The sequence below is a fragment of the Molothrus ater genome, chromosome 10 (assembly GCF_012460135.2).
Source record: "Molothrus ater isolate BHLD 08-10-18 breed brown headed cowbird chromosome 10, BPBGC_Mater_1.1, whole genome shotgun sequence".
Lineage (NCBI taxonomy): Eukaryota > Metazoa > Chordata > Aves > Passeriformes > Icteridae > Molothrus > Molothrus ater.
The window spans coordinates 22,146,202-22,434,559 of NC_050487.2; the positions used below are offsets into that span (position 1 = coordinate 22,146,202).

At 43.5% G+C, this 288,358-nt stretch overlaps 2 protein-coding genes across 2 annotated transcripts; one reads left to right on the plus strand and one right to left on the minus strand.

Annotated features, from left to right (window-relative positions):
- Positions 1-28,693: 28,693 nt before the first annotated feature.
- Positions 28,694-220,226, minus strand: LOC118690009 (multiple epidermal growth factor-like domains protein 6). The gene is given in 40 exon segments (XM_054515880.1): positions 28,694-33,410; positions 33,806-33,934; positions 36,448-36,573; positions 37,258-37,386; positions 37,674-37,802; positions 39,971-40,099; positions 40,541-40,666; positions 41,598-41,726; positions 46,573-46,704; positions 47,752-47,880; positions 49,519-49,603; positions 49,605-49,648; positions 51,407-51,532; positions 52,076-52,204; positions 53,805-53,933; positions 58,772-58,900; positions 63,131-63,259; positions 66,135-66,192; positions 66,194-66,267; positions 68,155-68,283; positions 69,159-69,290; positions 69,607-69,732; positions 70,179-70,313; positions 71,304-71,438; positions 72,569-72,697; positions 72,877-73,005; positions 75,507-75,638; positions 77,879-78,037; positions 78,973-79,095; positions 80,569-80,691; positions 83,797-83,934; positions 86,394-86,516; positions 89,136-89,258; positions 93,429-93,554; positions 99,362-99,484; positions 118,582-118,704; positions 205,058-205,162; positions 206,889-206,998; positions 207,654-207,788; positions 220,140-220,226. Coding segments are annotated over 40 exon segments (4,701 nt in total). The 5' UTR covers positions 220,142-220,226; the 3' UTR covers positions 28,694-33,330.
- Positions 220,227-253,416: 33,190 nt separating this feature from the next.
- GOLIM4 (golgi integral membrane protein 4) lies at positions 253,417-283,403 on the plus strand. Its single transcript, XM_036389174.1, has 15 exons — positions 253,417-253,889; positions 265,917-265,991; positions 267,208-267,257; positions 268,822-268,875; positions 269,369-269,519; positions 270,693-270,775; positions 273,812-273,979; positions 275,057-275,380; positions 276,590-276,816; positions 277,243-277,322; positions 277,904-278,016; positions 279,093-279,260; positions 279,673-279,741; positions 281,136-281,216; positions 281,539-283,403. Exons 1-15 carry the CDS (start codon positions 253,703-253,705, stop codon positions 281,692-281,694), a joined length of 1,986 nt encoding a protein of 661 aa, XP_036245067.1. The 5' UTR covers positions 253,417-253,702; the 3' UTR covers positions 281,695-283,403.
- Positions 283,404-288,358: the final 4,955 nt, after the last annotated feature.

Sequence of the window (288,358 nt, forward strand, 5' to 3'; positions counted from 1 at the left end):
CAGCAGACTCAATATCAGGTCATCCATAACCCAAATGAAAGTAAAACATTGGAGGACAAAACCTAATGGTCTAATTTAAAACTGATTCTTACGAATATTTAAAGGATTTTGATCTTCCTAATTAAGGAAGTACATGTTTTACTGTACCCAAATGTTTCATAGAGTCATACAATAGACTAGAGGGGACCTTTAAAGGCCATCCAATTCCAACCCCTCTGCCATGGGCTGGGACACCTTCCACAACCTGGCCTTGGACACTTCCAGGGCCAGGGCAGCCACAGCTGCTCTGGGCAACCAAGGGCCTCACCACCCATATTGTAAAGAATTCTTCATTATGTCCAGTCTAAATCGATATTTTAGCTTAAAACAAACCATCAGTCCTTGTCCAGTTGAACAAGCCCCATTGGAATCTGTCCCCTGTACCCTGGGCACCAGTCTGGTGAGTCTTCTCTTGAATTCATCTCTCACCTGAGTATGGCCAGGAATATTTTCTAGCACCCAGCCTTGGGCTTGGGTCTTAAGGGAGGAAAATCTTTCCAGTCTCAGACATGTCTACCCTTCCTCGGGAGGCACTCCCAGAGGTGTGAGCTCCAGTCAGCTGCAATCACACTGGTGTAGTAAAAGTTTGGTTCAGAAGGATCCACAGCCCCTCAGCTCTGTGCAACCACAAGCCACAAAACCCTTTGCAATCCACCATAACGAAGGAGAGACCTTTATTACATTTAGACTTGATTCCCTGGTACTCCCTGGAAGCAGTTCTGCTGTTTTTATTACTTAAGAGCTATTAAAACTTTAACCACTGCATGGAGCAACTTGCTCCAGCTTTACACTTGTCCATAAAAGGTTTGAATGGGAGATCAAGAACTGCTTTTTGGACTGAACACCCCATCTGCTGAGGAGTGCCAGGGTCAGGTCTGAATTTGTCCCTGCCCTGGCTGAGCACAGAGATCAGGCTGAGAGGTGCTGAAGGGCAGGAGCATGGCTCGTAGCTGAGCTTTTCCCCATGCTTTTCTCTGCTCCCTGTGAGGATGGACATGGAATGGGATGCCAGTGACCTCTCCTTCCCCTTGTGCCATCCATAAGCCAAGCTCTGGTCATGCCACCTTCTGTTAGCTTAGGAAACAGCAAAGTTGGGCAGAAGGTCGCTGTGTGAAGAATAAAGTAGAGCAGGGGTAAACCCCACCCAAAAAAAAGCCCCAACAAAAATCTTGAACCACCCTAAAATTGTCGTGGTGCTGGAGGAAAAGAAGCAGGTGTGGGTAATCAGCAGGATGGCACAAAGGCATTGATCAGCTCAGTCATCTCTCAAAAAAAAATCCTTCTGAAGCACAAGTGCAAGACCAAAGCAACCTGACATGATGTGAGGGAAATGGCAGCAGCCAGAACCTGCTATGAGGGAACTCCCTATTTGCTCTTTGTGCTGCCCAGATACTGGTGGGGTGTAACACAGAAGTCAGCTCAAAACCTTTCATTATTTTCAGGGGGTTTTATTACAGAGTAGAAAAATCCGGCTTTCTCAGCTCACTGCTATTCCAAAGTATAACTTACTCCTCCTCCACTCTGCCACTGAATTTTTAATATTTCCTCTTTGGAAAATGTCAGGAGTCTCAGCAGGGTGTGGGTTTCTGCTCTAATACAGCTCTGCCAGGGGTGAGTGAGGCTGAGGAGCCTTAGGGCAACACTTTGCCCTTGGAAAATAAATTCTACCTACTGTCCCCACAGAACAACAAGGGAAAAAAACAAAAAAGAAGCATTTTCCCAAAACCTGAGGAACCAGCCTCGTAAATTATCCATTTGTAATGTTTCTTCTTTTCAGCTGAAACAATGATCCCGGTACATTCTCTTTTAAACTTTGTATCCCAGTCCAAGTGGCCACCTACTTTGTTGTCCAAATTTCTCGTGCAGTTTGAATCTTACAATGTGTAATCTCAGTAGGGTTATCAGTTATGTCATGCATTATACAGCCTCCAATCAGCGTAGTGGGAAACAACATTTTCATTTAATACCAGGAGAAACAGTGGAAGTCAGCGATTGATACCAACACAATGATGGGAAAAAGTGTCCAGAGGTGCTACTCACATAATCTCACTTTACAACATCTTGAAAATTCAATAGAAAGGACTTTGCTAACAATACCAGAATGACATACCACTGATTATTGTTCCTAAAGCTCTTAACAATAAGAAAGCTCTCTAAATATATCTCAACAAAAAACATATAACAGTTTGTTTCTTCTTTTTTTTTTTTTCTTTGCAAAGCACATAGTATTAGTCAACAATTGTTGTGTGGCGTGAGCCCATTAGAGCTGTTGGCTGGTAATGTTCTGGGAAATGAGCTCTTGAAAGATCTTTTTTCTTTTTAAAACATGCCTAACAATTGTATCTTAAAACAATCCTGGATCAGCAAACTGCAAGGACCCACTCTAACTTATTTTCTTAAGGATGACAAAAGAACTAACTCCGCTTGCATTTTATTCACTGGCTTCAAACTGGCGTGAGAAGTAAACTTGAGCTCAGAGCAGAAATGAGAACCTCTTTAAGGACCAATTTCTTGGTCTCTCTTTCCCCAGCAGCCCATCCTTAGCGTAAAGTGACTTTCAGAAATGCAGTTCAATTGAACTGTAAATACACTATAGTATTTCCCTCAGAAAGAATCTGGAAATAAGCATATTTATTTCTAAATCCACACATTAGGGGATGAACTAGAAACTCCTTAGGAGTCAGTGCCTACTACAGAAGGGATTGCTCAGCATATTCCAAGAGCAGTACCCACCTTTGGGGCCATTCCTGCTGACCCCAAAGCACACAAATGAAGACAGATATGGGAATAAAACCCTTCTTTTGCATTGCAGCATCGAGCCCATTGCTATGTTTCATCACTGTGTCACTGTGCAATGCTTTCAGGGTGTATGGTCTTCCAGAAACTTGTTAGTGAAGATTAAATCATAATTTAAATTCCTTTTATATGGTTTACATTTCAAAACCAAACTGAACCCTTACATGTCTTGTAGATCTTCACTGCATTTATAGCCCCAAAAGGCCAATGAAAGATCCCTAAAAATCATTAGCTGAAGTAAACATTGAATCACATTACAGAGTCAACAACAAAGAATTTTTGAATGAAATAAATGTGTCATGCTTGAGGATATTGAGTGAAATATCCACTGGATTTTCTTTTATTGCATGCCCTTAGTCTGTCTGTTTATTATTGAAGTGGTTAATAAGCAATTCCTAAAACTGATCCAGAAGGTGTCTTTAGCAGCCTGACTGTCAGCCCATGCCATCCAATATGTTTTCCACCAGCCTTTTGCAACCACAGCTTGATTTCACCTTAAACACTCTTTGGAATGATTATTTTTGTTCACTGAACTTAGACATCAGTTGCAGAGATTCAGTTAAGATTTGTTTGTGGTCGATATAAACAGCATTTACTGGCTACAACATATCTCAGGAGGAAAAATTTCAACTTCTGAAAATATTTTAGGACGATTCAATGAAAGGAATTGAGAAAACTTTGTGAAAATTTAACTTGAGCACTGGCTGCTTGGCACGGCTTTTCCTGTGGTACCACCTGCTATTGCCTGTCAGTAACCCCGAATTTATTTAGAGGAATAGATACATTATGTATTTCACTTGGAGGATTTTTTTCCAAACACTTTGGGTGTCCTTCAAAGCACCTTCTACTACTTTTCATAGCACCTGGTTATTGAGCCAGCTATCTGATCTCTGTCAGCTAAGCATATTGACAACCCTTTTTATTAAGTTCTAAATATAAAGTGTTTATTAAGTATCAAGCAGGATTTTGTTTTCTTACAATTTCTCTGATATTTAAGTGTAGACTTAATTTGTGGTATTCCTACAACAGGGTAACTTAAATGAAGGCTCTGCTGAATTAGGCTGACTCTCCCTAAGGCAGGGCTGGAAATATCCCTGGGGTTAAAGTGGTTTCAAACTCATTTTGCTGCTTTTCACTCCTTCCTGATTTTATGTACTTTAAATACTCATATATTGCATATAATAATAGGTACTTACATGTAAGTACTGCATTTAATTGCACATATATTAATGGAATTTGGAGAAAGTGCTCACCTAAGGGACAGAGCAGCCACAACAGCTGTGAATGAGGAGGTGACTTCAAACCCCCCTGGCTGAAAGGTGAGGGGGTTCACCCACCTGTCCCAGGGGGCTGTGTGTGCTCTGTCCCGGGGCTGGTGCAGGTCAGTGGCGGCAGAGCTGCTGGTTCTTGCTGGTGCTGCTTGGTTTTGAAGTCAAGTGATAGGAAACTGCTTGAATGGCTGGAGCCAGAGCGTCTCTGCAAGGGGCTGCCAAAGAGAAAAAAAACACACAGGGCTGTACTGCTGGTTAATTACTTTGTTGTTTTTTAACTTGACTTTTTTGTTTATTGTTAGGGTTGTTTTTTTTTTTATTTCTGTTGTAAGTTTTCAACTTGACAGTACCTGGGAGTGGGCTGGTGGTACAGAGGCTGCTCACTGGGAGCTTTTGAGGATGTGGGTCAAAGCACTAAAATCCCTTTGCAGACTCCTCAACCTCAGGCCCACTGTCTCTCCTCCTCCTCCTCTTCTTCCTCCTTCTCCCAAGAGAAAGTCCTGGAAGCAAAGTATCTCCCCAGGTGATGGAGCCCCAGCTCAGGACACCCCACAGCTGAACCCAAAAACCCTCAGCCCCTTTGCTGAGGCTCCTCCCTGTGCCACGCAGGGCACTGTCCCCAGCCCTGCTCAAGCACAGCCAGGCCATGGAGGTGTGCAGGGCTCTGGCAGTGGGGTGGGATTGAGCCTTGGATATCCCAGCTCTGGGCTGGGCACGCTGCCCCGGAATCGTGCCCGGGAGTCGCTGTTACATGCCTGTGAAAATATGTACCCCAGTAACCACACAAGTAAACATGTGCCTCGTGAACTACATGATTCATGTGTGATCTGAGGTTTCAGGGGATTTCTGCATTTTTAAAATACTATCTGTGTTTGTAAGTATTGCCTGGGAACATCAATAATTTTCTATTATTTATAATATTTGTTTTCCTTCCTTGATAGCTCACCCCAAACCTCACAGTAAAAACTGGCATAAGCTCTTTGAAAAAAAAAAAAAAAGAATTTAACATATTCTGGGAGTGCAGCAGTTCTTCACAGGAGCATCAGGAATGGATGGATTTGAGGCCTTTTCCAACCTAAATGATTCTATGATTCAATAGAATGTGCCCTGGCAGGGACAGCAGCAGGCAAGAGACCCCCACAGACCCCCTCCCTGTGCCTGCTTGTCCGCACACATTTCTTGCCCCTATCACTGTATCTAACATTTGAGAAATAAAGTGTGGAATACTTATTTCAGCTGCGCCTCACGGGGCGGGCGCTTTGATCAGCCAATGCCTGAGTTTATTATCCAGCACACAGGAAAATGGACAACTTAACTTTCAGACTTTTAGGTACAGAGCTGCCGCCGTGAAAGGGCAGCCGAAGCTGCCAGCAGTCTTTCAGGCAGCCTTTGGCTTTGAACAAGAAGATCCTGAGCCAGGGGACCAACTCCCCATCCCCTGCCCCATCAGGGGCAGCATCCACAGCCTCCACCCCATCCCTGCACCACCAACCCACGGCCAAACCTCGCAGCCACTCCAAACAAGCAGCGCGGGTTTAGTCAACCCCGGCTTGACTCAGATTTTGTCCGAGGAGCTCAAGGCGAGGAGGGAAGTGCGAGCAGGGATTTTTCCCGCAGCGCTGTCCCGGCTGCCGCATCCCTCCAGCCCTAATTGCCGGGTGCTCTCTCGTGGCTGCGCGGGGAAGTGCTCACGGTCCCTGCGCTCACACCGCGCTCCGGCAAAACGAACCCAGGCGAAGGGGCCGTCACCCACTGCAAATCAGGCTGGGTGTCTGTAAAGTCCCCTGTAAGAGGACTTTTTACAGCCCAGTACCTCAGCGCCGGGCTGCCGCAGCTCCTTTCTCTGAAGCAAATTCTTTTTTTTTTTACCTAATTTTTGCCCCTTTGAGAAGGAGACAAACCAAGGCAGAGGTATCAATTTTGACCTCTTTATGCTGGCAGTTAGCTGGTAGGTACTGTGAGGATTTTGGAATTCAGCTGTACCTTTTTTTTTTTTTGTTTTTAATATATGTTAGTCTGCGGAGCGGAACGCACCAGCCAGACCTGAGCAGTGAGGAAAGGCTGTCTTGATTCATTGCACTCATATGATTTTGGCTGCAGTAAATTCACTCTCCTGCTACAGCATGCAATTTGAGGGTTTATTGAATGCTGGCACAACCAGAGGGGAATCATCAAAGTGGAGATAATTGCAGGGCTCTCATTGCTTCCGCTGTCATTGCTTTACCAGCTATTGTCTCACTGCTGGGGAGAGCATGGCCAAAGACCTCTCAAAAGAAATAAAATAGTAAAAAAAGTCAATTTTATCCCCTCTTCTGTTTCTTTTCCTTGTGGTAGGACTTACTCTTATGTGTGATTCTTTACAGTCTCCAGGAAGTTTTTGGTTTCTTCTCCTATTTCACGATCCCTTTATTCAGCACTGTCTCTGAAAAACATTATACAAGATCCTGTCCTTTTTTTGTATTGTTAGCACCCAAAATCTTGGCCCCTTTCTGTTTGAGGTGGAAACCTAACACGTCTTCTCCAGCAGCAGGAGTTTGGCCAGTGGAATCCCTGGAGGAGCTTTCTGTTCACCTCAGCAAGCACCAGGCCAACAGGGAGAGCGCCTTGTCCCCGCAGCCTTCCCCTGCTATTTGTCTTCCCTGCTCTCCCTCCACTTCCATTCCCCTAAAAATCGCCTGGAGATCATTGGCCAGTTCAGCAAAGACAACTGCTCCATCACAGCCGAAATCTGAGCTCGAACATATGGTTGAAGTTAAGCTAAGGTCTTCTTCCCAGAAATGCTTTGTGAAGTTCTTCTCCAGGCAAGTCTTTTCCAGTAAGATAGTGTCTCCTCGGCTGCTGTTTTGCTTAGTCTCGCTTTCTTTTATCTTCCTTGTCGAACTTAAATGTCGCCATTCACTGCTGGCAGATGTGGTTTGGGATTCCTACATTCTTTTATGCCTTTATTTCAGTGCTTTCATCACATCTTCTCTTTCAGCTAGGTGAATCAAAGGCCTTTCCATAGTCCAGTCAATGCGAGCTATACATGATGGCTTGTTTTATTTGGCAATCTTCTCCAGAATGTGATTCATTGTCTGCAGGTGATTCATAGTTAGGAAATTACTTCTGAACCCTGCCAGTGCTTGTGGTTGATTAAAGTTCAGAAGTCCCTGTAGTCTGTTCACCAGCGCTTTTTTGTCAACTCAAATATTTGTGCACAGTAAAGAACAGTAAAAAGTGGATGTGCTACTGACATGAGCAATTTACTTGAATGTTTGCATCTTTAGAAAGTTCTACCAAAATATCTAGAACTGGCATGAAACTGTTTCACAATGTCTGACTAAATGAATCACATTTTACAAATAAATATCTGTCAAATCGCTCAATTACTCGAGATCCAGTCATTAAGCAATAAAATAAAGCAGTAAATAGGAGACATCTGCTGCAAAGTGCTACAGAAACATAAGCATCTTTCTCAAGTTACCTTCTTTGCATTTTGGTATAATGATTCACCAAAAATGTCTTACCCAGGGCACTCAAGTGTCAGAAAATTGTCCAACCCAAAACAATATTGGCATGGCATGGTAACTTACCCAAATACATCTTGGTGGAGGCTGCCTAGGAGCTGATCAGCTGAAGTGGTGACCATTATTGGGTGAGCTCAGATGGTTCAGGGTACTGAAAACTTGAAAGAAAAATAGAATTGGAAGTCATTGCTTCTGATCTTGAATTGATTTTTTTTAAAGATGTAAATGCTGCCCTTCTTTTGAAAGATAATATTTCCCATAATGGCCGAGAGAGAACCCAACTTTCTCTTTACATCAAAGGTGCTTTATGTCAGAGGTGCTTATAGGAATAATATTAAAACTCAAGGCATGGAAGGTGAAAGGGCTTGAAAACTGACTCTCTAAGGACCTCCTGCTCAAATCCATTACAGCAGGAATTGAATCTCAAAGGTTGGCTACTTCTAGGGAGCTGCAGCCAGACAAAAGTGGGGATAACAGCTCATGACAGTCAGGCACATCCACATCTGAACTGCCACTTTCCCCAGAAGGATGAGGGGCTTTTTGGCAGCACCATCCCACAGTGTTGACACAGAAAATGGTATTTCCAAGAACACAAATCAATTCAAGTACCTTCTGGAAAGGCACTCAGATAACAGCAAATTTATGGACTTGTAGCCTCTTCACTTTGCTTTCGGGCAGCTCAGGCTCATTGCTTCATCAAGAGTGTCAGTTTGCAGAGCAGTGCTTGATCTGCAGTTCCTTGAGAAAGAAAATATTTTTAAAACTTATCTTGATAGTAATAGAATTTTGTAGATACATTTTTCCTGCCAAAAGATTCCTACAGTTCTCAAGGAGCACTTCAAAACTGGTAGAGCTGGACTGACATTGCATATTTTACTGGTAATGGAGCATAGTAAAAACAGAAATGGAAAGAATAATCAAGTACCCAAAGCTGCATTATCACAGAAGTATCAGCTCCTTTCAGACTTTTTCCTGGATAACATTTCAGCACCAGCAGCTCTACCTAAAACTTGGCTCATGTGTTATGTTTAAAACTGAAATTGTGGGTATTAAACCCATACATAGGCAGGTTTCTGTGTTTAATTCAAAATTCTTCTCTAAACAAACTCTGTAACTTCTCCATGCTTCAGGTCACAACGGTTTCCCTGTACATATCTCCAGATGGAGATGTTTTTTGCCAAAACTGAGGTTTTAAATATCTATTTAGTGACTTTAATTACTTTCCACAGTTCTCACAAGCATTAGAAGCTCCAGCAAGTGCAGTGTCTTTTAAAACTTCTCCCACTGCGCTTGTTAAGACAAATATTTCTGCTCAGTTCAATTCCACCCAGGGGAATTTACTGTGGAGAAGAAATGGTTAAAAAAATTCCCCCAGGATTTAACTGAGTATAAGTGTCAGCAAGTTAATAAGAACACTGGGACATTGTGAAGTTTAAAATTGGATTTAAAAAAAAAATATCTGCAAAACAGGAGATTAAGACTTCAGTTTTCCATCTCATCCAAGAAACTGGGTCTAGTATAATTTAAATAAAGTTGTTCAACAAGTAGGAGCTGAATGCTTGACTTAGAAGACATAGAAATGCTCCTGCTCAGGGGAGGTTTTCCAAAAGCCTTCAGCTGCCACATGCACTTGCAGGTCCCACTGGCTCAGCAATGCTCCAGGTTAGATTTGCCTGCTGAGATCAGCCAACAACTCTTCTCTTTTATAAAAAACTACAAGCAATGGCAATGAATTTGGCATTTTCTTCATCAACAGTGCTCAGCTTTGAATTCTTGCCTCATTTAGCCAAAGCTATTTGGCTTGGTCACTGCTCCTCTTTGACAGTTTAGATATCCGTGCACTTTGCCTTCATGCAAACATGTGCTTTTTATTTTAGGCTATGCAAAACTATGTCAAAATGGTAGGGAAAATATATCCTCCTGCATCCCAGGATGAAAAGGATGGCAGTCGATTCAAATTCCTGTCCACTCTTCCATGACAAGTGCATGCACATCTAGCTGATAAATGTGCTTATTTCCAGTGTTCCTCCATGGTTCAGATGTGAAGAGAAGGACAAACTCCACCATGAGGGGCAGAAGGACTTCCAGGAGGAGCCATGCCTCCGGCTGATCTATTCCTGGGCAATATTTTTAATTAACTTGAAAATGTCCAAAACCACAAATGGATCTTTCAAGCAGAACTCAGATGACAACACAAAGCAATGAAACACAAACCTAGTGTGGTTTTGCTCCTTTTCCTGAAAGAAAAAGCAGTGCTTTTATAAAACTCCAGTGCTCCCAGTTATGATGTAGACACTCAACACATATGGGGGACAGAGAGGAGGTGGAATGGTGTCTTTCTGAAATAAACTTCCCTGACTGTCACACTCAATTCCACTCAAGGAGAAGAGAAATGCTGCTGGATGCAGTGTCCACATGCATTCCTGGCTGTCCAGCCACCAGAATATGTGGGGAGGGAGGCTATAACAGCATCAGGAGTTGGCTGGTCCCATGGGAGGTTTTTAGGACATATAAAACAAATTTAAAACAAACAACAAGCCCCAGGCACTGACATGGTGAGAGCCCTTCTTGAAAGCCTGAAGAGGCTCCTTGGAAACAACAACTCTTTGGAATAATTTACAAATGCTGCCCCATCTGTAAACACAAGAAACATCCTTAATGTAAACAGTGTCCCTCACTCTGGAAGTGTGAGGAGAAATGAACAGGAAGCAGGGCAGCAGAAGGAGGAATAAATCAGTGACAGACTTTTATGAAATAAGACATCTTGGTCCTTGTGCTCATATGCACACACCAAAATCGCTTATTAAGTCCACATGGATCCAGAGAGCTCTTTGGAAAAGACAGCCTAAGGAGATGAAGAACATGAAAGGAGCATCCAGAAACAGATGGGACATGAGGTTTTCAATAAACCTGAACACAGAAAGGTATCCCACATAGCAGCAGCTAAACTGCCTCGTGCTGCGAGCCCATCAAGTTTCACAAGCTCAACAACACTGGGCTGACTCTGTTCATGGGGATGAGAACTTGCAGAGGATAAATCCAGCCAGTTGTGTGGGGCTGATGAGCTCTGGGGTTCAGCTGTGAGGATGTTTGCTCCAGGAGAATGCCAGGTTCCCTTGCAGCCCGTTGCTGGAATCAGCAGCTTCTCAGTGGGATTTGCCAACATATCTTGCCTGGTCCATGGTTAATTAAAGGATCTACAATTCCCTTTCCTGTTCTGTGCCCATGCCAGAAATTCTTGTTCTAAGCCTGGATCTGGATCTGACTTTGAAATAAAATTTTTAAAGAATCCCCAGTGTCTGGTAGTATTCCATAGTTATTATTTGTGTTATAGGAAAAAAAAAAAAAAAGAGACAAGAGCCAATATGATCATCTCTGTACCAATATAGGGTAATTCTTCTTATCTTGGAGAACTTAAAAAAATAGGGAGAAATGGGCAGAAATTCAAACACAGATAAATTAGCAATGAAAGACAATAAAGTCTTGGTTTCTTGATATCCCCCATACTGTCTTGTCCATCTGCCCATTCATCCTAGACCTCCTAGCACCTCCTCATGACCACTTGAAGATTGTTTTTTTTCATTAAGAGCAGCTGTGGTGCTGATAAATAGAAGTATTTCCTGGGATAGAGAAGAATGGCTGCAGACAGAAGATGCCCCCAGGTGAGATCAGATTTCCCATTAAAAAGCTTTATGTGTCTTCAGTCCTGACACGACACCAAGAGCCACCAATTATATGTGACACAGCAGATAAGACAAATCTACAGTTATCTCTAATATGTGACAGTAACTGGAACATAATTACCTGAATCATATTCACTCTCACTCTGAGGCTGGAGATTCACAATCCATCACTTCACTGACCTCCATCAAGAGTTTGAAAAAAGGCACCTTTGAAGAAAAGTTGAATTTTACAAGAACTCTCTATTAGACTACGGATTAAGACAGGAAATTAGTACCTAGGGTCAAATCCCTCTGGTACTATTTACATTGGAAAGGGGTTCCCTGATTTGCATTTCTATAAATATTACCTGCTCACCAGGTGCCAGCTGGGGGCACGGCTGGACTGTGGAGCTTGTAAATCAGGACAGGACATGGTGCATCCTCTGCATCTGATGACTTCCCTGGGGATGTGGGTGGAGATGTGGACTGCCAGACAAGATCCTTCATTTTGGGCTCCAGGGAATTCAGGGCAGAAATACGAGCCCAGAAATGAGCACTATGGGCACAGAAGGTGGGGCACATATCCACACTTAAATAGATTGTCTCTCCCACTCAGATCCACAGTGCACATGAATTAAGGGGTATCCCAGTAATTTCCAAGCATTCCTTTAAGCAGAATCAGCAGCCACCTGCCTGACTTGGGCAGGAGAAAGGTGGAGTTTCTCCTGACTTTATCAGATATTATCAGCCCTTACCATGAAGTCCTGACTCACAGACTGCATAGGTCCTGCTTTTCCATCTCTTTCTGTGCCATGAAGCCAGTCCCTTGGGATGAACAAGGGATGAGCATGGTGCTGGGCATCTCCTCCTTCTCCAAAAGCTCTTCAAGACCCACCTCATCATCCTTATGTCTTTTTGGGACACAAAGTGACGTCAGTGGTTCCATCACTGCTTTTTGCCATGATTTTGAACAGTCCTGACCCATCTGGAAGGGAAGAGGCAATGATAAAGCAAATTTCCTCACATGTACACCAGAGATGAGCTCCTGCCATGAGAAAATCCCTGCAGAGCTGGAGCTTTGGTCACCAAGCCACCTTTAAGGATTCAGTTTGTGAAGTGCCTTGGGTGAGTCAGACTCAGCACTGCCCTGCCACTTGCAGGAGGATTTGTGAGAATGAACAGAAATTGCTTGCTTTACACTTCTGAAAAGGTCTGTGCTGGCTAAGTTCAAGAATATTTTAAACAAAAGATGGCACTGCAGAAATATTTCAGACAGGAATCCTGTATCACTTAATATGGTGTTACTTTCCAAGTCTGAGTGTGAGCAGGATTTATAGCAGGATTGTGCCTTCAACTATTGCTACCACAACTGCTGGTCCTACCCAGTCATTAAGTACTGGGTTTTTGGAAGCACTAAGAGCTTTCATAGTAAATAAATGTAAGTATCCTCAATTTACGATTGGAGAAACAAAAACAGAAAGCAAAGACTTTAGATCTTCCTGAGATCCCAGTCTGTGAAATGTCCATGCTGGAAAACCGCAACGCTTAGGGAAAAAGTGATACAAGATCTAAGAAAGCTTCAACTGTTTTATAGAAACATTTACACACATCAAAACATTTCATCCCAGGCCACTGCCACTGCAGGTAGCTGCTAATTAAGATCTGCTGTGCTGTGGCTACTGTCTCTAAAACTCTGGCCAGCATATGTTTTATTTCTCTTCTTTTTTTGTGTTTCTATGTTGTTTGTTTAGCTTCTGAGCTTTTCTGATTATATTTTCAAAATTCAGTTTTATGTTTGAAGATTAAGGTTAATAAGCTTGTACAATATATAAAAAGATTATAATTTATTATTCAAAAAGTTTCCTGACAAGATGTCTACAAGAAACATGACCCAAACCACACCGCCTTGTAATAATACCTCTTAAAAATTCCTGACCTCCCACTAAACACTCCTGCAGACTTCCCTGCCTCAGTCCTTGCTGAATATCTCATATATGTCCCCTGTAACATTACACAGGAGGAAATGAAACGGGAAAGTCATCAGCCCAGACTGACAAACGAGGGCAATTATTACCACCAGGTTATTTTCTCCTACTATTGACAAAAACCATTTTTTTTGTGGCAGTGAAGGGCTGGAGGTTCATGAAAACCCTTTTGTATCCCCTGTGGCACTTGGGGTGTCTTCCCTTTTCTTAAAAAGAGGCCACTAAGAATATGGTGCACTGTAAAAGGAGAGAGGATGTGGGCTGTGCTTAGAAGGCAAAAGGAGTACAGGTGTGAGGAGCACAGGTGTGAGAAGTAAAAGCAAAGCCATGAAGAACGTGGTTCTTCACGGTTTCTCTGTAGTCAGCCCCTTCTGACAGGGCTTTGGATCTCACACCATCACACCCAGGCTCGGCCCAGAGCTGGTGCAGCCTCTGCCTGGCCCCAGAATCACTTCTCAGGACCAGCCACCAGCAGGTGACACTCCAGCCTGAGGGCAGTGTGTCCTCTCCCAGTGGTTTCCATGTGCCCACTGACCTGGCTCTCTCCTTTCCCTGCACTATACAGTGAGCATGGACACCTTTTTGCCATCACCACTGTCCCTGTGTCCCCACAACTGCAGGTGTCATCCAGGCTGGGCATGGGGCTGGTAATTTATTGACACAGCAGTTTGACAATTTGTGATTTGCATAATTACAGATTTCATATTTGCTAAAAGTAGCTTGCTTTTCTAGCTTTTTTTTTTCCTTAATTTTGTCTTTCTGGGTGTTTTTTTATTCCTTGTGATAGGGTTTGGGAGCACTACTATAAGAGAGCTTTGTGTGAGCTTGGTCCACATGCCAACAGCTACTCACCACCACTAATAGGTAAAACTACTGGGGGATTTTAAAGCTTTTAACAAGACCTTGTCTAGACTGGTATTTAGTGGCAATACAATTAAATCATATCACAGAAGAAAAAAAGAAAAAGAGATTAAATTATTTTAATTACCTTTTGAAGCCACTTCTTCCCTGTAGAGGTCAGGCCTTGATTTAAATTGGTGCACATCAGGTGTTGGTCCACTGAGGGAGCAGCAGTGTGAAGGTGAAAGGGATCTTGTGTTTGTCTATAAGACAGGCTGAAGCCTGGCCTATAACACAGCAATATTTGCCATAAATCTATTCTCGTTTTTTTCCTTGCTACAAACTGTGTCAAAGGAGTCCCTCAGCATGGGGCTGTCACTCAGGATTCATGTGAAATGTTCAGGATGCAGATATTGGGCATAAATTTTCCTGGGATGCATGGATGGGTTTTCCATGCCCGTTTCCCTTGGGCATCTCCTTGCCCATTTGTGCCACCCTGCCCTGGAGACCCTCAGTGTGGAGTGAACACCAACCATGTCCAGAATGGGCAAGGGCTATATTTATTTATTTATCCATATAAATTTCTCCCATATTATCCCATTTATTGTTTCTCCACCACGCTTGGGTGGATGGCATTGCTTTGCTCCTTGGGCTTTTCCAGTCCTCCCTCCACATCAGATCCTTCTCCAGTGCTGATAATCTTTCCCTAAACAATTAAACCTTCATTTGTTGCTTCCTTGCAACTCCAGATTTTAAAACTATACACTTTTTTTTTCCTGTTAGGTTAGGATTGCTTCCAACTTCCAATCCCCAATTTAGATTACACGCTCAGAAACTAACTCCAAACATTTACTGCGTTTGAAGGTCACAGTGCTATTGATTGATTTCCAGTTATAATGTATGTTGTCCTAACATGAGTTAAAAACATTCTGGGCTAAATCCAAAAATGCTGGGATCAAAGCATCTGGACTTGTTGCTTTCATGTTTGGCACATAAAGGGGCTGGCAGTCACCAATGTGGTCTTGGCTGGGCTATAGTTGTTTTCATTCTCTGATGTGAAACAGTTGGGAATCACAGACCCTCCAACAGTTATAGTGGACTAAATAAAAATTGGCTTAAAAACCTGCCAAGCATTTGAAAGTGCCAGTCTCCAGAGTTTTTCACAACTTATTGGCTATGGCATGTTTTTCTTTTCATTTGTCTTGTGTTTTTTTTCTTCCTCTCTCTCTCTCTTTTTTTTTAAGAAAGAATTTTCTGCAAAATTAGACTTTCAGTTGGGTATTTGAAATAGGTAAAGTCTTCATCTCATCAGACTCAATTTATCATCTTTGATCTGACTTCACTCATTCCTCTGGCTGCTCCATCTGATTTTATAATTAAAAAAAAAATACATTTTTGCTATCGACCTTATCACATAAGAAAATAAACAAGGCCCAATTTCTTGGCTAGCCCGTCTTAAAGATATCCCAGCACTGCATCTGCATGTCAGCTTTTCACTTTCAAATTCACTTTAAACAGATTATTCCTAAAGTTTTCTCATTAGTCTCCCCTAAAAGTCTTCTATTTATATTTGCTGTTTATAAAATCGCATCCAGAGGCCGTTGTGCAACACGCTGCACAGAGTCAAAAGCCATCAAGCCCTTGAGACAAACAATGGAAACACTTTACAGATGGGAGCTGTTGTACAGATGGAGGATCGGGGCAGGAGGGACATGGAGGTTGGGGAGAGGAAGAATTATGGATGTTGGCCATGCTTGCAAAAGAAGCCAGTGGCAGAGCCAGCCACTTAACCCACATTCCCATCCAATTGCCTCCCTACTAATTAATTTTCCTCTCTCATCCTTTTAGAAGGCACATTATAATTTTTACCCCCTTCTCTTGTGTTTCTAAAAAAATAAAGTGCTGGCAATTGAAAAAACAGATTCTTCACCAGCGTAACGCATTTTTTCAGTCACTTTGGCTAATTTCTAGGAACTCAGTGCTGGCCTTGGGAGTGATGCTTTGGAGAGGGCAGCACCAGGAAGGTCACTGCTGCCAAAGTTAAAGAGCTGCCCCTGTTATTTCCAGCCAGACAACGGCACCTTGCTGCACACTGGGTTGAGGTTTATGCTCAGACAAATTTTAGTGCAGTCTATCGGTCAGAGAGAGCAATGCTGCTCCTCCCGCTTCCCACTCTTGACAGCTAATCCACAGGAAAAGGGAATTTATTGTGGCCCCATCAGTGGTTCAGCCCTGCACTACACCTCAGCCTCCAAAGATTGATGCCATCAATGCTCTTTGCCCATCCCTCCGTGCCTTCAGCAAACCCCTCCCAAGGGACCACGTGCTGCAAATCCCCTTCCTGCTGCCCAAACTGAGCTCAGATTCCTTGGACTCAGGCAAGTGATATCAGAGCAAAAAATGGGAGGAGGAAAAGGACTATACGATCCTTAACCTCCGCATGAGAAGCGGGGTCTTCTCTGACTGATTTTTAAACAGACCATTTTCAACATCTCCAAGAGGCTTCCAATCAGTTCTGGGACAGTAAAACTTGGATTGAAGAGAGGCTAAAAGCAGCTAAAAGTAATGTTTTAGAGACAGTCAGGACATGAGGGATGAAGTGTTAAAGCAAAGAGATGATTTCAGTTCTGGCACCTTTGGCAAGGCTAAATATCTCTTCAGGACTCATAGTAATGAAAAAATGAATGTTCCACTAAGAAAACCAACACTCAGCATAAAACACACATTTAGCATTAATATGTAGTCTGGAGCCATCTAAAAGTAAGATTACCTTATTGTAAAATGAATATAAATTTGGCTTGCTAAAGGATTTTGAGGACGTTTTTGTGTTCAGGTGAAACATTGTCAATTGCTGCTGTGTGTGGCTGTATTTATACAGTTTGCTTTTCATATTGCCATTAGAAAAACCCGTGCACATTCTTTCCATGTAAAATAATTTTGTAAAATAACTTAGTCCAACAGTTACACCTAGTCTGAGTATCAAAGATTTTTTTTTTATTTTTAATGTTTTGATTATAAGTGAGTAAATGAGCATATGTGCAATTATATTTTGGGTGCAATAGCTTCAGCCGCCACATTTTGGCATTTTATTTTATTAGCTAAAAGCTCACATATGGTTTCCATGTTTCCAATCTGGCTTTAAGGATGCAATGGCTGAATTAAGCAATGTTTCTCCTCACTCCAATTCCCTAAGATATACTTAAAAAGTCCATTCAGATTATAAAAAAAGTAAATTAAGGTTTATAATATTCAGAAGGTGGCCCATGGTAGTGAATAATACAGTGCTATCTTGTAAGTCCCCTTGCACCCTGCAGAAACTGTTAAAGGCCAAGTTTCATAGCTTAAAATACTAAATCACTCTGTGATCCTGTGGGGCAGAGTCATGCCTGAATCCCAGCATTTTTCTTTTACTAACAACAATACCATTATATCAGCGTGAGAACCCCCAGATCATGGGTCGCTCCACATGGCCACCAGGATTTGCAGGTTCTCCAGCACCTCCCCACCTTGGACCTGGAGGATTTTGGGGAGGATTTTGGAGAGTCCCTGTTCCACATAGTCTGACAAAATCTAGAGAAAAGACCTGGAGGAAAGAGCTCAGGGTCACTTGGTGTGTAGCTATGAGATTGGTCAACAGGAATTGTTGGGTCTGGGAGAGTAGCACAGTCCAGGAGGGTTATGGAAAGGGCATGAACAGCTCTGTATCCCACAGGGTTTGTGGCAGAGGTGGTGTGGCTCTGACATCAGGCAGAGCTTCCCAACCACAGACGTTGTGAATCCCTGACTGCAAAGAGGGGAGTCAGCGAGCCCCTTGGGAAGGGGTTTGCAATAACTGCAGGCAAACACACGTCAGGGATGGTCTTGGCCCCAGTGCAGCAGCTTGGCTGAGTGACCTCCCAGGTCCCAGCCAACCCCACATTTCTGTGAGCTCATCAAAACACGTCCAGCACGTCTGGGAGCATGGGAACGTGGGGCTTCTCTGCTGAAGTGGTGCAACAGCAAAACACAGCCAGGATATCCCTCTTTTATCACAGAATCCTGCAGTGGTTTGAATGGCAGGGGGGCCTTTAAAGACCATCTCATTCCAACCCCCCACCATAGGCAGGGACACCTTCTACTACCCCAGATTGCTCCAAGCCCTGTCCAACCTGGCCTTGAACATCCCCAGGGATGGGGCAGCCACAGCTTCTCTGGGCAGCCTGTGCCAGGGACTCACCAACCATCCTAATACAGAGTTACTTCTCCAGATCTTCAAGTTTCCATCTAAATCCATCCAAATCCAGCAAAACATGCAAGTTTGAACAGAACCCATATCCATAGGTACACTTAAGCATGGGATTAAACAGTTTTCTGAATGGGGTCCCTATGTTGCTAAGGATTGGCTGTTAGTCTTGGCTCTTTTTTTTAGCTAAATTGAGATGGGAAAAAGTTCCACACTAGGATGAAGCCAAGGGCTTTTTACTCTCCCTTTCTCTCTCTTTTTTTCCAACTTTTTTTCTCCAATAGGACAAGATAGGTGCCTGACAGCTTTTTCTATCTTACTAATATCCTGGAATTTGGGCCTTGGGGTGTGGGAAATTCAAGACTCAATAGCTGCTCAGACACGTTCAGAAGATTGTAATCCCTGTTGTCACATACATGAGCTCTCCTGACCACTGGGATGTTTAAACCAGCAGAGTTCTTATGATTTGGGTAAATCACAGAGTAAGAAGGGAGACAGTGTAAGGGATGGACTAAATTCATCTGATTTTTCGCAGGTTTTGGCATTGAAAAATAATTTTCTAAAGATTTTCTTTAATTGAAGTGTCCTAATCAATTCTAAACGTTTGACTGATATTTTAAAGGGTGACCATTATTTTTTTCAGTTCTTTGGAGACATCAAACTGCCACAACTTTGCCTGAAGTAATGGAGAAGGAGATAACCTCAGCTTTTCTGAAAATCAGCTGTACATATACCATGTTTGTGCACAGAATTGCTGTCTGCAATCACCTTTAAAAATTTAGACCTTGGATGTTCTCCCTTTTTAGTGCCAGTGAAATGAACTAATCAAAACAAGCTCAGAGAACAAGTGAATATTGTACTGGAAATTCCATGTAGTGCCTGCCTGCAGTGGTCCACATGGACACACAATCTGCAAGATCAAGAGATGCTTCAGCCCTTCTGCCGACACTTGAGAAAAAAACATTGTAAGGTTTAAGGAGGAAAGCAAATTAATGGAAACATCCGCTTAAAAGGACCGTTTCCAATCACTGGTACTCCATCCATTACAGGCCTGAGTGGTTCCAGAGACAACAGAAAACTATGCATTGTTGCAATGCCAAGAACAAGAGACGCAATATGGATGTTGTGTTGCTTCTCACTCATGGCAATCTGAATGTTTTCATGCCCTTCCGATCTCGCCTGGTGCATTCACCAGCCAGAAAATTACTGCCACTGTCTCCCTCGTGACCAAGTGGGAGGCAGGGCTGGTGTTTCGGGGCCCTTCCAGCCAGACACAGTTGTGTTGGGGTGCTGGCACTGGAGCTGTGTTGCTTGCACAGCCCCAGCAGCAAAATAAGGCAGACACTGGGCAGGAGCTCTGCCTGATGCATCGTCAAGCTAAAAACCTTTTACAGGAGGCAAAGCTTTTTATGGGAGGTAAAAGCACAGCAGTCGTTTAATTACAATACCTCAAAGTCTTCAGAGAACCACATGGCTGAAGTTTTCCCAGGGCCACTGTGATAACTTGTTAAAAGTTGGCCAATGCCATTTAGTGTTTGCTCCGCCAGCCATTTCCCCAGCATCCCTGCGACGTGGCAGTGACATTACAGCACGGACTCTCCAGCATGGTGAGGATTTGAAAATGTCACCATATGTTACAGATATCTCAACAGAACATGGAAAAACTTCATCTCGAGGCCTGGCAAGGCACACAGAGTAACACTGGGATTTTCAGAAAGTGAAGCAGCAGCCTTTCAGCAGAGCTTGCTTCCAACCCACATCTAGCAGAGGGGAGAGGGCACCATTTCTGATCAGTACCTAAGGAATCTCAAAATACTCACCAGATATGGCAGAAATAACCCTACAATGTCCAATATTACCTGATTGAGGTCAACAGGCCATTACCAGGAGCAGGACATCAGCTGCCACAGTCCAGTGTGAAGTCCATTGCAGTCCACTGGAGTCACCAATTTCTGTTGAGTTTGATGAAGCTAGAATGGGTTAAGAAATGGGTATGTGTGGTGAAATTGTGCAATGTGTATTGTTTTGGCACTACATATATTCTAAGCTAACAATCTTGGCCAAGTTAGGCTTTTTTTTTTTTTAATCTTTCCTTTTAGGCCTCTTGTTATTTAATCTTACCCCAAATTTATGGAAAGAATACATACCCGCTTTGTGCCAATCAGTGGGGATTACTCTTTCCAAAGACTGTTTCTTCCATGCTATTTTGCATCTTGGTGCAGTTTTTCTAGATCTCTTAAATGCAAAAATAAACAAACATCCATACATTTGGGGGCAGATTTCCAAGAGGAGCCCAGCGCCAGCTTTTTTTCCTGTTCTGAGTGCACAGCACCCACGATGGGGCCAGTTCAGCTAAACCAGGGCCAGGTTTCCATAGGAACACGGCGATCTGGAGGCTCCCATGGTGACAAATATGCACAGATTCATCGTTAAACTCATCCTCCCACCCAGGAATGATAAAATGACTCAGTGCTGCAGCAGCAACAACATCAGCTATCGATAACAGCAGCAGCGACCCCGTGAAGGACACATAAACAGCTGGGAGGAATTTTGGCCATGCAGGGAGATTGCTCAAGTCCCCGGTGCAGACCTGAGTGTTTGCTTATGTTCCTGCTTGGCAAGATACGGCACTGTGGAGATACTGGTCAGTGCTTGGGTAAGAGAATAATTTCTGACATGCCACTGATTCCCCAGAATGTAAGGAAACCATGTGGAAGGGAGATACAGCACTGGTAACTGCTCTTCCTTGCTGATTTACTGGGCCTGATTTATGAGGTGCAGCTCTGGACAGGATGTTGCCAGTTGAGGGTGTGTGTTGCATGTCAGCTGCAGGATTTAGGGATGACCCATGTCCTGCAGGGAAATGGCTCTACACTGGGCAGGGATGGTCTGAGCAGGTGTTTTCCATCTCCAGCTTCTGTGGCGGATCGAGTTATTCTGTCTGACAACTGCCAAGTGCACATTTCATTGGGTAGGAGAGGGAGTTGGGTGAGCAAAGCAGGGAAGCCTTGCCCTCGTTCATACAAAGAGCCTGATGAATTTCTTTCTGCTATGGTCCCTGCTTATTTTGTGTTTCCTTTCCTCAAACATTTGAATTAACAAACTCAGAGAAAAGCAACTCCACGGTCTCATGTGAAAGAGTCACTGGAAATCCTTTCTGCACAAAAAAATACTTGGGCTTGTAACCAGGGGACAGTAACCTCATGTGCCAGAGAAGACACATGATGTTGAGTGTCTGATCTATATCTGAACATGCACAGAATCAGAGAATCATTTAGACTGGAAAACCCTGTAAGACCATCAAGTCCAACCATTAACCCAGCACTGCCATGCCCACCACAAGCCGTGCCCCTAAGCACCACATTTACAAGTTATTTGAACAATTCCTGGTGTGGTGATTCCACCACCGCCCTGCACAGCCTCTTCCAATGCCTGGCCACCCTTTCAGAGGAGATGTTTTCCCTTATATCCAAGCAAAACCTCTCCTGGGCACAACCTGAAGCCATTTCTTCTGGCCAGGTCATTCACTACCTGGAAAATGCCACCCCCCACCTGGGCTCAACCTCCTGTCCGGGAGTTGCAGAAAATGATAAGATCCTCCTGATCCTCTTTTTCTCCATACTAAACAACCCATGCAGGCAGATTCAGCTATAAAACAGCTATTCACAAGAGTGGTGAATAGTCACACCAAAAAAAAAAAAAAAAATTGATAAATTAGTCAGATAAAATTTAGAGAATAACAACTGCATAGATCATCTTCCTTGCAAGAAATCACACAGCATGTTGGGAACAACTTGCAATGTGTGTGACTGCTTTGCATCTCATGTCTTTTCCATAAGAGTTTTTTTCCAAACATTATAAAAAAAACCCAAACATCCAAACCCCCACAGTTATTTGCTCACTGTTTGTAACACTCTGCAACTTTAAAAATTCTTCCTCCCCAGTGCAAACATACTTCCTCAGAGAGGCAGCAGCACAGCCCCGCTAAGATGCTTAAGAGGAGGTCAAGAGAAAAGCCATTTACCAGGGGAATCTCTCTCAGCCCTTAACACATTTTTATTGCTACCTATGCACACAGTGTTCTCTCAGAGGCTAGATGAATAAATATGCCTCTTTTGAGCAAACATTTATAATGCTATTTGAACACGGGGGAAAAACAGTTTCAGCTTAAAAATGATACTCACACCATGTTTACATTTTTTTTTCCCAAGCTGCAGTTAAAATGAAACTGTCCAGACAGACATTCAGCATGAGACTCAGGAAAGCATGTTTCTTTTGGCCCCTTTCACTACAGAATTTCACCTAAAAATGAAATACAAAAGACTGGGGTTTGGGGGGAGGAGAAATACAAAAGAAAGATTTGTTTGTAGATGAATTACTCAGTGGAAATTCATCCAAGAACATCAGTGTAATTGCTCATTAATAAGAGAGTTGGAGGATACTTAAAAATGTTTCTCTTCCTTTGAACTTTCTGCAGCCAGAGTCCCCGAGCTGGCGATGTTCTTGTGCATAGACTTCACTTGGAATGAGGGGGTGCCCCTTTCCTCCTCCTCCTCCTCCTCCACCCCCAAAATTCAGCAGACAATGCTCTGATCTGCTTTGGGGCACTCTGGGCTCAGCCCTCAGTTGCAGATCTGCCCCTGGGCAAGGAACTTTCTCATTTTCACCTCTTCACCACCAAATTTTAAATTCCCAAGGCTGGGGGAGCAGCTCTCACTTTATCAGATGACGGAGGAGTGAGCTGGACCTCTGGACACTGTCCCAGCAGCATTCCTGATGCCAGTTTTGAGAGGACTCCTCATACACTAAAAGTTAAGGAGCTCTGAAGGGCTTTCCTGGCCGGGGCTGGAGCAGAGTAATTAGCCCCTGTAAGGATCCCTGTTCTCTGAGCTGTGAGAAACTTCAAATCCCACTGACTTCACTGGCACTTCAGGGCACTCAGCACCTCCCAAGATTAATTCCTCAAGCAGGGAGAGATCTAGAAACATATATATTAGAGCACTTTACGTCTTCAGCTGCAGTAGGGCTCTCTCTGGTGAGCTTGACAAAGGACAGATTATATATTATGCCATGCCATAAACTTCAGCAATCTAAGAATTCTGAAAATACCCCGTTCTATTACTCTCCTCGCTTTGACATGAAATATTAAACACCGCTTACCAAAGTGATGTTATTGAACACAGATGTCTGCTATCACATTCAAATTGTTCAAGTCAATCTAGGTTTATATATTTTCTTTACTTAAGCGTTTGTATAAACCCAAGTGTGCCCTGACGTAATGATTTCACAACATACTATATTCAATTAAGGAGACAAATATGCATTTACATTTTTACTAAACTTCTTTCACACACACACACGCTCACAGGATCCAGCTCCAGCTTATTTTTGACATTTGGTGGAAAATAAAGGAATAGAAAGGGTGCCACCTACTGAGTTGCTCAAACATTTTTGGAGGCCAAAAAAAAATCTGCGCAAATTACCAATATGCTCATTCCAGTTAAAAATAAACAAAACTTCAAGCTATATTTGTAAGCCTGTGGGAACATAGCCATAGGGAGTGTTCTGGTTATCAAATCACTCAGCGACTGGAGTTCTTACCAGGGTGTAGGAAACTCCAGTCCAGCTCTCCCTTGACTCCCAGCAAGTTTGAATCCACCTATTCCTCTGTAAAACCCAAGCAAAATGAACCAGTCTGTGCTGTGGCAGTCCATGAATATCTTTTGCAAGCAATGGATGTCCCAGCAAGTGATAATCCAGCAGCGCTGCACCCAACAGGAGCTGCTCTGTGGGACCCACATCAATGGTCAGCCTGACAGGAATTGGGAGGGTCTGCTGTCAAGTAGCTCCTAAACTCTATCAGGCAGATGAAATGTAGGCAGATATCTAAATTTACAAGCTGAAAAGGTGTATCAAGGCTCAAGAATGAAGACAGGCTCTCAGTACCACTTCAAAAGACAACGTCCCTTTCTGACATCCATCAAAGCACAGCCTTGTCTTTAAGATCCTGCAGAGTGAGGCAGAAATATTGAAGGTGTTGTGCTAGTGCTGCAGTTTCCCCATTTGGGGAGGATAAACTATCAAAATAAGCTGCAATGTTGCCTTGATATCAGGCAGATAAGCTGCAATTTGTGAGGTTTTGTCAGTTGTAAAGGTCAGCCTCATCAGCTTTGACATCCACAAGGGGAAGCCAAGCCAGAGCTCTGTAAATACACCTTGAGGCAGGAAGATCACACCTGTGGCAAATAATGAGTTTGTATCTGATCTGAAGCCAGTGACAAAGCAACCCCTTTGTGGGCATGGGGAATTACAAACAACCCCTCCTGACTGGCCACCAACACTGCTCTCCTTCATTCCCCAGAGCAGCCTCTGAGCAGAAAAGTCGGGATGTGCCTGCCATGAGTAATTTGTGGTTTAGCTTCCTTCCACAAAAGACAAAAATCATGTTGATTTTCTTTGGAAAAGTTGTAGCTATGACTGAGAGAGCCCCAGTTTTTTATTCATCTTGATGGCACACAGAGTCCTCACCAGACCTGCAGATGTGCAGCTGTATCGTGGTCTTGGCACATGCAGACAGACCAGAGGTTTCCACAGTTATTGTGTATTTAATATCTGCCACCTTCTTGTTGTTGGGGACTGGTGCAGCAATTAAATACTTGGGAAAATAATTGTGAAACATTAACAGGTCCTTATTGTTAACAGGTATTTCTGGCAGAGATTCCTTCAGGGCAACTTGGACAAGGCACTCTGGTGGAGCTGGCAATGGCATTTTTTCCCAGAGAGACCTTCAAACCCTCTTGTGTGGGGCTTTGTTTTGCTGGCAGCAGAAACGCAGGAAGAAACCCAGTTTTCAATATCCTCCTTCATGCCCACTCAAAGTAAAACATTAATTTATTGGTCATGATGCTTTTCACATCTCTCCTGCCTTGGCACGTGATGCTGCAGCACCATTTATGTACTCGAGATAACAAGGGCTGCAGATCCATCCCTGCTCCAGCTCCTCAAGGGTCCAGGGGCTTTCTGCTTGCACAAGCCCTCACTGAGACATGCATCAAAATGGATTTCTACTGCTGAAATCATCCTGTCCCACGTGCTTACAGGCATTTTTGGGATTTTTCTCAAAGGAGGCAGCCCTGTCTCTCTAGAGGATCCTTGTGTGGTGGTTAGGGTTCTTCACATATTTTTTAAAAATGCAAAAAAAGGCAAGGCTTCTTTTTTTTTTTTCTTAAGCTAGAAATAAAAAAATGAGAGAAAATCCACTGCAAATTCAAATACCTTTGCACCAAATCACACATCTTGTTATCCTTTGTAGAGAGCACATTATCAGAGCAGTGACACTGAACTATCAAATCAACCCTCAAAGCTTCTCAAGGGAAGGAAAGCCCCAACTAACACTCCACAGCCAAAGAGTTTGCAACAAGAAACCAAACCCACGCAGCCCCTACCAATGCTCTTTTCAAAGACATAAAGATTTCCAGGTGCTTGACATCCACATTAACTTTTTAAGTAATAAAACTTGAGCAGAGGATTCCCGTTGGATCAGAGGGGAGACTTTGCTACAACAATAGCTCTGCTGGCAAACTGACTCCTTTCAACACATTCTTGAGTTTGTATTTTAAGTGGTTTTGCCACATTGGCAGCCAAAAATAACTATTTTCTGATCAAATTCACTGGTTCTTGTAAAATATTTTAACACGCTAACTATGACCGTGAGCAGTTCTAATCGTCTTTCAAGCTGCCTGTTCAGACCTCTTTTGAGAGGGTGAAGGGCTCCACAAAAGGCTCCAGCAGAGTGATGCCATCCATGGCTGCTGCTCCTGCAGCATTCCCAGCCCTCATTACCCAGGGATACAGCCCCTATTTAATGTGATGCCATTTGCTGCTTTGTATTTCATACCTACCCTTAGCGTAAAGTAATAATTAAGAGCAGCCTTCCCCTGTGCCTGGTAGTGCAAGGCCAAGATCCACAACAGCTACCACAGCTGAAATGTCAGGGAAAAGGGGAAAAAAAAGCAAATGGACAGGCAGGAATTACCACACAGTCTCTACTTGTACCAATCTTGCTCTTTGATGATGATGTACAGCAAGAAATCTTAGTGTGGTTCTTAGAAGAGAAATAAATAATTTAAAAACTGGATTTCTGGTTGAAAAAAGGCCTCCCCCAGCTGCAAAAATCAGAGAATTTTCATTAAGTCACTTTGTAAATAATTTAGGGCACTTTAAGACTTACCTGGTAACAGAGAAATGCCAGGCTGGTTTGAATGGGAACAGGGCAGAACCAGTGGGACATGCATGGGGCATTTCCAGCCCAAATGTGGCTCCGCTTCCCCAGCCAGCATGAGCCCAGCTCACAGTGCTGCTCCCACTGGGAAGCCTCCATGGCCACCTCCAAAGCAGGGGACAGAGCTGAGACAACCCCTGGATTTCTGCATGAACCAAGGGCTTGTAGGCAGAAAGAAAACGCAAAGTACAGAACCTCCAAATGGCAAAGATGCAACTTTTGTACCCCTTTAGGCAGGAGGTCAGTGAGGTCACCTGAGCAGGTGGATCTCAGTTACTGTGGGCCAACATGGTGGTCTTGGATAACAGACCTTAATTAATTAATTAGTTATCATTAGGCTCTTGGAATCACTAGAGGGAGAAGCGAGCACATGCCTTAAATCAGGATGTTACATCTGGATGGGAAAAAAACACCCAGTAGACGATGGCATGAAGCATTTAAGTATTAACTATAATATCTACACCACATGCAGCTTCTCAAGATGTTTTGCTGTCATCAGCTTAGTAGAAGATAAAGATTTATTGGGCTATTACTGAAAAGGAAGCTAGATACTGCCAAATGGCACGGACAGTTAGATGACTACTTGCTGACATCTTTATTCATATATAAAACAACACAACTGAGTTGTGTTTTTTTTAACTACCATGCTTGAAAGAATCAACAAAGAAGTGCCTTATCATACAGCACTTTTAAGTAATTTTTAAACCATTCATGGGGTTTGGATGGTTGTTTTTATTGCGTGCATACAGAATATTCTATGAGCACCCCGTGAACTTCTAGTGCTGACTAAAAGAAGAGATAAGCAGAGCTGGCTGCAGATTGGGGTGATGATTTCTGAAGGTGCTGAGGGACAATCCCATGGAACAGTGCTCCCTGGACACAGTCACAAGGTCACTTTGGTCCCATGTATCTCATATATCAGGAAAAAAATCTTTACTGTGGGGGTGGTGAGACACTGGTAAAGAGTGCCCAGAGAAGTTGTGGCTGCCCCACATTTAGTTGGAAATAAATGGTCTCTTCCAACTCAAACCAGTCCATGATTTATGAACACTTCAACTGCTGCAGAGGCACAGCTTTTTAAAGGTTTAAAACACAGATCAATGCTAGCTCTGCAGAGGTTGAGAATATTCTGGTTTAATATTCCATGTCTAGTTTTTGATCAGCTTTTAACAGCAATCTGAGAGGTTAAAATCAACATGATATGTTGATATTATAGGATAACATCAACAGCTTCTTAGAATAGTATGACTATGGCTTCTAATAAAGAAATTACTGGATAAATTGCAAGGATTATACAATTATTTTTAGAACATATGTCAAAAACATGACAAACCAAATGAACTTAATTATTCTGTTCCTTGTTGAAAACTGCAGGAAGAGTGAAGTAAATCACACAAGACAGAACCCTGCAGCATTACACAGCTCGATTCAAAATGTTTGCCCTGAAATTTCAAAAGGAATCCAAGCCTGCTCTCCCAGAAAGCAGCAAGCCAGAGCGGCCCACTTTTTCTCTGACAGCTTGATCTACCGTTCCCCCTTTGTTACACATTTTGAATTCAATTTAGCCTGCTACTTCCAATTAACCAGCACACTCTTACTGCATTATTTGGCATTAAGCAGGCACACATGTTCCTTCAGCTCCTGCCAATGTGAGAAGACAATACCCTGAAGGTGAACCAGGCAATTTGTTGGCAGAACTGGGCTCTGGGAAGTGCCCAAGCAGGCTGATGGGAGGCTGCAGGTGTGTGGTTTCAAATGCCTTCAAAGTGCTCCGTGCCCAAGTCTTCCCAAAATGTTACACTTCACAACCATCCTCTTCCAGCAAGATTTATGCTGTGTTTTGAATATTTCTAATACTCTGGAGTGCCAGAAAGCTCCATTTGTCAGGCTCAGTCACTGGCCAGGTTGCCCTGGTCAGGGATCATATACAAACCCACTTGGGCACAGGCCATTATTTATTCTACACAAACTACCAAAAGCAGGTGTGATTTCAGCCTGTTTGCTCTGAATGTCAATTGGTTCAGTAGAATAAAATCTCATCCACAATGTAAGCCTGTTGCTTCAAAACTAGCAATGAGGGAAAATCAAGACCAAGTTTTAATGACATGTTTATATAAAAAAAATCAGCATCCTTTCACTACAACACATCTACAACAGAAAGTACAGTACAAACCCGAGATACATCCCACACATTTCTTGAAGAGGGATTACAAATTCACAGAGACATAATATTGCTATGCAAGTGCTTATCAAAAGCAATAAAAAGAACAGAACGAACAATTTGTGCTCTACAAGGCTGAGATTTGGTGTTTACTGCTGGAAATTGCTTTACACAGTGTCAGAATTTAAAGCTGTGACCTTGCAAAAGAATTACTGGGCACAGTTGCAGCCCATGCATGGAGCTGCTCAGTCAGCCACAGGTCAACCTGAAGGAAAAGTCCTTCAAAAACTGGGGGCTGAGAAGGTTTTTATCCTAAATATAAAAATATTAACGCAAGGATGGGAGGATGGAGGGTTCTTGCTCCACCAGCACTCTCAAAGATTGTTCCTGAGCTTTAGTTTGCTCTGATAAGAAGCTAAATTCTAACAGGGTTACTGTCTGATCTGCACAATGAAGCCACGATGGCTCCCAAATGTGTCTTTGCCTCTTCTGGGAAGGACATGAAGGTATTATTTCCATGTTTGTCCCGTTGGCAACTCCTGACACTGTGCTGGTTATTACTTACACAAACAGAAACCTGCAGCCAATCAAAATAATATGGTTGGCAAGGAATCTGGGCAAACTTTAATAGCTATGGTTCTTCAACATAAAAAGGATAAAAGTAGAATAATAATTTTTGGCAGGGGAAGCGGGGAATTTTTTAAATTCTGATTGTTTTCCTATGAGGATAGTGTTAGTGAAGTCTAACTTAAAACATGTTGTTCTGGTTTCATGAATTCACAGCGAGCGAGGTTCTGCTGGGCCCACTGAGTTACACTCAACTCCTTCCCACTCCAGCTGAAGTTATCTGGAGCACACAAGGTAAGAGAGGGGGATTTGGCACAGGAGCTGCATGGCTGAAATAATTCCAATGTCTTTCTGAAAGGAGTTATCTGCATGTGCAAGTGTGCTACAGAGGAATACACAGAGCTCTCTCTGCAAGAAAGTGTAATTAACTTCAGCCTCCTGGGAAAGGGGGAGCCAGCAAAGGCCTTCACCAAGAGGAAGATGGACATCCATTTAACTATAAACCCCATTTTCACTGGATTTTTCACTTCCATTTTCAACAAGCCCCAGTGCTGTGCTCAGGACTGCATCAGCCTGACACTCTTTCACTGGAATCTGATGAAGCAAATAAGCAGAGTTGTGTTAATTTAGTAGCAACTACACTTGCCACAAAACTAATCCCTGGAAAAGATGATTTAGTCAGTTTTCCATTAAAAATTACATCCTGTCTAATAAAGACTACTTTGTAGGCAAAGAATTAGGTAAATCTGTTAAACTGTAGTAAGGAGCAGAATCAGAACAGTAATATCAGAAGCAAGTAAACTTCCTTAATTAGTAGTTAATAATGTAAAGTTGTGGCTCTTCTAGAAAACAAAATCCTGTAAACATTTTCTCTGCCTTATGAAAAAAATAAAAACCAAGATAAGACATTCCAACTATCCCAATTAAAATTCCTCTTTTAATGTTTTTGAAATCTTTAATTCTGATTTTTACCTGTATGACTGTACTTTGTTTAGGAACAAAAAGTCATGCAGAGCTACAAATCAGAATGGTCTGTTTGATGGCACTGAAGTGAACTTCTTTTCCCAAGGTAATGACATAAAGGAGCTATGAAGCATCTTGACTAAAAAAGTCTATTGCCTATAGAGTGGTTTGTATGAAGTGGCATTTTTTGATTTACAAAAAGTTTGCTGAAATATTTCCCAAAGCAGATCTACTTGGGCCCTTAATTCATTGGCAAAGGCTCAGTATCAGTCACTTAAACTATGTGTTTCATCATGTACCTAAAACAGTGACATCCTTTAAAAACATGTAATACAAAAATCTTTTATTTCCTTATACTACATATTTACAATTCCTATTATCAAGGTACTGTGGAAAATGTAAACAAGTATACATGGTGTAAATAATATGGCTTGAGAAAGGTTTCCCCTTTGATTAGTTGCTCGATCACACATCAATCTACAAAAATAAGAGAAAAACGGTACATTTGATATATTCTGCTGTCTGACAGCAGTGTAAAGGGTTTTATGTGCTGAGTAACCACACCAGTCTCTGGGCAGCTGGAAGGAACTGGAATGTCTGAGGTACTGGAATGTGGCCAGTGGATGGGATGTCTTCAGAAGAGAAGACCAAGGCTGTGGCCAACTACCCCATGGGGGCTGTGGGGAGGGGAAGCCAAAGGCTCCTCAGAGATCCACTCTGAAAGGATGAAAAGCAGTGGACCAAAGATGAAACTGAAGAAATTCTGATTAGAAACCAGAAAAAAAAAAAAAAAAAAAGGAAGAAAATGAAATCTCCACTAGGACAGCTTCAAAGTGGTGGGATCTCCTTCCTTGGAGATATTCAAAACTAGGTGGGATGAATCTCTGAAATTTGACTTTAATGATGAAACTCTGACCCATTTGGCTCTGAAGTTGATCAGGCTTTAAAGGGAAGTTCAGACCTTCAGAGGTTTTATAGAGCTTTACTCACTCAACGATTCTACAAAAAAATCTTAAGTACAGTCTGACACTTGCACTTCTGTTGTAGCTTGGCTCTGCAGTAAATACAGGGCTAAGATCAAAATATGTCAACTGCTAAACTTGAATTGCTCTTCTCCAGCAGTTGCTGAGATTATATCTCATTGTCTCACAAGAGATTTACCTTACAGGTTCCTGTTCAGTGAAACTGCCCCAAACTCACACAATTGTAGGATCAGACCCAGGCCATCACACCTCCAAAAGAACATTTAAAATATCACTTCCCTGATGAGAGTCACACACTTCTGGGACCATAATTTTGCCACATTTACATTGAATGAACTTTCCAGTGACATTCATTGAGCTCTACAGAAGAAATTAAAAGAGATCAGCATCAGCCCCAGTGATTTTCTGGCTGAAAGCACAGTTCGTTAATTAATTTTGACACATTCACAAATACCTTTACTTTCAATACCTACAAAGTGATGAATAACAACAATAAGACTTCCATGAAGCTTGGAAAACACCTCCTAAAACTGTATTGCCTCCCATAGATCACAATTTGAAATAAACTCCCAGGGGAGCAAGCACCACTTGCTTTGGCCTGGACAGTCATTGACTGCAGATTTGTTTAAGACCTGGGATGAACCATGGGGGAAAATTGTTACCTCACCTTCCCATCCAACCTCCTGGATCCTGCTTCACCAACTCATCACTTGTCCAACCACAACAACAAACTTCTTCAAAAATCCCAAGTTACGATCAGTTATTGTCATTTTGTCTCTTGCAAAACAAAACCCTGCTCTTGCAGAGCTGCAGTTTGTTCTGGTGGGGAATGGAGTATCAGCACAAGAGCTGGAACTGCCCATACTCTGTGTCTACCACGGTCCTGATGCCCCTTCTTAAGTGCACTTTTGATACAGTCAGAATCAAGTGGTTACCACACAGATTTTGTAACTCCTAACCTAAAAAGAGGTATAAAGAGGCACTCTGAAATCTTTTAGTCTGGTTAACAGAATATTAAAATACAGAACATAAATTTCTTTATAATGAAATAGTTCTATATCAAAGGAAAACCTATCTAAACAGACAAAATAGCACCAAAATGTCTCTACTCTATGAGGTGACTTCCAGCAGCTGTTGAATGGTATCAGGACTGTTGTGAGATGACTTGATAAAAAAACCAAAATGCTCAATAAAAGCACAAACTCCAGAGATAGTATCCTTAAGCATCTCTCCTTGCTTACTATCTGCTTTCTCCATTCAAGATAAAACCTTTTCTGCATTAGCAGATACTGTTTGATGAGAAGTGCTGCACAGCTTGGCTTGACAACCTGCTGAGAAATTCATCTGGCAAGATGTGAGAACACAGGGTGCCAGGAGAGTCTGGCAGATGACACCACGCTCTTTGGAAGACAGATTCAGACAGAGACCTTCCAATCAGTCAAACCACACCAGAAATGCAGGAGATGCTCTTAAATAAATTAACAGTGTGTTGAGGACTCTTGTCAGATTGTAGCAGATTCTTCTTCAGCTGCAAGTTCAAAATGAGACTGCATGCTTCTCTAGAACACACCATTTTATTCAAAGAGGAATTAACTTGATGAATCCCTCTAGTTTCTGTGCAATGTGATTTTGCAATGAATCTGTAGAGAAATAATCTGTGGAATACTCTTCAAACTTGGTGCTGGTTGTCAAGTGGGTTTAGAAAGTCCCTGATAGGGAGTGTGGCTCATTCCATGGTGATGTGTTATGTGCTGCTTATCCTGATACTCTTTGGAGCTGCTCTGATTAAAAACATGTCCAGGCTTTCAAGAATGAATTATATTAATACCAGAAAGAATGTCCAGAGTAGATTAATGGAGGGGCAAGAGGCTAGGAATGAGCACATGAAACAGATTCAACTCTTTAAAAGGATCCAGCTACTAAATGGCCTCTGTAGTCTTCCATAAGAAGTGTGAATACTTCAGTACAATTCAAGCTGAATTGAATAACTGTTTTCATATCCAAATTCAAATACCGTCTGTGCATATAAAACAGTTCATTTATTAGTCCAAATGTTACTGTTGTAGAGCTCTTGGAAAAATACTCCCTCTTTCTTGAGCTTGTTCTTCATAAAAAGGAAGCTTTGGAGGGCCACCTAGAGAATTAAGTAGAAACACGGTTTCAGGTCCATATAACCTAATACTGAAATATTATATAGATTATACAATTTACACTTAAATAATTCAATCAATGGTAGCCTTGAAAAGAAGGTAGAGGAGGGAGTTACACCAGCCTCTTCACAGAGGCAGAGAGCAGGAAAAACTATAAAACACCTCCAAATCAGAAGGTTCCCAAAGTTCTTCCTAAACTAAAGGAGGAATTGTGATTACACCGCAACTGAGAGGAAACTTTCCCTCCGCACTCTGCTTCATTAAGAAGAGAAATTATCCAAACAATCCAACGGGTTGACCCTGCCATCCACACTGACCACCAGCAGGGGCCAGAGGTGTTTTACCCCCCCAGGGAAGGCTGCACCCCCAGGCTGGTTACCTTCTGTGCAGGTTGGGCCCCTCCAGGAGCCGGGGCAGGCGCAGCTCCCGTTGTGGGGATGGCAGCGGGATCTGCCGGCACACTGGCACCGCAGGGAGCAGCCGGGGCCGTACCTGTCTGGCCTGCACCCTGCAAGGACAGGAGGGTTTGGGACAGGGGGAACACTGCTGGCAGCCTCCCCCTTCTGTGGGATCAGGAAGCTGCTCAGACACCCACATCTGTTCACATTCAAACCTGACATTTGGGAAAGCGCGGCAGTCGTCGAGTTTTGTCTGCCACGCGCTCTGCCCAAGCTGCAGCCCAGCTGTCCTGAAGAGTTCCCAGAATGGAAATCATTGCTGGTGTAAAAAACAGGGGCTGACAGCCCAACAGAGAACATCTTGGGATCTGCTCAGGAAAGTTGCTGTCAGCATCCTGGATCCACACTATCTCCTGCCCCTGTCTCTCCTGCGTGGCTGGGCTGTCAGTACGTGCTGGGCAAGAGCCTTCCCTCACAGAATGTGACACTGAGAATTAATCCATTTTATAGATACTCCTGTCTTGCACAATTCTGCTGCATCCTGGCAAATTAAACTCACAAAAAAACCCCCTGACTTCCAAATGCAAATACATTTCATACCTAGGCTGGTAAATCCTCACTGCAATTTTTTAAGCATCAGAGGACAGGCAGGAAAGGAACGTGAGCAGCAGGGTCACAAGGCAGGGTGTGAAACACACAGCAAACAATGGCCCTCTCTCCCTCACCTCTCTGAAAAACCCTGTAACCAGGGAATTTGCCTTCTCCCACGAGCACCCTCAGGTAAATAAAGTCCTGCTGAGCCCTGCATCAGCTGCAGCCCCAGCACGTGGGAGAACTCGCCCGTGCGCTCCGAGCTTGGCCTTTTCAATTAGGAAATGTTATGAGAAAAGGTCTCCCCAAACACCTCTGGACCTGATTTTAATTTATGTAATACCACATTTTCATGTTAATAACAATGTGCATTTAAGACATCTGTTTGAAAGTCTGCAATGTTAATTTACTACAGAAAAAGAACGCCCATAAAAGTCTGTTATATTCTCTCTCTCTCTCTTTTTTTTTTTTAATTAACATTTTGCCTGTTTAATGGGTGCTTTACCAGAGTTCAAATTAAAATCAGGCCTTTTATCTTTATGGCTGCTGCACAGTCACAGCTGCTCACAGTTATATCACAGATGAACTGAGCCTAATTGAAAATAAAAATGCAAATAAAACCTACCCCATAACAGCTTTTCATGGATGGGGGCTACCCTAGCTGATTTAAGAAAAATAAAAATGACTCGCAGAGTTTGTGAGGAAGAAAACCTCAATTCCCATTTTTGGTGCTGAACTTCCCCCTTGCGTTCCACTTCTGCCTAAAGTTTTACTGGAAAGGCCCAGGGACACCCAGTGCTGTGCGGGCACTGAGGGTGGCTCATGCTCCCACTGGAGCAGTGCTGCAGACTGAGATTCATTTCCTGACCACGGGACACTGCCCAGAGGGAATCAAATGATTTTCCATTTCAGTTCTGCAAGTTGCACTAATGCTTAAGCTCACAGCAATTTGTATTAATAACAGCCTGCTTAAATCTATTTCGGCCCCATCCTAGAACAAAAGGAGAAATAATTTTCCCCCTCTGCTCCAGGAGCTCAGGAGGATTTTGGTTCCTGGTGAAGCTCCACAGCAGCACATGGATGTTCACTCCTTTTGTCTTGTTTGTCACAGCATTGGGATCACAAATGTTTTCTGACACTCAGTTAAACCACTGCAATTCCTTTTACTCCAGTGATTACCCTAAAACTGCTTCCTCATAATCAAAGAATCCTAGAACAGCTTGGGTTAGAAGGGACCTTTAAACCCATGTGGTTCCAACCACAGGCATGGGACACTTTTCACCAGACCAGGTTGCTCCAAGCCCTGTCCAACCTGGCCCTGGGCTCTGATCAGAGCCACAGCTGTGACCAGAGACTGGCTCAGGACTCTGCCACTGCTGCCTCTCAACCCTGCACCCAACCCCACCAGGGTACAGCAGTGGGGCTGGTTTTACCTACAGGAAAAATTTCTCACCTATTTTTATATCCTTGTTACAGAAGAATTCTGCTCCTGTGGGCCAACACACAGCCCAAGTGCAGCCTGTGCTGCAAAGGAAGGAATTACATTTGGGTTAAAAGTTCCTGGGCTGCTGCAGCTCCACACCCTCATCTGTGGGGATTCCATCCTGCTTCCAGGGGAAGCAAATCCAGAGCTGGACACACTTCTGCATTGGTCTGAAAAGGGTCACAGATGCCACTGTGACAAAGCACCCAGCAACTGCAGCCCCTGGTGACCAGCTGCACCCTCTGGAGTCTTCCCCACTACATTTGCAAAATTTCTTGGTCTATTCTTCCTGTGTTCTCTAAAACTCAAGGCAAATGACATTTTACAGCTGACCCATGAACAGTTTTCCTATCAGGATATCAATTTAAATATTGATTAAATCAAGAGGTACAATTCTGCTGATAAAGGTGTTGATAACCACAAAGAGCAATTTTCTACAAACAATGTGTTCTTGAACACCAGCAAATGTCCTTGTACAGTTATTCTGAAACCAACAGGTCAGAGTGGTTTAACAATACACAGTCCAGCCCTTACAAATATTGCCCTTACCAATGTCACACTTGTCTCCAGTCTTCCCAGGTGGGCAAAGGCACTTCCCAGTCTCTGGATCACAAGGAGCATCTCCACAGTCACACTGATGCTGGCATCCCTCACCAAACCAGCCCCTGGCACAGCCTGACAGCAAGAGAACCCTTTAGATGCATGTCTGAGTGGCAAGATGTACAATAAACCCAGAGTTTTCCCAGGATGTCTCAGGGGAAAGCTCATAAAAGAAATCAGTGTAAATGCCAAGCTTAATGAAGAAATCAAACATACTGGAATGGGCACGTTACTTACATGAGCTTTCCTTCTGTTGGGGTTGTCTAATCTAACTTCTCAAAGGTATCTGTAAATCTGTCCCAGAAATGTAGCTGGCACTTATTTTTATTTTTAATTAGAACTCTCTTGAAGACCCCTCCGTAACACTCAACAGGTTTGACATGCACCTATTTAATAATCTTATTTGGAGTTTTAGAAGCAAATTTAGAATCAGTAAAAGGGACTTATTTTTAATAAATGGCATGTGGAACTCATTGCTGCAAGACATCACGGAGACCAGGACTTTCACTGTATTAATTGGAACCAGATTAGTTAATTTATAAGGGAATGGGAACACCCAGCTGTAGAACAGGAAATCTGTCCCAAATTCAGTGTTTCAGGATATTCATTAAGCTCAAAATATGGAAGAGGTGGCTCTCAACAAGTATTTCAGTAATTATATGAGGTTTTTTTGAGTTCTGCTTTTGGGATTTTTTTTTTGGTGTTTGTTTTTTTCTGGTTGTTTGTTTGTTTTCTTTTCCTTTTTCTTTTTTCCAGTACCTTTTTCACAGTGGACACCATGATAGCCCAAAGGACAAAGGCACTGTCCTGTCACTGCATCACAGCTCGCTCCATTTTTACAGGCACAGGCCTGAAGACAGCCCAGCCCATAAAATCCAAGGGGGCACCCTGAAAAATTAAAATGAAGAAGGTTCATGGAGAAATCATACACACCATTAAAATCCTCTGTATTCTCTGTGACATTCCCTGGCAGCCAACAAAAAATGATATTTATCCTTAACTCTAATAATGCCATGGGCTTTTAAACTTGTACCACCCAGCATCAGAGACATGCAAGATCTGGAAGGAGCTGGATGATCTGGGACATCCCCAAAACTTTAACTGAACCAGTGAGGTGTTTCTTGACTCCTCTGAACCCCAAACCTGTGACAATTACCCCGAGTGCCTCCACTTACTGTGCTCACAGGAGTGGCCGTAGAAGCCCTCGGGGCAGCTGCAGCACCCTGTGAACCTGTCACAGGTGCCATTGTGCTGGCACAGGCAGTCCAGGGAGCAGCCAGCCCCATACTTTCCTGGGAGGCACTCTGCTGGCAGGACATGGACAGAAAAACAGACAAAAACAAACAATCACTGCCCTCACCCAGAAAAGCTCGTGTGTGATAGATGCATTGCCAAGAGATGATACCCAGAGAACAATTTGCAGACAATGAATATTTGTTATGAAGACACAGGATTTCTGCACAACTATGATGCATTTACATACTTTGGTGAGAAATCTTTTATGTTATATAGATGTTTGAACAGCAATTTCCTCACTTTTAACAGTCTGCCTTTTTCAATTTGTCTCTTCACAGACTTGATGCTGAACCCACACCATGTGTTGTAAAGCCTTGTAGTGAATAGCATAAATTAGATTTTCTTTTTTCTTTCTTTATCTACAGCAATATTTTCTTTTAGGCACTTAAAAAGTGTGAAAGAAAACATGAAGCTTTTCCTCCTCTGTGTTATCATTGGAGTTCACACTACTCAAATTCCTAATAAAACCAGGAGGATCTTTTTCACACATAGCAACAGTCTGTCCATGTATAATGAGCTATCTGCTTTTACAGAACTAAACACGTCTCAAATTACTGAAAGCCAAGTCATGCAGAAGGGACTATGCCAATATAATTAACCTCAGCATCATCTCTGAATAAGTTAACTTCCCACTGCTGGGATAATTTGAATCTGGGCAGACGAACTTAAACGAGCATGGCCGTCCAAATAATCAGATTGAGAACCCTGCAAATGCCAGACAGGATCTTCCAGGAACATCATCTCTAAGCTCTATTAAAAGGATGCCTGATTAGCTGTCTTTGATTTCCAGTCACAACACACTCAAACCCACACTGCTGTGGAGATCAAGACTCAATTTTCCAATAATTTCACTCCCTCTGTCAAAAGATAAATAGTGAAGCTCTTTCTAGTGATACAACACACAGTTCCCTATACAGTGTGTGCATGTCTGCCTCCTGTGCTCCACTCCAGAGAAGTTTTATCTATGAGATACACCCACAATCCACCTCTCCATGTGGAGACACCTGCACCACCCTGCTGAGCCTTGGCAGCCCCAACTCAGCCCATGGGTGACTACAGGAACAGGCAAATGGAGATGACCACAGGTGGCCTTTGCTAGGTCACCCAGACATTGGTTAACTGTAAATGTTTTAGAGCCTGTGCCCAGAGAGCATTCATTGCCCACTGAATCCTCAGAGCACTCACACTGTGAGCAGCTGCATCTTTCCTGTCCTCCCTGCTCCTCGTCTGCACAGAGATGCACAGCAGGGCTCTCTGAGTCTCCTCAGATGCAGAGTGGAACAACTGCATCTCAGAATGCTGCTAAAAAGTGTCATTTCTAGATGACACTTTTATATAGGGACACTCCTCTTTAACAACCAGTTCTTGGTATAGATACATATGGAGTCTGAGGTGAATATTTGAGGTGTCAGGGACAGAAGTGCTGTAAATGAGAATCTGGGAAGGCGTTGTGGAGTTTCAACCATGGCAGTTATGATTTAACGATGACATTTGTCTTGAATGTGTACTTAGAACTATTCAGTTGTATTTCATACCAGTAAACTTGTTTCCTGAACATTCAAGTCCATAACTATACAGATATCTCTTACCTACAGAGAAAAATAGGAACACAGAAATGCAGAATGGTTTCTGGGAGATAGACAGGACAGTTGTGGGAAGATAGGGCTGACAGGAGAGATTCTGGAGTAGGAAATGAGCTTATTCTGTTAGTGTGCTTTGTCTTGCACAAGGGACAAGTGTCATGGAGAATAAGGGTGAGAGAGCAGGACAATCTCAATTGCTTTGGACAGATGTTGGAACGTCTGAGAAGTCTACACATGGGAAGCTCAACTCCAGTCCAGAGTCAAATGAAAGAGAACAGAGCCAGTGAGGTGGAAGACACAGGCTTCTCCTGCCCTGAGGTTCACATGGAAGAAGTCAAAACCCAACATTCCCATAGACAAAAGAACACAAAAGTTGGACTGGAGAAGATTTAACAGAGTGAAGAAGAAATAAGGAGTGTGCAAGGGAATTCATGAGCAGAACTCAGGAGGAAAACTATCCTTGAAAAAAGACCTGAAGCTCTAATTAGGGGCAGTTCTGAAACTGTCCTTGTCTGTGGGTGTCTGGGGACACTGCAAACCCAGTGTCCCCAGTCTGAGTGTGCAAATCCACTGCCATGGAAGCAGGAAATCACCTTCCTCACAGGATCTTCCTGTCCAGCCGAGCCCGCAGGTGCAGTTGCCTTCCACATGGTCACAGATGCCACCATTCTGACAGGTACACCTCCCATGGCAGCTGGGGCCGTATTGTCCCTGGGGACACACTACAGAGAATTAACAAAGTTTGAAAAAACCCAAAAATTAGCACCCCAAGGAAAGGATGAAGGTGACAGGGAATAAATACAAACACATATATCCCAAGTGATTAGGGTCTCCCGAGGGTGGTGGGACATCACCATGATTATTATTAGTTTCCATGATTATTATTATTAGTTTCCATTGTTATTATTATCAGTTTCACCCAAACACTCTGTCCTGACATAGCCCCTCAGCTTCCTGGAGAACCCAGTGCCCCAGAGGGTGGCAGGGAGGTGTGGGCAGGATTAGGCTGGGTGATGGAGCAAGGAGGGACAGAGGCTGAGTGCCCCAAACCGCAGCCTTATCAGCAAAGGCCCTGGCTCTGAACAATGCCTGGCACTGGGTTTATTTGCTGGGTACTTTAAGTGTGTCACCCAGTGGGAGGTGACCTGGTCCTGCTTTGTTACCTTGCTGACAGGCAGGTCCCGTGTGGCCGGGGGCACAGGTGCACTCGCCGGTCCGTGGGTCACACTGGCCTTTGCCACAGGCACAGGGCTGGGCGCAGTCCTTCCCATACCAGCTCTCAGGGCAGGCTGAGGGAACACAGGATTTGTTAAACACCCACAGCATCCAATGGCAGTTTTCATTTTTAACATAGCTACAATCTTAGGGGAAGAGCTGGCTTTGTTTTTATTCCCCCTAATGCACTTCAAAGCATCAACCATGAAGCCAGAACCCACCCAAAGACACGACTGCTTTACCTTCTGAGACTACTTGTGATTATGAATATAACCCATGATTATAAATAACTTGTGATTATAATAATTAATAATAAACTTGTGATTATAAATATAGTCCACGATTTCACATGGAATATTTACTGTCTTTCCTATCTGAAGAGTGAATTACAGAAATATCAGCTGCTCATCCTTCCAGCTTAAAACATCTTTTCTTCCTTAATACTGATGCTGCCCAGCAATGAAGTGCAAAGCTATGGGCAGCCAAACATTCAAACATTGCCTCTCTATGAATAAGCTGAAGAGAACTTCACAGAGACCAGAGCTTTGGAAGCAGCACAGAAACTCAGCCACAGCATTTAGCTGTGAAACAGAGAAGTAACAGTAGGGTTGCCATGGTGTCTTTACCAGTTTTGCCATGACAAAACTTGATCTTTTTCCCATTTATTGAAACTAATGGCACCATAGTGTGAAGCAAAATATTGAGATAATTTCTCAACCTCGAAATTTTGGACAGGAAGAAGGAACTTGAGCAATTCATGCTGAGCTGGTTCTAGAAATAAACTTGGGCAAGCAGGTTGCAATCCTGGGGTAAGTGTCCTTGCTTCTATGCATGCAGGAGTGAGGGAAAATATTTTGCAAGAGATTTTTTTACAAAGCTGGAATCCTGATTTACAATTCAAGGAAGAGGTAGCTGGGATCTGTCTGCTTTTCTTCAGACAAGCTCTTATGCAAATGATTCTCTTTGCTGTGTTTTGACAGAAGCAGAACATGAATGTTGGCTTACTTTTGGTGCAGTTGGCTCCGATGAAACCGGGAGCACAATCACAAGTTCCTGACGCGGGGTCACAGCGGCCTCCATTCATGCATTTACAGAGATTTTGGCAGTTTGAACCATAAGTACCTTCTGGACACTCTGTTTTAAAAGAAAAAAATACCCAGCAATTAGGTTAGGTTGCTACTGGGCCTGTTGCATTTCATGTCTTATGCACTTTGCTGCTTTCAATCAAAGTTTGATTTTCGTTTTCCAATGTTATTCACTTCCAGAGGGCCAGTAGTAGGCATTGAGGAGAAGGTGGCTCCCTCGGACAAAGTGCCCTTGGGACAGCTCTGATTGCACTGTCAAATCCTGCAGAGCTGGACTGAGTACTGCTGCTCCTGGCTCTGTGCTCTCCCATTCCCCTTATGTGACAGTAGTGAGAAAAGCAAGCCCCATTCTACAGAGGTTTTCCTCTTGGGATTTCTGTTCCAAATGAATATATTCCCTCTTTCCCTCCTACACAGGAGAGATGGGTAATTCTCCCTCTTCCTTTGGGCAGCAGCCACCTGGTTTGTCCAAGTCAGTGAGAAGCTGTGAGCCATTTCTGCCTCTTTTAGCAGCTGTTTCATGGATATAGGGTAGGTCATGTCTTCTTAAAATGTGTAAGTTGGAGAAAGTTTGTTTCCTCTATAATCTACTCCTTCCCTGCAAACTGGAGCTGGCATTGTTAGTGGCTGCCCTGAGAGGTTGTGGATTCCCCATCCCTGGAAATGTCCAAGGCCAGGCTGGACAGGGCTTGGAGCAACCTGAGATAATGGAAGGTGCCCCTGCCCATGGCAGGGCATCCTGGAACTGGATGGGCTTTAAGTTCCCTTCCAACCTTGTGGATGGAAGACCATGAAAATGTCCACAGAATTTCAGAAGACACCTCCTCAGAAGACAGATACTTGAGGAACATTATTTAAATGCAAAGCCAGAAAATTCTCTGAGGAAAAAAAAAAGCAGCCGTATTTTGTAAAGAACCACAAGAATCACCACACCTGGATGGATTGCTGAGCCAGTGTTACATGGCAACAAACTGTCTGTGGAGAGGTTTTCCAGGGGTAGTGAGGATTTCTGGTTACTTTTTGGACAGCTAAAGTAATTCAAGGAGAATTGAACAAAAGATCAGGAAGATGTAAATGCATTTTCCACGCTTAGTTTACGTCTTCTGGATGATCTTTAGTGATGGAGGCTGGAACTGAGGGGAAGAGCTGGGCACAGGCACCAGTGAACCTCCAGTGAATCTTCAGCCACCTCTGAACTCCAGAAATTATTCTCCTAATTTTCCTGTGTAGTAGAAGAAGGAGTAGCTGGTGCTCAAGCAGCATGATCTTCATCCAACAGTTCCACTTGTGCTACTACCTCCAAATGCCATTTTTTTGCTCACCCCTTCCTTCTCTTCCCTGGCAGAAGGAAAGTCTGTGGCTACTTTAGAAACCTGGTTGAAAATATATTTGCTCACGTCTCCAAGCAACAGATCCCTTGCAATCTGTGCATAAATAACTTCATGTCTTTCCTAAAGACACGAAAGCAGGGCCTGAGTGGCTGGAGAAATCTCTGGCTTTTCTGAACTATTCAATAGTGAGGCAGAGCTTATGGGGAAGCTTTGAAGAGGTGCCTTTTAAAATAAAACTGAACGTTGGCTTCTGCTCAAACCAGGATAGCAGATCTTCAGGACTAAGCAGATACACGCTTTTATGACGTGCAGATACTCTCCCCAGCCCTTCCCAAACACAGATTCTGCTCAATGAATGCTCTGTCATCAGTGCTTCCATCTGCCAGGACGCAAAATCTGTTTCATGTGCAAGCCCTGGCATCAAGGAGTGAGCCCTGCAACGCCCCCTTCATTCCCATCAGGACTTGAAGTTAAGGACTCATCCAGATACAATTATTTAATTACTCTATGTGAGTTTCTCTTTTCTTCCTTTTGGTCATCATTTGGATTTTCTCCTTTTTTAAAAAAATTCTGCTGCAAAAGATGCTGCTTCTCCATGTCAAAGCTTTCAGAGCTATTCCTTAGCTCAAGGCTAGCAGGAGCTGCTCCATGAACAGGATGCAGTAATTCCTCCTTCCCAAATTCTCTGTCCTTGCAGTATTTCCTGTATTTTGGCTCGAGAAGGAGCAGCACATGCAGGGCATGTTCAGCTGCTGCACTGTGCACATGCTCAATAACAAGGCCACCTCATCTGTTAGTACTTTGCAGAAGAATTTTGAGGCAGATAACGAGGGCAATTTGCACCATGTCCCACCATTTCAGTAGGCTCTGCCTTTGCAAAGAGGGCTATTCTTGCACCACCAGTTATCTCATAAAGACATTTTCTAATTTAACAGTTTCCTGTGCTTCTAACTTATGTTTTTTCTGCGAACAAAAGAGTGGCAGCCAGATTTCCACCTCATTTCCTGATTTTCCTTCTGCTTTGAGTGGGTTTGTCATGACCAAGAGCTCCTAAATCTTTCCATAGCAATTGCACACACTGAGGTTTTGTGACCAATGCTATTAAATCACATTGTCAAATAATCCCTTCTGACACATCCTGTCACTTTCAGGGTGAAGCTGGTGAGATCTTTCTGGCTCTGGGTACTCCCAGCCCAGTCAATGTCACAGAAACATACCATGCTTTTTTTAAAAAAAATAATTTCACCACCACTTATTGCTTTTTACTCCTTTTAACATGTAGATCTGCCCATCCACCAAGTTATGGACAAGTGATGGGAACCTTATTGCTAGTTTGGCTGCTTCCTCTGCACCATGCCAAGAGACTTTTTCAGCTCCTCACTCCAAAATTTGTGAACATGAAAGCCCCGTTGCTCTTGGCTCCTGGAAATTTGACTTCCCAGCCAGCTACACCTTTTATAGATACTTTCTTGAACCTTTTTTTCATAAATACAGCAACAGTTGCCAGAAACTGTTTCCAGCAGCATCCAACCACATGTTGACTGGACCAGAGCCCGTTTGGGAGCGGCTCCCTGTGCTGGTTTAATATTCCATCGAGAGCTTCTTCACCCTGGAGCAGCCCCAGCTTTCCCTGCAGGGAGGACAGCAGGAGCTTGGAGTATTCCCACCAAAGTCACACCAGCCATCCTTGGTTTTCAGTCAGGCACTTCAGAATCAGGCCCACAATCTCTCCCTCCACTGACCTGAACTTAAAATAACCCACAATTAACTGTTTTCCTTCTTATTTTTGTGTCTGTCTATGAGTGGCACAGGGGACGACAGGAACAACACCAACATAGATGAGTATTTTTCTGTGATCTTCCATAATTTCATTATTTCTCCAATAAATATCTAGCAAACCCGTGTTTAAGAATTTGCTGCACATTTTTCAGAGTACAAAACACCATGAAATCTCAAATCTCATATGCTTTAGGCTTAATCCCAGCTACAAAGAAATCCATGGCAAAAATCCCCCCTGAATGCAGCAAAATTCATTTTATTTTGCAATGAGTCTTTTTATATCTTTTCTATCAGAACTTCGGTGTAATTGTTTAAGCATTAAATTTTAAAATTCTGAAATAAAACCTGAAGTATCTAATTAAGTTTGAGGATGTTTACTGTAATGGGAGATTTAGTGCTACACACAGGTAATGACTACTGAGAAATTGCTACATAAAGGTAACAGGCTGACCATGATTAAATCTTTTAAAATGATCCTGTTAAATAGTTGATCTCCACTACTGCTTTACTACAACATTTATTATAATCTAATGTATAATGGATTCAGATGGCTCCAGCCCCAGTGTTGAAGGCCAGGTTTCGATCTCACTTACAGCAAAAACTGATGCACAGAGGAGGACAGAATCAATCCTTTGTATTTTATTTATAATCTATATTTTAAAGAATAACTTGTGATGACGTGATGGCAATACAAAGGCCCATCTCAAAATCAAGTCTCTCCCCTATTTCTGCTCAAGGAATAAAAACAGTGGTTTAACCCTTACTAGAGCTGTGCATGTGACAGCTGGCTTTTGCCACCCCAAAGGTAATTAAGCCAAACAGAGCTGTGCTGGATTCCCAAGAAAGGGAAATCAGCACTCACCAAAGAGAGAAAAATTGAGCAAGAAAGACAACAGCTCTATCTTTTTTTTCCCTTTTTTTCTCTCCTCTAAATGAGACTACTACAACCCGTGGAGTAAAACTAAAATTAAAGTTGTAAATAAAAAGGTAATTAACTGTCTCCTTTATTGGCTGCTTTGGTATGTGTTTCTTATCAGTTGCCACATTCCACCAAAAACAACTTTACAGATGTCCTAAAATACCAGCATGAGCCATGTGGATCTGGGAATATTTTTTATGATGGAGCATTGGGCCAATTGGCATTTTGTCCTCTACACTAGTCACCGTTTTTCAATCCAGAGAAACAGTTGGTTTAATTTGATTGTTCCTCAGAAGGCTCTGTAACTGAGAGGACTTTATGAATCACTTGGATTTATTGCCAATTTCAGCTTGTTGTTTTCTCATAACCATTTGTCCTTACTTGAGCACACAGAGATTTCGGGAAGTATTTTGGACTTGGTATTTGGAAATGAGAGAGCTGCACAAAATCCAGGTGTAGCTGAGACATGCAATGCAGAGAACGATCTTTACATTCTTTAGCATGGCATGAGATTGGGAAGAATTTAGCTGGTAAATCTGGTGGGCTTAAAAATTAATTTGAAGGATTGAATTAATTATGTTTTTGAACTAACATTATTCATTAATTTTTTTAGAATTTTTTTAAATTAAAAAAAAATTAAAATTAATTCCTTGCAATAATACAACTACTTTCTTTAGTGTAAATTAAAACACCCTATTACTTCCTATACTATAATTTATTTGTAATACTGTAACTTTTATACTATAGTTAGCCTCTACTTCTCTCAGTCACCACTGTACTGACACAGATGACCCCAAAGCTCCAGCAGATGCTCCTGCAAGACTCAGTTCTCTGTCAGGAAGGCAGAAACCCCCAAATATACTCACGGAGGTGGCAGTGGGCTCCATGGTAGCCCGGGCTGCAGGAGCAGTGGCCGGTGACAGGGTGACATTCCTGATTCTCAGCAGAGCACTGGCACACTCCCTGACAGTCCTGCCCATACGTGCCCGCTGGACAAGCTTTGGGAAGAAGAAATGCAAACCAATAAATTAAATTTGTCTTGGTAAATATAGTGCTCAAACAAAGAGCAGGGCTGAAATTTATTAAATAAAATCCCTGCCTACGGAATGACGCTCTCCTCCGGGACTTTGGATTTATTATATTTACTTGGGGGTTACTTGAATGCTTGATTTTGTTTTGTTCAGTCAATTTGTGCCCAACTGTCAAGGGCCAGATACAATTTTCTTGTCACTAGAAAAAAAATCATAGGGAAATGTCAGGTGAAATTGACTAAAATAACTGCATAACTCCCAAGGGACCAGGCATGTGGATAAAGACATTCTACCTTTTGCAGAGAGTTTAAACTTGCAAAGCTGCTGAAACATCAACAGGTTTCATTCTGCCTGCTGACAGCCACATTGCCTACAGGTTTTGGACCTTCCACATTTAATTCTTACATCTCATTTCCATTAAGCTGCCCTGGTTGTGGGTCAGCATTTAGAGTCCTCTGGTGGAGGATAATGGACACCAATGTCAGTCCTTTCAATTCTTATTTACCGCTGGCTCTCCTTCAGCTAAAACAGGGCTCAGGCAGAGTTTTGTAGGGAGGAACAAAATCAGGGTGCGGCAGCTGGGGTCAAAACAGGAGCCTGCTTTTACATACAGCTTTGGGGGACCAAACTCCATGCTAAGAAAGCAGAAAATGTCCTTTCCATGAGCTCTGAGAGCAGGAATAGATAGCCTAGGACAGGGACAGCTGAGATGCTGCTTTACTGGCTGTGGGCAGGACAGGGCTCCACTGGCACATTCTCAGCCTATTTGGGGCCAGTTCAGGCCCTGGCTGCTCCCTGCCAGCCCAACAGCTGCAGGGCAAGCCCCAGCAGCCCAAACAGAGCTCAGAGCTGGCCAAACCACCTGGGCAAGGGACAAGCACTCTTGGCCATCTCCCCTCCCGTCACGTTGCTGTCTCCTCCCTCTTCAGGCACCACACCACCACATTCTGATTCAATAAATAGATTATGAAGGAGCTGACAAGGGAAGCAGTTGTGCTGTGCCAAGGAACTCACCCTTGTGGCAGCCGTGGCCCGTGGCTCCTGGGGGACATCCGCAGGCACCCGTCAGGTGGTGGCAGGGCCGTCCTGCGGGGCAGCGGCAGCGCCGCGCGCACCCCGCGCCGTACCGGCCCGGCAGGCAGGCTGCAGGGGACACCAACCCCGTCAGGGCCAGCAGAGGGGACAAACCCACCTGCTGCAACCCTGCTCACTGAGAATCTCACACTTTCTGCCCCGACTGCCAAGGGAACGCTTTGCGTTTGACCTGAGGCTGTGGGGAAGGCTTCCAAAACGGAATGATGGAACTGGGATTGTGAGTGTGTAATTTGAACAGAAGTGTGTGATATCACAGGGTGGAAACCTTAAGAGATAAAGTTTTAGAATACAGTAACATATAGTATCAAATATATTTAGAATACAGTATATATAGAATATATATTTTTATATATATATCTATATGAAGGAAAGGCATTTTGTGCTGATCTTGTGAGCCAGTGATGGCTTCCTGAAGATAAGGAAAGCCCTGTACCTATCTTGAGGAAGACACCAAGGCTATCCCCATGACCACGTGATGGAAGAAAGTTAAGATACGGACTTTAGCTGGCTCACAGAATGATGTGGCTCCCTGTTCACCTATTGAGAACTTTGTTTCTTTCTTATGACCAATGGGCAGTGAATGTGTCTGTTAAGTAAATGTAAATATCTTGAAAAACTATAAAAGCAATATATTGCTATGATAAATCTCTCTTATACACCTTTCTGATGGAGTCTTGGTGCTTTTCACCATGTCGCTCTCTATAGTGACATCTATATATAAAACTTATATATTTAGAATATAGTTGTGGCATTTACATTCTTTTTGCTCAGGGTTTTTCTCTTGAGAAGATGAAAGGCAGACAGAAGCCTCAGAGAAAAGGAAAACGATTCTTATCTCATTTGCTTCTCCTGTGTTTTGCTCATGTGGAATGTGTTTGGAGATTGTTTTACCCAAGGTGATTGCCTGATTGGACTCTGGTGTGAGTTGTTTTAAATCATTGCCCGATTAGAGCCAAGCTGTGTCGGGACTCTGGAAAGAGTAATGAGTTTTCATTATTATTATCTTTTTAGCATTCAGCAAGTATCTGTTTTGTATACTTGAGTATTGTACAGTATAATATTATTTAATATAATATAGTATAATAAAGTAATAAATTAGCTATCTAATAAGATAGAGTCAAATACATCATTCTCTCCCCTCGTTGGTGGACCTAAATTAACAATGTATAGTAATAAATATAAAGCAAGATAGAGGTTTTAGGGCAGAAGCTAGTCCTCCTTCTTCACCTTCTTCTTCATGGGTTTGGGTGGTATTGTGTAATTAGATAAAAAAGTGCACATTACAAACAACAAGTAGTTAGTTATTAAGTTAAAAGAAATAATTTAAGCATAATTTCTTAATGAGACAGTTTACCCTTAAAAAACTTCACTTAAGAAAATACAAGTCCATTTTTAATTTGTAAAATAAAATACCATAAAACTCATGGTTTGTAAAACTATAATGTAAATAAAAAAATAACAAACATCTAAATCCAAAGAAGAAATACCATCTCACACATTTAATGCCTCCCAACCTTACCAAAAAACCCACAAAAACTCCACAGCCACCCCCTCCATGCACCCACCGCTGCAAGCACCTCCAGCCCCACCGCGTGGAACGAGGGTGTGACAATACCCAGCCACAGCTGAGAGCTCTGGGTTTGGGGGGACGTGCACCCCGAGCTGAGCTGTCCCCTCATCACTCACGTTTGTCACAGTGCCTCCCTCGCCACCCCCTCTCGCAGTGGCAGGCTCCAGTCTGGGGGTGGCAGGACCTGCTGTGGGCGCAGTCAGCACCGCTCCTCGCAGCGCTCGCCGAAAAACCCCGGGCGGCAGCCTGGGGGCAAGCAGAGACAGCAATGTTCTACCTGCTGTGGCATTGATCTGCCAGGTTCAGGCCACAGCGTGCAGCAGCCAGGCTGCTTCTAGTTATTCTTATCAGCACCCTCAGGACTTTGTCAAGGTTACCTGTGGCATTCACATTTCCTGGAAAAATCCCTTTGCCCAGGATTTTTCTCCTGGGAAGCTGAGAAGCCTCAGAGAAAAAAAAAAAGAAAACAATAATTATCTGATTTGCTTCTCCTGTCTTTTGCTCCTTTGGAATGTGTTTGGAGATTGTTTACCACAGGTGATTGTTTTATTGGTTTTTGCTGTGGGTTGTTTTCACTCTTTGGCCAATCAGTGCCAAGCTGTGTCAGGGCTCTGGAAAGAGTCACGAGTTTTCATTATTATCTTGTTAGCCTTCTGTAAGTATCCTCTCTGTATTCTTTAGTATGGTTTAGTATAGCATTCTTTAGTATAATATAGCATCATAAAGTAATAAATTAGCCTTCTGAGAACATGGAGTCACATTCATCACTCCTCCCTTCGTTGGGGCACCCTGCAAATACAATAGTTACCAAGACATAAATTCTGCTAAATTAAGGAAGAAGAGGCTGAGAAACAGAACACCAAGACCTCAAGAACTAGATAACAGAGGGCTGTGAACCACCTGGACTGTAACCAATACTCTGAGAAGTGCATGCAGAACACATGGACAAGATAGAAGCACCAATCAAGAAGCATGTAATTAGCACGTGCAGTAGTTTGTAGAATGTATACATAGGGTATAATGTAAACAATAAATGGCTTATGCCTAATCACATTGGTCAGTCATACAGCAGTCCTGCTTCCTGCAACCTGCTGCCTGGAGAGCAGCCTGCCTCCACTGCCAGGATCCTCCCTGCCTGAGCTCCTGCTCAGGAGGATGTTTAGCAGACTGCATGGCCAGAAAACATCAGTGAAGATCTTAAAAATCTTAGAAGCGTTTAATGCTGGCTGCTAGTGAGTGTGCACAGGAAAGTTTGCAAAGAATGAGTCACAGCCTGGACTGCAAATCAGACAGGTCCATGGAGAGGGTGATGCTGTTTGCTTTGACACAACTCTGCACACAGGTACAGCCGTTTGAGCACTGGGAACTGTGCCCATGAACTGCTTCCACCTCCCAGGTCCCTGCAAAGTGACCACAGAGAAAGGGAGGTGGGCACTGAGAAGGGTTTACAGGTCACACTGGTGGATGAGGCTTTGGAAAACCTCAGAAAGCTTCTTGTGGCTTGCTAAAAGCACAGCATCTCAGTGGCTGAGTGGAAGCATGTTTTAAGTCACCTGTGTCTGAGATTTAATCCCTATTTCAGGGATTCAGATGGTTCTAAGCATGCCAAACAGCTGTGTCAAATCTGGGTTGTGTGCCAGATCTGAACTGACTGAACCATCCCAGTCCAGTTTGCTGAGCTCCCATCAATGACCCACAGAGACTCAGCAGCAAGTGGCTGATCTGGCAAATTCCCCTTAAAACTCCCTCCCTTCCATGTGTTCTTCCTTGTGTGTGTAAGGTAGAGAAATACCTTCATTTTCTTAGCAGGCAGGGAACAGAGGTAGGAGATAAAATGATTTCAAAAAGAGCATGGTTGGGCAGAGACCCCCTGTGGGTCTGAGATGGGGTGAGAGGGCATAAATCCTGGCCTGCAGAATACTGGAAATTTAAGATAAAAAATAGAAAACTGGCAGAAATGGCTGATGGTTCAAATGAAGGATTTGCAGAAGGAGCTGCCCTTACCAACATCACAGCGGTCCCCGGTCCAGCCAGCATGGCAGAGGCACTTCCCTGAGGGCTGGTCACACACCCCGTGGTGGCAGCTGCAGTTCTGCTCACAGCCCTCTCCAAACTGCCCATCCCCACACTCTGAAACAGGAGGGAGAGGATGATGGGGGGCCAGCCTGGAGCAACCCCAGCAGGAACTCCCTCATGCCTCTGCAATATGATGAGCCACCTAAACTGGGCCTAAAAACCTTCAGTGAAGGAAATTTTGGAGCCTCCTTTGGCAAAATTCTCTAGAAATACACCATTTTCCTCTTAAAGGATTTCTTTCTTTCTCCTTAAATGGAGCTCATTACCTGTCTTCCCTGTTCCCAAGGGACAAAGAACAGATTATTCCTCTCCTCTGCCTAGCAAGTTTCCAGCACCATGGATATGTTCAAGTTCCAATATCACATCTCCCCTCAGCCTTCCCATTTCTGAATAAATAACCCCATTTTTTTTTTTTTAGCTTCTCCCCACCTGCTGTTTTCCATCCTTTTTCCTCCGGCTCATCTCAAACCAGACCTCAGCACAACTGAACTTCTTTCCAGAGTGACTGAACCGAGGTGCTGGAGGGCTGTGGGGGGTGGTGGCACTCACCCAGCTCACAGGCTGTCCCTGTCCAGCCCTGGGGACACTGGCACTCACCCAGCTCACAGGCTGTCCCTGTCCAGCCCTGGGGACACTGGCACTCGCCGCTCCCAGGGTCACAGGTGGCCTGGCCGTGGCACAGGCAGCGCTGCAGGCAGTTTGCTCCGTACCACCCTGGGGGACAGGCTGCAAGGGCAGACAGGGAAAACCTTCCATCAGGAGGTGCAGGAGAAGGACACAGGTTCAACACCACCTCTCCCACCTTACAGCCCTTCTGGAAGGTGCTGTGGGAGGTACAACCAAGCAGAAATGGAGACGCAACCAGTAAGGAATTGCTCTGATCATTGTAAAGCTGGTCTTGGAAAAAGTAGGGGATGAATTAGTAACTCACCAAATAACCTTGAGACTTTCTGTTTGTACCTACAAAACTCATTTTTTTGTTCCTTCCAGCTTTCTCAACACTGGGGAGTGCAGTTCTTGATTTCCCTGTTCTCAGAATTTCTTTGTACAGTCCTCCTAAAATCACAGCTCCTTCTCTAACTGATCCTGCTGCCCACAGCTGGCTGATGACATTTCACCATTTACCTAATTTTAATTAGGGAATTCTATGAATTCCTATCACAACCAGCTTCTATGGATAGAACCTAATTTTCTGGAAAAACATCACACAGCTCTGCCATGTGCTAGAGTGACACCTCTTTAAGACAGAAACAGGGACAAGATCTGACTTTGGAAAAGCACAGGAACCAGAGGATGGCACCTCAAGCCTCACATAATTGTTCTACCTCCTCACTTCAAAGAGAAAAGAAATCTCCATACATGTATTTGAAGAGAAAAGCTGAGTTTGAAACAGCTTTTGTAACTTTCATTTTGGTTTTGTATTTGTGGCCTCCAGACAAAACAAAAATTTAGGTACATGTCATCAAGAACAGTTTGGTGTCTTCCCAATTTTTAAATCCTTCATGAAAAGGTCTCTTCATATCACATTTTAAAAGGGGAATGTGCTAAATTTAAATATTACTCTACCCCTGCCAGCTTTCATCCCCTTTCCCTAGCAATCCTCTTGGGATGCTGAAGGGCAGAGTCTGAGTGGAGGTGCTGACTCCAAACTCCTGCTCACCCAGGAGCACTCACAGCAGCATTCCAAGCTCCATGGTACTGCTGCCACCCCAGGGACCTTGTGGGGAAGGCTCAGAACAAGGAGCTTCTGCAATGGGGATGGACAGACTTTTCCTACTGCCTGGGATGCACGGATTAGGATGTGCAGTACAAGCCACAGTGCAGCCTTTCTTTGCCAGCCTCTTCTTAAGACTCTGTGGAGCTGGGCTTGTGCTTAAGCCTCATGTATGGCTCTGATTGCCAAGGCTGGAAGGCTCAATGCCTTTCACATGTTCTGGATTTAGGCTCTGTCTGGAACAGCACAAGGTAATGCTGAGGATCAGTCTGGTGCACTGGACAGCAAAGCAGCCCAGAGAAAAGAAACAGAGCTTCATTTCAGCATCATAATTGGGAGTTTTATGGACCTTTTCTCCCTTCATCAGCCTTCCAAATCAGCTCTCTTTCCAGTTTATGGCTGTTTCACCCCTCTGCCCTGTGCACTCTGGGATCCTACAACACAGTGCCACGGATTAATTTAATGGACCAATTCACGTCACCGCAGATCCAAACCCAACCACAACACGGGGCAACGAGCTGAGAGCTAAAATACCAGTGGACTTTCCCCAAACACAGGTTTTATTTTTCCCCGCTAAAATCCAGAGGCAGGGGTTTGAATTTCCAAGTGTACCTTCTTGGCAGGTGGCTCCTTTCCAGCCCGGGCTACAGAGGCACGTCCCGGTTTCGTGGTGACAGAGAGCTCCGTTGTGACACTGACAAGTGCTCCTGCAGCCCGGCCCATAGCTGTTCTCCTGGCAGGCTGCAATGACAGAATTCCATAAAACCCCGTCAGGAAGTGTCCAAGGAAGCACAGAGCACAACACAGTGCTAGGGAAAACAGGTTGGAGCTGTGCTCCAGTGACACTTTTCACTTCATAAGGGTGCCTAAGTCCATATAAAACCATGGAATATTAAGGTTGGAAAAGATATTCAAGATCGTCAGTCCAATCTTTGGCCAAATACCATAATGATCCTTAAACCAAATCACAAAGTGCTGTGTCTACTTGCTTTTTGAACACTTCAAGGAATGGTGACTTCACCATTCCTGGAAATATATATTTATATATAAACCCCCATATATTACCATGTCTGACTCTAGAAACAATAATAGAATCATTTAGGTTTGAAAAGACCTTTAAGATCATCAAGTTCTACTGTTAACTCAGCACTGCTAAGTCTACAATAGCAGCCAACACATAAACTGCAAAAGGCATTTAAAAAAAATCTGCAAATTAAGGTCACATAAACTGAAACTGCTCTGCAACACCCTGCAGTTTAGAGATAATGTGTCTTATGAAAGCCTAACCTAATAATGTGGGTTAAAAATATGTATCACAGCCCATTCTGAAGAGGTTTCTATGGAGGGGCTGGATTACTGGGGGTGATGGATCAGCTGTCATCCCCTGCTCTGCAGAACGTCTTTGTGCTAAACTAATGGTCCAGCAGAACTGCCAGCCTGACAGAGCTGGTATTTATTTGCATCCTGGTCAGAGAACTGACAACTTCATTGTTTTCAGTGTTCATTTTTCACAGCTGGGTGCCTCTGCTCAGCCAGACTCTCATTCTTTGGTCATAGAGGGGTGATATTTTCAATGGGTTTGGTTAAGCAGCTGGCTCCCAGGTGAAAACTTAACGCAGTCATCTGGTAAGCAAACGCTCTCCTTTCAGTGCTGCTGCCCGTGAAAAATGGCAGTGATAAAATTCCTGCAGTCTCCACTGCACTGGAGATTTGGATAGCTTTGGATGGTGGAGAACAGACAGTTCTGCTACCCTGTTTTCTTCAGATATCACCCAAAGTAATACAAAGTGGTTGATGGAGCTGGATCGCCTCCTTGCACGGCTTTTGTTCTGCATTGCAGGGGCTCCTGTCAGAGCCTCTCATCCCTGCAGCACCTCTGGCATGCTCTGGAGAGGCAAAAAAAGCCTGAATCCCTGATCCAGGAGAGTGTCCAGCACTCGCTGAATGTGACATCTTCCAGGTTTCACAGCCAAACAGTGAATTTTCACCCAAACTTCTCTGCCTTTCAGGGTGTCAGTGAACACGATGCAGTGCTGTGGGAGAGCAAGTCCCTGGGGACAGAAGGGAGGTGTGAAACCACCTTGATCTTGGGGGTGAACTTGGTTGACAGTCTCTGACCTATTCTCAGCCCTTTTCTCCCCATTTGAGAAAGGCTTCCAGCTTCCCAGCCTGGTTCTCAGACACCATTTCTCCCTAGACTTTTCTACACTGCTCGTTCTTGTCATCACTTGGACCCCATCCATGTTGAAACCACAAGAAAGAGCAGGAGCTCAATCCCATCACAGCTAAAAGTTTGTTCTGCAAATGAAGCTTGGTTGCCAAGTGAAAAGTTCAGCACATCTACAGAGCTCTGGCTCGAGTTTTGGGAGCAGAACTAAATATTTCCACAATACAGACCAGAACTATAGCACAACCAAGCCAAAGGAAAAACCAGCTCATCACCAGATCCCCTGACTGGTTACCAGTGGTTTGTGGGAGGTTTTTGGAGTATGTGTGCAAAGCTCTTGTTACACTTACCAAAAAGACAATAGGGTGTTTCTGTGAAAATTCTGGTAAGAATGCAGAAATTTGTGGAGAAGAAAATTTTAACTATTCTACTGGGTAGACACAAATGTTGTTTAGCTTCCTGGTGGGACAATCCTGATTTTCAAAATATTTTTCTGAAGATTTAGGAAAAAAGTGATATACTGAAGCTATTTCATGGAGTTCCACAACTTGGGCTCTAATGTTCTATAGGGTGTCCAGTAGCTTTCATTTCAAGTGACTTTAATGGATTATTGTCCACAAAATGAAGCTTTAGCTTTAAAAAAAGAGGATATCTGCAAATTCAAGTGCTCACACACCACGAAATGTCAAACCCCTGTTATCAGTGCCTCTGGCTGAGCAAATTTTTCTGTAGTTATTTACTTTTCAAACCAGTGTGGTCTCTTTTTTTACCACAAGGAGCCACTTCAGTCAAGATTCTGCTGAGCTCCAACAGCTCCAGAAAGAGGCATGTTTAGTACTGACAGAATTAAGGCAAAATTCAGATGTTGAGTTGTGTACATGTGCTACAGACCATATGCAGCATAAGATTTTTGGAGGGTTTGGTTGGCTTTTTTTAAGTTTGCAAACTTTGGATGAATTTGCAGTGAATCAGAATGGTTTGGGTTGGAAGGGGCCCTAAAGATCATAAATTTCCAAGCCCCCTGTCATGAACAAGGATACCCTGTCATGATCAGGTTGCTCCTTCCATCCAACCTGGCCTTGAACACTTTCAGGCATGGGGTATTCAGAAAGGAAGGTTACATCTCTGTCACAAAGAAATGCCAAATGTCAGGTCCTCACTTCTGTATCACTGAGGTACCACAGCACTCAGTGAAACAGTTCATTAAAACAACACAACAACAACAAAAACCAAAACAAACAAACCAAAATAAAACAAAAAAGAGAATAGGCAACATACTTTTCCTAAGCCTCTTTCTTGGAAACCTAAAATACCTCAGGTGGACACTCAAAAAAATCCCCAAATAAAATCTCCAAGCACAAACTGAAGCTGAGGCAGAGCTTCCTTGGCAGATTTCAGCCCAGATTAACATAATTCATTTTCAAACAACTGAAACCCAGGGTCTGGTAATGGAAAGCATTAGGCAGCTTCAACAAAAGGCATCACTGTCCGTACTGCCTGTAATTAGATAGCAGAGTATAAAACTCACTGCATGGCTGGCTTAGGATCAATTCAAATCCCATGATGCCAAAATTATTCCTCAATATCCCCCAGCACATTGCCTGCAATCTGATTACTTCCACACGAGTGCTGTCCTTCCAGCTGCTGGAGCTGGTGGGTCCCAGGAACAGGCAAGGTGAATATTAAACACCCTGGGAGGAAGGGGAGTGCTGAGCTCCCTCCCACCCTGAGCTGCCTTGCTCTGAGCAGCTCCGGAGCAGCATGGATGTAAAATCAAAATGAAGATCCCTCACTTGGCCAAGAGGAAAGGAGGAGACACCCTGCACTGTTAGCTGACCTCTCACTCATGGAGGCCTCAGGGGCTTTGGCACCTTCACCAGCAGGAGGAATAAACCAGCCCAGCACAAAGCTCTAATGGCTCTGGCACAAGACAATAAATAGGGTTTCTTCCCTAATGTGAGCAGAGCAGGGCACCGGAGGCCATGGAGAAGGAACTGCATCTCTTAATTGAATTTAATGAAATATACAGCAAAGCTTCCCATCCCTAATGCTAAGGGCTGGGGAAGGGGCAAGGTGACACATTGCCAATGCTGTGGCAGGAAAAACAGGCTGTGACCAAGGAGCAAATATTGCACGTGTTCAGCAGCACCTCTTCTGACCTGTGGCATGGGAAAGTGACTCTGGGCTGCTTCTGTTCTGTGCTCACTCCACTAATCTACACTCAAAGGCTGTGCTACCACCAGCATCTTCAGGTGCTGGGAGGTGAAGAGCCAAGTGTTCCTCTGGGAGGGCATGAGGAGGCAAAAACCTGCAGTGGTGGGATGTAAGGAAAAGTGTCTAAAATGGGGAAGATTCAGCAGAACTGACCCACCTGTAAACAAAAGAGCAGGGGATTTTGCAGGAGAAGCCTTCTCAGAAGAAGGGCTGTGTTGAGTGGTGGGGGAAAATATTATGAAGAGCAAGCACTGCCCTCAAACAGGCCTGATGATAAATCATGTATGGTTGAAGAACAGCATTGCCTCAATACAAGCCACATTTCTCTCTATTTTCTAAATTAAACCACTTTTCTCTTGCAAAAGCCATGACCTATGGACTAAAGAAGTGTTCCCTCACAGAGCTGGCTCCCTGTGAAGCTGCCCTGGAGCCCAGTTCTACACCCCAGTCCTGCAGACAGCACTCATATTTTCAAAAGGAAGCTTAGACCATGACATCATCCGAAAGGAAAACAAGGAAGCTGAGAAGCTAAAACCTGAAAAATCTTTAAAAAGCCCACTTATTTGCTAAACTTTGCAAATAGGCTCAGTGATCTCCATATGTAATGCTATGCAGCTAAAGAAAATTACCTAATTTCCCATGAAATGCAATGAAAAATTTCTCAGAATAGCCAATTTGAAACATGTATACATACAAGCACTTTGTTAGCTTAAAAACTGTGGGATAATCCACACTTTTGAACATATAGGAAGCTGAAATTTATTTTAAAACATATAACTTCCCTAGTAATTATTAAAAAACCTATTTTGTCACCCTCAAATAATAAAATAGTCCCAGGTCTGATTTTTCCACTTTGCACATTTTGTAATCTGACACTTTATAATTGATAATTAGATGAGATACACCAGAAACAGATACACAACATTTAATCTCTTAATGTCACACAAAAATAAAAAGCAGGGAGCTGTCATATGGCAGGAGACAGCTCTGCTATTTAAAACCTGATGCTTATCATGTTTGACGAGTTAAATAAAAAAAAAACAAACATTAGAAGAGCTGGTGAATTTACACAGCCACCAAAAATTGTTCCTTTTTTGGGCATATTTGGGAAGGAAGGTGACCTGTCTGGAAGAGTGCTCTGCAGGGCACTGTCCCATTCCCAGAGGAGGTTTGGGGTGTGGGAGCAGGGTTTACTTACGCTGCTCGCAGCTCTCCCCCAGCCAGCCTGGCAGGCAGTGGCATGAGCCCAGCACATGGTCACAGCCAGCAGCATTCTTGCACTTGCACACCTGGTGGCAGTCAATCCCAAAGAATCCGTCTGGACAAGCTGGAAATGCAAAACATTCCTTTTTAGCACAGTTTTTCTGCACAAACTCTGTCTCGTCTTTCCATGGATGCTTAAGAACCGAAGTCGCACCAAGGGTTAAGCCTGCCCAGTTCTGCTGCAGTGCATCTTGGAAAAATGTGACCCTTTTACACAAGCAACAGATTCCTGCACAGGCAAACAGGGCTGAGAATATTGAAAAGCCATAAAACAAGTGAGAGAACGGAGCTGGGTTCACACAAGCTGTTCCTTGTGCCTCTGTAATGGACAGAGGAAATAATTCAACATAACACCAGACTCCAGGGCCGTCCCTGCTGACCTCCCTCCCTTTGGAAATTCAAAATTTCTGCTCCCATTTACTGTCCTGACACTTTTCTAAAGATTCTTTGACAATGAACTTAAGCCATAGTGGTGCAGTTCAGTGCTGGAATGAAAAACTGGCAAAGTGAATGAGCAGAGAAAACCAAGACAAATTAAATGTAGCAAAACAACCCCATGGAGCTGAAGAAGCTCTGCATCTACATCTGGAACTGAACCTGGACTAAGGAAGAGCAGCCCCATGGATTCAATTTTTGTCTGTACCAGTGCTGACAGCAGTGAACATAAGGATCAGTGCTTGTCAGTGGGCCACATCATACCCCAAATGCTGCATTGCAAGAACAATAAGGCTGCTATGCAGAGTTTAAAAATATATTCTCTATGTAGCCTTAATTTAACCTCTCTGTGTGTGTTTAGATTATATAAGTGCACATATTATGTCACACAGTACAGTATCTTATGTTACACTAAGTAATATCAGATCTATAGATACACAACTGCACATCATTCTTTCCACAGAATCCCTGAATCAACCTCAGGAGTGATGGTGCTCACAAAATAAGCAGTAATTCAGTAAAATAAGCAGTAAATTCAGTAAAACAAGCAGTAAATTCAATAAAATAAGCAGTAGTTCAGTAAAACTTGTCTCTTTGTCCTCCTTGTTCAATATAAACTCTTCTTTAAAATCCAATCCTCACACTTCTACCATGAAATCAGAATGATTTCTGGATTCCCAAGAGAATCTTACAATGATTACCACCATCTACACTGACCAACAACCCTCCACACTAATTCACAGCTCTCTACCAGGTCAGAGTAAGGGTCATCCAAGAATGGTTTAGGTTGAAAGGGACCTTAAAGATCGTCTGCCATCAACGCCCCTGCCATGGGCAGGGACACCTGCCACTGCTGCTCCAGGCCCCATCCAACCTGGCCTTGCACATTCCCAGTGAGCTCTCCCTGTACATCTTCCACCGTTGGACTCTTCTGTCCCTTTTTTCGCGCACTCACATACGGAAGCTGACTGGTGGCACTGCTAGCAGCATCCACCAAAAATGATTCATTTTTCTTTGGTAGTGTGAGACCTTGTGAGGAGCAGGCATTATTTCATCGGTGTTCTGCTTGTATCACTTGCTGCTTTCAAGAAAATTCAAAGGAAGCCTTCCCTACATTGCTCTCACAGACTGAAATAATTTCTTTGTAGATTATTTTGTTTTCAGCCTTATTTGCAATCGTTTCCTACTCTGCAACTGAAACAGTTTTGCTGCTTTTGAAACTCCTTTCAAAGAGTCACAAGATTCACAAGGTTCATTTTCACAAAGCACTGAGCAGAGCTGAAAGATGGAGCAGGCATGTAGCACCTTCAGAAATGTCTAATTTTCTTTCACAGAGTGTCTTGATAGCTTTATTCTTCTGCATCATTATTATGTGACCACAGCACAAGTGCAGAGGCAGCAGCACCACTGAGTGGTACCAGCTGAAGAGCAGCAGATCAAAGGTGACTCAGGGCAGAGCAGAACTGAGGTGCTGATGGACAGACAAAAGTACTTTGAAGAGTGTGAGGTCTTTTGTCAGCGTCCTGTAGCTCAGAGCACAGAAGTTCAGTCAGCTCCTGAATAATTTACAGCAAGGTCTCATGAAACAGCAGCCCTGGAGCTAAAGTGTCTCCTGCTATGAGTGAGCTTGGAAACTGTCCCTTGCTGCTCGGAGATGATGATGATGATGGTGTGGCTTTGGCTGTTATCTGCATTGCTGACAGATTATATAGATAGATTCAGACTCAGCAAGGACTAAGATTACATTAACAATTCTAATAAATATTAATAAGAGATTATGGAAATTTGTGGCAAATAAGCTTGGAAATGGTCATTGAATTGGTGTTTTGCAACAGGGGCTGGTACCTAAACCTATGAAGCCTTAATTCATACTGAGGGCAGGAAATTAATGAAAAGAAACAGTAGCTTCCCACCAAAATGGGAAGAAATTTTCCCAAATAAAAACGAAAAATCAAAGGCAAATTTTGGGATTTCTGCAGTCTCAGCTTGAATCCAGATCCCATGCTGCCACCATGCAAAATTCCAAAAGCAATGACTGCAGGTTCAAACACCCTTGCTGTGCAGGGGTGATATTAATTATTAATATCAATCAAAATCCCATTTTTTAAGGGACTGTCTTCTCCCAGGACTTTGAATTTAGAAGGGTGCAGAAGCCTCAGTTTCAACATTTCTGTGATGACAGAGCAGTCCTTCCCAGGCACGGGCTGAGGCACCAGCAGGATGTTTGAAGTCCAAGGCAGCCAGGGCTCGATGTGAATTTCTGCCTGCAAGGCACAGAGCCTGGCCAACGTGGGTGGATTGCCAAGAGGACGGCAAAAAGCACATCCCTGCCAGAAGGAAACCCTGCCAGTCTCCCAGTCACTCCAAACAGAAGCGCTGCAGCTCCTCCGAGAGAAGGTGCCAAGAAGGTTCTACCAAGGGCAAACCACCCACATGTTCTCCTCCCTCGGCGTCTTTTGGAAGCTGCCAAACTGTTCTGGTTGAAACTCCTAAGTTAGGAAGTAACCCAGGTCAGCTGAGAGCAAACACTCTGCCTTCCTGAGAGAAAACACGCGGAAAATGGTGTTTTACAGAGCCCTAAATTTCACTCTCCCCTCCACAATCTTCTTTCAGGAATTAAAAAAAAAGATAAAAATGTCCAACATTACTGATTTGGAAGCTGAGATTTGTTCTTTTTTTTTCCACCAATAGAATCCCCCAGTATTCTCCATATTCCTCACACCTATTCTGGCAAAGACTGTTCAGCCTCTTTGTTCCCATTTTAATTCCTGCTGGAATGAAGAGATTTACACAACAACACAGATAACTGCCTTGGTTTTTTCCCCAATAAAAATACAATAATTTAAAAACCCAGATTTTAGATTTAGGAAAACAGATCTCAGCTAAATTGTATTAAAAAGGGACATAGTGGAGATACCATGAATTAAGAGGTGGAATTTGAAGCAGAACCTTGGAAAGAATTTTTATTTTGTATCATAGTCCCTGGTAAGAAAGAGAGGGAAACAATAAGGAATATCAACTCCAACCTGTGGGTGCCTTGCCACACTCCTGGTCAGGCTGTGGAGCATCTTCCTTCCCATGAGAGGGCAGCAGCTGCCTACAAGAGCTGTCACTTCCCTCCATCCTCAGTACTGAAACTGGCTGATAGAGCTGCTTTCCATGCAAAATAGTTGTGACTTTGGTTCAAACACCATAATTTGCAGAATCTTCAATCACCTACATTTAACTTTCACAGCGCCTGAATGGCCTTGTGTCGTTTCTCTTGTATTTTTTTTACAAAAAAATCTGCAAAATGATGCAGCACGACAGCAACCTCCTGTGATAATGCCACGGACTGACTCACCATAATGTAGCTAAAGAATCCAGTCCAACCTTTCCAACATGACTTTACCAAATGACTAGGTGATAGAAAAGCAGATAGAATAGAATTGGATTTATTTAAGTTAGAAGTGAATCTGTTCCTTAAGAGTTTCACAGGGATGATGCACACATCCATGTTTTTCTCGAAATCAGTTCAGGGAGGCATTGGAAACAAGCAAGTATAAGGCTGAGCAAGCTTCCCCCTGCTCAGTGCTCAAATAGTGGGACTCTGCTTGAAAAGAGTCTTCATAAAGATGTGATACAGCAGAAGCCTTAAGCATATATCTAATTTTAACCATGTGAAAACACGTGCCCAACATTTGGCACCCAGCACGATGCTCTGCTGAGTTAGGAGGGGAGCTCGCATTTCAATATCGGCTTCCAATAAAGTTCAGTGGTTCATTTAGATCCAATGCTGTCAATTGTAAAACCTGCTCTCTGGATAAAAACCAAGACAAATTCTCCATGAATCCTAAAGGGATCAGGGGAGCAGCAGTACCTTTTTCACAGAATGTTCCTGTCCAGCCTGCCGTGCAGGTGCAGGCTCCGCTGACGTGGTCGCAGGCAGCTCCATTCTGGCACTGACAGCTGGACCCACAGCCCAGGCCAAAGCTCCCCTCGGGGCACCCTGCAGCACAGGAACCACAACCAGAGGATGGGTTAATGCCAGAGCAGATCAGGGATCAATGGGGAATTTTTACATGTATGGGAAATCTGACTATTTCCAAAATAATCAAGGTGTAAAGGTAATGGCTTAAAAGTAAGATTTGAGTGTTCCCCCTGAGGTTCAGGTAAGTTGGGCTACATTCAAGATCTATTTTAGAAAAATTCCAGAGTGCTGAGAGACTAAATTCTGCACAGAAAATGAACACCTTCTATTGCAAAGCCTGAGACTTCACAGGTTCTGCATGATGACACTTTGCCCACTGGTCTGGACTTGCTTATGTGCACATCTCCTCTGGGACTTCATCAGCTGGAGGGGGAGAAGCTCCTCTGTTTTCCTGCAAATCCTCTTTCCCCAGAAAGCTGGAGAAAATATGAAATGTGTTGGTTGCCTTCACAAAGCTCCAAATTGAATGCTGCACACTTTACTTTCATGCTCTGCTTTGAAAGATTCAAGTGAAAACATTACATCTGGGGGACAGATTAACAATTACATTTCCACAGCAGTTAACGTGAGGAGTTTTAAAAGATTTGCATGGTACTAACTATCAGCAGAAAGAAAACATTTAGAATGAAAATAATTTCTTCCAGGATTATAGGAAAATCAATTAAGACCAGGGCCAGTTGCCTAATTCACATTGGATATTTTGGACAGGCTGAAACACAGAGATAGACTTGGCTAAATACAATATTACAGGGCCTCTACTCATGTTTGAAGGTCTTGTGAACATTCTTCTAAATGAGTTATGGAGATTATTGCCAGATCTCTTCCAGAAGTCTATGATTTTAGCATTTACAGCTACAAAGTGATTTTCAGGCAATCTGGAAGGAATCAGAGAGAACAGAAAACAAGAATCCTCAAAGACAGCTCCATGTCTGGAATAGGGGGGTGGGTTTGGTGTTGTTTGTTTGGTGCCATGGGTGGGCAGTGATTTGGGCTGGCAGGAATTCAGCTGCTCCTGCAGCTCAGTGACTCTGCCAACTGTGTGTCTTACAGAGGAGCTGGGAGAAGAGCAAGGTACCTTAAGTATTTCTTGGCTTTCAAAGAGTCAAAAAACGGGAGGTTGTTTAAATCTATGTTAGAATCTATTTTTTTGCACTTACAGGTGAAATCCCTTCCTCTTCCCAAAGATGCACATCACTGTTAACAAATAAATACATAAAGGTGCACTTGTGCCTTAAAAGCCTGATCCTTCTCCGTTTCCTTTTCAGCTGAAATTTCAGTCAGAGAATCTGTGCAAGGGAAAAGGTGCTGCAGTGCAGCAAGAGCTGCGGAGCTCTCAGCAGAGCTCCTTCAGGTGTTTAGCCCAGAGCTGAGGCTTTTCAAGGTGATGGCAAAGGGTCAGAGCACTTCACAAATGATTTCACAGTCCACAGCACAGAGAATCTGCCCCTGCTCCAGCAGGCACAGGCTGCTGTGATGCGTGTCAGGATCCAGGCACCTCAACAGAGAACTGAGCTCCTGCCAGGGGAAGGAGCCCAGCCTGCAGGGAGAAGAAAGGGAAGCCTGGGGAGCAGAGGAAATATCCAGGGATAGTGAAGATTTCACCTCCAAAGCAGCATAAAATTATGGGAAGAACAATCTTGTACACACACACACACACACACACACATATATATGTGCAATTTTAAACCTATACATATACACACACACAAAAAGGGGTAAAAAACAGACTAAATAGAACAGAAAGCCCACAGAAAGAACTTTAAGGGCTGCCTGATGTTTTGTCAGTGGCGATGGCTTCACTGATTCCCTTACTGGCGAGGATTACAAGCAGCTATTTGGCCACTGTCTCTCTGCATAGATGCTATTTTGAGAGAGATCAAGACTGAAAGAGAAACAGAGCTGGCAGCTCCTTCTCTGGGAGCTGGTCCTCCCCACACACTGTCCTTCCATTCCCTCCATGCCAACAGCAACAAGGGCTGCACGATCAACTTTCCAGGCTTTCTTGTCTTAGGTCACGGTTCCAGATTAATTGTTTTGACATTTCTGTGTGACACCAGCAGTTAATCCTGCCCACGCTACTGAGACTCTGGTAGCTACATCTGTGCTACTGTAAGATTGTTAAACTAGTAGATAAAATGTTTGTTTTATTTAACAACATCGATATAATCAATAATAATAGTAATAGCAGCTTAACTATGCAACTTACTGCCACAAGATGAAGTAGATTCCAAATGCTTGCATGAAATGAAAAAGAAAATAGGCACATTAATTGGAAAAAAAAAATCAAGCAGTATTAAATATAGAGATATTGCTTCTGTCTCATGAAGCTCCTGAATGAGAAATTGATGGTACCTGGGGAAACATATAAGAAATTGACTATGAGCCTGTTTTCATATGCTTGAAGCATCTGCTACTGACCTCAGTTAGAGGTGAGTGTTAAGGTGAGGGTCATGGGCCTCTGATAAGACCATTGCACATTTTTGTTGTTAATAAATACAGGACTCCAAAAATTCCAGGTTTTCCTTCTGTTATGTACATGTGAAATATTTCTATATACCTGACCTGAAACAGAGATTTATGAAGGGTAAATGCTGCCCTAAAACTGAATAAGTAAAACCAATACGGAAACTCTTATGCCACAACCCAAATACACACCAATCCTATCCCTCTCAAGAAATCCTAACACTAAAAATAGCTGCTGGGTCCAAAACAAGGCTGAAAATACCTTTTCTGGAAATCCAATTAGGCAAAGCATCTAACCCCGGTGAAACGCGAGAGCGCAGCGCGGGGCACAGCGGGGGCGGAACAGCCTGGGAGCGTTCCTGCGGGGAACGAGCAGGAAAACACAACTTCCAGGGATGTGGGAGTTGGGGTTTGGGAGGCAGGCACTTACTGAGCTGGCAGTGCTGCCCAGTGAATCCTGGCTGGCAGGAGCAGGTGCCCGTGGCAGGGGTCGCAGCCGCCGTCGCCGCCGTCGCAGGCGCAGGAGTTGGCGCAGTCCCGGCCCCAGCGGCCACTGCTGCAGGCTGCCAAGGGAAACGGGGTCACATCCAGCACCACCCCAAAACCCTGCTGCACTTCCACGTGAGAGAACACAGTATACACAAAATGCTATGGGACTGAACTGCCAGCTACAGCACAGGTGAAAATTGTGGAAATAAAGACTGTTTTTGCTGGTCTGTTTCAGCTGGCCACAGGTGGGTATTGTATCCATCCATGTAAAACTGATTATTTGTAGTCATAAAATTAATCATTCATAAGCTGGGCCAAGGTCAGTTTAGGTTAGATGTTAGGAAAAAGTTTTTTGCTGAAAGAGCGCATCCTAGTTTAGGGCAAATTTGGGAGAGAACCTTCGGAGGGGTTGCTCTAGAAAGCAGATTCAAGAGGCACATTCAAGTGGCTGGAGAGTGATAAAGATATCACTCTTCTCTTTATCCAGAGTGATAAAGTTCTGCAATCATCTGCCCAGGGAGGTGGTGGAATTACCATCCCTGGGTGTGTTTAAAAACAAGACTGGATGTGGCACTCGGTGCCATGGTTTAGTTGAGGTGGTGTTAAGGCATGGGATCGACTTGATGATCCTAAAGGTCTCTTCCAACCTGGTGATTCTGTGAAACTACACCCATCAATCACAAATCTATAATTTCATGGAAATAAAATATCAGCTATTGACTCACTCAACAAAAATCTTCATAACCAGAATTAGTTAATGGGTTTAACCAGACAGATTTGGGAGCATCCTCCATGCTTTCCCCAAAATACTGGGAAATGCAGCATGGACACAAAGGAATCTCACAATGTTTGTTAAAGCAACTTACTGCTTTCATCCTAAAATCACATAGAACTGACACAATTACACCAGTGTACCACAACATGTCCTTTCTTTCGAGTAAAGGATGAAGATGAAATGCCAATTAGGGCAACAGAAACCTGATTCTGGAGTTGGGAATCTGTTTAATGCCTGGTCTGCAATAGCTGGAAGAACTGCTGTACCAAGATACCATTGCAAAACAAATTTTCTCAGATCTTATCCTGAATAGAAATAAAAGCTTTCCTTTATCATGGTCTCTCAATTCTCTAGACAGCCCAGGGAGTTGTGAAAAGCCATCTCAGTGGTTCTACACACTACCAACTGGCTTGATTTTTAAAATATGCATATGGGTGGAAACTTCAGATTTTCCCAGCATTTTCTTCAGTACAGAGCCTGAGAAGTCAGGTGCAAAACTTGCTGCTATCAACACTGCCAATTAAATGACTTTATGTGTTTCAGAGCAAGTTTAGAGAGAGGTTTGTCTCTGTTGGCTTTTTGCAAGAGGCATCACAATGAATCAAGCAGAAGAGATGTGTCACAGGAAAAGAGAGGATGGCTTCACATTTATATGGTGCCATCCAAAAAGGGCAAATCTACTCTCTCACACACCCACCAATATGGAGAGCGATGCTAAAGTCAACAGAAGGATGCTCTGCTCTTCCAGAGAACAGAAATTTTCACAGCATTTATATTCCCAAGTTAAAAAGTGACCTTTAGACACACGACTGTACATGCCACTCACTTGTTGAATAAATCTCCCCTAAACAAAATGAGAAATGGAGAATTAATCTCAAAACTAATCTGCACTGAAAATGAAAAACAAAACTGTCTGTCAGTCAAAATGCTGACAGGACAGATGGTATTGGGCAAAGGGATCCATAGTGTTGAAATAAGAGCTTATATCAATACTTTGCGCTTCATCAGCCATCTATTTCAATGCTCTGAACCTGGATAATGAAGGATTATAACCACCCAGACTGTGCTAACCCACAAACACACCGTTTCAGAGGCAGTAAGATTAGCAAAACTATATTAAAAAAACTGTAATAAACTAAGAGCAAACAGAGCAAGTCCCCAGGAGGTGCCGTGTGCCCTGACTTACGGTGTTTGCAGTCGTGGCCAGTCCAGCCCGGGGGACAGGAGCACTCCCCAGTGACGTGGTGACACTGAGCGCTGCTGCCACAGCTGCACAGCCACAGGCAGCCCTGTCCATAGTGTCCATCGGGGCAGGCTGCAAACAGAGACAGGCTGTGACTTCACCCAGATCACAGTCCAGCCACTGATCCATCTCCCCAAACAGACAGCCACAGCTCAGCCCCCAAAACAGGTTTCAGCTGAATCCAGGAATCAAAACAGTAACACAGAAATACCTGGATCCCCACCCTGGGGGTCTGGGGCTGAGTCCTGGAACGTGGGAATAGCCTGAGTAACTTTTGGGTATTTCTGTACATCAGGCTGTTTCCTCAGAGGAGGAAAACCTTCCTCAAAAGCCATTTTATGACTAACAAGAATTAAAAATGTGCCACCACCAAGGTCTTGCACAAAGCAGAGCTGTTCTGAAAGCCTCTGTGCAGCTCAACAGCCACACTCAGGCAGCCTTTTAACACTCAGAGGCTGAAGAGCAGCACAGAACCGTTTCCTGAACTGCTCCCATGATCTCTGGCTGCAGGGATAGCACTGGTACTGCTCTCCCATCTTCAGTATTATTTAATCCTAAATTATCTACACCAAGGAGTGCTCCTGCAAACATAACTCAAGAATGTTGCCACGTGGGCCAGCTGGTCACACCTCTTGCCAAACAGGCAGGATTACACCACCAGTGGTGTGGCTGTTAAACACTGTATTTCCAAGTACAGCTTGCCATAAATTAGGTCTAATGATAACACCCATTTGGGACGCAGCTTAGCTGATCACGTGCACTTATCTGCAATCTGCCTCCCACAAATAATGTCAAATCCAACCTGGGGAATTCCTGGAGATGAAGGGCACTTAATCTCAGATCAGTGTTCTTTATCTCACAAAAGAGTAGGAAGGCAGAAATCAGACCATAACCTGAATTTTCAATCTGACTTTCTTTTCCTGCGGAAGGCTGAGGCAAGGACTTACTGTCAGAGCAGGATGGCCCAGTGTAGCCAGGGGGACAGTCACAGGCTCCAGTTTCCCTGTTGCACTGTCCCCCATTGGCACAGGGCTCGCAGGAGTTCTGGCAGTCTGGTCCCCACTGGCCATCTGGGCAATCTGGAGAAAAAGCACATGAGGTGTAACCAGTGGCCATTTTCTGTGTCAGGACAGTTGTAGATTTCTGCTGTAACCCTGAAGAATTTAAAAATAATAGTAAAACTGAGCTGGATTGTTATATTATATTGTTATACATACCCGTCAGCCCAGTCATTAAACTGCAGCACACAAGAACATAGCTAAAGAGAGACCAAAGGCTCTCTCCCAATTTCCACCACAGTTTGTCTCTTTCTTGGTTTGGGAAACAGCCAATTCTACTTCTTATCACATCTTACAAAGCTAGGCACTCCCTACCTTGGTCCAGCACCTCACACACCTTGCTCACATGTAGCACCAGTCTTCCCAGCTGGGCAAACACACTGCCCTGTCCTCGGATCACACGGGGCTCCTCCACAGCTGCACCTCTGCCTGCAGCCCATCCCAAAGCTGCCAGGCTGACAAGCTGGACAAAAAACCCCAAAGTCATGGTTAGGAGCATTTTGAAGATATTAGGAGGCACCACAGCCACCAATTTGAAACTGAGCTGTGCTGGTAGAAGTGATCAGTGTTAGCAGTGGAGTCTGAGCAATGGTGGTCTGAAATGAACTGCAGCAGAGCCCTGCAAAATCTGTGCCTGAAGCTTTAAAGCAGCTATTGTTACCTGGACAAATGTTAGTTTGGGTAACTGGCCTCAGCCTTGTGCCTTGACCTTTGCAGGGAGAGAGAGAGAAAGAGAGACAGCATTTGCCAGGCTCCAAATATCAGTCTGGTTTCAGTCGGGAACTGCCAGCTCCTATCAACAACAAATGTACCTGTTTATCTGCAGCTTCTATATCTGAACCTAAGGTTCCTGAATCAGCTTTCCCATCCCCAGAGTATCTCCCAGGGAAACATGCAGTGAGTACCTACACAAATGGCATTTTTCTCCATGAAACCCAGCTGGACACAGATGTTTGCAGGCTCCTGTCTCAGGATCACACAGAACATCAGGAGGACAGCTGCACCTCAGTTTGCAACCAGCCCCATAAAACCCCGGGGTGCACTCTGGAAATAGAAGCACATACAGAACATGCATAAGAAAAAGGATAAGTTAAGAGACGTGAACAAAAATCAGAAAATAATTTGGCAGAAACTTGGAGAGAATATATTATAATGTACATTTTAGAGGTGTTGCTAACAAAGTGTAAATACTTAATAAATGCTTACATTTCAAAGAGGTTACTGCTTAAATGTAACCCAGAAACAAAGTGGCAGAATGCTTAAAGATTTATTCAATTAGAATACTTGAGGATGTATTCAATTAAATACATGATGGAATTCTCTTCTTTGATGTCTAAGTTCTGCTGCTCTCTGCCTTGGTGCACAGCCAGTGCTGGGCAAGGCATGCTCCCTGTCAGAACTCAGCCCATCAAAAAGAATGATAAAAATATTAAATATTGTCATTATTTCTCTCCACCAAACCCACCAGAATTACTGCCATAAATCCAACACAGTCCTGCCTGGCCAGAGAAAAATCTGAAGGGAGAATCTTTATTGTGTTAATCCACTGCTGTCTGGAAAGGGCTACTGAGACATGCAAACATGAATGCAGGATACAATTCTCTTTGAACTACCCCCAAAAACTACAAAGAGTAAGTTGAATTCAAAGAGCTGCAAATCTGAAGGAAAAGCAGCATTACTGAACCTGTTTACAAATCACCCTACTGCCATAAAACACAGATTTTGCCACTTATTTACTGACCGTGTCAAAAAAGCACAGAAATGAAAACTCACACCATCTTCGTTACTTAAGGTTGTATTAGGATTTAGGTTCTGGATTTCTGTTGTCATTTGACCAGGCTAAAACTCCTCCAATTCCTGAGCTCTATTCCCCTCAGTGCCCCTGCAACCCTAGCAGGGTTAAAACCCCACAAAACCATTCGTAGGATACACATATATGAATAGCAGCAGCCAAACAAAGCCGATGGGTGGAAGAAGGAGAAGTTACTGAGACAAAGGCACAAGCAGATGTGGGGACCTGGCTGTGGGTGGTACCTTTGTGACACTTTTTGCCGTGGTATCCAGGCTGGCAGGTGCAGGAGCCATCCCTGGGGCTGCACTCCAGCGTGTGCTCCTTCACACACTGACACTCCTCCGAGCAGCCCGCGCCAAAGGCCCACCTGGGACAGGCTGCACCACAAGAAAAGGAAGCATCAGCTCTGTAATTATGCAGGAGCTGGCTGAAATTGCACACTGCTGCAGAACACAACTGCTGCAGAAGCAAAACCTTGGTTTTTCTTTCAGCCAGTACAAGCCCTTTCCACGGCAGCACCTGTTCATGTGTGGGTGGGTAAGAGAAGAGTTTACATGATCCCTGTGCTGGGTCATTCATTTCATGTCAAGCAATACGTGGTGAATGCAAGAACCAGAAACATTTCAAAGCAAACTCAGCTGATTTTCTGAATGAAAAAAAACTTGGGTGCACTCCAAGACAAAAGTTTTCATAATAAAACCCAAAACAAAACTAAACAAAAGATTTTTGATATTGCACAGATTTTAAAAACAAAATCTGTAAGTACAAAGAAACTTGATCATCTATGTTGCAAAGCTTTTGTTTTAATTCTTTTTATTCCATCTAATGTCTGATCCTCATCCTGTCCCAGCCAGCCCTGCTCCCCAGCTCCCACTCCAACTCATCAGCAGTCACCAACCAGCTCCAACCAGATTCCAACCACAGCAATAACCCTAATGTTAACCTGTCCTCCTCACCTTTGAGCATCAGTAAAACTCAGTCCTTATGGCAAAGATTAATCACTAGATAAAAAGATAAATGAAGCCTCTGGAGCTTCTTGGCACATCTCAAAAGTCCTGTCCTCCTGCTACACCCAGACTATTGCAGAACCCAAAGTCTTGATCATTTTATCACAGAAGGGTTTGGGTTGGAAGGTCCCATAAAGCCCATCTTGTTCCACCCCTCTGCCATGGGCAGGGACACCTTCCGCTGTCCCAGGCTGCTCCAAGCCTTGTCCAGCCTGGCCTTGGACACTTCCAGGGATCCAGGGGCAGCCACAGCTGCTCTGGGCACCCTGTGCCAGGGCCTCCCCACCCTCACAGCAAAGAACGTTTGCTGTTAAAGAACATTTTTCTAACATCTAAGCTAAACCTCCACTGTTTTAGTAAATCCATTCCTAGCACTGCCTGACTCTGCAGGAAGTCACTCTCCTTCCTTTCTGCCTGCCCCCTTTAGGTTATGGGGAATCTTTTACAGACTGTCCCACTGTGCACACATTGAGCAAATCCCAAAAACGCTGGGGACTTACTGAGGTGGCAGAAGCGGCCGTAGAGCCCGGGGTCACACAGGCAGGCTCCATACAGTCTGTGGCAGTGGCCCTTGTTGGCACAGTTGCATGGCTTGTTACAGTTCTTCCCAAAGAAACCTTTTGGGCAACCTTTGGAGTGGACAAACACAGGAAGGAATCAGTGGCTACAGGTCAAAGCCCCAGACCCAAGCTGGGGCTCTGCACAGCCTCGCCACCACTGGCTTTTCTCACCCTCTGTTCTGCTCACTATTTTAAATAAAGGATCAAGTGGGGCAAAGTGGGGAGCTGAGGCAGAGTTGGAGCCATACCATCCTCGCAGAGCTGGCCCAGCACACCGGGAGGGCAGTGGCACTGCCCTGTGCCAGGGTCACACCAGCCTCCGTTCTGGCACCTGCAGACACCGGCGCATCCTCTGCCGAACGTCCCGGGGGGACAGGCTGTGGAGAGAGCAGGGAGTGTGAGCACAGCAAGAAACCCTTCCCCTCTGCTGTAAAGGAAGCAAAACAAGGCTTTGGGCACTGAGAAGGGCAGAAAGGTTGATGGAGGGTCCGGGACACAAGTCATGTGAGGAGCAGCTGAGGGAGCTGGGGGTGTTCAGCCTGGAAAAGTCATGGAGACCTCATTGCTCCCTACAACTCCCTGAGAGGAGGGTGCAGCCAGGTGGGGCTGGATCTCCTCTCCCAGGCAGCCAACAATAGGGCAAGAACACACAGCCTTAAGCTGCACCAGGGGAGATTCAGGCCTGATATCGAGAGGAATTTCCTCACAGAGAGCGTGACTGGGCATTGGAATGGGTTGCCCTGGTAAGTAGTGGAGTCACGATCCTGGAGGGGTTTAAGAAGAAACTGGATGTGGCACTCAGTGCCATGGGCTGGTTGAGAAGGTGGTGTCGGGTCATAGGTTGGACTCAGTCTCAAAGGTCTTTTCCAGCCTAATTGTTTCTGTGATTCTGTGAAAACTATGAGCAAGGACAGAGTCCTTATAATTGAGCAGGCTCTAAATAAAGTAATATTCTTCTGTAAAGGACATCTCAAAGGACACTGAATTAACCAAGTTTTGGGAAGTACTGTCACGTATCCAACCCTTCCCAGCACATGCTGCCCTCGCCACAAAGCACGGACTTAAAAACCATTGCCTGTCAAGTGCAAAGCTTAAACATCAGAGCACAGCTTTGAATACTTGGAGATAAATATTTTAAACATTCTTTTTTCTCTCCCAAACACTATTATAAAAATAATATCTTGTTTTTCAAATGTAGTTTCTGAAACTCCCCAGGTAATCATGGCAGCAATGGATCCACGACAGCAAAAAACTGTGAGATGCAGCCTTGCTCTGCTCTTTGCAGCCTGAGCTGCCTGAGTGGATACAGTTGCTGGAGTCATCTGACTTCACTGACGTTTTATCAATGTACATTAAGAAAGTTGACATTTCACATCAATTTCCATTCGGCTTCTTTAGTGCATTATTAGAGAAATTTAGTTCCACTTTTCTCCACTGTTTTAGCTCACCCTAAACCTGCTCACCCTAAAACCATGAATTGTGCTGTATATTAAAAAATGCAAGAGAAAAGAGTGAAAGCAATCACACATGAGTAATTAATACAGATTAGATATGGTATTTATCACTGTCCCTGCTGACTTCATCAGACAACAGGTTTAGCTCAATAACACAGTCCTATTAAAGTTCTTTAAATTCCAGAGGTGAATTCCATTAGACTACATGCATGGATGTCTAGTGCAAATATACATCATAAATTTTATTATTTATGAAATGAACTAAAGAATTTGGATACTGCCTTGAAATTTTTATAATCTCTCCTGAAGTACCAGCACACCAGGGACAGAAGTAAGAGCATCCTCACTTGATAGCTTGAACTGTCGTAGACAGACTGGAAATTATCCTTTTAATCCTCCCCATTCCTACTCTCTTAGCTGCCCCCAGAGTTTACAAACCAAACCCACCATCAGTCTCCCAAAATAACCACAGGCAGACTGCTGGTTTCAATCACATCCTTGATTTTTCTACATTTCTGTCCATGGGATGAGGTCTCCTAAACAATCTTGATGGCAATTAACCTGAAGAGTGCTGTCTACTGATGTCAAGTAATAAATTTTCATCGACTTTTTGTCTCACCAGTGACAGCAAAGACTTTTTGAGAATGATGGGCCATCATGTCACACACCACGAAATGGAGGGACCCATCTCAAAGAGGAAATCTGCTGTATGATGTCTCAGACAAGCAGCAGACAAGTTTTGCCAAACTGCAGATGAAGAACAGCACATCAAGAAATCACCACTCTCTTTCCTATGGGTTTTGACACATACTTCTGAATCAGAAAGATCTTCTGCCAGGAAACAGGAGCAAGAAGAGTGAAAACCTGTTATAAAGGGCACTGACTTGGCAACAGAATTCTGAAAAATACCATCTCCAATGTGAAAAATTAACTGCTCCAAGTAAGTGATGCTAATAATAACAAGAATGATGAGGAAAAAGAAACGGAAAACATAAGAAAAAAAATTAAAAGGGAATATCTTGGGGTGCTACAATGGAAAAACTCAATTTTAGCATATGTGTCCACCCAGGCTGTCACACCAACTTCTGAGGCAGACTTCTGGAGTCACCAAGGCAGGTTGTGGAACAAAGCATGGCCAGCAAACTTCATCAGCTTTTAGCAGCAGAGCAAATAGGAATGAACAACAACCAAACACTCAGGACAGGGATGATTCTGTCCTGACCTTCACTGAAGTGCAGGGACCCCCGTGCACTGCAGCATCACTTACAGCTCCTATTTACCGTGCCTCAGCACAACAAATTTGGTTATGAGACAGATGTGCTCCTTCAGGGGCCTCGCAGATGAGAAGTACAAGAGGTTCCTCCCACTCCCCACCTGCAGAGGCCCTGCAGGAGGATCAGTGCCCCTGCCAGCCCTGTACTCACTCTCGTTGCAGATGACACCAGCCCGGCCGGGCGGGCAGACGCAGCCGCTGCGCTCGCTGTTGCAGCGGCCCCCGTGCAGACAATCCTCACACCTCAGGCTGCAGTCCTGGCCAAACGTGTCACCCAGGCACACTGGCAGCAAAAAAACACACAGGCCTGAGTGAGCAGCAGGGCAAAAACCCTTCCACAAGCTCTCACCTACGGCTGGGTTGTGAACACCGCCGGTTCGGCACAATGGCACGGCAAAATGGGCATTCCTGAATTTCCCTCTTCCTGTTTCTGACTCTAAGTGCAAGGAAAGCTGGGTGTTCAGCTGGAATTTGCTCCCCTAAATGCTGTAATTCTCCAGCCAAGAGCACTTTGAGCTACTTTTTAAAAGCAAGAGTTTTGCCTTCAGAAAAAGTGAATTTGCACCTAATGCTTGATAACATTGTATATGACTGGAAGAATTTATTGGGACTTTCCTTGTCTCCTTGCTAGGCTATCCCTGTTGTTCTATTGCAGTAAGTGGATGTAGTGCTACTTAAACATAGCTCAGTGGTATTTTCAACCATACAGTGTGAGTGTTCTAGGAAAACAAAGCAAAATACATATTTATCATGTCTCTTCACTTCATGGATATGAAAAGTTTTATATAGGAAGCCCGATATGAAAATGCTTTTTTTTTTCTCCTTCCCCATCCTCCTTTTATCCTTTGCCACCCTCACATTCTCTTTGTTGGGAATATTGGGACAGGCATGCAAAATAAAGTGACTGTCTGGTAAAATACTTCAGTGGCATTGAAGATCTCATCCACACAGTTTAGAGCCTTCAAGGCTTAATGGCTGTGGCTGGAGGCTTTTTGGAAGGGGATTTTTAACAGCACCTGAAAGTGAGCTGGCAGCTTATTCAGCCTTATTTCAGTAAGTTACAGGCTGGTTGCATTTCACGAACAGTTTCCTGTGTGAGGCCACTAGGTCTGAGCACCCAACTGTTCCCTTTTCTGTAGCTGAACAAATGACCAAGCTTTCAGGGACATTTAGAATCCCAGTGCTGCCACTTAGAAAAGGGTACAAATTCATACTTCAGGAGAAGAATACAGACCACCATTAAAAACATCATGCTTCCACCTTAAAAAGTCATTCAAGCTATAGAAAATATTTAATTACTTGCACCAGCTTACTGTTAAAGCAGGTTTTTTTATAATACAGATAGCAGCACAAAACCAGGTCTGAAAACACAAGGAATAAATTGCTATTTAGGAGGTAAAATATCTTGCTAAACCATTTAAAGTTCCTTTTTTCCATCACCTTTTCATACAAACCACTACAGGCTGCAAAGCCTGAGCCTTAGAAAAAGTGCAGCTGCTCAACTGTGACTGATAATACCCAAATTTCTGTAACTAAATATAAATAAAACATGCAAAAAGTGGTCAATAAATATTTGATTGTGGTTTCCAGGCCTGATAATTTTGCCTGTGGTTATCTCATTTATCAGTTTCCCAGTTGGTTATCGGTGTCGTTGAGTCCGGCTGGATGCTGTGTGATTTGGGAGGGTCTTAACAGTTTTGTTCACAAAAATAAGGTAATTTTTTATTAAAGTCAAGACCAGCTCCTGATTTTTGCCTGTAGGGCACACTCCTCAGATGGGTAATTATAGAGTTTATATAAAAATCACAGGGCACACATAGGAAAAACAAGAAATCCTCCCTGGTGATCCACCAGCACTCAGCGCAAAGCAAACACAGGGTTTCACCTCATAACACTCTTAAAATTGTGAAGTTTCCACCTTTGGGTGGAAAGACTGAATCATGCAAAGCCCAGGTGGGTGCAAAGCTGTCCTGCACCCACTCCTGTGCTGTTTGCCACCACGTGAGCTGAGCAACACGTGGATGTGTTGGTGCTTTTCCAAGAGAGTCGAGGGAAACCTGAATCTTCAGAGGGTTGTTTTTAACACAGATAAAATGCAAATATCTTAAACAAAAAGCCTCCAGTTGTTATAAAAGGGTTTGTAAACAGGGACCCATGCTCCCAGCTCTAGGAAGAAGGGAATGTTTCCCCAGGGATTCAGTGCCCTGCAGTAAGCCATGCCATCCTCTCAGGCCTGGCATGACAAGCTCTCTGTGGCTGCTGCCCCTGGGCTCTGTACAGACACCCTGCTTTCCAAGGAGCCTGTGCTGTTCACTCCTCCCCTGCCTCCCTCCCAAAGCATCCAGGCACCTCCTGGCTCCTCAAACATGGCCCATCTGGGGTGGAAAATGGAGACAGGCAGGATGCAGGATTAATGCTCATTCCTCTTCCTGATGCTGAGCCCGGCCAGCCCAGCCCCAAATCCTCTCCCAGGACAATCCCCCCAGGTTGCAGTGCTGGCTCAGAGCCCTGCTGGTCACTCACCGACCCTGTGCACCAGGGTGAGCTCTCCTCGAGGGTCTCCATCCTCAGCCAGGGCCCCGAGGGCGAGGTGGAGCAGCTGGGGGGGCCCTCGGAACTGCAGCCCTGGGGCACCAGCCAGCCCTGCTGCCTCCTCTGCATCCGCCTCCTCCGCACCTAGGGCTGGACAAACACAGCCATCAGCACCCCAGCCTGCCCCCACCGCCTCTCATCTACATCTTTTCTTACTATTATGATGCATTTAGATATTCAAGTAACACCTCTGCCCAGTAGTCCCAGCCCAGGCAATTTCTCACCTGTACTTACAGAGTTTCTGCTATCCAGAAAAGAAAATAGACAGAAAAGGGGAGATGTCCTCCCCGCCCCATCTTTCCCTTTTCCTTCTTCTGGAAAAAAACTCTGCTCCCGGAGAATCAAAATTAAATGAGGAGATTCATTTTCCTCATTTGAAGTTTGAGATTATTTTTAGCTAATGAAGGTCATTACTCTTGCTCGTTTTGGAGATGACAAATAGAAAGTGAAGCTGGCTGTGCAATTTATTTTCAGAAACATTAAAACCTGGGCCTTAAAATGACGGGAAATCAGTTGGCTTTCTTTTTGGTGTTGGTTAGAATATCAAACTCTGGCTTAAGGTTTAGCAGTTGCTAAACTTGGTTATAAAGCTGAGTTGCTCTGCTAAACTCTGGACTGGTTACACTGGCAGAAATCCAGAATATCGTCACTGACTAACGGAAAACTTGCCATGGTTGATCAAAGAAGACTCTGGCTACCTTTTTTTTTTCCCACAGGATGTTAAACTTCATCAAATAGTGCAAGAAAAGTGTCAAAATGGTATTAATTTCTAAACCAGGAGCTTTAGGTTTTCAAACGTGTCCAGAGGATTTAAGTGTTCATCTGCCATTAATCTTTGGCAAAAGCCATTACTGGAGGATGAACTTGGATCCACACACTGCACGTAGCCCTACCCTGGCCACGTTCAGAGATGGCTCAAGTTGGGCTCCCAAAATCCCAGGATCTGTGAAAATCCCTGCTCCAAAAATCACTTTTTAAATCAGTGGGAAGTGCTTAATGGCCCACAAGTTTTGAGAAGAACTTACCCACGCAGGCCCATCTGCTGTCCCCAAGCCTGTAACCCTCCTTACAGGCACACTCGTAGGACCCCAGGGAATTCACACAGAAATGGTCACAGTTGCCATTATCCAGATGACATTCATCCACATCTAGAAAATCCAGACATAAATGGTGAATAGGAACAAGTACTTCTGCTTGGAGAGCACATGCTGTGCCCAGCTGCATCTGACAAATTATTCTATACATAAGAAAACACAATTTTTCTTATGTGTTTTGGGGCTCTCCGTTTCTCTCTGGTATTGGAGGTATGAAAACATTTCAGGGCTACAAGGAGCAGATTATTTCACTGATGTTTTTGTCTCGAGTGAAAACAGATGCTTTTAGCTGTTAAGCTCAGTTAATCCTCCAGTTATTTTGAGGGCTCTTTTTTTTTGGAAGGAGTGTTTTAACACACATCCGTATACAGTGTCCATGGAGAGAGGAGGGAAAGTTTCTCTCTACTGGCTCCTCTCCCACATCCCCACTTTGCTGCTGGGTTATTCCTGTACTCCAGCCTCACAAAGAGGAAATTACACATTTGTGAAACCTCACCAGCAAAGCTGGCATAGGGTCAGTGACTCTCATTAGGGCAGTGCCCACAAAGCCCTGCAAAGGGCTTTGACAGCATTTCTTCTACCCTGGGCTGTGATTAGTTAGACCGAGCCGCTGGTACCAAAAGAGTTTTGACAAGGGCATGGAATGATGCAGGACAAGTGGGAATGGCTTTAGACTAATAGAGGGAAGGTTTAGACTGGATATTAGGAGGGAATTCTTCCCTGTGAGGGTGGTGAGGCCCTGGCTGCCCAGAGAAACTGTGGCTGCCACATCCCCGATGTGTTCCAGTTCAGGTTGGACAGGGTTGGGAGCAATCTGGTGTTGCCACATTTCTCTTCACAGAAAAAAGCAAGGCACAATTCTTCCCAAGAATATTTCTGGGTTTCACATTCTCTGAACCTCAGAGAAAGAAAAAACAATTCTTATCTTATTTGCTGTGCCTGTTTTTGTGCCAAAGCAGAATGTAATATGGAGATTGTTTACCCAAAGTGATGGTGTTTTGTTTCCTTGGTCTGTCAGGCCAGGTGTGTGTGTGTGTCAGGACTGTAGGGGGACAGTCACAATACTCAATGCAGTGGAGTGCTTGGCAGATTCAGTTTAGATGTAATGTAATATAAGATAGAATAATAAAGTAATTAATTAGCCTTCTGATAAGATGGAGTCAGATGCCCTATTTCCCTCCCTTTGTCGGGGGCCAAAATATCCACTACAGCCTGGTCTAGTGGGAGGTGTCCCTGCCCACAGCAGGGGTGGAATGAGGTGACCTTTAGGTGCCTTGCAGCCCAGCCCAGCCCTGCTCAGCCCAGCCTGGCCCGGCCCAGCCCAGGCCATCCAGGCCTGGCCCATCCCGGCCCGGCCCATCCCGGCCCGGCCCGGCCCATCCCGGCCCGGCCTGGCCCATCCCGGCCCGGCCCGGCCCAGCCCAGCCTGGCCCATCCCGGCCCGGCCTGGCCCAGCCCAGGCCAGGCCATCCCATCCCAGGCCATCCCGGCCTGGCCCATCCCGGCCCAGCCCAGCTCAGTGCTCACCGTCGCAGGAGCAGCCGTCGGCGCTGAGCTGGAACCCCGCCTTGCAGGCGCACTCGTAGCCCCCCGCGTAGTTGATGCAGAACTGGGAGCAGCAGGACTCCCCAGTCTCACACTCGTCCACATCTGCAAGGAAAGGGCAGCACGTTCAGCCCTTGAGACACCCCCAGCTGCTGCCACAGCTTTGCCGGGAGCTTTTGTGCTGCAGCACTCGCTGCTTTGCACCTTCCTTCAAGCGCATAAACACTGAATCCTGACAGGCACTGCCTTCTACCTTCCCCCTGTCTGAATCCTGAATCCTGACAGCCACTGCCTTCTACCTTCCCCCATAGCAGCCAAGACCCTCCATGGCCTGGGAGAGGCATCTCCTCTCCAAGTCTGAGCTGCCATAAGGGGATTTACAAAACACCAGCTGGTCTTGCTGGTGATCAAGGACAGGACCCAAGGGGATGGCTGGAGCTGTGTCAGGGAGTTTTAGGTTGGATATCAGAAAAGGTTCTTCCCCCAGAGGGTGCTGGGCACAGCCCAGGCTCCCCAGGGAATGGGCACAGCCCCGAGGCTGCCAGAGCTCCAGGAGGGTTTGGACAACACTCCCAGGGATGTACAGGGTGGGATTGTTGGGGTGTCTGTGCAGGGCTAGGGGTGGGACTCAATGATCCTTGTGTGTCCCTTCCAACTCAGAATATTCTGTAGTTCTATGAAAAGAGACAACAGCAAGGACCCACCAGCCCTCAAAAACATTCTGTTTAACAGTAACCTACATTTGACCATTTAGACTTCTTTACATTCAACCTTACTCAATGCAAACTACCAATGCTCTGATCCAACCAGGCCCTTGCTGGACAGCAGCAGCCTGGAAGGTTCATCTGTAGTTTCTGGAAACTGATTTCCTGTTGCCTCCTCCTGCTCTGTGCCCGCTCAGAAATTGGTATCATTGACACCACTGTTGTGGTGATTAGATAGGAGAGCTGAGCTGTTATCTGTGCACTGCAGGCTCCTGGCTGCTGTCAGGCTGCTGAGCAGGTCAGTGGCCATCCAAGGGCCACCTTGTCAATGCTGAGTCTGCAAAATGCTTCTGAACGTGGCCTGGCTGAGCAGCTGCAGATGGGAAAGGTCAGTGTCTCAATTAACCTTGGAAGGAGCACCAACTTTATGAGGAAACACGGACAGGAGAAAGAAAATGTAATTAATCAATCGAGGTGAGGAGGTCAGTGTGAAAATGATTAATGCAGGTTATTTGAAGGCAGTGTTTTCCAGAAATGTCACAAGCTGAGCTCCTCTGCAGTACATCAGGTGACGCCTCGCTCTGGGCTCCAGCAACAGCCCCTTGTTTGTGCAGGAATGCAAAATCTGCATCCCACAAAAAGGAGATTTTTGCTGTTAAGAGCAACTTTTCATGTCTTTAGCCCTCCTCTGTGTTTTCCCCCTTCCCTTGCTGTGTCTGGAGTATCTGCTTCCCTCTGAACTCCCCAGCAGCAGGTCACTGAGCTGGGGTGTGGGCAGGAGGCTGCTTTGCCTCCTGTCAGCAGTACAGACAAGACTGTGCAACCCACCCACCCCTGTGAGGCTCTGGCTCCAAATCTGCCTCCCAAACTTTTTCTGTTTTTGCTTTTTAAGCTCCATCATCACCCGCCCTTGCAGGCCTCAGTGCTTCCCTCCTCCCCTGCTCCTCCTCTCTCTTGCACTTGGCTTTTTTTCCTTGCAAGACTCCTTTTGTCTGTAATGCCTCTCACACTCAACAGTGCTCCCACTCTCTACCTCTTCTCATGATCTCATATCTCCCTACACTGCTTTGTGGTGCCTGTTCCTTTTTCCATTCCCCCTCTCCTCCTGGCTATTCTTAAAAATTGTAATGGCACAGTGACAGCAAGCCCAAAGCAGAATGAGATACATTTTGCATGACAAAAGCCATAAACAAACAAAACATAAAACAAACACACACACAAAAAGAATCTCATAGTAGAATTGCTTAAAACATGAATGAATTTTTAAGCTTGTCTCTCAAAATAAACCCAAAATAACTCAGGAGGTGAAAGCAACAAAGTGAGTATAACCTCATCACTGAGCAAATCTGATGGAAACACAGCAGGCTCTGGAGCACCAAGTGCAGTTTGTGCAAGAAGCACTTGGGAGCACTTGTGCTGCTGCTCCAGCCACCAGCTGAGAGGGGAAGGCAAACAAAGTCAGCTCTGTGATGCTTGGGCTGCCCACGGTGAGACACACCATGGCAGCAGGTGATGCAGTGTCATATTGCACTAAATAGTTTACTTAGTTGTTGTTTTATCATTGCCACTCCCTGCCCTCCCTGGGGACCCATCCCAGCCCGCTCCCAGGGCCAGGCACGCTGCAGCAGCACTGCCAGGATGTTGTTAATCAACACCTACAGGAGGAGGGAAGGCTCAGCTTTCCTGGAGCGACAGCTCTCCTGCAGGCTCCCAGCGTAGCATCCCATGAATTCTCTCGCCTTGGTCAATCCCCAAGCACTCAGCCCTGGTAACATTAACTCCTCACCATGGAGTCATCCCTCCCAAAGGAAAAAACAGTCTCCCCATGGACTTGGTGTCACAACTTCCTCGGGTTTCTCCTTCCCCTGTCAATGCTTGGTACCCCGGGTGGCTCCCTGCTACCCCTGGAGTCCAGGCCCCTCTGCCCACCCCTTCCCCTTTATAAACTGCCTGCTCCATGGGGTTTTCCTCTTTCCCCAGGTTTGTCCTTTGTCCTGTTACCCTGCTGGAATAAACCCTTGCAAAAGAGCCTTTCTTGCCTCTATGGCTGAGCAAGCTGCGGTGAGTGTTGAGTGGAGATTTGACTGCATTGCCTGAATGTTCACTCAGCCTTTCGACAGGAGAGGCTTGCTGGGGACAAGAGATGGGCAGCAGCACCCACCACTGTAACACCCGCATCTTTACCCCGGGCACTTCACACCTGCTCCCTGACCCCAGCTCGGGTTGCCTGGGCAGGTTTTTCCCCCAGCTCGGGTTACCTGTGCAGGTTTTGCCCCCATTTTGGGTTACCTGTGCAGGTTTTTCACCCATCTCAGGTTACCTGTGCAGGTTTTGCCCCCATTTTGGGTTACCTGTGCAGGTCTTTCCCCCAATTTGGGTTACCTGTGCAGGTTTTGCTCCCATCTCGGGTTACCTGTGCAGATTTTTCCCTCATCTTGGGTTGCCTGTGCAGGTTTTGCTCCCATTTCAGGTTACCTGTGCAGGTTTTGCCCCCATCTTGGGTTACCTGTGCAGGTTTTGCCGTCCCCGGCCAGGCGGTGGCCGCGGGGGCAGGAGCAGCGCGGTCCCGCTGCCGTGTGCTCGCAGCCGTGCTCGCAGCCGCCATTCCCGTCCCGGCAGCTGTCCACGATTTCCATCTCGATGCCTGGCAGGGAAATAAATCAGAAGGGTGTTAAAAAGCAAGCCCAAAGGATGTAAAACAGCAGCCACGAACGCTGTAGCAGTGAGTGGAATCAGCTCACAGCCCCTCCCCAGAAGAGCAGCCTTTGGAGCCACTGAGCTCCAGGTGTTTGTGTCACAACAGTGGATGCTCTCAAATTCAGCCATGTGAGGCTGGCTCAGTGTTCAGCAGCCACCTGCTGCAGGAGCCTTCCCAGCTTTCCTCAGGTTTATGCTTTGCCCCAAAGGTGGAGCAGAAGCATCTGAGGAGTGCCCAAGTGATGCCCCCAACACATCCTGATGCTCTTCCCGAAGAGCAGCTTTGAGTTTTGCATGGGAATGGCAAAGAGCTGGGTTCTAAAACATCCTCAACAGAGTTCTGCTGCTGCAATGGACACCCAACCACAATGCAAAACAACCTCCAGGTTTTGGTTCTTGGATGTCCCTTCCAGGGGGACACAGCAGCTGAGACTTTGTCTCCTACAGCTAAGACAGGGTGGTGCAGTGCCACTGCCAGCCCCCTTTGCCTGACAGATTTCCATGCCCTCCTCAGGAGGCTGCACTGGACAGCCCTCAGAACATCCTGGCCATTCCAGTGGGAACCCTCACATGAAAAAGGGAATACCTGGCCACCTCATTCCCACCCAGCTCCTTCATCAGATGATTTCTCCAGGATGCAAAGAAACCATAGGGTCAGTTACAAAGATTTTCATGAAGGATTAGCCAGCTTTTGTTACAGAGCTATTTAGAGAGGAAATAATTTCTCCTGCTATGTAGGGAAACTGAGAAACACCCTTCCTAAAGGAGCCACTGTACTTCCAGAAACAGCTCAGATCAGAGTGGTGGTCATCAGATCTGGCACAGAATTTCCCCAGACACATCTGTGCTGCTGGGCTGTGGTCCCACCCCTGGGAGCAACCTGCTTGCCAACAAGAAATGTAATTCCAGCTGGAAGAGGGTATAAATTAAGAGAATAAATATCTCTACATCTCATGCATAGTGTGATTATTTGCACCAGGGAGAAAATCTCCCTGGTCTCCTGTCCAGTGTGTTAAGCTGGGATTTAGTAAACCCAGCAATTAAATGCAGAATCTGATTTCATACACAATCTTCATCATTTACTTTGTCCCAGCTCTTCATCAGTAAAACTGAAATACCAGCTCTTCCCCAGCCACTGGGGAAATGAAAGAATAAACAAAGACTGTAAATTGCTCAAACACTGGGATAATCCTGATCATAAATATATGCAGAATGTTTTTATTTTTATTGTTTGCTCTGCAATATTGTACATGAGGCACAGAGAATCACCATCCCCTGAGATCTGCTGAACATCCAGAAAAATTATTATCAGAAAAGCACAATGAAATCTAAGTGGTCTAAACCTCTTTTTTATGCCTATGACAGAAGATTTCATATCTATATATTAATCACATTTCCTCTGCCATTGCACCACTCACAGTTCCCCATCACCTATGAAATAACTCTCCAGGATGTCTCTCACATAATTGGGTTTTGTTCTTAATGTATGTTGATGCCTTGAAACTGGATTTCATTCTTAATAACTATTTCTTACACACACATTCTTAAATAAAGCACTCATTCTCTGGCATGCAGCATATTTTCCTAAGGAAGCTCTGCTGAAAGCTCTTGCACAGTATTATTAGATTGAATGATCTTTGCCCACCTCTTTGCTAAAACAGGTCATGCTTTTGTCTGCATTCCAGGGAGCTTATGTTAGGTCCATAATAACCCCAACTCTTCCACATCACCTCCTTTATTAATCTAAATTTGCCCTCAAGGGCAGGCCAGGGATCACCTATCAGCTAACAGCACTGGGAGTCAGTCCCCCTCTCCAGAAAAGCTGTGTTGATTAAGAAACCCCGCTGGCAAGAGGTAAGCATGTGAGGAAAGACAACAGGGCTCGCTTTAGCTTGGGAAGTTTGAGTTGTTCAACTATTTTTTCATCCCAAATCTTTCTTTTTTTGTTGGCTTTTTTTTTTTTTTTTAAGCATCCTCTTAACAGTGTCAGTAATCTCAGGAGAAACATAAGCAAACCCAGACAGGTAAAGACAAGAGCAGAACATCGTGTTGGTTTTCTCTTGCATCAGGTCTGTAAGAAAGCTGGGAGGAGGAGGGCAGGAATGAATACATTTCACAGAACAGCAGCATTCTGGTGGCTCTGCAGCAGAATTCACCAGACTCTGAAGACAAACCAACAGGGCTATTTGCTCTTTGAAAGGTAGTAATTAAGGTCTGTGAACACAGGCTTAGGAACGCGTCACCCTGCAAACCCAGCAGCAGCAGCAGAGGAATAAAACAGTATTAAGCTTGATCTTTTGCATACATTTACTCTGCTGGGGATGGTAATACCAAAGAATCAGAAGTGAGGCCTGGCAGGGAGCAGAGAGGAGAGGAAGAGGAGCAGGGCTGGGCAGGGTCACTTACGGTAGCAGCGCCGCCCGTCCGCGCCCAGCTCGAAGCCGGGGCTGCAGGCACAGCTGAAGGAGCCCGGGGTGTTCACACAGCGATGGGCACACCTGGCCCTGCCCTCTGCACACTCATCCACGTCTGCAAGCACACAGAAAGTCGTTCAGCTGGACACTGAAATGAAAAAATAATGCTGCTCTATGTGGACGTGGCTGCGTTTCCAAATATCTGCTGGGAGGATTATCCTGGGGTCAGCCTACAAAGGACAGCACCCAGTGAGCCTGGGAACATTATACTCACATTATTCTCCAGAACAATCTTTTTCTGAGCACCATTGACCTTGAACTTCTCAGTGTGAACATTTACAGTATCAAACACTATATTTGCAGTTACCAGCCAAAGCACCTTATTTATTATTTCTGTAAAAAGAGCAATGGCAAAAGAAGACCTCGTGTGAAGAACTCAGAAGAAACTTCCAAAACTCTGAAATTATCACCATGTCCTCCAAGCCATTATAGTTAAATTAATGAAACAGGAAATAGCTGATTATTCTCTGCATGTCAAATGATCTGGATTAAGTGGTGGTTGGGTTTCAGCAGGGATGATGGAGACAGATCATCCCTGAATCCTGCAGCTGCTTTACAGCAGTGCAGTGGGGGAGGCACCTGCTGCAACCACAGCAGCTCCAGCAGCCCTGTGAGGAAAGGAAAAGCTGCTAAGCCTTTGGTGGGGAGGCTGCTCTTCCCCCAGTCCTCTGCCAAGCAGGCTGCTTCTCAGCTTCACACTTGCTGGTCTGTATTTTGGAGTTAAATGTCCCCAAAAGTGTCCATCTTCCTAAAATCTCAGTGGAACATAAAGTACTTTTAAGGAGTTAGTTAAAACTTTTAATTAGTTTAAAAAAAACAAACAAACCCACAAAAATTTACACTAAATACAGCTGCACAGAACACTGGCCTCTATGCAAAGACTGGTATCATACATGGCAAACCCCTGATGCATCTCCTGGTCTTTCCCATTCTGACACCTTTCTGGCAAAATACAGATTATTTATTGCACCAATGCTGGCAGGGAGCAATCTGATGTGCAGCTCTTCACTGTTTATCCCAGCAAACCACACTTTCTAACAGTTTTGTCCCTCCACACGTGCTGTGCCCAGTGCTGTGCTCGTGGCCCCTGCACTTGAGCACAAGGAGCTTGATGGATGCAATCAGGCTCCTTGCAAAGAGAGGCCCCAGGCAGTGCAAACACCACACATTGGCTCATGAAAATTTCAGGACAAATGACAGCTTCTCTGAAGCAGCCATGGGAGCAGCTGCTGCTTAGAGTAAAATGGGTTATTCCTCCTTTTTCTCTAATTGTCAGTTTGTGAGTACGCTGCGCTGGCCAAGGCTGTAAATATTATTTTCTCTTCTTCTTTTTAAATAGAAAAAAATTAAAAGTTGAACGACAGCCACCATCCTGCACAGGTTTCTTCTGTCCTAGAAGTAATAGCTGAAGTATGACACTTCAGCTGCCCTCTGTCTCCTTCCAGCTCAGTTTCCAGAGAGTCAAACAACAGCTTGAATTTTGCAAAAGGCATTGAGTAACTTCTAGGAGAAAAAAACAATAATTGTATATCCATGGTAAGACACACTGCTTAATGATTCAAAAGATTCTTGCCATGAGGCTGGGGAGAAAATTTGTTCCAATATATAACACTGCAAGTTAACTCAGTGATTCAGTTTATACATAAATCAACAGAAATGTCAATGTGTATCTGAGATAAAACAAACAACAGGCTGACCCTACTGCTAAACCCACTGTTGTTTCCATGCACTCATTATCAGTACATTACTTGAAAACAGTTTTTATTTTCAGTAATTACTCATGAGTAATTCCAGTAAAAGTGAATCACTAAGATGTGCCATTCTACTCACAGAAGGGCTTATAGGCAACTGAGTAAAATACTCAGGGTAGGAAGTAAATATTTTGAAAGGCATCCAGCACCCTTTATCTGAGACAATAATTTATATATTGGCAAGATTTCGGCCAAGTTTTCAAAAGAGGAGGGCAAAATTAGTGTGTGTATATATATATATATATTTATATATATAAATATATATGTACACACACCCTGATCCTGACTTGGCTGTTAAGAATCTGTCCACCATTACATCTACAAATACTTTTTATTTCATAAAACTGCTAAACTATCTTCCAAGAGTTTCACTGAAAGAGAAAAGCAGGTATTTTGATCTCTAGTTCCCCCAAATTTCAGGTCAAGAATGCTACAGATTCTTTTGACAACCCCAGACTAAACACAGGACTTCAGAATTCAACTTTTTAAGCTCCTCTCTTTGGAAATCTTACACATCATGATTTCTTCCTTCACAGTAGTTTCTCCATTAATATGGAAACAGTTCTCCAGCTAAAAAGCCCTTTGAATTCTAAATAGGTTTTCAGTGACCTGGTTCAGAGTTTTACTTGAACCAATTTTCCAGGAGCTGTATCTGGGACATAATTTTAAAGGCACCCTACAAGAATAAAACTACAGCATTCACAAATCCAGTTGCTAGAAAGCATGACTTAGGAGATCACAGAGAAATTTTCATCACTATAAAAGTCCTTCAAGACTATGGGCTGATGTGAGTATCACAGAGAGAAAGGCTGTTTCAAAATGCACACATAATTTGTCTAATATATTCCTTTCCACTCACAGCTCAGAAAGGCAGAACACTGATTAATAACGTTCTTCACAATAAAGAGCCCAGAGTTTCTTACCTAAACAGGACTTTTTGTCTGCAGCAAGAGAATGCCCTGGATGACACTCGCATTTTGCAATTCCTCTCTCATTCTGACAGATTTGTGAGCATCCTCCATTCCCACTTGTGCAGGGGTCTATCACTGAAACCAATTAGAGCACACTGTCAACTGAAAGGTCACTTTTTGCCTGAAAATGGTCTTACCTGCCATTGTTACAACTAATGACGAAGTAGCTGTAAGAGATTAGACTGGGGAAAAATGTGACAGCATCTGGTGAGTAAAGCTGCTGTTTTTCTGGATGCTTTTTGTTGCTGGACAACATTTTTCACAGAGCAGCAACAAGGCTTAAAACAGCAGGAAACCGAGCTTGTATTACATTGGAAGTAGGACAGAAAAGTACATTTTATTGTTATTTTGCTGTACCTGAACAGATTTCAAGAGTTCTCTAAACAACAGCAATTAGCACTCCAGTATGTGTGAATCCATAAACACACACAATGATGCAGTTCACCACGAAACAATGAATATTTAAAAGGCTTGAGAGGAAATAAACACTCAAAAGCCCCCAAAGACATCTTTCAGTCTATAAACATATGCCATTCATGTTGTACATCAAGGCTTTTTCCTCTTCTTGAACAATAACATACCTTTTCAAGGATAAGCTGCCCTAAGTGGCAAGTACTCAGAAAAACTTTTATGAAGTGCCTACAGAAGCCTCCATCTCGAAGATTTCATTGCATTGAATGGGTTTATTTCTGGGACATGTGCCTGCTGGAAGCATGCTGCCCAAATAGAGACTTGGCACACCCCAAAACCGACCCATCACGACTGTTCAGACAGGTCTGACTTGGGTTAAGACCTGACACTCTGCACCAGGCTGAGGTTTTGCTTTGGAGCGCTCATTATACCAAAATTCTGGTGAAGAACATTCCACAGGTAAATTTGGGAGGGGGGCACCTTGAAAACGTGTCCTCTACAGTCTGTTTAGCTTTGAATAAAATTTCTAAAAGTTGTACTTGTTTCCTTACAATTCCTGCTCTGATTCAGCTTGAGCATTTCACTAATTACTGTCTGATTTGAGACAGATGACCAATATTTTTCACTTGCCCTGCTCTGTACAAGCTAACTTCTCTCAGAGCCCTAGAGGAAAGTCACCATCAGTTCTACAACACTGGAGGAACCCTGGGAAGGGCTGAAGGAGTTTTACTCTGACCTGGCTGCTTTGCTCTTTCACTGGCTACACAGGAGGAGGGAACAGGAGAGAAAATCTTCTACTTCATGTGGATTTAAATATGGGGCAGGGCATTTTTTGGTCCCTTTTCTGTGCAGCCAAGTGGTATTTTGTGCCACCATTGGGTAAAGGAGGAAGCAGCCACAGAACATCCTCAAACTGCCTCATGTCACCTCCTGCTATCTCGGAACACACAACACACAAACCGTTCCAGTCTGCAGGGCTGAGTTTGACTTGACAGTATTTAAAAAAAAAAACAACCAAACCACTAAAAAAAATAAAATAAAAGCACGGTTAGGGATGTAGAACTGAAATTGGACTTCTGACACGATAGGTTGCAAATAGGTTTCCAAGGAACAGCAGCACTTCATCGTGCATGACACTTCCAAGGCTGACAACTTGGCTCTGCAGCTCGACAATTTGCGGTCTACAAAGGATTTAGCTCCAAGCAAGAACTCACTCCTTGCTGATATGAAATATTGAGTTATTTGCCAATTCCTTTTCTATTTGGGTAAATTAAATGAAATCACTATCAAACAGCATCTGTTAAACCTGCATATTATGAAGGTTTTCAGAGCAGCTAAGGCTTTAATTTGAGGATGATTACAGCGCGGAGTAAAGCTTGTAATGCTCTGTGACATGACAACAGGCAAACAACAAATTACATGGTGGATGTTAGTAAAACATAGTAATTCAAATAAAGGTAGCAGCCTTGGAAGTCCTTGGATGAGGTAAGTTTGTAAAGGAAAGATCTTCAGGACATAAGGCAATCAGTGATTGACTTGCTTTCCAGTGATATGTTCCTGTTAGAAGCAGGTTTCAGGAAAAGCCAAAAATAACTCATTAGCGTTCTTTTTTCACACATTTGCCTCTTACTGGTTCATTTAATAACTTTAGTAGATAACAGACTCCATCCTACAAAGCTCTACTCCAAGCTGTTAAATACTATGGTGAAAAATTTACTGGCATGATTTCATTTCCCAGGTGCCTCAGGACACAGAATCCCAAAACGGTTTGGGTTGGAAGAGACCTTAAAGCTCATCCAGCTCCACCCTCTGCCATGGGCAGGGACTCCTTTCACTGTCCCACATTGCTCCAAGCCCCATCCAGCCTGGCCTTGGACACTGCCAGGGATGGGGCAGACAAGGCTGTAAACAGCAGGGTCTCCAGTCCTGTCTGCCACAACCTAAAGAGCGCCTAAAGAAAAGAGGTTTGGGCTTTATCAAATAAATTTTCTTGTTCACAGCAACCATGACTTCACACTGGAGAAAATATAAAGTGGTAAAGAGCAAAACTGCCAGGCTTGAGTGTTTCTCCAAGGCTTTGCAGGGCTGTGGGTGCAGTATTAACTCCCAAGGAGTCCACAGGGATGAATGCACACCTGCACAGCACCTACACCTGCTGTGGCAAACTCTCTCATGACACCGTGGTTTCTCTATCCAAACCATGACTCCAGCAGCCAAGCTTTGGTTGGAAAATAAAAAAAAATCCAGCCTCACCTCCTCCCACCTCTTCTACTTAAAATATCTCTGAACTGACAACCCAAATGCATTCATGACCACCTCACCCTCATTTGTTCCTCTAAAACTCTTGTCCATGGCCTTACCTAGCACTTTTCTCTCCCAGGCATTCATTCACTCCAGTATTTCTGGGGGAAAGCATCCTACTCAGTCTTCATTTTGCAAGCTGAGCTCTGCTTACAAGGCACATCCTCCTTTGCCCAGGCACAACTGCTCTCCTGGGGAGGGCTGCACTTATTTATTTTGGTTCAAACACCCTGGGGTAACCAGGTAATGGGTGCCCACCTGCAGAAAAGGCTGACCCTGCCCCTCTACAGAGGTCAATAACTACAGGCTGGTGACAAACCACTGCCTTTGGTGAGTGGGTGACTCTCTTCAGCCCCACCATGTGAGGGGGTGAACAGTGGTGGCAAAACCTCCCCTTTTAGGGGGTCCCAGCTGAGACAGAGCATGGATGTGGTCCATGGGAGCTTGAACTGTGCCGTGAGCGCTCCAGGAGAACTCCCACCCCACCTGGCACCACTCAGACCCCTCTGACCCAAGCACGGTCCCACCACTCCATAAAACCCACCCCAAAGCCCTGTGCAGGCTCTGCACAGCCAGCTGGCCAAACACATCTCAAGAGGTTTGGAAAAGGGATGGAGAACAGCAGAGGAAGCTCTCTGACGCCTCCTTCTCCCCAAAGCTCCTCTTTTCCTGACTCTTTCTGATAATCTCAGGGAAAAAATGTGGCCACCCCATGAGAGACAGAGAGGCCAGCAGGCTGTGGGTGCTCCCTGGGGTGCAGCCCCCACTGAGGGCAGGATTTGGGGGGGCCCAAACCGAAGGGGAAGGGTTCTCTGCACCCAGCAGGAGCTGGGAGCCATCTGAACAGCAGGATTTACTTACACTTCATCCACAGCGTGTAAAATCTCCGAGCAGAAGAGGAGCCATATGGAAACGGTTTTGTGACAGGAATTTCAGCTCAATAAATCCATAAATTTGGCCTTATCTTTCTCTGGCATGTTCAAGGGTGTGTGTGTGTGTGTGTGTGTGTGTGCTTGTGTTGGGGAATGGGGGGTTTGCCTTCAAATCTGATGAATATGTTAAGATATACAAGAAAAGAAAAGCAACAATCAAACCCAAAGGTAGCATTGCTGTTCTGCTTGAGAGAGTGCTTAGAAACCTGAAGGGCAGGATGAATGAATCAGCCTGTGATAAGCCAAAAGGAGATAAAGAGAAGACTTTTTGTAGAATAAAACATGTAATGCAGGCCAACTCTATGTACAACTTGATGAGCAATAAAATGTTAGAATTAAATCACGATTAAGTTCCTAACCTATGTCATCACCATCATTGTGCAAGGAGCAGCCAGGGATCTAGGAGGCCAAAATCTTGTTCAAAGCTGAGATTCAAAGTGAACTTCACACCTCAGACACGTGTTATTTTAAAATCCTGTCAATAAGCAATTCCCAAAGCTGCTTTTGGCACACAGGGGGAAATAGGAACGAACACAGTGACCCAAAACACCATCCTGGGGTCGTTAAATTGCCTTTACCTGTGTGTTTTCACAGGACTCACCTTGGCAGGATTTGGCATCCGCCTTCAGCTGGTAGCCTGGCTGGCACTGGCACTTGTAGTGGTCCTCGCTGAGCTGAACACAGTCCTGCTCACAGCCCCCGTTGTTAATGCTGCAGGAATTGACAGCTGGAGCCAAGGAAGCAGGGAAGGAAAGCACATCAACAAGCTGGGAGAACTTATTTCCTATTTTAAATACATAAATGACAGCAAAAGCAGGCAAACCTCGCTGAGCAGCTTTCAGAAATGCTCCTGTGCCCTCCCCTGAGTGACTGCCCTCCCTTGTGCTCACAGAGCCTGGCTGACACAGCGTCCCACACCAGTGAAATCCTGATTCCAGGGAGAGGCAGGTGAGATCTGAGGGCTGTAATGCTGACTGAAGCACAGCACCCTTTGATCTGACAGCACCAAAGCACTGCCAATCCACCGAGGCAAGGAGGGGAAAAAAGAACAGCCCTGCTGGCACTTGCCCATTGATTATCTTTTTCTCTCCTTGCTTTCATTGATTAAAAATAGTAATTGTCTTTCAGGCTGATTTCCTCAGCCTCATAAATAAAAAAAAATCAAATAACAGAAGCCACAAGCCCTGCAGAACAGACTCACACAGCAAACCACAGGAACAGAGGGTCCTCTGTACATCTTTAAAGATGCTGCTTCCTTCACCCCAGCAAATTAATATTCTTTTTTTTTGTTCAACACATATCCCTGGCCTCTGGAGAAACATTTCTCCTCCTGACAAAACATGTTAACACACACCCACACCTATTCACAGGCTGTATGTAAAAATAAGAGTGATGGTTTGACTCTGCTATTGTGCTGTGCTGATGGAAGTGTGTGTGTAGCTGTGTCGAGATTTCCACAGCAGGGATGTACTATGGAGAGATTAAAATGAGATATTAGGAAGAAATTCTTGACTCTGAGGGTGGGGAGGCCCTGGCACAGGTTGCCCAGAGAAGATGTGGCTGCCCCTGGATCCCTGGAAGTGTCCAAGACTAGGTTGGATGGGGATTGGAACAACCTGGGGTAGTGGAAGGGATGGGATGGGGTGGGACTGGATGAGATTTAAGGTTTCTTGCAACCCAAATCATTCTGGGATTCTGTGTTCTCTATGGGCAGCTGGAAAGAATATTTGATCCTTAATGGAAGGCACCAAACTCTGAAGCTAATGAAGCCAGCAAAGATCTTTGATATTTATTTTTTTTATATTCATTTTATCAATATTTCTCCATTTATCTGTAACAGACATTAGTAAATGTTAGCTGCAAAACCTACTACAGGATTCGTTTCACCCTGTGCTACCAATTAGCAAACACTGAGTTTGTGCAGTCAAGTATATGTTAAAAAGGTGAAAAGAAAAGCAAATTTTTACATTCTCCTGGCTGCACACATGGCAGGAGGCAGGAGGCACCTCAGTGCCCAGAAACCTGACCCTGGCTTCTGATCCCCACCTGTGCCCTGAGCCTTCTGCCCTGCCACAGACAGACCCTGAAAGCTGCTCCTGCCTGCCCAGGAGACAGCACACCCCATACACTCTGAGCTCCCAGCTCCCTGCACATTTGTATCCAAAGACCTGTTTTTCAGCAAGAATATTCAAATAAGATGAAAATATTTCAGGAGACGAGAAACATCTTAAATCCAAGTGACAGAATATACATGTTGGCTTTTAAAAGTGCCATTTTCTCCCTCCGTTTCTGGGCATGGGCCAATCTGGCTGCAAGGGGAGATAAGCAGCAACCTGTCACGATGAGGGTTTGGGAGGATCTGAAGGTGGGAGGGGACAGGTGTGAAATCCACGAGTCCCAGTTTGGCGTGTGGCTGTGCCAGCAGCCAGGGGTTGCTCTGGAGCAGCCAGGGCAGGTTTGTCACCAGGCTGGATCCTGTGAGAGGAGGTGCCAGACTGAAGAGAAGAGCCCCCAGGGACAGGACAGGATTGTGCTCGTGGCTGCCAGCAGCACCTCTCTGAGCAGAGAGAGACTTGGCACCTGCTGGCTCTGGCTCCAGCTGTCACCAAGGGCCTGTGGCTGCAGGGATGAGCACCTCCACAGGCAGGAATATGGCCTGACATCCATTCTTCAAAGATTTACTCTTGGAATTTGGTAGAAACCCAGCCCTGATGTGGATTCCAGACAGGCTGGGGGTGATGGCAGGTGATGCCAAGAGAGGGAGGGGGTATCTGGGAAGGGGGACAGTGGTGGGAGACACCAGGTAAGAAAAACAAGGATCACAGAATGGTTTGGGCTCATCCTGAAGATCATCTCACTCCCCTTGCCATGGCAGGGACATCTCCCTCTATCCCAGCTTGCTCCAGCCTGGCCTTGGACACTTCCAGGGATGGGGCAGCCACAGCTTCTCTGTGCCAGGGCCTCCTCACCCTCACAGAGAGCAATTCCTTCCTAATATCCAGTCTAACCTTGCTTTCTGACAATTCAGAGCCTTTCTGCCTTGTCTGTCACAATATGCCCTTGTAAAAACTCCCTCTCCAGCTCTCTTGTAGCCCCCTGATCTGATAACAGTTAAGAAATACACATTCTCAACCCATTACTTTTTATAATGAAGGTGATATTTTTACAAAGAGCTGGGTCTGAAACCATAGTTAGATACATGCATAGCAACCATGGGGTTAAAACATGCAATCCCTTCCAACCTGTGTTTTACATCACCTTAAATCCAGCACTGGCAGTGACAAGAAATGTAATTTCAGACATACAGGGCTTATATTTACATTGGAAAACACAGATTTTAGAGTTGTAGAGACATTTTCTTTGTTACTTTCTTAATATATTAAGAGCCTTAGCGTGCTAAAATCTCTATAAAAAACCTGCATCTCAACAGCTTCTCCACGTAAAGCAGACATCAAAGGTAACAGCTGGCACCAGAGATGAATCAGGGTCTAATGGCTGTGCCCTGTTTCCACTTCTAGGAGTTCAAACAGGAATAAATTCCACTGAAGACAATGAATCTACAACAGTCCAAACCCACAGCCTGATACTACAATAAACATGTTCTTTCTGAGCTTCAGCTTTTCAGATACCAGCTGGTTAAACTCCAGTGAAGTCAAACTCATTGCATTAACATAATCAAGGCATTACAAACAAAGCAAACAAAAAAGTTGGACAGGGTTGCAGTGAATATTTGGTCTGGCACGTGTGTTTATAAATTAATTCAATGCTGAGCAAAATTTGTAGGACCAAAAAGCTGAAGGAAGAAAAGGAGCATTGAAAGAGATGGGATTTTATCACAACACAAAGTACTGGGTATCACCAAAGGATGCAGGAATTAAATAGTTTATTCCCACACACTGGTCATCACTGAACAGAGCAACCCACTCTGGAGATTTTTGGGTCTGAGCAGAGTAGGAGTAGAGTTCTCTGCCTTAGAGTATGAGCAGAAGTTTCCAATGAGAGCAGGAAGAATGGCAAAAGCAGATTTCCTCTCTCCATGTATTTTAAGGCTCATACTGGCAGAGGAGGGATGGACCCCCAGCAGCAAGTCAGGATCCCAAACACCCTGTGCTGAGGTGGCAGGAGGACCAGATTTACTGGAAAACTTGTGACAGCAGCTCAGTAATATTCCATGAATCACATGAGGAAGTATCTTATCCCAGGTTTTTGAGTCCTCACGTGTAGGCTGAATGTCTTTTAAGATGATAGATCCACTTCCTTATGTATGGGAGATTTCCAAGCCATCCAGGCTGCAAAATCTGCTTCCCCTCAAATGATTTTGGCACTTTTGTTCCCACAAACACAGGGTTGCCAAAAAAGAAAAGCAGGACGTGGAAAGAATGAACCTAACAGCAATCTGGGCTGGGCTCCTCTGAAAAGCCTGTCTAGAGGGACTCTTGTTTCTTATTTCTGCAGCTGAGATAATCACCTTCCATAAACAGCTCAGTGCCAGAATGTGGTCCCTTTTCTTTCTCAGCATGCAGGAGAGATCCTTACATCCTCTGAAGTATCCATGGAAGAAATACCACAGCTAATCCAAGCCTGCTTGAAATGCTGGGTGTTCTGCTGAGCTGCGCTAGGTCAAAGGAGAGGGGCATTAGTGGTTTGCTTCTCATCAGATGAGTGATGAAAGCTGAATGTACAGCCTGGTGCTGCACAAGGGGCAAACTCTCCATCCCCAGCAAGCAGCTACAGCCCAGATCCTGATCCTAGGCACTCCTGATTTATATGAAATGCCTCTCCCTGTCCTCATCAATTAGTAACTGTCTTGTTCTCCAATGCATGAGAGCTTATTATATCCATTTGTTTTGGTGTCTTGTCTAAACAGCTGGAACAGGGCTCAATATCCTCCCTCAGTATCTTGTGCATCCATTATTATGATAGCAGGGCTCTCTCAAACTCCTGCCTCCCGTCTCAGGATTTATTTTTGTTTCTCCTTGATAATTTCTGAGACATTGCAAACAAAGCTGGTCACTGTATGAAGTACTTTGAATAACTTCTTGAGAATATTTACATTTACGAAATGAAAACTTGTTCTCTGGTATTGTTCACAGCTTGGACAAAGCTAAACTGAGCTTTCTGATTATGTGAGGCAAGAGGAAACACAACTATTTTGTGTCCACAGAAAATTTTACATATTACACATGTAAATTCATTTAATTGCCATTAACATCTACTTTTTACCTTTATCACACAGTTCTCTTTCTCTTTTTCCCCCCAAAGTCCCTTTAGTCCCCTTTTTATATAAAAATCCCTCTCCACCACAAATGAGACTATTCAGAAAGAGTAATGCAGCTCAAACAACACATCTTTCACTTCTGGGTCTTCGCTGGTCAGATCTGATCTGAGCAAGGTTAATTTCTCTTTTAATTTACAGACCACAATTGCTTCCAGTTAATTATGAACTCTGCTTTTATATTATTTTTTTCCCTCTCACTATAGTGTTTCCTTGACCACTCCTTCACCAACTAAGATAATCAAGAGAAGACTGAGACTTCATCGCATTTTTAATTGCAGTTAATTACAAAACACTGAAAGTCTCTGTATGTGATAAACCCAAAATACCTAAAAGGGTAAGTTTTAAAATTAAAAAAAAAAAAATCTATTATTCCCACAGCTTGAGCACTGGTACCTCCTGTGTCCTGGTTGCATCAGGAAATGTATTGCTGTGATAATTCCAGCAATGACTGATGACATCTCTGGCTGAAGTTAAGCACAACCAAGGGACTTTGTGCAGGAACTGAGGCAATGCCCAAACTCTGAGTGAACTTATTCTGCAGATGTGGTCTGACTGTACTTGACTGTTCTTCCCATATTACCTCAAATCAGGTTTAAAAATTTAAACAAAAGGTGCCCTTTTCTTCTTCCCAGATGAAAGAACATTTTAATCCTTTCTGCAGAACGCAAAAATCTGACTTTTGTACTGATTTAAATGCGATACAAGAACTGTGTATTTCATATTATTATTTTTAACAAGTGTGTTGTTAAAAACAGGTTTCAGGTGTGCCTTGTTTCAGGCTTTAGAGTCCAACCTAAGAAACACAGGGTTTATTTCTGCAACCCCCTCCACACAAACAGGCAATGTGTCGTGGCTGAGCTCCATGGTGCTCTCACTGACATGAGCACACATGGGGTGACTCCACCCTGGAAATCACAATCATTTACCCTGGACACAACCTCTAAAACCACCAAGTCCCAGGGCACTGCTGGGATGTGCCACAAAGAAAAAGCACTCATAATTAAAAAAAATGTCATTTGAAATGAAGACACCCTATGCTCTTTAGTGCCTCCTGCAAAAGAATTTTCACCAACATGAGACATCACCAAAAACCCAACAAACGAAACAAAATAAAGAGTAATTCTGGCAACACCTGAAACCTCACAGGCTGTTTGAACCAGAGTGGGTAACGATATTTAGTGAAAACTCAGATTGGAGAGTCAGAAGGCTTTGCAGTTAGAGAGAGCCAGAGCTGGAGGACGAGAGGGGTTCCTTACCCAGGCAGGTGCGGCCGTCGGCGTGGAGCCGGAATCCCGGCTGGCACTGGCACTGGAAGGAGCCCTGGGTGTTGGCACAGCCCTGCTGGCAGCCCCCGTTCAGCACCTCACACTCATCCACGTCTGCAGAAGGAAGGGAGGGACACGGTGAGGAAGGATTACAAGAGACCCTGGTTCTCCTGCAGGGCTCATCCAAAATGCAGGGAGCTCGGGCTGGGTTGTTGTTTACTTCATTTTGGCAGCAAAGAAAAGGGGAATTTTATGGTATTTTTCCAAGTTCCTGCAGGCACTGCCTCTGTAGTCTCTGCTTCTGAAGTCCTGGTTAATTAGAGTGATTTGTGACATGGCTGTTTCATTGAGGCCAAAGTAAAATAAAAAGGAAGAATTAGGGTTAGATGACACATCTGAGCCAGTAGGAACTGCTGGTCAAACCTTTGGCTTTTATAAAAACTTACTCTATGAAGATTTCTTTTTGCATCAGGCCATTAATCCTTTTTGTTCTTGGGGGTACAAGCAGGTACAACTGACATGAATGGAAAACAGACACATTCTCCATCACCATTCCATTTTCAACCATGGAAAGCACAGAAAGCTTAAAGAGAAAACTTTAGAAGAGTGAGGAATTTCTGCTGCATTTTCTGTGTCCCTTGCCATACAAGCATAGAATCACAGAATGGTTTGGGCTGGATGGGACCCTAAAGCTCCTCTCACTGCAACCCCCTGGCCATGTTCAGGGACACTGCCCACTATCCCAGGTTGCTCCAAGCTTCATCCAGCCTGGCCTTGGACACTTCCAGGGAGGGGGGGAAACCATTGTGCCTTGTTCTTCCTTGTGCTCACCTAAACTTTCCATAGCATCTTCTCAGACAACCTCCCAGAGAAATGATGTGAGCTCCTGCTGATACCTTTTCCAAAGCTAAGCAGGCATCATCCCATATTTCGGGGGATTTTTAGAGGATTACATTCGGTCAAATGGAGAGGGAAACAAGCATTAAACCAGCTTGAGAACACTGCTGTAAAGTTCCAGCTGAAAATGATGGACAATGATGGACAAAGATCAAGAAGAGTTTAAGTAAACAGGTGAAGGTCTAAGACAGAATCATAAAAAACTGAATTTCCAGAAGTACCACATAAGCAGTTTCTGCACCTCTTCAGCAACGCTGGGCTACTGTAAATAGCATTTGATTGACATGTTGACACCATTACCTTAAAAATCAACATGGGGTCGTTGGAAATAAGGGTCAATTAGCCCATTCCCTGAAAAAAATCCCCCTGGCAGATATTTGCCTAGATTTTGTCTGTCCATTCCTTAGCAGTCCCCAGGGATAGCAGCTCCACCTCCCACCATCTCCCCCAGGGGCAATTCTTGTCCCAAATTACCCAAATGCCAAAGATATTTTCTTCCCCAAGTCAAGTCTCCCTCCTGCAACAGACATCTCTAAAGAACCCCCCTTTCAACACTGCAGCCTCCTGCTGATTTAATTGCTCTTTAGATCATGTTCTGAAATTATCTAATGGGAGGCAAGTCCACAACTGCTCCTGTGGGGGAAGCAAGTCCAGAGTGAAGGAATTTCCCCCCCCATATTGCACTTGAGGAACAAGGGGTCTGGCTTTCATATCTTTGCTGTGGTTGCATCTGTTTTGCATTTAACTTTCATGGTTTACATATTTTTTAAATGCTTTTATGTTTATTCCATTTTAGAAAATCTAATCACAATTAACTGAAAGAGGAAGTTTTAAAGAAGACTTGGAAATGCACAACATGCAGTTCCTCAGGAAATGCATTTATGAAGTTAAATTTTAATACTTCACATGTGAATTTCCCTCACCTAAAATGAAGTCCTGGTGTTGACTGGTGTTTAAATTCAGACCATTTGCTAACATGCACCACTTTTTGATCCTTCTGCTGTATTTGTTGTTTTATTAGACTGTATACTACATACATGTCCTACTGCCCGCAGACATCTGGAATATGCTTTTTTGAAACAGAAATTTTGCCTTTTAAAATGTAAACAGTAAACAGAAAATGTTATTCACCGTGTTTAATTCCATACCGCTAAGAACCAGACTGCTGAAAAATGCCAGGACGAAATGAAACCCAGGAAACCCTTTGTATGGAGTGTCAGAGAAATAAAATAAGCAAAAAGACTCAGAAAAATAGAACAAGGAAGCAGCTGAACCACATAGTACACCACATTCCAGTATTTATACCTCAATAAACTCAAACACTGGGAGCTTCAGTATTTTAATTTTATAGGCTACAATCAGCTGGAGAATTTCCCTCATATACCAAACACAGTTTTAAGTTCAGATATTGGCACTTACATAGGAGAAAAAATAGTCCAGCTAATAAAAACAAGCTGGGAGTTAGTGATATTTGTTAGTCTCCATTTGGAGATTTAAAGGAGTGGCTTGGTTTATGGGGGAGCTCTGCACCCAGCAGCAGCACTTCCCTCATGCTGGCACATCCCAGAGGGCCATACAGCAATGATACTGCTGAAAGGCAACACAATTCAATGCAAAATAAAAGATCCTAAACCACTTGTGCCCATGAGCTAGACCCAGCCCCAGCCTGAGCCTCCCTGCAGCAAGAGGAGGCGAGACCCAGGAGCTGAAATTGCAGCTCCACGACGCCACATCAACAGCAAATCTGATGACAGATGATCCCTTCCAGCCCCAGACTTCCTCTGCAAGATCAATATTTTAAGGATTATATGCTGAAAGATTCCTTCACATCCAGCAGATAAAATCAAGAGAAATGCAAGGCGCAGTCGCCTTTCCACGTCTCCTCCATCTCAAGGCCAGGAAACAGCTTCGCCCCCAGTTACAGCAGAAAAATTCCCTAATTATTTTGTCTGGGGAGCAGTCTGCAAAGCAGACACTGATCTAAATGCCTGAACTACATTTGGAAGTTTTAAAAATCCAAACTATTTGGACTTTCACGTTTGAATTGCTGTACTAGTAAAGGACACATGTAGCAGCAAAAGAACAGCTTCTGCTTTTGTGGGTACACAAGTGGATATATTTTTTCTACTTGGCCGTAGAAAGATTAAATTATTGTAGAATAGCAGATGTATTAAAAATATTTAAAAGCATTCTTGAAATATAAAGCCCTTCCATTGCAATTCTAGACCATCACAGGATTATGGAAGATTGTATCTGCATCTGTGATTAAATTTGGATTAGTTTCCAGTGCAGATCAAACTTCAACACCTTCCTGCTCGAATTTCTATAGTTACAACCTAGGATGCTTATCTGAATAACCTGAATTTCAAGCCACTTATGGCTTGCTTATCACAAGCCAGGCTGTGATGAAAGCAGCTGCATCCTCACAAGACAGAGGGAGAGCAATTCCTGGAGACAAGAAGGAAAATGAGAGCTGTGCGCTGTCCCCAGGCTGTCTTGCCAAGGAGATTACACTGCTGGGTGAACAAAGCAGAGGTGGTGTGTGGATATTCTCCTTCTCACCTTCAGAACATTTCAGAGATGCTTTACAGGGGGATTCCCCACTGAAGGTACCTTCCTGTGTCCTTGTTTGTTCACCTTTCATCGGGAATTACCTAATACTCAGTCAAACAAACCAAAGCCTGTGTGTTCCCAAGATGTAAAATATTTTAACCACATCTTTTTTAGCTCCTCATGCTCATGAGGGCTGTGCACTTGGACTGACCCTTCCTCCATCCCAACACCTCAAGTTCCAAACACAATAGAAGAGGATGTCATGTACAAATGCCCAACTCACTGCCAGCACTGTGCCCTTTCCAAGGGCAGATCCTACAGGTGGAGTTCCAGATTGTGACATCCTCCTCACCCCTGACTGAGGGCCCTGCTAATCATCAAGGAGGTTGGTCCCTAATTGACTTGATTAACCACATTAAAAGTCCATTTGCCCTGCCCAAAACCTGTTTCAGTGCAGAGCTGTGTGACTGCTTGTTTGGAATTCAGGATTGTCACATTAGCAGCTTTTTTCATATCGTTATTAAAATGCTCAGGAACAGCTATGATCAATCAGTTCCTCAAAAATACACAGAGAGCAGTAATAAACATAGATAATTAGTGAACCTGCAATCATGGTTTTTATAAAGGAAGAAAGAAAGCAAGATGCTGCCCGATCAATTCTCTACTAACAGAAAGCTTTGCTTTTTAAGACCACTAAGAAATGCAAACAAGATACAGAACTCCAAATAAAAGAAAAACAGGATAACAAGCCTCCATTTTGAGAATCCTGAATGGAGGATTGATGATGTGCCAAAGGTATCCCGGGGATGGTGTTCTCCCTGAGGAGGACACTGCCCAAAGCTCCATGTGACAGCAAGGTTTGCCTCTCAAGGAGCTTCCCCCAGCCAGGGGCATTTCTTGAGGGTGACAAATGAACAGGCTTTCCCTCCCTTGGCTACTAAAATTTGCTGACTGACAACTGTTCAGAGTCAGTGTTTTCTGAGAGATAAGCAGACAAAAAACTTCCTCTTCCTAGTGCCCAGGCACTGATGGAGAAAGAAACCAGAACTGGGCAGGACCAACCTCACCATTTAGAACAGATTTTAGGAACGATTTCGTCCTGGAAGGGGTCGTAAAGCATTGGAACAGGCTGCTGGGGCAGTGATGGGAATGCCACCATCCCTGGACATGGTTTAATGGTGAACACAGTGGTGGTGCTGGGCTGACTGCTGGACTTGATCTTGAAGGTCTTTTCCAACCTTAGGGGTCATATGATTTCAGGATTTTATTTAATAATTAATTAGTTTTCGGCAAAACCTTTTCACTTGGTCGAGCAGAGAACAACACGGAGAGGCAGAGATCAAAGAGTTGTGAGCATGCATCACCTACCCCACAAACACCAGAATATGGTGATTTTCCACATGGATGGAAAGATTTCTGTCCAGCTGGGAGCTGGTGTGAGAACCCATTCCTTGCTGGTACCTGCACACAGGGACCCAAACACACCGTCTGTGGATCTGGCCCAAATGACTTTCACTACACCCTTTTTATTAAATTCCCAAGAAATACTACCTAAAACAGGAATGAATGACACACAAACATTCCCTCTTTCCAGCCACCACAATCCCCCAGCTTGCTGCAGAAAGGATGAGACCAGCAGAAGCAGGGAAACACAAAACCCTACTTGGATTTACTCAGAGAATGGTTTATGCTGATGGTTTTAAAGTCACATCATAATTAAAAATAATTACAATGATTATTTATTTAAAAAATCCAGACCAGAAAGAAGAAACATGGTCTAGTCCCTGCAGCATTATCTTAAAATTCACTAAAATCAGGGTTTGATCCCTCTTTACCCAGGGAGCTCTGTGGGTCTCTGGTCCCCACAAAATATTGTGAGGATCAGTCAGGAATGATGGTGACAGAGAAAGAGGGAAGACTGGATCTTAAGTACAACAAGAAACCTTAAGAGGCTCTATTTTAAATTATCACAAGTGGATAAACTATTCAACTCCAACACAGATTTGGAAATAAGTTCCAACAATCTGGCTCACCCCTCCCTTGCCCCAAGCAGCTCCCCCAGACTCTTCAGCTGCAGATCATTTTGTATATCTGATAAGAAAACTCTGATTGTTTGCTATTTAATGTGATATTTTAAATCAACAAAGATGCATGGCAGTGCTTTGCCTTCTGTTATTTGTAACTACACTGTTACTACTCTCTTTTCTATACTCCAAAGGGTGTTTAAACCTCACAAAAGTTATGAAGTGAAAATATCATATGGTCTTTCCCCACTAATTACATGGAGGATTTTACACATTATTTAGTGTGTTTTTCAATTAAATAATTTATGTACTCATGGGAAGGAAGGGAAACAGGCTTGGTTCCCAGACATTCTTAAGCTGATCACAAAAGTCAGAAATTATTCTATAAAGTAAAACTTAAAATAAGCCCCCGTTATTGCTGTAAGTAGGTAAATTAATAACAGATTCAACTCACAGCTTCCTTTAAATCACAGAACTGCTCAAGTCTCAAGCTCAGAAATGTCCAAAATTTGACAACTGGTGTGAATTCCTTCACAAAGCATGACATAATTTGCTCTTGCAGCAGAAGTTTTGAAAAGGATCTCTCCCCTTTTACTAACACAAAAATGATTTTCAGGGTTTGAAACTCCTGTTGCTAGAAAAATATTTGGCCATCTTTTCCACAATGAAAGAAGTTTTACATTGATATTGACTCTAGGAAGGAAAACACAAGTTTGAAGTCTGGTCCAAAACAAAGCCTAAAATCAAAACAAAAAAAACCCCAAACCAGTTCATATGAATAAAAAAATATATTTCTTTTTCATTGAACCCAACTCAGCAACAAAGATTGAGAAAAGCAGTTTTGGGTGGCTGGGAAGTTTTAAACTGCAAAACTCCTCGTCTGGGGCTCTTTTTTTAATGCTCCACAAAACACCACAAATACTCTACAAGCTCCTTTGAGTGGTTTCCTAGAACCCGGTGTTAAAACACCTCCACGAAACAGCTTTCAGCACAGATAAATGTGCTCCTGCAGAGCCAGCTGGGTCATTTTGAACTGTTAGTGCTCCCAGGCTTTTATTTTTGCTCCTCAGCTATTTGTTCTGCCCTTTGCTGGCCCCTGCCATGGATTAGATGAGCATCCATTGTCTGAGCCAGCCAGGTCAGCCCCGAGCTGCCGCAGCTTCCTCGTGTTCCTCACTGCCAGGTGTCACAGGCAAGGCTGCTCCAACAGGATTAACTCATGGAATGGCTCCAGCAAGCCAAAAGGAGCTGGGAAGAGACTGGTTAAAAGGCAAGGTTAATGATTCCTCACCCAATTTAGCCCCTGCAAGCTGGTTTCACAATGGAGGAGGACCCTTGTTGGAGCAGCCAGTTTTCTGCCACATTTCTTCACCCAGGATAAAGGACAAAGCAGCTTCTACCAGCACCCATTTTGCAGGCAAAGAAAGAGGCTTTACAAGTGATCTGATTATTTACCTGCTCCTGAAAATGGGGAAGGGAAGGTAAATAATGGCATTAGATCACCACTGCTTTTTGTCTGTCAGTCTGTCCTCCAGACCTCCCTGGAGGTTCGGTGTATTGTGGAGAGACATTTTCTACCCTGTAGTTGGTACCTTGTCCTACAGCTCATGTGCTTTCCCAGGTGGTTTTCAGGACTTCCAGCTGTGCCTAGGCCAGGTTTCACTTCTCTCCTTCTGGTTTCTCTCTCTCTACACAGGAAACACCAAAGGATGGAAACCACAGCGCCGTGAAACGTTGAACAGCAGAGTCATCAATGGGACCTTGTGCTAGGTAATAAATATTTATGTCCAGATCTTAAAGGGGATGCTTCTCCTGATGACTGTTTTCAAGGGAAAAGGACAGAGGCATCTCCAAGGTATTTTTGACAGACCCATGGAGCAGGAGTGTCAGGAGCTGCCCCACAACCTGCTTTTGGAGAGAAGATTTCTGTGAGCACTGCAAGGGACAATCCACCCCAACAAGTCTGAGACCTGGATTTCATTTCCTGGTCCGCCACTGGCCTTACTGGGGAGTAAAGAGATGAATAAATTGTCATTTATTCATGAGAAATCATGCAGCCCTGTTCGTGGGGGCCACAGGTGACTGGAAAGAACAACATTGACCAGACACAAATCCTGGTAATTTGAATTCATTGAATTTGAACTTGGTACGGCAAAGCCTCCTTTTCCTTTCCCCTTTCCTTTTCCTTCCCTTCCCTATTCCCTCCTAAGACTGGCACCAGACAACCACTTAAAGTGGTGACTTGTTGCTCCCAGTGCCTGGACCCTGCCACCACAGTTCATTTCCCAGCTGTCCCCCAGGAGAGAGATCTCCTGCACAGAGTGATGAGAAAAGAGAAAATTGGCCAATATTTGTACTGCCCATTTCTGCTTACTCTCCATGCCTGACATGCCACTCTCTCACGAGATATTTAACAGTGGTTTAGCTCAATAAACATCCAAGAGCCCCTCATCCACAGCTCTAAATGCAAACCATATGTTGCAGATGAAAACCCTGAAGATTATAATTAGAACTGTCCATTCAATTTAAACAAAGTCAAGAATGAAAACTATTTCAAATTCAATAAACAGGCCATTTCAAAGTGTAGACACTGTGGAGGACAAGCTTAACAACTTAATTGACAGGTAAAGCTTCATTTCTAATCCTCATTTTGATATCATCTGTAGCCTCAGGAGTCAAAACACATCACTGCTCAGTGCTCAAAATATGCAGAGAAAATGAAAATGTCAGCTGAATGAAAAAAAAAGGAGAAGCATCTGTTTGATAGCTGTGTAAGCCTGTGATATGTAAACTGCTTTGGAGTCAAGCAGCCCTAATTAGAGTTTCAAGGAATTCTTCATTAAATATACAGACAGAGACATATATATATATATATATATATATGCACACACACACACTTTAAGCAATTATTGAAACCAGACAATTTGCAGGAAAACCAGGCTATAGAATTAAAGCTAGGAACATGGCAATTTCATGGCCAGACCTCAGACAACACCGTGATGTTTTCACACAGCCATGTAGAAATAGATTTTTCATCTTTTCACAAAGCAGTTCTGTATGTTTTTCTCCACCCAAAGTATTTAAAACAAAAAAAGAACGATCTTTTTTGGGATCTTGGTGTAGTACACAGCATCTCAGCAAAGTAAAGCCAAAAAGGAAGAGTGATGGGGTTACCAGCCCCCTCAGTGGGGTTAGACTAATAGATATTTTGGCAACTGCACCCCCTTGACGACTCCAACTCCCATCAAAATGAAACCCACACAGATGGACACAAACTCTCACTGAACAGCTGTGCCAGGATAAGTGAATGACCGCATGAAATAAGAAGGGAGTACAAGCTGAAGAATGACAAACCAAAGAAAAGGGTAACTTAGGCTCCTAAAAAAAACAAAACAACAAAACCCAGCTTCATTAATGTTACTGCTTCCAGTAGAAAAGAGGTAAATGTACTGGCTGTGAACAGGGAAGTTGGAAGGGAAGGTTTTAAAACCAAATATCAAAATTGCAGGTGGTTTCTGCTTAGGAGAAGGACTTTGAGATCACCAGTATCAGCAGCTACTGCAAGATTTTCTGATGTGGGGTGGAACAGCAGAGAGAATATTTGTTATGGGTCTATCAATTTTTAAATACAGCTCCTCAGTACAACCCAGTTGGGCCCTGCTGTGTGGTGGGAGGGTGGCAAAGGAGGAGAGGATCTCTACAAGGAGCTGCACTTAATAAGGGACAGCATGATACAGCCCAAACTCCTTGTGTGGACTCAGCTCTGAGCTGTTTTAAGGAGGTTTATGTGTTGGGCCATCAGCATCTCCTCTCGGCAGGACGTGGCAGTTTGCAAGAGTAGTCCTGGAATAAAAAGAGAAATGCCTGATGTGATGAGAACACCTGGATTTTGCTAGCAGCAATATTAATGCACACTTGCTGAGATCCGTGCCTCTGCTACAGCAGAATGCAGAGAAATGTGTTTTCCACACACAGCAGGTAAAACATGCACAAGAAAATTATAATCATGCAAACACCTTCATAATCCTGTGTTTCCAGCTTACAGCACACGTGCTGTGCTGGCTGAAATACAGATGTGGTTTGTGACAGGGAGGGCACAGGCACCATTCAGCCACCAAGCTCCACCTCTGCCCCTCTGAGGCTGAGACCACAGCACGAGCTCCTGTCCCTGTGTCACAGCTGGCTCTGGCATTGCTCTGCAGCCATCGGCTCATGGGGTGCCTCTTCAGGTGCCACCACGAGCACTGATCCCCCACTGCAGCCACCCCAGCTCCAGGACAATCTAAGAGATAAACTGCCAGGGAGCAAAGGACAGCATTTTACACAGGTTTTCTTGCGCTGCTTCCTTTATGACATAAAGCATGTGTGACTCTGCAGAGGTTCTAGAAGGAGAAGAGAGAAGTGACATGAACACATCCAAAACCTACCCATGCCAACTTCCAGAGGTGGATCCTAATCATCAATCACAGAATGGTTTGGGTGGGAAGGGACCCTGAAGGTCAACCAGTTCTAATTCCCTTGCCATGGAACACCTTCCACGAGCCCAGGCTGCTCCAGCCTGACACCTTCAACTCTTCCAGGTATAGGCCACAAATTTTCTCTGTGAAACCTGTGCCAGTGCCTCACAATCCTCACAGGGAAGAATTTCTTCTCAGTATCTGATCTAAATCTGCCCTCTGTCAGTTTGAAGCCATTTCTCTCTCTCTTATCACTCCATGCTCTTGCTGAAAGTCCCTCTCCAGCTCTCTTGGAGCCCCTTTAGGCATTGGATGGGGCTCTGAGTTCTCCCCAGACATTTCTCATCTCCAGGCTGAACCACCCCAACTCTCTCACCCTGTCTTTGTGTCACCAGGGCATGGAAGAATTTATTTTACTTCCTTTTTTCTTCCTCTTCCTGAGATTAAAATTCACATCAAATTAACCAGTTGATTGCTCCATTTTTATTACTAGTTGTTTTTGAACTCCTTGGCTGACACTGAATCCCTTTTGGGACAGGAGCTGTTCACAGGGTTCTCAGGTGGGCCTTTCACAGAGCTGGCGTGCAACAACAGCAGGTTCACTTCAAGTTGTTCTTCTAATATATCCCAGCTAAAGCCCTCAGGTACTCCTGTAATTGAAGTTGGAGTAATCCAATATGATGTTGATCAAACTACTGATCTTTTAATAACGCAGTGTAGCTCTCCCAGCAGTTGCTATCTCGCTGACAGTCATGTCTGGATCGCTTCCTCTGGGCCAAGGCTTTGAACAGAGAAGCTGACGGGTTTCTGTTTGCTTTAGATTTTATCACAAATTGTTTTAAAGCTTTTTAGGGTTGTATCAGATGGCTCGTAAAATCCACAGGCATTTCAATAATAAAAAAAAAAAGAAAAAAAAGGGAGTTCTATGAGGTGTCCAGGTGAAAAACAGTATTAAATGCTCCCAAAGAGGAACACAAACACCACTCAGGAGCTGTGCTCTTTCCTATCCCTGTACCTGCCATCAGTTCTTGTTTACACAGCCTGTAGGCAAAGCTACAGAAAAAGCTGTAGCCACCCTGCACAATACCCTCCTCTGAAAGGCAAATGTGAACATTTTTCTGCGCACAATTTCCATTTAAAGTATGAATTTAAGGTTTTTCCAAGCCTTGCCTCTCCAAACAAGAATAATTCAGCTGCAATTTGCATTTTCGATGTGCTCGAAATGAACACCAAGATGACTCATGTGCTGTTTATAAGATGCCTGTATTTGCTGGTAAATACCTTGCTACAAACAAGCTATAATTTAAGTATTCAGAAGTCTTGCTTCTGCATAAAATTACTACTAAGTGTAATTTTGGAGACCATGACCAGAGCTTCAATTTCAGGCTTGCAAAGCTCTTCCTACACAATGATTCTTAAAAGTACGAGTGGATTTTCTTCTCTGATAACAGCAATCATTGTATCTCTGTAATTGCAGAAAAGATTACCTGGCTTTTAATTCACATTAGTCAGCTCCAACAATACCCTGCTTCTTTCCTTTCCTTCAAAATAAACTAATTATTGTCAATCAGCCCACTGGAATGTTAACATTCTCTATAACCTGCCTTTCAGATGTAGTCATACATGCAAAAAACTAGCTAATATAAACTAATCAGAGCCCTAGAAATATCTCAAAACATATTTGTACTGCAGTCTATCATTTTTTGTCACATTATTTCCAAATATTATCTTTCATCTGGACAATAACAGCCTTTTCATATAGCTCTATAATGCTTTCCATCTAACTATTCACAGCTCCTCCGTTAATTAAAAGCATCGAGTCCCTGAGTAATATGGCAAACACTGCAATACTTCTGAACTTTAGATGTTTTCACTATCAAAAGCTGATCAATACAGCTTTATGCATCAAGTGGTTTGGACAAAGAAAACTCTCCAGGGCAGTTTTTTTTGCCCATGCCCAACTTTGCTGTGCAAAACTCAGGGAGGAACCATGGAGGGGATGACAGCCGCTGTCCCCGCACATCCCACAGTCTGAAGGACATTCCTTCCCAAGGATGACGGCAAGTTGAGGTTCCTGCTCCATATTTGCTCCCAGCTGGTGGAGCTGGAGGAAGACAAGGTAGCTGGAAGGCTGGGGAAGCAATCCCTGTGCCGAGTCTATAATCAGCTGTGATGCACAGGGAGTCGCCAGCGCCATATGGCAGACGCCGTGGAGATGGGGCTCTGCCTGTGCTGCTACCTGTGGCACCCAGAAACAAGCTTTCCCCTTCAGATCAGTGACCAGTAATTCATCTGATAACTGGAATGCAAAGGGAAAAGGTGCCAGTTTTCCCTGGGGTACGAGCAATGCTGTGCTTTTTAAGAAACGCTGCTGCCTTGGAACGCGGCACAAGTTGAGCTGCAGAGAATGTGTGACACGGTGACAAGCTGCAATACACCTAACCCTGTGTTAGGTAGTGTTCTAACAGTGTACTAATCCTGTAGTCTGACATAACCTGAAAATTAAACTGCCAGTTCCACAGTTTGTTTATGCAAAAGGCTGTTATTAAAACGTTGCAGCTGAATTAAGCGTTCAAAGGCAAAGATCTAGGCACCAAAAAACAAGCTCTGTGGAGAAAAAGAAATTTGCCAATATTATCTGGAAATAATCATTGAATCCTTGAAATATAAGTGATCCCAAAAGTCAAGGGCTTTTGGGTAGGACTCCTTCAACCATTGCTTTGGAGCCTTGGATTAGGATAACAACACCCTTGACCCAACTGGTGCGCATAAAACTTCTCCTTAAAAAGTGACTGCAAACTGACTCAGCCTGTTCTCAGCTCCCATGGATGAAAACATGTATCCTGGATAAAGGAGCTCAGCCTGCAATGGCAGCGCTCCCTTTGGAGGGAGCTGTCATAACTGTGAGCCTGTGTACCCCGAGGGATGGCAGATGTGAGAATCTGGGTGGTTCAGCTCGCAGCCGCCTTTGTTCGGTGCATGAGGGAGGGGCAGGCAGCCTTCAGCAGCAACCAAGCAGGAATCGGGGAGAAACTAAAGCCGGGCAATTAAAAAATTGAAAAATAAAAATAAAAATATTAAAAACTCAAAAATAAAAAAATCAAAAATAAAAAAAATCAACAATAAATCAATTATCAGAGCATCTAAGGCTCTTCTCTGCCCAGACCAACACAGAAGTGCTCTGAACCAGGTGGGAAGTGTCTGCTCTGGTCCGAGCAATGTGTCCCTTTCCCTGACTGAAGAGAGGCAGACACAAAATGCTGGGATTTGCTGAGTTTAGTATTCAATGTGTTTTTATAAGATTGAGAAGGCTTGTGTAGCTGGATCATTTTGCTGGAGAGGGCTCACAGAAAGAAAGGGACTGCCCTGACCAAGCCACTGCCAGCCTGGAATGAGCCCCCAAAATTCAGCTGAAGCTCCTGCCTGGTCAGGCTTGCCAGGAATCAGCACTCAGGTAATTAATTTAAAAAGTCCAATAAGCTGAAGTCAGTGTTACCCTTACTATGGCTATGTTGTCATTTTTACTGCTTATTTGGAGGGCTTTTTTTTTGCTGTAGAACTACCAGGAATAGACAAATGCAGACAGATGACACAATTTGCCTGGGAGAGTGTAACAGCTCCACGTAGCTATTGATCCCAGCTGGATCCAACACAGCATGGGAGAGCACGAGGGAGGTCAGAGGAACAACCTCCAGCCATCACTTCTTAGAGAAATGCGTGAAATTGAGAATTCCAAAAGAATGACTTGGGAGTAGAAATAAAATTAGATTCCCCATCAAGTTTGCAAATGTAGAGCATCTCCAGCAGTTTCTGCCCAGAGCTTCTCCGCAGCCATGCACAAAAATCACACAGTCCTCCTGCCTAAATCCAGCAAAAACACAGAACTCTGAGTGCACAATGCCAAACAGTGTTTATAATGCACAATTGATCCCTAACCTCACTTAATACAGTTCCCTCGGTAAGACAAGTAGGGGAACCCTACTTTTTTAAATTTCCAGCTGGGATCTAAAATCAAAAGCAGTTATTAAGCTTTTACTCATGACTAAAAATAATTATTTGACAGGTAGGAGCAATAATAATTAATACTTAAATGTAAAAACAGATATTGCTTCTTGTTGAATTCACTTCAAATATAAGACATTTACCAATATTCTGGACGTACAAACTAATGGAGAAGAAAATGTTTACTCTTCACCCCCCCTTTCCAGATTACAGTGAGTAATAATTTCAAGTATTATAGATTATTAAGATAATTTCAAGTATTTATACTTTGAAGCATAAATACTTGAAATTATCTGCCTTAGCTCTAAAAACCCAAGCTGGAGTCCCAGGATACCTAAAAGCCACTAAAAACAGGTTTGCAAAAATCAGAAATTAGGCTTTACCTTCTCTCCTCTTACAAGTCTTTTTCTTTTGCTTATACTTTTTCTCCTCTTTTTAGAATTGCTGTAAACTCCCAATACCCTGAAATGCCTCAGTTATAAAGTTGGTTCACACAGGGTCTGCTGAGGGTGATGAGGTGGAGTTGTCCATTCCCCTCTCTCTAAGAGGCAGACTTTAGGTGGACAGAGTAATTCAATTACAGATAATTAGATAATTGGGAAACAATTCCTGCAACTGGATTTATTTCCTTGTCTCAAGACAAGGTCTTGAAATAGAGGAAGATGAAGAGGGTTGGGTGGCTTCACCTCATCTGGGGGTGCCTCCACTTGAGTGCTGTAAGATTTGAGTTCAGCTGGTCTGGTACTTGCTGCATCTGGAATAAGAACTGGTGCTTTTTGATATTTGTGAAATATATTCTCCTTGTTCTCCTTCTGCTGAAGTGTTCCTGGCAATAAGTACCTCAGTGTCGTGGCCTGCCAACAATGTGTGTTGAATCAAATGCAACTGTTAGAGTTAAGATCATGCAAAAGCATCCAGAATCCTTCCAGTAGACTAATTTCTTCTGTTCTAATAAAAATGAAATAAATATAATTAAAAATGCCTTGGCATTTCCTTCCAAGTTCATGGTATTTTGTCCTTCAGTTTTTTATCACAGGACATGGCAGACACCTGTACATTGATTTGTTGGGCAGGGAAAACAGCCCAAATGCAGAATTAGCATTTGTTCTCTTCAACAAAACCAGAATTTTGACAAGAGTAAATTGTGTTTCAGACCTTATTGACTTAATAAATGATGTCACCTTATTAATAACCACTTTCTTGCTCTCAGACATGTCCCTCAGTATTGCTTTTAGCCCACCATTAATTCTTCCAAGGCAACAAGCAGTGTTTGGAGAGTCCCCCCCTGCCCTGGGAGCAGGCTCCAGCAGTGACCCCAGTGACTCCTCCATTTCTGGGGTAACCAGTGGTGGTGGCCCTGGCACAGTCACACTCTGGCTCTGGAGGCAGCTGCTCCCAAAGTTGCCCCTGGCAAAGGTCAGGAAAGCAGCCAGAGCTCTGAGGTTTGACTGAAACCCCCAGGGATGGGGTTACAGCCATTGCAATATCACTCTAATCAACCAAATAGCAGCTCCTTTCCATCAACAGTTAATCACAGGACTTCACTTGTCTCTAAGTTCCTGCAGTTGCCTTGACAGATGAGAGCACAATAATATAAATAAGAAATGACAGTTTACCAAAGAAGGTTAACATAAGGTCACGACCTTTTTCTACTTGACTTCTGCAGCTTATTCATGTGTGAAAACACGCTTTTGTAGCTGTAGCCTCAGCATCCCTTACAGATCTGGACTTCTGCCAACAACTGAGCTTTAAAATTACCATTTAAAATACCATTTTAAATGGTATTTATGTTCAGAAAATACCATTTCTGCATTTCGCGATGCTCGAGTAGAACTGCTTCGCCTCAGAATAAAACATGAAATGAGGATATCTCTGCATTTCACAGCCTTTCTCACTAACACAGTGGTGCCTCTGCTCCACAAACAAGGAGGTATTGGGTGCACACCCATTCCCTCTCCCTTCCTCAGAGCAGGGCACACCTTTCTGAGCAAACCCATCCACAGCCCCTGCCCAGGCTGCCCCAGGAACAGCACACAGATGCACAGGGCACAGCATCAGCCTGACAGTCCTACATTGGTAAATGTCAAATATTAATTTGTCACATTATTTGTGCAGTGATTTAAAGCCAAATCCTGTCTCATCATTCATTTCCATCAGGCACACGAGGAGCGGGAGGGAAGCAGGAGCTTTCTGTCACAATCTGAAATGCCTGCGCCAGGAGCTGCCAGGAAATATTTCTCTGTCAGAGAAGCAAACTGAAGTTCTGAGCATGAAGGCTGGAGAGTGAAAGCTGCAGAATAACATGGAGATAATTAGCTTTGAAAGGCTAATCAGGTCACTGCTCTGGCTGGCATTTCTATGGAGATGCACAGGCCTCCAACTCACCACATCTTACTCTCTATATGAGTATTCCTCACCAAAGTGAAGTAAGACCTTACAAATTACATAACTCTGAATGACATATCCTGCCATAAGAAACCCCAAAGAGCCAGAAAAGATCCCTACAAATAGCCAGGAAATATCCCTACAGCCCTTGGAATGAGGATAGACCCCACAGCACAGGTCTGTGCTGCCCAATCCCCTTCCCCATGTGGGTCCAACCAGCCACAGAATCACTCAAGAAGGAGAAGGTTTAATCAAAGCTGATGCAATAACTATTTTAAGATTATCCCACATATTTTATGCTGTTGACTTGTGCATATTCATGGAGCCTGTGTCTTGCACACACCTTTGACACCCTAGAAGGTGGAGTTGTTGAGCACTGTCAGCTCCTTCAAGCTGTGAAATGAGGCCTTTGGGTCTCCAAAAAAAATTGCTCACAAACCCCCAGCAATGCTTGATCGAAACAGCAGTGCTCTTCACTAAGTTGTTGGTTAGTGATTTTTTATCCACTTTCCCTTCCTTAGCATTAAACAGCTACAAATGGCTAAAAAAATATTTTAAAAAACCCAACAGTTCTTTCCCAATGTCTTTCCCTTTTGTCAGAAGGATGCTCTATTTTGTTTCTGAAAAAACACGATCAATCTTTCCAGTAATAATGACTTGCTGAATAAGATCTGTGCTACTTCCATGCTGCTTTTCTAACAATGCACCTTATTTGTACCTTGGCTTATAAAAAACCCCTGTACACTGATCGATCATTGCAGGCACCAGTGAAATAAAACCAACCACGAGACAAATAATGGCAGCAGAACAATAGTGCCCATCTATTTAATGCCTGAGTTTAGACTAAGGGGTAAAATAAAGCACAATGATGCTATAAAGGCAGAAAGAATGGAACAACCCAGAACAACAATAAACTTGATTCCTCCAAAACCACTGGTTAACCTGAATGAGGAGCTGTTTTTACTCCTATCTGCAAAAATGGCTCCTTTGAGCAATGCAGAGGCATTAATAAAACCCCAGTTCACGCCCTGGAAGTCCTTCCAGCAGCACTCAGTTTTGTTTGAGAGCTCACTTTCTCCTCACATAGTAACCAACCATTGAGTTACTCATCTTGTACCACCTGATGGCCAGAAATTGGCTGATACTGGCCTCCTTGCACGTCAGTACAGCCAAATTCTATCATTGTCACCTCTGCAAAGGTTCAGGTGTATTTAGTGACACCACCACACTCACTCTGTTTTATGACTTGAGTGCTTGCAGTTCATTGTGGTTTTTTCCATTTTTGCCTGAGGATTTAAAAAAAAATGGCCTCAAACCAGCCAATAATATATTCCCCTGCAAATCCTGGTCAGATAAAATACAGTACAAAAATCAAACACCTTAAGCTCTGTTTGAGTTTTAAAGACTGTCCAAAATTGAATTTAAAGTGCATTTTAAGAACTGAATTGTGCAGAAGGAACACTAATTTGACTAACTTATTAATAAGTAAGGAAAAATGACTCACGCGTGCTAAGGATTATGGTGAGTAGGACTCCTGCTTTCACAAACCTTGGGGTCTGGACAACTTTTAAGCACTGAAAGCAGTAAGTAGGCATCAAAACACAGACCTGTGCACTGGCCCATGGGCATATTGCCAGTCAATTCCCCAAAGAGGAAAGAGAGGTGAAGTAGCAGGGATCTGTGAATCATAAATGGTATTCCTGGGCTGAGCTCTCCAAAGGCCAAAATGAAAAGGTGGAGGACCATAACGAAACACTTCAATCAAAATAACATAACCATCTACAGCTTATTTCCATTGTCAAGGTGGATCTCAACTGACAGGCTGCCATAGAAAATAATTCTATTGTCTTTTAGTGAAAAAAGGAGTGCAGTCAAATAAATCATAAAGTTAGGACAAATCGTATGACCACAGACGAGAAATACAATGCTTTAGCCAAACCTTAAAAAGGAGTTGGACAATGGTAAATGAAATCTTGGAAGAAGGGGATTTGTGAGACCCTGTACAATGGGAAAAGCCAGAGAACAGAGTTTCTTGTGAGAAGATGATAATACAGTTCATGAAAATCTGCCCTGAGATTAAAAAAAAAATCATCACCGATGCATTTACTGCAGCACTGAAATGCAGGGGAGGTGCAATCCAGGCCTACAGCAGAGCACACCAGATGATGTGGCAGCACATCCCTGCTACCTGTGTCAGGGGAGAGTCAGGAAGGAGGAACTGCTCTGGCCTGGAATGCAGCACACCTTGGGCACCTCACACCTGACCTTCTGCAGCATCTGATGATGCACAAAATGCAGTGACTCTAGGTCAGCACATCATGTGGGCTTGTTTACAGCCATTCTGTTTGCCAGTGAGCCACATATTTCATTTTGTGTTCTAACGTAAGTTTTTGCATAAGAACGAATTTTACCCTGTAATGCACTAACTAGACTTAAATTTCCCTTAGGAAAAAGACAAATGGGTTTACATAGCATGTGGTTTTAAATCCTTTTTTATTCAGTTAATCTCTAGCTGTGGAATTGTGATTGAAATATGAAAATGTATGTGTATTTTCTGATAAGAACCATTTTGCTTAAGAGACAGATGAAATATTATCAAGCGCATACACTTTCTTCAAGTTTTTCAACTGATGACGGAAATCCCATAATCAGAACATGGCACAGCCAATCCAGGTTAAGTGATAACATTTTTTTCAACAAAATAAAACAAAACCCCAACCCTTTGAAGTGTTCTTAGAGTTACATCTTCGTAATCCAGACATGAGAAGATCTGCGCTCTCGACAACTCTGAGCATACGCTCTTCAGCTGGCTCCACATAAAAGCCAGCATTTCCTTCCCCTTCCTAAGTCTGCTGATTCCCTAATAGCAGTGAGACATGGTACAAAGCATTACCTGCACAGGATTTTCCATCTTCCTCCAGCTTCTGGCCAGCTGGACACTTGCAGTGGTAGCTGCCGATGGTGTTGCAGCAGCGGTCCTGGCAGCCGCCGTTCCCCGTGGCGCACTCGTTGACATCTGCCAGGAGAAAGCACAAGCAACCAATGAAGGATGGGCACTGACAACAAACAGCACCTGAAAATCTGAGGACAGTTGTGCCTGACTGATGTGAAAAAATGAGAAAGTTTCTGAGATGAACAGCTCAGGACCCTGAAGCAACATCAGAAGTGGCGACTCCCGGCTACGCTGCTGAGCCCCTCCACTCAGCCAGGCTGTGCCAGGGGAGGTTTAGGTTGGGTAGCACAAAACATTTCTTCATTGAAAGGATTGCCAAGCACTGGAATGGGGTGCTCAGGAAGTGCTGGAGTCACCCCCCCAGAGGGATTTAAAAGACAGATATCATAGAATCATTACAGTTGGAAAACACCTCTGAGATCCTGGAGCCCAGCCATTAGTGGATGTGGCACTTGGGGACATGTCCTCTAGGTAGGCTTGGCAGTGCTGGGTTAATGGTTGGACTCAGTGGTCTTAAAGGTCCTTTCGACCTAAAAGATTCTTGCTCTCAGGTGAGACAGCAGAAAAGCCAGAAGGAGGAGGATTAAGCAGCAGAAGATAAGCATCATCATGACTGTAAAAACCACAGGCAGTTACTTGTAATAGTGGCACTCCTCATCCCCAAGGGAGAAATGAGGCTTTTAAAAAAACCATTTAATTAGTTTGTAAAGAAAAATCATAAAAAAAATAATTTCACATTCATGCAAGAGAGGTGAAAGCCTTTCAACTGCAACCCTTCGGTGTTAAAGACTAAGATTTACCAAGGTTTGTTAGTCCTTTAATGAGCTCAAGTTTCACTTGACTGGTTCATTTCTGATCCTGGCTAAAAGCCACAGGTTGAAAGAAATTTTTGAGGAGGTTTCAGATACACTTTTAAAAGAAAAGTGTATCACAAAACACCAACTTTTGCTAAAGTGTAGCTGAAGAGGCACAAACCCACAGAAACCACCTAATTTCTCTACAGCTTTAGACTCAATGCAATGACCGACAAAAATGATAATTTCTTTGTCCTCAGTGATACTGGAAAAAACTGGCAGGCTATAAAGAAATAAGATAAAATTCAGTTATCCCAGAGCTACACAACAAACCAAATCCTAACTCGCATGATGCCAACGAGGCTCTTCTCGATTTCACGGGAACGCGATTCAAACAGAAAGTTTTCCTGGAGAAAAACACTCCCCCCCTTCCTCCCCTCCAAAAACAAACGGCACCAAAATAACAACGTGCGTCTGCTCACTTCTTCTCAGCAAGAGACGAGGAGAGCATATGACAGGAGGCAGATTTTGGACGTGTTCCTCCGAGCTCTGGGAGGAGGCACGCGAGCGCGCGGAGAGCGGCGTGCAGCCCCTTCCGAGCGGTTTACTCGATGTGGTGATAAACAGTAACAAGCCACAAAATAACCCAGCTCCACAGCTTCGACTTCTATTTATACTAACAGGATTGAAAACTAATAAAATCTCCCTGCTCTTTTTATTTTCATTTTTATCTTTAACAAAATTAAGGGAAGAACCGGTTTATTCTTTAGCGTCCAAAATGTTACGTGACCTCCTGGCGTAAAATATTGACTGATTGAGTGGTCTAGGATCTACAGCCCAATTTATTAACACCAGTGTCTATATTTTGAACCAAATTATTGGACCAAAACCTTTCTAGCTGAGGAGCTCATCATTATCCCCTTGATTTCACCAGGGTATAATCCATTCGGAAGTGCATAGTGCTGTTGCATGCTAATATATAGGAAGTTTCTCCTTTGATTGCAGAGTGTTCCTGTTAGCAATTAAAAATCTTTTCCTTCCTTATTCAGCATAAAATCCTGTGGTCCAGCTATTGGTGCTGTATGACTGAAAACCTCAATTCCTCCTTCTTCTAACCCTACCTTCTTAATGCTCTGTCCAGGATTTCTTTGTCTCTGCCTTAATATTTGTTTTCGTCTTTTGATGAAATATTTTCATGCATTTCTTTGCTGCTTTTTACACCAGAAACCCACCACCTCTTCTGTTATACTCACAAAACCTGACTTTGCATCTCCATGTGCCTTTAAAACAAAGGTCTTATTTAAAGCTAATCATCATAAAATAAACTATGATTTAATTTCTGAGTAAAGGCACCAAAATTTTTTTTGATACAGCTTTATTAGAGAGCAATCACACTAGAAGGAATACACTGGGTGGGAATAAATCTCACCAGTTTTAGCCCTAATACTATGAAAATCTGCTCTCTAAGCATCTGCATCCTTCCCTGTCCTGTCTCCCGTTCAAGACCTTCCCCACTGCCTGCTCTCTGCCAAGCTGTTTTCTGCAACTCCATAATAAAGGTCAGATGTTGCCTCAGTCCAAAGAAGCACAAAAATAAATGATCCGAATGTGAAGTAATAAAGAATGTGTTTTACATTTGTAAAAGGCCGGGTCATAGAGCTTTTACAAGCCACAATCAGCTGTTCCATATTCCTAAAGCAGAGTAGTCAGGATTTTAAATCTGATTACTGTTTTGCCACTGAAAAAAAAAAAAAAAGGAAACTTAAAATAAACTCAAGAAAAACAATTCTGTCAAATGATAAATTTCTGTCTGCTTTCCATATTCAATGTCACTCAAGGTCGCAAATATATTTTGCCTTTTGAATAGTGAGCAAAATGACAGAAAATTTCTGACATGTAACAAGTCTGCCACGTTGGGTCTGACAAAAGTTCAATGTTATCAAGCCTATCAATCCATCTGTAATGACATGCTGTAGGCACTTCAAAAAAAAAACAAATGTGATGTTTGCTACAGCAATGTTTCACATTTATTTATAGAGCCAATGTTGCAACACAAAAACATTATCCATGGGACATACTGGATGTGAGCCTTCAATCTTGCCATGGGAAAAATAATTGAAAACACCTTGTATCTGGATTAACTTGATATTAACATTATATATGATATGTCTAGCATATATGTGTGGGGAAAAAAATCCACAATATATTTTAAATCCAGTGGTATGTTAAAATATGGATTGTTGACATGTGCTCATGTCCCACACTCTCTGCACTCATGGTATTATAGACAGAACTCTGTGAAAAGGTGTTTTATCTCCAAAAATCATATAAAATACTTTATATGGAAAGGAACATACCTTTTTTCATGAAGCAGACCACCTTTGCCCAGTTAACCCTGCCTAGGAGCTACATGCTGAATGGAGAAGGACAATTCCAATCCCTTCACTTCTCTGTTCTTGTTTATGCTATTCCATCTGAAAATGTCACACGTCCTCAGCTCCAGGGAAAACAGCCCTTCACCAAGTTTTTATGAAAATGTAGGTGATTTCAGATTTCCTACAAATAAATGAAGGCTTTATGTAAAAGCAGACACTGGACAAAGGGCTTTTAATTGGTAATTCCAGCTTGAGATCTAACAGCAGTGACCTGCTCTACCACTAGCTCTCAAAAGTAGAAAGCAGATGAAGAAGAATCAGTGTGAAAAGCAGAAATAGGCGTTGGCATCAGGGCAGAAGTCTCCTCTCCACTGAGCTGCTGGTGAGGGCTGCAGCTCTGCAGGGTCTGCACCTGGAGCTCAATTCAGCACCTTTAAAATCCAGGGAGGGATTAAACCTGTCCTGAGCACAGCACTGGCCAGAGCTGGGCAAGGAGAAAGCACCTGCAGTGAGCAGGGGCTCAGCTCTGCACCAGGAAAACCATGAAGTGAAAGATCATCTAATTTTGGCAAATTTGTATGTTTAAATCAGTTAACAGCAGTTAACTCACTGCCTACAGCTTAAGATATTTTTATTTTCCCCATACGACACGTTTAATGCCATATTCATTAATATAAAGACTAATTTTTAAGATAACAAAAGGAATCTCATAACTGCCACACAGTATTTAAAACCCATTTTCCAAGGTTTCTGCATTTATCAGCTGTATATGAGCAATAACTTTGTTCATTTAAGGCAGCCACATGCAGATTTGCCATGTGGGTGCCCAGTTTTTGGGCTAACCCGTGCTCTGACCCGTGAGCCACTGACTCCAGCACGTGTCAGAGCTCCCTGGACTTGAAATAAATCACTGAAGTGGAATAAAATCTGTAAAATCATTGCCATTGTTATCGCAATCCTGCCTGAACAAAGCCCACCAGCACGGAGCAAGGAGGTGATTTTGATTAGTTTAAAAGCATTAGGGGAACACACCCTGCTTCAATCAGGGGTCGCAGCAAGCACAACGCATTCATTTAGAGGGAAGACAACATTTCATTAACAATATTTGGGACCTTCTCCTGAAGACTATGATGAAGATGGGCTGATTTCAGGAATCTAAATGTTAAATATCTTTAAGAAAGCAGTTTGATTCCTCTCTCCAGCAGCCACTGGCAGCTTCTATTAAGTTTTATAGCAATTCAGAGATGTAAATTCCGAACTCAGAAAACAAAAATGCTGTTGGGCAAAATAAACCAAACCAAATCAAACCCTCACAATGGTTAGGATCAAAGTCTAAATATAGTTTATCATGTACACCTCAAATGCTCCTATATGCATACTTTAGTATATCTGAGTGTCTGGCATATAAAGGTGTAGAACTGCAACTATCTGACAATTTGCTTTTATAAGGAGGTATTATAGGCAAGTGTCTGCAAATCACAATGCCCATTTGACAACTTCTCATACATTGATCTAAATAATTTGATTCAAGTTTTAAAAACGCTGAAAATCCAAAAAATAAGAGTACCTCCTTAAGTTTTACACACTGTTTTTGGTTTTTTTTAATTACAGCTTGGATAGTTTGCAAGCAAAACCATATGCCTAAAAAATCCTGAAACCTGAGAAAGTTGATTTGAACTTTAAAGGCCGCTCACTGCTACAATGCAACGTAGCACACATGCATATATATCAAAATTACACATACACATAATGTAACGAACAAATACACGGGACAGGCTGCCAGGCACAACACTTGCACCCCAAAGGCTGCGTTTGTCTTTTGGTTTCCTGCAGAAAGCTTTGCAGCAGTTGTCTGTGAGCAGTAATTGTCTCTAAAACATAAATTACATACATCACTTCCAGCACTAACCATAAATTATCCGCCTGAATAGCAAACAAAGCTGCTCGTTCTGATAGCCAGCGCAGCCCTGCCCAGCTATTGATTAAGCACTCTCAATGCTTTATTAGGTTTTCTTCCCCCACAAAGTCAATACCAGGATGAATATTTCTTCTTGGGCTGTTATGAAGTATCGTAAATCTGAGTCATTATTAACAAGCGCCTGATTAGTGGAGCAAAGTTATCGGAGAGTTTGGCACAGGCTCCTGGAGCTTCCCCTCCCAGCAAACACCCATCACTGCCACTGTTCCTGCTGGCAGCTCTGGTCCTTGTGCTTCCACAAGTTATCACCTCCTTTTTCCAAGTTTTTTTTTTTTTTTTTTAATTAAAGAAATTACTGCTGCACTCATTGCTCCTTATCCCCATGTCACATTCCCATATGCAGAGAGCATCCATCACATAATGAGTATGTGCATGGCCCCTGCTCCCCAGGGATGGGGGGCTCTGCCTTGATTTGCTTTCTTCTCTTACTGTGGCACTAAAGTATTTAATTTAATTCAACTTAGATGCAAAACCAAAAGCAAACAAAGCTCCTTGTTAAATATACTTAGCCAGCATTCATTTCTCCTTATTAAAATCATCATCTGAAGGAAAAAAAAAAAAACAAAACCAAACACATTCATCAATCATTTGCACTTGCTCGCATTAAGAACAACTCCTTTGAAGTCAGAATAAAATCCTGTAGGGGGAAAACACAGGCTCAAAGTTTAAGTAGGTGAAACCACAAGCTCTTAAAGCCCAAGATGCTGCTGTGTTAGACTGGACCTGTAGCTCATCTTGTGCCACTACAGGGAACACTCTGTACCTGATGCAGGTACAGAGACGGCCCCTTCCACCCCAAGCTCTCCTACACCACAAGCCAGACTCAGCTCTGAAACTGGCACTTAAAAGTCCTTTTAAAATCTCTGTTCCTGGTCACAGCAGTCCTCCATAACTATATACATGCCTGCTCGCTTTTTAAAATTTTTCTTTTTTATTCCTAATGTCCTGCACATTGATGACATTTTGCAACAACTTCCAAAACCAAACCGTTACATGAAAAAACACCAGCTTTGATATCTTTTGAAATCTTTCTCTTTAGAATTCTGTGTCAAGCAGGAGTCATTCCCTAGAAGTGAAATGCAGAATGACCTAGATCACGCCCAAAGTTTCCCTCTGTTCGCTAAAGAGAACTAAACTGAGAGGTGGAGCTGGGAGAAGGTCTGTCAGAGTACAATGAAACCCTGTAATGGTGCTCATTTTTAAACTATGTTTTCCCAGCCAAGGTATGAATAATGCAACCAAACAGCCCAGAACATCTGAATAAAGCAACAGCAGCCTAGCGGATGCTAATTGGCAGCAATTGGCGCTGATTGTGGAGTGCGGCTGGAGCTGTGATTACAAACAGAGCTGACGCAGCCAGCCCAAACCTCAAGTACTGCTGCTGCAATTAAAGATATTTTATCAAATTAGACAAGTGTTTGCCTTTCCCTGCTATGATGGTTATGAGCGAAACATAAAAGAAAGCCTGGCTGGCGGTGCGGCACCTTCCCCACTCTGCCGAGGTGAGTTCCTTTCTGCTTTGACTTTTTAAGCCACAAAATGGAACCCTTTTAGTAAGAATTCAGGGCTCTGCAGTGCCATCCTTAAAAGCCCTTGCTTTTGTCTAGAAGTGCTTTTGCCCTAAAAATGCATTCTCTTTGCAGTGTACCTGACTTCCAGCCCCGACAAGTTCTGGTTATGCACACACAAACACGAAAGGCTTTGAACTTCTCAAGTCTGATCTCACAATGTAAGCCCTTAGTATTTTTGCAGGCAAGTAAACACTCTTCAAACATCATTTCCAAGGCAGTGACTATCAGTGAGGTTTCAGGACTCTTAGCACCTGGGTTGATGTTTTGAGTGCTAAACCCCAAGCACAAGCCCCACAGTTGACTCCAGCCAAGCCAAGTCCTGGTGCCCAAAGGAGAGTTCAGAAAATGCACCTTGAACTCCAGACATCCCTGCACCCTGCTGCCTTCTGCTTGCCTCAGGGAGGAAGTCACTAAACCACTTGGTCATGAACTAAGGCTGGCTCTTGGCTAATATTTTCTGTTATCCCCAACTCTCCTCTTGATCTCAAAAGAATTTACATGAACCTCTGCCTTTTCTCCAGCCTCCTGTAAACATCTATAAAGCAGGTCAGCAGAACTGAATTGAAAAATATATAGAAAAAACTCCAGTGTGCTGGGTCATTTCTGAAAGCTTAGCACTTACAGTAATTTTTACAGACCTCCATGAGAACCAAAAAAAAAAATAAAAATCAAGGCTATGCAAATGTATGGAAGTTTTCAGGCCATGAGAGCTGGAGAATGACAGCCAGTGTCATAAAAAAAGTGTGAATAACCTGAAGATACCCATGGGTTGGCCAGGGCCATCATCTTCAGGACCAAACACAGGCTCAGAGACCACAGCACTGGCATCAAAAAGGAACGGCAAGGAAGCAAAGGCAGCACTTTGTGTACTCTGCTCAACCTGTACTTTTAAGGATTTATGTCAGGTGCTATGAAGAGCACGGCACTGATCCAACACAGCAATAACAAAAACCAGAGATAAAGATAGATGAGCACGTTGGTGCTGCCTTTGAGGATCCCCAGGATGAAAGGCGAATGAACAATTTCAAACAGAAATAAAAGCTTGTTCCAAGTAAAACCTGTAAGGATGGGTCAGATTCTACCAATTTAGTGGTGGCACACCATGTGCAACGTGGGGTGTTGAAAAGCTCTGCTATAATATTACTCAAAAATCTGTGTACAGCAGCAATCTGAGTTTGTGACAGCAGGAGTGTGAGAGGATGAGCTCGAGCCAGCAGGATGCAGGAACAGGGAACTGAGGGCAGCAGGAATGGCTTATCTGGAAATCAGCTCCCAAACATTCAGGGAAAGGACAAAATCACAGCTTTAGCTTCTAGCTGCAGAAGAGACAACAAAGAAAGTCCTGTTGGAAGTGCAGAATAAAGTGTTTATTCCAGCTTTGTCCCTGTCTTTACTGTGTCCTCAGAAGAACTCATCAATCTGAGCAGGAGAACGTCTCCTTCTGTCTACACAAAATGTGGAATAAATGTGTCAAATCCAGAGTGTCCTTCTGTCCACTGCAACACTGTGGGAAAGGGACACCTGAAGCACTCCACAATCAATTTTGGTACTCCACAACCAATTTTGGTACTCCACAACCAATTTTGGTACTTCAATCCACACCAGGGCAGCTCTCCCCTGGTCCAAAGCAGTCCCTGATGCTGCAGTGGCCAGGACTGCAGGTGATGAGTGATGGTGCTGCCACGAGGGAACCCCCAAAACCAGAAAATGTCAAACCCCTCCCTGCCCACAGTCCCCTGTGCAGGACCAAAGCCCCAAGCCCAGAAGTTGCTGCTTAACCTACAAACAGGCTGAGTGCTACAACAGAATGGGCTGAGCAAGCTGACAAATTAGGCAGCTTAAATTTCAGGGCATTCCTATTGTAATAAGCCAGTTCCTTACAAACTGTGCTTTTTCATAATATAATTAACCCCAGCACTAAGCATGTGAGCAAATGAGTTCATTTTTCACATGAATAATGGAAACGTTTCTTTCTTTTTTCTCTTTTCTTTTCCTGAACCATTACAAGCAGAAATGAATATAAAAAATTTCTCAGCAGAGAAAGGATGATGTGTGCTGGCTTCTAGTTTAGAATAGGAATTCATTATGGACATTTAAATGGAAGCTCCTATTTTCTTTCCTTATTTTTTTAATATTTGTCCTTGCCAGTCTAATCCAAAACTTTGCTCATCATCAAGATCTAGCCTGGGGTTAGATCAAACAGCCTCTGCTATGGCCTGAAATGGGTTGAATTTCTCTTCCTTCCCGTATCCTCCTGAATATTTTCTCCCATCTTTTGTTTTCCATGTCTAGAAGATCTTTCTAGCAGTCCTGTGGGCAGAATTACTCCCTGCCCTGACAAAAATCCTGTGCTAACTTTAAATGTAAACTCACTCCACTTCCTACTACAGAAAATAACATTTCTGTCATCATTCCCTGCGTGGCTGAAACACAACCACACAACCAGGTCACTCATTTACAAGAGACACAAATGGGAACTGGTTATTCAGTTTACAGAAGAGTAAACTGTAAGAACTGGCAGAAGTGTAAGGCACAGTCACTTCCAGAAACTGATCTTATGTGTCAAGGGCAAAGCAACCCATGGGAAGAAAAAAAAAAAAAGAAAGATTAAATCCTCATCAGTTAAATTTGTAAAGGAACCCAAGGGAAGTCATTTCCCAGAGACTCCCTTGCCTGATTTGTCTTATGAATTCTTCCAACTTCTCTGACACCAACAGGTGCTGTTAACTACTGAAATTGCTGCTGACTGGCCCTGCTGAAAGGGAGTGCCTTGAAAAGGCAAAAAATAGCATTTAGTACTGAACAGGAGCTAAATATTGCACAGGTCTGAATCCTGCTCATCAGGAACAGCAGCCAGGTGAGCATCCTTTAGCTGAAAGGGAATTCCCACTACGGAATTCAACCAGGGCACTTAAACTTGAATATGGAGTTACAGCAAGGTTGAAAAAAGAGGGATGTACAAACCATTAACTTCCATGCAGATTTCACCAGTGACAAGCTCCAAGCACAGAACTGAAGAAACAGGATTTTCTCTTTCCAGTTAAATCAACAATGAGGAGCAGAGCACAGCTGGGATTTCTCAGGGCCTTTCCCAGCAGGACAGAACAGCACAGAACCCTCCTCTAAACCAAACAAACCAGGCCCAGCATGGTGGGGTAAGGCAGACACTCTGCAGAAGGAACAATTCGGCAGCCAGTTCCCTCAGCCTGACGCCAGCATCTGAACCTGGGACCTTCCCTGCTCCTGCTCACACATGTGCTCACCACGTGCAGCTGCTGCCTGAGCACGGGGAGCAGGCTCAGCCTCGCACCCCAGGAATTCTGCTTATCAAAATATGGGATCCTAAGGTTTTTCCAAAGGACCAGTGTCAAAGGTGATCACAGGCAGAAATTAGAGGGCTGAAATTGTTAATCCTGCTTGGCTGAAATTAATTCGTACCAGAGCAGGAAGAGTCAGTTTCATGCAACCCAAACTTCACATTCTGGTTCCCAACACAAACTAAATTTGCCTTTTAAATCTCTCTGGATGTCAGGCATCTGGTCTTGATGGAAAGCCGTACCCTATTTTTTCAGGGGGTATAACCAAAGAGAAATTTGCATTTATGTCTTCAGTGAGACATCAACGTCTCGTCAGCTTAAATAATTTAAAACTTCAAAGTTACTACATGACTTGGTCTTTTTATATATGATCATTTTACACCTTAAAACATGTGTTCCTCTATCTCTCTCCCTGCAAACAGCTGACATATTTTCATGTTCCTCACTCTTAACAAAGTGTATACCATAGTAAAATATTAACATCACATCACACTCCTATAAGATTGTTTGGTTTAGGATAACAAACTCTTTTTTGAGTTTGTTGAGGTTTTTTGAGCAACAGTAAGGTCAAAGTATTAAATTTAAATCTCTTAAACAGGATGTGCCTTAGAAATAAACTCGAAGTTTTAAAGATCTATTGAAAATGTTCAAAAAATTAAAAACAGACAGCAAAGGGCAAACATTACAAGGAGAGAAAAATTCTAATAAGGCCAGAGGGCTGTGTAAAAATAAATACATATCCAGCACACACTTGTGTACAGCACACCTAACGTAGGCAAAGACAAGTATATTCCACAGACACGTGTATTGTTTGGAGTCTGAGTCCTGTTTTCAGAAGAGTGAGGAAGTAAATCAATAAATATGTTTACCTTGATCTTTAGCTCACTCTTACAGATCACTCAGAGCATCTCATTTAACCAAAGCTCTTCAAACCCAGCGCTGCCTGCTCTTCAGCTGGAGGAAAAACAATGCACGTCAGAGGATCCAAGGCTGAACAGCCTGGCCCCAGCACATCCCAGCCTGGCCTGGGCACTGATTAATACCAAAATCTTTCCAGCTATGTGAATAAAACACCCCAAAACCTGAGCAGCAAGGCAGGACTGCCGCAGCGCCGCGGCCGCGGGTCGATGCCAGTTCACAGCTCAGGTTTCCACGTTCAGAATTCCACCCTTCAGTTCCAATCAAAAAAGAAATTCCTCACATTCAAGCCAGGCTAATTACTTTTTTGCATGGAAGAGGCAGCCAAATTCCCTGTGACGCACAAAGGGAAAGTGTGATCTATGAGCAGAGCACATCCACCACAGCGTTATGGATGGTTCTGGAAATGCAGCCAGAAACAGACGTCGCTCCCAACATCGCCGCTGTTGCCAACAGTTACCACCTAATGCTGTCTGAGAGACTGCAGTGATTTCGTGTTCAAAGGGAAAGGCAAAGCCTCTGGTGTCTCAGATCCCACGTTAAAGCTGGCAACGGGGAGCTCTAACACCTGGAGGATATTCTGGAGGAGGCAGCTATCGCCGTCCCCACGTGGGATGCGGCCGCTGCCTGTGCGTCCCTGGGTTACTCAAAAAACAACAAACCTCCCCAAAACCCTGAGAGCTGGCCTGGAGCTTTCTGCTGAAGGAATGAATGCAGCAAAACCATAAACTGTTCCTCAATTACAGGATGCTCCAGTTATTAATTTCACTTTTTCTGCACCGCCTCTTTGTCCCAGCCCGGAGTGCAATATGATTGATTTTACTAGATACTTATACCTCCTAATTTTACTAAATACTAATTGTATCTCTTCTCCAGGATACCTGCATTATGACCATTAACAAACAGTGAAAATGTTTGTTAGTGAAACAGTGCAGATAATGTGTGAGCATTTCTCCATATTTATTTTTTGTAACACAGAAAAGGTGTCAACAGTGGCCAACACTGGTAATGCTAAAATTGGTTATTACTGGGGCAAAAGACCAGAGGCTCAAAGATGGGAGAGGAGGAAATTAACAGTTTAACTTGACAGGCAAACTTCTACAGAACATAAAGCTAAGGATGGTAATTTGTTAGTGTTATATGACCCAAAATTATTAATGGAAATTGTTAAGATTCTTGAGCATGCAGCCATGCCATAGACGTCTGAAATGCACATTTTAAAACACCCCTACTTCTCCTTTATATCTTTCTCTTTTTAGGGATCACTTTCTGAAATTGCTTTTGTGCATTATCAAAGAAACCAAGAGACAGCTTTTTCAGGAATAAATCTCTTTGTTTGGGCAAAGACCAGCAAATCTCCTTAGGCCAAGATTTAGGCTGTGCTCTCAACTGCTCTCCTAACCCTGCAACCCAGAGAGGCAACACTCTTCTGTAAAACAGACCTCAAGCTTATCTTGCAATAATCTGCTTCATCTTCAGGTGAAAGTTCTTCACAAGGTGCAAAATACTTTCAAACATTTTTTTTTCCTTATTTCTTCTTTCTCCCTCACCTCGACAGTCCCACGCTTCCAATTAAATTAAAAACTGGACCAGTGCAGTTTTTTGGGATTTTCCCCTCCAATGCTAAAGTATAATTATAAAATAGGGGGAATAAAATTGCAAATTCCACCAAGGTCATTAATGTACAAAATGCAAATTGTCTCCCATTTGTCAAAGACCCTAGGGAAGTCTAGAGATAATTGAAATGATAGATGAACAGAGGAGACTAACTGCTAATGGTCTGTATATCAATGGATCAATGTCACATTTATGAAGGGCTTTGGGAAATTATTCTAAATACTTCATCTACAACAGCTGAAGTTTAGCCTACTTTTTCTTTTTAATGCTGAAAATATAATGAAAAAGTTCACTTTGTAGTTACACAAGTGTAAACCTGGGGTAATTTAAGGTGGATGGCAAGAAATTGAAGTGCTACTTATGTTTGTGCCAGATGTGACCAAAATTCTCAGGTACTGGGGATTATGGGATAAATAAAAGTAATATGTATTTCAGAGATAATCAAATATAGGAACAACCTTGCCCTCAAAGCATTTAACTCAGCTATTCACCTTTGCAACCCATTTTCTTCAGAATATGAATAAACTAAAAAATCAAGGAGTACACATAACACTGATTTCTGTGCTTTCTTATTTTCCTCATATTTTCAATTAGAAACTAAACTGCTCAGATCAGGGGCTGTTTTCAGATGCATTTATAGGGCACTGACCAAACAGGAACAGGCAACAGAGAGGAGAAACCCCAAAATATTCCCTTTTCAAATGAAAGGTGAAACAAATCCCGCAGGTAACTTTGGTACAGTTTCACAGAAAATCATATTTCCACTTCAAAAGAGGAAAAGCTACAACCAGTAAGTCCCTCTGAAGAGCATTCTCCCAGTTGTGTGCTGGCCAGGCTACACTAGTAAGGGACAGTGAAGAGGAGACATAAATAAAAAGAAAATTTGAACATTAAGATGCGATTTTGGTTAAATCTGTAAATAATTTGGGGAGCTGGGTCAGTTTAGACAGTTTCTTCTATGATTATGATTATTATTACTTTTTTTTTTTCCTGCTTTTTCTTCCCAGACACCAGAAAGGTCTGGATGAAGGTAAACCAGAAGGACAAGTGCAGGCTTCTTTTGTGAAAAAAAAATATTTTTCTAGTGAAAAGAAATAAACCATCACACCCTTTTGTGAGGCAGTTTACACTGCAACGGGTACCATCACCACAAAATCACACACATCAAACCCTTTTCCACCTTGATTTCACTGCACAAAGTCACAGGAAGGGGATGGGGAGAAGAGGTGAGTTTTCTTGTCGGTGGGAATGAGAGAGATTTGTTTCTTCTGGAAATAGCACCACAATTGCCTGGCTCGTGGAAACATGAACTAATCCAGAAAGACCTGATTTCCCCAAAACCTGAATGAAATGGTCCTGTCTGAAACCCTGGACTGCTTCTCCTGTTACAGGACTTGGCACATGAAACAAGAAGGGAACAAGGCTCTCAGGAAAACAGCACTGAGAGGAAACTCTGCTGCTGCGTGAGAAAAGGTAACAAAAACTGCATGTTAAATGATCAGACTATATTTTCTGTTCATTCCAACCACAAATATTCATAAAATGAATCAAGAAGTCCCATCGAGCTGCTGAGAAAACAAGAAGGAATATCCACGTGTTGGAACCTGCCTTCTCAATTATAAAATATCACTAAGGATGATGGAGCTCTGGAGCAGTTTCCCTTACAATAAACCTTGAGGCAAAACTGGTCAGAAATGTAAAGTGCACGTGAAAAAGGAACCCCCAAGACCAATCTGCTGAGTCACTGACATTAATCAGCACTGTTCATACTGACTGTCTTTTCTAATAAAGGTCTGTGAATAAGTACTCAAAAAAATCTCCATAGGAAGGGGATGGTGCTATGGGGTGAAACAAAATTTTCAGTGCCTATTTTAAGGAAGAGAAGGAGGGAAGGAAAGCTAACAGCACAAATAAAACAAGGTGTCTTGCAAACTACAGGAAACTTTTGTGGAGATAGCCTGTTTTGGATGTTTCAGTTGGTTGGCAGAACCTGAAAACACACAAAACCAGTGTCTGCTTGATGCTGATTTGCTAATAGTCTGTCTTTCCTGCCCCACTGCCCTGTCAGTCTTGCTCAGTGCAAGCTCAAACCAACCACTCTAAACCCAGCAATGTAACAGCCCAGCTTAACTAAATGAACATGATTTGTCTCCTTTTATCTATTGTTAGATATTTACCAGCTAGAGGGGAGCAGGAGTGCTCCTTCTCCAAGGTCTCAGAGCTGCCCTTCCCTCCCACAGCCTCCCCAAATCCTTCCCCTGAGGAAGAGGAACAGAGGGGAGAAACAAAAAGGTCCCCAGCAAGGAGCAAAAGCTACCCCAAAGAAATAAAGCTGAGTTTTACAGAACTGCCTGGCTGCCAGGGAAGGTGGATCTCAAGGGCTTTCTCTGAGCATCTCAGCTTTCCATCCCCGCTGGACTCCCACCTGGGGTTTCCTGCAGATGCTGAAGGAGCAAAGCCCTGGCCTGGTTTTGGGTTTTCAGGGGAGTGCTGGCTCTGATCACTGCAGACTCTGGTGCCAGGTAACCCAAAAGGGCTGTCAGTAATTTCACCTCACAGGTGTGCCAGGGGGTGAGGTGCAGCCCCTCTCTGCTGCTTCCCAAGTAGCCAATTAACAGAACATTCAATTCCTCCATTTGCTGAAGCACATTTGTTCTGCCAGATCTTAATTTTCTGAATGAGTGAAATAGGAGTTAGGACAATTTATGTGAGTTAATGATACAGTGCAAGTTAACTGATGGGTTATTCTGGCTTTTTGCAGGCAACAATTTGCACGCAGCCTTTCTTTCAGGGCCATAATTACTTGCAATACCAGACTCTCAGCACACTATTCCCATTTTTATTTTTTGCTGTTTTACAGATGTGTCACTCTCACAGTACTGAGTGAAAACAGATTACCTGCCACTGATCACCCAACACATCCTCAGAGGAAGGTGGGGGAAGTGTCTCTCCAGTGACAAGTTTTGATTTGTGGATTAAATTCCCCTCTTAATTGAGCCATGCTTCTTCTGCTAACAAATTCCTGTGGAAACCCCAGGATAAATTTACCTCTTTGCAGAGTAACTTTTCCTCACATCACATCCACCCCTCTCCTTCTCCTTATTTCATTAAGATTTTGAGCTGTACGTGCAAACCCTTCATCTCAAACGCTCATTATGGAAATACTGCAAACCCAGAAGATGTCACAGCCGTTTCTTTTACAGCTTTTCTTTTTGTAGGCGACATTCATATTGCAGAATAATTTAGACAGTAATTTAATCACAGGGTTTAGAGGTCCAGCAAATGTTACATTTACATAATGTCAGTCTTTCAGCAGATAATTTGGTCCTTTGCATGTGTTAAAAGACGACATTGCTTGTTAAGTTCATGTTAGTACGTTTAACCCAGCAGATGAATGGCTGGTTCCTTAATCTGCCATATATTTCTAATTTTCCTAAGGATGATTAGAAAATTTTATTTAGAGTAAATTCATGAGCACAGTCATTCCACTGGAGTGACAAATCAAAAAGATTATTAAATCTCAGGGTCCAGAAATCTCCATAAAATGGTCATAAAGTCCTTGCAACATAGAAAGTGCCATTTTTTTTCCTTGTATAAGTTCTTCACTGGTCAATATATTGCTTCTGCCTCCTTTGAGTACGTGACTGAAGTTATTGAAATGTGCCTCATTAGTTTCATAATATTGTCCTAAGGACATATGGGTACTTTGTAGTTTGGAAATGTACTGTTCTTTGTCTTGGCAAATGCTGTTAAAGAGAATGAAATAGGTTATAAGAAATGTGATTTCATTTCAGTGTGCCAGTGCTACTATCCTGGACATCCAAAAGATAAAATAAAAGGTGATAAATCATCATTACCCAAAGAGAAACATCATGTCTGTACAAGTGATTTTCCAAAAGTGCTACTGTGTATTTAAACTTAGAAGAATAATAACCTAGGCAAACATCTCATGAGCCTTAACACTGAATACTTACATCTAATACTGTTTTTCTGCCTTTTTATTTTGAAGTTACACATTATAGCCTCACTACTTACCATGTAAATTGAAATCTCCCCTTTAATTTAAGCTTGTGCAATATCAGGATTTACAGCAGGAAAAAACCTGTTGCATCATCTGACCAGCGCATGCCACTGTAGGATATTCCCTTATTTTCCACTGCCTCACTTGTCTGGTTTTAAATCTACTGTAGCCAGCCACAGACCAAATCAATGAGCCAAAAACCACACCAAGAGCTGGGAGCACGTTTTTATCACTTAGTTGTAATTTGGCCCCATTTCTGCACCCTTTAAAACAGAAATGTGTTTACCTAGAGGACACATTCATCCAGCCTCCTATCAATGAAACAGGTAATAGACATCCCCCGTGAGGGGCTGAGAACAGCTGGAGAGCAAGGCAGCAGAACAGAGTGAGGGGAGACACTCATTATTCTCCTTAATTCACTCAACTGCCAATTGTCACCAGCCTGACTTCTACAGCACACAGAAATCCTCCTTCTCCTGGCTTAAAGTCTTGAAAGATCACATTTCATTCCTAAAAAAAAAAAAAAATCATTTCTTCCCATCATACACATCATGACAAAGCAGTTTTCAGTCTGTATCCTTTATCAGTTGTTTTTACTTATTAAAGGAGCTGGATGGGGTTTTCCATTCATTATTTGTTTTTAAAATGAAATCCAAACAGTTTTTCTCTTATGGTGAGTTTGGGCTGAGGACTCCAGGAAGATAAGGAAACCCAGCTTCTTCCAGATGTAAGACAACTGAGGATCCTCTCAGCAATGAAAAAATTGAATTGGTTAATTTGCATTAATACTTGGATAATAAAGCTTTAAAACAATCAGAATTAAATCAGATAAAGATTTAATTACCACTAAGGTTAAAAAAAGGATTATTTGCTATTGCCACTTAAACAGAGCGAGTTCCAAATTTAGAGTTGACACAACTGACACGGGCAACTCAGCATGCACTGATAATTTTGTCATCAAAGTGATAAAATTCTAAGCTCAAGGCACTGTCTTTGATTATTCTTTAACACAGTTTGCAGCGTGGCTGGCAGGACTGGATGATCCATCCCCAAATGTATTTCCTTACTCAGCTGCTGAGTCCTTAAAGCACTTTAAGGAAATACCTGACCCACACGAGGCTGGATCTCCTCAAGAAGGTCCCACCAGGTGACCCCTTTGTCAATTAGACTGGCACAGATACAACAATTTGTGGATCTGCACCAAGAATACATTGGAGAAAACGTGCGTGATCTCAAACCATGCCAAAAATCAATGTGAATATTGATGTACAATGAGATCTTTAATGGAAAAATCCTTACAGTTCTTTACATCAACCAAATAATTAAATTAAAAGAACTAAATGTTTTTCTAATTAAGCAGCATGAAGTGCCAAATACTGATCTATTTTCATCTCCAACATGTTTCTATCATTTTTCTCCTTGCCATCCCTGATGTTCCCCGGTTAAAAAAAAAAAAACAAAAAACAAAACTCTTAGAAAAAAAAAGCTGTCTTACAAATCCAAACTAAACCTCCAAGCCTCACACAAGAAAGCAGAGAAAAGTTATAGAAGTCACTCCAAAATGTTCTCATTAGCACTTCTTTAGGTAAGAATGAGAATGAAAAAATGAGCTCTGTGAGGGCTGAGTGTCACAGCTATTTGCTGAGGCTATTATAATCATATCAGTGGCTTATTGAATTTCATAACCATGGCTCTAAATCCTTCACTGACAACTACCAGAGAGCTAAACTCAAAATAAAACTCCAAGTCAGAATGAAGGCACAGACACAATGTGCTTACACACTGAAGAAAATAAAATCTCCGAAGGTCAGATTTATTTTATGGTTAAATAGGGACACACACAAAGCTCCAGTTCCTGTCTTAACCCCAGTGAAGCCACAAAGGAGTAGGATGTGAGTACACATTGTGTGTGTAGTCCCTGCTGTGTGCCACCACAGCACAATACACCCTGAGAGAGAACATTTCTCTGGTTTTATCCTGCATGTGAACCGCATCCAGTGCCAGGAACAAGGCACTAATTCCATTCCTGGTACTGAACTGCCACAAAACTCACTGGGAATCAACCCCAGCACCACCAGGATCCAGCCTGGAGTGGGCAACAACCCTCTACTGGTATCAGGCACAGGGAGAGCCTCCCTAAGAACCCACAATTATGGGTAACTCCAGGCAAACCTTGCACCATCCTAGCACAGCTCATCCTCCCCTGAGTGCACCACTGAGTCAGGCAGTGCAGAGGGAGGCAGTGCCTTTAGGATATAGAGGTTTTCCTTACACACAGGTTACACATTTAATTTGCTGTTTACTGAAACCTCCAAACTTGGCAGCAGAGGGAGACTGCACGATTGCCAAAAAAAATTGAGGAGCATTAGGACTAGACGGTGCAGTAATGACAAAAGCCTTGGGAGAGATCCCACAGATGTTTCCTGATGCTGAGCAGAAACTGCATGCAAACCCAGGTAGTGAACAATAAAATGACTAATACAAGTCAACAACCAGGGGAAAAGTGGAATATTCAGCGTGCAAAACCTGCACTGGTGCCATGGCAAAGCCTGGGAGGTGCCAGTCTCCAAAGGGCAAGGAGACAAACTAGGTCTGTAACTTCATCAGGCCACAGCTTTATTAACCTACCTCTCCAGGGAGCTCCCAGTCATCTCTCACACGGGGTAGAACCATGATTCATTTTCTAATCATTTCTGTCTGGTAAAAAGCTGTGTCAGTGTTTCCCTCCCTCCTCCTCTTCACAGCCCAGCTCCTCTGAGTAACACAGAAGGATCCAGGTGTGTGTGGGTGCCTTCACTGCCACCAGCCCCCTGCTGCACCCCGTGTTTTCTAAGGACAGTTTCAGTCCCCCAGGGATGTGCTGGCACAGAAAACACGAAGCTATCACAGTCATTCAGCTCCTCCTGGTACCAGCTGAGTGTGGAGACAATTAACAGCTCCCTGCACAGCATTTCCCACTGGGAAGGGAGGCAGTAACGCCTCAAAAAGAAACCCTCACAAAGAGCACGCTGAATTCAGAGGGCACATCCAGATCCCTCCTGCTGCCTTGTGGCCTTGTCACCACCTGAAAGGCAGGTCTGATAAATCCCAGTAAATCCTCCACACACAGCCCCCGTGTCAAATCCCAAATGGATCTTGTTTACATGCAGCACAAACACCTCACAGGGCTCTTCCTGGGGGGAATGAGCCCATCTGGTCTTGTGTTGGCCGACCAGGAATGGTTCTACCTTTGAGCTGCTAAATTCCAGGGGAATTGCCTGTCCATTTGAATAGCCAGTGAAGAGTGGAACCAAACACCAGCTCTCATCATCAGAATATTTTATAGCAAGGCTCCAGCCCCAGGCACACTCAGATGAGGACATGACAATGGACTTTTATGGCACTTGCAACTTTTGGGCCAAGTCCTCGGCAGGCAGAGCTCCAAAAACTCCAGAGTTACACCACGAGAGAATATGTCAATTGTCTGGCCAAGAGCATAAAAACCTTCTTGTTATTGTTGTTAGAAACCAAATGACAAGCAATTCATTACTGCACTGCAATTCAGTGCAATTTATTGGTTGATTTGCTGCGAGGGATTTTAGCTACATACTAATACACATACTATAAAAAGAATGCAAATTCAGTAATGCAAGTCTAAATGAATGAGACATAACATTTTCTCACAGTTTGCAAGAAATTAACCTTTAACGTCTTTTCTATGCTTTGGGAACAGCACTTGGCCAAAAGCTCTTAGAGTAATAAAGCAGTGACCCATAGCAAAGAATAAATGTCAGAGTGAAATGGTAACAGCAAGCCTATTTGCCAGAAAGTGGTAATTTATAAGATTTTAATTTGAGATCATCATGGGGGGTCAGCCTTATCAAATAATTCAAAATGTAGGTCACAATTATAGCCTGCAAAGCGTGGCTCTGCTCTGAAATGTGACTGCAAAAATGGCATGTTTATTATTTCTAAATGATTTTTTTATCAGATGCATTGAGTTTACAAGTAAAATGCTAATGGGACAGGCTTGCTTTTTGCTTTCTCCATTTTTTTACATTTGTGTAGCTCACTGATTTCAGGTGCTTCTTTCTGATTTACATTCTCCTAAAAGGAAAATCAAACCCATCAGTTTCCCACCTTCCAGCCTGAAAGTTCCACAGAGCCAAATTACATCCTTGTTGTTCCCTGTGTCACCAAAAGCTTTCAACAAATTTACACTTTTCTGGGCTAACTAGAATGTAAAGCCCTCCCAATTCCCTAAGTAATAAGGAAAAAAAAAGAATCCAATCCACCTGTCACTTCAGGCAGATTCCTTGGGTGGTGCCAGGCAGTGTGGCTCCACCTCAGTCCATGGAGTTCTCCATCAAAATCAGTGGAGCTCACCCCACAGCTTTCTCTGCAGCACTGCCCTGGGGTTTGCTGGCTCCTCAGTCCAACAGCAGAGGGAGAAAAGGCTTTTAACAGGATTTCAAATCACCCTGCCCAGATCAGTAACTGTGAAATGCTAACACCTGTCTGGAGCAGAGCTGGAATCCAGCCTTTGCTTCAGAGTGAGCCAGACTAGGAGATGGTCCAGGAAGCAGGAAAGAACCATCAAACACATTTCCTACCTTTTCTCACAGCATTTTCCAGCCCTGAGATCTCCCAGCTCCAGGTGGGTCCTTGATGCAATGCAGTGTAATTGTTCATTACTCCCAGCCCTTCCTCAGAGATGCACTTGGGGCATTTCTCAGCCCATTTCCAGAGAAACTGAATTCTTTCTCATGAACCAACAGAATGAATTGAGAAAAAGCGAGTGAGGCCTGGCTGAAGAGAAGTGTGTTTGCTCCACCTGTGCCTGGATGGAGACAGGAATGGTTTTTATGTGCAGGAGGGACCTTGCTGTCAATAGCACACACAGGGAGTCAATATTGCTGCTGCCAAGCAAGTTCTGTTCATCCTCTTGTGCCTTGAGAATTTGTGCCTTTGCAATTTGTGCCTTTGCTTCTTCCTCCTTTAAACTACAATGAAACTTATGAAGGCTGAAAAAACCCTTATTCCTCTCTTTGGCAAAACAAGCTGTACACATGGAGAACAAAACCCCCCCAGAACAAGCTGAGAGTCAATTAGAGTTTGATTTAATAGGATTTAACACAATGCAAATGAGAGGATGACATGAAACATCTCCATACTCTTCACTCAAACAGGGCCATATTCTAGTTTTATCACATCTCTAATTTTATTTAATAATTGTATTCCATAATTAAATTTCTGCAGTAATTCTGTCTTTTGACATCCTTCCTCTGTCACAGCTTTCTTTAAGCCAGCATGAGCATCCACAAAACTCAATACTGACATGCCAATGGATCATCAAAACCCTGCATTTGCCTGTCATGGGCTGAAAACCAAATCCAACCACAAGAACAGAGATTCCACGAGATTGCTGGACTCAGAATTCCAACAAGCAGTTCCACTATTCCAAAATACTTTAAAATCCACATCACCTGCTCCAAGGAATATTCCCAAGAGAGGGAATAACTGGCCAGCCACACAGACTGAAGAGCTGGTGGCATTGTCTGGGGGTGACAACTGAACCCAGGCAAGCATAACATTAAATATAATACCTATCACTATAAAACAAGGTAGGAGAAATGCAACAAATTATTTCTTACAGACAATTTGTTGCTTAATGGCCTGAAGCAACTCCAAGGGCTGTTAAAGCTGATAAGACAGTCCTTAACCACAGTAACAATCTATACACTGGGATTAATGCCACCATAAAGTTTAAGCAATGGTTTATAACTCCAAACATTGGCAGAAGCAACCAATTTTCTGTCTCTTGGAAAGCAGAGATCTTACATTAAGAAAATCATAATTCAAAAGCAAGGATGGGGAGAAAAGAAAAACCCTTGCCCTCCAAATGAATAGGTTTCACTTACTATAGTAGGTGTGTTGAAAAATACCTAATTATGAGTGAGGAAACAGGACAGGAAGCACTGCACTGAGAGCACCTTGCTGCTGCTTTCTGCCAGGCTCTTTGGGCAGCATTTCCAGGCTGATGCACAGGGCTCTGCAGACACAGAATAAGCTGCTTTCAGGAGGCAAATGCCTGCCAGTGCAAGCTCGGTCACAATTGCACACGAAATGACTGGAGATCTTCCAGAAGCAGCTGATAATTTGTCTCTGATAGTGTGCCAACAAAAAGAGCCTGAAAACCACATCCTCTTTAATGGTACCTAGCTCTTCAAAGCTTCAATGGACAGTCCACAGCTCTTGAAAAGAAAAGGATGAAAAACCTCAAGGGTGACAGGGAGAGTCAAAGCAAACCCAAAATCTGCCCTAAGGAATGCTGTGCTCTGGTCAGAGCTTTTAAGAGACCTCGTTGGGGGTTCCAAATCCCACCACAGCAAATTACCTTGTTACATTTCCAACATTCAACTTCTGATCCAGATTCAAAAAAAAAAAAATTCAGGGATCATTTCTCTCCTCAACTCATCCACTGCATTTGAGTTTCCAGACGGGTCTGGAGCAGCTCTAAGTTCCAGGCTGGGCTCCTATCACAACAACTTTGTCACAAAGCATCAGCAGCAGGTTAATTGATATTAGAGGTATCAGTAAGAGCTCCAAGATGAAAGCACAATGAAAGCACTGTGTTTCAGTGGGCACAGCTGAGTATTTTCTATCTTTGCTTGCACTGGAGGACAGTGTTGAGGGACTTGGCAGAGTGGCACCATTTGATTTATCCCTGCTGCCTCCTTGGACAGTGCCAGCACTGGGGTCTGTCCAGAACTGGGGAAAAAAAACACCAAAAACCCAAACCATAAAACCAAACAGCATTTTTTTCCCTCTTTGCTACTGTTAAAAAAACCTCAAAAAACAAAAAACGAGACAACAAAACAACAAACCTCACATTTTAAGTTTCAAGCTTTCAGAAATCACACTGGTATTCTGGCACTTCAACACCTTGTGTATTATCCTGCCACTTTCTTCTCTCTAAGTGGCTACATTACTCTTGCAAACTAGCAAAGGGTGTGGAAATATTTATTATCATCTACATTTTCTGTAGAGATCATCAAAGGACAGTGAAAAGTATCTGTGTGCAGAGCGGGGGAAGGAGAAATGCAATTACTCCTGCTTGATCTGTTTATTCCACAAGTCGGACACAAGTCATTGCCATGACATTTTCATTTTCCTGGGTACACGACTGGGCTCTAATCTCATTTGTGCTGGTGTAAGCACAGGAGGATCAGCAAGCTTTCCCCCCATTTACGTTTTGGGAAGTAACAGCAGGAATCAGGCCCCCCTAACCCTTGGTCATTAATTCTGGTTCACCTCCTGCATGTAACAGGAGCTGTCAAAAAGATTTTGGAAAACTGTCAATCTCTGGTAAGAGATAAAATCTTGATTAATAAAAATAATTTGAAGCTGAGTTTGTTCATTGGAAAGAGAGGTCATTGGCACTATGGTGTCAAGAAGCCAATATTTTACAAACACATGGTATTCTTAGGGGAAATCAAAGCAAAGTCTGTACAGAGCCTCCTGCCAAGTGAGCTAACAACTCCATTTAACAAAACAAAATCATCCCCATGCTTAGAAGAACTCTTTCCTTAACAAATAAAAATCAAAGCAAAATGCAGACAAAAGTGAAATTACTTCCATGATCAAATCAGAAGCTAAGGGCCAAGCTGTGCTGTTGGGGAGGGGAGTGGGATGGAGTTTTGCTTTTAACAAGCAAGAAGTCTAATGGAAATGATCAGCAGTGAAAATGCAGTTATCTGGGCTTCTGTTCTGCTGGCCCATTACTTACAGTGAAGCCACTGAACAGATTTGAGTGAGAAAGGCCAGAGATGGAGTCCAGAGGAGCTGGGGTCAGCTCAGCCTGGCTGCCCTTTGATCTGCACCCATCACCAGGTGAGCACCTCCTCACACCCCAGCTGTTTGGGCAGCACTGCCCAGTCTGCTCAGCAATAACCAGGTTATTTCACCTGCACTGCGCTTGGCCACTGCCACTCCTGACCCAAAGAAGAAAACCAAAGAAAGAGAAACCAATCCACCCCACTGAGGGCATCCCTGTGCTGGGCTGGTTGTGGTTTGGGGGGGTAAAAATCTCCTTTCCCCCTCTGAGCAGTCACTCTTTTATAGCAGCACAATGCACTGATTAAGTGGGGAATTATCCCACCAGTTAGCAGATATATGGAAGTGCAACACTTTTTAGTGTTTAGCTGGTGATAAATTTCCAGGGTACACAGAGATTTTTGCTCCAGATTTTAATTTGGATGAACTACCCCCAGGTGCAACGCACATCAGTGAGGGGCACCTCCAGCTAAGCTCAGAGAGCTGCTCCAGCACTTGGAATTCTCAGATCAAAACCCAAAATGCCTCAGCATCAGGTTTTCCTTATTGTAGCTACAAGAGGCTACGCCTAAGAAGGGAAAAATAAAAGTCAGGCTTCATCCTGTGCGTCTCTGAAGGGCGCTCCTGCGGGTAGGAGTGTGTGTCTATGTTGCAGATAACTAACTAGCTACATGACAATATGCATTGGAGATGAAACCAAAGCAAATGCCAGCATGATATATTGTGTCAGTAACATCAAAGGAGAAGGGGAGGGGAAGTGAGTGTGAAAATCAAACAGAGTACTTGGGAAAGAAAGCTAATTTTGAGTTTGATGTGCACGAGTGACACTCATTAAAAATTGACGAGTGCATGTGAAAGGATGCCACCTGGGATTATGCAACTGCTAATTAACATTTAACACCATTTTCTAACCTTATAAAATATTCTTAGCCTGCTGAAGGCTTCTTCATAACAAGCACAATGGAAAAAAAAAAAATCCAGCACCTAGCAACAGCAAATGGAATGGGGAAACTTTATGAACTTTATAAAGCAACACAGGAGGCACGGAGGGCTTAAAGGGAGAGTGACAAGGCAGCACCATCCTCACAGGGGAAACACCTGTGTCTGTGCCCTGCTCCCTATCCTGCGCCAAAGGGACAAAGGAGCACAGGGATGTGGCTCTGGTTACAGGCACTGGGGGCTGAATGTGTGTCCTGGGGCACTGATGCTCCTGCCCACAGGATTCACTGGGTTTCCACAGAATCATCACTTTTTGGGTTGGAAAAGAGCTCTCAGTTCATCAAGCCCAACCTTTAACCCAGCACTGCCACACCCAGCTCTAAACCATGTCCTTATGCCAGGTCCATACACCTTTTAAGCACCTTTAGCACATATTAATATTAAGTTAATATACAATCCAGCATGTTTTAAATATTTTCCAGCACAGCACCCAATTTCACCCTCAATGACACCCTCCTACTTACTGTAAGCCACAACTGAGGGTATTATGTGAGGTCTCCCACCCTTGGAATTTAGCATGAGCCTTGCAGTAGCTGCTAATTTTCCCCCCCAAAATCCTTCTCCTGGATTCCTGCCACTAGCCAGCAGGGAAGTCCTGGGTTTTAGTCTTTTTTAGTCTTTTTCATAATGGTGGTCAGGGGAAATATGGACTCCAAAGCACGAGCATCTGTTCTAGCTGTAAGTTCACATGGATTTGGGGTCCCAAAATAGCAATTTTTTAGAAGCTGAGTAGGAAGTTCTCTAGAGAAAAAGGGAGGATAATTAAAAAGAACAGGAGAAAGTAAGAGAAAGTGGAAGGGAGGCAGATGAGGTGACAACAAGACCTGAGCCTAGTGGAACAGATCACTGCAGTGAGGGAGGAGAAAGGGGCAGATCTGCTGATTCAGAACAAAGCCCGAGGAGCCTGGGAGCATCCACTCCAGAGCATCAAAAAAACCTCAGCCCAAAGCAGCAAAATTAATAGATTACATTTGGGTCTGGCTATTTCAGCCGTGTGTTTACACTGTGTTGTTTCACAGTTTAAACAAAGAAGGGAGCCCAGAGGGACAAACCCAAACAGACCTTGCCTTTGCAGGGCCCAGTGTGGGGCATCCCAGCAGATCTCCCTGCTGAAATGACAATATGGCTCTTTGCAGTCATCAGGCACTTTTATAAACCCAGGAGCCTTCCAGAATTTTACACACATACCCCAGAAATAAAGTGCTTTTTGAAAGATAAACACCTAACGCTGTCTGTGTACAGTGGAACTTCATGATATAAAGGATATGGCTCTAACTGCACAATACTGACATATTTAGGTGGATTTTAATTAATACATTGGTATTCATACAGCATGCCCAGGAGGATTCCTGTGTCTTTTTCCACATGCTTCCAGATGAACTTGCTAATTGAATGGTTAAATGCTTTCCAAAGAGGCAAGACAGAGATTCTCCCCCTTTTCACTGGGAAAAGGGAACGGGATTAATTCTTGCAAATAATTCTGCAGCGCAGTCAAAATCTTTTTTAAAAGAGAATAATACCTCTGCCACTTTTAGATGTGTCCCAGATTAACCAAGCTGTAGATGTAGTGTCATTTCTCCACACCCAAAAGATGTGAGGAGTTGCCTTGCTGGCCATGAACTGCTCTGGTCCTTCCACCCTGGGATAACAAGAACCGCGCACACTCAGGGAGGGCTGAGCACAAACAAAAAAAAACCAAAACCAAAAACAAACAAAAAACCCAAACAAACAAACAAAAAACCCCAAAAAGTGTAAAAGAGGGGGAAAGGGGATCAATAGATAAGCAAAGAAATGTTCCAGTTACAACAGAACACAACAGGAAAGCCCAAGACAGGACAAGCCCCAGCAGGGGCTGTCTCAGCAGACAGAGCTGAGGAAAAGCAGGGAACTGGAGGAAAATTGATTTTTAAGTAGAAAAAGAGCAGTTTTCCCTTGCTGAATTTGAAGCAGTGAACTTTCAGCTGTTTATCCTGGGACTGCCCAGGCTCTCCCTGCAGCTCCTGCCCCGTGTGGGGCAGTGCCAGGTTTGGGAGCAGCTCTGGGGTCACCAAAGCTGCACCCCAAAAATGAAACCTCTGTGAGCTGTGCAGCAGGGTGAGCTCTAAACAGAAATACAGGGATGTCAACAGATAAAAGAAGAGTGAAAACTCTGTAAAAAAGAATATTTTCCTTCCTTATGAGCCCTCTCCATGACCAACATCCATTCACACTTCTGAGCATGCCTGACCTCCTGCTTTGATTTACAAATCCCAGATATTACACTGGCTCTTTCCTTAAAAATTGTAAAATCTGCCCTGAGAAAAAGGAGAGAATGAAGTTTAGATTTGTTTTAAGGATTCTCTGTCATCATTACCATTGAGTCAAAACTTTTTTAAGTATGGCCTTTTCTGAAATGGCCCCTGTTTAAAATGTGGAAGTATATTTTCACATAAAGAGATACTTATTTTGCAGAAAACCCAGAAAGATAAAGCTCACTGATTGCCATGAACTGTCATCTTCACAGGAAAAAAAAAAAAAAAAAGATCAAACACTTTAAAATCTGTCCAAAGCTTCTAACCCTTAAGCTAATAAAAGAAAAACAGTAAATCAGCTTTAAAAATATACTACTCAAAATTTTATATTTCTAGAAAAGCATGTCTCTGTAAATTATTACATCTCAAGTATGAGGTAAGAAAAAAGTCAATACCCTGTGTTATATGCCAGAAGGAAATAGGGCAATTAAAAAAAAAAAAGAAAAAAAAGGAAGAGTCTGGAAAAGCCTATTCAGAGGATTGGGGAGCAGGTTATTTTGATTGCCAGTATGCAAATGAGGAAGGATGTGGATAAATGGCATGCAGGATGTGATTTTATTTCTTTATTTTTTTTAACTCTCGCTAGAGTCTTCCAATTTTTGAGCTTTCTGTTTCTATAGTGAAGTATCAATTCAAGGCTTTCCTTATTTCTTTATTTCTCTAAGTGTTTGAGCTAGGAAAGCCACTGATAATGAATTTTGGAGCATATTTAGAGCAGGTGGCTTGTTTTGTTTGAGATTATTATCAACAACTCATCATGTAAGAGATGCTTTTATTTGTCCATCCTTCCTCGATTTATATTTTTCTGTCTGTAGCCAGAGGCAAAACCAAAACCCAAAGACATGGAGTGGATTTTCTCTAGCAAGGTGCTGATTCCTTGGTCCACCACGGTTGTCACCTGTTTCAAGAGACTCAAAACCCAAGATATACTGGAATAATTAGTGCAGAGAGCTACACCTGCACAGGCAAATATGATCAGATCCACAGCCAGGAGAAATATTAACGAGGATAAGAACCACATTCACTGGGGAAAATAACCCTTTTCAATACCAGGCAGCACAGACTCCTCCTGCTTCTGCCAGCTTTTCCTTTGGTTTATTTGCAGTTGATAACACCACAAGAGTTTGTTGGAAATTTCCATTCTAATTTGGCAAATTGGAATGTGAGTAAATCTTTAGCTGTGCTGAATGAAAAGTCAAATGGTTTGTCCAACAAACTTAAAAAATTAAGTTTGGTTACTGGAAGGATAAGACAACAAGTCATTACTACAGGATATTTTTGATGAGTTTCTTGTATAAAACCAACATTCTCAAAAGGAAAGCTAATTGAATTTTCTTCAAGAAGAAAATTTAGGGGAAAGTAGATACAGCATATAAAAAAAACATAAGCCCCTTCTACATCCAAAAGTTACAGTGATATAAATTCATCACATTTTGACTTTAGTAAGTGGTAAATTACATAAAATGGAGAAGGAAATGAAGCTGCAGCCAATGACACCAAGGTGCTTTCCACAAGAAAAGTACCATCTATGAAACCTCAAGATATGATGAATTTCATTTTGATCCCAGCCACCGTGCCTTAAAATCTCCCTTTAAATTTACAACTCATAGGCAGAAAGGACGGTGAGATTTCAAACCCTCCTCTCTCTCCCTCTGGAAACCAACCAACAGAAGGAAAGCTGGTATCTCCCAATGCAGAAGGCTCTCTCCATTCAACCTTTCCTCTTTCCAGGCTTTTCTGGAGCAGGGGAGGAGCAGAATTCCTGTCCTGGGCTCTGGGTGAGCGTTGGGACCCGGCGGAGACGGGCGCCCACAGCCCCTGAAACCAAGTATGGGTCGCCTTCGAGTTTGCTCACCAGGTCTTACCCACCCTTGATTTCTGGAGCCATGGGGCTGCTGGGGCAGGGTCTGCACCCTCTGGTGTTGGGAAGGATGAAAGTTTGACAAGAAAGTCTCACAGATGTGTGTGCTTGGCAGAAAGATTTTTGAATGTAGAGTCTGATGAAGGAATAGAGATGGAAGCAAGTTTTGATACAGAAGAAAAGAATTGCTGAGCCAGTCTCACTGGCTAACCAAGGAGGCCAAAGGGTGTGTGAGTTATAAGGGGTTTTTATAGCATAGAGCAAAGGATAAACCCACCCCAAACAAGAAGATGTTTTCACCAAGCAGAAAGAGAGCACAGGCAAACAAGGCAGCAAATGTGGCAAGAGAAAAAAGGTCTCAGAATTTTCCACTGCAAGAAAACTGAAAAACAACTTCCAGCTTAAACTGTAATGTACTGACTGTTAGTGATTGGAGAACAGTAACATGAATATGGCAATTATAGCAGTTATGATAGGCTATAGATAATAGTTCAGGTATAGATTGGTTCTACTGTATGGAGATGCTCAGCAAAGAAAAGTCCATAATGCACTGTGACCAAACCAAAGGGTCTCCAGGGCTGCCTGCAGCTGGAGCTGACAGCTGTGGGCACAGCTCTGTCACCCACCACCCTGGGCTGCTGTGACACCTTGGATGGAATAAACTGCATTTTGAAGAGCTGCCTGGAGTCCCACATCCCTCATTTCAGCTCTTACTCTCTGTGACCAGCGTGGGGTGAGGATGATGAGGGTGGTGTCTGTCTGCACCCACCCCTCACAAAACAGAGGGGCTTTGGCCAAGAAATACACATGCCTGATCTTGTGACTGATATTTCCTGCACAGCATTCCTCTTACATCATCTGTACTGTCTCCCTTGCACTTTACTGGGACTAATAAACATTCCACACTTACTTTGCAATGCATTTTCTCCCTGCAAGACAACCTACTTGCTATTAGCATGTAAACTGCACACTTGCCAGTCAGGCTAACCTCATCAATCTTGTCCAAGGCAGAAGAGCTTGTACCCTCTTACAAGATTTCTGGGACTGCACTTCTAAGTTATTCATCCATTTATTTGAAAGAGGGAAAAAAAAAAAAAAACTTTACAAGATTTCATCTCTAGACTTCAAAAATAGGACATATTAATGGAAAGAAAAAGGATCACTCGAGTTATTTTTATATTCAAATTTGAATTTTTTCCCCCAGAGGAATCCGTTTTTGTGTTTCCCAGAAGAATATAGTACAGTTCCATCCCTGCTTTGAATTAGGAAAGCAGAATGAAGGAATTAAGATTTTTAAAATAACTATCAAAACCATGCCTTGGATTTCTGTATTTGTGCTCTGGCTCAGTAATGACTCTCCACTCACACCCTGAGGAGCAGAATAAATTAAGCATGTGCCACACTAACAAGCCTCTGTTCTGGGGCTGACTCCAGCATCCCCGCACTGTGTGGGGAAGATGAGCTCCTCAGGCCCTGGAGAACAGGAGTTTCACCTGACCCTGCTGCCCTGCCCTCCAGGAAAGGCAGTCCCTGCTGGGAAGGGGAACCAGGAGAGCAAAGAGGGTCCCCAGTGCCCCCTCCATGGCCACAGCCTGACCTGGGTCAGCATCCTGGCTGCTCAGCACTGGGGAATGTCCTGCTGCCTGATGGCTGGGGGATCAGCACCTCAGCAGGGAAGGGAAGAGTTAGAAAAGCACAGAACAGCCTGAGTTGGAAGGGACCTTAAAGCCCCTCCAGGGCCACCCCTGCCACAGGCGGGGACATCTTCCACTGTCCCAGGAACATCTTCCAGTATCCCAGGAACATCTTCCACAATCCCAGGAACATCTTCCACTATCCCAGGGACATCTTCCATTATCCCAGGAACATCTTTCACAATCCCAGGAACATCTTCCACTATCCCAGGAACATCTTCCATTATCCCAGGAACATCTTCCACAATCCCAGGAACATCTTCCACTGTCCCAGCGACATCTTCCACTATCCCAGGGACATCTTCCACTATCCCAGGGACATCTTCCACTATCCCAGCGACATCTTCCACTATCCCAGCGACATCTTCCACTATCCCAATGACATCTTCCACTATCCCAGGAACATCTTCCACTGTCCCAGCGACATCTTCCACTGTCCCAGCGACATCTTCCACTATCCCAGGGACATCTTCCACTGTCCCAGGGACATCTTCCGCTGTCCCAGGAACATCTTCCACTGTCCCAGGAACATCTTCCACTGTCCCAGGAACATCTTCCACTGTCCCAGGGACATCTTCCATTATCCCAGGGAGATCTTCCACTATCCCAGCGACATCTTCCACTATCCCAGGGACATCTTCCACTGTCCCAGGAACATCTTCCACTATCCCAGCAACATCTTCCACTATCCCAGGGACATCTTCCACTATCCCAGGGCCCTCCAAGCCCCTTCCAACCTGGCCTTCCAGGCACAGCTTCTCTGGGGAGCCTGTGCCAGGGACTCACAGGCAAAAATTTCTTCCCAATATTCCATTTAACACTGTCTTCCTTAATTTTGAAGGCATTCCCTGTCACACCAGGCCCTTGTAAATCTCTCTCCATCTCTGCTGTACTCCCTCCAGGTACTGGAAGGCCACAATTGGGTCACTCCAAAAAACTGGGTCACTCCAAAGCTTTTCTTCTCCAGGCACCCCAATTCTCCCAGCCTTTCATTGTAAGAGGGGTGCTCCACCCTTCAAAACTCTGAGATTCTTTTCTTTTCTTCTATCCTATTCTTTGGAGATTTCCCAAGACAAAACTTCCATCGGGGCCACACAATTCAAGTGTTGCAGATGGGAACAGAATTTGTCTAATTTTTCAAAACTCATTTGTGCTTTTTTTAGTTCTCCACACAGTGTAAAACTGAGTTCCTTCATTTTGTGCTGCTTGAAAAAGTAATTTTTCACTTTCTCTAAAAAAAGGATGCATGGGCAATTTTGTTTTTCAGTAAGAAGAGAAAGGCAGGAAAAGATTATGAGCTTCGTTCAAGACTGTACAGGAAAACCACCAAAATAATAAAAAGACCTTTTTAAATTTCACCCCTGATATTTCAGAACCAAGTTCTGAATTCCTCTGGAGGATTTGTGAAGGAAGAATTTCAATATGTTCCCTTTGCCAGAATTAACATGAGGCTTCATTAGACAGAAGTGAAGCTGAAACCTGAAAGATTAGACCTGTAAGTGCAAAAACATTGGGCATTTCAGGAACTCCTTTCTTCAGCAGAGCTGCTCCCTTGCAAAGCTTTTCCAGATGATACTCCACAAATGGGGCATTGCTCAGAATGTGAACTAAACCTTTCACCAGCAGGAGGGGGGGAAAAGCAGCCACATTATTTCATTCTGAAGAGTGGTGTTGTACAGCAATTACTTTGCATAAAATCTTCCATAATGAATTAAGAACCCCGAGTTAGTGCAGCAGCCAGGCTGACAGAGCAGGCAATCCATCAGAGAAATGATTCATAAATTAAACCATCCTCAACTAAGGCCTTCACATATCACTGTGTAATAGCTCCTAAGGACTCATTATGGGTATTCTGTCAATAATGCATAAACTTCATGACCCTTTTACCTCCCACCTCTCCTCAGATGCAAACAGTAATGGCCCATCACTCCTTCCCCCACCCCTGATTCCTGGGTGCTGTTTTCCCATCCCATGGAAGTCGATGGAAGTGCTGCCATTGATTTTCAGCAATGCAAACTTCCTTAACTTCCCAACTACCTTAACTCTAACAGACAAACAATTCAAACTCAGTGCTGCCAGTGCTGGAGCTGCATGCAGAGAAAAGGGAAAAACCAAGGAAATGAAGGATTAAACATCAACTTTTCTCAAATTGCCAAAGCTCTGTGCAAGCCATCCTTGGTGTGTTACACAACATGCAGAGACACAGGCTGGTTCAGTTCAACTGTTACCAATTTCATCAATCCCCCTCAATTTTCTGCTTTCACATCATACCTTCACATGCACCTTCACTGATAAGAACTGAAAAAGCCATGAGAAAACATCTCATTCAACATTGCCCACGAGACTTGGTGGTGGTCCTGCAATATCCCTCCACAGCTCCACATTCACCAGACTGAAACCACAAACCAAACATCAGGTGAGCCCTGCCAGAAGGCACCTCCTGGAGCATCAGGGTCCTCAGAAGCCCCTCAGCAGTGACTGCCAAGGAGTGGAGCTTTTCAAGTGAAGCATTTCATATCAAGAAGTAAGCAAAAGCATGAATTTGAAATCTGAAATATATTGGCCAGGGAGTAAAATAAGAGAAGGTGAGCCTGGCATTTTGCAGCCCTTGTTTGAAGCCAGCAATTTGCAGAGAGTTCTTTCAGTAGAAGAAATACCATGGCCAAATTCAGAAATAAGTGTATTAATTAATATTAAACCACACGTAATAAGTTATACTTTATTAGTTTAAGGACTATTTTGCAGAAGGAAACTCTTCTTTCTTTTAAACTCCTGAGTAAGTTAAGCAACCTGTCTGTTACACACAAGAAACCATCCTGTAACTTCATATGAAACAACACAAAGGCAACACTCTAAATACCACAGGGATTTTGCTCAGAAGGAAGATTTATGAAAAAAAAAAAAATCCCTTTTAGCACAATGTACATACAAGCGAAATTATACCTCTCATAAAATCGCTCAGTTTAGAGATCTGTTTGGAATGAATGAAAGCTAAAATTCTGGGGTTAGGTGAGGATGCCCTTTGGTGTGCAGCACAGAGTTGGTCTGTGCAACCTGCAGCTTCACCCCCCTAGAAAAGCAGAGTAAAACACAGCCTGGCTCATTACTGCAGCTCCTGCAAGTCATTGCTATTCTCCTTCCACCTTGCAGGGTTCACTGGCAGATCAGTCCCATCAATTACTGCTCTGTGCTATGAGGCTCTGATATTACCTCCAGGAAAGCTCTGCACATCCAAATTCAAAGGCTGCCAAGGTGCAGTCGTGACTTAAACATCATCATTTAGTTTTCACACGCAACAAGGAAACCTATCATTGGGAAAATGGGTAATCAGCCAAATAATCTTGCCTTCACTTCATTTACAGCTCTGCAGCTTGTAGTTTTAAAAACACAGTGAAAGTGTTGGGGTGTTTTAGCAGTAAATATTATTCATGGTATACTGGAATTTTCCAGGTAACAGAAAGAAAACAATGAGAGTGAGATGATGAATATCAACTGCAAGGAACCACACATCCTGGGTTTCTTTCCAGTATTGTTCTTCAGGATGGTTCAGATACTTCTCTTTCAGGGATTTTATGCATGGTAAGCAGTAAAAGTAACCAGAAATATTTTCATTGCCCCAGCCTTCTGGACCCACCAGGATAAATCACCTTTTAGAATAGTAGCACCAAATACTTCATGTCAGTTCAAACCTCTGGATGCCTAAACCCATCCTTTACTTCACTAGTAATTACTTTTTTAGAAAAAAAAAAAAAAAAGAGAAATATTACGTGCTTGACAACTTAAGCCAGCAGTGACACATTAATCTTTCTCTTCAGGTAGTGTCTCAGACTGAGCATTGCTCCCAACAGCAAAGCCCTGACTTGGGGAGGGGCAAGAACATCCCCACGCTGGGGAAGGTCACACTCCTCCTCACCCTGCTTCTGTCTGAGAGTTCTTAGATTTGGAACAGTTAGTAATTTTTTTTTTCCTAAAAAGTAATCCAGATGGAGTTTTATTTTCATTTTTTTCCTGTGCTGTTTCCATACCTGAGCACCAGGAGCCTTGAACTCTCCCACAGCTCCCAGTTGTGTCTGTGCCAAGGCTGACCCTGATGCTCGCCCTCTTTAGCACAAACACAAACATATTTTTCTCAGGGTACCCAATCACCTGAAAACCATCATTTCCACCAGTAAGAACTCGGAATTTTTCAACTCTGTGCTCACATTAAAAAAAACCCAGGGTTTCTGCTGCTGTGCAGGTGCCAGGCAGAAGCTGCCCCTGAAGCACAGGAGGCACAAATGTTGTAGTCACACAGTGACAGCAGTGGGTGCAGCAGGGACACGTCCCCAGCACCAGTGAGAGAACCCTGACAAATGCAGCCAGGAGGATTTACACAGGCAGGAATGGGAAGGCACTGCCTCATGCCACCCCACAGGACATCCACAGCAGCACCAGGGCTCAGGTGAGTTTGTGCACTCCCTGAGGTGCTGATTTTACATCTGACACAGCTGCACAGGCACTGCGCACCCTCACCTGCTGCTCTGAGAGCACCAAGGTGCTGTCAGAGTACACCTGCAATCTTTTTTTTTTAGGATAATAATTGGTGGGAAAAGCAGCCAAAAAGATGGCTGTGCTGCAGGGGGAGAAGTCCTGAGAGGGGAGGTTTTGTTGTTGTTCTCCTTGGGCTATTTAATATACAAATATGGAATTCTGAAAATTAATATAACATAATATAATAAATATAATATAATAAATATAATATAATATAATAAATATAATATAATAAATATAATATAATATAATATAATATAATATAATATAATATAATATAATATAATATAATATAATAATATAATATAATATAATATATAATATAATATGATAATATAATATAATATAATATATAATAATATATTTTACTTATATAAAATATATATTCATAATTTGTATATGTAATATATAAATATAATATGTTCTAATAATATATAATGTATTATATATTATTATGAAATATATGTATTTTGATAATATTATATATGAAAATATATAAATAGTTATAAATATATATATAAATACTATAGATATTAAAATATATATATATATAAATACTATAGATATTAAAATATATATATATAAATACTATATATATACATATATATGATCCTGGCTGCTCTGTCCCTGTCACTGAGCAGTAACTGTTCAGGTTTAATGGTGGCACTGGCATCCCATGGTGAGGTTGAACATGAGAACTGTCCCTGTGCGTGGGTTTGTATGAGGAAAATCAGCCTCACACCTGATATATAATTTCAAGTGTATTTGGTGATAAACAACATCCCCAATTCAGCTGCAAACTTAGATCCAGGGGGTTGTTCTGGATCTGGAACCCAAGAAAACCAAACTGCATTGGGCACAACCACCTGACACACACCCCCTTTGTGGGCTCCTTGGAAGAAAGAAATAACTCTCCCAGAATAAGAGTTCTCCTTTCACTGAGTTTTTCATGTACCCACATGCACAACAAACCTTACTTGATCTCTCTGTAGCATTTGCACTGTTTCTTATTCAGATGAGAACACAAATGCAATCCACTGGCTTCACGTCTCTGCTTCTTGCAGATTGACTTTTTTATACCCTTACCTGGCCTAGTTCCATTTATTAGGAACATATAAAAAATTATTGCCTTCTATAACTCTTCTTCAACAATGCCTCCAGCCTGAAGGCTTCATGAAGTTATAAGCAAAGATTTATATGTAATAAATTATTGAAAATGAAAAATATCTGTCTCCAACAAAAGTAATATATTTCAGGTAACAATGACTTTTCTAGTGAAGAGGAAGATAAAAGTGTATTTAGCAGGTATTCTGATACCATAAACTAGAATGCAATATTTGCATGCTCAAATATATTACAGAAAAACATGCTAATTCAAATCTGACATTAAGAAATTACTTTCTACTGCAAATTGGAATTCCAAATGAAACAATAAGCTGCACTAGACTTAGCTCCACAGTCCACTTGGCAAAGAAAATCCACCTATAGAATTAAGAAAAAAACAAAACAAAAACCACCAAAACCCCCAAAAAAGCATATTACTGTTAAAACAGAAAGAAATATCAGAATGAGATTTCCTGCCTTTGCAGCACATACCTTCTCCCCAATACTCACTCATAAATTTCCCACAGGAGTCCCACATCCACACCCCATCACTCAGTGCATAAAATGGTTCACAGCTTTTGTACAGAGAAACTGCTAAGTGGATTAAAGCTTATTTTTCATGTGTGACTTCATGATTTACTGTGTTTGGACAAGATTCTTCCTTGACTGAACTTGACCTAATCCATCCATGGTTTAAAAGGGATTTTATGTATACAAACACATGAACAGATAGTAAAGTACTTAGATTCATTATAAAAGAACACAACTTTGAGATTCAAACTCCAAAGAGGGTTCTGAAAACTACTATCACATGTGCTTTTTATGTTTTTCTTTCAAATCAGAATAAAACCACTTTTACTGTTGACTTTGACTCCACAGCTCAGGATCAGATTCCATTAGTTTTAGATGGTTTGAACTATTTCTATATTTTAAGTCACAGAACCTACAATGTACATAAAACTGTCCAAACAGCATTTATACTTACAAATAACAGATCAAGCATGGAAGCCAAAATGGAAATGGCACATTCCCAACAACAGGAATGAAATAATATTGAAATAATACAATATAAAAACCTTGTAAGAAGTTTTTTTTTCCTAAACTGCAGTGTTAAAAATTTGTGCTATGGTTTTACTACAAGATGTTTCAGTCTATTTAAACTTTCTCAAAAAAGTTTTTTTCATTCTTAATACACAGAAGGAAAAGAATTGTCTAAGAAAAAGGTTCTAAGATGGCTACAGGAGGATAATTCCAGTCTTAGAAACAATTAAGTTAACAACCTTATTACTGCTAAAGAGGAGGTTCCCACTTTTGCTCCTGCCACAGGGTGAGAATGAACTCCAAGTTCTGAATCCTAGCTGGTTCCAGGGATGTGAAACTTGCTGGGAAAGCTGATCCTCTGCCCTCCCCTCACTGCAAAGTGCTCAGAGAACCATTTCAGAAATTCAATGCAATTTTTTGTTAGGATTCACCACTTTGTGAACACCAACAGGCACCTACGACTAACTTAAATTTGGGCAGAGGCCGAGGGAAAGGGGGACCCCAAGAGTGGTCACTGGATTATGGAACAGGAAAGGCAAGAGAATGAAATGAAAACACAACAGCAGTCTGAAAATAAAAATATGTAAGGACTTAAAGTGGCATGGCTGGCCCACAGCAGCAGAAAATTGGAGCTGGGCACCCAAAATCCTGGCCTTTGGTATCCACCTAGCAGTCCTGGATGGTGCTGGAATTAATAAATAATAGAGCCACTAAGCAACACCCCATTGCTTTTCTGCCAGATTTGTCTGTCTCCTCAGAATTTTAGGAAGTGATCCAGCTAAATTCCCCCCAAATGGGCATTTCCACTTGGCCACCATGGTCCTGAAAATGCCATTGCACCCCACCTCAGCACGGTTCTGGGAATACACCAAAATAATCAGTTTTTAGTTCCAGACTTGGTTTCCCTTTCTAGCCTTGTGTACTGCTGACCAGGCTCTGCACAGAATTCAGACTTGCAGTTTGCATTTGAAGAAGAAAGATAAAACCACAAAACCTGCCACATTTTTCCCTGCAATGGTACATTTCTGCAGCAAAGGAATACACTTCCTTCCTACCAGTGCTTTTTTGAATGGTCCAGGAGGTTGTCCCATTCCCAGGAGATCTTTGGGTTTATCTTGATCAGTTTATTGGCTTTCTCATACTGGTTTTCAACAGCATACCAATTAAATTTTGAATCTAAAAGCATCATCAATTTTCTTTTTATGCTGAATATATTACTGGCCTTGAAAGATCCTGCTATCAGAGCTTTCCCAAGGATGGGAGGATTTGCTTAGCTCTGAGAAAAGCTCCATTTCCAGGAGCTAGTCAGCAAACAGAACCTATTTCAGCTTCTTCCATCAGCAGGTTGGGCCATAAATACCTGCAGGAAGTAGATCTGCAAGTCAGATGGAGTCATCACTACCTACTTACTCTGAGGAGAGTGCCTGGCTTTAATACCTTAATAATCACAATTTACCATTGAGAGGCTGCCCCAAGCTATTGCCAATTTATGGTGGACACCCACGATGAGCAATAATGTCTTGTACTGTGATAAAATAGATTTATTGTCAATATAAATATACTTACTGCATCAGCTTTTCTTAAATCTTTATTTATAAGGCACACCAGATAGCCCAATAAGGGAAAGGAAGTATTTCTATATCCCAGACTTTTCACTTCATTTCCTAGAAAGATTACAGAACATCATGGACACAAGGATCATACCAAAGGTTACATATTCTAATTTCAGAGAAAATAAAACACTGTGAGGAAAAGTAACTGTACAGAAATCCATGCAAATATTAGTCTATATACCCAGGTTTTACTCTAAAATGAACCCCAGACTTCAAAAGGAATGGAGTTGAGTTGATGGACCCTCTGGAGATATTTATCTCATAAAAGACTTTCAAATTATCCTCCTACCCCCAAAAGATATTATCTTCATAATGTACTAAAAAAAAAAATCCTGGCCTTTGGTATTCACCTAGCAGTCCTGGATGGTGCTGAATTAATAAATAATAGAGCCACTAGCAACACCCTATTGATTTTCTGCCGGATTTGTCTGTCTCCTCAGAATTTTAAGAAGTGTTTAAACAGATATATCCATTATGTGTTGGAAGGAATTTTAAAACTCCCCAGTAGGGCTGTAGCTGATGACATATTGACAGTATCTCAGCCTGAAATAATTTTGGACATTCCGCCTGTGTTGTCTGCAGATGCAGAGCCAAAAACACCCAGCTGAAGGGCAAAGTGAAGGTCAAATGCCTGAAGCACTCAGAGAAAGCAGCTACACTTGAGCACTATTGCTTCAACCCTCGGACATCAGCTTGTGAAGACAGAAGCAATTCCTGTTATCAGCTGTACAAATAAAATTATTAAAGCATCAGACTGTTTTTCCATCGAAAAGAGCGCCCCAAGGACTGAGATTTTAACTCTGCTGCGAAAGAACTGAGGAGTTCTTATCTTCATTTGCTAATATAAACAGAATACCTTCACTAATTCCCCACAGCAGCTCCTTTGCAGAGCTTTCCTCAAAGTTCCTTCCCCGTGCTCCACTTCTACTGCAGCCCAATTTAAGAGAGCATTTAATGCATTAAAACTGGAAGGCTTCACATTTTCCATTTGAAATGCAGGGCACCAGAACACTGTCACCTTGCTAATAAAATGGGGTGATGTGGCTTCAGAGCCATTTACCAACCCCCTGGAATTTTTTTTTTACATTTTAATGCACAAGTTAAATGGAAGAGCATATAAGAATTCTGGTACTACTTTGACAGGAGACTAAAACAAGAACACGTTAACCAGCTGAGTAAATGCTCCTTTTTGCACTGATCCTATTTGCTGCTCCTTTGCTCGAGCAGGAACGTTCTCCTCATTATGGTCCTGATTAAGAAGTTTGATGTGCTGACCTTGAATATCAAATTAAGCTCCACGCTGCAAGCAAAGCATCCCATCTTCTCTAGTGGCTTATAAATTCATTAGACACTTTAGACAGAGTTTTAAAATTTGCTGACACTAAATTCACTCAATACGGAACAGAACCGTTAAGATTTATGAGGCAAATCTGCCGTTAAGTGAAACACGCAATCTCCAGGTGATTTCCACCAGGAATCCTTTCCATCTAGGCCCTTGCCTTGTTTTTTAAACAATGCCCTATTAAATTTCAGACTGTTAATTATCTTCTCATTTTCCAGCCAAGTGATCAATAGCAGAGGACAGACAGCTGCTGAGGCGAGCCCGAGCCAGGGAGGCGACGGCGCAGAATTCGGCGTTTGCCCGGTGCCGGTGGCTCCAGACACTCGGGTTGCAGACCCCTCACCAGTTCCCAAGGAATAACTTCTGTGTAGAACTTTGCCTGCTGCTCTGGGGAGTGAAAATAATTTATCTCGGGTGCCATGTTTCTGAAGCAGCTGGATCAGAATTTTAAATCTTTTTGCCATCTATATTCCCCAAGGGCGTGAGAAGTGAATCAAGGCTGGTTTTTTACTTTCATGGATTCCAGGCTTTTGACAGGAGTTCACAGCAGAAAAAAAAAAAGTAACTTCTGAACACCAGGCAAGCCCTGTGTGCCTGGTCTTTGCTAATAGGCTTTATTTTCATTTTGGCAGAATTTGTTTTGTTTGCATTTAAAAAGGGGCATTTGATATCAAATACGAGGAAGCAGCTCCACCAACAACACCAGCCTAACACACAGGATAAGACTCACGAAAGTTAATTCAGTCATTTGTGAAGACACTTAAAGGGGATGTCAGGATGTAAAGCCTGCTCACAACAGGAAGGAGAGATGGTGAGAGGGAGACACGGGGCAAAATCAATCATTGGAATAATATTCTCACAAGACGAATTTATCCGATACAGGGAAGGGTTTGTATCACAAACCCTTGTGCTGGCAAGATTTAACTAAGCAGGCACACTGCAGAGAAAGGGTCAGGATGAGGACACAGAGGCACCTAAAATACCCAGCTGCCTTCCCTAAATACTCAGCTGAAATTATTCTCTCTCATCTCGCACATGGTGTGCGACACAACAGTCTCAAGCCGTATGGCACCAAGGATGCTGATGTGCTCTTCTGCTGCCATCCTGGCCAGGAACCCAGAACAGCAGCAGCTGCCACAGGGATGTCTCTTCTTTCACATTGATCATTTTGTAAATACAGAGGAGCAGTGCAGCTGTACAGCTCACAGCTTCAGGGTGGAGGCAGCATGGCTCACACCAAGGCTTTCTTGGAAGTCTGGTGTCAGTCTGCAAGTTAGTCTGGATGAGAGGATGCAAAATCCAAGTGGCAGACAGGATGCTTAACAAACTGATGCAGCCTGAAGCACAAAATACTCCTATTTTTGGTGTAGAATTACACTTATAGCCAATTCTGCCTCAAAGAAATATATCAAAATGTAATACAAACACAAGCAAAAGTTTGCTATGCTGATAGAAACCACATAAAAATAACTGGGATGGAAATGTTTATCTGGAGAGTGACTCAAAGTGGCCTGAAGAAAAAGTGGCATCAACAGAACTTGATATCAGTGTTCAGTTGACTTCTGTACTCTCAGAGCTGTAGGAGGGGAAGCAGATATATCTAATATCAACCTTAACTGCTGGAGCTGCAATTCCAACCAGAATGGCAAGGTGGAAACAGGGGCCATACCTTGACCTTGTAAACAAAGAAAATAGAGAGCGTAATTACAGACCCCACAAAACAAACACACAAACACAGAAGGACAGCAAAAGGACTTTATCCAAAATTCCAGCTGGCATTTCTGGGACTTATTACAGAAATGAAGGTTGAAAAGAAGTGTAACACAGCTAATGACATCAGAGAGGAGTGTGACCTTCACCAACCCAAGTAAAAATGAACTTACATAAAATAGCCAGTTAAAAGATAAGGTGAGAAATGAGATGAGACCAGCAGCCATTTCTGCTTCCTCTTGAACCAGAAAGAGAAAATTAGGGGAAAGAACTACATTCAAGCCTGTATGAGGGGAAAAATGTGACCTAAGGTCTTCTACCACAGCCAGTCTCTCCTTTTTCCATAGACAAATATGACTGGATTTAAGATACAACAAAGTGAGCTAGTACCAAAAAGTGTTTCATTAATGCCACAAATCTGCTTTCTGAAAACCAGAACTGATGTTTAGTCACATGTAAATAGACAGAAAAACAAGTTGGACCTCATGTCCATAAATGTTATGCAAAAAATCCAGGGTTTTGCCTGCATTTTTAAAAATAATTTGCATTTCACCTACAGCAGAATGTCCTTTAAATGAAATGTCATAGCAACCAAAATATCATCTTAAAACATCATTTCATCCTTGCTCTCCATCACTTTTTCTTCTTTCCTGTTTAATGCTGTAGTTGCTCACATTTGATATTCTTGTTAATCATCACCACAGCATTTTACTTGCTTTTGCCACGAAAGGTTTTTGAGGTTTCCTTCCAACCTGATATCCTGTGATTCACCTCTCCTATTGCTGCCCTTTCCAGGTTTATCTGGTTTTATTTCCTGAAAAAATAAAGCGGGGACTTGACACAACAAGTCCAAGATCGATAAACATTTTGTGCTCTGAACTGTGTGTTTTACTAAACACATATGAAAATGCAAAATTTCCATCTTGACCGGCAAGTTCAGTCTGTGGTTCAAATGAATGTTGCCTGCACATGGGTCATAAAATAAAAGCATTGATAGTGGTTCTTCATTCTCAATTCTTCATTTCTTTGCAGTTATATCTGGTACTGAACCAGGAATCCCAAACCCAACAGGAGAAATTGAAGAAAAACTTAGAAAAACTAGAAATCTGCGTCCACTGCCAGATGGTCTACCAGCAACAGCAATGAAAGAAATATTTAATGACAGTAAGATCTGAAAGGAAGACACAAATACTAGAACATAAGGTTTTTAAAGCAATTGCTTAACAAATTTATAAAGGGATTAATAAGACACATCTGCTCACTCTAGCTGGAAATTGTCAGTGGCCCAGGAGTTTCTTCCAGTCCTAGGTTTATGTTATTTCACAATAATCTCTTAATTTCCCATCAGTGTTCTCCTGTGAGACAAGGAAACACAAATATTTCATTTTAGGAGGAAAGGGGCAGTTTGAGAGCCCTATCTGGGCTCCCAGGGGGGAGAATTCAGCTGCCCCAGGGAGCAGAGCCTGGGCACAATTCTGTGACGGTGTTCACAGGGGTCCCAGGATGAGGGAAGAGACGAGGATCTGACTCCATGTTTCAGAAGGCTGATTTATTATTTTATGACATATATTACATTAAAACTATACTAAAAGAATAGAAGAAAGGATTTCATCAGAAGGCTGGCTAAGAATAGAATAGGAAGGAATGATAACAAAGGCTTGTGGCTCGGACTCTCTGACCGAGCAGCTGGGCTGTGATTGGCCATTAATTAAAAACAACCACATGAGACCAATCACAGATCCACCTGTTGCATTCCACAGCAGCAGATAATCAATGTTTACATTTTGTTCCTGAGGCTTCTCAGCTTCTCAGGAGGAAAAATCCTAAGGAAAGGATTTTTCATAAAAGATGTCTGCGACACCATCCCACACTCCCTCATTTCAGTCCTGCCCGTGCTGATCAAAGTGTCCCTGCTGAAACACTTCATTCATGGTTTTACCTGCAGCCAAGTCTCAAATTCCACACCTTCCCTGGCTGCTGCCAGGCACCTGCACACTCTGTGCACCCAGAGCTCACCCCAAGTGTCAGAAACCTCAAAACCACTTTGTGCTTCCAAGCCCTCCCAGGCCCTACAACCCCATTTCTGTTGCTATTTACTTTAGCAAATGCCAGCTGCCTGTTCTCCCCTTCTCCCAGTGAGCACATTTTCAGCCCCTGCACCCTGCAGGAGGGATGCTGAGCTCCTCTCTAACATGATCCCATGAAGGCTGCTCTCACCACACCAACCATCTTCCCCGAAGTGGTTTCATCTTCTCTCTGATGAAATAATCACCAATTCTGCCTTTTCCAAGATCAGTGAATCTCAGTCAGCCCTCATTAGCGTAACTCCCTTATCACAGCACACAATATCAAAATTACCTCCTGAATCCTTCCTGCTCTTATTAACGACTTAGAAACAGCTTCTGGATGGAAGGGTTTTGAATACTGAGATGTAATTTACAGTTTACTGCACAAACCTCAGAACAACTTACATGAACTTAAGTACATCAGGCTCTGTGTTCAAATTCAGTTGCTCCTCTTCCACTCCAAAGGAAGACAATGTGCTAAAAGAACCAGCAGAGTGTCTTAAACTAAACTTTAATTCCAAGTTCCTTCTAAGGCAATCAATCAGGAACTAAAAACCTCAGAAAAATTAGCTGCAAAATTATCTTAGTCCTCCAGCTGCTACAGATTCATAACCACCTTCCTGTTTTGCAGCCTGATTCCAGAGGTGAGCTCCACATCCAGGAAATTCATCTTCTGCCAGTGAGGAATGCTGAAGCAAGGGACAGACACCCCACAGCTGTGACAGGACACAGAACAGGGCACTTCTAAGACTTGGCCTAATTTCACTGCCAGGGAAACCCAAATTTGCTGGAAAAAGGTTAAATAATCCCCTTTTAGTCCAGTACAAGTGCACAGGCTATTATTTTTTAATTAAACAAGCCCTGCAAGGCAATGCCATATTTCCATGATCTCCTGCCTGCCCCTGTCAGAGACCCTGTTAGATCAGGATCTAACAGGTTAATGAGAACCAGGAGTCCAACATTCCTGCACAGCTCAGCCTTCCACAGGCTTGTCCAGCACATCCAGAGCAGACCCCTAAAAAGCCACCAAAATTTCACCTGGCAAATTCAGTTTGGACCAGAAATAAACCTGTCTCAGTCCCTAGTTCATTTTAAGGACTAGATTTCAAGGTGCCTAGCCACACTTTAAATGCAACAAATATGATAATGGCTTTTTTTCTCCTGGAGGAAAGATAAGTCTGATAAGGAGGAAAAAAAATCAATTTTTTTGTCATGAGGCAACTTTAAGTTAATTTAACAGTATTTCAGGATGACTGCACATGGATTCTCAGACTGTCAACTACACAAGTTACAATCCCTTTACAGTTTCATGCTCCACCTTGGGGTTTGCTCATTGTTTTAGTCTCCTAAAATTAGTTTGAAGCCTTGCTTGCACATGGCTTCTTTCCTCTGTTTGCCATAATTTTACTTGAAAAATGATCCCATAAATGCTTCTGACTATGATCAGTGTTTCTGATAAAATTAGAAGGTGCTTTGTGGCATGATGGTTATGGTTTTAATTTGTTTTTATGACCTAAACTTCCCTTTCCTAGCAATTAATTAATTCAGCAACAGGATTTTATAGTTCTCCTGGAGGAAGGAGGATTCCTGGAAGCTTCTCTGCAGAGGACAGAGATGTCTACATGCACCCTTTGTGCTGTTTCAGTGCATCTCCAGCTCCTCTTATCCCCAGCTCAGGCCTGTGTTTTATTCAGAATTATGAGTAATGCAAACCTCAGTCACCATTTCTGCTTTTCTCTTCTTTGGACTCACACACAATTCCTTTAGGAGCTGAGGTACCACAAAGAAAATGAACTTGAAAGACTGTGGTCCCATCTATGCAATAAAAAGAGTTTATGTTTGGGGATATTAATTTCTTCTTACATCAGTGGCAAAAGGATAGAAGGAAAAATCTGCCAGCAATCAGCAACAGAGAGCTGGGAGAGGAGTCTAATCTGAATCCTCTAGGGAAATTTAGCCAGACAAATTAAACATCCCAGTCTTAGCTGGTTAACGCATCATTAAAGGGCGGTGAGAACGGAGTTTTGGATTTAAAACCTACCACTATCCTTTTACATCCAGGGTTTGGCCTTTGCTCAATACAGGAAGACACAATCTCTGCTCACACTACTTCAAAAAGCAATTTCTGCCTCATCCTGGGCCTAAAGAAAGGCCTGAAGGCCTGGCCACAACAGGACATGAAACAGGAGGACAAGGGCAAAGCCACCTACACGCAGCAGAAATGCCAAAAAGATACTCTGGATAGCAAAGATTCTTCCAGTCATCTTTAACTTCCTACCCCACAGTGCTGAGAACTTCCAAGCACTTGAGAGTGTCTCAGAAGAGAGGTTTCAGGACTGCTGGAACTGCCCTTTATCAGGATGATCCTCTCAGACCTGTCCACAGCCCCCTCACACACCACCTCAAGGCCAAAGTTTCTTTGGAATTTGCTCTGGGATTGGTGGAAGAGGTGACAGTCACTTGGGAGGTTTGTGGCCCTTCCCTGGGAATGTTGATTCATTTACTTCAGAACGTGCAAACAGGTCCAAAACCTGAGGGAAAACATGCCCAAAAATGGGTGGGTTTCATTTTGGGACAGCAAAGAATTAAGCGAGGTTTTCAATTTTAACTCCCGAAAGAATTCAGATTTTAACATCCTGACAGTCTTGTTGAGAGGTTTCCACCTAAGTAACTCCACAGCAAGGTGTGAATGGTTTTACACATCCACACCATCTTAGAGCCTTTTATCACAAAATCCTCCATTTTCAGGGGCAGCTGTAAGAGCTGGTATTCCCAAACTTTTACCATTTTCTCTGTCCTGCAGCCCAGGCTCAGTGCACTGGTGTAACACCATCCAGGGCCTGAGGAGATGCTCAGGAGCCACTGCAGAATGTACCTGGGAAGCAGAGGCTGGCAGGAGGATTAGCCACAGCCTACTGAGCTAATTGAGCACGTTTCACTTATCCTGGCACTTAAGAGCCAGAGATTCCGAGTGTGCTGGTGAATAAAAGAACATCTGCCTGATAACATCCATTTCATGAGAGTTACAAGTTTCAGAGAGCAATTACACACCATTTTTGTTTCTAATCCAAATCAGATGTTTAAACCATTTTGTGATTGCACAATTATCTTGTTTTATGAGGCAACCCAAACATCGTTTAACAAGATTTGAATGCCACTGTGTATTTTCAATTTATTAACAAAAATACAGAAGCCAAGCCCCCAAACATGACAGGGAGAGGCAACGGGAGAAGGATAACAAGGCAGTGGTGAAAACAACCTTGCTGAGAAAACACCACAGCACACCTCAACAGGAGCAGAGATGCTCCCAGCTCTCCTGCTTTGTTTTTGCAGGATTATTAAGCAGGCAGGAGCTGCTGAGGAAGCAGAGGCTGCTCATTCCTACCAGCTTTCCCACAGCTCTCACCTGGGGAGGACACAGAGAGGGGCAGAAGAGCCTGTCCCCACAGCACTGCACAAATCCAAACACCCAGAGAAGCTGCTGCACTTCAAACCCTCCTGGATTTTGGTCCATACTGGGATTTTGGTCTGCACATCTGGTCCAGCTACGCAGCAAATTGTAAATACATAAGGTTGGAATCCGTGATTTTTGGATGTCTTTTCCAACCTCAATGATTCTGTGAATCCTTTCTCACTGAGAGTCAGAAGATCAGAGAGACAAGCACATCATCCCTGTGTTTGTGCACTCAGAGACCTCCCATGACCTGTTCCAGCAGAGAGCTGGGGAGGGATTGCAGCAGGACTGGGGTCCCTGAGCTTCTTGGGGATCTGCAGCACAGCCCAGAGTTTTCTCCTTCTATCCAAATGCAAAATTGGGAAGGAGAATAAGCCAGATGCTGCCTTGGAGAGAAGAGAGGCTGAGTAGACAAACATAATTCTGTTACTCAGGAATTAATTCCCACAAAAACATATTTCTGCCACATTGAAATTGTAATATTCGGCTTCCAAATCCACAAAACTCATTCCAAGATTATTCAGTACAAATTACACCCTTATAAAAAAAAAAAAATCTTTGATTTATCGCATCTCATTTATATAACCTCCATTTACAGTCAAAAGCTAATTTAGTGTTTTCTAACAGATTCCCAATGTTACTGTACTGAATTAAGCAGCAACACTGAATAGTCCAGGCCAACTCTCAATCCTGAGCAGGGCCAACAAGCAAGACTTTAAAAGCTCACTTGCACCTCCCAGTTTTCACTGCAGGAGCACAAAGATGCTCCATGCAGGAATGACCAGCCATGACCTCCACCTGCAGAATGACAAGGACTCCAAAATTCACTTTTTGAGGTGAAGCTCATCACGCCCCTCTAGGCTTTGGCAAGCTATTTTAAGACTGGGCTTTTTCTTAAGAGGTCATGGAATACATCAGCCTTGCTGTGCAACTTGCACTCTCAGCATCCAGCTGCTCGGTGCAGCTTTTATTCCTCAACCTCTGCTTGGACCTGTCTTTCCTTCTCATGATTCCCAGAAAGGCTGGCAGAACAAAACCCTGAAAAACTCCACCCAACCAGACTCTCTTGCAACGAAAGAGCAGGAGAAGCCAGGAGCAGGGACCAGCAGGCCAGGCTGAGCAGTGCACTGTAAAAACCTTGGAAATGCAGAAGGATCACCCCAAAATCTGGCTACATTCTGCCTAATTGCTTGACAGCACAAGCTGGGAGCCAAGCAGGGCTGCAGCCTGAAAAATGTGGCAGAAAATGAGGGCTGCAGGCATAAGGCATTGAGAGAACAATGAAAACCACAAAGCCCAGAGATAATTATAACCAAAAATAGGAGCTCTATCTACACTAATGCTGTTAGTAAAGAGCCATTACTGTATTCAGTCTTATGGGGAAAAAAATGTTTATGGAAGCAAAATAACGTAATCATTCCTCTACATTTAGGAGCTCTGAGGTCCAAGGAACACAGAAAGCAGTGAAATACGTGCTGCTCTTATTTTTGTTTTACCACTGAGTAATTTTCATGAGCAGAGTAGTCAGACATCATCTCCCTTCTGTAATGTTTAAAAGATGTACAGCACAGAAAATAACCCAGCACCAGTACAGGCACGGACCAGAGCACTGAAAGGTCTCCCAGAGCTCTAACTTTTTAACACTCTGATTTTCTGGACTTTCAGTAGAGCTTATATAAGTCTATATAATTTGCAAACACATTTCCTCCTGAGTCATCTTTTATTTACCTTTTTTCTCCTCGCTGACTTACAGAACCAGCTTTGTGACTAAACAATTTTGGTAAGCCTTGCAATCAACAGGATTAAGCAGTGTGTGCTGGGTGAACTACAGACAGAATTCATTTGTCAGTTCCCCAGTGCCCTGACTTTAATCAGGGGTAATAAAGCCAGCAGTATTGCTAATCCAATCAGCAAGACCAATGAAAAAATAAATTTGTTACTGCAGTTCAAAAACTGCCCTTTCACTGTGCAAAGCAAAAGTGGAATGAAAATCTCTGCCTTTTCCTCTCTCACTCCAAAGGTCCCTAATAAACAGAAGAGGGAGGAGGCAGAGGAGTTGCATATCAAAGCCCAGTTGTCCCTTGAAATCCAACTTTAATTATTAATACATGTGATGTGCTGAGCAAAGACAACATGTTTGAGGTCTTGCAAGCTTACACTGCAGAATGTGGTGGTTGCAAAGCTGCATCACTCAAAGCCAAGGAGACTGCCTTTTCAAGAAATTTCTCCCAATGAATTGTTGACCTGAATATACTATTTTTCTACTGTGTGCTGGAAAAAAAAAAAAATTCAACACTTAAGATACTCCTTCTCCCAGGAAATTGTTCTCAGTGAACAGCTGCTGCTTTAATTCTGTTCAGAGGGACAAGGTGCAGCTCAGAGCACTGGGAACCACAGAAGAGTTGCAAGGACTGAGCAGGTCAGGATGATTAATGAGCACTTGCTGACTCTGCTGGCTCAGACTGATGCCAGGAGCTTCTCCAGCTCACCTTCAGCAGATCCCTGTGGCAGCACTGCTTGGAAGCAGAGCAAAAACCAAGGAGTGGGAATGGTACAGCTCCACCTGCCCTCCCCTGCTCCAGGAATTACCGTGGGATCACAGATTCCAGGGGCTGGGAGGAATCTGAAGGATTCCAAGCCCCTCTTCCTCTAGCTCAGGCTGGTAGGTGTCACTGCTTTAGGATGGGATATGATGAATTTTTCAGTTACTCACTGAAATGTTTGTGCCAATCATTTATTACTGGCTGAGGACAGAAGAATTTCCCTCCTGGTGGGAACAGACTCCCAGCTTTTACAGGATTCTCTGCTTTTCACACTGAAAGATCCCTTGCCTTCTTAATGGCAAGGTAGCAGCTTCCAGACACACCTCAGTGAGGGCAAGGACTACAGTAATAAACCTGTTATATGTCATAACTTTATGCCAGGTATTTTCAGAGAGAACCACAGCAGTGAAAGGTGGAACTCACCTCCCTCGTGTCCTGTGCTCCTCATCCTGAGCTGCCCACACCTGCTGCCTCTTGAAATCTGAACTGAAACATCACTGTGGCTTTTGCATGACCAGAAAGAAAATCCAGTTATTGCCAGTTCCCTGTCAAAGGGGGAATTTCCCTCAGAGCTGCTCCTGGTTTTATGGCCACAACAGCCTTAACATTCTTTGGCTGATTTACCTCAATGGAAAACAGCCCCTCTTCACTCTGACCAAAGCTGAGATGCTGGAATATCCTTGTAGGCACATTTGTGTTATTGAGCTTGGTTTTCTTCCCCATCAGGCCTCGGATCCCAAGCTTTTCAAGAAATGAAAATGATGTCTTTCAGCATCACCTGCACTTGTTCGTGACGATTCCACAGATATGGGAGCTCCCTTGGTCTCTCCATCAATTTTAAAAATTATAGACTCTAAGAATGTGGCTGAGAATGGACAATTCTTAAAATATTTTTTAAACCTTAATAAAATTTCTCTCCAAAGAACAAGTAATTTTAAAAAATAAATTGTTGAAAATACATGCCAAAAGTAACATGGGTAAGAAAACAAATCCCCATCTCACTACAACATTAAATGCTCTGCTGCAAATGAGATAGAATTCATCTTCTGGACCAGATTTTGAAGAAATCCAGTAATTGTTATAAATCAGTAATGAGTGCACAGAAATGGTAAGATGAGTTGGCATTAGTGACAAGATGGCAATGCCTTTTGGAAGGTTTTTAATCAGAATTTGCATTCTCACCTATATCATTGTTACTTTAGCTGGAGAGGTTGTTCCAGACAACAAAGCAGCTGTTGTAAAACAACCACTGCTAATACTTTAATTAAAGCCACATCATCATTAACTTGTGCTCTCTCAATCTGCTGCCTCCACCTGTTACTGTTAAGTTTATATTTATCTAATTATTGTATCTGGGAAATAAATTATCTTCTTGTTATGTAGCTTTACACTGCTCAGCAAAAGAGGAGCCTGGGCATAATCATACACTACCAAAAGAGGAGAAAAATATTTTTTAAGTTCTCTTTCGGTTTTTTCTAAGGCTACTGGCATGTGATGTAACAACTGAGAACTCCAGCCTGCAGGTTAATGCACTTTCACGAGGAGAGAAGCAAAGAAGTTCATAAACACTTCATAAAGCCCACAGGCACTGATGAAAAGCAGAATATACATCAAATACAAAACGTTTTCCAGGATGCCAACCTCTTAGCAGGTAGGCACTGCCTATCTGAACAGATATTTTTTTGCGCTGATGATGGTTTAATGAAGAAACTTTTGCTAGGTGTTCAAAGAAAAATCACTGTCTCTTCATTCTGCCTTATTACCAGAGCCTGTTGATCACTGAAGTGGAAGCTCTTTTGGTCCTCTGAGTCACAGCAGGAAGCCAACACACAGCCATGAGTTGATTGAAAGTCTGAAACACAGACTTTGGAGCAGCTCCTCAACAAAGGTGTAGATTTAGAAACAGTGACAGACTGTCTAGAGCTGGAGAAAAAACTGTCACACATGACAACCCCAACACAAGCCCCTGACACCTCACCTGTGAGCCACTCAGAAAACCAGGGAAAAATCGAGAAAACTTTCTGAAACTCTCTCCAGACAGCAAAATTACTTCAAATTTTCCCCAGACAACAAAAAGACTTCAATTAATCTCTATTCTGATAGACTGTTTCTAGGCATATTTGTAAATGGCCTAGGGAACTATAATTAAGCAGTTAACTTGATGAACAGCTGCACTTTTTTGAAAGCAGTCATTAAAAGTAAGGACAGAGTTACCTGCCTCATTGTTTAACAAGATCTATTAGAATAAAAACATGAAATAGTAACCCTGGAGGAAAAATAATTCTTCATAAAATATTAGATGGTTGAGTTTGGTTTCCCCACAGAGTTTCTTTCCTGGCTCCATATTTCTTCGGAAAGAAGGCAGCATCTCATTACTGCTCCTGTTCTTTTCAAAGAACAATGCTTGTCATTTAGCTAAAGAGAAGACATTCCAAGGAAGTGGGTGACCTCTAAATCCTCCTTGGATATAAAAATTCAGAAAAGGCATGTATGGGTCTGGGCTTCAGGGAATTCTCAAAGAAAACAATATTACCTAAAGTATTAAGATGTCACACAGTCACAATAGAGGTCAGAAATGTCATAAAACATTTCGTCTTGAGTGGTTTTCTAATGCTAACTTATAATTACTCAAAATTTTATTCATTTATAAAAACTATACATTAGCATTAGCATAAAAGTTTTTCATGCTGTCAGGGTTCAACAAAAAAAACCCCAAGAATCTAGGACCCTTCAGTTTTGGAAAAAGTTGGCTGGAATAGACAAAAATATTTTAGTTTCTTTGTAGCCAATACTTTTATCAAGCTGCTATACAACAGATAAAAGAAAAATATCTGAAGCTATAACTCATCCTTATTATTAAGCTTCATGAAAAAATTCTATTTATTTCTAATATATTCTATTGTATTTATTTTTTTGTATGACCTTGGTTAGGGGTTAATGGGGAGACTCTACTGATTTCCACTCATGGATGGTGCCAGAATGTTCCCTCTAGGACATCAAAACTCATTGCAAGAGGAGCATCACCACTGTTATTTTAAAATATCAGCTCGCCTTATTTAACAGAGTCAACTTTAGTGGCTTCCAAAGTCTCTTCTCTGTTCAAACACAAAAAGAAATTAATTCAGTAAAAGAAAAATAAGCAGTCAAGAGGTCAACTTTTCATTGCAGGGACAATTAGAGCCTGATCTATTCCCAAAGCAGCAATGGGAAGACTTAAGAGCATTTGGCTCACACTGAAGACAGAAGGAGTAAAGAAGCCCTGACCTGGATGCACATTGCAGGTTTGTTTCAATTTATGGTGTCATTAATCTGGAGGGGGAGGAACTGTATTTCAGCTTTTAGCTTTGGACAGGTTTGGCTTAAGGTCTCATTTATGCCCCAGTGCACTTCAACCACAGCACTGAACACTTGATTATTTACCACTGCCACAGCACCAGTACATGAAAAACTACTTTTCTGGAACTGAGAAAAACAGTTTTTCCAGAGAAGGTGTGGAGTGTCCCTCACTGTAGGTATTCCAGAGCCATCCAGACACAACCCTATACTCTGGCCAGGCAGCTGGGACCAGTGACCCACTGGGTCCCTTCCAGCCTCACCCATTCTAGGACTTAACTTTGAAGGCTCTGAACAGCATTTTACAACCCAAAGGTCTCATTCTCAAAGCTGCCAAGCTCACACACCCCATATGAGCTCCCAGGTGGTTTTGGTGCCAGCATTTCTGAGAAGCCAAGCTCCAGGAGCCAAAGGGAGCAAGTTTGCTCAAAACAGGTACCCCTTGATGGCAAGGGTTAAACCCTGCATAGATCAGCACCTAGGAGTTACAAAAATAAATAACTTCAGATAGGGAAATTTGCCTTCATTATTGCTCTTCTCACCAAGTTATTGCTTTTTCCATTAGGGAAATTTGGCTCCATTGTTGCTCTTTCCATCCACAAACACTGAACAACAACGTGCCTCAGTTTCCCTCCTTTGTGACCCAGTTTGTACAATGGGTGCCACGTGCTTACAGAGTGGGTGGTCAGGGTCTGGCATTTAAAAACCATGAGTGTATTGATGCCTGCAGCTCAGCCCTGGGAGAGGAGAGGCAGACAAAACCAATTTGGCACCCAGCCCTGCAGTTCTGGTGCCTCTGCAGCACTTTGGAGCAGCTGAGGAGCTGCAGCAGATGAAGCTGCATTCTGCACCTCCCTCATCCTGCAGCTTCTGTGGGAACAGCAGAAAATATCCTCGAAGCCCTAACCTTGTGTGAGCATGAAAGGTTAAACAGGCAAAAATCAGGCCACATAATGAGAGACTGAACGAAGGGAAAAGAAACCTTCCTGGCCGGAGGATTCTCTGCTTGTGGAGCAGATAACCAGGCAAAGATCACACAGTCTGCCGCCAGAAGATAAAGCCTCTGGTTCCTGTTCAATGCAAAGGCTCCTGCTTATTCAGCACAGTATTTTTTCTTGTGTTTGTTTCCCTTAGACCTTGGTGATCTTTCCTGCATTCAATTCCTCGGCTCCATTTCTCATCACACTGTGTGCTACAAAAGCCACTATTCAGGACTTGGAGGTGCTGAAACTCCTTATCGTGAATTTTAAGGACAGATTACACTAACCTTGCTCACAGAGAGCGGTATTTTGTACAAAGTGTGTGTACCACCAAAGTCCTTGAGAACACCAATGCTACAGAATATGGCACAACAGGAACAGAGATACCACAAACGATGGAAATCCTTCCTTGGCACCTCATGCTGCCTGATAAATACACCAATAAAGTACAAAATTTAATGCATACTGGAAGTCTCTGACATTTATTACCAAAAAAAAAAAAATTAAAATTTGCATAATAAAATCCATACTTGCACCAGAAGGATAGGGCGAGCTGCATTTGTAAAAATCTGCTCAAATTAACTGCTCTTACAATGTTTCTCTCTCTGGATTGAAAGATCTTGTAATATTCTGACCAAACCCAAAGGGGATGGTAGAGGTTTCTTGCTTTGGAATAGATTCAGATGCCAAACCACAGGGATTGCTTTGGCTCTAAAACCACGTCTTCCGAATTTCCGCTCCTGGCAAGAAATACAAGAAGTAAATCAGGAGTACAAAGGAAACACAATGTCATTTCCAAGAAAACAAAACTGCAGGACCTCATCTGTTAAATTTTAGAAAAGTGGGGATGAGCAGAGTAAGCATTTGTGGGCACAGAGAGGCTTCCCAGAGCCTCCTCTCACAGATGGAGCCGGGCTGGAGCCTGGCAGCCCTGCCAAGGCCAGGCTGGCACAGCCCAGCCAAGCACTCCAGGAACGAGCTGCCAAGCAAAACTCACACCCCGACCTACAAATTGTGCCCATCAGTGGTCTGCAGGTGAAAAACAAGCACAGGGTTCTGCAGTGAAGCTCCCTGCCCAAGCTTTGTTCAAGTTTCAGACAAACCGGTTCTCCATTGCTCTGCACTGAATCACAGGCTGAGCAGGTTATTGTGCTTGAGATGAATTTGGAAGTCTGTGCAGGTGCAGGACCCCAGAAATCCCATCAGGTCCCTCCCAGATGGTCCTCTGGGCCCTTACAGCCCCACAGTGCAAACAAAGCAAAGGCTCCAGCTGAGCAGAGGGAGCCAAGGGAGACCCAGGATTCCTGGCACCCACAGCAGTGACAGAAAAGCTCTGGAGGCACCTTCTAGCTAAAACCATCTGGGAAGGTAAACATTTTGTTGTAGCATTTTCTCCCCTGCACTGTTTTTTTTTTTTTTTTGTTTCCAGCTTCACAAATTATTTTAACCAAAATTAGTGCAGTTACATGGCCCAACAAAGAGGTTGCTTTTTTCCCCTCATTAATTAATCTCAGGGATCAACTGCCAGAACTCATCGGCTCCAGAGATGAACCCTTTTTTAAATTAAATCCTTGAGGAGGTTAACATCAGTATTCCATAAAATCATTTTTAAAAAAAGCTATTTTCTTCAAACCTTGGGCTGGGATTAGCTTTATCATTTGTGCTTTTCAGTACACTCTGAGTAGGATTGTACACAACTTCACAATAACAAGTTTTCTATTTTCCCTGAAGTATCATTAGTTTAATACCCTATTCTCATGGCTTTACACATGCCATTAATTTCAATCACTTTTTATTTCTTTGTATGAAGCAAGTAATGATGAGAAGTAAGTCAAATTAGAGACCAAAGGAAAGTACAAAAAGGCACAACCTGACTTTATCTTAATCACCCTGCATGAAACCAGCAAAAATATGGTATCATTTAGAGGTCTCAGCTGTAAGAACCTGTACAAAAGCAAGCAAGATGCCTACATGGCACAGCAAATTGCCATTTCCAGCACTTCCCACACACTTTGTGCTATGCTAGCTCAGGTACCAGGAGCAGAGTGGCTAAATTAGCTGAAAAGAAAATAGCAACAGAGTCTGGGGGAAATTCCAAGTTAACACAGCTGAGAGCACACAGCAGTGAGAAACTGTGCCCATCCTGAATTAGTTCAAGCAAACCAGGAAGGAGTGGTAGGAGGTGAAAAACAACAACACAGCAAAGCCAAAAGAACTCTCCAACACAGAGTGCACAAAGCAGTCCTAGAGCCACACCAGAGATCTGCAACACCACAGCAGAGATTATCAGCAAGAGATTATCAGCAAGCTACATCAGCTTCAGGCATGGTCATTTTTATATTTCTGCTCTTTGCAAGAGGGGCTTTGTGCAGGCATCTTCTGCTGAGCAGCACAGGAGATGGGAGCGCTCCTCACAGCTCCAGAATAATTCTGCTCTGGAGTCATTCTGCTCTCAGATGGAAAACTGCTCCCTCAAATGCTGCTCTCTCCCACTTTCCAAAACACCAGAGGTTCTGGCTGGCAGGATTAGCAAGGGCTCTTCCAGCAGCCAGGAAACCCCTCCTGGAGCTGCCCCTCTCTGCCTGGCAGTGCCTGGGAGCTTCCCAGGGACACAGCCCTGCTCCTGCTGCCCACAGGGCAGGAGCTTGTTCTGCTCCCACTGCAAGGATTCCCCATTATCTGTCACCACAGGACACCAATACCTGTGCTGTGGGAACACAGAGGTGTTTTCCTGAACAGAGAATGCACATCAACTGGCTCTTTGTGGCTAAAGATAAATAGATTTACAGAATGTAGATGCTGCCCTAAAGTAACCAAGGATTAATACAGTGAAATAAGGGTAAAACAATACTGAGCAATTGTCTATACAGATTTTACCTGTCATAAACAAGAAATTAAGGCCTTTGATATAGAAGAAACACTGTTATAGACTCAAATCCATTTAAAATGGATTTTGTTTAGTCACTTTCAACTCCCACTGCTTTCTTACGAGCCTCAGGACTTCATTTTTAAACAAGGAACCCTTTGTATTCTGTCACACATCCACAGCAGTGAAAGCCAGATGTGAACTGCAGAGTCTCATTAAAAGCATCGTTGCAAAGAGGTGATGGAAGCTTAGAGGACTTATGACCAAGCAGGGAGGTCTGAGATTCCAGTAATGGCACAAGAATACATTTTCAGAGAATAAAGCTGTTTAATGTGAAACAGCCTTTGAACTTTCCAATACGTGCATTGCTGAGAGCACCACTGCTTGGAACAGAGTGGCAAGAAATAAAGATAACCAGTATTTGTTAGGTTTATTTTACTCTACAAATGCTGAACATAATGATGGTTCCCAGTCAAATAAATCCTGTGCTCCCAATACTGGTTCCAAAGCTAAATGGCTTTTACCCAGATTGCAGCTAATACCTCACCAGGCTGGAAATAACCCCAATTTACACAAATTGGAACTGATGTGGGAGCAAAGGCAGCTCCCTGCTTGGAAACATTTCCACCAGGGACAGCACCACTGAGGCACATTTGGTGGTCCAAGAACTTGGAAGGATCCAGAGCTGAAGTTGCACATGGTTCTGTTTCTCTTCTCACAACAATAATGCTTACAAGGAATATAAAATAAGATGAGGAACCAGCAGAGTCAGGGCTTTAAATACCCCTGGGATTTGTGCTGTGACCATTCTAAATGTTGCTGATGGGGCTCTCTTGGTGGTAATTAGGAGGATGCACTCACTCTGAAGGATGATGCTAAAGTCTTTGTGAGCCCTTTCTTTTGAGCTTAAAATAAACTCGACACTTAGGACAGAATCATACACAGATTAAATTAACATTGTAAATTCAGCATTTAACTGGTTATGTCATCAAAATTTGTGCCCTGTGTTATTTCAGTAAAATAACTGAATTTTGAATTTTTAATTTTTTTTTTTAATCCGCTACTCTTCATATGAAACCTCCAAGCACCCCTGTTTCCCTAGATAGTCATTTTAGTTCAAATGAAGCCACATCTCCCCCCTTCCCTCTCTCTGAGGCATAAAGAAGACATTGCACCAGCGAGAAACTGGGCAGATTTAGCAGCTCAAACTTATTTCCTCTCATCAGAACGATGTAAGTGAATTTAATCCAGAAAAACTGTATCATTAATATGTGCTTACAGGCATTTCCTTGAGCTTTCAAGTTTGTAGAACAGTGTGAGTTATCATATCAAAACCTTAAGCACCAGACAGGGAAAATGGGAGCTGCATTATGATTAAACATTAAGATAAGGTGAGTAAAAAGCTTTATTTTCACATATGTAAGTTCATTTTTCTTCAAAAAATAAGTGCTAAATTTTACCAGCTAACTTTACCAGCCATCTCAGCACCACTGTGTGACTCTCCTTGTACTAGCTCTACTAACCACAATTAAAGGGGATGAAGTCCAATTCTCCTCTTTGTGACTAACAGAAAAAAAAAAGATACCAGTGATGAAATATTTCCATCTGGTAAACAAAGTGCCAGGGAAATATCAGAACCACCTGTCAGCACTGGCAGCAGCAGCAAGGCAGAGATTTCCATCAACCTTTGCCTTTGCTCCAGCTATCTGAAGCACTTAACATTTTCCCCTACTTCAGAGCAGGCTGCTTGAAAGGAAAAATAATTCAGCACTGTCTACGCAGAGAAAGAACAAAACTGTATCTTATTATAGCAATGTAGCTTATTTTTTTCATTAAAATTACTGTTTCCTAAATTTCAGATATGAAAAACTGTCCCGCCAAGTACCACTACCAGCAGTGACACAGACAAAAAAAATTACAGGTATTTATGTATTTATACTACATTTATATTTACTATATATATATATATATATACACACTATATATATATAGTAATTATATTACATTTATACTATATATATATTTACTATACATAATACAGTGATTCAAATCCAAGGATGATAGGACACACATAAATTTTAAACTGAAAATCCTTGTGGCTTTTTTTGTGAGGAGTTATCGAGATGATCTTTTTTAAGCAAAAAAAAAAAAAAAAGCAGTTTACTGGCAGCTGTGTATCAGGCACGGCATCGTTATTGTTGTTTTTTATCTACAGCTTGCACAGGCAAAATTATTAATAAACATCCCCCTTGTCTCTGCCACAGCTTCCAGTTTGCATTAATGTTGTGATAGCTGGATTGAAAATCCTGCCCAGGGAAGAGATTCCTGACCCAAATGGCTGCACAAATTCCTCCTCTGAGACTCCCCCCACTACCAGGGAAGGCTCTGAAGCACCTGATAAAACAGGGACACATCCTTGGGTATGCAGAGCCAGGGAATGCTGCTGACAGAGACAAATTCCCTACCAGAGCACATGAAAGGGAAAGCTCCTGGTGCAGGGGCCATGATCACAGGGCAGAATAGCAAAACACTGAGCTGCTCCATTCACCTGAGCCAGAGAAAAGGTGCATTTGTTCCTGAACAAACAGCCTGTTAGACATGCAATCAAAGGTTGTAATTAGCTACTAATTATAGCAGCCAGGATCCAGTCATGGTGTAGTCACTCAACAACCCAGATCTGCATTTCAAACAAAAGTTCCTGTAGGAAAAAAAAACATTTGTGGAGAAAAAATAGAGAATTGGCTCTTTCCAGTGTCAAGCATCAGCAATTAAAAGCAATTATAAGCAGAGGATTTGCTTGCCTGCATAATCACATTCACTGCAATCTGTCTGCTGGCTGTACAAGGGGAGGTCAGGCAGGAGACAAACACAGAGCTGCACAGGTCAACTCAATTTATTTGGAAGTCTCAGTGGACTTCCAAAATAAAGAATCCTTATGGAGAGGGAATGTGTCAGCCACACGGCTCTGAAGCTAAACTTGTTTTAGCTTCAGAAAAGAAGATACAAAAGAAGTCCAGGATGAAGCACAAAAGATTGATAGTTCTGGTCACTGTCAGGCAATTGATTAATTTTTTCAAACTGACAATGTGGGGAAAAATGGGAGATCAAAATAATTGTTAGCAACTAAATAAATATTAAAAGGAGAAAAAAAATATGAGGACAGACCTTACTGCAGGTAACAAGGAGGAGCACACACTTCACAGTCAGGAAAACTAAGACCCATCTAGTCCCTGGGGTAACTTTTCCATTTAAATGAACTGCCTGAGGATTGGTTCATCAACTCCATCTGTATTTTCCTAGTTCCCCTATGGTTTTGCTCCAAACAGCAGCTAGTTTACTGCTTGCTCTTACCTGGGCATAAAGTTCTAAATCTGCTTTTCCACAGAAACTCAAATTCCAGGCATACAATTATTTCCTTGCATACACTTTTGAATGGACGAGCTAATTAACAAATTGTTTTGATGCTTTAATGAGACTCCAACTCCTTTGAGGATTTAACTGCAGTGGGGAGAACAGGGCTGCCATGTTTTCTGTCTAGGTATTATTTAGAGAGAGCAAAAGCTACTGCTCCATCTTCTTTTGCCTACCAGGCAGCTCCTTGCCGTCCTGGGAGGTGACTTCCAACCCTGCAATCACTTTTTTTTTGGGTTTTTTTTTTTTTGAGTCCAAGTGTTACAATTTCCCTTGCTCATATCCATACAGACTTGGGAACCCCCCATTTTCAGCCAGGTCTCAGAACCTTTCTTCTGCTGCCCCTCCATCTCTGCGACATCCAGTATTTATTTTCTTGCCTTTCCTTCCTTCCAAGGTCCCCAACAGCTCTGTCCCATCCATCAAGGTGTCAGGCTACATTACCCATATGATAAAAAAATAAAAGCAAACAACTCTCCTTGCATATTGTCTTACATTGTCTCTCACCTTGCAGGACCAGGGACTCCACTCTCCCTGAACAATCAAAAACCTCTGTAACAACTTTGTTACTACGAAGCTCTGCTAAGGCTAGGTGGTGGATATGACAAAAAAACACAAACAAACCCAACAAATATCTTAAATTCTCCTTGGTTTTCTACCTGTCTACAGTCTTTTACATTTAAAAGCAGTGATAAGCAAAATTCTTTTGTACTTTCATCAGTCTCAGGATCTCACTCATAATGAACTCCATGGTAATGATGTTTCAGTGAAACAGCCTAAAAAAATAAAATACTTTTTATCCCTACAAGTTTAACAAGAAACAAATCTACAGATCATATCTTTCAGAGTTTTATGACTCCTGTATTTTGTTCACTTTTTCCCCCCAATCACAAGGAACATCCTTCTCTTTCTCCTTCTGGCCCCCACCCAACCTCTATGATTTGGCAGTTCTTTGCACATTTATACACAAGTATTGTATTTTCTAGTGAACCACCTCAAGTCTTTTCAATATCACGACGAGGGACAGTGCACTTACTTATGCTAGAATGGTTTTATTACCACAATTTTCTATTCTTGCAATGTTTTTAACTGTGGAGTACACAGAGTGTCATGGGCAGGCACTGTGCATTAATCCTACTGCCAGAAAAAGAAAGAATTTCTCATTGGAAGCATCTGGTAAAAGCACACTAGAGGCCTTGAAATCATGACTGGTGCTCTTACTATTTGCAAAAAAATGAGTACAAATACACACTAATTTGATTTCCCTGACCCTGTTTGCCCAATAGGAACCATCTGCTTCTGTTCATCGCCTCCCATCCACCCTGATCCAAGACCACAAATCCAGCAGCAATCATCCCTTCTTTGTCTGCAGTGTCTTTGCATTAACCCAAAGCAGAAGATGAAATAAAGAATGTTCAAATGAGCTTTAACAATCTATAAAATTCTTCCATTACGCAGTTTATGGCGAGTGATTGTCGCTACACTTTGGATTCCCATAATGAGTTACTTTCTTAATAACCTCCTGAGGGCATCAGAGAACAGAGTCAATGGCTGAAAATTATAGGGCAAACAAGAGACAGCTCCAAGCCAGTGTTTTATATTCAACAGAGGTGCAACTGGACTGAGCTGGGCTCTGCATCCTGAGCTGATTTCAGTAACGAGCCTGAATGAACTAAGAGAAGAACTAGCAGAGTTCCTCTCAACTCCACTCAGCAACACCTGTGTGATTTTGCCTTCTGAAAGTAGAGATTTGAGACATTCAAGTTACAGCACAACATTCTGGTGTGGAACACCAGATCTGCACGAGGAGGAGGAGCTGTGAAAATCCCATATTCTGGCCAGCACACCATTACTCATCCCAGACAGCTGGAATGGAAACAAGGACCACATGAATCATCCAGGCTGCTCTCTAGGAACACACTGGGCTGCTCTGCACAGGCCATAATAATAACATTTGTTATTCCACAATGGACTTTTAGATTAACTGTCTTATCTGGTTTTACGATGCTGCGCTCGGCGCATTTCAAGGGAAGGTAAATCACTTCACCAGCCCTCCACCAAGAAAGCCACAGTAGATCTTCCAGGAAATAAATATTGATCAAGCCTCTGTCATAATTACAGGCTCTTCACAACATTCCATTTGCACCAAGGAAGTTTTTCCATTACTGGGGAGGTCTATGCACCTGCAATGAGATCCACTATCTCAAAAATTAAATTGGAAGAATAACTTTAACTGGAAGTCAGGTTCATGTAAGCACCAATATGGCCAATATTTATTAGAGCCCTAAATCAGGTCCTTCTGTAAATGATAACCAGTGAACAGATGTAGCAATATTAAGTGAAACCACAAACAAGGAGATGCTGCAATATGCATAAATTCTTTGAGCACTTAGCTTAATGTAATTTTTCTGGGGAGATTACAGGTGGCAATACAACAAATAAAACCTAGGAAAGTTTCCTACGTGCTGGCTTTCTTTTTTTTACTTCCAAGGATGGCAGTCACAGAGGTACAACCTTTGAAAAAAAGTAATATATTTATATTATGCACAAGGTTAGTAGAGTTTCTAAAGCTCTTTCTGTGACTACACTTCCTCATTCTTGTTAGCTATGTAACAGTTGTCAAACACCTCATTACAAGATAAGCTCAGTTTTATTTCAGAAACCGAGGAACAGACGAATTAACTGACAGCCCCAAGAACAAATTGGTTGTAAGAAATGGGCTCAGAAGCTGCTTTTTATAATCCCATGAAATACGTATCTCGAAAAAGCATCATTAATGAATTTTCTCAGAAGCAATCTTTGAAAAATCCTAAGAGGTGAGCAATACAAAAACCTAAAAATAAAAATAAGTGGGAATAAACCTGCAAGATCTTCAGTTATTTCTGAATCTCCAGATACAAGAGAAGCGGAAAAATAGCATAGGAAGGGAAAACATTACAAGAATTGTTCAACTGATAAATGTGTTCATATCTTAAAGGAGTTAATAATTTACAGAATGTTAGAAATAATTACTTGTTTAAGCAAGCTACCCACTGGACAAATTTTTAGAGCCATCAGGGATTTTTTAATTCAGCGTATCGGTTCAATTCTGATTCAGAAAGAAATGCATTTTACTCTGAAAATAAATTGTAGACATGACGCTCTCTTTGAAATCCAGCACGAGCCCCCATTCTGCTGCAAGAAACGCTTTGGGGGAGAAGCTGTGTTTCAAATTTATTAATGATTCCTCAAGTTGTTATAGAAACGCAACTGCAGCAAGGCAATGTCTGGAGACACGAGCCCCTTTCATGTTCCCTGTCAGAGGAGCTGGTTGCTGAGGTTACCTAACAATGGAAGAACTTGTACATCCAATTCCCTCTCTACAAAGGCCCCACAAACCCAGGGCTTGCCACACAACAATGCTGGCAAAAGCAGCCACTGGGCTTGTTTACAGTGTGCAGATTGAGAAACCACTGCTCTCAGGTTGCTGCAAATACCTGGTGGCCATTGTAGCCAGAACCGGCTCTTCAGAGAAGGCATCAAAAGAGAACAGAACAGGATATTTCTAAAACAGGCTTCAACTCCACCAACTGCTTCAGAAGCTCCAGCATGTGCTAAATTTGTTTTTAATTTCTGTAGGACAACTGGCTGCTCAGGGAGACATTTAGGGTGAGACCTTAAAGGCTTCCCTGCACTCTAATAGCTTCAGTCAGGACTTGCAGCTCCTCTCAGGAACAACTCCAGGAACCAACCAGGAGGGGAAGGGAAGGGCACTGACCTCCAGACGCACCCAAGGGAACGTCTGGACCTGCGTCAGGGCACGTTTGGGGAGAATATCAGAAAAAATTCTTCCCCCAGGCTGCTCAGGGAATGGTCCCAGCCCTGAGGCTGCCAGAGCTCCAGGAGGGTTTGGACGACACTCCCAGGGATGCCCAGGGTGGGATTGCTGGGGTGTCTGGGCAGGGCCAGGAGCTGGGCTGGATGATCCCTGTGGGTCCCATAAGTTGGTCATTCAAAAGGTTAAAGTTTCTTGTTGTTGCTATAAATGCAACTAAGAGCATCTGAACACCTTGCAAGTGAGCAGGGATGAAGCATCGAATAGAGAGGTGAAGGCAAAGGAAAAAACAAAGGTTTGTTTCCAGATTTCAAATGGAAATCTCTGTTTAATTACAGTCAATGAGTGCTCTTCTATCAATTTTAAGGGAGCCATGACTTCACCCCTAGACAATTATTAAGTGCAACCAACATCTTTTTTTTCCTTTAAGGAGAGAAACAGTAAAATGAAAAACCTTTGAGTCTGGCAAATCCCAGAACAGCAGCTGCATATAAATGAGGAGATAAATGATGAAAAGTGTGTTAAAGCAATTCTTCAATGGGCTGGAATAAAACAAAACTTTGCATTCTCACTCCACGTCCCCAAAATGGTTTTTGCATAACTGGAATTGGAAAATCATGGCTGGGTATGGGGAGGAGTCTCAAGGGTGACTGAAGAGCCTCCATGGGTTTGATAAGAAACTCCTGCAGCACAGCTGTGAGGTGAGCACACACGCGTGTGTGTGTGTTACACACAACCACATTCACTAGAAAGAGACAATACCTACATAAACAGTGTCAAAAAAAGCACTTCACTGGGAATTTACCATTTTTTAAGTTCTTGCAATAAGATCTCTGGACAGTCTTCTTTGGAAGAAATAAAAGCTGCAAGTGCACTCTGTGTTTTTTTACCTTTGACCTCTCTGCAATTTAAGCCATGACCACACAAGTTCTGCATGGGGTGGTTTCAGAAATAGGATTTTTAAAGGCTGCAGAGTGTTTCTGCACCTACCTGGCCTTTTTCTGGGGCAGGCATAGGCTGTGAGGCCACGCTGCCATGGTCAGTCTGCATCCAGCACCCTTCCAGACACATCCAGAAACTCCTCCCTGCTGGAAGAGCTCACTCTGGGTCCCAGCCCAGCACACATAAACCAGCACTGGTCCCACTAGAAAGGCACTGGAGGAACCCAAGGAACTGGCCTTATCTACAATTCGTTCATCCCAACCTTTCAATTCTGCATAGAATGAAAGAGGCACGCGAATTTTAAAATTAAGAAAAATACACTCAGTAGATGATGTTCTTGGTAGATTTGGTTTCACAAAGAAAATGAGTCTTTTTCTTTGTCAGCCTTCCCTCTACAGACTTACTACTCACGTGTCCAGTCCTCAACACAGCCCTCCTGTCACAGTGCCCAAAAACCCCAGTCCAACACTAAGGAATACAATTCTCCATCCAGAGCTCTAAAAGATTATAATCTATTATAATCTTTTATTATAATAACAGGCTATTTTTCACAGAAGTGGCATAAAGAACACTCAGTAATTCCAAGTGTGTGAGTTGTGTATCATTTCTGTGTATGTATCATTTATATGATTAAAACAGTAATGGCACATATGGCTAGAACTGGCAGGCTTCACTTAATGAAAATACTGAAAAATGAAATGCCTGATTTTCATTATGCTGTTCAGAGGGTGTTGTTGCCTCTTCTCTTGGCAAAACACGGCTAGAAATCTGGATTCACCCACAAATAATTTCCTGCAAACACCTGAACTGTGGACTAGAAGGGAAATTCTTCCCAAGCCCTTCCTACCCATCCCTCCAATTCTCTAAGGAAAAGATCTTGAGGGCTCTGAGAACAGCCTTTTATGTTTTCTTTAATGGTTATAGTTCAATAAAGCTGACATAATCCAGAATGGCTTGAAATGAATAAATCTGCTGGATAAGATCCAGAGATCTTACAATCTGCTCCAATGAGAAAAAAAAATGGGTTTCACTCAAATAAAAAATTGATTATGAACCTGTCTTGAGAATGGCTCCTTAGCAGTGGACAGCATGCCTGTAACAACTGCAGTCCCATCCTCACAGATGACTGATGATCTGAGAGCCCTGTGGGCCTCACTGAACTTTATTTAAACTCATCACAGCCACAGAATTGCTCTGGAGTTCTCACAGAACTCCTCTGGCTCCGTGTCCAAATGTTTATCAATAGGTTTTCACCAGGCTGAGGCTCTCAGTGCCTTGTGCTGCAGACAGGCAGGGATTTGGGGAATGCAGGTGTGCCAGAGCATCCTTTAAAATGGCTTTTAAATGGTCCTGGACCTGCTCAACCAGAAGGCTGAGCCAGTGGGAGGAACCTCATCCCCAGGGGACTCTGAGGTGTAAATTAACTGGGTACCTGCCCTTGTTCCACAACACACATAGCACCAGCACAGGAGGACTGAAAGCTCCTTCTCTTCAGAGCATTTGTGCCACAAAACCTTTTGCAGACTGCTTTTCAAACTCTCCACTTACAATTACATAAAGAGACTCCAGACTGGGGCCCGTCAAGCTGCTCCTGATCTGCAGTGATGGAAAGAGAGGGAAATTTAGCAGCAGAGTTCACAGAAAGTTAATTGGCTGAACTTACAGGCACAGAGACTTTCTGCATGAGACCATTATAGAAAATATAGAATTAAGAACCAAATGATCCCCTCAACTTGTGAGCACAACTTAGGCCACAAGACAACAGAAGGGGAGACAACAACAAGAGCTCAGCTCCAGCACTGGCTGAGTCAATTCCCAGAGTTCATCTCCAAAGCTAAAAGCAAAACTGACTGCCAGAGGAACAAGAATAATGTATATTTTATAGATTCTCCCTCCATGCTTCCAGTGTTCTGTCCTCATTTCCAGCCACCACTGCCAGGTCCTGCAGGTTTCCATGCCTGGGAGGGAGCCTGGGGAAGGGAGAAGGGTCTGCAGGGCAGAGCGAAAGGTGGCTCAAGGAAAGGCACAACCTGACCAGGAGCTCCAGCTGAGCCTTGCTCTGAGTCAGGGTGCAATATTCACAATAAAGTGGCAGCAGTGGGGCAGAAGGACAGTTTTAGGCATTACCTTCTCCCGTACCTCTTCCCCTCTTTCAGGACCTGCTGCCATTTCCAGTGTTAGGCCCTTGGAATCTGTATAAAATCACACTCTGAAATTCTCACACAGCACATTGAGGGTGAGTGTTTGAAACTCCCACTAAAGTGAACCAGATGTTGGAATGCAGCAGTGGAACCAGGAGTTGCATCACAGATTTTTAAGAATTATTTACAAGTGTTTGGAAGACACAACATTTCTAGAATTAGGCCAGCTTATAATAAGATGAACATTTTTAACATTAATATAGAACAGAGCTGAAGGCTCAGCTCTCATTTCTATCGACTGTAACACATTTTTCCTGAAAAGGGGTGATGAGAGAAAATGTGTTTTCTTTCAGTGCCAGACATGCACATGGACCTGACACTGAGGAAAGTGTTTCACAGTATTCCCCAGTGGCTGCAGCTATGATCCAGAAACTGATCCTTTAAGAGCATTTAGTCATAACACTGGTACTTTTTGAATAAATCAAATCAAAGTGGCCGCAGCATTAGATAAGACATTGAATTATTTTCCTTAGGAGCATATTTACTAGGGCTGGGAAGAGCCTACTCCACTCTTACTACAATTTCTTTGACTTTTAAAAGGACTGGAGTTTAGAGGGAAGGTGGCTTTTTCTATTTTTTTTTTTTTTCTTTTCAAAAAGTGAAGCTGTAATTCAAATCCTGGTAACCTTGGAAACAGCCTCTCTCCTCAAATATGTCTGTGTCAATTAAAGTAATTGGGACACTCCAGCTAATGGTGCCTAGATTTCAATATCCAGGCTAGTGCCCAAGCATTAGTCCTGAAGGACTTTCTGCAGAGACACAGATCCTCAGAAAAAAGCATCTCTTGGAAGGGTTCTGCTCTTCTCGTGAGCATTTGTAAGCAGGATGGCTGGGAAGAAGCCACCCACCCTTAAAGAATGTCTTTGTGAGTATTCACCGTGCCCAGACTATTGACAGTGAACTCGGGGTTTATTTGTATGTGTATGGCAACAAAGTTTCTAAGCAAAGCAGGAGAACAGCATTATCACCTTAAGATTGACTAAAAAGCTCTACAGATTCACAGAATTAAGCTTTTTTTCCTCACCCTTTGATAACATGTGAACATAAACATGCACACCCCCCTCAAAATTACAGATTCATCAAGAGACAGCCTCTATCCACTCCAGATTTATGAACAAACAAACAATACTGACTTTACTAAAGTGCCTTAGGCTGTCCTAAGAACTGGAAAAGGAAGAACAGGATTCCCACCTTGTAACACTGATGGCTGGGAAAAAGAAAATCAAGAAATAATTCAGAATTTCTAACAGCACCCAAAAGCAGCTCCTTCCTTCTTCATTGAAACCAGAAAGGCTTATATAAAAAAGGAATATCCTCTAATGTGTTTTGAAAACCACAGACATCAATCAATCACTCAGTTCAATGACAGGCATCACCACCTTTCTGCAGATATACTTTAGTAAAAACCTTTTTTTGAGAGCGTACAAATATATCTTGGGGCCCACCCCCCAATCCACAAAAGAAGGTATTAAAAGAAATATTCCTTCTACAGATGATACTCACTGTGAAATACCGGAATGCAGCATAATAATTAAAATTAACTTTTAAAGTCTTCTGGAGATAAATAGCTTTTTAAGGTATTTTAAAGACATTTATTTTTGTACATTAAATTGTTGTATAGCAGAAAGTGATGTTAGTAAATGTAAATGTTACATTAGTAAATGTTTTTTGTTGCTATGCAAATGGTGAAGTGCCCAAGCTGCATCTAAAATCTGTCCCTTCCATCCCTATCAACAGCAGAGAAGCAGAAGGAATTACATAGCCTTTGGGAAAAATAATCTAAATAACGATGGTTTGAAATGATTATGACTGGGTATTTTTGTTGTCACACATAATATGGGCAGAGGGAATAAAATAAAGTCCACGCTCCAAGCAGTCTTTTCCCATACGAAAGATTTACTGTAATTCTTTTTCTAAAGCACAGATGATCCAGGCCTTTGAGGCTGGAAGACCAGAACTGGCCAGAAAATGGGTTGCTCAGACCTAGGCTGAGGTGCCTAAGTGATTCTCTGACATTAATAATGGAAAAGAAGGGGGAAAAAAGCAGGCAGAAGAGTGCAGTAGCTGAGTCAGGACCCATACACACATCACTGCCAGCAAAGGCATCAAAGATCAGAAAAGTCCCAGCCCAGAACTGTTGTTTCAGTCCCTTTGAGACGTGGAGTTATTTCTGTAAGAAATCTGTAATACAATATGGAATAACTCCATTGACAAGATGTGAAGTGGGACTGGTCCAAGTCTGCAGCAGAGCAGCTGCCAAACTGGACTTGGACAGCTCAGCTCTTGAAGGCCATTTTTCAGTTTAAAGACTACAATAAGCAAAATCCTGAAATATTATGCCTGTAAAACACTTTGGAAATATGCTGTAATAGTCACTAAAACCAGCAGAGATAATAATGCAAGTTTCAACTTGTTACAGTTTGAGTATGGAAAACACATTCTAGTCACTGAAAACCCAGACAGGAAGGGGTTTTGTAACAATTTACTTTTACTAAGTAAAAATTTGTAGTTTCACTCTTCAGATGGGTCCAATTGTCCTCCCACTGAAGGAAGCTGAGTTTGACATTCACATCAGCAGCAGCAGAATTAGACTATAAAGCTACAACTGCATATAAACAGCTGGCAGACAATCACATAGCAGAATAAACATAAACCCAAAATTAATTCAGAATAATTATTTATACAGGCACAAGTGAGATCAGCGTTGTGGATTTTTTTTCTTTTGGTGGAGATAAAGATTATCTTTGTTTTATTACCTTCTTTTATGTGAGTAGATCTGAATACCGTATCTTGCTGTAAAACATTTCATATTTTAGCCTAAATATTTATACTGAGCTTTATTCTGAGGCAAAGTAGTTTAAACTTGGTGTTTTATTCTACTAGTTTTACATTAGAATAGAAGTGGTCACGTTCTCAGCAGAGGAGATTTTAATGCTGTACTAAGCCCATCCTGCAGACCATCTCTGAGAAGAGGCCCAGCACAGTGCATTGTGCCAATCAGATCTTCCAGAAACACCAGCAGAATTAAATTTAGAATAAAGGCTATTGAGACCTTTCCAAGGAAAACAAGCTTGTTTAGTTTTTAGATCATTCAATAAAGCATCTCCCAGAAAACACGAGTTGGAACCCAGCTCTGGTGAGACATGGAGCAGGCATATGCTCGTGCAGAGCAAAGCTGCTCAGAGAGCAGCTGGAGATCCCTGTCTGCAACAACCCTGAGAGCCCATCTGGAGGGGTTATGGACCCCAAATCCCCAGGGGTTCCCTCAGGCACAGAACTGGGATGGTTTTGGGATGCTGTGCTGGCACCAGCTGAGCCTGCACAGAGCCAGGGACGCGTCACGCTGTGTGACTGCAGGGCTCCTCATCCCAGAGAGGGCTAAAAGGGAGCTCTGCACGTTTATCCAGCACCTGCCAGAGCAGGGCTCTGCTCACCTTAGCGGTGTTCTCTACCTGAAGCACAGTAAGGGAGATCTTCATGTCCATAAACACCTGAATTTTGTCGCTGTGTTCCAAATCAGGGCGAGATGAAGACAAAACATCCCTCTGATCTTGAAAACAAGCTCAGAACACAAAATCCTGATGCCCAGCCAGGCCTACACCACAGCACATCTTCTCTCATGCTATTTGCAAAGGCAACTGCAACCTCAGCCTTGGCTGCCTCTAATATTCAGTGTTTTGTTCACTTCAAACTAAGTGCAGGATGATGAAAACTCACGGAGCACGATGGTGCCAAAAGAAAAGCTGCACCACCATTAATTGCTACATGAGTACATCAGATCTGTCACGAGCACTGACATGCCAGGCATAACAAGCATCTCTGAAGTCAAACTCCCCTTTTTTCTCTGCCACAGAGCAGAGGATGCTGATGACAGATGGGCAGAGTTAAGCAAGACAACCGGCCAAAATCCTCTAGCTGCATTTCACTGCCAAGACCAGAACCCCAGTTTATAGCACAAACCACTAACTTTCAGGCATCAGACAGGAAAAAAAATCTATAAAAAAATAATGGTATAAATAACAGGAATTAAAAATGAAACAATCATCCATTCTTCTGGCACCTATTCCTAAATTTCTCCTCTGGCTCCAGGACTATTCCCTCTGCCTGCATAGTCCCAGAGCCACGTAATTGCAGAACTGCCACTCCACATCACTTAACACTGCTATCCACTGAAGTCAGAACTCCTCTCCTCTCTTCTGACTGTTCTTTATCCTCTCCACCTGAACTAGGATGGGCTTTTATTCTGCCATGCTGACTGGCACCAGCCTGGAGTCCCTGGACTGAGAGATTCAGTCACGCCTGGTGTGTCTGAGGTCTCCCACCACTTCTAGCAGGAGGTGATCATTTCTCATTTACCCCATGGTGACAGCACATCTTTTATCAATAATGGAGCTTCCAAACCTGCTCAGGATGTGTGCAATCAGGAGGGACCCTGCCAGACAAAGCCATCGTATATAAAGTGGTATTTTAACACTTTGCCCCTGCTCTCTCCCAAATTCTGCTGGGAAAGTTTGTTTCAGGTTCACCCATCTTAACCTGGCTTTGCATTGTTTCACATTTAAACCTCCCAGTGATTTCAGTCTGAGCTGCAAGTAGCTAAGCCAAGAAGGTCCTCTATTTCAGTGTGGTTAATGGTGCATCAAGTCTTCTGCTGCCTCACATCCCTCCCTCAAAGTCAGCAGGGCTGAAAAGAGTCTAAGTCAGGGTAATTTCAGCCAAAGTCCCTTCAAGTATCTGCAACATTCACATTTTCCTACCTACGAATTGTAACAGCAAGTCACAAAGCACTATCATTTATATAAACTTGCATTTTAAACTTAAATATCATCTCAAGAAAATGAAGACAATGATTTACTTAAATATGAGAAAGAATGAGATCATTACAAGTACACTACATCAAAAATGGCAAGAAACTTTTCAAAACTTTTTTTATATTGGCAACTTTTGTAGACTTACTTCACTATTCATTACTATCTGGTCAAAGTGAAAACAATCAATAGTAAATTTCTACCAAAAGAAAAACCTAACAGCACAATATCATATTGTGTGCATTAAATCAGTAGCCCTCCTCAGTTTTAATGTAGTTGCTGCAATACTTTAAAGAGAATTTTGAAATGAGTGTTTTTTAAACCACAGAATCTCACTTCCTTCATTGTGAACTGAATAGGCTTTTAATGAGTGTTTCTCCATACAGATGAAATTCTCTAGAAGGGTTTCAAAAAGCTTTGCAATTATTAAGATAAATAAATCCACCCACATTTCTAATATGCGCTTCACAGATGGGTAAGATGAGAAAGCCTGAAAGCTGCTTGCCCCAGACACAGAGCAAGCCAAGGACAGACCCATGGTAGTGGGGTTAAGAGTTCATCCTCTCTAGAAAAAGCAAAATGAGCCTGATGCAGAGTCCAAAGCCTGCCACAGCAAACCTTCAGAGAGAGGCAGGGAGAGGCCAAGGCCAGCACAATCAGCTCCTGCTGGGCTGGCAGGAGCAGGGACGGGGCAAATGCTCCAGAGGAACACACACGGCCGTGGCTGTGCTGCAGGGTGCAACCTACAGCCAGCACTCCCACCCCAAGGGCTGGGGACAACCTGTAAGACCTGCAGCAAGGCAATAGCTCCTTCCTGGCTTGGGAAGCACACCAGGTGCCTCTGCAGTTCTGCACCACTCCCACTCCAGTGCAGTAAAACACAAGAAACACTTCCCAGGAGATGGCAACACCCTTGTCTGAGGGACTGTCACACACAGCCACCCACCCTGAGCCTCACAGCTCACATCCTGCAGCATTGAGCACAGGAGAGGCAGAAAAAAAGACTGCAGAGGGTGAAACATGAGCCTGAACTGCATTGGCAGGAAAGGGACTTGAGGAAATGCTGGATAAAGCAGGACCTCTCTGTCCCTCCGGTGGGATGGCAGCACAGCAGCACAAGAGGAACCTCCAGGCAGTCACTCTGCCCTCACACAGCAAGGCCAGATGGATTTCCTTTCCCCAGGACTGTGTACACTCTAAGACATGGTCACTGATGGGGTTTCCGGACCAGTACCACCCCCCATCCTTTGTCCTGCAGCTTGAGTGCAGCAAAGCTTTGTAAGTCCCCAATTAATTTAGCCAAAGACATCAGAGCATCACTAGGAAGAGGCTGGCACACCTGCCAAGGTTGAGTGCTATGCAGGCAAGAGATCTGCACCATCACTGGTTAAAAACCTCACAGGTTTGCTGTTAGCACTGAACAAAGTTAATAATGACCACACAGAAAACCTTTGAAATGGTGACAGAAATATGGGCCTCCCAACAGAGCAAAAAATACAGCCTGCTTAGAGCTCCTAAGTCAGGGAACTTGATATTGGACAGGAACAAGCCCAATAAAATAAATCAGGTGAATGTTACTGAGTACCTGTGTCAGGGTGAGGGGCACACAAAACTCAGCATTACATGCAGAGATGGACAGACAGAATGAGCTGCAGTGCAGGTCAGCCAGGGGGCAAGGTAACACACACTGGGATGAACCACGCTTCAGGCATATTCTGCCCCTGAATTCCAAGGCACAGTGTTACTCAGAGAGCATAGTTTAAATCTATTTTGGTATTTATAAGATAGAATGTGCTGTTTCCATACACACTTTCATCTCAATGCATCGATATGTCTATTAAAAACAAAAGAAAGAGATACTGGCGTTGAATTTGCATTTTTGAAAGCTTATGGAAATGAACATTTATGAAGAGGCCATGAGAGCAATTAATAAGAGGAACTTGCACTAAGAGAATAGTCCTGGTTCAACAAATGCTGGTTAGCCAAGACCATGGCAGAGCAGATTCAACCTCACTCAGTTTTTCTCCCACACATTCTCCCCCACCCCAACCTGTGCATTTCCCTTTTCTAAATGTTTAGGTACACCTGAAACTTCACAAATACATGTCTAGATATTTTGGGGTAGTTCAATTGTGGTTTTTTAGACAGTCTTCCTTATTTTTAGACTCAAGGAAGTGAAAAGAACCATTTCTGTGATGCACTAACAATTCTGAAGTGCTGAGCTCACAAATTACCTGACCAGGCTTTTACAACAACATGTTTGTAGTACGCCCCCTTTTTGGGTTTTTGGGGTTCTTTTTTGGTTTTTTTAAAATAAAGACAGCATCCTTACATTACAAATACTTATCTAAGAATACACAGGAATTTTGAGGAAAATGAGATGAGGCAGGTACCATCCAAACCTCCCTTTGAACTGCTCTGAATGGCTAAGTCTGAGTTTCTGTGGTATTTTAATGAGTTATGCTACTCTTCATACACTTCTCTAAATTGCTAGTTAGCTTTCTCCTTCACCTCCAGCAAGCTGTCCATATTCCATGAGAGGAATGATGGCATTTCAGGTTTTGGTGAACCCATTTGCCATCCCATTTCCACGCAGAACCAGACAAAACCAAGAGAATGTTTTCAGCAAAACTGAATTAATCACCCAACCCAAAACTCCTGAAGTATTTATTCACAGATACAGTTGTTCATCAGCTCTGAAACTCCTGGCTTTATTATGTGCCTGTCAGGATGAATGATAATGCCAAGGGGCTGGCAGGATAATGAACAACTGCCAGGATAAATGGATCCTCACGCAAAGCTCTCTGCAATACAAAGATGATGACGAGAGCAACGCTCAGAGCTACACCTACAGTTTCTCCTTTTCCATTTTTCCAGCATGTGTTGTGCAATTTTCTTCTGTCTCAAGTTTACTTGGCTGGAACAAAGGTGGAACGCGAAACAAATTGTGGCAAAATCCTCTGGAGATGTGAAGCACAACTCTGCTGCAATCAATGTGTAATTGCCTAGTCATGCCACAGCAGATGAATCTGCTCTCCATGCAAAGAATTTAGCAAGCATTGTAATATATTCACTTATTTCACAGTTATTAAGTCTGCCCTCTGATGAACATCTCTCCCTTATCTACTGTGTTAGCACATTCTCCCTCCTGTTGCTTCCCACACCACACAAAACTACTAAAGAAAGATTATTACAAGCGGAGATTGGGTGTGAAAATAATTCCAAATTCAGTTCCCACATCTGTTCATACAGTACCACCTTCCAGGGCATGAAAGAAGATTTTAACCACAAAACACAGAAATCAAGGAAGAGAGGATTTAACTGAACAAGATCCAGAAAGGATGCACTGCAGATTCAGCTTGGAGAACATCACTTACATAAACAGCCACTATTTATTGCAGCAGCAAACAAGGATATTCAGTTAAACAAGATTTACATACAATTTCAACACAATTTTCCATAGGATACCAAGATCCAAAATGAGAAAATATTCAGGAAGTTTAAGATCATATGAAGTTGAACTTTTTTTTTTCGCCAACCCCCAAAAAATTACACTTACAGCTTCTAGACTATTTACAACATAAATGCAGCACGTGGATCTGGAGGCCTCAGCAAGAGTTGCAAAGGGTCAGAGGGGAAGGGTAAAAGTCACACTGCAGGTACACCTCAGACTGGAGCAGGTGTGGGAAGAAGAGGTGGAAGGACAAGTGAAAATCCAGCCATACCAATTCCCATGGAATGGGTTAATTCTCCCCTCATGTCACATTATGATAATGCTAACAGGATTCCCAGCACTCACGTGTGAAGGAAAGCATGTCAGACATGCAGCAGATCAGCAGTGCCTCCCCAACTCCTGTCAGCTCTCTGAGCTCCCAAACACTGAGATTACAGAGAGAAAAAGCAGATTCAGGTCAGCAACCCTGCGCACAAAAGCCGCCCTTGCAGCAGGGATAACAGCGAGGAAAGCAATTGCCTGTGAATTCCTGGTGAAGAAAAAGCAATTAGGTTTTGCAAAAAAGGAAACAGTGAGAAATAAGTTTTCTTTAAAAGGATAGCACAGACACCGATTCCCCCACTTCAGTACCACCATGAGAATCTCTCAAATGTCTGAAAAACAGGAGCAGCCACTTTTATTCCAGGTGGTCACAAAATAGATTTGGCCTTTTCAACTTTCGGTGTACTTAGAAGAGCTTATTAGAAAGTACCTGAAGAAGCAGAAAACAATTTTGAAATAACTGGATCTAAAGTTTAAGTCACAACTCGAGGTTTGGAAAGTAGCAAGGATGGAAAAAAAACGAAGAGGGAAAAGGAAAAAGAATTATAAAGACACTCAAAAATAAAAGAAATTATAAGAATCAGAGGGGCAGTGTCTCCAGGGACCACTTCATCCACAGCTGCCTCTTCTTCCACAGGAGATGCAACAAAGCAGAAATTAAATATCTGCCTAGACAAATAACAGCTGCACTTCCTTTAAGCAGAGTAAGTCAGTGCTTTCATTATCACTGGGGGGAAAAATGAGGCACCTAAAAGAACACTTTAAAAAGACCAAATTTTCAAACAGTCAAACCAGAAATTTACCCAACCTTCATAGCTTTTTATGTGACCAACAAAACCTATCTGGAACAGGACCTACTTTCAGAGGACACCAAATCTTACCATAGAAAAAACCACAAAAAATATTTCCGAAACTCCAAATCATTGCTCACCTCAAAATTTAAGAGAGCATGGGAAGTCATTTTAGGAAGCAACTGACCAATGATGCTGGAAAAATCATTTAGACCAAGTTCTTGCTCCAGCCTGACTTGGAGAATATTTTCATCTGCCTGTGGAGGTTCTAGCTATTAGTTTTAGTTTTACAAGGCTCAAATTCACTTTAGAATTTTCGATTTTCCATTTATAAAAGCTGAAATATATCAACAACAAACTAATGAAAACGTAACTCCAGTAGCCACATACTTTTCCATTTCAGTTGTGGTAGTTTATTACTGAAGTATCATTGAATAAAATGAGAAAGTGAATTTTTAAGGTATCTTTAGCACATGTTTAGCCTTCTCCCATCCCTCCCTGCTCCAAGCAGGGATAGTGCTCTCTTAAGATTGCTACAGAAATACAAAAAAAGTCCAGTGAGTAACATTTCCTTCCTAACTTGTTGAGGTCAATCACACAACCAGTGCTTAGAGTAGATAATCTAAGACTTTTATTTGTGAGTAGTCTCACATTTTTGGGTGGAATCACGCCTGACAAATCTGAGCAAGAGCCAGCAAGACAAAAAACAAACCTCATCCTGCAACCTCCCTGGGGAAATCTTTATTCATTTTAATACTTGTTCAGTCAGCTGTCTCAGTGAATGACAAGGTTTTATCTCTAATGTGAATGGCTCTGAAGGCTACTTGCATTATCCATTCTTCAGCAGCTGCTGCTGAAACCACAGGGTTGCAAACTTATAATTAAATCCAGCTGCCACTACTGTGAGCTCAGCTCTATCGAAGTGAGCAGCAGTGCCTCGTGGTTGCTGGCAAGATCCTGCCTCCCCTTCTAGACAATGTAATTAACTCTTCTGGCCCTTTTAGATGAAATAAACATCAGCACTGAAAATGCTGTTAAATGACTGTAAAACAGTATTTATGCTGAGGAATTCTGCTGCAGTCATTACACCTGAGAAAACAAATTCCTAGGTTGACAACAAATAGCTGTTTCCTTAAGAGCACTGAGGGGACACCCAAGGAGACACAGGATGGAGTTTGCTGTAGAAAAAGTGACAGATACACATTAACACATCTACTCTTAAGCCTTAAAACACAGCCTCTGGCAAAAAAAAAGCACATACCCAAACCCACCTTGAGAGAATTGAAGACAAGGGCTGGAAAGGAACCAGGACAGGCACCACAGGCTTTCCTTTGATGCTAAAATAATTTTTAAGGGCCATTATTCCTGGCTTAAAATAGATTTAGAGGTACCAGACCAGAGAAGTTGTAGATCCCCCTTCCTGAGAGTGTTCAAGGACAGGGCTTGGAGCAACCTGGTCCAGTGGAAGGTGTGAAAAAAGGTGTTCTCTAAGGTCCCTCCCAAACCTGTGACCCAGTCCTGACTGAGCAGCTAAACCCACACATCTCTAGAGGAGTCCCTTTCCTCCTTTTGCAGTGCAGATCTGTTCATCTCTGTGTGTCAAAGCGTTTAGGTCAGCAAAAATCATTCGCCACCCAAATGTGACTCTGTCAGCCAGCGTCCTTGCAGGGCTGCTCCAGGCAGCTCCACTCCCTCCCTTCCACACGAAACTCCACTTTCCCTTCCACAGGAAGCACTGCAGTGACAGTGCCTCAAGAGCATCTCATGGCAGGAGAGCAATCAGCAGTGACACACTGCACTGATGCCACTGAAGGACACAACAGCAGCCAGCCAGGCTTTGCTTGTGAAGGCTTCTCCTGCTCTCTGTACCTCTTTGGAAGCACACATCAGTCCAAAGGGGGGGAAAGTGCAAGCAGAAGTGTCTGACCTCTGGCTGAAGGGGAGAGCTCTCTGCAGACAGGACAATGAAATGCACAGCAGCCATCTCCAACTTCACTCCGAAGAGCTAGCAAAACACAACAAGAATATTCCTAAAGACATAACAATCTGCTGGATATTCTGCCAAATCAGTTACAATTCCATGTTGTCTAGATGCTTTATTAATACAGGGGTTGCATCCAGAGCTACACAAGCCCTGCATGGACTGGTGCTGGCAGAGCTCAGCCATGGTACCTTGGGTAATTCAATCCATCTGCAGTACCTGATCAAATTCACTGGGACCCAGCTCAAATCCCTGCAGCAAGCTGGGAGCCCAAATAAATCTGCCCACAGCCACACAGAGGCCATGCAGGTGTCATGAAACAGAATCCAGATGTTTCTAGAGACTCAAAGTCTGCTCGTTCACCTTTTGTTAGTGGGGGGGGAGGAGGAATGTACCTGCACAGCCCCTCTGCACAACACTCAGTCTGCTGGCACTTGCAACCACATTTCCTCACCCAACAGACAAATGCCAGCAGCCAGACAGCAGCTCTTCCCCTGTGACTTTTTTACTTTTCCCTTCTGCAGCAAGCCCAGCCTGAACAGCCTTTTGTGGCAAAGACAACGGGGGTGAATTCCCTCTCTGCAGAGGTTGTTCTGAGGTTCATTTCCTCCTGACATATTTGTTTGCAGCTCCAGCCCTGCTGTCTGTCTAGCTGTCTCTCCCTCCTAATGGCAGTGGAGGGCAGGCAGTGCCTCCCTTTCAGCAGGATGGGCTGATGATTATATCCTGTCACACCCAGCAGAGAGCCAGGCATGATCTTTCAATCAGCATTTTTCACTGCTCCTGGTTTAGGGCAGCAGAGCTTTTATTGCTCTCAGCTTTTTAGTCGCTGCTTTAAAGGGCTTTTTATGTGGGGAGGCTGATGAAAGGTGTCTCTGTGGACAATGCTGGCAAAGAGCAGGTGGGTGTGAGGAGAGGAGCAAAGAAGAGAGAATGGAAAGTTTGGAGGAAGCCATGCTTACAGGGTCTTTTGATTCCTGCCCAGGGCCTCGCTCACAACTGGAATTAATCTCTGAATCAACTGTTATCTATCACCAGAACAGATAAAGTCATTTTTATCTCAACCATGGTTTTTTTTCCTTGAGAGATTACAGATAGCTTGGGCCTCCTGCAGTGATCTGTGCACCACATTTGTCTTCTGCAAACCTCTGCCCAAGAGAACATCCAACTCACCTCTCCCACGGGCTTCTAACCAGCTCCAGACTTGTGACACTTCACACTCAGGTTCAATGTTACCTTCCTATTAATTTGTAGCTGTATCCATCTATAATTTAAACATACAAATCCCATGATGTTTTCAGTGTCAGCACACCTGTCAGCTGTCACCAGAGCACAGGAGACAGGTCACAAAGAGGTGTGTGTCACCACGAGGGGCCCATTACCACAGCCCCTGATGCAGGAACAAGAGATTGCAGCACACCCCAGCCCACAGGATGCTCTCAAGAGCTCACTGGGGCTCCTGCAGTGCTCCAGGGTGGCCCCAAAGCAGCTCCCCCTTCCCATGTGCTGCCTGCCAGGGCTCCTCCATCACAGCAGGAGCGTGGTAGCCAAAAAAAACAGGCACAGGATGGATGGATCACTGCTCTGGGAGTCAAAAAGGAGCAGGGGAAGATCGAAACAGAGTCCCACCAGGACAGAGGGTGATCAGAAGGGTTCTTCCTGCCAGAGGACAGGGACTTTCCCACCCTGAGCAGCCTCATCAGTCATCTCTGCTTCCCTCGCCATGACAGGCTGGCATTTTGCTAATGAGACTGAGTCATCTGGGGCAGGAGGAGGACTGTGCTAAAACAGGAAAAAAAAACCCCAAAGCTGGTATCTTTAAAGTATTATATGCACTAAACTAGAGCAATCTGAGCATAAATTATCTTTTGTGCCATCCTCTCCCACTCTCCCTATGGGCTAATGGCAAATTTTCAAGTTAAGAGGGTTGGCTTGGGTCAAACTTCAGGGAACTCATGGCCAAAATGTGAGAACAAAATGCCAAAAACCCTGGCACAATGAGGGCCCAGCTATCAGAGCTAATTTGCCCCCACAAATAATTGAACACTTCATAGTTTCAGTGGGAAACAAAGATCCATGAAAAGTGGAGACATCCCCATGGGCAACAGATCCATGGGAGCTTTCAGCTTGCCATTTGCTATTTTAAAGAAGGAAAATTTGTAGCACTGGCTCATTTTGGATTTGCACTGCCCTGTAAGGCTTGTGTAGGTCTTCAGCCTCAAAGAAGAAAAACTTAGAGACCAGGATGGCAGGCAGTACATTAATCAGAAGTTGTATCAAAAAGCTCTTTGCAGGAAGAAACATTTCCTAGAGGAAAATGGAAGAAAATTATTTTCTTTTTCACAGTGAAAGAAAAGAATATTTTTATTTGTAAGAAAACATATCAGAATTCCTGACATTTTAATCAATGGTTTAAAAATAAACCACCTTTGTTTTAAGCAGCTTTATAGTGTAAACTCTGATCTACCTGCTCTAGGAGGTGCTGGTGTTTTTGTTTACCAGAATCTTTATAAGTTCAATATCTTAATAGTGTGTGACCAGAGTGAAGGCAGAGATTGACAGCAAGTCAATGAACTGATGAATATCTCCCTCATAAGCATTTCATTTAGCTCCCCATGCAGTGTGCATCCTGCCTTTATACACACGTTCCAGTGCCATTATCTCACACTTAATTACCTGGGTCTCAAAGCACCTGACGAAGGAATGAGCCACCATTATCAACATTTCATGTACAACAAAGCCCAGGCAGAGTGGGGTAATCTGCCAGAAGTTACTGCATTAAATATCCAAGGTCAGAGGCAGGTGGAAGAGAAAGCTCTTGTCAGGTGAGCACTGCACCCAGCAGAGCACACTGACTCTCCAGATGTGTGCTGGGGAGGCAACAGCTGCAGGCTTGAATGATCTGCACCAGGCACTGCAAAAGAACTTAAAATTCCACTTGTGTGACAGCAAAAAGCAGTGTAAAAATTAATCTGCTGACACCTTATCTGTTAAGCACTGGAATATTGTGTTCAGCTTTCTTTGGAGAGGACAAACACCGTGCCACCATGAGAGACTTTGCTGACAAGTCTTCCCTGCTCATTCCTCACCTATTTTTAAACACCTTCCAATCACACCCATTGTCTCAGATAGGCTCAACTGTACTTATTCTTTCATAATTACGAAAAGAATAATTGCAAAACATTAATCATGCTCAGATTTTGTATCAGTCAAGAAGTTACAAAGCCTGTTCAGTTCTCACTCTGATTCTTTACTTCATGTTTTAAAACCCATCAGGAGGCACTCAGCAAAACCATCAACAACTTGAGATTTGATGATAAAACACTTAAGTGTCAAAACTAACCCCTCATTTTCCATTGATTACACGTACATGTAGAGCACACAGAAGAGGAGTAAATAAATACACCCTTGTTTGTAGAATTTGGAATGATTTTACTGGCTGCATGTCCAAGTAAAATGTCCCAAGGCTGAATTAAACAGTCTAAATGAAATTCATTTACTCCCATGTCCAGCTCAGGTGGCCACCAAGGCCTTGAACAAGATCACCAGGACAACCAGTGAATATCAATGACACCAGCACTGCAGCAGAATTCATTCTTGGTGCTGGGTTTTACCTTCTCTCTTTTTTGTTACAGGTTTTCCCTCCCTTTCACTGGGACAAACGGGGATCACAACTTCCAAACAAGTTCAAAAAAAAAATGGAAAGAAATCCAGCTTGCAAGTTTCCATTGTAATTGATATAAGTCTATTATTACAAGACAAATTGCAGCAGACAGTGCAGGAGACAGCTCAATCTGTTACCCAGTCCCTGCAATGGCTGTGTGAAGAACTCGACCATCTCACCCATAAATCTTTCTCCCAGGTTTGCATTGCTGCTTGTGTGGGTAAAATAATAAAACTGGGGAGCGACAAATTAGTATAAAAATATTACTTTATTTTTTATAAATAGTAATTTATAAGTAATTTTCATAGCGTACAAGGGAGGCAGTAACAGGTTTCTAAACACAATTTACATTAGGTTTGTTACAGGAGCCCTGGTCCTGGCAGCATCTCATCAGGAATGTGTCATGTCCCAGGCTGCAGGAACACCCCATACTCCTTTAAAAAGTCATTAGCTGCCCTCATGCCAATTGAGAATAATCATCTCTGCTGAGATGGCAGTGAGGCTGCCATCAGCCATCCTGAAAGATCCATCACAAGCTTTCTCCAGGACAAAACTCCACTTCCAGGACAATGACCTACTCCCTAACTCAATGGCAAATATGAATTCCACAAAAAGAATTATTAGAAGATTCCTGAGGCACATGTCCTCATTTTTTTTCCCCAGAGTAATTGAATTTAGTAATATTTTTATACCAATTTGTCTATTGTCTGTAGTTCACAGCACCCAGCAAGGAGATCATGAGAGTTGTTGCACAAGTGAAACTTTAGAATCAGCTGCCAACACTGATGACAGAAACAGAGAAGAAAATCAAAAAGGTTGGAGAGGGGGAGATATAAAATGGGACACATGAAGCAATTTTGCTCAAATAGGTTCAAGTGCAGCTATGAAATGCCTGTGGTTCCTCCTCTGACAGGAGACTGACAGGAAGTCACAATACCAGAAGTGACAGAAGCCAAGATTACAAATGTGGGAAATCGATTTATAGAAAATTCTCCAAGCCTGACAAAAAGCTCACATTGTATACATCTATGTACAAACCTTAAAATAAAAATCACTAAGTTTAAAATACCATAAAATAAAACAAACATTTTTAAAATAAATAAACTAAAAACAAGTTTCAAAAATAACCTTTCAAATAAAAGATATTTTTTAAAAACTATTAAAAATACATTATAATAAAACCCACACAGAATAATTTTAAATAATTAACTTTAAAATATTTACAACATAATATAACTAAAAGTAATAAACAATAAAACCATTTATATCATAATTAAAAATTAGTTAACTTCTAATTGCTGCTCTTATACCAATTGGTGGTACCAAGTACCAAATTCACCTCAGAATCATAGTGAGGGACTCCTTAATTCTTTGAAAGGAAGAAAGAAACCATCTCTCAAGCATTAAATCCAAGCTGCTTTAAGAGCAATATTCCAACATCAGCCAGGAAAACCAGAGGCTGTGGCTGTTGGTCCCACAGGACATTTCTCCTTCCCTTTGCCTGCACAAATATGATACAAACCTCAGAAGAATCTGACTGCAGGCCCCTGCAACAGTTAAGAGGCCTTACACTCTAAATTACCTTGCTTTTGTTAGGCAGGTGAATGGTCCATAACACACTTGCTAAAGAAGGCTTTTCCCCTTCAGAATTCAATTTATAAACTTCCTCCTGCCAGGCTGCGATAGCAGCTCTGCACAAACCTGAGAACGATGGCTCCTGGAATTCCACCCAAACCCCAGGAATCAATAGAAAGCAGACAAACAGAGAGCAGAGATAAGAGTTCCACCCAAGTGCAAAGAGCAGGGACTGCAGGATGCCCCTCATTGTTTTTACAGTCCCTCTGTGAAACAGAGGCTGCACAATCCCATTGCAGCTTGAAAATCGGACCAACAATCTGCCTGTTGGGAATGCCCCGGTTCCACAGGTATCTCCAAGCAAAAGGAGTCTCAAAAGGCAATTTATCATGACAAGGACAATTTATAATTTGCTGAGATATATTCCATTTGGTAATAACTTATATTAAGGCATTTTGGAGATTGAGAGTGATCCTGCTTACCTTGAAGCAGCAGCTCTCCTGTAAGTTAATCACAACCAGCCTGCCTTGGTGTCACTCTGGCTCACCTCAACTCACCCACATAAACTTGTTTTTGTGGGCAGTAAAGAAATACCCAATCACAGCTCAACTGAACTGAAATTGTCTGCAGGCAGCAGCAGCTCCATTGTAAACAGCTCTGCATTTTATTTATTGTTATAGTCCCTCTCACTCACACTGCCTGACAGACAAGCCAGGTGAGGACACAAAGATATTAGAATTTAAAAGGGAAAAAACGAAATACTTAAAAATCTGCCTTCCTTTGAACAAAGCACAATATGCTTCAGTTGAAAAGGAAATTATCATTTGCCTAATACAAAAGAAGCCCTTTGTCCCAATCACAGCCTACTCTGAAGGAATGACTTTCTTCCCTCCCTTAAGAAGCCAAATGGATGCAGTGCTGTAATTTTGGAGAGCTTTACACAGTGTGTTAAATTACAAGACAACCCATTGTGGGTTTATCAAATTGTGAGCCAGTGTGTGAGACAAAAAAGATCCTCATTGAGAGTGGGTGATAGAGTCTAAGTCACAGAGAATTCAGACTATAGTATGCTAGAACACAGTGAAATGAAAGATTGGTGCATATATTATTCCAGGAATACTATGAAATATTTGGTAGTGAGCTATAAAACCTTCCTACTTTGAGATGCACCAAAAAAAAAAGAATCCCATGAACAAATACAGTGGTTCATTTGCTGCATTCTTCACCTACTGCCCACCTGCTTTGACTCAGAATTTCCTCTCACAAAGGTGAAAGCAAGGCTGAGAAATTCACCAAGAGCACCACAGGAACATTCAAGTTGAGAAGCAATAGACAGATACTGCACTGGACACTGCTGCTGATATTCAGTGATATTATCTACCACAGACACTCATTCATCTGATACCAATCAAATTAAATTTTCATCTTGCTTTGTTAAAATTCAATACAAAAAAAAAAATCTGGAAAATCGGAGAATTATCAAATAACCACTTAAAAGTGCAGCAAATGCACCTTTAATTTCAAGTCAACATTAATAAAATATTCTTGCTTTAACAATTATTGTTGAACTTGCACTTCATCCCAACAGCAGCTGCCCTTGAGACAATCCCAGTGCACTCACCATACTGGCAGCGAGGCCCCTGGAATCCTGCAGGACACTGGCACACCTGGGATCCTCCTCCAGAGCACTTCCCTCCATTGAAGCAAGTGCCAGCAGTGCACAGCACTAGAGCACACAAACAGAATGGGACAGGTTATTTCAGCTCATTTCGGGCCAAGGGTCCTCCAGAACTCTCTTCAGCGTCCTGAAGGGTGACTGTGGTGAGCTGGGCTCGGTCTCTTTCTCCGGGCAACAACAGACAGAACAAGAGGACACAGTCTCAAGCTGTGCCAAGGGAGATACAGGCTAGAACTAAGGAGGAAGTTTTTCACAGAAAGAGTGGTCAAATACTGGAATCATCTACGCAGGGAGGTGGTGGAGTCACCATCCCTCGATGTGTTTAAAAAAAGCCTGGATGTGGCACTTGGTGCCATGATAGAACATGGGTTGGACTCGATGATCTTGAAGGTCTCTTCCAGCCTAGAAATTCTGTGATTCTGTGCCTCTCTGACTCAGTCCTGCTGCAACACGACCTTCCAAATCAGAAACCCGGATTTTTATTGAAGTGCAAAGGCTGGACTGCAGCAGGAATTGGTATCATAGGTGTAACTACCTTGTTGGTATGAAGGAATTTAATAAAAGAAGGACTTAGATGTTGTAGTTTAACTTGAAGGTGCTTCAGAGGCAGAAGACAGGACTCAAAGCACTGCCTGAATCCAAAATAAAATAGGAAAAGCTGCCAGACAATAATGGAGGAATGGTTAAAAACCACTGATGCACTGGGAGATATTATATATGTGGAAGGGAATTGCAATTCTTCCTTTAACACAGAAGATTTTTATTTACAACAACTTAAATTCCACATGCTTGAGCCAAACTTGCAAAGAGTATCAAATACAAAAGTGTAATTCAATCACTTTGGGGCCTTAAAGAATTCAAAGCAAGCCTGCACTGCTCCTTCAGGAAGAAAATTTCCTTTTGCCACTGGTGCTCACATACCTTAAACTCCTTTACACCAGAGATTAAAACACAGATTGTAAACATATTTTTGACTTCTTACAACTAAACAGGTGCACACTAAATATGTAGATTCAGGCTGAAACTAACAGGAATACCTCTCAGGCTTGTTTTTGTGTTTTAACTACAAAGAGACAAGCATAAAAGCAAGCTCTCTGAATGCAGCCCTGAAGTTGGTATGAAGATTAAAAAATAAATAAGAACAGATGCTAACTTTCATACAGAAAACACAATTACTGACTAAACAGTAACAAAACTAAACACTGAGTAGGTTGCCATCTTCTACTGATGTCTTGTTAACAGTGGCTGAAGTGCTGCCTTATCATTTAAATTATTAAATTCCATCTTTTAGGAAAACATCCAATCATTATCAGAAATTAGTGATAGAAACAGGTTCTCATCAGATGGAGAACCACAGGGTAGAAATAAAACTGCCCCAATGGCACCAGCAGAAGGGAAAATGCCCAAACCAGTCAGACTAGCAAGTGCTACACCCAAGCAAAGTGCCTCACAGCAGATTTCTCTGCATAATTCGGGTAACAGCAATAAATTTGGTTGGCCTGTCAAAGCCAGGCTGGCACAAAAATGCTGCAACAACCCCAATTAGAATTTAGACTGTTGAATCCAAATTGTGTGGATTAAAATTAGATCTATTTGCTGCTTTTACATGAGCACTTTTATCTTTTTAAAGGACGCTTACTCCCCCATCACTGAGGAAATGCCAGTTACAAACCACAAGAAGCAAAACCCTCGTATCTAGAAGTGGGGATTCAGTAGGAAGGCAGGGTCTGAGGGTGTCACTTTGTGGTTCTGTCCCAGTTTTGTCCCAACTCACAGTGCAGACAGCCGGGTTCATTGTCCTGCTGGGCCCAGCCAGGGCAGCACTTGTAGACAGTCTGCTGCTCCATCCTGTACACCTGCTTGTAAACCGTGTAGTAGCCAGACCTGTGGGGACAGGAAGGTTAAAGAGCAGGCACAGCTCCCATTCCACCCACTCCCACCTCCCCAGCAGCACAGTGCACTCACATGTCACATTTATGAGACTTTTTTCCAGCCTCCATCAGTTCTCATTGAAAACAAAGAAAATACAGCAAACTGCATCCTGATAACACCCAGTAGCTCTGATATGCTCTGTCCACACATTATTTTGAAGAATTTATATTCAAGCTAGCCAAAGGTGAGTAATTTTTTTTTCCTTTTTTTTTTTTTTGTGCAATCCGTTTTGGGTTTAGCTGTTGGGGGAGTCAGATCTCCCATCAGTTCCAAGCATGTGGCAGAAATAGAAAGAAGTTCAATTTTTCAAAGTCAATGACTTGACAGCTGGGCTTCACCTGAGCAAGAACAAGACAGGAACATTTTCTGATAGTGTGAAATTCTGAATCTAAAGCCAGCCATGAAGCTCATGAGCAACCCAAAACACATTAAAAAGTCACATTTTCTACGCGGTAATAACAGATTTCAAGTCAAATCTCAGGAGGACACTATGTCCATGACATTTCAGATGAAACAGTTGACAACTTCTCTCACAAAAAAAAAAAGGTAAAGAACTTGCACAAGGATTAGCAAAAAAACCCATTTATAACAACAGATAATGTGTTACCTTCTCTCATAGCTCACACACCACCTCCTCTTCGTGCAGCCTTGCTTCCACATCCTGACCATGCGACTGAAGGACTGAATGCAGGGCTCCTGGTGTCCCACCAGAGCCAGCTCCAGCACTGGGCACACATTGGGCCTGGGAGGGGCAAAGAAAAAGATAATTTTTATTTCTGACACCAAATTTAGATATCTAGAGAAACACACATAAACCTATGCTGTGTTTAACATTGAACCAGGATTTTTACTGGTGTTGGAACACACTGCAGCTCCAAGCCTTAGAAGGCAGCATGTGAACAATGCACTGAAATTCAGGTTCCTCATCAGTGAATGAAAGATTTACCACAGATTCAAGGGCAGATAGGATTTATCCGAACTATTGCTAGGGAAATTGTGTATTCTGCAAGAGCCCCCCTGATATCAGTCCCCTCAGGGAAACACACAGAATTGGTAAGAGGAAGTATCCTTGTTCTCTGCTGATTATTCCTAAAATAACAAGACCAAAATAAAAGCTCTGCTTTGGAGGATGATATGTAATCTTCATCCTGCTACCTAGCCAGACTTACAAAAATAGCAGGATTGCAGGAGGTATGGAGGGTCAAAAAAAAGGTTACATGCTGATGGTTTTGCAGAGATTTCGTCTGCCTTATCCCAATTTCTTTGCCCTGGTATAAATCAGGAAATTTTGCATGACAGAAAATAACAGCAGCAAACATTCAGGATCTAAATAAAACCATAAAGAATGAGGGGTTTTGTCATCTTTGAAGGCAGGAACCTGTTGTGACACGAATGAAATTAACTCACTGATTTTTTTTTTTGAGTAGTTTATAGATTGCGAGTGCAATACTTTAATCACCAATTCCCCAGGACAGCCTGGCGAGGCTTTGCAAGCACAAGCCTCAGTAACTCAAGCACAGAGGGGAACAGGGACCTTCCATACCCACCCTGGCAGCAACACCATCCAGCAGAGAAGTCCTTCCCCAGATTTCAGCCTGAGCCCTCTCCAAGCTAGGGAGTGACCAAGTAACACCCTGTCACACTTGTTTCCTCTGCCACAGGTAGGAACATGACCCTGAGCTAGAAAACCTGGGGGTGGCACTGATAAGAGAGCAGTTCCAGCCCAAGAGCAGCTTGGCACTTGGTCACCATCACTCACAGTGGATATTGTTGATATCTCGTTCAGGATTTATGGAGTTTTTTAACTCTGAAGCCTGAACACTACACAAAGTAACCTTACTAATGAGAGAGCATCTTTCATCCACAGGTCTTCAAGTGGTTTACAAATATCATTAAATAACCCTGTGCAGAACCAGAAAACACTATAACCATGTTCAATTTTCCTGCTGAGCTGAACACTTGGAAGAAGCCCTGCCTGGATCAAATCCCCAGGATTTGAGTGGAAAACAGTGCCAGTGCTGTGCAGGATGCTGTCATCACCCCATGGAGAATGGCACATCCAGCCAGGCCACCAGAGCCACCACAGCTGCCAAGGGAACACCTGGGACATCATCTCAGGGCAAAGAGGAGCTCTGCCCAACAGGGACACTCCAGGAGGAGGAACAGAACAGATCTAGCACAATCCAAACGGCCCTCAGGAATTCGGGTAGCTCATGTAAAGGAAGGCAGGAGAAGAAAGCCCACAGCTGTAAGCTCTGGCTGTCCTGTGTCACCATGGAAAAACAGTAAAGAATCCATTTGTACTGGCACACCTGACCTTGGCAGAAGTTACTTTCGTGGACTAGAATATCTGTTTCTCCCAGGCTTTAGAGCAATTAGAGCAAACATCATCATCCTAAACCACACTGCCAGTGGACATCTCTCCATGTTCTTCCTCCTCTACTACACAGCCCATACTCAATATTGCTCCATATTTCCCATTCCTCAGGTCTGCCCTGGGTGCCAGCACCTCAGAGCAGAACAGGAGATGGTCACAGCCCAGTCCCAGATTGCCTTAAATTCCTCAAACCACCAGGCTTTCCCCTCATTCCCAACATCATCTCCATCATTTAGCAATCCTTCCCATGCGCCCCAACCACCCCTTCCCTCCAGAATTACCTCCCCATTGAACATATTTAGCTGAAGTTCAGAGCCATTGTTCCCAAGCCATTCTTAGCACAAAGTCTGCCATTTGTTTCCCATCCAAAGATCTTTGTGTGCCCAAAATCTTGCCTGTTTTTCCTCCTTTCCATTACGTCAGTTGGTCTAATAAAACCCTTGCCTTACTTAGCAACCATGCCTCACTTAGCAGGCTTTTAAAATGACTCTCCCTCCAGTGAATAGAACATCATGTTCTGATAATTCATGCATATCTCCTTTTATTAGAATTGCCTAAAACTTTCCAGATAAAGGTACATTCATATGCATCGCTCTTCCATAAATAAAAGAGAGGAGCTGACAATTGTTGTAATGACACACTGAGCCCATCCCACAAGTTCCTCCTCATGTGATATTGCCATGTTTCCAGGAATAGCAGTATTGACTTCTAGGATATGGTTAATGGGAACAAATGACGCTCACAGAACAAAACAAGCCAGCAGCAGAGTCATATGTTTATGAAGATTTATTCAAAGTAAGCCATTCCTCCTTGATGCCCTTGGGATAATTTAAAGGCAGATATCAAAACTGCTGAAACACTATAATTAAATTGCAGCAATTGCATAACACGTAATCCTGTGCTGGCAAAGCTGGGAATCAAGCATGCCCTCTCCAACAATTCAGCATCCTCACAGCTCCCCACACACACAGTCAGCAGGGCAGGTTTTGAGCCATCTGACTCACTGGGGACCTCTAAACCTCAGAACAGCTCCTGGAGCCAGGCTACAGCCCGTGAAGGTACAGTCCAGCACTGTGGCACTCTGCTAATTAGAGGCCATTCAGGACTGAGCTGAAGCCCCAAGTGGATGTAGTGGTGTATTAGAGAACAGCTCCTGTTTTCCTGCCCTTTGCATTCAGAAGATGTTTCTTAATGGGAGTTTAAGTGTTAAAACAAGCAAAAGTCTCAAAGGCATATTATGGGCCAGGATTTGATGGATACAGCAGTCCCTTTAAACCTTTTTGCACTGGTGCTCTGTGCTAGCCAAGGCTAACACCAAGGCTATTATTAGCTTGTCAGTCTGACTCAGGCGAGGCAGAAAGCTCTCTTAATATTTGCATTAGTAGACTGCCCTTTAAACAAAGACACCCTACACACTTCCAGCTCAAGACTTGAGATTCTAATGAACAGATAATTAGACCAACACTGAGCAAGAGCAGCCTGGGCTAATCATCTGGCTGAGGTGCCTGTGAACCACTGCACAAAGGGAAAAGTTCAGAGAAAATTAAAAGCGTCTCCAGGCGGGATGTAATTCGTTCCTGTGTTTGGAATTTTAAAGAGAAAATTAATAGATCTACCACAAAAAAATCACAGAATGGTTTGAGTTGGAAAGGACCTTAAAGATTACTCAGTTCTAACCCCCTGCCATGGGCAGGGACACCTTCCACTAACCCAGGTGGCTCCAAGCCCTGGCCTTGGACACTTCCATTTTTAAGGTCCATCATATCTCCGTGATAGGGATATTTTCTTTTTCTGCCCTACACCTGGAATGCCAAAGTAAATCTCTCATTCTACCCATCTACTTTCACCCAGCTCAACTCAAAAAGCTGAAGGTAGGTAGATTTAACAGCAGTGAGAGAGCAAACACACATCAAGATATCCCTAAAGATTTCTTTCAACAGCACAAACTTTAAATCAAAACATTAACGAAGACGAATTTGGCTGTCTGATTTCAGGTCTTTCCACAGAGACTCCCTGAATGACACCACCTTCTACACTGAGTCAGACAGCTGTTAGCATCTCCCTAAAAATGAGATGTTGCAGCCTGCATTGCCTCAGCTGACGAATTTGCAGCCTGAACACTATTGATCTTCCCATAAATCAGTCAATAGATGAAACCTGTCATCAGGAGCAACTTGCTGGAATCCTGTATTTTCAAAACACTAATTGGTTGCTGCTCCTTCCCCTTATGCTGTTATTAAAAGTTTAGAAAACCTCAGTCTGCTTACTCAGTTTTAGTTTGAAAAGATCAAATAAGAGTTTCCTTAAGGGAACCAAGATTACAGTCAGGGCCAAATTCTCCACTGCTGTGATGATAACTGGTTTTGCACCAGAGATGCACTGATGTTGATCTGAAAATAGTTGTACACTGCTACAAAGGATTTGGTTAGGAGCTTTTCAGGTTAACTGTCTGAACCCCCTCACACCTCCAACATCACCATTGTCTTATAAAAAAGAGCTCTAGAAAGACAAGGTGGCACCTTTCAGAAACATGTGGCACTGCAGAGGAGAAACAGCCAGCAGCATGATGTTTTATGCAGAAGAGATGCTGATTGAAAGTTTTTAATCTATATGATCTCAATTGGAAAGGAGAAAAAAACCCAAATTTTGTTTGAACACAGGAAAAGAAAAGTCAAATCAGGAAATAGACCACAGAAACAAAAGTTCCAAAGAACAAGTTACATATATTGGCTTATATATATATATAAATTTTGTCTCAAGATACATATTGCTTAATAATTCACAAAGGCCAGAATGACAGAAAAGGCTTTTATTTTTTTAAACTGCCAAGCTCCCCTTTCTACCCTTAATCTATTTTAAGGCTCATTTCCCTGATCAAATTAATCAGCACTACCAGAGACAATTAGGACATCCTGCTCCCTTGACCACTAATCAATCCCTGCTCTCTCCTGATCCTGTATCAATATTTGTGATGTTCACAGCCCCTCTGGGACATGGATTGTAAGCACCAAGCTCATTTAGATTAGGTCTCATTATCACTGCTGCTCTCTGGCTCTGTGCAGGAAGGTCCAGCACACCAGGCTGCCCCATCCCACAGGTTACTAATGCACTGCTGTGTCTCACTCACATCCTCCCTCTGATGAGATGGAGCAGCTAAATAACATGAGAGTTCCTTCAGCCTTTGTGCCCTGCATCTAGATGAAGAGCAGATCAATAGGAGATGATTAATTACACACTCAGCTATTATAACAACAATAAGATTTTTGGTTCTTGCTGCTATCAAAGTGCAGCGCCTGTCGTTTACCTTCCACTTAACCATCCTCCTCCCTCCCCCAGGACAGAATAATCTATTTGGGTTGGCAAGAAAAGCAGAAGGTAAACATGCACATCCAGATCATTTAACTATGATTGGTCAAGCCACTTTTTTTTTTTTTTCATTTTAAAATCAGGGAGTGTTTTTGGTTTTTTTTTTTTCCTTTTAGTGTCATGTAGATGCAATCCCCAGCAACATCCAGTTTTATAGTTCTGTCTACTACATCCAGGAGAGCACCAGTGACCAGGCCAGCACAAACACTCAGCTTTACAAAATTTAAGGACCCAGGTCCCAAGGATCTGTCTCCTAAATAGAAAACTAATGGGATATCACATAAAGGAGGCTAAGAAATAGTTGGCACGTGCTCATTGTTAAGACAAAGCGGATAAGGGTCTAAAATCCACATTAAATTGAGGATGTAAAAGTGTGAAATCAGGGAGGAAAGCTCTAGGTGTAATTTCACATTAAATACACCCACTGCCATTATCACTGCCCTGTGTGCAACACCCCAGTAAACTCCAGTCCCCAATAAACCTGCCAGGTGCACACACCTGAGCTTCCTTCAGCAGGAAAGCACAAAGGGACCTGATGTTCAAATATTAGCACAAAAATCATTCCAAGTGTCACACCACTCTGTCACAAGGAGAGAAAGCTCGCTCTGGTTTACAGCAGGTGCCACACTGTTTGACAATGAAATGAGCTAGAAGGCACTGAAATCCTCAGCTCTATTTCAGCAACCATATCTAGGAATTGTTCACTGCTTTTTTGGTGCCTGCCAGATTTTAGCAGTTTCAAAGCAAAACTTTTTTTAAAGCTTACTTTTAAAATAACACGGAATATATAACTTCCAATCAAACTGCAACAAACATGATTACATCTAAGGTATGCAATGTATGTAAGAAAAATCCCTACATGCCAACATTTTAGGTTTAAAATATTCCAAGTCTTTTACTCCCCTGTAAATCATTAGCTTGATACCAATGTCCATTTTTGAGGGGTTTGGGGTTTTTTTTGTTTGGTTTGAGGTTTTTGGTTGTTTGCTTTAACATTAAGAAAACTTGGTTAAGCTAAATATTTAATTAATTTTAACCACAGAAAAACTAACATGCATTAGTGGATTAGCGTTCAACAGTGGCAAAGTAGAAGGGGGAAAAAAAATCTCAATTTATATCTTTTGGATTAGAAACTTATGGTGAGGTTCTAAATAACCCACAGTTCCTGGTGTTATTCTACAGAGAGAGACGGACAGGCTTTGACTCACAATTATCAGATACAAGCAATATAATGATGAGAGAAGTTTATACAGCTGTATTTTCCACCATTGATGGTGCACTGGTCAGGCAGGGAGAGCACCGGCAATTACAAACAAAAGGGCAACCACTGAAGAGCCTCCTGAGGGCTGAGGTGCATAAAAACTCATTTTCTATAGAGGAACATTCCAACCTGAGAAGACCAGGCCCAAAATACCCAATTGTTCCATAATTTCTGGGGATTTCTTTGTTAAAAAACAGTACAGAGCACCCTATAAAGCCTATTCTCAGGCACACCTTGGGACATTATGCTAAATTTTCAATATTGAATTAGGTCATGTACATAAAACATGGTCTGGGCATGGCATTCTCTCCTAAACAAGATTTTGTGCCAAGCTCTGCTCTGACTTACAAAGGGAAGACAGCAAGGTGCTTCTACTACAGATCACAAAAGCAAGTGTCAGCACTCTGACTTGAACAACAGTCCCCTTTCCACACACAAATATTCAACCACAGAGCTCAGAGATGGAGCTCAGAGCACACATCACAGCCCACACCATCTCACAGCAAAGGCAGAAATATCAAGTTCCCCTCTGGAACAATTAATGATTAGTTTTAAAGCAAGGCTGGAAGCTGGAATCCAAAGCACAAACTGCATATGTTCAGTACATAATTTTCAAATGTCTTTGATTTCTCAGTAATGAAAGGAAATTTCTTTCTGCTCAGAAATAAATTAAAAGCAATAGATTTGAGAGGGAATGTAAGCAATAACAGGCTTGGATTTCAGAGGAAGGAAATCTATTAACTGTGTTCAAAGAGAGAAGGTATTTAATTGGTGAATAACACAAGTCTGCAATATGGGCTGTTAACCCCCTGGGAGCCAAAGTGTCACTTCCATCAAAGTTCTGCTAAAAAGTCACCTGGAGACCAGGTCTGCCACCACAGATAATCTCATCCCTCCTCACCAGGGGGTTTCTTCAAATTTATTAAAAATATTCCACAGCCTGTCATACCTAGATCATGGCATGCCTACAACTAGGAAAAACAGGCAATGCTGGATATAAACAATGCAGAAGAAAAGTCAAAGCAAAAAACGGGTAATTTTCCCAAGAAATACTGCAAAAACACATTTCAAGCACAATAAACTATTGCATAAATAACTAAACTATAGCAACATTCCATAACAATTACACCTAAAGAAACCTGAGAAGCTTTTCCCTCTTAGAGTGTGTTTTTGGAGAGTAATGTGAGAAATCAAATCCCATTAAAAGTGAAGGGGCATTCCCCTTCAGTTTCTTATCTTAAATGTGAAGATTTAAGAATCATACATGTAAGCTACTGTGATTATAAGCAGGAAATTTCTAAACCTCTTGTGAGATTTAAAACCATTTTATGATGTCTCTGACACAAACCCAGGAGTTTCTAAAACTGGAAAATATTTACAGTTCAAGTTCATCTTTGATAAATATAACAATTCCAGGCTATCAGATTTCACTGTGCTGTCTTACAGCTATTTCAGAGTTTAGGAGAAAGTCTTGATCTCATTTTTCTCCTGAAGAGCAGGAAAACGTCATAAATCAGGAAAAGCGCAGTACCACCATGACACTCGTTCATTATCTTCAGGTCTCCTGACAGTGAATATACTGGGGCAGAAAAAGAGGAAAAGAGCGCTTTGCCATCTGTTAAAAGACTAAATTCAAAATTAATATTCCTCTAGGAACTGTGAAACAGAAGCTTGAAGTGCCAAGTCCTGAGGAATGGGATTCTGTGCTGCAGTGCTGACCAGCATGAGCTCTATCTGCTGGCAGCAGCCTGTAGTGCACAGGCTAAAAAAAACTATTTTTGTTCAGTGTGATCTTCACGTTCACAAAGATCAGAAACATCTCAGTCTTCAACTGCAAATTCAAGGAATTTGGGGAAAATAGGGGATGAAACCGCCTGGAATTTTATGCCAACGCGTTTAAACCATACTTAACTAAAATCACATTGTCCAAGCCTCAAAGGCTGGAGTAGGGTTTGGAGGAGTGAGGGTTTGCTGCAACCCTATGGAGTCTGAGCAGACAGGAATGGGAAGAAGGGCTTGAGGTTTCAGCTGAAAACAAGCTAGGTAAAATTCAGCCCAAAATCAAAATTTGTCAACGACTCTCAGCTGCCAGAATCACTTCAGCCAAGGTTCAAAGAGAAATACTTAATCCGACTTGATGTAAAAATTTAATACAAAATTAAACTATGGTGCAAATTTGAATACACCACTAGCAAACCAGGTCCTTATTTTCACCAGAAAAACTTGCAAATTTTTTTTAACTGCAAAACCTCCAAGTCTAAGATAACCCATCCAAAGAAGTAGAAGGAGATTCCACTACATTATTCAGCTCAGCTCAAAAAAGGAAACATACTTTAGGCCCTTATTTAATGCTAGGAAGACAATCTTTCCTCACAGCCTGCAAATTGACATCACTGGAGGTGAAAATAAAGTATATTGGCTAAACAGCCAATACATTGAGACAATTTCTCACCAAGAAATGATTACACAATCTACTTTTCACATCATTTGGACAGCATTATTACAAAATTCCAGGCTCCAGGTTTAAGTTGTATCTCTGTATACTTTATGGAAACATTTCTCATTTTGTTTTCTGCGCTGCATTCCAAATATTCAAATTGACATGCAATTTGTTCCGCTGTAACAATCACAACTAGAGGCATCCCCTCATATGGAAACACTTTGCACAACAGCAGCTAATTCTTGAAATGTGGAAAATAGTGGACTTTGCCTTTTTTAATTATACCTTAAAAGGAATTTTTATTTATGCCACTTGAAGATAGTGGCCACAGGCACATCTGTTTGCAGTGGTGCAAAACCAGCCCTGTGTCATTGCACCCAACAGCTGGAGCAGCTGAAGGGCCAGGTTTACTCGAGGTTTGCAGATGCAGATAACATGTGGATGCTAGAATTTCCTTTTGGGAACGTGATTTATCAGGAGGAGCACAAGAAAGCTGATACTGCCCCAAAGAATAGAAGGAGCTGGGAAACAGTAACTGAGCCAGGAATCCAGCTCTACATCCAGGTGTTCCTTGGAATGAGACCAGACTGCTCGTGGATAAAGTGAAAATATGCAGATACTACATGTGAGCAGTAAAGAAAAACAGTTTTATTGCAAGATTGAGACTGGATCCTCTAAAGGCAAAGCAGCCCCTTCAGATGTCATCCTGGACCTGCAGAGCCACAGCCAGGGGGCTTAATGCTGACAGAACAAAACTGATCTCCTGCCTTTTGCAAGGAAATCCTCACCCACCTCACCTGGGAGCAGAAGAATCCGTTCTTGAGGCCTATCCCAGTCCTAACTCTGAAAGGTGATATTTATTGCACAAAGGGGGTTCCCAGCACCTAGCTCATAACTCCACTGCCTCTGCTCTATCCTACACCCCTGACTACGAGCAGACATCTGTCCTGCTCCAGCTCCCAGGGGAATGTTTGTCTAGGAGAGGATTTACCACTTCTGACAGCAACTCAAGTCCTCCTTTAGTTCCCATTTCTGCGCTGTCCCACAGCTCCCCCTGATTTCTAGATAATCACACATCACACTTGCATTGTCTTACACACCCCAGTTTTGGGCTAGAGAGCTCACTACAAAGTGTTAAAAATGTGTTTTTTATCATCAGACATGGTTAATTCCTCATTTAAAGGCCCAAATATGCTGTACAATGAAAATGGCATATCTGTTCTCTGGTCATTCCAGAGTGCTCTGAAGTTCTATTAGAGGATCATCAAGGGCTAATTGTATGGAAAAGCAGTTGATAGGAATATCTCATCATTCTCTAATCTGTTCTACATTAAATCTCCTCAGGGGGCTTGGAAGCAGAACACCAACATCCACACAGATCCCTCCCATTTCTAGCTAGGAGCAAATGCTCAAGTTAGCAACAGAACAAAAACAATTATGAAGAATATCCTGTGTAGCCTCAGCCACATAAGATCTCAATCAAAACAACAGCAAAGAACACACTCAGCGTGGTGTGTTCCAAGGGATACATTTGCTGTTCTGATTTCATTGACTGCAGATGACCAAAGTCAAACCAGAATTGTTAGGAAAAGGGGATTCATTAAAATGTACTCCTGGACATGTCACTGTTTCTTGGTGAAAGCTGGCAGGCTCACTCCTAAAGGGTGGTGACATTTTGCCTTTGTGCTTACAATAAAGTCCCTAAATAGCAAGAAAGTTTGGAGCAATACTGATACTTGCCCCAACTCAGGAAAAAGAGGAAGAAAGGCAGTAATTTGAGGAATACTACTCTTGGGAAAAGCACTCAAGGCTCTGACAGGTCTGGGGGTTTGGGTGGCTGCTCCTGATTGCTGCTGGCTGAGAGTGCACTGCTGCTCCCAGTGACTCCAGCCCAGCAGCAGCATCCTCACACAGCATCACTTCCAGGAGGGAATGCTTCCTCTGCTCTTTCAGTGACACAGACTTTAAAAGGTAAGGTAAAGGCAAACACAAATTCTTTGGGGGCAATTCACAGTTAACAGCACCTCCGGCTTCAAAAGTGCAGAATCATAGTTATTACTGATGTCAAATGCAAACAGATTAATGTAGGCCAATGCTATTCCTCCTCCTGATAGAGTAATTGCTCAGAAAGAGAGCACAAAGCATGCCTGAAAGGAACACAGAGCACTTTTAACAAAGGAAAATGTTTTACCACAGAATGAGCTTAACTTCTCTTAGCACTGTGATGGATACTTTGTGCTCCAGCAAAATGGAGTAATATAAACCACCTTAAAAGCACTTCTGGTAAATGCTGTGTAAATATGTATTGCATAGAAAGCCAGTGAGCAATAGGCTCGGAAATCTCAATTTTCAGACAGAATAAAGAACTAAACTGAAAGCAATACAAGACATTAATTATGAAAGAGTGGCATGAAGTTGATGAAGATGAAACCCAGGAAGACAAGAGAGGTAAGAAATTAGGCTATACACAGATATTTGAAAAGGCTCTTGTGAGGTAGCTTTGAGAGGGGAGCACAACATTCCTTAAAATGCAACACGGGAAAGGTACACAAGAAAAAGTAAAGGTACACAGGAAACAGTTTCCATCAACATTCAATTTCGACACGCGAAAACTTTAACCGCAGGTTTCGTGCATGTGCCCAGCTCCTCTCTTCTAGAGCCCGACCAGAAAACCACCTCCGGACACAAACATTCCAGCACGTTTACAACAAAGAGCGTTTGCTGCTCGTGCCGTGCAGAGCCCCTCGGAGAAAGTTCCCCGGCGCCGCGGCAGCCGCACACGTGCGGCCCCAGCTCTTTGTGCGCTCCCGGCCGCGGCAGGACGGAGGGATGGAGGGACGGATGGATGGAAGGACGGATGGATGGAGGGACGGATGGATGGAAGGACGGATGGATGGAAGGACGGATGGATGGAAGGACGGATGGATGGAGGGACGGATGGATGGAGGGACGGATGGATGGAGGGACGCTCCCCGCTCCCTTCCCGCACGGATCCCCAGCTGGCACCCCGATCTCTGTCCTGCTGCTCTCCCCACGCTGATAGCAAAGGTAGGAGCAGCCCCGGAGCTGCCTTCACCTCCCGCGGCAGAGCCAAGCCCAGCCCAGCGTTCCCTCCCCGCCAGGACAGCCCCGCGGGTTGGGGGATGCGCGGAGTTACAGCGAACCCACCCAAACTTCCCCCGCCGCGCCGCGGAGCCGAGGGCAGCAGGACCCTCCCGGCAGGGCCACGGGCGGCGTGTCCGGGCACACCCCGCACACTCACACACTGACACCCATGGCCCCGCACACTCACAGAGCCCCGCACACCCACACAGAGCCCCGCACACCCACACTGACACCCATGGCCCCGCACACTCACAGAGCCCCGCACACCCACACTGACACCCATGGCCCCGCACACTCACAGAGCCCCGCACACCCACACTCACACCCATGGCCCCGCACACCCACACAGAGCCCCGCACACCCACACCCATGGCCCCGCACACCCACACCCATAGCTCCGCACAGACACTCGCACTCACACCCATGGCCCCGCACACTCACACGCACTCACATGCCCCGCACACTCACTCCCACGGCCCCGCACACTCACTCCCACGGCCCCGCACACTCACTCCCACGGCCCCGCACACCCACACTCACTCACATGCCCCGCTGCAGCCGCGGCCCCGCGGCCAGAGCGCAGCCCAGCAGCGCGGGCGCAGCAGCAGCAGCAGCAGCAGCAGCGCCGGCCCGGCTCGCATGGCGCTGCGGGGAGCGAGGCTGGAGCAGCACCGACACCCGCAGCGGAGCAGCACCGACACCCGCAGCAGCAGCAGCGGCAGCAGGGGCAGGAGCAGCAGCCCCGGCCCCCAAATCATTTAAAGCGGCGGCAGAGCCGCGCCACGGGCGGGGCGGCCCCGGCCCGGCCCCATCCCCGCCCCGCCGGGCCCGCCCCGCAGCGCGGAACCCGGAGCCGTGCCGTGCCGTGCCCGTGCCCAGCCGTGCCCGTGCCCGTGCCCAGCCGGACCGGACCGGACCGGACCGGACCGGACCGGACCATGCCCGCGCCCGCGTCCCGGGCGCTCCCCGCGGGAATGCTGCTGTGCAAAGGGAGCTTCCCCTGCTCCGCATCCCCGCGGGGAGCGGCGCCGGCAGGAGATGGGCAGGGATGTTCTCCGTGTCCGTACGCAGGGATGTGCAGCCTCCAGCCGCTCTCCCTGCGCTGCCGGGATGCCCAGAGCGCTCTGCTGCGCTGACGGACACGGATCTTGGCCGCTCTTTATTTCCTCTGGTCCTTCTTTGTTCTGTACAGGATGCCCAGTGCAATCGTATCTGAGCGCTTCCGAGAGGGAACCGTGAAAATAAACGCGTTTAACATCTTGAGGGAGGGATAACACCGCTGCTGCCGAGAGTTAGTGACAGCAAGAACATAAAAGTGGGAACTCAGAGTGGTTTTTAAATCCCAGCGCTGCCTGCCATCCTCCAGACCATCCTCTCATCTTTATGATCTCTCCAGACCTTTACTGCTGTCATAACACAACTCTTTCCCCTTTCCTGCTGAGAGAAGGGAGACCAACTGACCTGGAAAGGGAACTGTGCATAGTAGCAAATAAAAAATTGAGAAAAACACACCTTAAGCGTTTTATGATCTAGTGCAGGTCTCCAGGTGCATTACAGCACGGTTTCCCTCTCTCCAGAGAGCTGTGACTAACCAGGCACTGGGCTGTGAACAGCAGATGGGCCCTGAGCCAGCCAGGGCTAAAATCTGTGATTCCTTTCCACTCCAGTGCAGTGGCTTGGTCTCCCCTTGCTCTAAGAGAGCTCCTGCACAAATTTGTGACAGGCACAGCTGGGTGGGTGCACCAGCATCCTCACCAGCCAGGAGTCAGCCTCTGTTTTACAGAGCATTCATTTGTCTCCCTTGCAGCCCTGTAACACGATACACCCACTTCTCATTTTCCACACACTTTACAAGTGGTTTCCTGTATGGTTTTTATTTTCCAAGGCCTTCGCTGAAGTAGGTAAACATTTGCCATTCATAACAAGAAAACTGGTTTTATATTGTTCATTGCTTTGAAGCTTGCATGGACAAGATCCCTTGGAGATTTTATCAACTGATTTCTTTTTCATGGGGAAGAAAATCGCAGCTGTTATCTGGCCTTAGAGCAGAACAATTGTAGCCTGAAATTTCCAATGAATGGCAGAGTCTTTCTTGTGTCTGGAGTAGTTTTAACTCCACAGGACCTTGTGTTGAGCTAATCTCATTACCTCCCGCAGAGAACACAGTTTTTAATCATTTTATTTCTTAAACCCCAGAAAATCTTTCTTCATAAAATAATAGATGTTAATTATGTCAAGGCTGAGTGTTCATTATGTCCTGTGATGTCATCTCAACCTGGATTATTTTGAGGATCACATCATGGCAAAATAGCAAAAGATCTCATTCCTCAGTTGTTGGGGATTTTTCCAGGAGAGGTAAATTAGTCTTTTAAAAATACTTTAATTTTTTCCATCTTAAGGAACTTAAACTATTCAACGTTGTTCTTCAAAGCTGTGTGTGATCATTACAAATTATACACAACATTTACTATACCCGGTTGTTAAGAATAATGGACCAGCAATGTGCAGACTGGGAGGTACTGAAATGCAGAGTGAAGGCCACTTAATAGATGAAACTTTTGCCTGGGGGCCACACAGCAAAATGCAGCTGCAGCCAAACCCTGGAATAAAAAATCCCAGCTTTCTGGGCAGGAGGCTTTAGCTGCTGTGACCTTGACATTGTCCTGAGCTCCAAAGCCAACCCAGTCAGTGGCTTCTTACAAATCCGATGTTTTCTCCTCTGCTGTGTTTTATTTGAGAATATCCTGCAGAGCTGTTGACTTTAATGGGATGACTCCCATGGGTGGAGTTGCAGCACGGGTGGAAGGAGTTTCAAAGCCTCCTGAGATAATTGATCTGCTGGGATCCCAAGTCAGTTAAACCTTCAGACCTGACTCAGAGGTAGAAGCTGACTCATTTACTCCAGTTCTTACACTGGGCTCTGGTAAAAAGGGCACTGGGAACAGCATTAGGGACTTCTTTATATTCCACATCCTTGCTATGACCAACCAGGCACCTTCCTCCTGCCCTGAAATTTATTTGCTATAACTCCTGCATCTTTGACCTCAGCATCTACAAACAGCACCCTGGCCACTACCAAAGCAGTCACTGGACAGGTTGAGCAGAGCTCCCTTCCTGACTGGGAAAAGGAGTAAATTAAATTGCATCTTGCTCAGCTAAACCAGCTTTTGAGCTGAGCAGGTAAAGTGCCAATTCCCCTTGGTGGCTTTGTGCAGTTATAATGGGATGAAATTGCCTGGAGTACAAGTGGTTAGGGGAAAAAAAAAAAAAACAGCTCGTGCCCTCCATATAGTACTGAAGGACTTTCTAAGGGATGGAAATTGCATTATTCTCCTCTCCTGTTGATCAGAAAATTGTTCTGTCAGATTCCAGTGCAATCCAAATTCAGCACATTATTTACAACAACGTCCAGATCACGAATTCTGTAAAAGATTTGGTATTTGGTATCTCTCACAATGTTCCATCCCATCCTCTCCACTTTAAAGCATATTTCCCCCCTCATTAGCATTTTAATTTTGATGTGTAATTTCCTACAAACAGGCTGTGACAGTTGTTGTGTATCCCCAAGCATGAACGAGTGTTGCCCAAAACTTTGAGTCAGTGTCACGCCATCCTGTTCTATTTTCATTTTTCTGTCTAATTCTCAGTATCTCCATTGCCAGTCTTTTTAAATTGTAGCTAGTTACAGGCTTTAACAGTCCAATCTGATATAAAGAAATCTTCGTGCAGAGATTGTAATTAGGAAGGCTGAGCTCTGTTCTGTTATTAGCAGAATTGTGATTTTTGGAGTGGTGGGTTAATTGCTAATAACCATATGCAATGCTTCTGTCAAGATGTTTCCCATTACAGTAATTAACTTAGCAGCTGGGGTAGCAGACATTTACCATTTGTCTTCACAGTATCCCTGATTTAGGATTGTTCCAAAACCCTTTTTGGACTCTGTTGGTTCAATTCCCAGGTGTAGGATGAAAAAGAGGGGAAGCTGAGAAGGGGAAATAAGGAAGAACAATTTGCAGGGATAGTACCTGTTTCAGAGGTAATGTGTCTGTCAGTGGATCCTCAGGAATTCTGGATTCTTCTTCACTAATCCCAGCCTTGGACCATCATTTTCATCAGCACCAACAGAATGGAGAGCATGGCAGAGCAGCCTAAAACAGAGAACGTTTTCAGAAATGATTACTCAGCTGCTCAAATTAATCTGATCATTATTGAGGATTTATTAAATGAAAAGTGCAGAATTTTTCATTGCCTATTCATATCCTTAAACCTCAAAATCCCTGTGGTAGGGGATTTTTTTTCTTCATGTTTTGTAGTCAACTGTACAGATATAAACATTTTTTGTTAATTACTTCCTTTCTGTGCTGTCTCACTGGAGCTCCTTCCTCCACAGAGCTGTGCCAGAATTACAGTAATATTGTTAAGTATATGGCCAACCTGAAAATTAAGAAGAAAATAAAGTTGTTCTCTGAAGCCAGATCACACGACAGAGCAGTAGCAGTTTTGTTGATTTAATTCATCAACAGAATATATTGAAGTAATTCATTTTGTTTACAAGATAATTTTAAAGACTTTTAAAACCATGATTCCAGATTTATCCTTTTTTTTTTTTTTTTTTTTTAAGTTTGCTCTGGCCAGAGCAAATTCTGTACAATGCTACATTGAAGAAGGTTTGTTAATACCCTTAAAGATGTAAAGCAGCATGCCAAGGGCATGGGAAGCTTCCTCTGTTGCAAGGAATTGGCTTTGCTCCACTGCAAGGAATTGGGGAATGCTAATTTACAGCAACTGAGGATCTAGCCCATGTTGTTAATCATAATTATGGACTTATTTTGGGAGGTGCAAACTAGTTGGGGGAGACAAGAAAATTAAGTTAAAATTATTTTCTTCCACAGGAGGTAAAAGCAGTACATAAATAAATACTTGGTGTGGCAGTAGATCTTTAAAACCTACAATAGTTTCTGGCACTGCAGCGTCCTGTGATATTTTTTCCTCCAGCACATAATAGTAAGTTTCTGATAATAGTGCTCACAGACAGCTTTGATTATAACCACTTGTCAGGGAATGGATAACTAGGAAAATAACACCATATTCAACTGTAAAAAATGCTGCCTGGGGTACATTAACAGAGTGATAATTTCTGCTAATAGCAGCCTCCGAACCCCATGCATTAGCTTGGAATTGAAATCCCTGCTTCATTTCTGTCCTTCTGAGCATTTCTGCCCTCTGACCCTCTGTCCCTTTCCTTGGGAGCAGCAGAGCCATCCACAGGCATCAGGAGTGAGGACAAACTCTGTGCGTGAGCACTGGGGACACTGGGGCACTGCTCGTGGGCAGGGGTGTTTGTTCAGTAGGTTTGCATCCTGTGGGAATTTTCTGCCAGCATCCTACCCCTTCCCTGGCCTCCTCCTCCTCCTCCCTGCCAACTGGAGTCAGCAGCTGCGCTCTCCCAGTGTCACAGGAGTTTGGGGTTTCATTCGTGTTCCTTAGGAGGAGAGGGCAGGAGGCGTTGGAAGGGAGGGAAAATAGAAAAGGTCTGAACAGTTCAGCCCCAGAGCAGTAGAATCAGAGAATGACAGAGTTGTTAAGGCTGGAAAAGACTTTCAGGACCATCAAAATCCACTGTCAGCCACCACTGCATTCACCTCTAAACCACGTCCTCAAGTGCCACATCCTCAAGCTTTTTGAACACTCCAGGGACAGTGACCCCACCACTGCTCTGGGAGGTTTGTTCCAATGCTTACGACCCTTTCCACGAAAAAAAATTTCCCTAATATCAACTGTAAACCTTCCCTGGCAATACTTAGGACCTTTTCCTCTTGTCCTGTCGCTGGGACATGGCTGACTCCCCTCACTACAACCTCCCTTCAAGAAGGTGTCCCCTCACCCCACTCAGTCTCTCCAAACAGAAAAATGTTCAAACAAAGTATTTCTTTTTCACATAATTAGGAGAAGCCCATTGATATTCGAGTCAGGAGGATATTTCTGTAGGGACCTATTACATCTGATTGGGAAAATAAAATGTTACCCACATCCACAATTACTTCTATAAAGACCACTGATCTCATTCCTGAGCTCTTCTCTTCAACATTAGTTAACCAAAACTCTGGTAAGAACAGGCTCTTGACAATATAATCCTAAAATTAGTTTTATGTTGGCAGGCAATAGCAACTGGGAGTACTTTCATCTATTTCTGGATTTGGGATAACGACACTCCAATGAGTGGATAATCTGGTGTGCTTGTGTACATTCCAATTAAAATCACACTTTAGGGGGCAAGTCACATTTTCTCCGACCTACACAGGTGAGAGCCAAATGTAACTCTAAATTTAATGCAGCTATTCCAGCCTCATCTCAACACAAAGGAAAGAATTAAGGTTTAGAAAGGTCTAGAGCAGTCCATTTTTTTGGAAGAGCAGTGTATTACTAAATATTTTCTAGGAGGAACTATTTTATTTGGTTTTTAACAATTTTTTTTTCACAGTGATCTTCTTTTGGCCACACTGATACCCACATGAAAAATCTGCAAGCAGCTGAACAAGCAACTCATTCAAAAATTTAGCAGAGGACCTTCGTGCTTGTGCATTCAGAGAAATCAAATCTGAGGTATTCGTGCTAGGGGTGTCTAAAGGCTCATCAAGTCAGGAGATACTGAGAGCCCTTGGAGACTTGGCCAATCTGGTTATCAAATATTCCTGATCCATCCAAAGGACAGGAAATTTCAGAGAGCTATCCTCTGAGAAAATTGAAACAAATAAATGAAAAAAAAAAAAAAAAACAAAACCAAACCAAAACAAGAAACTCTTAAAACTTTTAAAATATGTGATGAAAGAGGTTTGCTGCCCCTGATGAATTTTTCAGTTGGTTCACAGCACAGCTCAGTGAGTGCCAGGGCAACACTAAAGGGATGAAGTCAATCACACAAAGCAGGCACTAACAACACTCCAGCAACCTCAGCCTGTTAAACTCCAGCCTCAGCCAGCACTGATGCTTCAATCATTCTAATTTATCCTCCGGGGTAGGCAGCCCCCTCAAAATTTGGGTTTTAGATGTTCAAGCTGGTAACTCTCATCTACATCACTGAAAATGCAGTCACAAAATAAATCAAAGTGAAAGAGGGCTCAGAAGTGGGATTCTCCTCAGGGTTTGCCCGTCCCTTTGGGATTGCTGGTGGATCTCAGATGTGAGCTGCCTGAGCTCCCCCCTTTGTCTAACACAGTGCTGAGCACATCACTGGGACTTAAAATACTGAAATTCAAAGGAATAAATGCTTTGTTTGTTTGCTTCCAATTAGGAGCTAATGAAATCCCAGGAATACACTTGCAGGTGGTTTGTCACAGAACCGAAACTCAGTATTGTATTCCTGGGTGCACCTTCCTTCTCTGTCTGTTCTGCTGACACAACTAGACCACACTTCATTCTCCCAAAGACATTAGAGCATTACTTTACTGGTTTTTCCTCCAAATTACCTGCCTGGCTACCGTCACCATTGATCTTTTAAGTCCTTGACTGAGTAATCAGTCAGAGAGCTAATTAATGTAGTGGCTTGGAGGGAAGGATGAAATGAAAAAGGAGATTTTTTTTCCCTTATTCTTGATGTTTTTATTGCCTTTGAAAGGTGCTTTATCCACAGCATAAAGGAGCATTTGTCTGTGCCTCTTCCTCCTGTCAGTTCACCTACTATAAATCTATTTCTCAACTATTAACAGAAACCAGGAGAATTTCATGGGAATGGTGATACTGCAATCTAAGGGTAAAAGAAATCTAAGATTCTGTAATTTTTCCCCCCATTGACACTCACAGACTGCAGTGTGTATTTGGAGTGAGTAGCAACTGCAAGATCTGACCCAGATTTTCAGATGGTTTTGGAACTAAACAGATGTTTTAATATTAAGATAGCTTTGTTATATTTTATAGGAAAAAAAGGGGTCTTTCTTTCTTTCTTTCTTTCTTTCTTTCTTTCTTTCTTTCTTTCTTTCTTTCTTTCTTTCTTTCTTTCTTTCTTTCTTTCTTTCTTTCTTTCTTTCTTTCTTTCTTTCTTTCTTTCTCTCTTCCTTCCTTCCTTCCTTCCTTCCTTCCTTCCTTCCTTCCTTCCTTCCTTCCTTCCTTCCTTCCTTCCTTCCTTCCTTCCTTCCTTCCTTCCTTCCTTCCTTCCTTCCTTCCTTCCTTCCTTCCTTCCTTCCTTCCTTCCTTCCTTCCTTCCTTCCTTCCTTCCTTCCTTCCTTCCTTCCTTCCTTCCTTCCTTCCTTCCTTCCTTCCTTCCTTCCTTCCTTCCTTCCGGGTCTTCTCCCCATGTGTGATCTGCAACCCCCCAAATTTATCCAGATTCATTTCTAAGCAAAATGGGTCAAGCTCAGGGACCTGAACATACAGTTTAAACACCACCACTCAGTCTGACTTTAGTCTGAGACCAAGGACATGAGAAAAGGGAATTTCTGAATGGTTTGGGTTGGAAAGGGCTTTTAAGATCATCCAGTTCCACACTTTCCACTATCCGGGGTGCTCCAAGCCCCATCCAACCTGACCTTGAGCACTTTCAGGGATGGGGCAGCCACAGCCTCTCTGGAATGAACATATATTCCAAAAGTACTCATCAGGGTCCATGGTTTAAAAGAAAAAGAAATATTCAAGTGCTAAGGACCAAGTTCTGCTAAAAGAATAAATGAACTATTTAAAAGTTAGCAGTACACAGAGCCTGTTCCCTCATGCTGGATATCTAAGAAGCATAGAGTATTCTTGTTGCTATAATAACTCTGATTTGTGAGGAGGTATTTAATTTCCTTTATTCTCAAGGAATTCTACATGCCCTGGAACAGCTCTTTTAATCCACAGGGTTAACCCCACACTGCCATGCACACAGAGGTGGATATTTACATATTCTACAGCAGGATTTAAACACTGCTGTCCACAGGGAGCTGATGAACCGAAAATGGTTTAATAAGCTTTCTCTTAAAATTCTTCGGGGAGGCAGATATTAGCATCAGCAGTATTTGTTGCTAAATGCAAATAAAATCATGGTGCATGTGGGAATTGTGCTGCCCATGCTCCAGCAAGCAGCGAGCCCAGGGCTGCAGCAAGCAAGTGGCAATTAAATATTTCACACATGCCTGCGTGGCTCTTTGTCCACAGCACCGTGGCCACATCCAGCAACAATTAATGGTGTTGGGGTGGAATCCCCAACTCATAATTCTGTGACTAACTCATGGAGAAACCCATTTCTTATAAAGGTTGACACAGGAAGTGTCTGAGAAACCCATGTTGCTGTAAAGAACTACGCAAAAAGAAATACAGCAGTCCAAAAAGCAGCCTGTCCTCCAAGAAAATCAGCATTGCCTGGGCTGAGTACTGCAAACTGAGCATGTTTTATTAATTCCAGTATCAAGACAACAATAAATTAAGCACCTAGATATATGGGGGGAAAAAGCAATGTCAGCAGTTACAGGCTTTTTAGACTTGACCTCCTAATTTGTGCAAAAATCAAAAATATTTCTGAAGTTTACTATAATTAAAGATTAATATAAATGCTGAAAAGTTCTGAAAAGTTTATGAAGCTAAACCTTGCCAAACTAACTCAACATTTTTCTTCTATTATTGACTTTTTAGATGCAAACTCTGATCTATACAGACTTCAGCAAAGCATTTCATAGACATGAAAAATTCCTTGTTTAACCTTGAGCAGTTCTCTGTGCAGGAAATGCTAAGGAGGATATAATGGTGAGTTGTGTCAAAAGAGGAATTTTTCAGTTCTGGGAAGCTCATTAATGAACTTCCAGTGATGAGTCTTAAGGAAAAACTAGCAATATCTTTGTCCCTGGCACAAGAGATAGAACCAGCCTGGTGGAGAAGGATGATGAGGATGAGAATCTCCTCCTGGAAAAACAAGATTGCTTTGAGGCTGAGGTCAATGGACAGCATAGATGGACTCTAAAGCCATGAAAAGCTGGATGACACACTTGGGAACTGAGAATACCTTCTCCTTCTGGGAGGTATCCTGAGCTACCTCAGCCAATTTTGACTATTCAGGAGCTGGAGAAGAGAATTCAACACGATGCAGACATGGAACAGGACTATTAGGATGAACCTAATAGTCCTAGCAGGAAAAGAGAAGGAATTTGATCTGTTTAGAGCAAAGCTAAGGTTTGTTTAAACTAGCAGGGATGCCTTGAGAAGGCTGAGATAGACAAGAGGCTGGGCAGAGCTCCAGAATAAAGCAGGGATTCATTCCAAGCATCTCCTCCATGGATCCACCTTGGGCAGCACCAGAGCCCAGCCAGGGCTGCACCCAAGATGAACCAAAATGGCCCCAAAATGCACGAGCGCTCCCGGGGTCTCTGCCTTGGATCAGTTCTGCTCCATTTGCACCTTGCAGTTCATTGTCCCATTCCAGCTTTAGCCCCTGCAGTCCCACCCTGCTTGTTTTTCTCTCTCCAGCCCACGGGGTTTGTGCTCTGGGGCTGAGATTTGGATCATTTGTCCTTGGTGCCCAGCTGGAGCAGGAATTGTTTTGTCTCCCTGCTCTGTGCACAGAGCTCACCATGCCCTGATATGGAGCTCAGACCCACACACTAAAGCAGCACAGAAATGCCAAACCTGATGCATCAGCAGGATGAAGGTGAGGGAGGAGATGGGGATTGCTCTGTGAGTGCTCTCTTAAAGCACACAGTGAAGGGGGGTGGAACAGGATAAATTGCAGGGACACCCAGGAAGGTTGGCGCAGTAAAAGCCAAGGCTGGCACCAGAACCAGCCAGCCCAAAGCAGCCACACAGATGTTTGAGCTGGTATAGCCTAGTGCAAGCAATAGCAGCAAAATTAAGAACTAGCATGGGGGGAATTTGTAAATTCATTAAAGGAATTCTAAAATATGTTTTTTGTGTGATAACAGGGAACTGGGTTTGGTCACCAGGCAGTGCCTCTCAAGCCCTCGCTCCTTGCTGGGTTTCAGCTGTTTGATTTGGGATCCTATCACCATAACCAAAGTGTGCTGCAGCCTCAGGTACCAGAACAACACTGATCTGATAACTCCTGTGCTCAAAACTGGGCTATGCCTCAAGTACCTGCAGGAAATAGCTTTGGAGGAGGCCAATTTAACTAACTGTGAGTGACTACCTGAATTAACAATTTAGCCTTTTGCTCCTTGAAATGGGAATAATCATTTTGGTTTGTGTTTGGGTGCAAGAGAATCCTGCACCTTGCTTGGGGATGTTCAGCCTTGTGCAAATCTAAATAATAACCAAAAAATAGACAACCTACCCTAAGATTAGAACATGCCATGATGTTTTCTCTAAGAGAAATGTGTTTGTCTTTTAGATCACAGAAGAACACCCAGAGGCTGAATAAATCAAAGACCAACTGCTATTTGCAAAGGCAAATTTGCATGCACCCATATCATGACAGCAAGGGTGGCTACAGCAGAGGCTGCCAAGGCAGTCCAAACCTGCTGGCTGAGCTTGTTTGCAGTGTTCCTGACATTGGGAAATTATCAGTTTTTATAATTTAGTTAGAATTAGAAAATAATACATGCCAACTTTCTTTTCAGTGTAGCAGCACCTCCTTTATGAACCATATATTTACTGCTCAAGGTTATCACTGCAGGGCTGTCAAAGGCTTCTGTCACATCTGTATCACAGCAGCAAGTTACCTCCTGCATTTTCTTTATCCTCAGCAATGATGCATGCAGGAAAAATGGCTGTGGATTGATCAGCAATTACAAAGTTGATTTTGTGGATCTAAACAACTGCAGAACATTTTGTGCAACAGCCCTTTGGTACTGAACTCATGAGAGGAAAATTCGACAGAAACATTTAATTTCATAAAGCTGGTATGGTAGACAACACTCATTTAACATCAATTAGTGTTATAGCTGATAATTTGGGCCAGGGCAATATAAAATTGGCAGGCAGAGCTTCGTGTGGGCATGTTATGGATAAAGGGGTTGCCCTGTGGGTAAAGGGGGATGCCTCTGCAGCTGATGCTCCTCCCCTGTCACACACTCTGTGTGTGTTGAACAGCAGCAGGACATTGCTCCTGTTATTAGGAATTGCTTCCATGTACTCAAACCCAGTCTGAAAGCACTTTCTCTTTGTGTACATTATATTCAGTGAAAAATGGGATTTGCTTCCCAACTGCTTGGAATGTATTTTGGCTGTTGCAGCCAAAATCTTTAAACTTTAAGTCTTTAAACTAAGGTGTTTTTTGTATTTTGTCTAAGTGTTGAGCACAGCAGTGATATTGTTCATATATACATTATTTACTGATAAACCATTTTGTCCTTCTTAGGACTTGGTTTTACTTACTGAAAGGTCAGCAAATGCAGCATGGGAACCAGAATCTGATAGCTTAGGAATTAAAAGTTTATGGGAATTGGGTTTGTTTCCTTGCTCCCAAAGCTCATAGGTGATCTGAAATGAGTCATGAGAAGAGTTGTGAAGTTGTAAAAAAAAAAAAGATAACTTCAGGCTGTTTAGCCCCTAAAGTAGAGCTGCAGTATCTGAACTTGGAGGAGAAATGGATCCACAGCATCACCTCAAGGAAGCCATGTAAATTATCCCATAGGAAAACATAAGGGACAAAGATGTGTCCTAAATCTCACTTTCCTCTAGCCCTAAACACTTGGCTATGAACAAATTCCTTTCTGTCTGGGCTCTGCAGTCTGGGATTACCCTGATCTTTCTGCTGAGGGATCACTGATAATTCAGCAATCTTTAGATGAGGGATCAAGGCCAAGTTACCTCTTTTTCAGCTCAGTGCCTTCTTCTGCTCCTGCTCTGAGCACCTCCACCCACCTCTCCCCCTGTCTTGGCTTCCTGTTTCTCTCAGCATTTTTCCAGAAATTTGCAATTTCTCGTCCCAATTTCTCCTTTGCCAGGTGCCTCCAAAGGTGAAGACTGGCAGAAGCACAGGAAACACTGAGGGAAGATATTTTCTTTTGAACTGTTGGGCAAGAACAGAGACCTGTGTCCTCCAGCCTAATTCCTGTTGAGGATAAATCCTGGCTCCATGGCTTCTGGAGAGGTTATCTCAGGCAGCACAGAGGGGTGTCAGCAAGGGGCAGGCAGAGCCCTGCTCTGAACACTGGCTGGAACAGATTGTTAAAAGCATCAGGGAAACATCACCATCAAAATCATGGCCATTGTGAGCTTTGGGCTGGCAATTCTCACTGCTCTGCCAGCTCCAAATTGTATTTCACCTCCATGTCTTAGGGCATTGGGGGGTGGTTGTGCTTTAATTTCAAATTTCCCTTTAAGTTCCCCCTGCCTTGCCAAGGTGGCCTAAGGACAAATCCATTAATCTGTGTGATGTGCAGGTCTGTTTACATTGTGGGAGTTATGTAAGCAGGTAGAGCTCATCAATAATTAAAGGTAAAGTAGAGATGTGGCCACTTTCTTCTACTTCTCAGGGTTTCTGTGCAAGCCCCACAGTCCTCATGCTTTTCTTCTGAACGATGCAAAGGGACAGTGTGTGTTTTAAGGGGTGGCAGCTCCAAGCCTTCCATCTGCAGAGGTTGTGAGAGCCCCTCTCATTTCTCACAGAAACAAGCTGGAGGAATTACCAATGTAAAACAGGGATTAGAAAGGGAAGGGGATCAAACTCCCTGGTTCTGTTTTGATGGCAGTCTGTACAAGGTGCAATAAAATCAATAGTTTCTCTCACTGAAAGGGTTCTTTCTATCTCCAGCAATGACAAGAGGATAGTGGGCAAAGAGCTCTATTAGCTTTTCTTTAAGAATCAATCACACTTAAAAGCAATAGTCAAAATGACAGCAACTGCACAATAGATGAATAATTTTTCACACAAATAGCCCGAATTTCAGAGAAGTGACACACTTTTAAAGAGATAGTAGATAAAATATCTGCCTCTCTGAAAACCAAGAAAATACTGAGCATTTATTACTAAAGACACTGAAACAAAAATGCTCAGATCCTTAAGGGGTAAAAGCCAAAATATCAATTCACCTGAGCAAGAACACGAGATAATGATCAAGGTTCACTGGATTCAATTTTAAATGTCACATCAGGAAGTACATAATTCCTGAAGCTGCACTCAGGAAGAAAATCCTCATGGCTGTGTCACTTCTGCTGTCAGACAAGGGCTTTCCCTCCCAGTACAACAACCCCTGAGCCTCAGGGGCTGGCATGAGGCTGTGCCAGGACAGGTTTGGGTAGGAAAGGAAAAGTTTCCTCCCCCAGAGGGTGGTGGGCACTGCCCAGGGAATGGGCACAGCCCCTGGGAGCTCCAGGAGGGTTTGGACAATGCTCCCAGGGATGCCCAGGGTGGGATTGTTGGGGTGTCTGTGCCAGGCCAGGAGCTGGGCTGGATGATCCTTGTGAGTCCCTTCCAACTCAGGATATTCTGTGATTTTATGATCTGCTGAGGATGTGAGCTGATCCAGCACAGAGCCTCTGTCTCACTCCAGATGAGAACCAGCTGTGTTAAATCTCTGTATAATATCTACATCCAGCATCAAGATGTAATTGGCAATTACAAAGTCACATTAAACATTATGTAATGAGCTATTTAAATACATCAGAATTGCATAAAACACCAGGAAAAAAATTTATATCAGGTAAAAGCCATATCCATGCATAAATAATGAGGGGGAGATACAGCAGTCAGCTTGTTCTGGTGTATCACACTGAAATCTCCATATGGCCCCAGCAGTGTGGAAGAGCAAATGGAAGCCAGAGCAAAGAAAGGAGCTGTGCCTGGAGAATAATTCCTTCTTGTCTCTGGGTGAGCTCCTTGTGGCTCCACAGCAAGCATGAAAGCACCATCAAGGCCAAAAAACCTCTGGTTAACATCTCCCCCCTCGTGCCCGGGGTGCAGGGCTGGAGATGCTGGAGAGGAGGAACACTATCCCTCAGTTTGAGGCAAAAGCAGGCAAAAGCTGAGTGCTGGAGCTGCAGGCAGGATGACTTTGTAAATGTGGACAGCAGACTGTACTCTGTCTTTTCATGCTGTCGTGTTTCTTTGTTGATGTCTCTGTTTTAAGATCTTTTTTGCTCCATGCATCACCAATTGCCTTTTGTTTTCTCACAGCAGGAAAGGCTCAGTTAATCCATATGTCATGACAAAAAATCCAGCCTTCTCTTTGATAGGAACCAAGCATGACAGCAATCTATTGAAAAGGTGTTTTGGACTATCATTTCTTCCAAGCTAATTTATTGACTGGATGGCTTTCAAAAATAATAGGTCTGTTTCCCAAGATAATGAGCTGAGATGTGACTCACAGAGTCCATGTGAGCACACAGACAGCCTAATTATGAGAAATAAACTAATAATAAACCATCAGTCTCTAGAAATCACTAGCTGTTGTGATATACAAGTCCAAACATCAGAGAACATGAATGTTTCCACCTGTTCCCTTCTGCAGTGATTTTGTTTTATTATCCCTAGATATGTAAAATAAATGTCTTGCCATTAAGCCCCAGACAGATCAGGATGCTGAGAAAGATCTGATCTTTGGAGCTGGAGGGTGGCAGCTTTGCTGAGCAAACTCCAGCTCTAGAATGTGGTTATGAGGGGAAAATGCTGTTCAAAGGGATATTTAGTCAGAATCCACAGATTTATAAATCAGAGCTGGCAAAGTGAATCATCCATGCAAATAAAAGCCCTTTAACACACCCCATTGACCACGTTTTTTTTTCCCCCAGTATATTTCACTTTAAGTACAGATCACAGTGTAACTACATAAAGAATGTTTCTTTCCCGTAGCATTTGTGGAACAATTTAAACCATTTTTAACAAATAGTTTCTGTCACTCATTTTCCCATTTCTTGGACAGATGATGGACAGGACACAGCCACATTTTGCCTGTAGAAAAAGCATATTAAAGAAATGTGGCATGCTTAGGAAACATGAATTATTCCCACTCAGTGAATCTCCAGCTTCTAACAAACAGAATGCCCACAATTTTATCTTCCAGAATAGGGAACGGTGCCCAACTTGTGCTGAAGCTCTAAGAAGGCTGTCACTACCTGGTCCAGCCAGTTTTCAACTTGTGGAGCCCAGAGGGAAAATCTCACCCTGCAAAGAGCTTTTCTGACATGTTTACAACATGCCAGAAAAAATGGGTATTCAAAGAAACTTTCACCATATTCTCCTCCCCTCAGGTGTAAAAGCCGCAGGGTTTTTTATGATTACTGACTACCTGTGCTCACTGTGGAGTAATCAGCTGTAAAACCAGTTGAGCAGTGGAAAATTCTGTGTTTATCACTCTTTCAAGGCTGGCACTTTTAAGTCTGACCCTGAATCATCCTGACCTCCACTTTGCTGGTGAAACATCTCTGCCTCATGCTGCCAAGGAAAGAAATTGCTGCCTTAAAATGCTTTGACCTTGTCCAGCACATTCCTCGTGCCACAAGTGACTCACTTTTCATCGCTGGTTTGAACAGCCAGGTGTCTGCTAAGGAAGGCAGGAGCCTCTCCTGAAATGGAAAATGTAAACCCCCTCCCTCTGAATTATTATAACTTTTGAAATTAAAAAGCTCTCAGGCAAAGATATGGGAGTAGGAATAAGAGTTCTTTCTAGGAAAATTTAAAATACAAATGCAACAGTACAAACAGAAACCAAACACTGCCAGAGTGAGAGCAGTCCCTGTCCCCTGTGTGTCAGGGGGGTGGCACAGCCCCATCCCATGGGGGCTCAGCCCTCCTGCAGTGCCAGCTGTGGCTCTGCTGGAGCAGGGATCCTGCACAAGGGGGGAGTTTTCCTCTGCAGCTCCAGGGCTGCTGGAGATGGGCCTGGGCTCCCTCTGGCAATGCAGGGCAGCAGGAAGCTGCTCCTCTGGCAATGCAGGGCAGCAGGAAGCTGCTCCTCTGGCCATGCAGGGCAGCAGAAGCTGCTCCTCTGGCAATGCAGGGCAGCAGGAAGCTGCTCCTCTGGCAATGCAGGGCAGCGGGAAGCTGCTCCTCTGGGAATGCAGGGCAGCAGGAAGCTGCTCCTCTGGCAATGCAGGGGGCAGAGGCTGCTGTGCTGTCCCAAACCTCAGATTGTACCCAGGTAGGAATGCTTGGCTCCTCCCCTGGGCGGAGCATCTCCCCATGGGATGATGGAATTGGATCAGCCCTGCAGGGACACTCACTGGCCATGGACAGAAGATAATTAATCATTAATGGCCCATGAACAGAAGATAATTAATCATTAATGGCCCATGAACAGCAGAGATCTCCTGGAGGGAGGATTGGCTGTGGGAGAGATAAAGAAAACTGCCCAAAGAGCAGCAGAGAACTGTCCCAGCTCTGACAGATGACAAATAAAATACACACACACATCTTACAGCCCAGGACAATTGCCAATCAAGCCAGGACAATTGCCAATCAAGCAGAGCCCACGTGCTCAGAGGTGACAAACCAAAGCTGCATTCCAGGAGCATTTATAATTCCCCCTGAGGATTTAGAGCTCCCCTCTAGCAGGGTGAACTCCAGGCTGCTGAGGATGCTCTGCCTCTAGCTCACGTTTCCCTGAGCTGTGATGGGATTTCTCCAAGCACACTTCAGAGTGTTGCACTCACATCAACACTTAACTGATGCTCAGAAAGGCTTTTGACAAATCTGGTTTGTTCTGGGGACAAACAGGGGAGATAATCTGGAGCCACAGAGTCATCATGATTTTCTAAGCCTGTTTTGTCTTCAGCACAACAGGTGTCCATTGAAAAGAAAAACACAGTTCCCAATGCTTTTAAGCTTGCCAGGGTTTTCCCTCCACAAACATCTCCTATAAAAGCCGTTCCTGAGAAAAGCGAGTGACCCAAAGCCCCATTTGGAGCTGCCCTGAAGAATCCCATTTACACAGATTTCCACTTTCCTCTCCTTTCGGGGCCTTGACTGAGGCCTCCAGTTTGAGCAGGTCCCAGTGACTGTGGGGCTGTGCAGTGCTAAAAACCCCACTTAGCAGAGATGAACAGATGCATTTTGAGTTGTGAAATAAAACCAGGACCTTAAGGGGTGAAATTCTGAGACATAAGCAATCCTATGATGCCACAGCAACCCCATTACAGTAAGTTTGAAGCCAATTAGCCATCAATATTTTTGTACGAGCCCAAATACACGAACTCAGTACCAGGTAGGCATTTCTAACAAGTGCAGGCACCTGTTGGTATCAATTAAGCTTTGCAAAACCCCCCTTGTGCCAGGAGAAAAATAATGAGGCTACATGAGCCAAAGAGCTTCACTTCCAGTGCAGACTTAGGGCTGTGTGAATGAAATTTGCACTGAAAATAAGCAACTCACCAGCACTCTGAGAACAGCAGGTCAAGGAAAAGCAGGATGAGAGTTGCAGAGGGGGGAAGAAGGGAATTAAAATGCTTTGTAAGCCCCCAGTTTCCATCAGCTGGGCACAAACTCTTTATTCTTGTTTCCAATGAAACTCTGTGGATTGTTTCAAGGTAAGAAACATCCACTGTTAGTCATCTCACTTGGCACTCCTGAGTGTTCATCCTGCAGATCTCAAAACACTTTACAAACCTCTGGCAAAGGCTGCCTAAAAGTTCTGGAAAAGTTTTCCTGAATGTTATCAGCCATTCAGAGAGAGAAGGAAAAAAATCAATTAAAAAAAATCACAGCTAATATTTTTTCATTATATTAACGTCGAGGGATGTCCACTGAAACAAAATCAGTTGTAAAAATTGCACAGTGGGAGATAACATTTTTATGGTTTAAATAAACCACACATTGGAAGAAGAAAATTCCCACCCCTCATTCCCAGGGCGGGGGGAAAGGCAGCTTGGGACATGTCCAAAGTGAAGCAGAGATGGGATGCTCAGAGCAGTCATCTTGAGGGCCACACCAGTGCATCAGAGCACGGGAAGCTCAGGTGAATGTTACCGAACACAGTTTTATGTTTTGTGACAAAATGAGATCTCTGAACTCAGTGAAGAACTGCCACAAACTGGGCAAGAATTTTTTTTTTCCTATTTTCTATTTTCCATTTCTTTTTTGGCTCTGAGATAAAACTGGTGAATAAGAAGATCCCTTTGAATTAAAACATTACAGGTGTTCCCAACTAAATTTTCCTTGAACAGATTGTACTCTCGGTGAAGAGAGCAGAAGAGTGGAAGAAGAGTGTCAATGTAGTATTTACTGCTTTGTGGAGGAGGAAACACTATTTCCTTCAGTTCTTTAGGCTCTGTAAAATCCCAGATGTTCCTCAAACACCTGGAATGGCACAGGAGCAGGAGGTGTGTGGAGAGGGGAACAGGAAACCAGCAGTAGCTCAGGGCAGACACAAACACCTGAGGAGCAGAACCCATCCAGCTGCAGACCTGAAGGAATTCTGTGGCACGAAAATCCCAAGGAAACCAGGGATAGGAGGATGGGAGCAAAAGGCTTTCCACAAAGGTGAAAGAACATCTCACAAAGATCCCCTCACAAAGATCCTTCAGGCCAGGAGACTTTTCCAGGAGCCAGCACTCCACGGAACCCCACAAAACAAATGTGCTGTCTTGGGGAACTCTGTAACCACGATTTGAGGTTATTTTTCCCCAACAAGTTCAATATTTGGAGTTTAGCTCGATCTCTGTAGTCGCCTGCTGGGGAATTTTCATTTCATTAAGTCTGAAACCTAAACCGAAGTGGTTTTACCTTCCCAGGGCTTCCTTTGGCCGGACAAGAAGGAGACAAAGGTGGAGCCAAAGCTCTCCGTGCTCAGCCCAGCGCTCCGGGCCAGCTCCAGCTCTGCCAGCCGGCCTGGCCCGGGAGCTGCGGGAACGGCCGGGAAAAGCGGGAATGCAGGGGAGGTGCGGGAATGGCTGGGAAAAGCGGGAATGGCCGGGATGTGTGGGAATGGCCGGGAAAAGCGGGAATGGCCGGGAGGTGCGGGAATGGCCGGGATGTGTGGGAATGGCCGGGATGTGTGGGAATGGCCGGGAGATGGGGGAATGGCCGGGAAAAGTGGGAATGGACGGGAGATGGGGGAATGGCCGGGAAAAGCGGGAATGGCCGGGAGGTGAGGGAATGATCGGGAGGTGCGGAAATTCCCGGGGGATATGGGAATGGCCGGGAGGTGCGGGATTACTCGGAAAAGTGGGAATGCTCGGGAGCTGCGGGAATGGCCGGGAGGTGCGGGAATGGTCAGGAGGTGCGGGAATTCCCGGGATGTGCGTGAATGGCCGGGATGTGCGGGAATGGTCGGAAAAGCGGGAATAGCCGGGAGAAGCGGGGAATGGCCGGGATGTGCGGGAATGGCCGGGAGATGTGGAATGCTGGGTAAAGTGAGACTGCTCGGGTTGTGCGGGAATTCCCAGGAGATGCGGGAATGCTCGGGAAGTGCGGGAATGATTGGGAAAGCGCCGGGAAAAGCGGGATTTGCCGGGATGTCGCCCAGCATCAGGGATCTGGTGTCACCTGGCGGTCGCATCCCGAAAAGGCAGCGGGAGCGGGGGATCGCAGGAAGGCGCCCGGTCCCACCTTCCACCTCCTCTGGAGCTGGAATTGGTGGCCGTGAGGTTCCTGCTCGCCGCAGGAACAACATCCACGGTGCTGGCCCTGCATCGGGTCTGCAATGACACCGACTGAGCAGCCACATAAACCACAGCTCTCAGGGTTACCCAGCGCGGGCTGGCGCTGCTGAAAAATATCAGAGTGTAAAGAGGAGAGAAATATAAATAGTTCAGGGTTAAAGATCATCGAACAAGGAGAGAAGAAAGAAGAGGAAGGAAACAAAATCTCAAACTGACTGTGCCTGAATGGTAGAGAAGAGAATAACTATGTAAAAAAAACCCCTTTGTTTCGGAGAGAAGCACCAGAGGGACTGGAGTTTCTTCCAGGCAGAGATCATGAAGCCATGGAATCTTTAGGTTGGAAAAGACCTCTGAGGTCATTAAATCCAGTGCCAACCCAGCATCACCACCATGTTCACCATCAAACCCTGTCCCTGAGTGCCACATCCACAGTCTTCAAATATTTCCAGGGATGGTGACTCCACCACTGCTCTGGGCAGCCCTGCTCCACTGCCTGACAGCCCTTTCCATGAAGGAATTTTCCCTAATACCGAGTTTAAACCTCTCCTTGTGCAACTTGAGGCTGTTCCTCTCATCCTGTCACTTGTTGGAATGGAGACCAAGTCCCACTTGGCTCCAGCCTCTGTGTCTGCTGAGAAGTTCAGGTGCCAGTGCCATCCCTAGGCTGGGATAAAGGTAATGTAATGGATAAAAATAATGTAAAATGAACATTGGGACCACACCTGAATAGCTTTAGGAGCAACCACCCCATCCTGACAGTGCCCCTACCCACAGAAAGTAGAATTGTGCTGTGCAAATTGAGAGCCAGAACACCTCAGGATTTTCCCACCAGGCTGCACTTACTTGCAAGAAATATTTCTGTCACTGGATGTTCTTGTTACAAGGTGTTAAATTTGGCTAACAAATATACTGCTCCTTTTTAATGTGGAACACGGCTCCACTTCAATCAGCGTTTCTCCCCTCATTAAAAAGTAAAACAAAACCTCATCAGCACAAGGTGATTTGCATACAGAGGCTTCCCTGCCATGTCTAAAACATGAAGTCATATTCCATTGAAAAACCCCAAAAAACGATTATGTACTCACTTCAAAGTGCTTAATTATTATTCATCATGTGAGAGGTCACTGAGAACCCCAGAAGGATTTGCTGGATTTGTTTCTGAAAATACTGTCACAAATGGGCTCCAGTCATTTACTTTTGCAGTGCTTCTTGTCATGGGAAGATGAAGTTAAAGGTCACACATGGAGGTTCCTAAAAAAGCTTGGAGAAGCTCCTTGCTGATGAATAAGAATCAGAAACCTAAAATGTGGCAAAACATAGGTGGCCTTTGTCCAGAAGGCAGCTGCATTCCAGGAGGAACTTAAAAAATATGACCCACCAAGGAGTTTGGAGTGAGTTTGGAATTTTTGGTGTGTTGTCCTAGTTTTAAAAAGGTTACTAATGAGCTGGGGGATCATCAATCAGCCTCTTTGCCTCTTCCTTTTGTTTCTCTCCTTGTTTCCCTCATCATCCTCTTCAGTGGTATCAGCATTGTTGGCCACTTCTGGAGGGGCTCTAGGGATGGAGAGACAGCAGTTGAAAGCTCTTTACTACACATTATACACTGTATCTTCTAATCCCTTTTTCCAAATTCCATTCAACTACAGAGTCCTGATCTCAGGGGTAAATATGGTCTCGAAATAAAGTCCACATAAACTTCAAGGCAAAAGGAATTTATAAGATATTGGACAGAGAAGCAGTATGATCAAAGTAAAACATAAAAAAAAAAAAAAAAGCTATTTTTTCCAGACTCAATCTTTAGGTGCAAAGGAAAATAACTTAAATTGGCAGGAGCACATTCCTGGTTGGTTGTTTCAGTAAAAGCAGCTCGTTATTTGAAGGAAGAAACTCTTCCCCCAACCTAAAATAAATGGAGATTTACCATGCAGCCCCCACCTGGCTTGGGATGACAACAAGACTTTTCAACAGGGAATCCAAAACAGTCAGAACCCAGAGTCTGGAATATTTTAGTCTTAGAACCATAGAAAAGAATCACAGAATGGTTGGAGTTGGAAGGGCTTAAAGACCCTGTTCCACCCCAGCCATGGGCAGGGACACCTTCCACCATCCCTGGGCACATCCACATCCCATGGGCCCATCCCTGGGCACATCCAGGGATCCAGGGGCAGCCACAGCTGCTTTCTGTGCCCAGAAGGTGTGGCTGAACTTTCCCTTCCCCTGATTCAAAGAGGTCTGTAACTTCCATGTGTCACCTCTGAGGAAGGTGTTATCCATGCACGTTTGCCTTTGGAGATGCTGCTGTGGAAAGCAGCTCAGATCACAAAGGCCTGGCTGCTGGCACTGAGCACAGAGCCTCCTCTGCTTGGCTGTTTTTAAAGGCAGGGTCCCAGGCAATGTTTCTTGTAGTCAAGGAGAATTTGAGTTGAAAGGAATTTCAATTGTGTCCCAACAAAGCACTGTGGCATGGAAACAGGATAGAAAGCTTGGATGCACGTTCTGGATCTGGTTTATAATGAGAATTTTGGGGCCCAGGCAGTACTAAAGAGATTTCCAAGGATTTCAAGACCTATGGCCAGATCCCTTGGGCAAAGTTTCCTGTTATAAGGGACTGCTCTACCCAGGCCAGTTTTGTGAGTGAAAAACACCCTCAAGGATGATCATTGGTCTGTGGCTTTGCACTCTGCAGTTTTTTATGTTTACATGCAGGAGTTGTGAGCAGTGGTAACATCTTTGGCACCTTTAAGGATGTTTGTTACTGCCAGAGGGATTCCTGGACTAACAGACAGTGTTGGACATCTGCCACTTACAGGTTTGTCACAGAAACCCAGAATGGTCAGGGTTGGAAGAAACCTTAAAGACCATCCAGCTCCACCCCTGCCATGGCAGGGACACCTTCCACTGCCCCAGGCTGCTCCAAGCCCCATCCAACCTGGCCTTGGGCACTGCCAGGGATCCAGGGGAGCCCTCAACCCAAATGAGGCTGATGTAGAGCATCCTCTGAGGTTAATTTGCCAAAAGATCAAGTGTAAACCAACTCTTGCTCTTCTAGAACAGCTGTTTTCCCAAGAAGGGACACTCATGAGTATCAGCCAGCCTCTGAGAACCCTGAAGTTCCCAGCTGTCTGTTGCATTCACATGAATATATCCAATATCATGTTATATCTGCATGGGCTTTGGAGTGAGCTCTAAAAAGCACATTGCCAACAGTGTGAGGCTTGTTAAAGTCAGGGGTTTAGCTCTTCCCTTCAAATAAGGGAAGGAAACTGTTTCAAGAAAAATGTCCTAGATACTGTAATTCCTACAGGGGAAAAAAAAGGAAATTTATCTTCTATTTAAGAAAAACTTTGCTTCAAACGAGCCCATGTGCCTTTGGTATTTATAGAGAAATACTGGCAAATTTGGTGATAAGTGACAAAGAGGATGTGTAATCCTGACTGATCCTGAGGCTTCATGCCTTGAGAAAATCATATAAAACCTACTTCTTGAACAAGTTTCAAAATTTGCACTGAAACACATGAAGAGAGCTCTAAAAAGACAGTGGACACTGAGCTGAGGGGGAAAAAAAAAGACAGCAAGCCCATTCTTAAAGCTGATAGATCACCAAATACCATAGTGATAAATGCTGTAAAAAATTCAGGGGTTTAGGATGGACACATCAAAGTGGAATAAGAAGTTTCCAACCTCATCTACCCTATGCTTACTCTCATCTATTAACCAAGCCCCATTTATGTGTCCCAAAGCAGAGACAACCTTCTTTTCTCAAAACACCCTGCAAAAGTGGAAAAGGGAGAGTCTGACTTCAAAAGCTCTCCAACACTCTAACAGTAGATCAAGTGTATTTTAATTAGAAAAAGGTTTCAGGCTGCAGAATACAGGTCTGGCTCTGGACCCAAACTGCTCTAAAATGCAGCCTGGCTGTCATCTTTCAGCTGGGGCCTCTTACTTTTACTGTGGAAATAAAAATGAAAAAAATCCTCCACTGTAGCATTGGTAGGAGTCCAAATTGACAATAAAGTTGCTGGAGTTTCTTGGGATTTACCCTAACAGGAAGTTTTATCGCTGCACATCAGCGTTACTCATGCCTCAGGTTATGAGTCAAGTCAAAACAAAGCAATCACCTCTTAAATTGTGAAGGGAAAAGAAAGTAAAAGTGAAATTTGGAGTTTGCTGTAGTCAATAACCTGATGTTGGCTTTAACAGAAGGAGGGTGTCACCCAGAGAAGTGTCTGTAGGAATTCCAGTCTTTGTTTTATTTTGCACATAATACACATCAAATAGCAATTCTGAGAAGTCCAGCCCTTAGGCAAACATAGTTGTTACTTGATTTGATTAGGAATTGCACTTTTAATCAATCATCCTTTTAGGTAAGAGGTCAGCAATTACTTTACCCTTAGATTAGGAGATTTCTGCCATCTGAAACTGGAGAAAAATTATCAGCTCTTCCTAACAGCAGGTTTCTTCTACTTGTGCTACATGAACTCAAAAGCTCTATTGCTTTGCTGCAGCAGCTTTCTCCATTCTTTCAGTCTCTTTAGAGATAAGCCAAGTTAATTTTAAGCACCCAGGAAGTCTACCTGAGCCATGCAGAAAGCTCACCATAATAAAATCCTATTTTATAGAAATTTGGCAAATTCCTTCTCCTTGTTGCTGGCATTTGAATGTTAAAATATCCAATAATGCATTTTGATTTCCAATTGTTTTGGTTATTTCACCCCTTGGAATACCACAGCTCTAGTCCAGATGTATTTTAATCTTCCTTACTGCCCCTGCCAAATTTCTGTTTCCCATTTGCTGAGTGCTCTCATCATGAGCAATATGTCTATGTCACTTCCTCCCTGTATGTTCAGGCTTTTCCTTGACTCGTGCAATCTGGAAGAAGCTAAGCCCAAAGGAAAATTGAAGCCCTTTAGGGCTGCTATTTTTAAATACAGGAACTTCCGTGGGGCTGTTTGAAAAGGAGATTCCTTTTGAAGATAATAAACAACATGCAAGAGATAACCTTTGAAGTTCCTCTCCAAAGTGACCCAGCCCCGGAGCAGGTCAGCAAAAATGACACTCTACAAAGCATGAAATATCCAAAAAGCAGCCACAGAGAACCAGGTTTCCACAGCATCAGGCTGTGTAGTTTTGAATTATTTGCTGAAACATGTGGACTGTCCCCACTGATTGTGAATGCCCCACCCCTGGAAGTCTTCCATGCCAGGCTGGAGGGGGCTTGGAGCAGCCTGGGATAGTGGAAGGTGCAGGGGATGGAACTGGATGGGCTTTAAGGTCCTTTCCAACCCAAAACATTCTGGGATTCTGTGATCTGCATCACCAGGCTTCTGGGGTCTCCTCCTCAAGGAGTGGCCTGACCTCCTGCAGACACATCTTTGATCCCAGTGAGTGCAAGGCCAACTGCCCATGACACAAACCCTCCTCTTTCCACATGAAATGGGGAGGAAGGGAGGGTCTCTTTGAGCCCAGAGGCAAGAGAGGCAAAGGTGTCCCAGGGGCAGCACAGGGATCAGGAGTTCATTCCATTCCTTTCTGTTTTTTCTGTGAATTGCCATCCCCTTTTAAATGAGTCCCTTCTGGCAGTCACACATTGCAGTTCTGAGCCCCCCTGGACACGAGGTGATCTCACATTTAAAGCAGAGAGAGTGACAAACAGCAGGAACGTGCTCAGAGTGCACCAGGCTTCTCTGCTCTCAAAGAGCAGGAGCCAGCCAGGTTAGGGAAACACTTTGGGTTTCTGCCAGGACCTAAATGCATTCCAGCTGAGAATCCTGTTGGCATCCAGTGTGCCAGGGTGCCAGGCAGTGTGCTGGGATCCCACTGCAGGGTGGAATCAGGAGTAAAACCCCTGCTGCTGCTCAATGCCCCAGTCCCACTCACATTCCTCTTTTACTACCACTTTTCTGTTGCTTTTGCCTAAGCAAACACTGCCAGCAGAAGCTTATCTTTGAGAATCTTGTGGTTTATAGTTTACTATGAAAAGTAATTGTAGGTTTTTTTCTGTGCTAGCAGTATGTATTAAGTATTTTTCCATGTTATTAGGGGCCAGCTGATGGAACTTTTCTCCCTGGCTGACTCTCCTCTACCTGGACACTTATTTCCATGAAACTTTCAGGAATGTCATATCTGAGATTGCTGCCCTCTGGTAAATCTGCTTGAGTTAGACAATGAATTGCAAGGTTTGAAAGTGAACAACACACAACACAGCGCCCTTGTCTGATTGCAACATCATTTCCTAAGGAAATGAAGTTTCTTTTCAATCAAACAAGAAAAGGCATGCACTGAGCTGGGCTTCATGGCTCTCAGGGACTGTTCATCATCATGGCCAGAGCACAAGAATGTCTGATAGTGTAGGTGAGCAGATTTTGCTCTCAAGGCTCATTATTCACAAGGCAGTAACTCCGTGCAGAGGTTCTTCCCAGCAGCTGTAGCACTTCTTTATTCACAATGTAAATGTGCTGTGTAAATGCTTGTAAAACTTTATGAGCTCCATCGCCTCCAAGCACTTCAGCCCAGGTATGGTTAATAAACCCTGCATGTGCACTGTCTCGACCCCCTCCCCAGCCTCTCCAGGGCAATATTCCACAGGCAAAGAGCTGCCCTGCACTCACTGAGCAGTGTTAGGGGCTTTTTGTGACCTGACTCCAACAGACACAGTCCCCTTGTAAGGAGCTATACCAGAGATTTAATTAACTTTACTTTTTTCCATCCACCACCTGTAGCCTCCATCTCACACACTCCCAGCCTCACTTACTGACGCTGCTGAGCGCCCACACCATCATCAATGATTTCTTTATTTCTCCAAGAGATTTTTTTAGGGTGAAAAGCAGCAGCCTGACTCTCCTCGATCTTCTGGAGAATTCCCACTAGGTGGCATCGATATCCAACATTCCCTCTCCAACCTGCCTGTGGATTCCCTTTGCTTTGCTCCAGGTCTTCTCTCCCTCTTTTTTTTTTTTTTTTTTCTTCAGCATTTCCAAACTCTGAGCTCATCGGTTTTAATAACTACAAAAACAAACAGCTCACGGGATATTTTTTTCCTCTCCTTACAGTGCTGGATGGATCCAAGCCAAAAGCCGAGTTATGTTTTTTTTACAGACAAAAAAGATTCAATTTCCAATGTGGTTTCTACAGCTGGTTCAGGAGCCTGACTGGTGCAGCTATTAATTATTTCTTTTAGGACCTTCATCATTCGAGTCCTTAGAGGTTCTTTACTTTGCCATCCTCACTCATGTGCATAATAAACCTGACCTCTGCAGGAACACCCTGATTCCAGACAGAGCAGGGAGCTGGGAAACAGGGAAAGCTGTGAGGAAAACTGATGCAGCAGTGACTGAGAGCTGCCAGCAGCCATTCATCTTCCAGGAAATAAGAGAATGCCTCAAATGAGGCTTTGGTAGCAAATAAAACACAATAGTTCTTTCAACAGGAAGTAGTCAGGAGTAATTCTCACTAATAGGACTGAAGTAATTTTGGGTATCCTGCAGAAGAGATTGAGGTTTTTCAGCAGGTCTTTTTCAAATTCAGCCCTTTTGTCCACTCATCGATATTCTTATACGTTCCCAAACAAATATGTAGAATTCCTTTGGACTGGAACTAATTTTAGATGGTAATGTAACAGCAAAGCCCTTCCAAGACTAACAGTTAGGAAAGATAGTTATGTTTTGGGAAAAAAGCCTGCACACATTTTCCTGGTGAACAGCAAGAAGCTAGAAGTCAATAACTCAAATTAAATTAAAACTACTATTTGGGGATAACCCTGTAATTGACTGGATAAACAGCTTCTGTTTCTGAGTCTGCCAGGCCATGATAATATCATTAACAGAGATAACAGTCCCATGAAAATGAATGTGGATATGGCTGTTGAAGTCCTGAGTTCATTTTAAGCTCACTTAAAATTCTTTATCTACATTTCTTCAGATTTTAAACAGAAATTCCTGAGTGGTTGTTTTTCTCTCCTCAAATTAACTTGACAAAGTAAGAGTTTCCAAACTCCATTTGAAAGTCTCCATTTCAGATCCTTTAAAAGTCACAAGGACATCCCAGACATAAACATTAAGGAATGTGCATTAGTTCATCCCTCACTATCTTACAGTGCAATGATAATGTAAACAATTATGAAGATGGGATTGCTGGAAGGCCAGGCAGCTTTACAGCTGTGAGGTATCAGACTCTGGCTTTTATTCAGGTGCTGGAAAAACAAAGACTGTGGGGAAAAAAAAAAGTGGATAAGTGTGACAAGACTGGAAAAAGCAGGGGATGGAATAATTCAAAATTCTCTGACCTATTTACTCCTGCATCTGCCACAGCCTCTGGACAGCCCAACAGGAAATGCACCAGGAAAAAGTAATCACTGGAGATTATCCTGTGTATGAGAGAGAAACAAAGTCTGCAGCCAGCCTTCCCAAGCTCAACAATTTCCTCTAACTCATAAAAAGCAGAATGCAACTGCTGTCCTTTGGAACAGCACCGTGGGGCAGCCCCTTCCCTTGCAGACAGGACAGAGAATTCCCCAACACTGCAGGCACAGAGAGCCCACCAGGCTCCCCTGTCCTCACACCTGCCTGGTGCTCCCCCAGCAGCCACGGATTTTCCCTCCCATTTGGGATTTTCCCCTCCCATATGGGATTTTTCCCTCCCATTCCCACCTGGCTGCAGGCACAGCCCCAGGGCTTTGATCATCCTCGGTGCAGTTGTTCATCCTTGGGGCAGCCCAAGCTGCTGTTTGTATTTCATCCACTGGTTCAGAGGGATCTGCAGCATCAGAAAACTACAGAGAAGCAAAATACCAACAGATCCCTGTGAAAATGCTCAAAATGTGTCATTAGATCAGTGCCCAAAGGCTCAAATATCCTGCCCCTTAATTGTAGGAATATCCAGATTATCATTAGCAGTCCATCATTATTTTCCTTTTTTGTTCCTCAGGAACAGGGGTTTCCAATTGCAAATTTCTCATCAGGTGGATCACCTGACCAGCTGATGAGAAATTTAAAGTTTAAATTCAATTCACTGTTTAAAAGACATGGGATCCTACTCTTTATTTTAAGTGTTTACTACTGTTTTTATGGAAGCTCTCATGTTAAGAACAATGGAGCATGTAATGGCATGGGGAGGGTTTTTTGGTTTTCCCTGGGGATTGCAGCAAAAGGCTGATCAAATTCCAATGTTTCTTAGAAGTTGTTCTGCCTTGACAGGCTCCAGCAGGGGATGCACTGAATTTCAGCTGTGCTGACTGCATGGCAGTGACACAAAGTCATGTATGGCCATTCCAAGTGCATCCTGTGTGGAAACGCAGTAAAGTGAATTTGTAGCTCCGTGGCAAATACAGCTCCAATACTACTAACAAGTCCTGCTATGACAGCTGCACATTTGAATGCACCTACTTACCTGCATGAATTATTCACAAAGGATAATGGTTTTGAGCCAGTAAAATTACAAGAGTGTTTTAAGTCAGGAAACAAGATAAAGTCCCAGTGTAGCCTCCTCAGGCATCTCCACCAGGAACCACATTTCTCACATTTCTCAGTGGGGAATTGTTTGAATTACTCCTTGTACCCCCACAAAATTTTCTCATCAGTGTTTCATCCCCATTATTACCATGAATAATGAAATATTTACAAAAAGGTGTCTTTATGTGAATCCATGAAGCAAAAGTCAATCATCATTTCCTATTCCCCATACAGAACTGAGGGTACCAAAAAATGAATGTCAAAGCTCTGATACCTTGGAGTGTCCAGTTTGGGATGCCTTATGTTTGATTATTTTCCCCCCAGAATATTAAATAGCACAGAACTTCCTATATTAAAACACAGCCCTCCTGTTTTCACCTCCATTCTGGACATCAGCAAACAGAGCTCAAATGATTACTCGAGCTGGACACTCAGACATAAAAATCCTGATTTCCCCCAGTGCCACAAATTATGACCTCAAGCAGGGGTAAATTCAATTTTCCCAGGAGCATTCACCTCTTCAAGTCCAATCTTTTTATTCCTGCAGCTCCTGATCACTAAGAGATGACACTGCATGTTAAAAACAATCTTTGTATGTCTCAGTAAGCTTCAGCCACTGGACAAAAAGGTTAAACATCTGCAGCTGGAATGTACTTTGTGGCTGGAGAGGTAACAACAGATGCCTTGCCAGGACATTCCTTAATTTCTGTCAGCCAAAGAAATGTTCTGTGACTTGTGTGGGACAACCTGCGCCGTGCATTTGCATCGCTTGGGATCCCTGATCTATTGACTGGGAAGATCAAAATAAAATAAAAATAAATAAAAGCCCTGCTGCCTGATCTGTTTAGCTGCTGTGCTCATTACACGGTTCTGGAAAAACTCAAAGCTGTTCGATGATCATTTTTATTAGAGATGTAATAATTGTGGCATCAAGTTTAGTGAAAAAAAGTGACAGAAAATACAAGAAAATTATCTTATGAGGAGGAAAATAAACAAAGGAAACAAGCAAACCAAAAAAATGTAGTTCTGTGGTGTTCAAATTACAGAGGGGTGCACTTCCCACATCTTGTGGTTGATGATGAGAACCTGAGTCCAAAGGAAATGGGATATTTCAGCCATCTCTCCCCTGGTCAGGTTCTCAGTAACCCAGGTCTGAGTACATGGAACTTCCAGGGTTATAATTTATACATTTCTCACAACTTAGAGGCACTTCATTTTGCTCAACCTTTCTTGGTTAACCTGATGGAATTGGCCAATATTTGGCCAGGGGCTGGGGCTGAGAAGCACAAACTCCCAGCAGCTGGGCTGCACAAGCCTCCTGTGGCCAGGAAATGGAAGCTGACAAATGGCTCTGTGTGAATTCCTGCCTCCAATTCCCTCTGCAGCCGCCCAGCTCCCCATGCTGGAAACCACCCATCCCTCATCTCTCCTGATTACACCAGGAACGTATATCCAGAGATTAGGCCAAGTTGCATTTCTCTCCTAGCAACTAATTTAATGCTTTTTAATATATTACAGCCTCTTTTAGGTCCAAACCTTTCTATTTTGGGACTTCCAATTCAAATTTGCCTAATAGCTTTGCATAATAGTCCCTTGCTCCCAATAAATTCCTCATTTCAACTTTAATTGGTTTGTTCATGGAGAATCACAATTTACACGAGCTGAAGAGATCTATCACTAGCAGCTACAGAATATAAGTAATATTTGATTAAACAAAATGAGATAGTAATTTGCTTTTTTTTCCCCTAGTATTTGTTAATGATATTGCCAATTTCTACTAGCAGGGTATAAAGTATATTTACACCATAATCAATTAAATGTATTAGGAATAGATATTAAATAACACTGTGGGTTCAGTGTCCTTTAAAATTTACATTTTATCATTTTAAACATTTTGAAATGTCAGCCAATTGTTCTCCAGTGCAAAGTAATCAAAACTGAAGACACAGACTGGTTTTATGAGTGGTGATGTAAGCAACAAGTGGAAACACAAAAAAATTAAATCAATGAAGAAGAGCTGTAATGCTGAAATATAAATCACCCCCGGTGATTTGAAAGTCTCAGTCCAAAAATAAAGAATTATCTCATTTTACTCAGCAGAGCTCAGCCTGAAGAGCCTGGAAATGGCAAAAGCACAAGACAGCTCTGAAGGAGTTTGGTAGAGGGAGGGGAGCTGGAGCTTGGGTGATACTAAGAAACTTCCTGGAAATATTTTTGTGAAAGAAATGGATACTCTAAACCAGCATGAAAATACCTCAACTTGAAACATTAATGATTGGAAGAAAATATTTTAAATGTAACTTTGATTACCCCATAAATCTTCCTAAAGACAAGGGGAAAAGGTTTTTTGCTTTGTTTTTTTTTTTATTTTTTTAATCATCATTGTTTCAAAGCAAGTACAGTTTCTTCTAACTCATAATTTCAAACACTTTGGTCCTCAAATGAAAGCAAGGGATTCCATTAAATGAGAATATATCAAACAGATATTTGAAATACATGTAGAAATCATATTAGCTTGTGGTACTGACTGCTATTAATTACTGGAATATGCAGAATATTTGAATAAGAATTTCTTGAGCTTCTTTGATGTTGTTTTTCTATCAAGGCCAGAATAATGCCTATGCAAAACACAGATTTATGAGTAAATATATTTAGGAGAAAAAAAAACCACTTTGGCATATTAATTTGATTTTTTTTTTTGCTTATTTTTTCTAGTTTAGCTTGAGAGTTCTTGGGTTTTGTTCGTCCTGTAATAAAATACACTAGGAGAGGAAGCTGTATTTAGGCTAAGTCTGAATTTATGCTGATGAAGTAGGTGTGACACATTTTTTGGCACCACAGGGGGATTTGGGAGCACTGAATTAGGATGGCACATTTTTGGGAGCCTGACCTGAGATGCACCAGTGGCCTGGGCTGGGCTCTGGGGAAGAAAAAGGATGTGACAATCAACACCCAGAACAAAGTGCAGCCAACAAGCCACCAAAAAATAGATTAATGTGACGAGTAGGTTTAGATGGGATTTTGGGGAGGAATTCTTCCTTGTGAGGGTGGGAAGGGGCTGGGATGGAATTCCCAGAGAAGCTGGGAATCCCTGGCAGTGCCCAAGGCCGGGCTGGACAGGTTTGGAGCAGCCTGGCACAGTGGAAGGTGTCCCTGCCATGGCAGGGGTAGCACTGGGTGATCTTTAAGGTCCCTTCCAACCCAAGCCATCCTGCGACTCCATGAACACCTCAGGGGCTTGGCTACAAGAGCCTGTTTGGGGCTTTGCCTTCCCGGTGCCCCTGAGCCCCGGCCGGTCCCGGCGGTGCCACGGGGGTACGCGCTGAATATCACCACAGCTACCACAGCCCGGGTGCCACAACCCCTCTGTCACAACCCCTCTGTCACAGCCCGGGTGTCACAACCCCTCTGTCACAGCCCCGCTGCCACAGCCCGGGTGCCACAACCCCTCTGTCACATCCCGGGTGTCACCCTGTCTGTCACAGCCCCCGCTCATCACCGCATGAGCCCCGTTCCCGAGGCGGTCCCGCACCGGGAGATGCGGGGCTGAGGGGATGAGGGGATGCGGGGATAAAGGGCTGAGGGGGATGCGGGGCTCAGGGGGATGTGGGGTTGAGGGAATGCAGGGATGAGGAAATGCGGGGCTGAGGGGGCTGAGGGGATGCGGGGCTGCAGGGATGTGGGACTGCAGGGATGAGGGACTCAGGGGCTGAAGCCGGCGGCTGGAGGGGCGGGCGGGAAGCGCGGCCCGCTGCGGACGGACGCGGCGGGCACCCAATGCGCTCCGGAGGGAGGGCAGAGCCCCGCGGCCCGACCCAATGAGGCCGCGCCCGGAGCGGGACTTCCTTCGGGGATCCCGCGGCGGGGGAGCCGCGGCCGAGAGGGGACACGTCAGTGCGGGGCCGGGACCTGCCTTTGTTCCCCGCAGCCCCCCATCCCGGCCGCAGGGACCGGCACACGGCCACAGGGACGCGGAGCATCCCCGGCATGAGCCCCGCCGCTGCCCGCACCGCAGAGACCGCCCCGGGCGCCGCGGCCGTGCCCAGGGGCTGAAACGCTGGGCCGGCCCCGCCTCCGCCGTCCCTCCTTCCCTTCCTCCTTCTCCTCCTCCTCCTCCTCCTGCTCCTCCCGGGGCCTCCGATGCCGCCGCCTCCCGCCCGCTGCTGAGCCGTGACGGGCGGGGGGCCCTCGGGACCCCGCCGGGGACATGGGCAACGGGATGTGCTCCCGGAAACAGAAGCGGATTTTCCAGACGCTGCTGCTGCTGACCGTGGTGTTCGGGTTCCTCTACGGGGCGATGCTCTACTACGAGCTGCAGGGCCAGCTGAGGAAGGCTGAGGCCACGGCGCTCAAGTACCAGCAGCATCAGGAGTCGCTCTCGGCTCAGTTACAAGGTACTCCCTAGGCAGGAGCCTCTGCTGCCCTTCGCCAGGGCTTGCAGAACACCTTCTTCCTCCTCCTCCTCCTCCTCTGGCTGTCCTGCCTCTCTCAAAGTTTTGCTCCTTCTCCCCCTTCTCCTTCAGCCTGCGGGGTTGTAGTGTCTCCCTAGGTGAGGTGGTGTGGATTCCTGCAGAGCTCTCATGCCCTCTCTCCCCGCACATCCCGTAGTGACTCTTCTTTATTCCCAAAGGACTGCACATCACTTGGCGATTCCTGGCACAAAAGGGAAAGGCAGGCGAGCAGTGCAGGCTGTGTCCAGTCTGGGATTTTTGTGGGCTTGTCCCACAAAAACCCCCTTGTCTTGCAGGGTTTTATGTTGAGCATCCATCTGCAGCTCCTGGGCAGCATAAACCTTAAATAGCTCCAGGATGGAGGAGAGGAGTATTCTAATAAAGTGGTTTTAAAGGGTGATTTAAAAGTAAAGTTCAAGTAAGTTACTTGAGTAAGGCTGTTCTATTACTTTTGGAAAAACTTTTAATTTCTTGGCCTAAAGGTGTCACATAAATACAGATCCTTGTGTATATTGGTTTAAGGATGCAGCAGATGTAGGTCCTGTAGTTGAAGATGAAAAGTTGTCCATGTCTGACATCTGCATGCCAAGAAATCAGAAGCAAAGCAGCAGGATGTACCTGAAACATCAATGGTCTGGGAAGTGAAAGACCTCAGCACCTCTCTTAATTGTCAAGTGCAAGGTTATCAGGTCAGCACAAAGCCCAGAGCCAACTTTCAAGTTTTCTTTCTCAAAATAGCATGAAAGAAGAATCAGAGGGATCTGCTGTAGCAGCACTAAACTTCAGGGTGATCCTCAGCCATCCTTTTCCCTGTGGGAGCATCCATCAAAGCATGTGTGGCAGCACACAGTTTGTGTGCAGAGAGCGCAGAGTTGGGTTTATGCTCTTAGATTCTTACAGTGATTGCTTCCTTCGACGTGTTCAGTCACCAGCTGACACCACCCTTGCTTAGTGTTTCAATTTCAGGCCATTTCCAGGTAATACCAGGGAGCTCTTTGCCAGAAAACCTTCATTTTAGTCACAGAAAAGGTGTAAAGGTTTGGCTGGGAAGGGGGTGTGTGGCAGATGGCTAAAGGGCTACTCTTGCTAGGCTGTGCATTTGCCAACAGAAGACACAGGAACATCTTGTTCTCAAGGTAAAATTTGATAAGTTGGCTTTTTCTGCTGCTCCAGCTTTGCCAAAGAGGAGTGTGCAACAGACTTTGTCCTGCCACAGAGGGGAGATTCTCTGGATCAGATATGTGAGGTCTGGACTGTTGATATGAACTTTCAATGCTTGAAACATGATTTAGAGTAGCCACCATCTATCCAAGTGAGTTCATGGGAGCAGCAGGCAATTGTGGGAGCTGCATTTTCTGTAATTCTCTTGCTTGTTTCAGTGTATCAATGGGAAATGTGAGCTATGGACCAGGATCTGGTAACATTAATAGATTTGATGATCCATGCAATAAACTCACATGGTTCTGGGATCCATGCCAGTTTATCAAGCCCATTAAGCAGGAGAATTTATCTATGCCAAGTATGGTAGCAGTAAACCTTGTTTGAAAAAAACAATTACAGGCAATTAAGTTACAGAATACAAGGGAAAATAAAATGTAACAATAAAAAATGGTTCTTTAAATTTTCCTGTGTTCTGGAAGTGGCTGTTAGAGCCTAAGAGAGGGTGAGAGCCCAGAGAAATACTAAATGCAGCAGCAGCCCCCAGCTGCCTAATTTCCCACTAAAGTAAAGGGAAGTTCTATTCCTGAGGGCTCCAGAGGATCTGGGAAATAAACTTTTCTTCCTTGTCTTTCTGAAATGGCCTCCCCTGCACAATCACCTGGGTTTTTGCAGCAGGAGTTTGTTACTGAGGAGAACACAGAGGATTCAGAGCCTGTGCCCAGCTCACCTGGAGAGACATAGCCTCACTGGTGATATCCAAACCCCTTCCCGAACCTGTCCTGTTTAACTCTTTGTTATGGAACAGCAGGAGGGAAGAGACTTGGAAACAACATAAAATGCTGACAGCAACTCCAGTTTGCAGGTGCAGTATCTGACTGCACTTTGAACTTTTGATTTTAAACAACCTAGATTTTAAATCAACAATGTTCCTGTTGCCAAATTAAAAAAAACCAAACAAACAATAAAACAAACAGAAAAACCCCTCTACGTGCATCTGAGCTACATCTCTTGGCTGTCCAGAGATTATTCTTTGAGTTTATTGCTTTATGAGAACAATAAAATTGAAGTACTGCATTGGTAAAGTAATGCAGCTTATCTTTTCCATGCAGCATAACCAGTTTCCCTATAGATCCTGGACTAGAGATAACTTTGGGGCCTGAAATATGATGGAAGCACCCTGAAATATTTTAAAGAGAAACCAGTTAAAGGGCAAAGTTAAAGGAAGGGATGGTGCTGCAGCCAGAGGTGTTCACAGCTCTCCTGGGTGATTGGATGAGACTTTCAAGCTGAGCAGAAAAGGATTCCTTGGACTTCTGTTTCTGAACAACCATTTCATCAGGAGGTTTTTATAGGTTTAAATGTGAACTACAAAAACAAAAAGGCAACCTCTAAAAGTGGTGTTTTTGAGAATGCTGGGGCTGTGTCGTGGCAGGCTGGCTGTGCCCCCGGAAGTCTGGCTGCAGTGAATCTCTCGGAGGGCAGTGTAGTATCACCTGTTGTCTGACTCTCTGTAGAGTTTTGTTGTGACTGCTGGAGCCTACAAAGGCAGTTCCTTTCCTGATTGCACACAGAGGAGCTTGGGAGCTGCCCTGTCAGGGCTTGTGAGTGAAACTTGAGTCCATTTGTGAAATGCCTGAGGTTCATGGACACTCCTGAGTTTATGGACGCAGGGGCAGTTTAGGACCTGAATGCCTTTGGTCTGCCCAAAATCTGAATCAAGATCCTCAGCTGTAGCTCAGAGTGCAGCTCCCTTCACTTCCTGCTGTCCCCTCTACTGTTCCTCATGTTTTTATGGGTTTTTTCAAAAATGTAGGTAATAACAACCTTCTTTATGGTACTTGCCAGTTCTTTATGCCTAAATGAGCTGTTCTTTCTGTTTTTTCATGAAAAGCCAGCTGTCTTAGATTTTTATCTTTTTCATTGCCTTGTTTTGCTCAAACACAGCAACACCTGAAGGAGGTTCAGTCTCCTGGGAATATGTGGGAAAATACCAAGGCAGAATGCACAGATCACTGGGAAATGGGGCAGGAGGAGTCTCAGAACCATTTAACACACACACCTGATCTGAAGAGAGCTGCACATGGCTGTGGGTTTGGGGGGTTTTGCTCTCCTGGTGTTCACAGCTTCAGCCACTCTGCTGAGAAGTGTTTGTGCCCCTTGGAGTGAGCCCAGGGTACCAAGGGAAGGGTGGCAGACCTGGGAAACACAATAACTGGGTTAGAGAGGCTGGGATCCTAAACTCATCCCCTTTAGAGGATCCCATTGCAGAAGATTGTGTAGAAGAATATAAAACTTCAGTATTTTCCTCTGACAAAGTTCTGCTGAGCATGGAGAATATAGGGCTGCTTTTGTAGTCCACAAAGGGAGTACCAGGAGCAAAATTCAGAATGACACAAAATTTTTTGACTGCTGAGAAAACCTGAAGTCATTGTTATCTATTAAGTCTTTCATAGAGAAGCTGATCTTCCCAGTGAGCTGATTATTTTAAAGTCTCATTCTGTGAGCACGATATACATTTGAAACATGGAGATAATCTTACTTAGTACTTCTTAAAGTGATAAAAGCAAAACCTGATGCTTTTTGCTTCCTTTAAAACTGTGTCAGTCTAAGTCTTGAGCTATTGGCCATACAGGAACAGGCTTCAGTTGCTAGAACAGAACCACGCTGAGAGCTGCAGGTGAGCCTGATGGTACCTGTGATTGCTGCAGGATTGAAAGTATCTACAGACATCTTTTTAGCCTTGCAGCTTCTGTCTTCTCATCCTCTGGGTGTTAAGTAACCCCTTGTGTACTATTTTAATCTGTTTAATCTGTTTTAATCCCTAATCCTAATAACAGCCTACAGTTAGTGCCTCTTACTGTATTTTTTTCTGCTCTTCCTGTCAGTCTGATGGCTTTGTGCAGTCTCTGTGCAGCCTGACACTGTCCTGTGATCCTGGCAGCCAGCCCAGCAGGGACTCTGGGCTTTGGAGCTTTCCCTGCTGTGGCCAAGGTGTGGATTTCCTCAAAGGTTTCTGATGCAGTGCTAGAAGGCAATGGCTGTAAAGCAAATGTGGCTTGCTCGGTGCCTGGTGTGCCAGTTGTCCTAAGAGAAGGCTCCCTGAGGGGGTGACCTGCTGGGGGCTGGCAGATCTGTGGTAGCTTCATGAGTGTGGAATTGCACAATGCACTGCACTCCTAGATCACAGTTCTGTGTCACCTTAGTGGTTAATATTTATCATATCTGCGTGCAGGCTGCACAGATGCCAAAGCTGCTCTGACATCACGCAGTTCTGGGTGTACTTCACTGTTACATCCCTTTTTTACAGTGCCTTAAACTTGTACCTCGAGTTGGCAGGGCTGGGAACAACCAGCACTACTTTTAATGGCTTATTTTTCACATGCATCAGACAAGCAGAGCTGCAGCTGCTACAGCTCCTGTGTGTTTGGTTGCTCTTCCTAATCACAGAATCCTGAATTCCTGTCATTCCTGTGACTTTCAGGCTGCACATAACACTGCAGCACTTTGATAGCATTTTCTTGCTGCCTGAGAGATCCCTGGTAGCAGTGTAAGAGGAGAGGCTGGTTCTGTGTGTACTTCCCCTGAAATGGCAACTGCAGCATCCCAAATTCTGCTACCTGGCTTCGTGAAAGGGAAAGCTTTGGTTTGTAACCTCCTCTGAGCGCCTGGCTGTATTTTTTTTACCTACATTCACATTTTTTTTAACCTCCATTCACATTTTCAATTGATATTTCATATTCTAAATACTTAAAAAAGCATCAAATACTTGAAATTGTGCAGAATTTTAGTAAAGAAAGAAGTATATGGTGCAATGTATATTTATATATATATGCATTTGCATGTGTATATATATATATATATAAAATATATATATACTTATATACTTATATATGTATAAGTATGTATAAACTAGATAGAGATGTGTCTGTTTTGCAGCTCACCCTCAAGATTTTGGGTTATCTGGAATTATCCAGCTCTAACTCATAACCCAAGTACAGAAAAGGTGCTGGAGCTCTGCTCAGATGAGTGAACTCAGGGAAGTGTGTTTCCATGTCCATAGCAGAATTTCCATGTCCAGCAGCTGAATTCTGACTTGAAAGCTAAATTGAGCACGTGCCCATATTTATGTGTAATCCGTGCCCAAGTGCTCTTTCCTTGAGAACACACCAGCTCCAGGATAAATCCTGGATAACCAGAGCTGCAGCATTCCCTCTGCACCCCAGCTGGAGCCTGGCTGAGAATCACAGGGCAGCCTGCAGGAGTTTTGAGCAGGATGAGCTAGTGGGGTGGGTTTGTTCCCTGGGCTTTGGTGCTCCCCCTCCCCACTTTGACACAAGACCTGCATCACACAACGTGATGCAAAATATCAAATATTTGTTGCTGCTGGTGGTTTAAGCCTCCTAAAGCTTGTCAGTGGTGGAGCTGAGTGGACACTTCAGGAGGAAGGCAGGATGTGTTGATGGTGGTGAGTTTGCATTCTGGCTTCTTGGACACTCACATTCCTGCCTGACTGAATTGCTGAGCCTTAAAAATGATGTTGCAAGCACATTCATTGTCTCATGGGCTGGCTGTTTGCTTGTCAGCCTGTGAGTTTGGGTGGGGCAACTTATGAGTAAGGTTTCCACCCTCTCTGGGATGTGAGTGCCCATTATAGCATCTCTGTTGTGCTGCTGAGGATATTGCCAGCAATTTGTGGCTGACAGAGTTCACTTTGCTCCTTTTGGAATGGGATCCTTGCAGGGAAAAAGTCATTTCATCTGCCCTGCTGAAAGTCAGGTGCTGCTTTGAGGTTTGATGGTAATGAAAGCTAAATAAATCAGATTACTGGGAAAAAATGAGCTTTACAGAACAAGTAATTAAAGCTGAATCCTTTGTTGGGTGATTTTTCCTGGGATTTTCAGGATTCAGGGGTGTGAATTTCTAGTCATGTCAGAGCCTGAGGTGAGTACTTGAGGAATTCAACCTGTTTGGATGCTGTCCTTGTTTAAGGAAGGGTCTTGTGAGCTGGATGCACTTCTGATCTTTTTGTGGTCATGTAGCCCAACCCAAACCTCCTGAGATTTTCTACTTTGTATTTTTAATTAATCAATAAAAGAAACTGCAATTGTTCCACCTTGTCCTCTGCATTTTCCCCTTCCCTAAAGTACCTGAAATTAGCTGCTATCTTATTTTCCTGAGGTGGCTCAGATCCCAGAGTTTGGCATCATTTCCAGGGCTTAATTACAGACATGATGAGAGAAGGATGGTCTGCCTGAGCTCCCAGAGGGCAGAGTAAGGAGCCTGCTCCAATCCACACCACCACACTCAACTAAGCCATTTTCAGTCAAAAAATGAATCACTAACTCAAACTCTTGATTTCTGGGGGCAGTTTGTGCATCTATAGGTTGGGCTTTTTTCTCCAAGCTGTGTTTTTTACACTAGTCCCTGAATATAGATATTTATGTACATCCTGACACCATGTAGGTAACAACCACTAAACCTTCATAAGAGTGAAAAAAGTGTAAAAGACTTTTTGAGAGAAAGAACAGGCCCTTGTTTCCTGGAGCTGAGGGTTGAGCAGACCCAGAGATTCAGAGGTGATGTGAGAAGAAAACTGTTGCCTCTGCAGCTTTTATCAATGTTTATGTGTTTTTCTGCTAATTTTAGTCTAAAATCACTACACAGGTTTAGTTTGAACTATTTGCATTTATCATCACTCCAAAAATACCCAAATCCTTTATCATCTACTGGTGTATAGAAAAATCAGCAATGCTGATCCCACCTGTGCTACCAAGGGTTGGGAGAAACCTTTTGTGGAATGCACTGGAAATCATTTCTGGAAACATGATCTCCTTCCTGATAAAAGTCAGGTCTGAAGCTTATCTGGGAGGGATTAAATATTTAATCACATTTAATACCCCTTCTCCAACTTATTTTTAGCAGCAGCTATTACAGCTTACTCTTTAAACATGAGAAATCCTTCCTTCTGTCCCAACTTACCTTACATCTGTTGTTTCCTAGAGGTGTTATTGACTTCTAAGAAAGGCAGTGGGTGAGGCAGGCTGCAGTAAAAGGATTCTATTAAATTTAGATGTTTGCTCCAGTTTAAAAATTAATTTTCCTGTCATCCTTACAATCGAATAGAGGACCACAATGATCTCTTAGAAGTACAAGTGTGTTTTTCTGGGGTGCATTAATGTGCCAAATTCTCCAGCATTTCCCATTTTTCAGAACTGCAGGGAAGGCAAAATGAGAATTGCTTACTGGAACTTTTTAGCTGGAACTTCTTCCTGGAATACTGAGTAAGTCAGAGGAACAGGTTTATTTTAATTGATAGCTCATTTTTGGTGCAGGATCTCTGAAAGCACATGTTCTGCTTTCTCTTAAAAAATCCCCTGAATGCAAAGATCCAGATATTAAATACAAACTTTTCCAATTATTACTACTCTGAACAAAATAAATGCTTAAGGAATTCAGTCAAAGCAGGGGTCATTTTTAAAAGCACAACTACCAATGCATGGTGTGGTTTACCAGGTTTGACATGACTGGCTGTAATTAGACAAAACCATTACTTGATCATGTGAGTAAATTGGAAAGTGTAGGAGTTTGTTTGGAAGTCAAGGTAATTCTCATGGTCCACACAGTGCCAGCTTGGTTTGCAGAGAGCAAAATGAGAGCAGCCCATCCCTGCCTGGATGTTCCACAGTGAAGCCTCACACACAATTAGTTTCACCTTAGCTTGGTCTCTTTTTCTGTCCTTTTTTGTGGAAATTCAAACCAGAAAACTTCAAGGACATAAATTATTAAATTTATGTATTATGTTGTTTATATATTGCATTGTTTATATATTATGTTTATATAATATATTGTTAAATATATTGTAAATATTGTGGCTCGGAGCAGCCTGGTCTAGTGGAAGTGAAGGTGTCCCTGCCCATGGCAGGGAGGTGGGACAAGCTGAGCTTCAAGGTTCCTTCCAAGCCAAACCATTCCATGATAAATAAATGGGTTTTTGTATTGTTGTTTTCCTGCTCTGTACTTAAAACAGAGATTTCCTAGTCTTTATTGTGGAAATACTTCTGTTTTTCCCAAGATATTTGCAGTGTCACTGGAATATCCATTTATTGCTAAACCCTCCTTTGAGTCTGTGAAAGAGATGGAGCTCAGACTGTGATACTGAGGCCAGCATGGCTTGTACTGTGGTGAGGAATCCTGCTGCTGCAGTTTGATAAGCTGTTCCTGATAAGATTATCAGTAGTGAAATCACTGGATCTTCTTTGAAAGCAGATTCACTGATTGAAATACAGGGCTGGAAGCTTGGGGAGCAGGTCTTGTTATAGTATTAATATCTCCTACCACCATTAAATGTGTCAAGAGTTGTCGTGAAATGTCATCTGAGGTCAAAATTGTAATTATTGTCATTGGATTAGAAAATTTATCCTCCACCCCATATTGAAGGGATTCCTCTTTGACTCGTGGAAATGCTTTACTCTCAGCAGAAAGGCTTTTTCCACGAGTTCACATTTTAAATGGTTCTATTTGCAGGGAATTCACTATTTTTATAGCAAATTTGTGCTCTGCAGACCTTCACAGTGTCACCAGAGAGGTGCCAGGGTGTTTACCCCATGCTGCTGGCTCAGTTCAACTCTGCCACAGTGTGAGGGAAAACAACACTGAGTGTTGCCAAGACTACTGAAATCTGCTGGTTTTAAGTGAAAGATACTACTGTAAGCTCAGAGAAAGATTTCAGAATTGTGTAACGAGCACTCATGTTGAAATTAGGTAAACTTCTTGTATCATGTATATTTAAATCCCAGGGTAATCTTAATTTTCCAGGGAGCTGTGGCATTTTAGACTCTGGATAATCCTGACAGACCAAATGATTGAAGTAACACGGTCACAAAATTGCTGATAATGTCAACAAAGAAATTCTCTCTTTTAAATGTACAAGAATGGCTTGTTTTGCTTAATAACAGCCTTACTGCTTAGAGGGGTAGAGCAAAGATAAGAGAAGGAACGTTGACTGTTAAATAATCTCAATTTCATCACCTCCCTGACTCCTGTGTTGTAATTAACGCTCAGCACTGGTGGAAGTGGCGCAATCTGGGAACGTGCAGGACATTCCACACCTCCCTTCTCCCTCACTTCCTTTTCTTTATGGGGAAAACCTTGAGGACTTGATTTTATTGGGGTGTTCTCCAGGAGTTTCAGTGTTTCCTTGTCGAAGGTGAGAGGTCTTTTATTGATCTGTGAGGTTAACACTTGAGTTTCTGGGCTCTGTGAGTTTGTGGGTCTTTGTTCATTTGTGTAGGTTACATTCTGTAGGTAATTTCAAGAATTAAGCTGACACCTGCAGTAATTCCAGCTTTGGAATACTGCCTATTAGCCAATAAATGACAACATTTCCCCCCCCCCCCCTTTTTTACCATTATATTAAATATAATGTAGAAATAAAGTTCAATTATTTGTGCAAAGATCGGTGCAAGATTAAAAGCTTACCCTAGGAAAAATGATTTGTGCATCCCAGCAGTGGGATTTTGTCAGACTCCTTATATAGGTTCCACCCCCTACTGGGGTGGACTTTTCTATAAAACCCATTTTTCAGTGTATTTATTTCTTTCAGATTCTTGCTCAGACATCTTATATCCAGGCTGGCAGTGAAAAAGAAGAGATTCCTTCTATAGTAACAGGCCCCTTAGAAAAAAACTAGGAAATCTCTGTTTTAAGTTAAATTTCCTAACTGGTGGAAATAATTCAAATTTATAGGAGGTTAACTCCAGTATGTATTTAAAAATCTGACCTGCAGCCTACTCCCCAAAGGAGCAAGTGAGGAAACATGGGAGCTGTGCTTTGTTAGTAATTATTTTTGCTCAACACCTTCAGTGCATTGCACTTGATGGACTTTTATCAGAGGGGAACGTGCTGGGCCAATCAGTAACTGAACTCAGAGGGCAGAGGTGAGGGAGGAGGTTTTTCCTTGCCCTTTTTAGTCACCTGAGGGGCAGTTTTAGGACTTCTCCAGCTTTGACCCAGTGTTTCAAGGATTGCTACTCAGCAGGTAGAGGAGAGGCCGCGCTGCCTGTGCTCAGACCCCGCAGGTGCAGGGTGAAGCCCAGAGCTCAGCAGGGATGCTCTGAGCTCTGAGGGGTCCCTAAACCCCAAATCCTGCCTTCTGTGCCCCTTTCTGCTGCCCCTGTGGTGGCTTTGCTGTGCGTGGCTCCCCCCCACAGACACCCTTGGTAAAGCAGCAGCAGGAGCTGGGGAAGGTGCACTTGCAGATGGAGAAGTGGAATGGAAAATGTTCCCTCCAAATCCATTTGTGGTTTCGTGTGTCGGCCAAAATCCCTGTTCCACCCTGATTGCATGGGAGGGGAAGCCCATTATGGATTTTCATTGCTCTCCTGAGCTGCTCTGCTGCCACTGTTCCTTTTGCACAATAATTCAGCATTCACCACCTTCAGGGCTGAAATAAAACCATCACTGTAGTGCTGTGCAGTGCTTTTTTGCTTTTTTTTTCCCCCCTTCTCCAAGCCTCCTGGTGACTTTTTGAATATTCATTCCTGCTTGTTCCCTTCCAGAGGGTGTTGATACATTGGCTCATCTTGACTGATGCCCTTGACTTTAGAAGATAAATAGCAAAGTGGAGATAGGTGCCAGGGATTGATTAGCAATCCAGCTTCAGAGCTAAAACATAAACACTTACAGATAAGGCTGCTGAGTGCACCTTGGTGGAATTAAGAACATGTTTTAAGGTGCAAGAGGAATTTTCTGTAGCTGCCAAGATACAAATCTTTATTTGATGCTTCTTATTGAAGCCTTGCATTCATCAATGGCTTATTCTCAGAAAATGAGTTTCCTGGTTTTGATGGAGAAATCACTCATTGTTTTATTACAAATTAATAACTCATTAAAAGAATACAAACCGTAATTTGGGCAGTGAAAGATACTTGTGTTAAACTGAATTTAAACACATATAATTGTAATTTCCAGGTGTTTTAATTGATATCTTTGCTGCAAACTTGGCTGTTTCAGATAATGAGAGGTGAGGAAAGGGTAAATAGGGACTGATGTGCCACATCCCAACTCCATGTCCAAAGCACAGCCTGAATGAAATCCTGCTTTACTGGCAGCCAGAGGACATTGGATGTCCTAAACACACCTGGCCACCACAAACAAAGTCATGAATGTAAACCCCATTTTGGGATGGTGTCTGCAAAGCAAGCATGGACAGCTTGGACAGTCCTTGGGAGTCATTTTTGCAGGGAGGCAGTGCAGAGGAATACTGTATTCCCGATTTTTGAAGAATTCAGGGTGGCTCCCAGGTTCCCCACGGCTCAGCTTAGGCAGCAGTGCCCTGCTGCACCTCCAGGAGCTGTCCTGTCCCTGGGCATCTCCCTTCCCTCCGTGGGACACTTTGTGTGCTGCCAGGAATTCCTCTGGCAGCAGAGCTGCCCTGTCTGATTTCCTTGTCTCTGTGCAAACAAGGCAGGGGAGGATGGAAACATGGAAAATGTCCCTGCATTCCTGAGAAGCAAAGAGCCTTTGGTAGCTCCAGCACAGCTGGCTGCCTCCACAAACAAATCCCTCACCTGGTTATCACATTCTGTGTTAGCCGTGCAAATAACCCAGGATTTGGGATCGATAAAGGGAGCAAAAAGGGAAAAAGGTACTGTCACAAGGGTTACAAACAGCCCTTTATCCCATGACCTCATTCCACTTGTATTTTCCTGGTGCATTCTGTGCCAACACTCCCTGGGTGTGTTGGGGTGGGTGGTGAGGTTTGTGTATGTTACTTTTGAAATGAATTGTGAACGAAATTTCTCTTTTCAGTTGTGTATGAGCACCGGTCAAGATTAGAAAAGTCACTGCAGAAGGAAAGGCTGGAACATAAGAAAGCAAAGGAAGGTAAAAGTGTACTTTTCACTTTGACATTTAACTTGATTATAGTAGAAAGCAATTTCAAATGGTTTTTCTTCAATTTTAAATCAGTTGGGTAATATATAAGCAATATATTAGGATCCACTTGGCAGAGCTGTGCTGCTCTTTGTAGTAGTTCTTTTTTTATTTAATCTTTTTTAATCAGATCTTTTTAAAAGCAATCATCTCTTTAATACTATTTACAGCTGACTGCAATATGAAGTAATAAACACAGAAAATATGTTTGCATCCATGTACATAAAGCCCCCAACATGTATGTGGGGTATGGGCACGTGTAAATCCGTCCTGGTATGCCAAAAATTCAAAACTTGTACCAAAACCTTGGGATCTTTTCCTGCATTCCATCAACTGGGAACTAAACTTGGAATCAGTACTTTTACACGTGCTTTAGAGTGAGCACATGCTTATACACCTTTTCCTGATTAAAACCAAATTCTAGGTGTGGGTGAGGCAAACACAAATTGCATTTCTTACACCTCTGTGTGCCCTCTGTGGAAGTTCAGTAGGATTCAATCCTCTGAGTTTCCTCAGGCTATAAATTCATTGCTATTTTCAGGGCAGAGCCTCTGTACTTCCTAAAACTGAGGACTCAGCTGCTGAATTAAAAGTATGACTTTAGCAGAGCTGGCAAGGAGTGAGAAATGATTCTCACCGTGCAGGTCTCGGTGGGTTTCTGGTGCCATCTAGTGTGGAATGGTCCTGCTGCTACCCGAGGGGGAGGCACCTCTTCAAACCCTGGAAACAGACAGAGGTCAAGAAATAAATGAGGAAATGTTTTATTATTTCCAAGAGTACACAGTTTATAAATGCCCTTTTCCTTTTGAATGATGCTCTTGGTCCTCTGCTGAGAGAGTTCATGTGTCAGATTCAATTACCTGTCTGTAGGTTTGAGCCTGAGCTCTGCATCTCTCACTATGGTATGAAAATTTTAAGTGAAACTATTTTATGAAACTTTCTAAAGTTTGTGCATTTTAAGAATTTGCTCATTTTGTCAAATTCTCCATAGGTTGTTTTTCTTTTTCTTTTTCTTTTTTTTTTTTTTTAAGATCCTTTGAAAATTGTTTCTGCATGAATATTCAGCTCTTGAAGAGAATTTATGTACTCAACAGTCGAGTTATTCAAGCCCAGATTCTCATCTTCCTGGCTTTTTTTTTTCATCATTACTTTCCCTTTTATGTTGCAGATTTTCTTGTTTATAAACTAGAAGCACAGGAAACACTAAATAAAGGAAGGGTAAGTCATCATGCCTAGTACAAGTTTTTAATAGCTGATGCTATTTGAGTTGCAAGGAAAAGGAAATACTTTGCAATTATGACTGTTCAAAGGAAGAGATCTTGCAAAATACTAATTGAAAGAGCTCTCACTTATCCCAGTTCTACTCTGCATTCATAAGCGCTCTCCAATTCCTAATTATTTGAGCTATAGTGGGAGATACTAATACCTCTCCAGAAAATTAATTTAGAAAATAATCCCCTGTTTATATTATGGTAGTTCAAATGTAATGTTGTTTTATTTAAGGGGAAAGGGGAATAAGAAGGTGTTAGAAATCTTTTTGTAGCTTAGCCCCCAGGGAAAATAACAGTGACAGCTTTCTAACACATGGGCTTTGAACTGGAAAGCATAAAGACATCAAGAAACTTTGTTTTATATACCAAGTGCCAGAAGGAAAGCTCTGTCTGGCAGAGGACCCAGAAACCTGTAAAGAACTCTTTATAAAGCAAGTAAATTAGGATTTTATGGCTATTTCATGTTGAAACTGGGGAGCAGTTTGGGAGCTGAGGAACAGGAGTTAAAATAGGTTGTTCTGCAGTAGGTGCAGAGTGTGGCAGCTTGCTCTGCTCCAAAGCCAGGGGAGGGATGGATTTGTGTCCTGTGGAGCTCCAAAACCAAGGGGGAGATGGATTTGTGTCCTGGGGAGCTCCAAACCAAGGAGGAGATGGATTTGTGTCCTGGGGAGCTCCAAACCAGGGGAGGGATGGATTTGTGTCCTGGGGAGCTCCAAAGCCAGGGGAGGGATGGATTTGTGTCCTGGGGAGCTCCAAACTAGGGGAGGAGATGGATTTGTGTCCTGGGGAGCTCCAAACCAGGGGAGGGATGGATTTGTGTCCTGGGGAGCTCCAAACCAGGGAGGAGATGGATTTGTGTCCTGGGGAGCTCCAAACCAGGGAGGAGATGGATTTGTGTCCTGGGGAGCTCCAAAACCAAGGGGGAGATGGATTTGTGTCCTGGGGAGCTCCAAAACCAAGGGGGAGATGGATTTGTGTCCTGGGGAGCTCCAAACCAGGGAGGAGATGGATTTGTGTCCTGGGGAGCTCCAAAACCAAGGGGGAGATGGATTTGTGTCCTGGGGAGCTCCAAACCAGGGGAGGGATGGATTTGTGTCCTGGGGAGCTCCAAACCAGGGGAGGGATGGATTTATGTCCTGGGGAGCTCCAAAACCAAGGGGGGAGATGGATTTGTGTCCTGGGGAGCTCCAAAACCAAGGGGGGAGATGGATTTGTGTCCTGGGGAGCTCCAAACCAAGGGGGGAGATGGATTTGTGTCCTGGGGAGCTCCAAACCAGGGGAGGGATGGATTTGTGTCCTGGGGAGCTCCAAACCAGGGGAGGGATGGATTTGTGTCCTGGGGAGCTCCAAACCAGGGGAGGGATGGATTTGTGTCCTGGGGAGCTCCAAACCAGGGGAGGGATGGATTTGTGTCCTGGGGAGCTGCATCCTTTGGCTGGTGACTCCCAAAGCTGTGTGTGCAGAGCTCAGGGAGTGCCAGGGGGTTTCACAGGAGTGCTTTTGTTTTCCAGCAAGACTCCAACAGCAGGTACAGTGCCCTGAGCGTGCAGCACCAGATGCTGAAGGTGGGTGACTGGGGCAGCAGAGCACCTGTGGTTATGCTGGGGGGACACAGCCTGCTGGCTTCTGGCATCACTGCAGAGTGCCAGGGTGTGGACAGCCTTCCTCTGACTATTAAAATCTGGTTTCCTGCAGTTTTTCCTAGTCAGGCTTTCCAGTGGGTAATTTAATCTTATCAGATGCAATTACTGGTAGGGAAGGCTGACTTATCAGCTCTCTTGTAGTTTGGCACTTGGGGATTTTCTGAGCCACATTCAGCAGCTCCCAGGGGGACAGTGCAGCTCTGGGGTGAGGTGACACAGCTCTGGAAGAGGAGCCTGCTCATCACAGAGATCATTTTGTGTTTGGAAGGAGCTGCAATGTGCATGCTTTGAATAATAACCTTCCTGTTATGAATGCCTCCTATTCATCTGCACTTACTAAACAAATTGCCAAAGACAATATTAGCCAGATCTGCAGATACAGAGCTGTTCCAGTGTCCCAACTTGGTATTTGCAGAGTCAACACGAAGAGCTGAAGAAACAGCACGCTGACCTTGAGGAAGATCACCGAAAACAGGGAGAGGAGTTTAGCAGGACATTCAGTGATCACAAGGAGAGATACCTAAAGCTGCAGCAGGAAAAGGAGCAGGAGATCTCCAAGCTGAAGGGTAAATTTACCTGTGTCTGCCTGCCCACGTTAAATTGGGTGTTTGGCTTTGTGTGGTGTGAGAGAGACATTTTCTCTGTTCTCACTCACAGGTCGTTTGTGCATCTTTTGCCTCCTGAAAAGTTCCATTTTATTGATGATTTTCTGAGGCCTCTCTCTGAAGTCTGTTCATATCTGCTCTGTGTTTCTCTCTGGGTCACAGAAATAGCAAAAAAACCCAGCACTTAAAAGCCTGTCCAGTGTCAGAGGTTGTTGAGTCAGTCTTTAATTTTTAATTCTAAGACTGGTATAAACCTGGGAAAAAAGGTTTGCCTCTTCTTGTTTGTAACTGAAAGGCAATCTAAGAATATTTGCCACTGCTGGCAGAGATGTAATTGTGCCTCTTTCTGAAGTGACTTTATTTACATTTTACACCTCCTTTTTCCCTGTATGTGCCATCTCCTCTGGAGCACGTTGCACCTGTGCACTTGGGTGATGAATTCAGTTTTTACTCTTGGTGTCCAGTTTCCTATTGGAGATTCTGGGCAGTTTTCAGGCCTCTTCCATCCTCATTACCCAGCTCTATGGAGCAAAAGGATGGGGCTGTGTCCATCAGAGCCTTCTCTGCCACCTGTCCCTAACACAGGGGTTGGTTCTGGAGCTGTTTGCAGCTTTGTCTGCACTGCAGGCAGAAGTTGTTTGTTGGCTCCACATCAACATCGTGTAAAAAGTGGGAATAGAAGCCTTTGTCCCTGATCCCAGAAGCTTTTGGAGCCATCTGGGCATCCCTTCCAAAGGAATAGCTGGGTCCTGTGACAGAAAGCTCTCACTCACCAGGTGTGATGTGGGGAAAGAGGGGAGGGTGCCTTCCTCTCTGCCTTTCCAGGATTCAGATTTCCAGAGGGAATTTTGCCATCTGCAGCACCCAGCAGGAGCAGTGATGCAGAATTCCAGGTGCAGGCTGGGTGCACTGATAGAAAATTTCACGAAATGTTATGATTTTCTGCTTGAAAATGGAAAGCTTTTAATAGGGCTGGGAAAAACAAACCATACAGTTATTCTGCCTAATTTTTACTACAGCACTCGTGTGGGATTTTATGTAGATTGTGTTGTAATCTTGATTTTAATGCTTAGCCTGGTGTTACAAATCCAGCCAGGTTTAAACTCTGTATTTCTTCTCATTTCTTTTCCACAGAATCCCTGTATAACTTACGGGAGGAGAACAGGCAGCTGAGAAAAGCTCACCAAGACATTCACACCCAGCTGCAGGATGTCAAGGTAGGCCTTGCTCTGAGAAGCACTTTAAAAATCATGAGGGAAAAATTTTCCCAAGTTTTCCCAAGCCTGGAACAGGCTGTGCTGTAGACTTGTAGTTTCTGTTTTGTAGGAAAAAGCAGAGGAATAGGCTGGACTGGATTTGTCTTTGGCCACCTGCACTTTAGGCATATGCCCATAAAAAAAATAAAAAGTGTTTAGCATAGAAATCAGGATTTGGTTTTACAAGATAAAAATCGGGTTTTGGCAAAACTCTATGCCAAAACTAATGTTTTCCATCTGGTTTTTTTTTTAATGTTCATCAACATCTACCCCTACTTTTAATTTTATTTTAGTTACGCACATCCTGGCCTCCGAATTGCCTTCCTGGTGTGCTTGCTTCCTCTGCCTGTTTAATATGCATTCCATGTGATAAATTCCAGCTAAGGATTTTCTTTTCAAAATAAATTGAATTATCTTCCTCGTTCAAACCCCCCCTAACTGATCTTTAGAATGAGCTTTATGTGAAACGTGTGATGTTCTTCTTTTTGTGTAGCAACAGCATAAGAACTTACTGTCCCAGCACAACGAGCTTGTGGTGACATTGGAAGACCACAAGAGTGCACTAGCTGCTGCTCAGGTCAGAAGGAAAGCAGCTCCTGCTGGCTCTCAGCTTCCCAAATCTGTCTCCAAACCTCTCCTGGCTGCAGGGTGCTGCATGTGCCTCTGGCATGGGGACCCAGGAGTGCATGGCACAGAGGGGCTGCTCCCCAGAGGGCTCAGGGGACAGAGCAGGGCCAGCCCAGCAGTGCATGTGGTCCTGGCAAAAGAGTCTCTGCTTCCCTGGGAGCTGTCAGTGCCTTTCTGTCTCTGTCCTCTCTGATGGAACTGCTCTGAGCAGCCTGCACTCCGACCTTCACATTTATCTCTGAGCCCTGGCTGCTGGTGTCACATCTCTTCTTGTGTCTGCCTGGGGAGGTTGTGAGGTTTTCATGGATTTCAGAGTGGGCTAGAAAAGCTCATCCAGTGCCACCCCTGCTATGGTGACACCTTCCACCATCCCAGAGTGCCCCAAGCCCCAGTGTCCATCCTGGCCTTGGGCGCTTCAGGGATCCAGGGGCAACCCCAGCTGCTCTGGGCAGTGCACATCAGTGCAGCAGCAGCAGAACATAGATGGAGATGTGTGTGCAGGTATGAAAACTCCAGGTGCAGCTTGGATTAGTTTCTAGAAGAGCCAGCAGCATCAATTTCCTTAAATGTCATTTTCAAGTGAACTATCCATGGAGCACAAACTGTTGCAGGCTCAGTCAGCTGTGCCAGTACAAGCTGTGGAGGCCACAGGGAATCTGGAAGTGGGAGTGATGTTGGAGCAGAGGAAGACTTTTGGTGAAAGATCACAGGGAAAGGCAATTAGGCAGTGTGAAGTTATTTTTATTCCTGACTGATTTCCTTCATTTAGGCGTTTTCACAGTCCACAGAATTGTTAGCAGCATTAGAAGCGTGGAATTTTTTTTCCCCAGTTCTGCTTGTTGTGCCTGTCAATATGTGTAAAAACAGGGAAAGATCAGGAAGGTCCCTCATAGACTGAATATCTGAAGAATCATAAGCAGGCTAACCCACACTGCAGTGCTAACCCACACTGGCACAGCTAATTCTGAGCTCTTCTCCCACTGGCCACATTTGCTGTGTGGTGTGTGCTGATAACATCTGAAATCCCACAAGGCCACGTGGAGGGGCTGCTTTGAGGTTCATCAAGCCCAAAGGGAAGCTCTCCACTCTCCTGGCTTTGATTCAGTTCTTTAATTAAAAAGCCTGTGTCACACAAAGCCTCTCTGTCTGCAGCCAGGCTGTGACATTTGTCCTGTGGGGACCCTCCAGGGGAGGGCCTTGCACATGCCTTGAGAACAGAGGGGATTTCACACTTTTGTGTGGTTTCTCCTGCAAACCAGCTGCAGAAAGTCCCCAAGGGATTCTTTCCCAGCTCCATTAATGATCCCTCTATTTCTGGGTGTATTCTAGACATTGAAGACCAGTAGTCAATACTGCACTAACCTGAATCTTTAAAGTGTTTTGGTCTTAGTGCTTTTTGCCAGCCAGGCAGATTAATTATACATTTTAATAAACCCTGTTTTCTGCCAGTATCAGCACCTTTTAAGCTGTGGCATTGACTCAGAATATTCAGTTTAGTGACTCTGCTGTGCACTCTGCTTTCCCTTTAGGCCATTCTGTTTTAGGTATCCATAGGCCTGTGGAGGTTCTCAAACACACCCACACGTCCCATGGAGCAGCAGGGGAACTCTCTGGTGTGGCACCTGTTGTGTGTGCAGCTGGTCAGCTTTTATACACCCTGCCCACCCCAAAAAATCCTCTTCAAGTGGAAATCTTCTTACTGCAGAACCAGGGATTGGGGTACCAACCTTGCTGGATTTTCATTTAAGCTTCCTGGTCCTGTCCGAAGTTAAACAGCAAATAAAATTCCAACATTTTACTGTTGCATTTCAGGAAGCCTGTAGAAATTTACATTTTCCTTCCATTTCTTTTCTTTTTTTCCCTTCTGCTTTTCCCTTGCTCTTCACCACTGTGATTTTCTTTGCCTCAGTTCTGTATGTTGGCTGTTGTCTTGTCTAACACCTGTCTAAATGTTGAGCACTTGGCATTTTCATGACATGTAGATGTACTTTAAAACTTCTGTTTCTGAAAGAGCTGCACTTCTTTCCACCAGCAAAGGAGAAGTTGTGGTGCTTTTGACTTCCTTCACTTTAGTCTGCCAGGAAAGCTTCATCATCCCCTTCTGACACTTCTCCTGCTTGGCATGAATAAAACAACTCCTCTTCTTTGTCCCACAGAGATGTTTTTAATACACTTTGGTATGCATGTGCACTTTGAAAAGATCCTGATGGATCAGTGTCATCTAATGTTTGGAGGAAAAAATTATATTTTAAAAGCTCCCGTCCCTGGAATATCAAGCTTTCTACCACATGCCCTACCAGCAACTTCAAGGTGACTACATTTGATTAAGGAATTAATTTGGACACACTCTAATTAACATGTTGGCTTTAGACTCAGGTGGAGGAGTACAAACAGCTGAAGGACACACTCAAAAAAATCCCAAGTTTCCAAGATGCGGAGAAGGAGGAAGGAGGGAAGGAGCAGCAGCCCGAGGCGCGGGGCCCGTCCCCCCAGAGCCGCCCCCCGGAGCCCCCCGCAGCCGGGGCTGAGCAGCAGCAGGTGAGGGGCTCCAGAGAGCCCAGCAGGGCTTCTGACCCAGCACAAGGTGCTCAGTGTCCCTCAGGAGAGTGTGTTTGACTGTGCACCCCTGTCACTGCTGGAGGGAGGCGGCGAGGAGCGGTTTAATTGTTGAGCGCTAAGGAAATCCATTCGTGATGGTCTTTGCTCACGTGACTGGTCTCCAGTTTGAAGTGTATTTACACCAGCTGTTTCAAGAAGTTGCTCAAAACTTGCATTTTTTCAATAAGGAATCTAATATTTTAGTTATCTCAAGTGTTACAGAAAGCTTTTAGAAGTTCTGAGTAATTTTTTTATTTTAAAAGGTTCCAATGGCACATTGAAGTCAGTGTATTTAAAATTGGTACACCAAGGCTCAAGCAGAAAACGTGTAATCTAGAAGTAAATGCAGAAGTAAAGGAAGAAGTTAAGAAAAACCAGTTATGATTTTGTTTTACAAGTCAAAATTTAAATTTTTTAAATAAGAATTCTAAAATTTTAGCTGTCTCAAGTGTTACAGAAAGCTTTTAGAAGTTTTGAATAAATTTTTATTTTATAAGGTTTCAGTGGCACATTGGTGAATTTAAAATTGGCACACCAAGGTTCAAGCAGAAAACGTGTAATCTAGAAGTAAATGTTGAAGTAAATGTAGAAGTTAAGAAAAAACAGTTGTGATTTTGTTTTACAAGAATTTCTACATGAAATAAAAATCTTGGAATCATTTAGTTTGGAAAAGAACTTTAAGAGTCCAGCCGTGAACCCAGTTCTGCCAAAGCCAGCAGTAAACTGTGTCTCTAAAACACAAAGCTGGCTTTGTAGAATTGTAAGAGTTTTTCATTTTTCAACTAAAATGAGGCTTAACTTACTCTGTGGTGGAACTGTGCAACACCTTGTGTAGCTGTACAGCCACAAACCAGGTAATGACCCCATCTGGCAGGAGGAGCTCGTTCCAAAGCAGGCATTTGGCCCTCCTGACAACAGCTCTGGGCTGGCATAAAGGATCCAAGCCTGTCCTTGGCTCTCTTGAAACTGAAATCCATAAATGTGTTGTACACACATAATCCTGTGTCTGTTTTGCAGAATGAGAAGCCAAGGGAGGCAGAAGAAATAAAGAGCCAGGAGCAGGACAGGGCTGAGCCTTTCCACGTGCAGGGAAGGGCTCCCGAGAATGCCAAGGAGCTGAACATCCAGGAGCAGCAGGAGGCTGGAGAGGATGAGGAGCAACGGGCAGAGCAGATGGAAGAGGAACGCAAAAAGGAGCTTGAGGAGGAAGAAATGGAGCAGGCAGGGCAGCCTGAGCACCTGGAGGAGGAGCAGGACCAAGCCCCAGAAGAGCACGAATGGAAAAAGCAGGAGCAAAAGGAGGAGGAAACCAACATGTTGGGTGATCACCTGCACTCAGAGGTGGGGAGCTCTTTTCTAATTGATTAAATCTGCTGTTTAAATGGAGGCTTCTCTTTTCACTGCTGGCCTTGTATTGCAGTCACCTATTTCTAGGAAAAAACAAAGTTTTTATAGAGAGTTTGGGATTCAGAGCACTCGCTGGTTTTTAGATAAAATTACTGTCATGTTTATAGAAAATTTGGGATTCAAAGCACTTGGATGCAATAGGATTCAGGCTCAACTTGAGCACACTTGTACTGCAGTGCTGGCCAGACCTTAATGAACATTAATTCTGCTGATCAAAAGCAGCAGATGGAAAATAAAAAAATAAAAAAAAAAAAAAGAGCAGCAGACTGAATCCTGTCTCCCACTTTAAACCTGAGGCCCATGGTAGCTGATGGAGAACTCAGCAAGTGAGAGGGAGGCTGGGATGGAGAACTGCTCTGCTTTGGTAACTTGATGCATCTCAGCAAATTGCAGAGTGTTTCCTTGTCAGAGGTACCTGCCTTCTGCAAACACACTGCCAGCTCAGTGCTCACTGTTGTTTGACAGGGAATTTTAACTGCCAGACAAACATGACTAAAATAGCCAGGGGAAGTCAGTGTGCAGCTCTAAATAGAACCAGCAAATAAAACCTGGATTTGCATCCTAGATTGGATCTGCAGTGGAAAATGCATTTCACTGGTCTCACTGTAGGCTTTGTAAACACTTTCTCTCCTGGCAGATTAATTGTGTCACTCTGGTGTAATGAGGAGCTGGTGCTGAAGGGGTGCAGAGGGTCACAACAGCAGCAGTGGGTTAAGCTGTGAAGCTGGAGTTAGTCTAAGTTATTGCTGAGTATAAAAAGATGTGCAGTGTCTCACTTAAGGCTAAAAGCAGCTCCCCTTGAGATTACCCCTTAAATCAATGGAAACTTTTGCTGTCTTATCAGTCAGCAAAACCTCCTTTTACTGTGTAATATGTTGGGAGGTTTTATTATTATTTACAGGAAAAGCATGGCTCTCCTTAGCCCACAATCTCCTCTTTCTTCCCTGCATACTCCACAAACACTCCAACACTTCCAGTCTGTGTTCCAAGAAATGTTTTAACTTCAAGGAGGGACACAAAAACTTAAAAATAACTTTGCTGTCCTTGCATGGAGCTTGTTTTTCCCTGTGGACAGCTTTCTCCTTGCTTGTTTCTGATCACTGAGAGGATGATGAATGTGTGACTAACACGTTTCTGTGGCAGGTAACACCAACAAAGAGGCAGAAAGCAGCTTACGAGCAGCAGCTGGAGCAGCAGCACCTTGGAGCCCAGAGAGCAGAGGAGGCCAAGCAGCTGAGGCAGCAGCAGGAGTCCCTGCAGCAGCAGAGGCTGAGGGGGCAGCTCCTGAGGCAGCAGCAGCTCCAGGAGAGAGAGCTCCAGCTGCAGAGACAGGCAGAGCAAGGGGAGAAACTCTTCAAAAACCGCCTCAGGTGCAACTCTCCCTCTTGAGCTTGTTGTGCTCCGGGTTTGTGTTGTCAGCTTTGTTCTGGGCCCTTGTTCCTGAGGGCAGATTTCCAGGGGGTTCTCTTGGCTCATTCCTTGAAGAGCTGGAGCTTTGTTCCCTAAAATTCAGAGTCCTGACTTTGCTCTTTGCCTGACCCATATCCTTCAGGACTGCAGGCTCCACATACAGAGACACACAACACAAAGTCAGGGTGGCAGCACAAGAAAGTCTCTGTTCTATCAAGCATTTTTCAGGAAAGGTGATGTGAGAAAATATCAGATAATAGAGCATGAAACTGGGGCCTGCTCTGGCAGCTGCTGAGAGAGGCAGAGCTGCAGGTGGGGGGTTTGTTTATTAAAGCAGAAAACACACTTTTGAAACTGAAATGATGCTTGGCTTTTCATGTTCTCAGCCAACAGGCTCATTATGATAACATGGACCAGGACATTGTACAAGGGGAGGAAGAGCAAGGTATTCAGGAAGAGGAAGGAGGTAAGAGAGAATTTGTGTCCCTGCCATGCTCACAGGCTCCCTGTGTACTGCCTTGCATGGGAGACTTTAATATTCATTTCATATCCAGATTGGATTCAAGTGAAACATAAACTTGCAATTTAAAACCAGAAGCTCAAATAACCGTGGCTGAACTGACTGAGTGAAATAGAGGAATTACTAAAGATCATATCCACATTCCTGAAAGGAAAAGTGTCCTTTTGACTGAGCTGTTATTGCCAGGCTCTGTGGATTTGGTTATGCTCCTGGCTCTGCCTGTGGGTTTGTTTGAGCTCTTTAAATTACAGAATCATGGAATTGTTTGGCTTGGAAGGCTCTCATTCCACACCCCTGCCATGGACAGGGACACCTTCCACTAGCCCAGGCTGTTAATGCCCCATCCAGCCTGGCCTGATCCTTTAATTTCTGTTTCCTATAAGGAGTAAACCAATTTTGTGAGCATTATCTGTTTATGTAGAGGTTTCCCACTGCTAAAAACACATGTGGAGCCTTGTCTGTAGGAGACTCCTAAAAGGATAACTAAAAACTGCTGTAAAACAATAATCACCTAAAAAATTCCTCAGCTTATGAACACGACAACCAGCACCAGGATGAAGGTGAAGATGATGATCAGAATAATGCAAATGAACAGCAAGAAGCAGAACATCAGGCTGAAAATCAGCAGGCTGATGAATCAGTAAGTATGAATTAAGATGCTGAGGGCTGCAGTGTTACTGAAGTGAGAACCCACAGGTCTCGTCTGACATAATTGCACCTTATAGAAATGAGATAAGCAGAGGTCTGCTAGGAAGACAGGCTTGACAGTTGAAAACAGCATCTAAAATCTATTTAAAGGTGTCCTTACTCATTTGGGAAGAAATAAAAGGAAACAGCTCCCTTGTGGGAAGCAAGGTGTTTATTTCCACATTCCTTTGATCTGTGCTTTCAGTGGAATAAAGGATTTGGTCTTTGCTGGGACTTGAACAGGTGCATTTGGCTTCAAAAAATACCAGCAGTGCCCAGGCAAAATGAGAGGGGATGGGATTTTTCATGCTGTCATTAATTAAAGGCCAGCTCAAGAGGCTCTGTATCCAGCTGGAGTCAGTACAGAGGTGTGAGGTCCTGAAAGAGGATGTAGGTCAGCACTGAACTGAGCCCTGATACCAACTGCACAGAGATCTGGGGCAGGAGAATCACCCTGGGCCTTCCCCCAAGCTCCAGCTTACCTGGAGCTGTCAACATCAAGTGCACCTTCCTTACTCCCCTCCCATTCAGCAAATTAAGTACAGTGAATATTTCTAAGGGATCTTTAACTTGTTTTCTGTAAAGATAAAAAACCTGCTTTTATTGAATGATAAGCAGAAAATGCTCCTTTTCTGCCTGGCAAAGGTGAAAAGTGTTTTGTTTTCTTGTGGACATAGCCAAGGTCAACAGAGCAGGACAGGCTGATAGTGAATGATGCCATCAGCTCTGTGGAGCTGTGAGCACTCAGCTCTTATCTTTGTTCCCATGGCCTTATCAGGCACTGTCAGCTGGTCAGTAAACACGGGCTGTGCAGCAGCTCTGGGACAGGAGTGCTCAGATTCTGTGGGTTTCAGCAGCCTGCACCTCTGTCCCTGCTCGTGCTGAGGTAGCTCAGTGAGCCTGCAGAGGTTCCAGCTGCTGCCCGTGGGGATGGAGCTGGCTCTGGCAGCCCATGCTGCTGTTCCTTCAAGGGAAATGCAGCTGAACCACGGGCTAAAAGTATTTAACACTTCCTCCTGTAAATTACAGAAGGCAGCCATGGAAGATGTGAATCCCGCTGATGACCCCAATAATCAGGGAGAAGATGAATTTGAAGAAGCTGAGCAAGAGAGAGAAGAAAACCTGCCTGAGGAGAATGAGAAGCACAAGGAAACGGGTCAGAAACAAGGACATCCAGGAATGGAGGAGCACTTGGTGGTGGGTAAAGGCAAAAGAGGCACCTCTGGGGCTCCTTCACGAGGCTAAAGCTGCACATTTCAACTGTGTTGGAGCTGTAAGCTCCTCCAGGCACAGAGAGTCTGAATTTTTATGGCATTGGTCTTCAGTGGGGTGAATATTCCATTGTGTTCCTGCTTAGTATGGAAAGTCTTGCTTTATTCTGTGAAGTGATTTTTCTTATATTCCTCCTGCAATTTTTTAATTGAGGGCAACTTTAAATCACAGAGCTGGGCTCTCACTGCTGCTAATGAATGCACTAAAACTTCTCCTGCCACAATTGTTACTTCAGCTTTACAGAGAGCTTTAGTTCCAGAACAAGAAGCTTTAATCTTCAGCCCTCTGGTTATTAGGCAAGCTCATAGATCTGAATTTTTATGTGATCTTTGTGCAGATGGCAGGAAATCCTGACCAGCAGGAGGATAATGTGGATGAACAATACCAGGAAGAGGGAGAAGAGGAGGTAAGAACACAGACCCAGGGCTGGTGGAGGCTCAGGCACCAGAGCACAGCTCCATTAACACTCTTTGGTGTCTTCTGGAACTGCAGGATGAACCCAAATCCCTTTGTCTGACTTTAGCAAACCCGGGAAGTCTTTGCCATTACTCTGCTGTCTCCTTCTGGATACACTCTGGGTTACTCAGGCTCCTGTGCTGCAATCCATTAGTCTTCCATGCCACACAGCATTAATTGTGCAATAATTGAAAAGATTAAGCCTTTCACAACACAAGTAAAATTTCCTGGAAACCTCAAGGTCACAGAAAACCTCATTAATCTCTAATCACACAGTGCAGTTCTGAGCAAACTGCTTCCTTGGCCACTTACTTACTCTGTAGCTGTGACTTTGATTTATCTGTGCTCCTCCTGAGCAATCCAAGCTGCAGTTCCTGGAGCTGCTCAGGAAGCTGACAGCACATGGAGCTGGAGCAGAGAGGGAGGGAAGGGACTTTCCCCTTCATCACCATGCAGGCACCACCCTGAGCCACCCCTCAGCAGTACCTGATGAATTCCTGTTTCTGCTTCCCACAAAACCCCTTTCAAACAAAGCCCTGGCATTGGCTGCTGTCACTCCCTCATGGGGAGCCCTTTGGATTAGCTGGGGTGCACTTGGCAAAATGCTGCTGCTCACATCCAAGCAGGCCTCTGGGAGCTGGGCAGAGCTGCTCTTTGGCTTCCAGGAGCCATTTATACACATCTCAGAAAGGATGTGCCCACTGTGCTGAGTGGGAGCAGGGAAGAGGCAGCAGTGATTGAGTGAGCAATTAAGAGAAAAGAGATGCTGCAGTGGGGATCAGTTCCTTTAGTGGGTGGACTCAAATATTGCTGTTCAGATCTTTCCCAAAGTGACCCTGGTGTGATGGATTCCTCTGACCCAGCTCACAGGACACTGTTTGGGGCAGACAAGCACAGCAGCACTTCCCAAAAGGAAATCAAGTTCACTCCAAAACATTCCTCTTTCAAATTTGCACCTAACATGGGAAGTGGGGCATGGAATGGAGGGAGAGTGCTGGCAGAACAGAGGGGAATGAGAGATCCAAAAGCTGAACATCAGGGAGACATTCAGCATGACTTGCTCTCTCCAAGGAGGAGATTGTCTCTGAGAATTGTATTTAAAAGTTAGATGCTCTCAGAGGAAGTGAGTTTCCTGACTGTTGGGTGGTTATGTTTCTTTTTATCCTCCTTTAACCTCTCCCTGCTCTCTTCTCCCTTCTGTAGAATCTTCATTCTGTAAAAATATCACATAATACCATTCTGCAAAAATATTCTGTAAAAATATGTGAGCATGTGCCCAGTTGTGGCACAGGGCACTCTTTGAAAGGCAATTAAACCACACAGAACAGCTCTTGTGCTTTGCAGGTGCAGGAGGATCTGACTGAAGAGAAGAAGCGAGAGCTGGAGCACAATGCTGAGGAGCCCTATGGGGAAAATGAGGAAACTGTGAGTTCTGTGCAAGGGCTCAGGGGCAGATCAAACCCTGACCACACTGCTCATGGCTCAGGGATGTGACATCATAATTGTTCTAGCTTGCTTTGGGCCACAGAGCTGAACATTTCATGCTGTCCCAACTTCCTTTTCCTTACCCTTCCATCTCTGTGTCAATTCTTCCTCCCTGCAGGCTTTGGAAAAAATTTTTTTTCTACTTCTGCCCATCAGCTTTCACAGCTCCAGCTGAAAATCATTTCACTGCCCTAAAATAAGCCATAAGGAAACTGGCACTGAATCTGGAGTAAGTTTGTTTTGTTTTGTTTTCCCCCATCAGGCAGACGAAAAGAATGACAGAGGGACAGACCAAGAGCAAGAAATGCAAGAAGACAACAACCAGAAAGCAATTCATGAAGAAAATTATGAGGAGGAAGAGGAGGAGGAGGAAGGCAGAGCTGTTGCAGCAAAAACTCGCAGACGAGGGGAGATGTAGTTTCTCCCTTCATTTTTCTTTTTCCAGTACACAAATTCCTGTTGTGGTTTTGTTTTTTTTAACCAACTTTTTTAGGGTATTTAATTTCAAAAAAAAAAAAGAAAAACTTGTGTTTTCCACTTTTTACTTTTCTATTAGGTGCTGTCCTTTGTTTATATGAATACAGTATTTTGATACTCTAGATTAGGATTTCTTTTCTATCCAGGCTGTACATAACCAGACATCCTCTAGGTTGGATTTTTTGTAACTCTGGGCACGGTTTATAGAGGCCATTTTGGATACACTTTCACCTTGTCCAGGCCTGACAGAATGTTTGGTGTCTTGTCAGGTGCACTCACCACTGAAGGAACATTCCTAGTGCCTAAATCCAGGTGACTTCAGTCACTCCAGCTCGTTGTCTTCCATGGATTTATTTTGACCAAGGGCTGCAAATTCCTTGTAACCTCACAAAGCCAAGCACAGGCCGTGCCCTTTGCAGGACCAGGCCTTTTCTAGGTGCAGAGCAGTTATAAAATATGCAAATTTTACAAGCCTTCAGAATGCAGCCAAGTTGCCAGCTGTTAATTTTGGCAGCTGTTTAGATACGGTTCAATTATGCATTTATTTTAATGAGCATTCCCAGGTACTTCAATTACAGGCAGTACCTGGCTGCTCATGCAAACGGGGCTGTGCTGAGAGGAGCTGGGAGCTGAAAACCAATTTAGACTTGGAGCTCCATTATGCCAAATCAAAACACTACAGCTGTCACAGGGATGAAGATTTACAGCAGCAGCAATCTCCTTGTCCTTGTTAATATATAAAATATTTGGCCAGAACCAGAATGATGTTGCCTCAGTGCCATGTTTCCTGGAGGGTGTGGTAGCTGAGCTGACACAGTTGGTGCAAGATGCTGAACTTAAGGCCTTTACCTTCTTTTTCCTTATTTATTTACAAGAATCTGCTGGAAGGATTTCTGTGTGCCCCAGGGTGAGCCTCAGACTCGAGCCAAAGCCCACAGAAGTTGTTTAGCAAACATCTCCAGCACTGCATGCTGAAACCTGGGGAGGGGAGGGGGGGGGAAATGACACAAAAATTGTGCCTTGGTGTGGGCTACCCTGAACATAATCCCAGTGCATGAATTATACAATATTTGTATTGGTACAGACACTAGTTATTTAATATATGTTAAAGGAGAATGGGAATCTGGATTTCCCAGGCTATGCCCCATTGCTGGAAATGAGGCACAGGGGAGCTCCCCATCAAAGGCTGTGTTAATATATAAAGAGAGGGAGTGGGGGTTTTTCCCTTTGGTGTTTTTTGTTTGTTTTTTTTTTAATAATGATGCATAGCAATGTTTTCAGTTCAATTTTTATATGAATGTAATTTAATTCATTTTTCTACTAACTTGATTATATTATGTTTTATAGTTGGTTTCCATTCATTGCAATTTTCCTAATTGTCCCAGATCCAGTGCTTATGTTTCATAGGAAGATTTTTGTCAGTGAGTATTTTGGGTTTTCTAGTTACCATAAATCAGATTTACCTTATGTATAAAAAAAAAAAGTTTACATGAGACTGTAAAATGTATAATATGTACATAATCTTCAGAATACAATTATTTTGGTAAATTGGCCTGTATTTTTAATGTCATGGTTGCAGTATTTAATTATTTGAGGCATAATAAAACCTGACTGCAGTCAATAAACTAGAATGTAGTTACTGATCTTTCATATGCTGAGGGTTTGTGTCAGTTTTCCTCATGATGTGTTTGGATTTCATTTTAGTACAGGAAGCAGGGGAAGGGATGGAGCCCTGGCAGCATTTTCAGGGCAGTGGAATATTTTTGTTGATGATATTCCCACCTCTGTGCCTGACAAAGGTCAGAGTGCCAGACCCAGGGGACCATGGGGTAGCTGAGCTGCTCCTCATTGCCACAGCATCCCTGGAATTCCAAATCTTGGAATTCAATCCCTGGAATCCCATTTGGCATCCCTGGAATGCCAAATGCTTGGCTAAATCAAGAATTTAATGAGCTCCTGTGAGCTAAAACCAAGTGGAGCTGGGCCACAGCCCCAGCCCTGGGGCGGAGGATGAACAGCACAGGGGGTGCTCAGTTCAGAAGTGATGCTCTGCTTTAGGACCAAGCAGAAGGGAAGCTGGAATTTTAAGGGAAAAGTTCCATCTCTGGGATTTGGCAGCAGCAGAGCAGCTGTGGGCAGGGCTGGCAGGGACTCATCAAAATATACATCATGTGTGTATATATAATATATATACATATTATAATGTGTAATTTATGTATATATTATACATCTGTAATATGTATAATATGTCATATATATACATATATAATATAAATATGTATGTATAATATATATATACACACTCATAGATATATAATGGGTACAAATTGGAAGAGGGAGAATTTAGGCTGGTTATTAAAAGAAATCTTCACATATATATACACATATAATATGTAATTTATATATATAATACATATGTAATATGTATATGTCATATGTGTATATATATTATATCTATGTATAATATGTATGTATTTTATATATATATATAATGGGTACAAATTGGAAGAGGGAGAATTTAGGCTGGTTATTAAAAGAAATCTTCACATATATATATACACACATATATAATATGTAATTTATATATATATATTATGTAATATGTATAATATGTCATATGTATGTGTATATATAATACAGCTATGTATAATATATATGTGTATATATAATGGGTACAAATTGGAAGAGGGAGAATTTAGGCTGGTTATTGAAAGAAATCTTCACTGTGAGGGCAGTTAGGAACAGGAACAGGTGTCCCAGGGAGGCTGTGGGTTCCCCTGGATCCCTGGCAGTGCCCAAGGCCAGGCTGGATAAGACCTGGAGCACCCTGGGACAGTGCAAGGTGTCCCTGCCCATGGCAGGGGGTGGGACTGGATGAACTTTAAGATCTCTTCCAACCCAAACCATCCTGAATCCTACATCTGTGAGTACACAGATATACAGAAATGTCTATGACATGAAGTAATTTGTGCAGAATTGTATTCACCTGAGCCTTGGGCTCCAGGCTCTTGTAGCTGAGCTCAGTTCTGAGCTTCCAGACTCTGCTGCAAGCCAAGCCAGACCTTTATGAATGTCTACATCCCACTGACCTCCTTCCCTGAGGAACAGGAGCATTATGTGGCACAGAAGAGCCAACTGCACTCCTTGGGCTGCCAAATGCTCCAGGAAACAAAGGCAAATGGGAAATGGGGATGGTTCCCCTCCCTGCTCTGTGCCATGCCAGATGGCCACGTTCATGCATCGATTTGGTTGTAAAAGGAAGGGATGTGGTGCAATAATGAAAAATGCTGACATGCTTCCAACCTCAAAATCAATATTTTGATGAGTTTTAAAATAAATTTGTTGAAAATAATGCTGTGATTTGAAGAAAGTCTTTGTGGAAGTGTTATAATTCACAGTGACAGATCTGCAAAACCTCAATCCACGTTGTTCCTGAAGAGACAGATTTATTCTGGAGAAAGTTTAAAATTAGAATATTGGAAAATTTTTCAGCAGTCTCAAAGTTGGGAAGTTGCTCAGAATGGAGTTTTTCACTGGTGTTTTTGTACAGAGCTTCAGGAACCCAAGCAGATCCCCAGAGCCCAAAACCCTGAGCTCCTGTGGATGATTTGGGGGCTGTGCTGCACAGCAAGGGGACTCAATGAAAGGATGAGGAGAGAGCAGGCAAGAACTTCCCACGTGGATTTGGGCCGTTCTGTAATGAGCAGCTCTCCAGGTTGTTCTGCACGGTGGCTCCACACTGTCAGACATCCCCCTCAGGGCTTGTCCTCACAGCAAACATCATTAAATTTGCAGTTTACCTCCGTGCCTGCTGCATTCCCCATCCAAAGCTTCTTCTCAGATTGCCTCCAAGAAACCCCTGCTCCAGCCCTGCCTGAATGCAGCACAAAGCCAAATTCTGGCCTTTCTCCCCCTGATGCCTTGTGCAGGCTGCCCTGGAGCAGAGGCTGGGCAGAGCTCCAGAATAAAGCAGGGATTCATTCCAAGCATCTCCTCCATGGATCCACCTTGGGCAGCACCAGAGCCCAGCCAGGGCTGCACCCAAGATGAACCAAAATGGCCCCAAAATGCACGAGCGCTCCCGGGGTCTCTGCCTTGGATCAGTTCTGCTCCATTTGCACCTTGCAGTTCATTGTCCCATCCCAGCTTTAGCCCCTGCAGTCCCACCCTGCTTGTTTTTCTCTCTCCAGCCCACGGGGTTTGTGCTCCTGGGGCTGAGATTTGGATCATTTGTCCTTGGTGCCCAGCTGGAGCAGGAATTGTTTTGTCTCCCTGCTCTGTGCACAGAGCTCAGCATCCCCTCATGTGAAGCTCAGACCCACACACTAAAGCAGCACAGAATGTGAAAAATAGAAAAGCTCAAACCTGAGGCATCACTCCCACTCAGCTCTCCTGCCTTCAGCAGTTCTGGCTTTCCAGAGCTGCACATGGATCCCCATAAATGGCACTAACACCTCAGGCCTTCCCCTTGTCACTAAAAACTGCTTTATTGAGCCTCTTGCACTGCAGCCTTTGCAGTGACAGCCCCATTAAATTACCCCCAGCTCCACACCTGATCTGCATCACAGGAATTACCAGCAGTGTCCTGAGGAGAGAAGGGAGGGGGCATTTCCATCTTGCAAAGGTTTCCCAGCTCAAGGTGTTAAATGTTACAGAAGAGGAGATTATTTGACATTCCTCTCTATCTTAGGAAAGTGCTGAAGATTCATGAATATTTCAAAGAGCCCTGGCTTTCCAGAAAGGTGCCTTAAATCTCTTTGGTGTGCAACAGATGTGGTGTTTTTCATTGCAGGTACAGCATCACAGATTAAGCTCTAGGTTGGGTTGCTGGCATTTCATGCAGCAGAGGACAAAACAATTAAATAAAAATCAATATTTTTTTCCCTTCCAGAGCAATCCCACAACTGCCAATTCTGTTGGTGAATAACCTGATCTGGGATTTGCTTATTCCACATCACCTCTCCCTGTTTCCAGCAGCTGGGAAAGTGATGCAGGCTGGAAGTTCTTGCCTGCTCTTTTCCTCATCCTTGCACTGAGCCCCCTTTCTTTGCAGCACAGCCCCCAAATCACCCACAGGAGCTCAGGGTTTTGGGCTCTGGAGATCTCCTGGTTGGGTTCCTGAAGCTCTGTACAAAAACACCAGTGAGAAACTTCATTCTGAGCGACTTCCCAACTTTGCTAAAGGTGCCTCCTGTGGGGAGCAGCATCCAGGCTGGGTAAAAGCACAGAGTCAGCTTCCAGGTGTGCTCCCTTGCCTCCATAAAGCTGCAGTTTGCCTTCTGACTGTGGTTTTTTTGGGATGATCGTTCCCTGGCCCAAAGGAGCTGCCCCCAGGTCAGGTTCAGGGGAGCTCAGAAGTCCCTCCCTGTTTGTGCTGATGATCCCTCACCACCCCTCTGGGGTGCAAAGCGGGGCTCGGAACCCCCTCCTGACCTCCAAAACCCACAAAATCCACCTCAGAAAATTCAATCTCAGAGAAGGCAAGGAAAGCACAGGAGAAACAAGGAATCCAAGCCTTGCAGGAAGAGCTTGGTTGTTGAGCTCCTCGTGGGTAGGGAGGGAAGGGCTGAGCTCATTTGGTGTTATCAGGCTCACACCCAATAACTGAGGGCAGCACCCCCAGCCCCCCTGGCAGGGCATTGCAAACCTGCAGGGAATTTCCCCCATTCCTGACAGGATTTGAGCCCTTTTGGGCACCACCTCCTGCAAATGGATTCCTGCATTTCTCAGTGTCCAAAGGCCTGAAATGTGCCCAGGGGAGGTGACAGCTCCTTCCTTCCCCAGCAGCACTGGCAGCCCAGTAATGCAATAGCTAATAAGAGGATTAAGTAGAGGAATTCTGGTTAATATTGCATCAGCAGTGGCAGATCCTTCCCTGCCTGTCCCAGCTCCCTCACAGGATACAATGTCCACGCTTGTAAGGGAAGCTCACTGACATCTGAGCAGCCAATAAATCTGTTCTTGGTTTTTAATGACCCCAAGAGCTGTTTCCACACGCTCACATCATCTTACCAACAATTTACCCTCATTAATTAATTAGTTCCTTTAGGGCCTGTTAAACCCTACGACCTGCTTTAGCTCCTTTGCAACAATTCTCATCTAATTGTGAGCCAGGGCTCAGGGCAGAGCAGGGTTAAACCTCACCAGCACAAACAGAGCCGGGCAAAAACCAGAGAGGCAGGGCCAGGAGGCTGCTCCTGGGCACAAAAACAGCAATAAAAACCTTCTCAAAGCACCCAGGAGTCACAGGGTGATGATGGGGCACAGCTGCTGTGAGGAAAGCCTGGGAGAACTGGGATGGCTCAGCCTGGAAAAGAGTTTGGGGTGACCCAGTTGTGACCTTCCAGTACCTGAAGGGAGCTACAGGGAGTGTTTGGGAGGGACTGGAGTGCCAGGACCAAGGGAATGGCTTCAAACTGGCAGAGAGTGAGGTTAGAGGGGATATTGGGAGGAAATTCTTCCCTGTGAGGGGGGTGAGAGCCTGGCACAGGTGCCCAGAGCAGCTGTGGCTGCCCCTGGATCCCTGGAAGTGTCCAAACCAGGTTGGACAGGGCTTGGAGCAGCCTGGGATGGTGGAAGGTGTTGGAACTGGATGATTTTTAAGG

Bases quoted from the DNA above. Each gene is read 5' to 3' on its own strand.
- GOLIM4 (XM_036389174.1), top strand. From the start codon at position 253,703: ATGGGCAACGGGATGTGCTCCCGGAAACAGAAGCGGATTTTCCAGACG. The intron at 270,776-273,811 runs GTAGGCCTTGCT...TGTTGGCTTTAG, and splicing joins CCCAGCTGCAGGATGTCAAG to ACTCAGGTGGAGGAGTACAA. The intron at 281,217-281,538 runs GTGAGTTCTGTG...TTCCCCCATCAG, and splicing joins ATGGGGAAAATGAGGAAACT to GCAGACGAAAAGAATGACAG.